A 288,358-nucleotide genomic window follows, 5' to 3' on the forward strand; every position below is an offset into this window, starting at 1 on the left:
GTGGCCAATGGCAAATAGATCTGCATATTTAACATCACACTCAACCAAAGAATGACAAAAACACCATTTCTTCCCCTTCAGAATGGTAATAGTGCTTAATAATGCTTCTGTTAAGGCACCGGGGGATACCAGTAAAGCCCAATCAAGATGTGTACCACCTACAGCATAGGCGTCAAGTGGGCACCACAGCTTTGCTGTCGTTTATCTCTTCGGGCAGTTCTGCTGCCTCCAAAGTTACCTTCTGCCTGTGGACACTCTTTCTCTAGCAGAAGGGGCGTGGGGGAACTGCCTAGCCCTGGACTCTTTTATTCCTTCCTGTCATTTAGAGCTGCTCCTAAACGTATCTGAAGCAATAGTGCAGAACTGTGAGAAACCCTTTCTGCCTGAAGCGAAGCTCGAGCCTGTCAGCTGGGCTGTGGGGCCTGCTGGGAGCAGAAGAGACTGAGCTGGTCAGGGCAGTGGATAACAGTGTGGGACCACGACAGACAGCAAACTCTGGTGTGTCCCCCTTGCGTCCTCCTTCCCTCCTTCCCGAAGCTGATCTTGAGTGGTGGCTCCAACATTCCGAGGCACGGGTCTGACAGCCAAGTGAGAAGCTTGGCAAGGAACACTTCAACTTTTCTTCTCATGACTGAATAAAAACTGGCAATGAAAATGCTCCAGCTTGGTGATTCTATTGATAATTGAATGAGAAATCTGTATGCGAAGAGGCTTGACGTATTTTGTAGTCGAGATAGCTCTGGTTCTGACACGGAACCTGAGTTCAGTGGGAACATCTGTTATGAGAGCCAGGCTTTGCGAAGGAAGGCTCAGCCATCGATCGCCATGGTCAAGGGCTCTCTTACTTCCTTTCTTCGTTCCAGCCTGTCTGTCTGAATCTTCCACTATCTAAAATAAGGCCGGATCCAAATTTTTCTTTCAAGCTGATTGTCTTCCATTAATTTCATAATTACCATGCAGGTTGCAACACATTGTCAGAGGCACAATGGTTCCTTTGGTGGTGACCCCCGTCACCGTTCTTAAATGAATTCGTAAGACGTGTGTGATTTTTCAGTTTGACTCTGTGGTGCAAGGCCTGCGAATGTTTAGTTGACAATACAAGTGTGCCTCTCTCGTTTCCTGTTTTGAAGCGCTGCACTTAATTTATTTGAAAGGGTGGAATATTTCAAATTACAATTCAGCAGTTTTACTAAGGAAGGCTGTAAAACACAATGAGCAAGGAGTTTTACTTCCTCCTCACAATAGCTACTCCCCTCTTTTGGAAATCTTGATAGCCTCCAATCAGTGGGAATGACTTTTAACTCACACTGTAACATTTTGAGCAGCTCCTAGGCCAGGGCTGGAGCTGTGCAGGGCATAGTATTCCTGCACACTATAACTCCAGACGCCTTATTAGTACACGGAACGCGTCTGCCTGTGCTGATATTGTTCTATCTTGTTAAGCTCCCCCTCCCCCACCGACTGGGCACAGCATTCGGATTGGCTAAGGTATACAGTTGCTTGGCCAATCAACTGAAACCTTTCTCCTGCAACCCTAGCAACACCTGACAATGGTCATTGACAAATGTTAAGAGGAAACCCCTGACAAAGCTAAACAAGGGCAAACAAGGTGAGTGCTACCCACAGAGCACTTTGTGTGGCCGGAGGAGTCAGTGGTTTGTGTCTGACCTGTTCCCACGCTGACCAAACCTCCACACCCACCAGGGTGTTTTCAGGGGGAAAGAGTTCTTGTAAGGTACTGATGCACTGGTCATGCTCTGTCCCTGATGCTAATGTATCCTTAAGCTCAAGGCAAGGGGTTCATTTTCTGAGGGTGGCAGGACTCCTGGTGCATCCCCAGTGGCACCTTTCCCAGCCTTCTAGCTACAGAACTATTGCTTCCCAGCTTGGCCCTCCTGAACCCTGATGGTGTGCAGTTGACTGGTGGCCTCCCCTGCAGGGATACTGGGGCAGCTCCTCTCAGGGTGCTATAGCGCCTGCTGGGCCACCCAGCTCTGTGTGGTGTGGTGACTGAGGGATTTAAAGGCAGAGCCAGCCCCAGCTGGGTGGAGAATAAGAAAGGGAACCTGCCAGAGACATGCACAGACAGCTCATAAGCAAGCTCATGTTCCCTCAAATGACATAATAGCTGTGTCTCTAAGACACCTTCCCAACGCCCCCTTAAATGGTCACCCCAGTTCGTCCAGCCACATGGAGAGCATATTTCAAACCCTGGTTGAGAAATTCATTGTTCATCTCTTAGTTGCTAATGAAGACGAGAATGCCTAAACCACCCAACACATAACCAATTAATTTTTCCGTGATTACCAGTGCTACACATTAGAATCCCAACAAAGACAGACCTGAGTATACAAATGCAGACATTTTATACATAGAGATCTAAAGTGCACAGAACAGAGCTAGAGAGGGGGGGGAGGGAGGGAGGGAGGGAGAACGAGCATGTTGGGGCGGGGAAACCTTCAAGGGGCACCAGGGAATTGAAGAGTGTGAAATCCACGGTGGGATCAGTTTTTATTGTCATCTTCTCGCCATCAGTACCACCCTCCAGTGCCTGCCCTGATGTTAGTTTTCCATGGAGGGTTGGCACTGTGTCAGCTTAAGGAATCCCTTGGGAGTATAAACTGATAATGACTTCCAGTCTAAGCCCTTCAAGGGATATTGATATTTTTCAATGGGGATTTACAAAAGTGAAGAGAATCAAATCTCTAGTGGGTAGGTTGTAAATTAGGAAATATCTTTTAATCTGAGAATTTGGCTCTGAGCAAATACACTTTTTTTTTTTTTAGGTAGGGGTCTCTTGTGGGCATTCTTTTTAAAAATATTCATTTATTTATTTTATGTGTATGTGTATCTGAGGGTATCAGATACATCAGATCTCATGGAACTGGAATATAGGAAGTTGTTAGGTGCCTGTGGGTGCTGGGAACTGAACATGGGTGGTCTGTAAGAGCAGTTAAGTGCTCTTAACCACTGAACCATCCCCTTTCGGGGGTATTCTTAAGGTCAGAATTACAGGCAAGAGAAAGTGTTTGGGGTAGAGAGAGAGGGTTTGCGATGAAGAATAATTCATTAGGTGGGTGCCCGGCAGAGAGATCTCTTTACATGTAGAGGCAGAGACCGACAGGCTAAATTTCCATGCAGAAACTCACTAGTAGTTAGTTTTAGAATTTTTAGTATCTGTTTTTCAGAGAACGTTTGAACTTTTTGGAGACATAAGATATTTTACTATTATAATCTTTTACTATTATATATTTTAACATAGTAAAGACAAAGACGTTGCTACCCGCATGCAACAAGGTATAGGTTCAAGCCCAGAAAGAAACTACGTCATTATACAAAGGTGTAGAATTGTGGATCTCTTCCTATTAAGAGGGGAAGGGTTTTCTTTTCTAGATTTTTCAAAATTTTCAATACCCTGCTCAAGTCTACAATGGACATGAGAAACCAACTATTTGTAAAGTTATAAAACAACAGCTATCACCAAAAGGCTTAACGTCAGGTGTTCGTTTCTTTGTCCTGGAGGTTGAGATATTTTATCTACCTATAAAATAGACCCAGAAAAAAAAGTAACTTGAAAACGTATGTAGTGTAGTTCCTTCCTTTATAATCCAAGTTCCCGGGAAGACAAGAGGGACTCATGAGCTATGTGAAGGGCTAGGACCGTGTCTAGATGGAGACGGGAAAGGTTTTCATTAGGTGCTCACAGTCTACGGGCAGCTGTTTGCACATCACTTGAGGGTAAAACTGAGAGTCAGAGCCAGCATCTGGGAGAGTATGACAATCTTTTTTTTTTTTTTTTTTTTTTTTTTTTTTTTTTTTTTTGAGACAGGGTTTCTCTGTTTCCAGCCCTGACTGTCCTGAAACTTGCTTTGCAGATCAGGCTGGACTCGAACTCACAGAGATCCGACTGCCTCTGCCTCCCGAGTGCTGGCATTAAAGATGGCACCATTGCTGCCCAGCTAAGTACGATGATCATACTAGAACAGTGTGGAGCCCTGGCCGGAAAAATGCCCAGCACATAGTAGGCACAGAAATATTTGTTGACAAAGAAGCATTGCCTCCAAGTCACTCTCTCAAAATCGAAAGTGGCAGGATCTAGAACCCTGACAGGGTGGCTAGCTCCCCTTTCCCAAATTCATAAATTGTTTCCTATCTCTATGGTAACAAGACTTAAAATTGCCCAAACTTGAGAGACATTTGAGACGAAAGCCAGAAAAAAAAAAAAAAATTAACAAAAGACAAATGCTACAAGCAGCATGTCTGACAGTGTGGTAAAGTTTCTGACATTTGTTTGGGAAGATTGTCTTCTTATTTCTTTGCTTGGAGATGATGTGATGATTTCCAGAACGTAGCAGTAATGGCTTCCCACCATGCTGCTGAACGTTTATCGAGCAGATTTTATTCTTTTCTTGAAAGGGGAAGAAAAGAGCGACCCATGAGCCTTGGCAGCAAACGAGTGCCCGTAAGCCCTTGGAAACTGCTCTCCTGGCACACACCTTCACATTAACTGCAACGAGAGGAGGTTAGCTTGGCTCAAGTGCCTCTGCTTGCTACCTTCTTCAGGGTTAGCAAATAGTTATTGAGCAGCTACTATCCCCGCCCCCTCCGGCCCCTGTAACCTGCCCTATATACGACTAAATAAAAAATTGTAACTCTGGTAAGGACTCCCAGTACATGTAACTACTGGAGTGTGTAATAGGCAGAACTGACCTAGCAGAGCGGCCAGGCTATCCTCCGGAAGTATGATTAAGCTGAGGCAAGCAAAATAAGCCATGGCTTCGGGGCCCAGGAAAGGAGAACATCCAGGCAGTGGGAACTTTTGGGCAAAGGGCCCCCTGGAGGAAATGAGTGTTCAAGGAACTGAAAGCAGGCCTGAGCAGCCTACCTTGGCAGAGGCCCAGAGTGTGAAGGGAACGAACGAACTTGGGAAAAGGCCAGTTGGAGAGGTGGGCAAAGCTAGGTCATTCCTGAGGCACAGCTGGGCAGCTTGCAGAGTGGGATCATGAGGGATTTGGTCTCCAGCACGGGGCACACTCTGAGGAGCTCAGACTGCCACAGCAATGCATAGCAAACTGTTCCTGTGTGCAGTCTGGCAATAGCAGCTTCTGGGCCACCTAAAACCTGTCAGAACATTGCTATAGATCCCAGAAGAGAGCCATTGAATTCCAGCATATAGTCTCGTGAAATACATTAAAACTAAACCATGTTCATTGTACGTTATTTTATGCATGGCGATTCAGTAGGCACCTCAGTCATCATGATTTTCATATATTAACTCCTCAGAAGCCATGGTTTGGCCAGTCAATAACCTCCCTTCTATCTGGGAACAAACTGAAATCCAGGAAATCTTTTAAGAAGTCAAAAATGCAACCAAGGGAACTTGATTTTTATTTTATACTGAATTCTATCATGCAGGCCTTGTGCTTTCTAAGACCACATCAGAGTGGGAACAATGATTCAGGAAAAGAAGGGTTGTTATGAGTAGGTATAGGTAAATAATTTAAGGTAATAGGAACAGCACCACTGTAAAGGCAGAGTCAAAAATAAGACTAGAAAAAAGGGACATAAATTTGGGGGTTAAAGAGATGGCTCAGCGGTAGAGTACTGGCTAATCTTGCAAATGACCCAGGCTCAGGTCCCAGCATCCACATGGCAGCTAAGTGTCTACAACTTCAGTTCTGGAGGATCCAACAGTCTTCCAACCTCCTTGGACACTAGGCATGCAAGCGATGTGCAAACATACATGCAGGCAAAACACAGTTGTGTAACAGTTTCCTCTGAGATTGAAACATTCCATCCTGCGAGGAAGCTCTTTACACCAGAAAGTAAACAAGTTAACGTAGCTTCAGGGAGTCCCTGAAACTGACCAGATTCACTAGGCCCCTTCCTTCCAGAGTAAACAATAAAAGCTGAGCCTCACAAGCTTTGGTGAAGACTCAGACGAGGCAAGCTGCAAAGAAGACTCTAACACCCCAGGCAGAAACCAGCTGAATTGCCTGGAAGAGGTTTAGAACAACGGAGTCATTAGCAAAGGACACTTTTCAACCTGTTGAACTGCCTGCAGACTGTGTAGTGTGCTTCAGGTTCCCAGCTTTTGTGAGCTGTCACCTGTGCTGGGGTGAGCTTTAGTGATACAGCTGTCTGTGAATCATTTCTGCTCCTGCAAGTAACCCCTCACCTATATTCCTGTAAGTAACCCCAATAAAACTTACTGTTTCAAGTTGAACTTTGGTGGTGTCTGTACTTTGGTTTGTAGTGGGCTCCTTATTTGGAATGAGTAGACTGTGTGTGTGTGTGTGTCTCCTTAAGAAAAGTTTGGTTACACAACACACTCATATACATAAAAGGAAGAATGGAAGCAAAAATACCTTACTAGAGCTTAGTTTTATTGCGTTTATAAGTCCTTAAAGTTAGACTTTTTTTGGGGGGGGGTTTCGAGACAGGGTTTCTCTGTGTAGCTTTGCGCCTTTCCCAGATCTGCTCTGTAGACCAGGCTGGCCTTGAACTCACAAAGATCCGCCTGCCTCTACCTCCCAAGTACTGGGATTAAAGGCATGCGCCACCACCGCCCGGCTATACAGTTAGACTTACGAATTTAAGGGAGTGTGTCATTGTTTAGAAAGATTTTTGTGGAGTTGAGCATCCTAAGAGTTACAGTGCTAAATCAGATCTTACACTTTGGGAAGTGTTTGCTCACAGTGGCTCTCCTGAAGCTTTTGCATAATCTGTGGAGGTGCCAGCGAGGGCAGATTCATATTGAAAGAGTTCCAATCATGTTTTTCTGAAGCTTTATTTTTACAAGTTAACTAATTCTGGGTTTGAACAGTTATTGGAGGTGACACTTTTCATGTCTGAATTGTCATGATGCTATTCCTGCCAGGAGGTGACTTCCTAAATACTAAAACATATTGTAGCTGATAACATGCCCTTAATGAATCCATTTTAAAGTCTGGTTTAGACATTTTAAACTTTGATTTTTATTTTTTTATTTTTTATTTTTTTAAGACAGGTTTTCTCTGTGTAGCTTTTGGAGCCTATCCTGGAACTCGCTCTATAGACTAGGCTGGCCTCAAACTCACAGGGATCCGCCTGGCTCTGCCTCCTGAGTGCTGGGATTAAAGGCAGGCACCACCACCGCCCAGCCTTTATGTTTTCAACTTAACAATCAGAGTAGATTACCCACTAAAGAAAGCAAATGTAATACCTCTGGAAGATTTGATTGAGTTTACTGTGAAAATTTCAAAAGAGGAAATAAACTTGTAAGCAAATTGCTGACCTGAGTGTTTGGTATATGTTGAACGGACATGATCTATTTCTCAGAATTCCAGACTGTCATCAAAGTTTCCCGTTCTAACAGAACACACTTTCTTAGGATAGAAAATGATTGATCAGCAGTTGAATGCTGTTCTCATGACAGATTTAAGAAGGGTCCACCTTAAGGGATGCAATGGCATGGGTTTAGTGAATGACAAGATGATATGGTGTATGCTTCCAGATTTTTCCTATTCTGAAGAATTCATGGCATGGGCTAAAAAGATCAATTCTAAGCCTTACCCCACCTATGCTGAATATGAAGCTCTAGAGGAGGGCTGAGAGAAGTCTGTATTTCTTCTCCTTTCTCTCCCCACCCCTCTCTCTCTCAAGGTTTTTAAGACATAGTTTCTCTGTGTAGCCCTGGCTGTCCTGGAACTCACTCTGTAGACCAGGTTGGCCTCAGTCTCAGATCTGCCTACCTCTGCCTCCTGAGTGCTGTGATTAAAGGTGTGCACCACCACTGCCTGGCCTAAGTGATTCTTATGAACTGGCAAGTTTGAGAAATACTGGATAATGGAAAGAGTTCTGATGATGGACTCAAATTTGAATGTCAGTTTGACTGGACCAAATAATCTTTGACAAAGTTCTCTGTGCCCCATTTTCCTTATTTTGATTCTTACCTAAAGTTGCTGGGGTTACCCGTAAAGATTCCAGCACTGTGTCTGTAATCACTCTCAAAAGCCTAGCAAGACATTAGTGGCTTGATTCCTTAAGATTTAACAGAGAGAATAATTTCCAAACTTTTCCCCTCTTTGAAGATGGAACAGTTGTTATAAACTGGCTGGTTCTCCATCACTCCATTCCCACTTCTTCTATTGCCCAAGAGTTTCTTTGGTAGTAATGACTGGCCCGGACGGAAGACTCTTTGGGCATTTCTCCTTGTTATAGGCATTTTTTAATTGATGAAGTGTCATCTCTAAGACCCCGGTCTCCATCCCTCTTATCCACACAACATGGAATTATCTGTCATTCCTTTGGAGAGGAGATTAATGCTTGGTTCAGAGGTTAACTATGCTATTTGAGGCTTTTATTCCCTTCTAAACAATTGAATTATATTCCATGGAACGTTATTGGCTTTGGTTAATATAAAAAATTATATCCCAGTATGAGAAATAGCATGGAAATGAGCATAGTTTTGTGTCTCTCTTCAAATGACTTGAAGTTCCTTAGATCTAATCCAATTTCCATGTCTTAGAATCTTCCTACTAATGGCAAATTATTGTCTTAATTAGCTGAGATGACTAGTAATAATGATGAGGCAATGTGGTTTTCTTTTCCTGCAGGCCTAAGTACTGGGACTGTGTGAAGTTCTTACTACCAAAGGGTAACTTTCCAAAGTCATGTGGGGAGCTTGTCACATATTAACTTCTGATTCCCCCTGTCCAAAGGTGGGTGCATTATGGGCTGCAGCAGAAATTAGTGCTTTGGGAATTTGATAAACTGATACTGAATTCAATTCCAAAATTTCAGTTTTCATTTTTTTGAAATTCATGCTGAATAGCCCAAGCTGGCCTTGCATGCCTCATCCTTCTGCCTCTGCTTCCTGTGTGATATACAGGCATTTTTTTTTTTAAATTTAAAGAAGTAAGAGGAGCCATGATAGACCATAGGCTAGACTCTACTTCCTTACAGTCCTGTTTCTTCCTGCCTGTTGGCTATCCATCCATCCATCCATCCATCCATCCATCCATCCATCCATCCAATCCCATGGGCCAGATGTTGGTTGTGGTGACTAGGGATGGGTGGGGGTTTCTTTCTTCCTTGAGTTCATCAGTTTAGCTACTGGGAGAACTACTTATAAAGTTGACTGGGGAACCTAGCTCCTGACCACACCGGCTGCGTGGTGTGATGAGTCACGGCATATGGGAAGCTGTTGCCTTTCCGCACTCTGGTTCCCTACCACTGCCTCATAGTAAACACTGGAGATGGACCTGATTTGGTCCCTGGGGTAGAGGCCTGGTAGGAAAGGGAAATTATAATTTAAAATGATTTATACAAACAGCAGGAAAATAACTACCATAGATCCTCAAAATTGAGAAGGAGCACAAACACCAGCCAAAGATGGCATGCTTTCACTGGGCTCATGGGCGTAGCTAACTGTGGGCATAAGCCTTGGTGCATTGTGTGTGTGTGTGTGTGTGTGTGTGTGTGTGTGTGTGAAAAACAGCGGGGGGGGGGGAATCAGAGGCTCCAGAAAAGGGGACATAATCCTAACCCCTCAGAGAATGTCTAACCTGGCAAGGAAAAGACAATAGTTGGGAAGTGTGATGCTTGGCACGATGGTATAAATGTCACAAGACAGATTCAAAGTACTAACTAAGGCTCTCAGAGGGAGGTCACGCACCAAGGTGGGTTTTTCCAGAGGAAGTGGCATTTAAGCAAGTCCTTGAAGGAAGGATAGGAATTTAACGAATTCCAAGAGAAGAGAGAGGTTTCAGGCCTCAGGAATGTCTTGAGCAAATGTGTGGGGCAGGCAAGTCCTGTTGGGACATAACAGCATTCTTGTTGGGGAACTGGGAAACATTTCTTTTGGGTTTTAGTAGAAGACAAGGCTGGAAAGTTGGGTTTGGTCAAGGCAGATCAGACTTTGGACTTTTTCCAGTAGGCAGCATAGAGTCATTGAAAGGGACCTGAGCACGAGGGTGATACCAACAGAAATGTACTTTGAGAAGCAGGGCAGCTGGGTGGGGGAGGACTTGGAGGAGCAAGGGCTCCACAGACATGCCAAGCCAGCAAACAAGGCTCTTGCTAGGGAAGAGGAAGAAAAATTGACTTGTGGGCAGTGAGAAGGGCTGGGAGAGTCAGTACTGTAAGTGAAACTGGGGGAGAAGCAGGAAAGGGGCTGTCAAAAAGGACCACAGCTTGGGGGCCTCTTTTTATAGGTTACCGCAGAGAGAGAGAGAGAGAGAGAGAGAGAGAGAGAGAGAGAGAGAGAGAGAGAGAGAGAGAGAGAGAGAGAGAGAGAGAGAGAGAAAACTGGAGAAGAGAACCTAGACTCCGGGGATAGGCAGTTCTTTGGAGTTTGAAATGGGCACTCTGGTGATGACTGCAGTGAGCTGGACATGGAGATGAACTGAGGTTCTGGTTGGTGTCTTCAAAAGACGATCATAACAGGTATAGGATGGGGTACATTAAAGTTTGAGGAAGAGAAACAAACAAACAAAAAAAGAGACCTGAAGACATAGTAGGGTGCCAGAGAAACCCAAGAATGAGGGGACCCGTTCAAAAGGAAGAGGGGCAGAGTATCCAAGGCCCCAGGGAGCTCAAGTTGGGTTAGACTGGGCCAATGGGCCCAGCTTTTCTTTGAATTGGGAAATGAAGCTTGGATTGCCCCAGGGCTAGTTCAGCCCTAGAGCACTCAGGCTCGAGGGGCCTGGTTTCCATCCCAGGAAACACTAATCTCAAAATGACGGGATCCCTCCAGGGAAGGTCCATGCCTTAGATCCAGTCTCTTAAGTTCATTACAGTATCGAATTCTTTATATGTTCTTCCCCTCCAAAGGTGTGTTATTTTCCTGTAGTGGAAATTAATCCATTTCACGAACACCACATCTGACCCGGAATGAGTCATTTATTCTGTCTGAGGGCACCCGTTTTGTCATCTTTAACTTTCCAATTCAGCGGTCTGTGTACACGTGTGAAAATGTTGGCGATCTATACTGCACAAGCCCTGTCATGACTTTTTGAGGACAGACTAGATAGAGCTCACCCTACTTTCTGCGCCAACAGCCTAAGTTTTAAAGTCTCTTAAAAAATCAAGAGATCTAGATTTTAAACAACCGAAGGAAAGTGACTTCCTCTTCCACTTACCCATAAAGATCTCCCAGTTTTCTGTCCAGCTTTTTTCCTAGGCACCGAGGAGGTGCCTAAAAAATACTGGACGGATATACAAAAACATGTCACCAAAATTTTCCTAACAAGCAGCTATGGAAAGTCTGCCAGCGTCCTGTCTCCAGGGACCTCTAGCCTGGGGCTCCTGATGCCCGACATGGATCACGTCCAATGTCTCGGGCGGCCTTCGCTTTGAGTGGGCAATTTTCTTTACAACGCCGACGCGCTTTAGTCGCTTTAAATTCAGACCAGGCAGGCAGTGGGGAGTAGCCAATATAAGTGTCAGAGGAGCTAGGGCTTATCTCCAACAATAGGACAGTATCTCTTAACACTGTTTACAGTAAAAACAGAAGGTGGAGCAAGAAGTCAGGGTGTCTACCGCGGTCATTAAGCCTGCGGCTTGGCTGAGATCTAACCAAGCTCTGCAGAGTGCGAAGAACAATGTCCGCAGGGCTCCCGGTTCAGACGGGGACTCGCTTCACCGCCTCCGCTGGCGCCCGGGCACCGGCGCCCAGCGCTGCTCGCTCGCCCTGCTGGCCCGCTGCGGGAGGACCAGCCGGTCGGGCGCCGCCAGTGCTGCAGGGAGCGCGGCGCGTGTCCCGAGCGCCGGGACTCCAGGTCTCAGCCCAGCCGCAGACTCGAGAGCGTCCGCGGCCGCGGCCGCTGTCCGCCACCGGGCGGCCGTGAGCCAGCCACCGTCTCGCGACCGAGAGTTTGCGCGATCCACTTGCCCGTGTGTGTGTGCGCTCTCATTGGAGCGGCCCGACCCCTGGGGCTGCACCAGGTCGCCGCAGAGGGCGGTTGGTTGCTCCGGGCTGCACCCGGGCGAGCCGGCTCCTTGGCCCGAAGGGCTGGCTGGAGGGAGTGCGAGGGCGGGGCGGGGCGGCGCGGCGCAGCCGGTTCGGGACGCGCGTCCAAGCGGCTGCGGGGCAGCTTCGGAGCGCTCTGCGCGTCCCGGCACTCGGTCGGCTCGGCTCCCCCGCCCGTCACCGGGCCGGAGCGAACCCGGGGCTCAGGGCTGGGCGAGCTGCCGCTCCGCGGGGCCCAGCCGCGCCCCTTCCCCACCTGGGTCGGCGAAAAGTGAAGTGGAAAACAGTGGCTGAGCTCAGCCCTCCTCCTCCTCCTCCTCCCCCCCTTCCCCGGCGCCGCAGCCTTGGCCGAAGGTGGGGGAAGTTCGCTCCGCCGGGTTGGAAGGGAAAGCAAGGCGGCCCTGGGCCGTGCCTCCCCCGCCTTCCTCTCGGCCGCGTCCCCGGGGCTTCACGCAGCATTTCTTTGTTTTGAAAGCGCCTCCTCCGCCCAGAGGCTTTTCCCCGCGGGGCCGGCTGACGGGGGGGTGGGGCATCGAGCCGTCGGCCCGCCCTCCATTTAGTCCGGACCCCTCCCCACCCCCCCACCCGCCCGCCCGCCCGCCCCGCGGCGACCCACGAGGCGCGTCTTCACTTGGCGGACATCAAAAGGAGACAGGGCGCTGGAGGGCTAAGTTGAGTAGACAAGGTTGGGGGGGGGGGCGCGCCGAGACCTCCCCACCCTCCCCTTGGCCGGCGGCCCGCCCCCTCCCGCGGGAACCCCGCCTGGGCCCCGCCCCCCGCGTCACAGCAGCCTGACATTCTCACAGCCCACCGGGCACCCAACCCGAGCGCCCCCGCCACCCCCGTGTCCACGGAGCGCTCTATTTATGTTTCAGCCCAGTGATTTGCATAGGCCCCGCCCCCTCCCCTAGGTTCTCCCTATCGGCGCGCCGCCTCGGCGACGACGTCACGGCCTAGGCCACACCTCCCGTGCCCCTACAAGGAGCGGCGGGCCCTAGATGGCAGCGTGGCGTCGCCACGGCGTGTGCGTGTCGCGCTTCCTTGTGCCGTTTATAGGGTCCCGGCACTTCCGCTGTCGGGTTAGAAGCGGCGCGGTCATGGCGGAGCGCGGACAGCAGCCTCCTCCCGCGAAACGGCTCTGCTGCCGGCCGGGCGGCGGCGGCGGCGGCGGCGGCGGCGGTGGTGGGGGCAGCAGCGGCGGCGGCGGCGGCGGCGGAGCGGGTGGCGGCTACAGCTCTGCCTGTCGGCCCGGCCCGCGGGCGGGCGGTGCGGCGGCGGCGGCGGCGGCGTGCGGGGGCGGCGCGGCGCTGGGGCTGCTGCCGCCGGGCAAGACCCAGAGCCCCGAGTCCCTGCTGGACATCGCAGCGCGCAGGGTGGCGGAGAAGTGGCCGTTCCAGCGCGTGGAGGAGCGCTTCGAGCGCATCCCGGAGCCGGTGCAGCGCCGCATCGTCTACTGGTCCTTTCCCCGCAGTGAGCGGGAGATCTGCATGTACTCGTCCTTCAACACCGGCGGCGGCTCCGCGGGCGGCCCCGGCGACGACAGCGCTGGCCCCGGCGGCGCGGGCGGCGGCGGCGGCGGCTCCTCATCCTCGCCGGCTGCCACCTCAGCCGCCGCCGCCGCCGCCGCCGCCGCCGCCGCCGCGGGCACCGGGACCCCGTCGGTGGGGGCGGCCAGCGCTGCGGACGGCGGCGACGAGACGCGGCTGCCCTTCCGCCGGGGTATCGCGCTGCTGGAGAGTGGCTGCGTAGACAACGTCCTGCAAGTCGGTGAGTCACGGGGGCCGCCGCTCTGTCCTTCTGTCCCTCGGGTGGGGGGTGGGGTGGGGGGAAGGACCCCCCCCCCCAACACACTCCGCTCTCCTGACCGCTCCGGGTCGGGCGCACGGTGCAGCGAGCGGGCCGCTCGGACGGTCCCCGGAGCGGAGCGCCCATTTCCTCCCGTTGGTCCCCGCCCCCGTCTCCCCGGACGGGCTAGCGCGAGTGGGAAATGAATCAGCAGGACGCGCCCCTCGGCGGCGGGGCGGTGGGTGTCGGCGTCCCCCTCGTCTGTCCCGCAGCCTGCGCGCCGGTGTGCGGGGCGGGCGTGGACAAAGGCGCGCGGGCGGCCGCGGGGCTCGGGCTGGGGCGTGCGGCGCGGGGGAGGGGGCGCCGGCCGCAGACAATGCCGGCCGGGGCGCTCGCACGGCGCTGCCCGGCTCGCTCGCGTCCTTTCTTCTGGCGCCGCTCCGCGCCCCGCGCGGTCCAGGGAAGGGAGGAGGAGGGGGGCGCATCCCTCCAACACCGCCCCGGCCACCGCTCCGCTCGGGGCACCGACGGCCGGCCGGCCCCGAGTCCCCCGGTTCCCTAAGGGTACCCGAGACGAGCTCCGCGGCGGCGCCCGAGCACCCACCCCCACCCCTCCCCGCGCCCGGGAGCGACGGCAGGCCGGGCCGCGGAGGGGCACCGCTCGTGCTTCTCCGTCCCGCGAGGCGCCCCGCCGCCCGCCCCGACTTCGGCCTGCGCCCGGGGTCGGGGCGCGGTGCGGAGGGAGCTGGGCAGCACCGCCCGACGCCGTGACCCGCGGCCGGCGTCCGCACCGAGGGGCCCCCCGCGGCCCCTGCGCCGCTGCCCGCCCCGCACCACCCGGCACTTTGTTCGCCTTTCAGGTTTATTTGTGCCCCTTTCAATTTTCTGTCACCCTCCGAAAAGGGGAAAGCAAACAAAAGAGCCTCTTTATTTCTTTTCAGGGCTTGTAAAGTAGAAGATATTTGACAAAGGCGAGAGAAGGACTTGTGATTTAAAGCTGCATAGCGCTTCTTTCTCTGACAGACCTGGAGAGTTTTCTCAAATCCCTCTTCCTCCACAGTGCTTTTTCTTTTTCTTCTGTTTAGACATCTTTTCCAGTCATAGCTATGGGAATGTTTGAAGTGGACTGAAGTCAACAAGGCTGCAGAGAAACTCCCCTGTCCCCTCATTTTTTTTTCTCCCGATCGCTGAAGGCATATTTTATAACCCTCTCCCACCTCGGTCTGGTTGAAATTGAAGGGATGAATCCCGAACCAAATGAATGAGGATGGATAGATTTGAAAGACTGTGTGTCTCTCTGTCTCTCTCGTTTTTTAACTTGCTCTCTTCTCTGTAGTCCGGTCCTTTTATCCTTCTCTTGGGGAGTGGAATGGGGGTCTGGGTAGTGGCCCTGACACAGGAGATTTGTTTTAATCCTGTTTGGTTAATTTGAATTCTAATGTAATCTGAAAACGTGATTTTCTGCATGGTCATTTATTTCCAAAGACAGCCCTCAGTGTGGCTCAGCATCCTTTCCTTCTGTCTAGAGGGGAGTTGGTTTTTGAGGCCATCCATCCTTTTTCCCCCCTTTCTTCCCTTCTTCAACATCTAATTAACATTCTTTCGAGTTACATCTTTTTTTTCCCCCCTCCCCTCTTCCCCTGCCGGTTTGAAACCGATTGAAGCACATCTATGGTTTCTGAGTATAAGTAACTAGAGTCTGCGAATTTTTATGGCTTGGCTGGCAATGTCGAGTCGTGCCCCCCGCCCCCCCCTTCCCCTTGCTGTGTTTGACTCTGCTTGCAAGCAATGAGGAATGACAGGAGAGCACATCGGGAGGGTTTCTTGGCTGATTGCATTTAAGCCAGGAATTCACTGTGAAAATAAAGCCAAGGGGCGATAAATAAAAGATGCAATCTTCTCTAGGAGACAGACACACAGCGTGGGCTTTGCCGGCTTTCATCAGTGGAAGAGGCCAGGGTGAACAGTTAGTTGTAAAAGAAAATAGTAACTTTTTCAATAGTCCCCAAAGGGGAAGGCGGCCAATTGAATGGAATTGGCCCTGGTCGATGTGAAGTGGTACGGTTTGGAGACTTGACCCCCGCTTTGGAAATACTTACGTACGTGCTAAACAAACGCTGTACAAATTGTGGAAAACACTTTTTCCCCCTCTTTTCTGAGTTCTGCCAGTTTCTTTTACATCCAAGTTGTCTTACTGTTGCCAGTCAGCTTAGGGATGGAAGGGCTGTTAAGTTAAATGCCTGGCAGCTGGCACCGGGAGCGAGGAAACTTAGGACCAGGTTTTGTCCTCCCTTGATGAGGAGTGGCGAGGCCAGCTAGATTAAGTATCTAATTTAGCGTTAAGTGGTGGGTTGAATCAGTATACTTAAGCTTATAATTGTGATTTTTCTGTAGGAACCGCCCCCCCCCCAAAAAAAAAAAACCCCAAAGAACAGAATACCGTGTTGACCTCACTCTAAGCCGTTTTTTGCTATTGACGACTCGGGTCTATACAGGAAATGTTAGTGAAGGCTAGTCACAGTGGGGGGAATCTAGATACTGGACTTGATCTGACCTTTGTTGTTACGGAAGCTTGTCCAGAGATTGAGTAGTAGGGAATTGGGCTGCCCAGAAATGAAGCTTGCTGGGTAGATTTTAAGGAGTACGCTAAACCTTTGGTACTGATAAGTGATATTTAACTACTAGATATAAATAATTGTATTTAGTAATAGCTTGTCAGTGGTTATGGGAAAGTTCTACAGGAATGTGTTTACTTACTTTTGTTAGGTTAGGGTGCCAGGAAGCTGTCTGTTGGTATGTAGTCTTGATCTCAGTTAAGCAATGATTTCAAAGATACTGCACAAGCAACTTCCCCTAGATTTTTGTCTGAGCCTCTTGTACATGACCTAAAATCAAAGGTAAAGTTAGATATATTTAATTGGAAAAATTCTAAAAAATTTCCATTGGGCTGGAAACCCCATAAACCAAGTAAAACCTCTAACTGGAGCAAATATTTATGGTGTGTTTGACCAAAAGTAGGCAGAAAAATCCTTAAAAGAAAGAAAAATGGCCCAGTAGGAAATGTAGGCATCACAGTTCAGAGGCAGAGCGCTCCAGTGGTTAGTAAGCATACTGTCTATCTGTTTTACTACCGAGAGACACGGGTACAGCTGAGATGCAGTTTTCTTCCGTCACGTTGCTGACGTCCAAACCGATAAGTAGGGAGTGACAGTGCTCACAGCTGGTTAGCTCGTGTGGGGAAGCATGCTGTCCAGCCCACGGCGTGGTGCAGTCTTTTGTGTCGTTTCTGGGAATGTATCCTGTAGATGATAATGATAGTGGTGCATGGAGGTGTTTGGTATGGGAATACCCATTGCGTGTTGTTTGCAGTGGTGAAAAGCTGGACTCAGTCTTAATTTCTGTCAGATAGGATTTGGTCAAGAAGTACTGAGTGGAATACTATGCAACTATGAAAAAACTCAAGTAACTTGATATATTTTAGCAAAGAAAAGTGACCCTTTAAAATAAATGACTTAGGCCAAGTGTGATGGCACATGCCATTAACCCCAGCACTCAAGGCAGGAGGATCTCTGTGAGTTTTGGGCTTATCATGTTCTATGTATAGTGAGTTCCAAGCCAGCCAGGGCTACATCTTGAGATCTTGTTTCAAAACAAAAAACAAACAAACAAACAAAAACAAAACCCAAATGAAAACAAATACTTAATTTATTTTATACAGAATGTTTCACTTCCTGTTTAAAACAACAACAAAAATCTTTGGTGTAAAGAAAGGTATGGCAGTTTGGGTCATGGAAGAAGCTGCAAACCATGGGTGTCTGTGGAGAAGTGAGCTAAGTGAACCAGCAAGGTTTTGGAGGATTTCTCTCTGTCTTAAAGTAACACATTTTCAGAATGAAAGATGGTTAATATTTACTTTTGAGTTACAATTAATTTTTTTTTTGTGTGTGTGTGTGTGTGTGTGAGAGAGAGAGAGAGAGAGGGAGAGAGGGAGAGAGGGAGAGAGAGAGGGAGGGAGGGAGAGAGAATGATCTTTCTGAGGGACTGGGATGAATGCTCATGGTTAAGTGATTTTTTTTTAAGTTCATTTTGATTAAAATTATTAATTTGGAAGCAAGGCATATTTAAGCACAGCAGAATCTTTTGCGTGAGAAGGAAGGAGTTAAAATTTAAAAGCAGTTGAGCATTTCTTTCTTTGATACTTGGTTTTGAGAGAGAAAAATACTGCTTAAACTTTATTTACAGGTATTCCTTTTTTCTTTTTTTTCCTTGGGGGAGTCAAGGCTGTAAAGTACAAGTGGAGTCTATGTTACAATTAAAATGAATAAAAATTGTAATCAGGTAATTTATTGGCCTTGAGTATTCTTATTTTCTTTATTGACCAAGGCTGAGTATATAAAGATGAGACTGAACTCACTTTCAGAGTTGGGTGTATCTCAGATTGGCTAGAGTATGTTTTATTGCACCCGCTTTCAAGTGTAACAATAGGGAACAGTTTTGTATGGGACCATATACTAATTTGTTTTTGCTTTTCAGGGGGATTAAATGCAGGGACACGTGAGGCAAATGCCTACTGCTGAGCCGCACCCCCAGCTCCGTGTCTGCCTTTTGATTAATGACAAAGTTAAGTGCAGAAAAGAAGAAAATTTGGAAGCACTCCCACGTTTTTGTGTGTGGCTTGAGATGCTTGTTTTCTGCTCTTTGGCACCTGGTAGGTTAGGAATGCGTGGCGTTTAGTGATGCTTCATTCCATGACATTTGGGATTGGTCCAGTGAGGAAGTCTACTGTCCAGCGGGTACAACACTTACTTTGCAGCTCAGATACTGATCCAACAAAGTGGAGGAGATGGCTGGGTAAAGAGCCTGCTGAAGGAGCATGAGGACATGCTCTAAGTACCTCCTAAAGAGCGTGCATCTGTAACCCCAGCATTGAGAAGGCACAGACAGGTGGATCCCTGGAGCTCATCAGACATCCAGCCGAGCTGAATTGATGAGTTCCACATTCAGTAATAGACCAGTAAAAAAAGTAACTGAGGCACATGCTGTTGACCTCTGGCCTCCATACACAGGTGCACACATGTACATGCATGCACACATGTACATGCATTTACAGGAACAGGATATATACACCACATGGACATGTGTGTGCATGCGCACAGATACTTCACCAACAATGAGGGCTGGAATTGCAGACCTGTGTTAAGCAATCATTTCTATTTTTGCTTCAGTCTTGCAGTTTTTCTTGTTAGGGGCCGGACTGAGCGTCTTTGATGCTAGGCACGTGTTCTACCATAGAGCCACATCTGCAGCCTGATCTTGTAATTCCTTGCTGAATAGTTGTGTTATGAGTACACGCTTGGATCGAAAAGGCTGTCTCTTTTCTCCCTTTTGTGTTAAATTTCATTCCTTGGGAAAACACTAGACCTTAGTGCTTTTCTTGTGGAAACATCAGGATGCCTGTGAGCCATGGCCTTTAATGGAAGAGAATTACTGCAATTAATCCAACATTGGAAGTTCTTCTTCTCTTAAGTATGTCCTTGTTGATTTTTCAGATGCTCATTTCATCGTTGCTAGTTACTGGCTGTCTCCCTCCCAGCTCTGCATGTTTCATAAGGGAAAATGCAGGCCAGCATCTCTCTGCTCCTCACACTCATGTTTAGCAGCGTTTAGTTAAGAATGTGTGATTTCTGCTAGTACTCTGTTCAGAGAAGAGGATGGCTTTTAAGAAAGCAATCCCTTTTCAAAGTTACATGATTGGGTCTCTGCTATTTCTGTTTTTGTGCTAGACTAAATTTTCTTTAGTGAATCAAGATGAATTTGGTACCTCAAGCCTCCTTACACATATGTGTGATAAGACAAACTCATTTAGTCTTAGGAAATCTCATAGGGGAGTCATTAAACTCTTAACTGCTACTGACTAAAACTGTTAGGTTAAAAAGGACACATAGCCTAGAAAAGGATGTAAAATTATTGGTAAATGTGAATGTCTTAGAAATAAAGCAAATGACAGGCCAGTGTTTTTTTTTTTTTTATAAAGGGTGTAAAATCATTTTTTGTTACCTTTTAAATTACCATTGTATAAATTAAGAAATATTTTACTCAGTAAAAAACCTAATTTATGTCTACCTTGCTTAATTCATTTTTTGACTGTATATGTGTGTAGACTACTATATATTTGGAAACTCGAGTTCCTCTCTCAGGTAAACAGAATGACTCCTGAGAAATTCATATCAAATGATAATTTGAAGAAAACTATTCTATCATCTTGTTTCATGAAAAAAACTTCTATTTCTCAGTCTAGCCAGATTATCAAAAAATAAAGTGTCTGTTAGATTTGTTGAAAACACCTGGGTATGTCTTCGTTTTTACTCAGTGTCCTGTGTACTGCTGAGAGCATGTTTGTACATGGCTTCCATTTCTGTAAAAATAGGTCTTTCTAGTAAATAGTAGATGTTTTCTGTCTCTGAAATGCTGGCCCTCCCCCGCCCCCCTTCTCCTGACAATATTGCACCTAGTGGCCTTGATCTCAAGACAGTCCTGCCTAAGCCTAATTCCAGATGCTGGAATTACAGGTGTGTAGTCCCATGCCTGGTCTGTTTGTGTAGAGCACTAATGTGACAGTTTGGAGATACTCACAAGTCAGTAGAAAAGGAGACAGGCCTGAACATTGCCATCTCAATATTTCAATGACTGCTGTGAGCAGATGCATTCCTCCATATAAAAAGCTATTTTTAGAAATGAAACACATTATAATGTCGTTGTCATTGTGGGGGGCTTTTAGAGATGGGAAGATACCATTAATTTCAACTCTAGATTTTCATTTTATTTAATTTATATATTTTCAAAACAGAGTCTTACTCTGTATCTCAGGCTGGACAGGTACTCACAGTGTATGTACACTGGGGCTGGCCTGGAGCTCAAAGCCATCCTGCCTCAGCCTCTCAGGTGATGGGGTTATCGTGACCATGCATGGTTTTCCGATAAAAAGGTGAGGCCCGGATGCTTTGAGAAATTGTCCAGAGGGAGTCGTTCAGTGGCAGAGAAAGGCGCCGACTTTCTGGTTTCCACAGCTTGTGCTCTCTGGGTTTGCTGAGATGTTTGGTGATCTCCGAAATAGCAGCAAGCATTTCTTGAAGGTGAACTGGTCCAGATGTTGGTGAGGTTACACGACCGTTGAGAGTGTCTCCAGACAGTGTTCTGGTTTCAGGCTAAATTCTAAGGATCAGTTCAGCGATGGCTCTAGCGTGCAGAGTAGGTGCTATTTATGGCTAAACTTCAGTAGGTCCTGGAATTGTAATGCTGTGATACAAAAGTCCTGAGACGTTGTCTCTGCTACGGTAGAAAACTATTACAGCTGTGCGTAGAGAAGCTTGTGCAGATGCCCATGGAATAAAGAATTTACTGAGAGTGTACAGTGCTTATGCAGAGTGCAGACATTCACGGCAGAAAGAAGTTTGCTGTGAATCTACCATGTTTATAGTTGTATCTGTACTCGAGAAAACGTGTGTACATATCTCACTGCTCTTGTCAGAGAGCCGCCGCCTCATCAGTAAAGTGTGTACTTGAAGCCCTTCAGGATATGCCCATACACACCTTTTTTTTCCCCCAATGCAGTCAAGTGCTGAACTTCTTTTTTCAGGGTTTGGGGCAGTTCCTTGTTGAATCAGCTTGATAGGATTTCTGGTGAAATCTGAATTTATAAAGCCATTGGCAGTGTCCTAGATACCCATTCTTCTTATTCATTTTTTGCTTCTTTAGAAGACTAGGTAGGCACTATTGTTGTTTAAAGGTGGGCAACTGACAGGATGTGTCAGAGAAAAGGACAAGCGCTTTCTGAGCCCAAGCAGCCTGCCTGGGAAGGGTCCGCTGCATTGCTCCCAATTCTGGATCACCCTCAAGCTCAGAGGCACTTGCTGCTGTTTAGAGTGGCCTTCGCAGTGACCTGAAGGTCAGATAATGACTTCAGCTTGCACACTAGTGTCTGTCTTAGCCAGTCCCTCCTCCTTCCCCCACACCCACTGCCTCCTGCCTACCACCAAGGGACATCTGCCCTTAAACATGTTTTATTCCTTCAGCTTTGGAGGACGGCTCTATTGGGTGACTGCTCAACTTCCACGAGAAGTGGAATTTTTGACAGAGGAATAGCTTGAAGATTGAGTTAGTCATGTGTGTGCTACGTACAATGTTCTCCAAGTATATTTAAGGAATTACATTTCTCATTTAAAGGCCCTTTAAAAATACTGCGGTACTTCTTCATGCTGGCAGAGCACTTGACTTTGTTTGAATGAGATGATTTTGTAACTTAGTCTGTGCAGTTGTGCCCAGATGTTAATTGGTAGGATGCAGCAAAACTTTTCAGTACATTTAAACTCTTAAAACCCAATAAGTTGATCAGATAAATTGGAAGCTCATTAAGTGAATTAATGTGCTTAAAACTCAGGTGACTGGCTGCCTGATCTTGCCTTATTTAACAGTCTACTTGAAGTATTTTCATTTTTAATTAATATTGGGCCTTTACCATTAGAAGATATATGGGAAATATCCCTATGAAGATAGTGTAAAAATGAACCTTAAAATTGGTGTTTTTTTTTTTGTTGTTGTTTTTTTTTTGTTTTTTTGTTTTTTTGTTTCTCTCTGTAGTTTTGGTGTCTGTCCTGGATCTCGCTCTGTAGACCAGGCTGGCCTCGAACTCACAGAGATCTGCCTGGCTCTGCCTCCCGAGTGCTGGGATTAAAGGCATGCGCCACCACTGCCTGGCCAGAATTAGGTTTTAAACTCCTTTTTTATAAAGACTTTTGCCTGCATTTATGGGAACTTCATACATGCAGCCTTTGGAGGTCAGAAGAAAACATTGGATTCCCTGGAAGTGGAGTTACAGGTCATGAGCTCCCACATGGATTCAGGGAACTGAATCCAGGTCCTCTGCAAGAGCAGTAAGCACTCCTTTAAAAGTTCTATTTAATTTTATGTGTATGCATGCTTTGCTTGCCTGTGTGTATATGTAACATGTGCATGTAGTGCCCACAGAGGCCAGAAGAGGGCTTCATCCCCTGCACCAGAGTTACAGGCAGTTGCAAGCTGCATCTTTAATTTTATGTATATGCATGCTTTGCTTGCCTGTGTATATATGTAACATGTGCATGTAGTGCCCACAGAGGCCAGAAGAGGGCTTCATCCCCTGCACCCAAGTTACAGGCAGTTAGTTGCAAGCTGCGTTGTGGGTGCTAGGAATCAATCCCTGGTCCTCTGGGAGAGCAGCAAGTACTCTTAACCACTGGGCTGTCTCTCCAGCCTACAGCAGGCAGTCTTCCCTGCTGAGCCATCTCTTTGATTCTTTACATCAGCACAATACAGAACTCTGTACCTAGTTTTACCTGTTAACTATTTGCTGATGGCAGCCAGCATCTGGGGAGCATCTTCATATGTGAAGGACAGGTGTTTCATGATCCAGTTACAAAGGACAAGGTCCTTTGAAGTACTGGCCTTTCTTAGTAGACTTGGACAGGATGAAGCCTGCCTGCCCTTATATTTTCAGACCTTTGTACCCATTTCATTAACTGGTTTCTAAATAGAAATGCTCACAGCTTTCTAAATACGTGTAAAATAAATCCTAAAGCTCAGATATTAAGAACTTGTAGTCTGACTGTTACATGTAAGTAAACCTCTTAAGTTTGTTAGCCTGTTCCCGAGGATTTTTTTTTTTCAGTAGCATCCTTCAATCTTACTTGTACTTCTGATGTACCTTACAGTTCTCCCTATTTGCCTTCCCCCAAGTCAGTTGTGTAACTTTTACCTTGATGAATCTTCAGCCCAGCAACCCAGCCAGTCTTAGATGTGGCAGGTGCTAGGTAGTAGTGAAGCTGGGCCCTGGGCTGACGAGTGGATGCTTTGGGATAATGGAGCTCTAAGTGGGACCCAGGTCATGCAGCTTCTGAGCCTGGCTTCCCTTAGAGTTTCCTTCCTTCCCTCCTTCCTTTTTCCTTCCTTCCCCTGCTCTCCACCTCTCTTTCTTCCCCCTCTGCCTCTCCTCTTTCCCTTCCTCCTATTGGGGCAAGATGTGTGAAATGATTGGGGGGGGGGGGCGGCCGGAGGGGGGGGATGCAGTGAGGAAAAAGACCAGAGGAAAGGTAGGGAATACTGTGGGGAGTTTCTCTTCAGTCCCTCAACATTTCCCTTGGTTTAGGGAAATGAACTGAGGCCAGAAGGACCTATATGTTCCAGCTGCTGCTTAGCTGCTATTTTTAGCCTGGCCCCACATCAGGCTGGCACTAAGCCATGATGGCGTAGGGCCAGCACTTTGCGGGACTGGTGGCCAATGTCGGAAACTTAATTTTTCATCAATCTAAGTTTGAGATGTAACCCTGTTCTACAACACTCTGTTAACTTGTACTTTTAAAAAACACAATGTGAAATGTTTTTAAGAAGTGGTTTTTAAAAATAGTCATCATAAATAATAAATCTTGAAACATGTGCTGTAGAGATTATTTTAGAGAGGAGAAAGATTTAAAACTGTCTTATCAGGTCAGACATATATTTAGCTCAGTAATTTGTGCTTTGTGGTGGCCCTGAGAGGTGCAAAGTTTACGTGGTTCATTAATATGCCTCAGCATCTTTAGAATTGCCCCTGCTGGTGAGGTGGTGGAGTCTGAGTTGAATTATATAATTATAAGTGTCATCAGACCAAAAAAAAAAAAAAAAAGACTGAAACCCAGCCCTTCTTTCAACTGTTTCTTTGCTGTGTGTCTGTGGTTTAGGTTTGGTAAATGGTCAGATGCCTACTGTTCTTTATAGAGTAGCAAGATTTTCCTGATGGACTGAGATACGTGTCTAGATTCTGCATACTCATAGCTGGTATCTAGGAGCTCACACTGGCCCACTGAGCCCTAAGCTTTAGGATGCATCTGATTTGAGAACTTACTGGATGATCTGCTCCCCTGAAAATGGAAATTAGGTTTTTTTGAATGATTTGGGGAAGCAGTAAACAGTTTCACAGTGTAAACTGGAAGTGACTTCAGTAAGGAGGTGAGTACTTACCTGGTACAGAGAAAGCTGAACATGTTATGGCTGGTTTGTGGTGCACTTTAGATGCACTGTGGCTGCCAGTAGAAACAGTGGTTATTCCCGTATTCTCTAGGAGGTGGTACAGTGTAAGGCTAATATTAGTGCACTGACAGGACATACCTTCCTAAGGTAGCAACACAGGTATCTAAAATCAGATTGATTGCCTCTTTATTTTTAAGATAGTTAAGGTTAAATTCTAGTGAATTCACTTTTGTGAAAAGTTCAAGTGGAATGACTAAGAGAAAAGTGAATTGCTGGGTGCTTCTGAGATTATATTACATCTACATAGTTTTAGTTTTCCTGTCTTCTGCTTGAGGCAGTCTTGCTATGTTGCTCAGGTTGGCCTTGAACATGCGATCTCATGCCTTTGCACACTGCCAGTTACAATGGTTTCTGCAGATAGAAGGTCATCTTGAGTGTGGCTTGGAGAGCGATCAGTTGGCACACCGAGAGGTGTTTGCGGAGGTTTTTTGAATTTTTTTTAATGAGGTTTAATATGATTTACAGAAAATTATAACCTATTGCATGGTAGTTGATAAGTGACTCTTGTTTGGATTCTTAGTTTAATTCAGATTTAATAAGGGAATCATGTAGTGTCAGCCCTGCCTTCAGAGACTTGATTGAAACCGAAGCCAGGTAGCGGTTCGACCAGTGGACTTAGTCCTTGCAGGCAGAAGGTTTGAATGATATTCTTCCTTAGAACTTGTCAGAGCAGTTTCTTTGCCGTTTCCATGGCTCCCTTAGCAATGTATTCAAGAGGCATTCTATTTAAGCTGTTTCATAAATAGCAGGGAACTCCAAAAGCCTGGGTAATATTACAGTTTTGTTTTTAATAATGATGCTTTCAGTGGGAGAGAAAAAAATAAACCTATTCATTTAACAATAAAAAAATTTCAAGTGGATTTAAAAACTTTTTATCAGATTTTAGTTTCATTGAAGATTTCCATGTTCTTTATAAAGTACTTTTTTTTTTTGTTTTAGTGATAAGGATTGACCCCAAAGCCTCGAGCTTTTGAGGCTAGGTTAGCTCTTTACCATTGACCTCTTCATGCTCTTTACTATAAACAATTTTATTTGCATAGTTAATAACTTTAGGTGTTAGGAAGTTGGTGACAGAGCTAGTAAGTGACTGAGTGTCTTTACACTTTAGTGCTAATTAGGTCTGGATTTATGTCAGTAATTCATAGCTTAGCAGTGGCTTGTCTTTGATTTAGGAAACATGAAACTTGTGGAGTTTTATGCCTATCTAAGAAATCTATTTTAAAGTTTTTGTTTTGTCTCAATTTATTTTATTTTATGTGTATGGGTGTTTTGCACGCATAATGCCTGTGCCACATGTGTGGCTGCTATTCGTGGAGGCCAGAAGAGACTGTTGCATCCCCCAGGGCCTGCAGTAATAGACAGTTGTGAGTTGCCCTTTGGGTTCTGGGAAGTGAACCTCCCGGTCTTCTGCAGGAGCAGCCAGTGCTATTAACTGCTGAGCCATCACTTCAGCCCCCTGAAGTTTATTTTTTGGCACAAACATATGGTTTGTATTTTCTAACCTCCTCCGTGTGTGTGTGTGTGTGTGTGTGTGTGTGTGTGTGTGTGTGTATGTGTATGTGTGCGTGCGTGTGCGCACCCTCGAGAGCTTTTACCTGTGTCTATGGGTATACTGTGATACTGTGTGTGTATGTATTTGTGTCTGTGTCTGCTGGGGGCTAGATAGCCGTGATGGGTAAGTTCAGATAAGCATGAAACATTTAAACAACTCTGGTCAGTTATAGAAGGCCCTCACCTGCTTCCAGGTGTTTATACTTCATCAGATTGGTTTTTAACGTTTTTATGTACAGTCTTACTTTTAGAGCTGGGGTGATGGCTCGTCCCTGTAATCCTAGCATTCGGGAGACTGAGGGAGACAGATTTTGGTGAGTTCTATCCCAGTCCTCTCAGGCATATAGAGTGAGATTCTGTCTAAAACAGTGACATACAGACAAAACCCAAGAGCCTAAAAGTAGTTTTTATTTTTTCAGCCCCTTCAGATTCCTTAGCCAAGGCAGGTAGCACCCTCTAATTCAGACTGTGTGTGTGGAAGTTCAACATGCAACAGTGTTGTCTTACGATGGCTTTTGTGACTGTCTGTCTTGTGGCTCCATTAGCAATATCTGCTGCTGCTGAATGTCTACAGGCTCATTGCATGAGTTGCTGTTCAACTTTTTTTCCTTTTTTCTTTCTTTCCTTTCTTTGTTTTTTTCTTCCAGACAGAGTTTCTCTGTGTAATAGTTCTGGTTGGCCTGGAACTTGTTTTGTAGACCAAGCTGAACTTGAACTCACAGAGACGTGCCTGCCTCTGCCTCCTAATGCTGGGATTAAAAGTGTGCCGCCACCGCCTGTTTGCTGTTTGCCTTTTGACCCTTTACAGTTGTGGGACAAGCTTTTTCAGCCTGCCCTTCTAATAATAGATATTTGAGTTTTGAACCCAACTCCTTTGAGAAGCAATATTGAGCACATCTAAAACATTTAATGTCTTTTTAAAAAATTTAAAAGAGTTGTTTAAAATACGCTTCACTGTGTAGTACAGGCTGGCCTCAAACTCAGTTTTCTTGCCTCAGCCTCTTGAGTGCTGGGATCACAGGTATGCACCCCAACTCCTGTGCCTGGCAGTCATCTGTGCCCTAGAGTATACCTTTGTACTGCCTTTTAGAAATTCCAGCAGTACACAATCTGGTAGGTTATATGGGTACAATGGGTTTCTACTTAGGTTGAAGAATAATCTCTCTGTCCAGTGAAGGTAAGTGGACCTGTAGGTTATAAAATTCCACCGTTATTGAAGAGATCAGCTAAACTTGAGAACTCAGTCATGGAATTCATTTTTAATGTGAAAGCTGCAGGGAATGAATGACAGTTTCTTATGAGAAATCAGTGGGCCTAATCTTATCTCCGATTGCAGATTTCTATGCATCTTTGAGAGGAGCATCGGTTAGCTAATCCAATGGACAGAAAGGCAGAGTGCTAACAAATGCAAAGATATCCTACCACACGTGGTTCTCAGGCCATTTGAGTTTGCCACTCTACAGAAAATGAAAGCGGAATCTGGTAGTTTGAAAAAAAATCACTGGTGAATTTTAAATCCAGGACAGCCAACTATTAATAGTATCAGTCAGTGCATGTATAGTAGATATTGAAATGTCAGTTGAATGAATGATAGAGATACGCCAGTCCTGTAGTATTTGAGAAACCTTCCTTGTCGGAAGAAAAACAAAAACAAAAACAAAAAAACCCCTTATTTCTATTCTTATTTCTTATTCAGTTTTCTGAGGATGTGTTGCTGTGACTTAAACTTTTAATGTATTTTCAGTAAGAATATGAATACTGGATAGATGGTTGTGTTTTAGTACTGGGTTGTTGTATAAAGTTTCTTTTTTCTGTGCTTGGAGGGGCCTGTTTTTTAAGCACTGACCCAAAAGCTATTCTGAAAGCAGTTCATTTATTGGATGGTTACAGTGTCAAGTAGGAAACCTGGCACATTACCATGCAGAACAGTATTTGTGGGTTGCCCAGGAAAAATTTTTAGTATTATAAATAACTTTGTGGGATTAAGAAAAAAATTCATTTTTTCAAAAACATTGTCAGTACTCAGGTAGGCTGAAGCAGGAGAACTGAGTTTTAGAACAGCCACATAGTACAGTCAAGTTCCCCTCACCTCTCAAAACCTAAATAAAACTTGGAAAACTGAGTGCTTTGACAGCCCCCTCACAGTGATGACTTGCAAAAGTACACCTAACTTCAAAGTATCCATAAGATCTTACACATATTGAAAATAGTTAATAGGAATAGTTGATTAAACTTACCTATAAAATACTAATGACTTTCCCTTGAGAATTTTTTAAGACATACTTTTGCAATAAAATAGGACTCAGCAAAGGAGTTTTTTGAGCAAGAATTTACCAGGACGGGTGTACTCCCAATGCTTGGCTCATAAAAGGGCTGGTTATTCAGAAACGGAGTGTTCACCAATTCCAGTTGCCCAGCCTTGGTTGTTCCCCTTTCCTGGACTGCTTTTGCTCTGGCTAGTGTTTTTTTGTTTCAATTCTGTTGGGTGTTTTTATATGTCCTTGCCTTGGAAAGCGATGGTCATAAGCACCAGGCTCCTGCTTCCACGTTCTTTTCTAGCTGTATAAGGCTAATGCATTGCCTTATATGATCTAGTAATGGTTTTTCTGCACTTCTACTTTAGATCACAAAGCTCTTTAAAACTGGAGTTGCTGTGTATTTGGGTATATGCATGATTATTTAAGAGCAGACCTCATTATATGCATGAGTGTGCCAGTCAGTTAAAATCTTTGAACAGGTGGACATCAGCTCTTAGATTCTGTATGTATCATAAAGAGTCAGTCGGATGCTTCCTGTCCCCCACCCCCCTTTTTTGCATCTACAGTCAGTGGCTTCCCTTTGCTCATAGGACCAGACTCATTTACAGCCATACAAGTTGCACTCCTGACCCTCATCTGCCTCTTGCATACATGTTTCCCTTGACCTTTAGCGTTTCCAAGCCACCCTACCACCTAGGATGCTTTTCTTTGCATAGTTCGTGCCTTGTTTGAAATCTGGCAAAACAAAACAAAAACAAACAAAAAACCCCAAACCTTGCCTTTGTAACCTTAATCATGTTTGTTTCATGTCCCACCCCCCCATTTTCTCTGTTATTTTGTAAGGTCCATGAGTGCAGAAAAGTGTGTAGTATGTATATTCGTGTGTTATGTGTGTGTTTCTAGCCCTGTCTCCTCCTAGGGCAACTGCACATAGTTGGATCTCAGTAAAGTTGGTTGATTCAGTGAAGGAAAGAAAGTGGTGTTTGGTTCTAGAACTGTTTTTCTACTCTCCAGAAGGAGGCACTGCTTCATCTGTCCTTCCCACACACCTGTCACATAAAGAAATGACAGTTGAAAAGTATTTCCTTGTTTGGTTTCTTGTCACTTGGAGCTCCTCCCAAATTGCCCAGAAGCTGTATTTGCATTCACTGATGTTAGGCTCTCTCAGAATATGGGATCTCCATGCTCTCTGCATGTAGTAAGTACCGTATCAAAGTTAGGTGCCTTGGAGTGTGGGTTTGTATTATATGGGCTGAGAAATTGGCACACCTGGAAAAAGCAAACAGCCCTGTGTTTACAGTCACAGGTTGCAAGAGAAGGGGAGGTAGGTTGGAAGGGCGGGCATCTTTCTTTTGTCCAAGCTGCAGGATTCATTTCCTTTCTCTTTGGCCCAGTTCTTGATGAGTAGTTGGCTTGGTCAGAGTACACTGGCATCCGATGGTGCCATATGCAGGGGCAGTGTGGGCCAGTTCACGTCTGCATGGAGTGCATTCTTGCCTGTACTTGAGCATTTCCTTTTCAGTCCCCCAATCATTTTAATCTTTTCTCCCTCATTAATCAAACAGAAAAGTAGCAGGCTGGAGCAATGGATGTAAGAACCATTAAGTGTCCTCGGTATAAAGTACTTTCTGGCCTACTAGAAGTAGTCTTGGAAAAACTTCACTTTCTCCCAGAGTCGTATTGGGTGAGCTTTTATTTGAAATTTGTATTGATTTATCCACCTTTGGAGTGCCAGTGCTGTGTTACAAGCATGGTTTCTATTTTAGGCATTTAATTCTGTGTGAGATGCCCAGTTTCTTATGCAGCAGCACCCAGCCAGTCTGTGGTGGACCCGGACTCCCAGGAGTCCCAGGTGTCAGGTGGAATCGACTCCACGTGTTGTTCCCCAAAGCTTATCATCTTCCAGGTTCTTGAATATGTTCCCTAACTTCTGAATTTGCTGTGATAGCCATCTTTACACAAAGTAATGGTTATTTGACCCATCCAGGATATACCAGGTTCTTGCTCCTTGGAGCTAATACTGTGTTTTGGTGATGATAACTTTTGTTCTTTGCTAGACTCACCAAAAAACAGTCGTTTCAGTTACATTGGTGACACTGAATTTGGCTTGACAAAGTCTCGTTTCTGCCTTGTGTTGAGCAGGAAACATGGCAGCAGTGTCTGGAGGAGGTGCTTCAAGGAGCTCAGTGTAGCAGGAGCATTGGGCTCTCAGCTGTGGTGCAGGGAAGTGGCTGTGGGCGCCTTAGGATGAGAGCAGGTCCTCTGATGGAGCTGCAGTGCCAGTGGCCACTCGCTTGCTATCAGATTACAGCCTGAAGGTCTGCCAAACTCACACAGCTAGCCTGGTATTTCCGTCTCCCTTGTTTTTAGCAAACATCTTTGTTGTCAGAGGAGGAAAGATTAGATGGGTCTTTCTAGGTAACATCCCAGGTCTCGGCTTCTGGACTTGGACCATATCTTCTCATATTAGTCAGTTGTCATGCGTTCAACTTTCTGCTCCATAGCTGGGTTTATTGGTCCTGTTTGCAGCTTTCGGTGTGGTCTGGTTACAAGTCAAAAGCTTAGGAAGTCTATATAACTTGCCATAATTTTAGCACTTTTTACTGTTTTGATGATCTGATTTACACAAGTATCATATAAAAATCCACCTCTGCTGTACAGTTGCTGGAACATTGAGTGAGCTCTGCTTTTTATGACCAAGTTATGGGATGAGTAATTACTCTCTAGAGTGAATGGCTCAAAATGAAATAACTGTATGCTTGAGGTGTGATGTGACACCAGATGTATTTAGGCCTCAGAGGTATGTAATTATCTCACTACACTTACACATACACACAAGCACATTTATGCTTATGGCAAGAGTTTTATTTGCAAAAGAAAACCCACTTTCTGATAAGTGAAAGAACAGTCCATTATTTTTGAGGGATTCAGAAATTGTTTTGTTTTACAGGCACCATCTCAATCCCCCTGCATTTCTTTAGGGCATAATTGAAACCATCCGTCACTGGAGTCTGAAGTAAACAGGTATACTTTGGATTTTAGATATTAAAGGTAGTTTAGGGATTTACTTAAAGCACCATGCCTCTCATTTTCTCAGCTGCTTCTTACACTAACTCAGGACGTGCCCCATTCTTAGAATCTGCTTTGATTATCAGTTCTAGTCATTAAAGGTAATGCCTGTATTTTGGCTTTCTATTGCAAGTGAAATCTTCTGTTAGGCTGTGTAGATTTTTAGGTTATATGTATTCTTTCTGGTCTCAGAGATCATAAAGAATTAAAGGTGCCAGGACTTTAAGCTGACTTGTCCTTCCTTCTTTTAATTTACTTATTCAGGTAGTAATGAAAATGTGATTTTTTTTTTTTAAATAAAAATTTCTGCTAGCTCCTTAGGTGAGTTCACTGTGCTGCTATTGGATGCTATAACTTGCTCAGGGGGCCACCTTCCCTGCCAGAGGACCAGATACTTGTCTTGCAGATTGAGGTTGGCGGTTAGAACCTAGCTAGCTCCCTGTTCACAAGCCCAGGAGATGAGAATTCCTTACCTAGAGAGCCATAGAGACCTGTAGAGACTGTGGCGGCTGCTTACTCCTCCCCTGGGCTGGAGAAAAGCAAGCTGAGATGGGGTTTGGCCTTGGGACTTGGAGTGAAATAGCAGTGATGGTGCCTTACTTGTTTACAAAGTGATCCTCCAGAGAGGCCTTAAAGAAATACAGTGTTAGGTGACATTCTTGGCTTGGCCTTTGTAGACTCTTTTTTTTTTTTTTTTTTTTTTTTTTTTTTTAACAGTTTAGAAACATTAAGGCTTCAGGAATTCTTAAAATTGCAATTCACAAATATATGTGGAAAAAGTAGTAAGTTGTTACCACTGTACCACTTATCAAAGCGTTCAAGAAAGAGACATGAATTTCTGTGGTATCTATAGCAACTAGCTATGTGCCAGTATTGACCTGTATAGTCACTAGCCCTGTGCCCCTGTTGAACATTGGCATGTGGCAGGCTCGAATTCAGATAGTACATATATGTACTAGATTTTGAAGACTGAATACAACAAAGAGAATTAAATATATTATGACTTATTAATTGAAATAATGTATTATTAGTTTCATGTTTTAAATTTTAAGATATGGCTAATAGAAAATTAAAAATTATATGTGTACATTATCTTTGTTAATTATAGTCATTTTCATCTGATAATAAGCACAAGCACTATATTTGTCATAATTTACTTACATATTTGATGTTGTGGGTTTTTTTTTTTTTTATTTTTATTATTTTTTTTTTTTGGTGTGTGTGTGTGTGTGCGCGTGTGTTTTCAAGACAGGGTTTCTCTGTTTACTCCTTGCTGTCCAGGAACTCACTTTGTAGACCAGGCTGGCCTCGAACTCAGAGATCACCTGCCTCTTGATGTTAACTTTTTAACAACTAAACACCTTATGGTGATTCTTTAAACTTGGGTTCAGGACACCAAGTCTTCATTTTAGTTGCCTTTCAAGTTGAGACAATTTTTTCTGTCTTAAATTTCTAAGATGGATGAGCTATATAAAGAGTGAAGGGTGATCACTTTATTGGTTACATGCTTTCTAGTAATCTGGGTTTAAATATTTTTATTTTCATAAAAAGTTCAATGAGTTGGTATCTAAAGTTGAGATTTTTATTTTTAGGTAGAATACACAGTAAGTGCTGAAATTGTATTTAAAACCCATTCCTTCAAAACATACTGGAATTTATGGTAATTAAAGGAAGCTGTCTTTAAGCCATCCTGCCTGCCTCTCTCCTTTGCCTCTCTCCCCTGCTCCCCTCTTCCTTTTTTCCCCTCCCCTTTTGCCTTCCCCCCCTCTTTCTCTTTGTTTGAAGACAGATAAGTAGATTTTCCCCTGAATTTAAAAGTGAGTTTTGGCATCCGATTAAACACAACAGGGAGACAGAACAGCGGGTGATTTCTTCTGTAGTAGTTTTCATTGTGGTCCCCAATTCAGTAGGTTCATCATCACCTGTGATTTGCCCTGTAAGTACTGACTGGGAAGGTGGAGCTACCCGAGTATCTAGCACCTCTGGATTTTAATGTCTTCCAGGTAATTTGAATGTTAACACCACCATTGGCCCAATATACACTGTTCAGAGTCCACAAAGAGAAAGAGAACCTGAATCGTCAATACAGACTTTAAAAACGGGAATTGAGTGAATTTGGTTGATCACACAAATGCTGGAGGAACTGAGAAGGCAAGATAAAATGGTGAGCTACCTAAAGAGTCACAGCAGGGTGGTCACGTGACCTAAGAGGTAGGATTATGGGAATTTAGGAGCTAAGGAGATTGGAACACCCAAGTATGGATGGGTAAAGGCCTGGAGACTTTTCTGGGAACCCTGCCTGAGGTAGAGAAAGAAGAAAAACCTTCCTGGCTTCTCTCCTTGTCCTGCCAGCTTTCCATCAGCTGAGCCCCCGGGAAAGACAGATGATACCAGAGTTGGAGGAATGGTGTGTACCGTGATAGTGACCAACAGTCCTGAGATACAGGGTCGCAGAGTCCAAGCTGTGGGTGAACAGGTTTAGAAGTGGCACACCTAGTTGTTACATTTTAAAGTGAAACAATATTTTAATAAAAAGTTTAAGAGGCGTTTTAATATAAAAAATCTTGGAATATAATAGTCTTCCTGATGGAGCACATGCATCTTTATGAAATCCAAAATGTCTCTTTGAAATAATTTCAGGGACTGTGACTGTAGGAGGCATCTTATGTTTTTCAAGGACTTGATCCTTCCTCTATTCCTGACCTGTTTGAGCTCCTCCCACTTGAGGGGTTACCCAGCTGCCCCTGGTTGGGAGGACATCCTGTGGTCCATTCACAGCTTTCTTTTTTCTTCTCTCCTAAGGAGTTTGTAGAGTAAGAACTGTTACTGTTGACAATGCACTTTCTAGGCGGGGGCCAGTAACCCAAAGAACTTTTAAGATACATTTTATTATAATCATCCCCAAAGGTCTGTTAGTGGTATCCAGCCTACTCATGAAAGAAGAGCCTGGTGTTTTGAGCAGAAAGGGATTTAATGCAAAGAATTGGTTACAGTGTATTTGGAAGGACTTGATGGGGGACAAAAGAGGAGAGGTTAATGCCGATCAGCACTTAGGTTTAAAGTATGGTGATGTGTATGAGTGCACTGTGTAGGCCACTTTTTTTTTTTTTTTTTTTTTTTTCTTTTCTTTCCAGACAGGGTTTCTGTGTAGTCCTTGCTGTCCTGGAACTCAACTCTGTAGGCCAGGCTGATCTCGAATTAGATCCACCCGCCTCTGCATTCTAAGTGCTGGGAATAAAGGTGTGTACCACCACTGCCTGGTACATAGGCAATTCTTGAACAAAGGAGATGTTACCAATATCCTGCACTATAGAGTTGATGGAAGTCTCAGATTCTGCTTCTTAGAAACCACTACAGATGATACTGGGGCCATCTTCAGACCTTTGCTGCAGGGGCTGTGGGTACACCCCCCCCCCCCCCCCCCAATCTTACAGTTTCTTGTCACTGTCGCCTTGCACAGAACCAAACTGGAAGACAAAATTGTCTGGGGAGTTTGGAGTGTGTAGTTGATTGGTTTCAGCCCAAGGACCACTTTTATCATTATCCACGTGGAAACTGAGGCCTGGGGAGAGGGTATGCAGTTCTAAAGTCAGGCAGTTACTTTTTGGCAGAATTGGAATGTGGAATCAGGCAGTATGGTTTCAGAGTCTTCACCCTAGGCTCCTCGTTTGGTTGTGCGTCTGTATCTGATAATTGGATTTTTCTCCCCAATGCTGAGCACTTCAAATGAGTGGCTGTTGCTGGTGATTTTTACCTGTTTAACACTTAATTTTCTTTTGATTTCTCTGGCACAGATCTCTTTAGATCATCACTGATTTTGTAGCCAGTACATGGTGTCTTGGCTCCTGTCTCTCCTGACCTTTCCCTGGCTTTTATACCCAGGCCGCTTTAAAGGCATTCTAGCCTGACCACGGTAGAGTTGCACTTGCCCGTCCTCCTCTCTTATGGAGGTCCTTTTCTCCTTCTTTTCTCCTTCCTTTAAATATTACTGTCTCTTGGATTGAGTTGGAATTTAGATATAGATGCTTTTTAATGTTCATTTTTGTATTAAAGACTAATAAAAACCACCATGTGTACATTCCTGTGCCCTTTTCCTATGTTTAGATGGTAGTCTCTGAGGAATCAGTGGGTTCTCCTTGGGCAAGGAGGAAAAGAGCACAGGAACTGAAGGGGAGGGACTTCCTTTCCAGCACCTACCATTGGCCAGCTCTGAACTACTTTCTAAATGCATCGGATACTCTAGGTGTGTCATTGACGCCCTTATTTTAATAATACAAAACTTAACTGATGAATAAGTCACAGAACTGGGTTGGGAACCCCCATCTGATTGGCAGCCAGGGCGTCCCTTCGATCACTTGAGGGAAAGTCTTCAATCTCTTCCTGTTAAAATGAGGGAATTTGCCACATCATGCTAAGGCCCCTTCAGTGCCACCGTTTTAGCCCTAACTCTCGTGTTCCCACAGTAACTGCTTCTGTTCTAAGTAACTTACATGCTGACAAAGGAAGTTACCACCCCACTCTAAGGAATGCTCTCTTTTATTTAGGCCAAGAATACAAAATCATTGTAAGAAATCATGAACTAGGCAAAAGGCCTTTAAACTAGTCATAATGATAGATCTTAGAAGTTTCAGGAGCACCTTATTACCTTCACATGAGGCTGTGGCTTTTATTGATGGGCTCAGGATAATAGCTTTGAAACAAGTCCAGTCTAAACAGAGGGCGACCTATTATCCATTATACCTTCTGTTTAGAGTGTTTGCCTCCCCATTAAGAATACTCCATTCTTTGCAGGAAATTCAGTGTGAGATTTGCAAGAAGATAGTGAAAAACATATAAAAATAAAATCTGTGTGAGATTTTGATACCATTAGAAAACAGCCCTAAAATAAGTTGCCATCATGCGATTCTCTCATGTAGTATCTTCAAACATGCACATAGGTGGTGTAAATGGACATCAAAAACCTTTCTTGGAATACAGTATCCATCATAAAATACCACACAGGTACTTGTGGGTGTGTATCAATGGAATGAAGAAATTCCCAGGCTCTGCAGGAAGCTTTTTACCCTCCTTTCTTAGTAAGTATTCTCCAGTTCTTCACTCATTCACACCTGACCTTGTAAAAATGTGAGGCTGGTGGGGTACACTGGCTTTTTAACTTTGAGGGTTTTTATTTTTTGTTTTGCTCTGCTTTTGCGCTAGAGAAAATTTGAAGGGAGAGTGTCAGCTCCTTGATTTCCTGCTACCTTTCTGTGCCTTTCCTCCCTGGGTTTTTGTGGTTAATGTCAACCCTTCCAGAGTTTTCTATGTCACTGTGCCAGTCAGCTTTTTGGATTGCTGTAAAAAGGGTTCGTGGAGATAATTACAGAGAAGACAGGTTAATTTTATCCGCAGCTTTGGAGGTTCCAGTCTAAGATTGGCCATACCTACTTCCCTTGGCTGTCTGGTGGGCCTATTAGATGGCAACGGAGAGGCTCCTGTGGTGGAGCACACTGCGTATGTCATGGCCCAGAAGGCTTGGTTTTGAAAAGCTCCAATTCATGTTCAGCTTGCCCTATGGCTTTGGGCTTGTGCAGGAATGTATGGTGGAGGAGACTCATCTAAAGTCAGATAAAAAAGAGAAAGACAATCAGGAAGGAACACAATCCTCTCAAGAACACACCAACAGTGACCTAAGGGCTTAGCAGTAGCCTCCACCTCTTAAAGGTTCCACACCTACCCAGGTATGCCACCCTAGGAAGCCAGCTTTAACATGGGGATCTGCGGAGCACTTGCTGAAGGAATAGCAGCCTCCAAGTGATGCGGTCCCCTCCTGCTTCACTTCAAGTCTGACTGCTTCCCTGATTGCTTGTCTTTTATTTAAGTCTGCTTAGGTCTGGAAGTCATTTTATGCCGTTTTTTAGACAGTCTTCCTTCAAAGTGAGAATCTGCATCACAACACAGTACACACACACATTACTATAAATAAAAAAAAGCTTCATAAGAAAAGACTTAATCCTTAAAACATGCCATGCTTGCTGATGTTTGATGTTCTTAATACTACTTGCTCAGTTCCATTATAAAATGCTCTCTATGACTGACAGCATTGATTTTTTTTTTTTGACCTGTGAGTGAATCATGACTGAATCACTATTTGCAAAACACTGTTCTTAAGCCAGTATAGTAGTTTTATAGATACCTTAGGTATCTATACGGGAAGCCGCCTGCCCACTTATTCAGAGACCATAAGTATTTGAGGCAAACAAATAATTACAATGTAAAAGAAGGAATGAAATGTTTTTTTGCTTCTCCCTGCATTAGGAAGCCAAACTTTCTTGGATTGTATTCTTGTCTAGGTCACTGTTAGTCTAGGCACTAGCTGGATGATCCTTCTGCAAAATTAAGTTTTCATCTCTTTTTGTGTGTGTGTGTGTGCGTGAAAAAGATCTGTACAAATGGAATTACTTAATTTAAAAAGATGATACAGTGGAATTAGTGTTCTCAGGTGTGAAATAAATACATTTTCCATATATATTTCCCTTCCTGAATGCTAAATGTTTTCGACTGGCAAGTTTATTCCAGTGAAGCTTCAGGAAATATTGTTTATCATGCTATAGAAATTTATAACTGGCCTAAATGGTTTAATAGTTAATTGACTTGTGGCAGTTGGGGAGAAAACCTAGATGTCAGGATGGACCCAAAAATACTCTGTGTGGGCCAGGCCTGATGGCTGCACACCTGTAACCACAGTAATTGCCAGGCTGAGGCACATGATTATGAGTTTGAGACCATCCCGGAATACATAGCGCCTGCCATATAAAACCAGACAAAGGAAAAACAGAAGAAAAGAAAACCGCTACACTGATAACATGAGTGGTGCCAGTATTTAATGAGGGAACCTAAAATATGTTTAAATAGTATTAAAAAAGCAAAGATTCATTTAAGATTTTACTATTAACTCTAGTAGCTAGGACTTTGGAATAGCCTGTGCAGCATAGTTTCTGTTTCTGAAAATACAAAAGCAAGTATCCCCTTTAGATTAGAAGGTAATATAATTATCAAAATTGCAGTTGGTATTTTATGCATTTCTATTTTTGAATATTAGTTTGTATCAGTCAGGAATTATAAAATTCATGGTCTGAGGGTCAAATCTGACCTGCTACCTGTTTTTTTTTTTTGTGTGTAGCCTGAAAATTAAAACTAAAACTGGTTCTTACATTTTTTTAAAAGTGGTTAGAAAAATTATTGCAGAATACTATTTTGTGATGTGTGAAAAACATGAAATTGAGAGTTTTGAGCCATAAGTAAGGTGTGTTGGAGCATACCCTGCTCATTGGTTTATATCATATTCCCTTCAGGCTGCTTAACAAAACACGGAGTGGTTTATGAACAGTAGAAATCTGTTTCTTCTTCTTGGAGGCGAGGAAGGGCTTCCTTGGAAGTTTCAGGGTCAGTATGCCTGCAGGTTTGGATCCTGGTAAGGGGCATTTTTAGCAGATGGTGTCTCCTAGTGAACTTACGTGGTTGCAGATGTGGTGAGGGATATTTCCTGCACCTTCTTGATAAAGGGTGCTAACCCTACTTGTGTGGAACTGTATTCTGGAAGTTCTCAATCTCCTGACACTATCATGTTGGTGACTAGGTTTTACATGAATTTGGGGGTCACATAGCATTCAGACCACAGCGGTTTGCAAATTATTTGTGACTGTGTTCATGTCAGTGTAGTTGATTAGTTGTTGGAGACTTCATTGCCTGTAAAACCTTAAATACATACTTCTGTACCCTGTATAGAAAAGTTTGCCAGCCCATGGCCTGTATGGTTTGTATTCATCATCAGTCAGCAAACTTAACTATGTATAAAAATTTTAATGTAAAATGTCATGATCACAAAGCTAGATTGTTGCTTGTTTTTTTAATTTTACTCCTTGGCTCTTTGAGAGGCCTGCCACACAGCTCCCGAGTTAATACACTGAGACTTTTCTTACTTATAAATGCCTGGCCTTAGCTTGGCTTGTTTCTTACCAGTTTTTTTTTTTTTTAACTTAAATTATCCCATCTATCTTTTGCCTCTGGGCTTTTACCTTTTTTCTATTTCTGTATATTTTTCTTTACTTCTTATTCTGTGATTGCATGTGTGGCTAAGTGGCTGGCCTCTGATGTCCTCCTCTCCTTTTCTCACTCCTTGATCTTTTCTTCCCAGATTTCTCCTCCTATTTATTTTCTCTGCCTACCAGCCTCACCTATCCTTTCTCTTGCCTTGCTATTGGCCATTCAGCTCTTTATTAGACCAACCAGGTATTTTAAACAGGCAAAGTAACACAGCTTCACAGAGTTAAACAAATGCAACATAAAAGAATGGAACTTATCTTTGCATCATTAAAACAAATGTTCCACAGCATAAACAAATGGAACACATCTTAAAATAATATTCTACAACACTAGATAATAAATATAATTTGGAAGTTAAAAACATGAACTTTACTTCTCTCTTTTATCGTTTGTAGACCAGCTTCTGGGATGAAGACTGGGTAACTTACTAAATTTTGTTTAGGAATGGTATTGTTTCTGTAATAAGTAGACAGACACTCTAAAGATTGTTTTGATTTGACAGGTTTTCTTCTATTTCTATGTAGTCTACCTCCATTTCTCCCCCTGTTGTGTGCTTTTATTTTAATCTACACAGTGAATACTCGCTTTCATGGGAAACTGTGGTCATGTTCTCTTCTGCCACTTAGTGGTTTGCAGTACTTACATTTGTCTAATGGGGTCATCCCTAAAAGGTTGGAGTGGGTTCCTTTTGCTATTTGCCAAAGAGTATATGCAGATAGCATGGGGGTGGGTGGCCTCCAGAAGTGTTCTGTCAGATTGCCACGTTTGTCAGGAAGCTCAGCCGTTGTGTCTCAAATAAAGACATCTACCCAATATCTTAGTTCCTCTTCCATACAGTACTCCAACCCTCAAACCTGTCTTGTTCTCTCCCTCCCACTCTTCTTTTCGCCCCCCCCCCATCTTCAGTATTCTTCAGATCCTATAAAGAAGACAAATAAGCAGAGAACTTTGAAAAGTAAAGATTGGACGTATGGTGCTCACATCTTGAGTTTTTCTTTTAATTACTGCAGAGGACTCAGAATCCTCTGAGAATCTGGTATGTTCTTTGTAGAAGTCAGAAAGTCCGACTGTGTGCTTTTCAAGTTTATAGGACGTTTGAAAGCATAGTAAAGGCAAAGGAGAAGGGGATCAGTGGCTGACAGCCTGAGAGTGGAAAACATTAAAAGGTGGAAAAAAATTAAGACTCAGAACCTCATTGAGAGCAATTTGAGGCCACTTGGTATGGGGCCAAAGCCCCAAATATGTCACTGTCCCCTGAGGAGGGACTGCTACTGCTGACTGCAATCACTGAACTCTGGAAATCACTTCATCGCTGCTTTCTAAGAACCTTGTTTACTCCTCACAACCATTCCATGGTGACTTAGAAACTGTGCTAGTACTTATTTATTTCCTAAATGTTTAATGGCACTGTCAAGGGCTTTACCAGGGCTTCAGACATGTTCTACCAAAGAGCTGCATCCCCCATCTTTGAAGCAGGGTCGTGTTAAGTGATCCAATTTGGCCTTAGACCTTAGAGTGCTTTGGCTTCCTAGAAGAGCTGGGATGACAGGCATGCACATAGTGCTTGACACAGGAATGTCTTTTTGTTATTGAGAAAAGTAAGACCTCTGTTTTCCCAAGATGGATCACTCAGCTGTGGAGTTAGGTTTGAGTCCTGATAAATTCTAGAGTCCATATTTTTTTTTTTTTGATATCTCAAGCTCCTTCAAAAGAACAGGTGGAGTACAGAGGCTGTGTAGTGTAGTAGGCGGACTTTCTAGATTCAGGTCCCAGTGCTGACAGAGCTTGTCCCTACACTGATGAAATGTAAAGTTGTTTATGCCAGCACCACAGGACTATTGTGAAGGCAGTGAGATTTTGTATGTAAGCAGCCTCATGCCCAGCTGCTCATGGGAAGAGCTCTGTTCTGTTTTATATAAAATACAATGCGGAGTCACTCATAACAGACATACCAGCAATTTTCCATATTTTAAGAAATTCTAGAAAAATCTTTTTTATATGAGTTCCAGGGATTGAACTCAGGTTTGCAGAGCAAGCACTTTTATCTACCAAGACATCTACCCTGGAATTTTCAATCTTAAAAACTAATGCCATTAAATAGCCGGGCGGTGGTGGCGCACGCCTTTAGTCCCAGCACTCGGGAGGCAGAGGCAGGTGGATCTTTGTGAGTTTGAGGCCAGCCTGGTCTACAGAGCGAGATCCAGGAAAAGGCACAAAGCTACACAGAGAAACCCTGTCTCGAAAAACAAAAACAAAAACAAAAACAAAACCAAAAAAAAAAAAAACAAAAAACCAAAACTAATGCCATTAAATAAAGAATCATTGTTGATTTGTATCTTAGTGTCTGCTCTACTCATCTGACTGCTTTGAGGGCAGAAAACATGGTGTTTAATCTTCATTCATGTATATTGGAAGAGGTATAAAATGGGAGAAACTAAAGTCTCATTAGTCACAATAATCACAAACTGTCACTCGAGTAAGCAGACATACAGGGGTGTCCGTCCAACTTCAAAGATACCTATGTAAGATACATAACAATATTATTGAGAGCCTCTCTAAATAATAAATCTAAATTTCCAAACTTGCACTCAATCCACCTAAACCTGGGTCACTGAATATTCAAGTCTAGCCCATGATACATTTATTTATTGTAAAGTTTTTTAAAATCAATTTTTAGTTATATAAAATGGTGGTTAACACATGGTGCTCACTTACTGGAACATATAAGGATAATTTGACTCTGACCTGATGTTCCAATTAGCTAATTCTGTAATAGTAACTTGACTTCCACTCACTAATGCTCAGAGATAATTTTGATTGAACTGAATCCTAGGCAGGTTAAGTTCTCCCAGAGAATGAGGTGCTTATTTAGCTCACCAAGATACAGCATTTGCTGTTAAAGTTACTGGTTACATGAATGTCTTAGAAGGAGAGGCAGAAGTACACAATCTATCCAATGCCCAATGAGGTGACTTTATATCACTAAAAACACCAATGAATATGTGCTGACTTCATAGTCCTGAAAGGCATTACAGATAAAATGCTATTTAATGAATAAAACACATGTAGACCTTTCACGGTGGCATAAAATCCTACTTTGCACACGTGTCTCACTTTACATTCAGCAAGCCTTTGTAGGTGTAATATTACCATCATAAAAGTCATGACAAGTTAAGCTTAAGTGAATTACCCAAGTTCACACAGCCACTTAACGCCATGGCAGAAATACACTTGAAGTGAGGACACTCATTTGCTTCTCCCTGTGCCGGGTCTCCAACAGAGAGCCGATCACCTTGCCTCTCAGTCAGGCAGCATGATCCAAGGGGGATCCTTTGATGACGTCCCAGACTGGAGGCCTTCCCTGATGGAGCAGGTTGGCAGTAAGAGCAATTTCATCCATTGCTACGCAAGGCAAACTAATGATCTGCAGGACTCCTACTGAGCCAACGCCTAATCTTTTAAAAAAGAATTTATTTGTAAATGGAGGGGTTAAACATCATAAAAGAGAACCACAGGAGAGAACTGAGTCCTGCATGTTGTCTAGAGAGACAAACACCATCTCCACCCACCCCCACCCCGCCCCCACAGCTGATGCTGGCACCCACAATAACAACAAATACAACTCAGAGTTCTTAGGTAAAGATTGACAGACACTCCTCCCCTAAAAAGGACTGGAAAATGGAGGCTGTAGATCAGTGGTTCTCAACCTTCCTAATGCTGAGACCCTTAATACAGTTCCTCATGTGGTAACCCACAACCCTAAAATTATTTTCGTTGCTACTTCGTACCTGTAATTTGCTACTGTTATGAATTGTAATGTAAATATCTGTGTTTGCCAATGGTCTTGGGTGCCATGACAGGGTTGCGTGACCTCCAGTGGGGTCAAGACCCACAGGTTGAGAACCACTGCTCTAGATAAACCAGATAAGGAAAACCCACTTAAATGGATTCTGAGATAGCTTCTAAGGCCCAAGGTGTGCTCCTAATCATGTGCGTATATTGAGCCTGGGTTGTATGGAACAGCTTGTCTGAGATGTTCTTGTAGTTTCTCTGGAACTTCCATTCTTGTGAAAGGTTTCAAAGGACATGCAGCTTTCTGTTCTCTGTGGCCTGAACATACCCAATCTAGGCTGTTCTTGTACTTTAAGTTTGTGACTACTTTGTGAATTCCTTCTGTTTTTGAAAGCTTCATTAAATTATTAGAAGTAAAGAAATCACCTTATAGACAAGATATTAGAAAAGTAATATCCTATATCAATATCTGAGCATAGTCACTACTGGAGTGTTTTTTTGGGGTTGTATTTTCCTGTGTATTAAAGTGTTTCATTATCTGTACATTTCTATATCTTGCTGTTGGTGTAGAACCAAATTGACATTTTTCTTATGTTATACATGCTATAATTATTTTGATGACCAGTAAACGGCTGGTTTATCATATTTTATTTGACTGTTGTCTTTCTTGTACCTTTAGCTGGCTTCCAGGTTTCCTCTTTGATGGCAGTCTTCATCCATTAGGTACCTCCCTTTACTCTGTCCATCTTGTGGTGTTTGCTCTTAGGTTTCCCGAGGGGGAAATGGGGCTAAAGGGCATGTTGGATGTTTTTATGGCACCCTGGATGCATTGCCAAACAGCCTGGTAGTTTCTGTACTATGACACTGGATAGTTTCTTATTTTTTGCCACATTAATAGCAAAAACAGTTGTTATTTTATGAAAACAGGGGTATTGAGGAAGCTAGAACATTTTCCCACCTGTTGGCATATTTTCCATGTTTTTGATTCATAGATTTTGTCCTTACTCTCCTTCCACTTGTCTGTAAAGGTTTGTAGTAGGCCACAGTTCTGCTGAGGGACACAGTGCTGCTGAGGGTCACTGGTACCTGACGGGAGCTCTGCAGACATTGGTGACCCGAGTCTCCGTCTGTGCTCTGCCCCAGGAGTGAGTGTGGAGTGTACCCAGGTGCTGGATTTTAGGACTCTGGGAAGATTTTACTTTGAGTGATTCATTGTGGGTGTTTTTTTTTTTTTTCTTCTTAAATTTCTAGACTTATATAATTCCCCTCGCCTTTCCTGGATTTTATTTTTTGTTTTAGATTTTTTGAGACAGTGTCTTATATAGATAGCCAACAATTGGCCTGAACTCCTATCTCTCTGCCTCAGTATCCCTGACTCCTCCTCTCAGATACTCAGGTAACGTGTGACTCCCCACTCCTGGAGTTTATCACTCAGTTCTGTATTTCTTCAGGCTTATAAAATTCTTTTAGCTACTTAGGAGTTTCTTTTGTATTTTGCTTTCTTTCTGCCTTCTCCCCCTTTTTTGAGAGACAAGGTTTATCTGTGTATCCTTGGTTGTCCTGGAACTTGCTCTGTAGACCAGGCTGGCCTGGAACTCAAGAGATCTGCCTGCCTCTGTCTCCCGAGTGCTGGGATTAAAGGTGCATGATACCACACCTGGCTCTTTTGTATTTTAAACTCTTAAGATTGATGATCTTGCCAGCCTTCTGTGTTTATTACGAAGGTATAAAAACGTTCCTCAGAAATAAAATTCTCCTTTTGAATTTTAAAGTTGACACTTGTTTGTAACACAACCAAAAGCTTCAAAGTTTGTTACACGACGTTTAAATAATTTGTTAACACTTTCACCTGTGGCAAAAACAAACAGTTGAGAATTATTAGGAATATTAGCTAGTACTTGGTATGATGATTGCTAGCTTTGGGTAATTATCAGCAGTTGTGTCAATTCAGAAAAGTTGTTGAGATATTTATCTCTTTTCTTTTAGGTGAGTTACCTGTAGGAATTTGTATCTCAGGAGCACATGGTGTTAGAGAGTGTCCAGGGAGCAATTAGGAGGGTGGATTGTTAAGTCTTTTGCCTCAAGACAAGACCATTAGGTGTGAAGTGTATGATCCTCAAGGGGTGTAAATAACCAGGCCGTTCATGTAGTCATCATTTTTCATTTTTTATTTCGAGGTATGTCTGAAACCTGTACTTCATAGACAGATCATGGGAAGTTTACCTACTGGAAGGACACATTATTGTCATCTGATTATGTTGAGAAAATATATTTCAGAATTTACAGGTTGGTGGGTGAACATTGGCCACATGAACTTTAAATTCCTCATTCTGTTTTGATGGACTTGTCCTCAAATTCCCTGGTGGGTTAAATGTAAGCAGATCTTCTTATGAATTCCCCTGTGTCTGCTGAAGAGAGGTGGTTTTGTTGGTTTATGAATTCACTGAAGGATGGTTGCGCTTTCTCAGTACCACTGCAAGATCGTCCTTAGAACTAAGTGGTGGTCTGTTTGCTTTCTGTATTCTAGGGCATTGAAAGAGCATTTCCCCCTTTCTGTTGTTGTACATAAATAACACTTTAAATGTCAGTCAGTCTCTTAGATTAGGTAGTCTTCTTTTGGGTTAGGGGTACATAGCTCAAGGGTAGAGCATGTGCTTATTATTAACACATGAGGTTCAGTTCCCAGTATTAACTCTTTTGTTTGTTTAAAGCCCTTGTTTGACACCAAGTCTTTCCATCACATTAATTTCCCTCGTGTCCTGTTTTTATTTTTGTATTGAAGGTACTGAACTATTACATTCACCTCATACCTTCCACGTTGCTCTTCTGTTTGTCCTGTGGTCCGCTATTCCGTAGAAGTGCCATTGTTGCTGAAGGTAGTGGGGCCTTCTCAGTCACCTTGCTGGTAGAAGCTGACAGCTCTCAGCAGGACCCCTGTGTTACAAGACCACTCTTGTAACAGTCTTGACTTGCATTTCATAAATCCAAGCTTTTCTGGTTTTCAACTTAACTTCCTGGCAACCTCAGACTTCTCAGCAAGGATCCCCACTTGGATATACTTTCCTGGGCCCTTTTCAATTCTCATCTACTCTCAAGAAACCATGTGCCAGCTTCAAATGTTTACTTTCCTGAGTAACAGACTCCCGGAGTCCAAAACTGTTCACTGTATATCTTTATGTACTTCCCGCATTTGTGATTCACGCTTAACTAGTTTTCTTCCAAATCTCTCTTTCCCTGCTTGTTCCCCAGTTTCTGTAAATGCCACCACTATCCATCGAGTTATTCAAGCCAGAAAGTTAACACTATCTTACCATTCCTAGTTCCTCCACCCCCAATAGCTTTTTGGTGAATTCTCTCTTCCTCATCAGTCCTGCTACCCGTCCCTAAGTCCACTGCCAATGGCTGGTTCTTTGCAGAACCTTCTATTGCTCTGTCCCCGCTTCTCTACAGTCAACTGTCCTCTGTGCTGGACCAATCATCTTAAAAGCATTGATTATTACTTCCTTTCCCTGTTGAAGATTTCTTACCCATTTCTAAATTCTTACTGCTCTCTTTCTGTCTTTCATGAGCTGGCCCTGTCTATTTTTTGTTTGTTTGTTTGTTTGTTTTTGTTTTAAATCTTCATGTTGCTCTTCCCCTTCAACAGGGGGTGTTTCTACTTTGAAATTAAGATTTTTAGTATTAAAATTCTAGGATATAGAAGAAGTCAGTGTTTTGATGTTGAAATATTCTTTTCTTCTTTTTTTTTTTTTTGAAGGTAAAGCTTATTTTGGCTTACAATTTGTCTTAGTTAGGTTTCTATCGCTGTGAAGAGGCACCATGACCACGGCAACTCTTATAAAGGAAAAACATTTCATTGTGCTGCCTCACTTACAGTTCAGAGGTTTAGTTCATTTTCATCATGGTGGAAAGCAAGGCCTCATGCAGGCAGACATGGTGCTAGAGAAGGAGCTGAGAGTTCTCCTATCTTGACTCACAGGCAACAGGAAGTGGTCTGAAACACTGGGTGTGGCTTGAGCATGTATGAGACCTCAAAACCCACTTCCACAGTGACACACTTCCTCCAACAAGGCCACACCTACTCCAGTAAAGCCACACCACCTAATAGCGCCACTTCCTTTGGGGGGCATTTTCTTTCAAACCATCACACAATTGAAAAATTACTAAGTTTTTTTAAAGGTATTTTTAAAAATTGATTTAATTTTATTTTATGTGTATTGGTGTGAAGATATCAGATTCCCTGGAACTGGAGTTACAGACAGTTTAGTTGCCATGCGGATCCTGGGAATTAAACCTGTGTCCTCTGGAAGAGCAGCCAGTGTTCTTAACTGCTGAGCCATTTCTCCAGCCCCAATTATTTACTTTTAATATTATAATATATTACATTATTTTCCCCTTCCTTTCCCTTTCCTCCCTTCATACCTTTCCTTACTCTCTTTGAAATTTGTCATTTTTTTCATTAATTGTTATTATACACACACAACACTCCTGAATATATAAATACAACCTACCTTGTCTGTATGTATTTGTATGTATGTAGGTTTTCAGGGATAACCTTTTGGTACTAGGAGATCAGTCAGTGTGCTCTTTGCTGGGGAAGGCTGTTTCTCCTGCTTCTGGCATTCTTAGGTGCCTGTAATTGTTTGTGTAGGCCTCCCCCACTTGAGTGTGTTGTTGTCCTTGTTCAGCTGGTGTTCAGACAGTCACGTTGGTAAGACTTCATGGGTGTGTCTTCTGACATTCCTAGGAGCCACGGTCTCACAGCAAACTCATTGGTCCTCTGGCTCTTTCAGTCTTTCTGCCCCTTTAGTAATGATCCCTGAGTCTTAGGTGTGGGAGGTGTATTGTAGATGTGTCTGGAAGTGGGCTTCACAAGCTGACATTTTGATTGTTTGTGGTTTTCTGTAATGGTCTCCTTCTGTTGCACAGAGAAGTTTTCTTGATGAGAGGCGAGGACTACACTTATCTGTGGGTGTAATGACAAATATTTAGAATGTTGCTGGTTTAGTGAAGTTGCGGTTGTAGATTCTCCTGCAAGATCCATGACTTGACTGACATTGAGTAGTTGCCTAGGGTTCCATACCGGCATGATTTCCTTCTTTCCGAGTAGATCTTAAATCTACTTAAAGAGCTGTTGGTCACTGTTGCAACCTTAGGGCTATCATGCCACACTGGTCATCGTTGTGGTTCCTGAACATCACAGCTGGGTAAGACTGAGGTTGGTGGCTTCCCTCCTTTGGAAGCTTGCATAGTACTTCTGGTACTGTGAAAATTAGTCCTCATGGAGAAAGCTTAGTTCTAGCGCAGGGGCCCCTGGGCCCCTTTTCTGAAGTGCACAGTGTCTTCAACAATAGGGCTTAAATACCATCTCTGGGGGCAACTGAGGGCAGTAGCAATAGCCTGTGATGTTTTGGAGGCCCTTGGACAACCCTGACCAGCAACTCAAGAGGGCTTCTCATTCGTGGTATTGGTTTTTTTGTTACATGGTGTGGCTCATGGAGGGATCACTGTCAGTCCAGATAAGAAGATGTTGAAATATTCTTCTTTATAAAAGTGATTGCTCTTTGGGCAAGCTCAGTGGTGGAGTGTTTGCCTAACAGTGCAAAGCCTTGTCTTCAGCCACTGCCAAAACTTTTTACAAAAAAGTCAGCTGAGTTCATATGCATGCCAAATGTGATTATTCTTGTGAAAGTGTTGATAACTGAAATGTAAATGTAGAATACTATTTCTCTCTCTCTCTTTTTGCTCCATCGCTCCTTTTGCTTCCATGTCTCATGATAATTGAGGATGCTTTGGTGCATGAGCCACCTTTCCTGGATAAATGTAGCTACCACCTCACATCACAGAAGCCTGCCCTTACAGAAGATTGAGGCCATCACACACACACACACACACACACACACACACACACACACACACACACCAAAAAAACAACAACCTGCAACTGCAACTGGACACAGTGCAGAGATCAGTGGATTGTAGAGACCCCACCCCAATGGATACATCTATGTCACAGCTTCTGCATCCATGTCACAGGGAACTCTGTGTGTGTGTGTGTGTGTGTGTGTGTGTGTGTGTGTGTGTGTGTGTGTATGTATTGGGGGTATTGTAAGGTTTGACATACCAGGAGGTCTGCTGTGAAACAGTCGTCTTCTAGAAATAGCTACATTGAACAAGATTGGAACAATGAATGTCAGTATCAGTGTTAACATGGAAGTGGTTTTATTTTGTGGGATCTCACCCTTAGGCAAAGAACTACAGGAAACTAATGAGTACTAGGAGAAGGAAAATTGGGTTCTCCCAGGGATGAGCCCCTTTATTTGTGGTCCAATGCAGAGTGGTCAATTCCAGAATCACATGCACACACACACACACACCAAAAATGGACTCACCAGTTGATATTTATATATTTGTGTTGTGCATACACACATACATATATGTACACATATATAACAATAATAACCAAAGAAAATGAAGGTACTGGCTTGAGAGAGGGAGGAACATGGGAGGAGTTGGAAGGAAAGGGTACCTGAAAGGAAAGGGAGAGGGAAAATGATATAATTCTTTTTCAGTTAAAAATATATTTAAGAAAAAGAAATTGTTTTTCTTACTAAAAAAATGCTAAACATGTAATAATTCTTTAGGAGTATTGGAGTAAAGTGGACATGATTTTCCAATGTGCACAATGTCTTTTGAATGTAAGATTAAGAAAGAGTCCATAAAATAAACCACAGCAATGGAACTGATATGTGTGTAGAAGACTGGCTTGTTTGGGACCTATTTGGATCATCTGTAGTGGTCTTTATGCCAGCTTTGGCTGCTGCTGTGGCATAGCATTTTTAGAATAGTTTCCTATTTCTATTTTATTTATTCTATTATGAATAAACTCAGATTTTACCAGTACTTTACATTTTTTTTATACAGTTCTTCTCCACGCAGAATGTTAGTTAATGCCAAATGCCACTATTACCTTTAAGGAAGACCATCATAAGGCATGAATCATGTGGCACAACAAAACTGTCAGGTATTAGGGCTGTTTCTTAAAGGTAAACATCACCCTAATGTTGCAAATTGGAAATAGCCCTAATAAAAATTCTGATAGGCCTTCTTTTTGGTTTGACAAACTAATACCAAAATTCATACAGAAGTGCACATATAATAGGAACTTTATGAAAAAGAGAAATGAGACATAGATTCAGTTCTACAAGATGTCAGCCAGTAAGCTACAATAATACAGGTGTAAGAAAGGCATCGTATGGAATAAAATAGTTAGACTGAAAGGGGCCATCTGGTTTACCTGGTAAATAAGGCATTAGGATGAGTAGGTAGACATCTAGAAAAGAATTAATACTTCCTTGATGGTATATTTTAAATGAATCAGATTTGAATTTTAGAAGACAAAGTCCCAGAAGTAGTAGCTCTAAACAGAAGAGAATTACTTTTTGAACTCTAGAAGGAAGTTTTTCTTTTCTTAATATAATGTCTTGAAGTAGTAGCAAAGATTGACAAATTAGACTGTGAAAATAAACATTTCTGCATATCAAAATTACCATTAAATTGAAAAAATGGACAACATATTGGAGATTATGGACAGATTTATTTAACACATGAGCAGTGAGGAGACTCAGCAATCCGGAACTGTGGAGGTGAATATTCACACGGTGTTGGAAATGTAGGTTGGGAACTGTGTGGTGGAAGGCCAGAACCCGCCACCTGCAAGTTGTCCCAGCACCTCCACATGTGTGGTGTGGCATGACCATTCATACACACACAAACAAACAAATAAATGTAATAATTTTAATGATTAGAATGAAGAAATGGAATGATGTATTAGACAAATGAAAGGAAGGTATAGAATAATGTGTTTTGCGGACATTGAGTAGAAGGGAAAGAATATTAAGTGTGATTATGTGTACACACAATTTCTTTGGAAAGGTTCACAAGGAAGTGATCATCTTAAGTTGCTTTGAGAGAGGGTTGGCGAAAAAGATACTTGTTCATACTTTTTCAGTTTTGTGAGCCACAATAAAAAGTAAGAAGAATAAATAACAGCATAGAAGTTAGCAGTATGTCTTCAGTTCATTCAGAAAGAAAACTTGAACTGTGATTTCCAAGCTAGACCTTGTGAAGGGAATTCTATCCTGAGAGCTATAGTTTGGATTTGTGAAGTGTGTTTTATTGCTGGTCTAAAGAGCTGCCCAGAAGTGTACTGTCATCTTAAAATTGCAGCTGTTTACTTATGGTTGAGCGAGCCATTGCCTTGCAGTTTCTTTTTCCAAAGGGTCTTTTGGCTAGTTTGGGTTGATAACTGTACGAAGACAAAAGAATTGAAGACCACAGAAAGTGAGGCCGTGCTTACAGCACACAGCGGCAGACAGCTCTTCCAGGGGTTTGATTCCCATTGTTGGTTGTGAGGAGGCCTTTGGGGAGGAACTTTCTCTTTATGCAGTCTCAAGTGAGAACCAGAACAAAGTGGAATGAGCCTTCTGGTACAGTGTCTTCCCAAGAAAGCTAGCACCCCCTCCGCAATGTTTTCTACTCAGGCTGGACACCGAACGTGAAAATATGCTCATCTGCACCGATAGTGTTAGCATGCCCTCGTCCCCAGGGCAGGCTCATTATTGCCACTCAGAAGGAACTTAAGAGTGTGAGCACATTTGGAAAAGGACTGTTAGCAATGCAGATGCCAGGTTGCCTCTGATAGACAGTAAGCAAAATGTTAAGCCTGTTCACGCGACAAATGCAAGAGGAGAAAAAGCCTTTGCCTATTCTGCATGACTCTTAGTAGCCCTGGAACTGTTTTGTTCTGTGTTTATTACCCTATCCTCAACTAGATTTTGTATGGTTTTAAGTTATAGGAGTGTACCTTGATGATTTTCCTAACAGTTAGCATCTGTAATTTGGTTGTCTCACTGGATTTTAACCTAATTTCTGGAAATAGCTATAGTGTAACATTCACAGTTCTTATTACTACAATATCTTGACAAAGCTATTGGTATTGAGTGTGTTATACTAGGGTGAACAGCCATGAACAGTCAGGGTCCTATCTGTGTGTCAGGTCAGTGTAGATGGAGGAAATGCTTAGCCAGGTAGGATTGGCACATACATAGGAGTTTCTAAAAAAATATTTCTTCAGCTTGGAGAGGCAATTCAATGGTCAAGAACATTTGGGGTTTTTGCAGAGGACTAATGTTCAGTTCCTATCACCCATATTTGTGTGCTCACAACTATTTTTGACTCCAGCTTCCTGGGATCTGATGCTTCTGGGCTCCATGGGCCCCGATATTCATGTGCATGCATGCACTGAGACACACAGATTTTAAAAGCTTATCTCTGTGTTGGAAAACGTTAACTAGAGCACGGAAATTATGCTTTTGAAACAGTGACCATTAAGTCTTCAGTGATGACTCCCTTGGTTTGACTTTTGTGTCAGCGATTTCAAACCCCTAGTTTAGAATTGTTACTGCAAGCATAGACTCATTCATGTGTCCACAAACACTTACTGTTCCTTAAGGCATGTGATAAATCCATTTGTAGAATGAATCATTCCAGGACTAATTGTTTACATTCGTTTGTTTATTGCGTGTATGTGGGTGGGTGCTCACATGCTACAACATGTGTGATGATCAAGGAACAACTTGCAGGGACTGATTTTCTGCTTTCACCATTTAGGTCCTGGGATTAAACTTGGGTTATCAGGCTTGGCAGCAAGCACCTTTTCCCACCCACCTCTGCCCATCCTAGAACTTATTTATAGAGACTATTACTGCAAATTCTTTCATAAAGAGAAAACATCTGTACTTCCCCCTCCCTTTTTAATTATAGGACATAGTGAACTTTTTTTTGTTTTTGTTCTTGTTTTTGTTTTTCGAGACAGGGTTTCTCTGTGTAGTTTTGCGCCTTTCCTGGGACTCACTTGGTAGCCCAGGCTGGCCTCGAACTCACAGAGATCCACCTGGCTCTGCCTCCCGAGTGCTGGGATTAAAGGCGTGCGCCACCACCGCCCGGCCCATAGTGAACTTTCTTAAGGCAGGGAACATTTGTCCTGGACAGTGAACTTAAAGAAGTACCTAACAGATGCAGGCCACGGTTTTGTCTTAAAGCAGAAAATGGGCTGTCTATACTGTAACAGCAAGCAGTCCTCCTTTACCCTAGCTTCTTCACCTTTTTCAGTTAGCCAAGGGTGGGGGTTGCATGGACAATTCGGAAACAGGCTGGGGGATGGCTTAGTAGGTAGAGGCATTGTCTGTGCAAGCCTGACAACTTGGTTCACTTTCCAGAACCCACCCAGAGAGCTGGTTATAGTAGTGTGCATCTGTACTTCCAGGACTCCTCTAGCGAGATGGACGGTAGATGGGAGAGCTGGCCGTGCGCATGTGCATGGATGGAGTGGCAGAAGGAACAGGAGACCCTGCCTCAGACAGGGTCTGCATACACACACAATAAATGAATGAATGAGTAAATGGTCTTAGAAAACTCAGAATCATACATTTTAAATAACTGATACTTTATAATTGTGTTGTTTCATTGCTGCTGATCTCTCACTGTGAGTAATCTATGTTAACCTTACAGAGGTGTGTACGTGTGTGCGTGTGCACGCACAAACACATTCTATGTAAAGTATCCATGGTGTGAGGCATCCATAGGAGGTAGAGTGTCTTAGAATGAGTCTCTTGCACATAAGGGTGCTGCTGTGGATTTGCTTCATTGTTCTGGTCTGTGACCTGTGGTCCTTTTGATGGGGAGAACACTGAGAATATTGCCTTCCTCCTACCTGAGTGGTGCTTTCCCCTCTTGAGCTGGAAATCCAGATACAAATATAGCCTTTGGCAGCCATGAGGGGGCTGTCTGCCCCTTGGTAACAAGGCATTTCTGCAATGGTGAACAGATTCCCCCCACCACAGTGTATTACCTGGTGGTTTACTGGTTCTCTAACATTTGTTGTACTAGTCCAGGTCCCCCTGCTGAACTTGGTGTTCTTTGTTGAGGGGTAGATAGTGTGTGAGACAGACAGGTGAGGAAATGGACTGCAGGGCAGGCCTGAAGCTGGTCCTGTCCACATGCCTGCCACCTGGGACTAAGTGGTGTCGTAGCTAGACGTGCCTGGTACTAGCTTGTCCTGAGGGCTGTCTCATGCTTGTTCTTTCTCTTTCCACACGTCATTTGATGAAACCAGAATTTACACTTGGGTGTTTTAGTGAGGAAAGCAGCAATTTTTTTCATTTCACTATGTATGTTGTCAAGTTAGTTGGAGTGTTCCTTACTGTCCCCTGATGTCCCCATCAACTTAGATAGAGCCACATGGAAATCAGTTACAAAAGTAACTGGATTTTAATGAAGTTGGTGCCAAAGTGTGTGGGAACGTACGTAGGAAATGGCAGGAGATGATTTGCAATGGATTAGAATGCAGGGGATTGACAGCCAGGAAGCGGGCTAAACTTAATTTTAAATAGTACGGTAGTTTCACTTTCAAACAACATACTTAGTGTGGTTTTCTTTAGTTAACCTTGAAACATTTTCTCCAAGTGAAGTTTCTCTGGTTACAAAGCTGTATATTTAGTTCTTAACATGATGGTACTATGATAAAGTCCAAAAGGTCTGAACACAGGGAATTTTGTGTTTGTTAAGTGTCTTATATGAGTTATATTCTATTTAAAATAAGTTTGTACTGTTTGCATTCTCAGACACCCTGTATTGTGTTGCTTTTTATGATTCCTTTTCAAGTGTCAAACATAGTGATAAAATAACTTTGTATAGATAAGCCCCCCCGCCCCCCATCTGGTTAAAGATCTGGGCATTTGGAGGTGGGAGGATAATGGAGGGCGGCGGGCTTGCAGGGGCGGGGGGCATAGAGAGTGGAGGGTAAAGTGGCCGATTTTGTTTTTCACGATTTTGTTTTTCACGCAGCAGCTGGAGTCGCCTTTGAGGTCTTGTTTTGAGCAAATGAAGACCCCAACATAAAAATACTGCTTTAACCTTTCTCATTTTAATTGAAATTCTGGGAACTTTCTTCTTTTATGCTAAAGCCCTTTTCCATCTGCTTAAGTAATAGAGCATCTTATGTCCCCCCCACACACACACTCACAATTTTTTTTTTTTTAGTCAGTAGTGTTTCTTCTGAGGAAATCTTTGGTTTTTGCTGAGTTAAAATGTTCATTTGCCAAAACAGAGTCTCTGACATTTTCTGATTAGATGTCTTCCAGTGTGAGTAAAAGTGAGAAGGAGCGCAGGAGTGGGCCATGTCCGTAGCTCTGGAGTGCACAGAGAGGAAGAAAGACTCACAAAGGGAAAATGGCACTAACATTTTCATACAGCCTGTGGCCAGGCTTCTGGGGCATGGAGCTGAGTCTGAGTTCATGGGATTGGAGGGGTTAAGAAAATGCTGTTTCATAGGTTATCAATCTGTGTGTGTGCGCGTGTGTGCGTGCGTGTGTGTGTGTGTGTGTGTGTGTGTGTGTGAGAGAGAGAGAGAGAGAGAGAGAGGAGAGAGAGGGGGAGGGAGGGAGGGAGAGAGAGGAGAGAGAGGAGATAGATAGACAGACAGATAGACCCTGGTGTCTGGAGGTGTCTGGAGGCCGGGAAGGGTGTTGGATCCCTTAGAGCTGGAGTTAAAGGTAGTTAGGAGCTGTCCACCATGGTGCTGGGAACTGAATTAGGGTGCTCTGCAAAAGGAGTAAGCACCCGGAACTGTCGAGCCGAGACTTTGGGGAGGAATTCTCCAGTCCCCTGGAGTACTTTTGTTTTGTTTCACCTCCTAGGATGAAAATGAAGTGCTGGTGGGTTGACTTTACATTTAGCTGGGTATTGGAATTTTTGTGTACTCAAAGTATCTCACATGCAATTTAGATTCATGGGATCGTACATGAATGCTTTTGTTTTGTATTAACCACGAATCATTGCAAATTGGAGAAATTTTAGAAGAAACTTTTGCAGGCCAGTCTTTGGACTGCATGGTTTGTGTAGCTCTCCTACCTCCCAAGTGCATTGCACACTTTCAGAATGCCAAAACACCACTGTTGTGGATAGTACATTGTTATATTTGTTCAAGAACATAATTTTTTTATTATAAGCGATGGAGAGACATTTTTGTGTTTAGTTTTCAAGGAGTTCCGCAAAGGAGGAAGTGCTCAGCTCTCCTGCGTCCTAAGCCACCTTTGTAGATGGCTGTAATTAAAGCTTAATACTTCAGAGCAGCACTATGATGAGGATGATGAAAGGCAGCAGATGGGATTGAAGAACACTTGCTTTGTAGTTCCACAGACCTGGGTTTGAATTCTCATTTTAGCCTTTTAACTCCTTTGTGACCTAGGGGAAGTTATGCAGCTCCCTTGGGTCTCAGTTACTTTAATTGAGATAATATATGCCTGGAATTTAGGTCACTGTCTAGGTACTGTCAGTGTTAAATGTTCTTTCCCTCTTATTTCATGATGGGAAAACTTATTCCAACACACACTGTCTCACAGGTGTAGGCTCCATTGGAAATCCACCTGAAGCTCAGTCCTTTTGGGAGCTTCTGTAAGCCCCAGGGCCCCAGGGCAGAGGGTCACATAAGGACGGGTGACCTAGGCTGTGTCATTTGACTATAGGCAAATAGCTTGGACTGTGGTGCCTGGTTGCGTTTTTTTCATGGCTAGCTTTGGACAAGGGGTTTTAGTGGATGTTCTTGCCTTGGCTCAAGGGATAGTCTTCCTCATAGTCACACTTCTTAGAGGGCACTGGTAAGAGATAATGGGAACTGGGGCACTATTGCCCAGCAATTGAACAATACAAAGCCGAGTCTGCATTTGTTTATACACTGTATACTAATTAGGAACACACGTTTAATGCTTTGAAGTTGTGAAAAGCTCACCTGCCTGCATTCTAAATTGATTCCCGTCTGCCTCTGGGATGCCATTTATTTAGAGTACTTGGGGAAGCACCTCCCTCAGTGAGACCCTTGGTTGCCTCAGTGGACATTTCTCTTCCAACTTCTGGGTGATTTTCCTTTCCCCTTGTTCCTTGGCAGGTCCCTCCACCCCCTGTTTAAACAAGGATTAAAAAATACTTCCTTTAGCTGAGCTGTGGCTGTTGTACATGGATTGGTGTTTGGAAAGCCTTTCTGAGCAGGTGTGGAGCAATGAATAGCCTTTTTAATTTCATTTTTTTAATTTATTTTTTTTAACCTCGTCTGCAACAAATGGTGGAACTCCATGTCCACACTCTTTTCAGTCTGTAGTTAATGGGTTCTCCATGCTTCCCAGCTGCTTATCATGTGCACAGCTGACTAAACCAGAGACGCCTTTCCAGTAAGGTGAGCCGAGCTGGCGTTTGAGGCGGACGGAGGCTTTGCTAGAATTAGCGCTTTGATGACACGAACACATGTGAAGGCAGCTGAAAACTTAAGCATTGCTAATCACAAGTATGTTTCAGGATAGGGAACTTTCCAAAACGTGGGTGTACTTAAGAAAAAACACCCAACAAGGAGTGGATTAGTAGACACTCCTGTGCTAATACCCCTGTGTTGGTTTACATACCGTTGAACAGCTTACTGTCTCGAGGACCATTTCTGGCTCCCATTTTATTTTCGAGACACTTTGCCCTTGCTCTCCTGCCAAATGCCCTCTGCCCGGCTCACTCATTTACGACAGGTTCCTTTCTCTTTACTTGTTAAATCGAATTATTTTCAAGGGAACATTTGGCTTGCGTTGAGTTCAAAGGGGCTTGTTCTGATTCTTGGGAGTTTATTTCGCTGCAGTTGGCTGCATATGTCTGAAAGCAGCTTTCTGGAAAGGATTGGCCATCTGCTTCGGGGAAAATCTACTTTCCTCAAGTCAACAAATGGATAATACCAGTAACAAGATACAGTAAATACTACTGCCCCATCAGACAGCCTAGTGATAGGAGTTCCCCGAAATCCAGTGTTGGTCCAGTCCATGTTCTCATCCGAGTCTCAAGCTAGAGGTCTATAATTATTGAGAGGAAATAATAGGATATTTTAAGTACAGGAAATAGGGGGAAAGCTTACAATAGCTTTCCTGTTAAAACTTTGTAGGAAAATGCTACTTGGAGTTAATTGAGTGGTTAGTAGCAGTCTGTAGTCTAGAATTGTAAGGCAAAAGCACTTAACACAGCAAATGCTCTTACAAATGTGTTTAAAATTAGTCAGAATTAATGGCATGTCAAAGCCACCCTTTGAAAAACAAAATAACCCACGAAACCGTCTCTTCTTTTTCCCCCTTGAAAGCTGGAATCACACTCGGAACCTTGCTTGATACAGTTAAATCCTTGGAAAATGGCTAGGAGCGAGACTATCCGTGTACCTGAGTGCCTCTTGAGCTACAGGGATGATTCTGGATCTACACTGGCAAATGAGTAAGAGGTGAAGTGCCCATGGCAAACCTGGAGAAAGAGGAGAGTGATGAGAGTTAATAATACAAAGAGCCAAATACTATCCTGCGGGCTTTATTTGAACTACTTTGTTAACAGTTTCCAGAAACACTGAAGGATGAGGAAAGCGAGGCAGCAGGCATTGGACGAGTGGTCTGTGCTCTTACAGCTGGCACCCACAGTGGCCTTACCCTCTGTGCTGTAGAGTGACTATGTGACTATGATGCTTTGAGTGTGTGGGTGACTTTAGTTGTAAGTAACTAAGGTGTTGGCTACTAGGAAACCTTCAGATGGAAACACATACTCCTTGTTTATATAGAAGCAGGCATAACTGAAGTATGATAATTTGGCAAAACGCAGAAATTCAGAACTTGTTTTTTCAGTCACTCAACAGAACTCAACAGAACTCAACAGGAGTTCACTTTTAGGAATCATTCGACTCACTGTATATGCGTAGAAGTATATGAAGAGTTGTTACTTACATGATCTCACAATGCGTTTTGGCATAGAGAGAGTGACCCATGCTTCCAAACACATTCTAGAAGGAGAAATGAGAGGAGAGATTATACAGTGATGATTAAAATATGAAGTCTTCGCCACCTCTCACTGTAAGCTTGGTGTATATGTCACTCATCACTCTTGGCTCACGCGATCTCAGAGGCATCTCTGGCCTAGTTGGGGCTCACAGGAAGGTCGGTGCTCACAGACACTTGTTTCCTGGTGTCATATGTATTTCATTTTGGAACTTTGAGGACTCCCCATCTTTGATGGAGCCTGGGGAAGTGAAAACATCTGTGGGGCTTCCAGGAGCAAATGCAGGTGGAGACTGCATCACATGGAGGGACAGAGTGCCGTGGGACAGTCTAGGGACGCTCACTTTGGGCCGCTTTAAGCCCATGCTGTGTCTGTCTCCCTTTGTCTGATGTTGTTGGTCTTTCTGTACCACTCTTGGTGGTGTCAGTAGAGGTTACAGCAGGCCGAGATGGATCTTGAGGAGGATGCCATGGGCTGAGAGCAGTTTTATAGCCTCTGCTTTGTATATTCTAGCCTCAGTGTACAAAAGTTTGGGATGTAGGAACGGAGGAAGCAAGTCTTGTGTCTATCTGGTTTGGGGAGTTTCTGTGAGAATGTGCTCCTGGTGACATTTCCTAAGAGGCACCTGCAGGCTAAGGCAGAGTGGAATTTTCCTTTCTCCCTGTCTTGTTTGCTAGAGGGTTTGCTTCATGAACTCCATCCTGCTCCACCTTCCCTTGACTCCATCCCACCTTCCCAAAAGTGTCTTCCCCACTAGTCTGCTCTCAGGAAAAGGCTGAGTTTTTCGCCCATTGACCTCATTTATTCTGCGCTCTCCTATGTATTTTGACTAAGAATGTTATTATACATCATATATATTTTGTTTCTTTATCCTTTGCATTTTGTAAAGAGAAAAGTTAGTAGAATTCAGAAAGTATTTTACCGATACTGTGCCTTTTCACTCATTTTCTTGTCTGCCTTTTTTTCTTTTTTATCCCCAGCTACAAGCACACATGCACGCACACTCTCAAGCTCCTGGCCTGCTCCACTCTTGGCGTTTCTTTCTCAGTGGAACATGTGAGTTCTTTTTCCCTGCACTCCCTCCCACCACACATGTGTCTCCTGCTGTGGAGACAGCCCAGAAGTGATGCAGTTTAACTGAACAGTCAGTGGAGCAGGTAGCAATTTCAAAACTTGTCTCTCAAACCTTGAGCCAAGGCTTCCTTTGATTTTTTAAGAGATGCCTTAGTTGTGCACATAGTTTCCTTTTAGGATTATATTTTCCTTTGTCTTGGTTCTTTTCCCCCTCTCTTGTAGCAGAATACCACACATTGGGTAAATTGTAAACAGTGTATGTTTATTTAGTTAGCTTATGATTCTGGTGGCTGAGATATCTGGTGAGCTGAATTTGGTGATTGTCTTCATGGCTTTTCTAACATGGCCGATAGAAGGCATCCATGTGGCAGAGAGAAGGATCGCTCCCAGGACATTAATAGACTCATGGGAGCAGAACCTTCATGACCTAACCACCTCTTCAGAGCCCTGCCCCTTAGCACTGTACAATAATCATTACGTTGCAAGATGAGATGGGTGGGGGGTGGACCTCCAAACCTCCGTACGTTCATTGGTTAATTTTTCTTTGTGTTTTGACATTGAACAAGATGAAGTGCTGCTTTCTTCAGATAGTCAGCAGAAGCTGTTTGAAATGGAGGTGTTTAGAACAGTATGCGAGACATTTCTCCACATGAACGTTCTAACCCTCACCATTTTCTAGTGGGGTTGGCGAGTTTACGGTGCCGAGACCAGTAGCTTTCGGCTGACCTCTGTTGTGTGATAGGTGGAGAGCAGTTCGTGGTAGCCCACACTATCCACTGTCTTCTTGCCCACAAAATGTTGTACGAGACAGATGTAGTCTTTAAAATTTTTTTCTGATCATAACAGAAATTTTTCTGTAGGAAATTCAGATGCTATAAAAAATTGTGAAGAAGCAGAAATCACAGTTAATTTTGGTAGAATAGGAATTATTGCTGTTTATAGTTTGGTAATGTGCATATGCACATGATGCCAAAGCACCCAGACACACGTCACTAAGGATTTAAGGATTTAATGTAAGTGAAGTCCTACTTCTTGTCTCACTGTTTACCAGCCTTTAGTTCTTCACTGAGGGCAGGGCTTTGTCAGTGAATGCCATCTTGAAAGTGACTGGTTCCATCTTACGTACCCATCACAGTCTGTTTCTCAGCATCCTTGAAGATGCTTGTTTGTCAATTCTTCACTGTTCTGATCAAGTCCACACTAAACATACTGACACACCTGTCTGGCCCACTTAACTTTGGGTACAAATTTCCTTAAGTGGAATTACTTATGTAATTGTATTTTATAGATACTGTATTTTAACTATAGCAGTACACCAAAATACGTGCTTTGGTATGTTCAACACTCCGAGGAAACTCAGAACTATGTCACATTAGGTCAAATGCACTGAGCGTCCCATTACCTAGGACGTGGTGTTCCAGCTCACTTCACTAAAGGGTGCCGTGTGGGCTTTTACAGGTTCTTCTTTTTGTATTCTTACCTCCTTTCTTAAATATCACGCTTTAAATCTGCAGAGGGGTTGGAAAACAACTAACTTTATTATATATAGTATAGAAAACAAAGGCATGAAACCTCCAATACAAGGGCTGTGAAATATTCCATTGCAGGTGGGGTAGGAATGTTACTAGTTGGGTTTGGCCAAAGAACGACTTCTTTTAGTTTGAGGAATATTATGTGAACACTTTCTGCTGGCTGGGCTGTTATTTCTGTCACATGGTAGCAGATTCCTGGCCAATGTGGAGTCAAGGCCATGAACACAGAGAAGGCAAAGTTGTGTGCTAGAATTACCCACTTCAGGTTGTGCTCTGTCAGCTCAGGAAGTAATTGTTGGTGCAGTGCCAGCTCCTCCTTCTTCCCCTCCTCTTCCTCATGGAACATCCCACTTGGAGTGCTCATCCTTGGGAGAGTCTTCTTTCTTCTGTGAAAAATTAAGAAAGTATTCTTTTACAATTTCATTACAGAAACGTAGACACATGTATATATGAGTGTATATGTGCTTTGGCATGAGCACATGGCATTACATGCAACCAGATTGTCTGTCTGTCTGTCTGTCTGTGTATCTATCTATCTATCTGTCTGTCCGTCTGTCCGTCCGTCCGTCCATCCATCCAGCTATCTATAAGCTACCTACTTACCTGTTTACTTTGTACTTGATAATTCTTCCCCATTACCCCATCATCATCCCTTTCCCCTCCCATTGAATTCAGTCTTCTTCCTATTTTCATGTGTTTTTGTTTGTGGTCTACTGCACTTAATCAGAGTTGCCTGCATGGTGTGGTGTTACTCACTTTTCTTTGGGTTTGCACAGGGCATGGTGTGGTGTTACTCACTTTTCTTTGGGTTTGCTCCTGAGTTACCAGACCACTCACTGTGTCTTCCACAGGACTAGGAATGAGAGGAGTCAGCTAAATGCTGATTGCGAGGACCCTGGCACTCCCTGTATAAGAAGCATCCCTGGCCTGATGAGTATTATTGGACCTTCATTGTTGACTGTTTGATTTGTGGCAGTACTCACTGAGTCGTGGGAACACAAATCCGATTCACACTCCTTTCTCCCATGCCCTTGGAGCTCACTGGCGTGAAAGCAAACAGTAGGGTTATTGACAACCCATTGTGATGGGAGCGTTATCTGTCAGTTACTCCTGGGGACCTGCAAAGGCTTCCAAAACAAAGGAAAAGTTGTTCTATTTATGGCAAATAAGAGGAGTTGTTTGGGCATGTATCTTTAAGAAGGAGAGGTAATTGGCTAGACAAGGTGGATTTGGAAAGAGATTTTCAGGCAGTAAGTCCTGTGCAAGTATGGGGTTGTGAAAATTGCCTATCTTTCCCAAGAAAGTCCTCACAGCTTCTGTAGCTGATACGTGTATCACAGTGTTGGAGGAGGGAGCTGGCAGAGACAGTGTGGTAAAGGCAAGCCAGGCTGTGGTGGATTTTAGGCGCCATGATGAGGAGTTAGACTTGATTATCTGAGGATAGTGGAATGCCACCAGAGGGCTTTCGTTAGTGTGCCTTGATGTATGGGCTTGGTCAAGATGGTCCAGTGAAATCCTGTTGTGCTTACTTTAGGAAATGAGAAAATCCTGTTTTTGAGTTAGGGAATGTGGTAAGTGTTCATATCAGAGGGCATTTGTTTCTGATGTGACTTATCCCATCAACAGTGCTGTGTGAACACCTGAACGGTGAGTGGAAAGAAGCCTGGGGTTAGGGGACACTGTTTGAACAGACTTAACTGCTCAGTGCTGAAGAGTGTTTTCTGCAGATGGTCTGCTTCTGGTGGAGGGGTTACAGGTGGAGGAGGCACAGACAGGCCCAAGATGGGACAGGCAGCAGGGATGTGAGGGCAGTCTTTTCGTAGTGCAGGAGGCCACCGGTGTGCATTTATCCCCACCCGACTCATACCTACACTCAGCTACCAGTCTGTCAGGGTGTCATCTTTATACTGAGTTAAGCAGTATCAGAGTTATGATAAAACATCAATGTTTAATGGATGAAACAAGTACAGGGTTAGACATACGATGATAGTTCAGCAAATATTAATTGATTTCTTCAAACCTGACCTCAAACAGAATGGATTTTTGAAGTTGAAAAACACTTGGTTAGAAATTCCGTGTTTCTTTTTGATGTGTCAGAAGTGATTGAGATTTCAGATCCCTGATTTATAAATTAAGGAATTTTATTCATTTGACCTTTTTAAAAAAAGTCTTATAAATGAAACAGAGTAGCCCATGGTCTGTACTGGTAATCTGAAATTAAAGTGTTGTAAAATAATTTATTGCTGTACATTGTTCCAATGAAGTAAAATTGCTTTACTTGGGGGAGAATGGGCCATTGATTTTGAATGTCTTATTTATATTAAGTTTTACATGAGAGGAGTGGATTTAAGATATCCTAACTTGGTATATTTTTTGGAAATTAAAGACTCTGGAAAGTTTGTGTTTCTTGCACATTTTACACACTGAAATTAGAGCTACAGTGTGACCTTTGGAGTCAGAGTAATCTTGGGTAGGGTGGGCCAGAGGTCTGGGTTTGGCTTTCTCTTTGTCTCATCTAGCTCTGCTGTTTCTGGGGTGGACAGTTGCTCTTCTGCTTCTGATTGGGTTAGGTCTCCCTAAACCCCATGGCTAAATTAAAAATGCACTTAGCATACAACCCGCTTAGCAGTACACAACCCTGTGGAATGCTTGCCTTTTATTCTGGTGACTGTGTGGCCACGTGGGCTGTAGCTACTGCCAGAAGTACTGTGGCACATATCTCTAGCCCAAGAAAAGATAAACACGGGAGGTATGGTTTCTGTTGAGTGGCTACCCGTTTCACCCCATTGTAAAGCCAGTACGTAGTCAAGTCGAGCACTCTTCAAAGTTAAGGACAGTATATAACTTAAGTTTGTCACTTTTATCTTCCTCATTTGAGAAATTACCCCAGCAACACTTAACTCCCTTGACCTTACCAGTTTCTTTTGAGAATTTGATGTTTTCATTCAAATGTCAGCAAAACCTTTTATTTAGCTCATAAAATGTTATGCAAATGGCGGTGATGGTATTAGAAGTTTTTTTTAGTCATATAGTGTAATGTTTAAATTGGTGAGGCTTCAGCCAGTTTAAAAATGGAAGAGGGAAATTTAGATTACAAGTAAACTAAATATTTTGAAACATGGTGTTTGAGGGACTTCCGTATAATTCTTACTAAAGTTTTGGACTGGAAAAATCTCTCAGAAGTATTGAAAATATAATACCAATGAATTTGTACTCATAGAGTTGAAAAAAATGTCTTCAGTGTACAGACTAAGGAACTGCCTCTCAGGGAGGCTGGTGGTTACCCACTTTTGGCTCACTAGTGAAGAGTAACGAGACGTTGAGTTAAACCAATGTCTTCTGACTTACTGCCTTATTGTTGAGTCTGCCTGAGGTTTTTTAGTATATAAAATAAACAGGCTATTCACTCTTGGATATTGATTTGTATGCAGCCTAAAAACATTCCATCATTTCAAACTGTATCCTCTTCTAAAAGAAGCATGTCTCTGCTGTAACACAGCTCCAGCGCCACACAGGAAATGTATTTGTAAACAAATCATCAAAATAATCTTTCTTAAATACTTTGGATTTACTGCAAACAAAGTTGGTCTTAATCAAGTTTGCCTCGAGTGTTGTAATAGAATGTCAGAAAATGCCCTGGGCATTGGCAGTCATGACTGCCAGCCTTCATTTCTGGAGAAAATGACAGTTCAGTTTTCTTGGTGTGTAGGTATTGTGGGCTCCTGCAGGTACTCTAACATAGGCCATTCGTCGGTAACATCTAAGTTGTTTTGAGGTGACTTCTGAAGGGGACACACAGACTATTGACCTGTTTAATTCACTAATACCTATTGTCCAAGTCTACTTCGTGTGCATCGAGAGAAAAGTGAAGGAGTGTGAGCAGAGAGAGAAAATTAACCATTATTGTCCTAAGTATGCCAGGCAGCTCCTGCTGCCATTTCAGACTGATTGCAAAGCAGCAGCTCCGGGGGAGTTGAGATAATGACTTGCCTTGCTGTCTGGTAGCTGTGAAACTCGTGAGTGAACTTGGGTCCCATTCCCTTGCTGTGGTCCAGCCGTTGACTGGATCTTACTGCGTCAGGCTTCTTGAGCAACTCTTCAGGCAACGCTGTGCAGTGGTTGCGATTTTGGAGCTTCTGGCTTTAGATTTAAGTTGGAATTCTGACAGTTAGTACCTTTTGACCTTGCCAAGTAAATTATTCTCTCAGAGCCTTGTTTTCTTCCTTTGAAAAATGGGTATAGTATTTACTTCATCGACATTGCTTATAAAGTGTTCAGCACAGTGACTGCTTCACTTAAGATGGTGGTTTCATGATGAAGCAACCATTGTATGGTACCATGTCTTAGAATTTTCTCTGAGTTAGAGGCAAACTGAATCTGTAAACAGTGCCACTAGAGAGCATGTTCCGAGACAAGGAAAGGTGACTGTGAGTTTAAGGTTGACTTGTAGGACAGAGGTAGGAGGGATGACCATGAGTTCCAGGCTAGCATGATCCAGTGTGAGGTCCTGTCTCAACAACAGCAGAAATGTATTTTGATTGAATGTTGAGTTTGTCTGGTGTATTGGATTGAAAATTTACTATCTCCTTCCAGGTTTTCTTACACATGAGAATCTGCTTTGGCAGGGAGCTCATTTCTGTTGGTTTGACAGAGGGAAACAATAAGATCTTCGCTTTTTCCAGAGCTCCACCTTTACTGAGTTGAATGAAAGGTGTGAGCAAGACTTTGAAGCATGTATTTTGTGGCTTAGGTCTCAAATCTCTGGTTGCAAAGCCCTTAGGACTGGCTTCTAAGAGAAACTTAGATAGTATCAGCATGTGTTAAGGGATGGTGCTTTGAGCAATTTCAGCACCTTTGGACATTACACAAAGAACTGAAAAACAAAACCTCTTGTCCTGAACAAGGTGATTGGTTCCCCTGACTTCTTCCCAAATCTGAATGGACTCTTAGGAAGAGCATGTGTCCTTTGTGTATGAGGATTAAAGTGGCATGATGTTTGGAGGGAAAAGAACACAGAGGTGGGAGTCCCCAAAACTGGCCTCTGATGCCAGCTTGCTGTTTCATGATGACCTGCCTAAGCATGGCAGGTTCCTGGGATAGCTGCAGTTTCTCCCATGCCCTCAGTGTCCACAGATTTACGGAACCATGCTGTTGATGGTAGCTTTGTGTGACCTAAGCATGTAGGGTCATCCTTTCTGAAGTGTCGTGGCAAGGCTTCATTCATCTCACCATGTTAGTCCTTTTGCTTCTGCGGGAGATGGGGATATCCTTGGTTTTCAGAGTTTTTATTTTAAGTGACTTACTAGCTTGCCATGTTGTGTGGGGTCCTTCTGCTTCATGGGCCTCAGTCTGTCTATTACTGACCTTACATGATACATCATCAGGTTCTGAATGGGGATTAGGTCTGCTCATTTCCTGGCTGTGCCTCCAAAGCTTTGCTTATGCTCCTAGGACATGATTTCAGACTCCATGTAACTATGCTTGCTTTCCCCAGCTACTCCAATTTCTCAATGTCACATTTAAAATGTGACCCTCAGAAAACCATACAGAACCCTTCACGGGACACAGTGAATGCAGAATGCTTCAGAGCTGTAGTTTTCCTTACAGAGCCAGAGTGTTACTTTGAAACGGACAGCATGTCGGTGTGTAACATCTCCAGTGTCTGTATATGAGTTGTTCATAAGCAGGGCCTCCTGCTATAGATGAACCCCTAAAGAGAAAGAGTTATCTTTCTCTTTGTGTGGTATTTTCTGTTACTTGTTCTGGTCTGTGGAATTCTTATGAACCTCTGCTCTGGCCTGGGTATTACTAAGTTCCTCTGGTGGTCACCTCCTCATTCCTTTTTTTTTTTTTAAAGAATATCTTATTCTTTGACAATTTCATATATGTAAATAATGTATCTTGATCATATGTACCCCAAATTCCAGGAACCCCCTTTTCTCCCTCCCGCTCACACAGGTACGCCCACCCTTTCACGTCACCTCCTTTGGTGTTGTTAGTAACCCACTGAGCAGCGTTTGTGCTGCCCTGTTGGAACGTTGATTGATCATAGCTGCGGAGAGTTCATGGGTGCCACAGCCTGTCAGGTCCAGAAGACAGCAGTTCAAAGCAGTTCCCCCATCCCCTGGCCCCACTTCCACAGTCTTCTCAGAGCCTTAGGGATGGGCTAAATACATACAGCTGTCCCATTTAGGGCTGAGCATTCAGTAGACTTGTTGACAGTTAGGAGTCTGCATGACCTGTGGACCACTCCAGGGAGGAGCTTGGCCAGGGCTGAGGGCAGCACTAATCTGTGCCACTTGCTCGTTCTTGTTAGTCACACGTGTGAGTTCATCCCAAGTGGTGAATGGAAATGCTTACCAGGGCACAGGCAGATAGAGGCTTTGGGGCAGACTGCCACGGCTCTGTGTTTGGCTGTCGGAGAACCCGTACAGGGATTCTAAGCTCCGTTACCCAAGTACTTGTAAATGAGTTTACATGTCACTTGTCTTGGTTTGAAGCTTTTAACTTAATTTTCCGATGAATGAATTGTCTTGTATCTTGCAAATTCTGTATTAGTTTTGATTTCTGGCTACAGTAGACTTGTGGTATGAGGTTCACCGTCCTTGCCATGTTTTATTTAGTTTTTGGTTAGTGACTCCTGCCCCCCCCCCTTTGTATTCATTCAGTCTCCATGATTTCTAGACCCTGAGTGCCTTATACTGACCGTTAAAGGGCTTGCTGGACCAACTAAGGAGGGAATCTTGAAAAATTAAGGAAGTTTCCAGTCTTTCCCCACAGGAACCACCACAAGCACATACCAGGGTTTTTCAGAAGGCTAACTTGAGCAGTCTGAGTAGATTCTGGGAGTTAGCTTTGTAAAGTGGCCTCTAGGAAGGCCTCTCTAGGCCTTTTGAGTATGCTCTATGTTAAGAGAAGATCTTTGAGAAAACAGAAGAAATGTAGGTATGAGATGGGTTTAAAATATGGGTGGAATTTAATTGGAAAGTAGCTGGTAAAACTGAGTGTAAGAGGATATGCTGCCTCAGAAACACTGCTGTCCATCTGACTCGGAGCGGAGCCTGCCACACCTTTACAGCTTACACTTCCTAACGGAAGTCCCTCCTTTGTGTCGGTCTATGGTGTGTTTCACAGGAAGCAGCAGCGTAAGTGTATGAACACCATCACTGCTCACCTATCGTTTTATTAATTGATAAGATGAGTCCCAGTTTCCCCTGCTCCTCATGTTCTCCTTCCCCTTCTCCTGGGTGCTTGTGTGCTTAAGCATGCACCCATACATAGTACCCACCTCTTCCTCCTCACCTTACTGCAGTGGTCCACTTGAGAGTTATTTTCCAGATGAATTTATGCGTGTTTGAATTTTAACATTTAGTTGCAGTAGATTAAAAAAAATACAGCAGGATTTAGCTATATCACTTATTATAACTGCAATTTTACCTGACTCAGATTTGTCTCATACAAAACTTTCATTGTTGGAAAAGTAAACTTGTTAGGGATTTTGCAGCATGGATTATAGTGATTTTACTTTTTGTTTCTTCGACTAAGAGTACAGGGAATTTCGATGAAGGTGTTTTAAATGAGGTTTCCCCCAAACCCCCAACATAACATACACACAAGAACAAGATACTGTGTGGTTTTTGGCTTACAGTACTCTTGAGTTATACATAGATTAGAAGTCTAGTGGTATTCAGCTTTGTTAAGTACATAAAGTTTTATGCCTTAAAGGTTAAGTATCCAGTTGGATCTATTGTAGGAATTCAGTTATTCCTACAGTAACCATTACTGAGTCTCATGTGAAGATTTAGTATCTGCATCGTAGAACAGTATAATCTATATTTTAATGTATGTACAATTAAGCTTTATATCTAATTGAGAAAATAACTATTTTTACATATGCTGTAATTGTGGAGCAGCAATCAATCAGTAGTGTTTTGCACACAGGTAGGTAGGCCCTGTAGATAATAGAAACCAACAAATGAAAGAAAAATCTGCTCTTACGATACACATCTGGGTAGTGTATGTGTGTGGGGAATGCATGTTTGTAACTCAGACTCCATGGTAAAATTAAGAAAGAGAGTAAAGCATGTATTGCACCAGCAACCATAGTGTGTCATTTGCAGGTCATGTAACTTACCAAGTTTATACATCTGACTTAGAATAAGCAAAGATTTCAGACTACTGAGGACACATGCCTTTAATATCTTTCTTGGGTTGTAAGTCGTCCTAGGACTTCAATGATTTTGAAACTATCAGCAGGAATTTTTTAAAAAATGGAGACAGCCATTTAAGATTGAATAATTAGTTCTTTCTGCACAGCTTTTATACTATTCAAATCTAGATGGGGGCAGGGCATTTTGGATCCTTTTGGGGTGCCAAAGCCACACTGTTTTTAAAAATACTAGAAGGTAAAAAATGGTGTGCAGTTTCTGAACTGTGTGACCTGTAATTAGTTCTTCCCTGTGATACAGAGCAGATAGCCATTGTAAATAGGAAAATACGAATCCACGTGAAGCCTTAGCCTTTCACAGACGGAGGAGTGCGATTACTCCCAGCCCTGTACTCCTTTATGGGCCGCACACACATGCACGCTTCATCACATAGCAGTCAGGGAAGAGCGAGCCAGCGAAAGGAACACCTGCTTGTCTTCAGTGTTAGGAAGTAGACCTGGGAAAAAGAATCTCATGGATGGAGGCAGAAGTGAGAATGGTCATGCAAACAAGATTCTGGAGTTGTGAAAACTTACACAGGCTTAAGTTCTTCATATGGGAGTTGAAAACTTCTTTTTTGGCCCAAGTAGATTTTCCTTATAAAGCTCAGTTCGTAGTTTCCAATCTTGTGAGCTTCTGGATAATTGATATTGTCAGTGAGGAAATTAAATTATGTAGAACTTCAGTCCCCAAAGTACAGTTTTGAGTGTCTTTCCCTGGATAACCTAACTCTAGTCTTGTCTGCTGGGAGGTGAATTAAGAGGCCGTCTATTCTGGGAGGTTTAAAAAAGTGTTAGGTGTTTGTTTGTTTTAATGCCACAGGAAAATTTTGTGTCCCAATTGGGGCAAATGGAAAACTTGAAACAGCCAATATGCCCTCAGAGTGTCTCTAGATCCTCTGTCCTGGGCTGCTGTCTCACAAAAGGAATGCATGCCTCTTTTCTCCTCGTGGTTCAGATTTGTATGTGGTCAACAAGCCATACTGTAGAGGATGGCAGACAGGCCCTTGTTAGTGCTGTTTCCTTCAGTAGCTAGGGTAAGGGGGGAGATAGGAAAGAAGGAATCAGGGACAGAAGAGGGAAGGATTCTTACCTCCTCCTGTAAGTGAACTTTCTCCCTTCACAGCTGGGTCCATGTCTTTTCCAAACCACACCTAAGCATCTCATTCACCTAGGGCGGGTTGCCTCTTGCCCAAACAGATTCTAGGACCCTGTCCTCAATTGTAAGGTTTTGATTAGGCTGAGTCCTCAGGTTATGGTTAATGCTTGAGTTATGCAGGTGATGTTGAGGCTCAGATTTGAGAACTGTGGCTTATGTGCCTCATCTTACACTTTGGAGTTTGGTGTTAAGTCAGAGGAGTCAATACCAGCAGCAAAAGTGGTGATGCTTATGTGACGGAAAGGATCATAGATCCTGGGGATCCTGGAAATGACAGCCATCGCTTTGTGAGAGCAGGTGGACCTCGTTAGTATTCACCCTGTGTGGTTGGTTTTTGTAATTGCCTATTTAGGATGTGATAGCTTTTTCTTCTTCAGATTTATTATAACTGATGGGAGCCTATGCTTTAAGATAAGGTATATAAACTGACTAGTCCCCAAAGAGGGGGTTAGTAAAAAAAAATATATGCTCTAGATACCTAAGTGGACATTTAACAATAAGGTTCTGTATTTTTGTTTATATCTGTCATGTAGTATAGCATTTCCTCGGATTCTTGGGTCTTAGCTTTAACAGAAACAGTTTAAGCACATTAATGGCATTTCTCTTTAACATTCTTTACTACCCCCTCCACCAGCCTAGCCTCGGGAGACAAGGGATGGTCAAGGGGGTGGCATCTCAGCTGAGGCTTTGTAAGATGGGAGAGGCTTATTCAGTTCAGAGATTGGTGGTTTCTGCTGTTGGGAGGAACTCCCAATAGAAGAACAGATGAGCGAAGTCAAGAGCATGTTCAGAAACAGCAGGCCTCCATCCCATGGGGCCAAAGGATAGATAGGCCCATGAAGCACAAGAAAGGCCAGAGTAAGCTGTAAACTCATTTCTGGTGGCACTTGATTCTCTGTGTCTAGTTTTCAAAGGAAACCGTGTTTAGTGTTTAAAACAGTACTTTGTATTGATAGTGCCACCTCTTAAAAGATTAAAGTCTTGCTGGGCGGTGGTGGTGGTGCACGCCTTTAATCCCAGCACTTGGGAGGCAGAGACAGGTGGATCTCTGTGAGTTTGAGGCCAGCCTGGTCTACAGAGCGAGTTCCAGGACAGGCACCAAAGCTACACAGAGAAACCCTGTCTCAAAAAACAAAAAACAAAAACAAAACTAAAACAAAACAAAAACAACAACAAAAAGATTAAAGTCTTTTGAACCTTAAAGTGTCTATGTGTAGGTTGTTCATACCACATAAGGAAGCTACTTTCAATGGCTTTTTCTTGACATCCTTTGCACCTATGAGATCTGGTCATTAGAACTACGGTGAAATATGAATGATAGCCTAGTCATTCAGGGGATAGGCTGAGTGCCTTTAGGGCCTTCTGCATCTTGGTGTGTTGGAGGCTTCTTGCTTTGGCAGAATTCCTCTTCTGTATCCCTCCCCATTCTTATCTCAACACTCAGGTACTTTGAGTCGCATGCCTGAAGATGTGTCAGTGTGCTGTACCGTAGGAAACACCTGCCTAACGTTATGAGTTCATATTGCAAAACATCTCAGCAGCCAATTGATACTGGGTATTATTGTCTTTTAACACATGTATACTCAAAAGCATGTATATTTACAGTGTCTACTTGTTTGTCAATATGTTTTACATAAAAGTGAAACTAGGTGTTTCATAGGGACCTAGTATAGTAATTCCTAAGAGATAGCAAAAGAAGGTGGAACTTGGTTGAAAGGACTAGTTCATCCTTATTCCTTGCTCATTTCAAAAAGTTTTAGATTTACATATTTTATTTCAGGTATATATGTGTACTTTGCCTGAATGTATGTATGTGCACCACCTATGTGTTTGGTGCTTGTAGAGCCAGGAGAGGGTACTGGGTCCTCTGGAACTGGAATTATGGGCGGATATGGCTGCTGGGAATTGAATGGGTCCTCTGCAAGAGCAGTTAATATTCTTTAACTGCTGAGCTACCTCTCCAACTCCCTCACTTTTATTTTCCTAAAAATTCCTCCAAGAATATATTAAGAGGCATACTATGTCATGATGGCTCAGTAGAAGACAGCTGCCACTAAGCCTGATGACCTGAGTTGGATCCCTAGGGATCCCCAGGACCCACATAATGGAAGGAGAAAACCAATTCCCTCAAGGTGTATTCTGACCACCACATGTATGTCATGCATGTGTGCTGTGTGTGCACAAATGTAAAAATTGAAAAAGATTTCTTTTATGTTTATGTGTGTGTGCCTAAGTATATGTACCTAGGTGCCTAGAAAGTCAGAAGAGGGCATCAGATCCCCTGGAATTGGAGTTAGAGGTAGCTGTGAGCCTGTATGTGAGTACTGGGAACCAAATTTAGATCTGTAAAGGCATCAGCACTCTTATCTACTAAGCCACCTCTCCAGCCCTGTAAAAAAGATAAATAAAGCAAAATAAAAATGTTAAATAAAGCCCTTAAAAGTAGCAAGTGTGGAAGACCATTGGAAAAATTTGCAAAGGGCATGATAGGACAGCGTGTAAAGAAACACAAACCGCTCTTAATGTGTACAAAGTGCCCAGCCTCATTCGTAATATGAACTGTATACATATGAAATCTGTTTTCCAAAAATTAAAAAATCTTGGTAACAATGGCTCACCAAAACTGTGCGGGCTTGTGATACAAATGGAGAGCACATTGCAAGATGCTGAGCTCAGAGGTGCATGAGAAGATGTGCTTCTCAGGGTACCACTAGTTGGAGGATGATGGACAGCCTCAGGGAGAGCAGCAGGCACATATTTTATGTCACAAATCAGTTGTTGGCCAGGATCCTATCCAGCTCAGCAGCCGAGGCTGGCCTCGAACTTCCCTTTCCAGCTTTGGAGCCGAGGCTGCATCCTTCTCCTGTCATCCCAAGTGCTAGCAAGACAGCCTCATGCTGCCATGCTTTGTTCCCATCTGGGATTTTGTTCTGTAGAGATAGAGAATTTCATGATAGTATTAAGATGATTAGAAATAAGCCTAGAAATAAGCTCCTGTATAGAGGTTGGAAAATACTGAAATTCCTTGCAGTTTAAAATGAAACCGAAAACACCAAGGAAGCAAATTAGCCACTGTAAGTGTAGAAATAGGAAGAAAATAGGTTTGGGCGTGTTTTTGCTCCCTCACCCCAATATTGGGTGAATACGAAGAGAAATAAATGCCGCTGGTTTCTCCTGAGAATGAACCAGCCAGAGACAAGGCTGGAGGGGGTAGTCTGTCATTGTATCTCTGTATTGGACCATTTGAAGTTACACTTTAAAAATGTTTCTGAAACATAAATTATGAAGGGTCTTGAAAATATTAAAATATTTAGTGTTGAAGTATAAGTGGTAGAGTGCCCATGCATAGTCTGTTGGAAGCCTAGCTCAATTCTCAATATAAAAAAACAAACAAACCAAAAAAACTTAAAAATGTTTCTGTGCTTGAAAATTAATTTTGGAAGTGAAACTTGGGCAGTTTAGTTAGGTGGTTGGGAGCACGTGTGTTTAATTAAATACCGTCTTCAACAGTATTAAAAGTCAAATCAGTTGTGATTTGGTGGAGACTGAGTTGTAAGGTATGTTTGAATTTGGACCCAGAAAAGAAGGGGTTAAAGGTGTGATGCAGGTAAGAAAGGGTTAAGGGCATTATGCAAGCTGTTAAGTAAAAAGGAAGTGCATTACAAAATGCTGAGCTCAGGAGTCTGGCTGCCAGCCAAGCCTTTGCTTCCCTCGCTACAGCTGAAGGCTTTCGAAGCTTCCCACCACTGGGTTTGTCTGAACTGTTTAGGAATGCGGCCGTGGCCGCCAGCTGACGTCAGCTTCACCGGTTCAGCCTCGGGCCAGAGCCCTACACAGACTCTGCTTGCTGGAGTGGGCGGGGCAGGGCGGGGCCTTTATGTGACTGACAGCGAGCGGGTGGGGTCGCATTGTGGGCTGGAGGGCTACAGAAGCAGGTTTGCGGGTATTAATACTAAGGTTCTAATAAGGCCAACAACTTTCCTTTTTGTTAGAGTTCTGTACTGCTTCTACTTAATAATTTTAAACAAAAGTATAGCTTACATATCAACTTGCAAATTTCAAAGTTTTTCTTTTTTCTTTTTTTGAGAAAGAGAGAAACTAAAATCTTTTGCTGATTACATGAGGGAACAGGAAGGTGATGTTTTGCTGGATGGTGAGGTTCTCGACCTTTGTCACCAAAATCCATTTTCATTTTTGACTTGGCATGTGGAGGAAATCTAAGAAGCTCTGAGCGCAGTTTCATAAAGCAGAAATCAAAAAGCAGGGAATTGATGTGGAAAAGAGCCAAATTTGAATATATCTTTATGAAAACCACCCTGGGCATGAGTGTTCTGGGTTATCGAGGCTGGTATTCTACCCTTTAAAGAAAAGTGTTGGCTTTAACCTCGATGGCATCTCATGATGTGTAGAGCTGTTTCCTCATACTCCACCCTGTTTCATGGTGGTTACTGTTCAGCACATTTGTTTTTCTTGACTTAATAGTCATAGCTAAGAGTTTTGTTAGTCCTCTGCTTCTTAGTTAATGTGAGTCAGAATCACAAATGAATTTATTAGCTATTTGGTGAAAAGGGATTTGTTTAAGTAGTGAAAGGCGGGGTTAATGGCCGTGGCACATTACTGGTTTGGAGATTGTGAAAAGGGGCCTCTGAGCTTACTGGGAAACTTAAATGACTTGACTAGGTCAACAAGGAAAGACTATTTTGACTGGCTACTGAAGTTACCTCAGAAAGTTCATTTTAATTGACTGGCTTTGAGTAACTGCTCCAGGGACCCTCAGTTTATAAAAGCAGCAGTACTCCCCCAAACAAATGTCTTCAGTGTGATCATGATCATTCTCTTAGGGTCAGCGCATTCACCCATCAGGAAAGTCATTAGGGTTTTACTTATGTGAAGGAAGTCCTCAGACTAAGATACTGTGTTCTTTTGACAAAGGCAACATACTCGACCATAAATTACCCAAGTGCTTAACCGCTCAATACCGAACTGACAGAATTTAAGGATCTTCTGAGATTTTTGTAATAGTATTGTAATAATTGGTATATCTTCTTTTCAAAGTGTGCGTGCATGTGTGTGCTTGTGTATTTTATGGCAATATTTAGGACAAAGACGCAAAGTTGTATGTAACAATATGAGATCAGAATTGTCATTGGCCATGTGAGTTTCTGAACCCCTTTTTCTCCTGAACAAACAGCTACAGAGAATATCACTAGTTGCTTAAAACTCATCTTTTGATAACTGCTCTTGGATCAGCCAGAGTTATTATGTGTGTATGCTACATTCTATCCCACAAGGAATAGTTAGGTCTTTCAAACTTTTTCTTTTTTAAACAACTGAGAACACAAGGACAAAAGCCTTCATAAAATATTTACCAGTGAAAGGTAACGAGAGCTTAAGTTATTCAAGACAGCCTTGTCAGGGGTCGGAATACCAGCAATCCAATTTTATTGTCAAAACAAAATCACAGATCATTATCTAAGGCTAAGTTTGTCTTACAGGTAGGGTGGGTAGAGTTAGTATGGTGGTCCTGGGAATCACTGGAGACAAAAGAGGCCCCATGGAGATTGTTTCTACAAGAGACTGCAAAACAAAAGGCATTCATGGGTTGCTCAAGTAATCCAGACTCTGCAAAGGAATAATGGGGAAGGATATGGAAGTGGTAAGTTCTCTTACTGCTGTTTTTCTCCTAATTCACTGCGACCTGTTCAAGACAGTGAGTCATATCTAGTAACCCTTGGGATTTCCTACTGTGTTATTTATTAGTTACGGTTTTCTAGAAAAACAGGGTCAGTTGACTGAATAGTATTCCAAAAGGGTTTATTAGATTGGCCTATGTATATGGTATTTGTATATGTATTTGGTAATCCAACAGTGATGATTTGTACACTGGAAGACAGAGAACTGGGTAGCTGTACAATCCACGAGGCTAGGTGCCTGATGAGGCTCAGTCTAGCGTGGATGGCTTGAAGAATTTCTGGAGACCATCAGTCCCTGTTGGAGATCTGAAGAACTGGATTTTGATGCCACTGGAGGATGGCAGTGGCAGTGACAGATGAATGTACCAGCAGAGGCAAAGGCAGAGGGGCACAGAAGCACTGGTTTCCCCACAGACCTCCATAGCTGGGGTGCTTGGGGAAGTGCCATGATTGGGAGCACCCTCACAGACCCCTGGAGGTGGCGTGTCTCTTAGACAGCCAAGGTGCTCCCACCTGCTGTTGAAGCTCCTCTTTTGGAGTGTCATCACTTCTCCCCCAAAACCATGAGGCTTCTTGAATATTTGAATAAGAATTTTAGAAATTCCGGTGGTAGTTTCCAGGGGCCCTCGTATCAGATACGCTGCTGCTTTTGATCTTCCGCCTAGCTGATTATATGCCTGTCAGAGCATATGCAACTGGGATTCCTAGGGGTGTGATAGCATCCTCTTCATGGATTCTCTCAGAAGTGAGGAGTGGCTAGCAGGTGAGTTTTTTTTAGGCAAGTGATTAGAACCTCACTGCTCATGAGATATGAATCATGCATTTGATTCTTGTGGTTCCATCCCTTTGGGAGTGATTTAGTGAAGCTTTCCCCTCTTTTGGACTCCTGTAGCCCGAATACCTTTGCTAACGGCCTCATCAGCTATTTTGTGTATAACGTATATGCTCAGACAGCCTTGGCTTTATGTGGGTGCTGGGGTCTGAACTCAGGTCCTCTCGCTAGTTCAGCAAACTCTCTGACCTACTGAGCCATCTCACCAGCACCTGTTTATTTACTTTTTTTTTTAAACTAATTTTTTATTTGTATTTTGAGGCAGAATCTCACTATAATATATAGCCCCGGCCTGGAATCTTCATGTCTTACTTAGTGCTGGGATTATAGGCATGTACCAACATGCTGAGTTCGGACTTTGAGTTTGAAATGTCATGAATACATGGATGGCTTTTTCTATACATAAACTACTGGTGCACATTTTGGAGAAATGACTGAAGCAGATCATATACAGTTGGTTTTGCTATGTAAGTTACTGTGTGTGTGTGTGTGTGTGTGTGTGTGTGTGTGTGTCCCTGTGCATGTGCGTGTGTAAAGAAGGTTGATTAATTGTAATTAGGAAGCCTCACCAAAGACCTGAAAAATAATGGGAATATCACAAAATGATAGTTTCAGATTGGAAGATACTTGAGGAATAATTGAAGCATCCCATCAATATCCAAATGAATAAGGGGAGGCGGTGCAAAGTTAAGCGACTTGCGGAGCGTTAACTGTCTAATAGGTGAAGAATCAGAACCCAGACTGGATTCTGATCCATGTCCAGTTGTGTTACTAGTACTAGAGAGGTGCCGTGAAGAAGGACTGTACTAAAGCAGTGGGAAATGACACCTGCTTTTGTTCATGGAACTCATAAAACCTCCCCGAGGGGCTTTGAAAAGCTCCATTTTAACATAAAGAGGAATTTGCTGTCAAACGCTGTCATTTTTATTTAAGGGAAATCTAGTGCCTGGCCAGGTGAACGAAGGGAGAAGATAGGAACATGTTTTCCAGGGGTGCAGTGTGGACACCCTGCAGTAGGGACAGAAAAGAGGGACGTGTCTTTGAAGATGCTTCCTCGAATTCTTTAAAGCACAGATACAGTGTCAACATTTCCTAAGAGCAGCTTGTTTTTTACATCTGTCAGCCTGGGTTTAGAATCTGTTGGAGGTAACTTCCCTCATAGAGTGAGTTTTCCACCAAGAAAGCCACTGTGGCTTGTGGGATCAGATTGACTTTTCCCTGTCAGCAACAGGTCTTGGCTTCTGTAGTCACTCATTGGATTTAGCTGCCCAGAGGAGGTTACAAAGATCACAAGATAATTCTACTGTTATCTTGCTGGTTGTGTTACTGTTGATGATATCACATCCTTTCCAGTTCCACAAACCTGCTGAGTAAACCAGTGCTGTGTCTGGGCTCACGATCAAGTGGATGCCCGTTCTTATTTGTGCTCACAGATACATCGCAACATTTGGATGTTAAGATTAAGCCCCCTTTCCAGGCTTCCAGGTATAGAATTGCATTACCCAGCAAAAATAGACACTACCTACCCGTGACTATTTCAATTTAAACTAATTCAGTTAAATAACATTAAACATTCTGTTCCTTGGTTTTGCATTTTGGATGGCTAATGTATTGAATAACTCAGGTATGGAACATTTTATTTCATCATTGGAGAGATGTCTGCTAGACAAGACTCGTCCAGAATCACATTCCTTTTCCATCAATGCAGGTCCTTCTGATAGACTTTTTGTCTCGACAGATAAGTCTCTTAAGACGCTGATAGTGTGTAGCCCTTACTTTCTGGTTGCATTAATTATACAAAAGAGAACACGCAGCCGATAATGGAGTGATCTAGGCTGGTATTAGATGTATACTAGGTTAGGCGCAGCCATGGTTTTTGTTAAATGAAAGAGCCTGGAAATTACACTTAGTGGATCTGGGTTGAGGCCTGACTCTGCCACTTCCGTGAAACACACACACAGAAGAGCTTAATCTTTGTTTCCATTGTAGTTTCTTCACTTATAAAATAATAAGAGTAGTATGCCACATCAATTGGAAAAGGCTTTATTTATTTATTTATTTATTTATTTATTCATTTAGGTTTTTGGACACAGGGTTTCCTGTGTACCTCTGGATGTCCTGGAACTAGCTCTGTAGATCAGGCCGGCCCTGAACACACAGAGATCTGCCTGCCTCTGCCTTCGGAGTGCTGGGATTAAAGGTGTGCACCACCACCGGCCAGCTGGAAAATGCTTTATAAACTGTATTCTTTGTGGCCATTGTATAAACTACAGGCACTAGGACTTTTAATATGTAATAGTAACTTTAAAATTATTTCATCTTTGCTTGGAAGGTATCCTGTACAAATTGTTAAAAAAGAATTGGAAAACACTAAGCAAAAATCCTAGCGTGCTTTGAAAATTAGTTAAATAACAGTACATGATTGAGTTATAGATTAGGTTAAATCCTTAGATGCTTAGGTTATATCTGAAAATTTTAACAGTGTAATAGACTTAGCATTTATTCCTAGACCAGTAATTGATACATTTGGCTACAGGTGGAAAGGTCACCCACACTGAAGCCTTAAACTCTTCTATACCAGGGTTTCTAGTGGTTTTACCAAAATCAGTAGTTTTTTTTTTTCTGGTCTAACGTGGGACTTATTTAGTAGTGGTGACAGAGTTGCATTTGTGCTACATTCTTTTCTGAGAAGAACAGAGCCCAAATGGCTGAGGCAGCCTGTAGTTGGTGAAGGGTGTAAGCAGGTCTCCAGCAAGGGGTCCTGCTGTAGCTCAGACAGCACTATCCAGATGGTGAGGTTTGCTTCATGTATTTCAGTCCTGCATTCCACTGTTGGTGGGTGGTTATCTGTGCACTCAGAACTGCATAAATCGAATAAGCCAATGAGCCTTGTGCTAAGAATCATAAAATGAAAGCAAGAATGTTGGGAACAAAGCATTTCACGTGTTTAAAAGTTAAACATTTTGTTTCCTTTAACAATTTTCGGGACTGGCAGGGTGTGTGTTTCAGGAGGACTGCTGGTCTAGGTTTTCAGGCTGTTGTGGGGTCTATTTGTAGTGTTGTAGACAGACAAACAAAAACCACATGGTTAAATAATTGCCCCAGTGCACTATTGAATGTGGACACAGGCAAGCCACCTCCTGTAGATGGCTTTACCTTGTTTCTATAGTAGAGCTGCCCCTCCCCGTATTTCCCTGAGCATTTCTTTTTCCCCTCCTCCTCCTCCTCCTCCTCCTCCTCCTCCTCTTCTTCTTCTTCTTCTTCTTCTTCTTCGATTTTTTACCTGCTCCCTGCAAAGCCTCTGTTACCTGTGTTAATGGCTGGGCAGGTTCTGAAGGTGCGGGGTACCTGTGAGTGCGGCTCTGGAGAGAGGGGGGTTGCTAAATGAGTGAGATTAACCTTGCTGTGCTGGCTCTGCGGGCACTTGGGGTAGAAGATAGGATGGGAGGGGCTCCAGCTCTGTAAAAATGAAAGGCCCTGCTTAAGGATTTGAGCTAAGGCTAGCCAAGCATAAGGAAGCGTACTTTATTCGTGGGCTTTTTTTTTTTTTTTTTTTTTTAATAACTAACTCCTAACTCCCTGAAAATTGTCATTGTGTTTGAGAACTTAAGGCAACACCAGGAGAAAATAAAATTTAAGAGACTGTCTCCTAAAGTGAGTGGTAGAGAAGAAGCCAGGCCTGAGACCCAAGCCATGCCTGTGGGGAGCAGATACTCATCAAGACAATCTGGGCCTTTACACCCAGGTGTTTCAAGGCTTCCTGTGGCTTCCGGCCCCAAGTTTGGGCTTTCTCCTAGTGGTTTCTCAGGCTGCCACAACCCTCACTGCTGGCCTGGTGCCAGTCAGTAGCCCAACCATGCAGGAGGGTCACTCTTGGGGAAACAGTATAATATTGTGGCTTAAGAATTTGGGTTCTCTGGGCTGGAGAGGTGGCTCAGGAGTTAAGAGATCATATTGCTCATGCAGAGGGCCTGGGCTTGGTTCTCAGCAACTACGTTGGGTGGGTCACAACCCACACCTGTGACTCCAGTTCCAGGAGATCCAACGCCTCTGGTTACCGCAGGCACCTGCATCGGGTGAATGTTACCCCTCTCTCCCAATACAGATTGAAATAACAACAACGATGGAATTTGTGTCTTACCTTTTGCACTAGTATTTAATGTATCCACTATAGTTAGCAAATTAACTTGCAAAATGTTGAGGGGTGTGTGTGTGTGTGTGTGTGTGTGTGTGTGTGTGTGTAAGTAAGGGTTTTAGATATTTAATTTTTTAGATTGAATTTGTGGGTACAGGTGTACCGCAGCCACATGTGAGGTCAGAGGACAAATTACATGAGTTGGTGATCTCCTCCCACCATGTGGATTCCAGGTGTCGAACCCAGGTTGACAGGCTTGGTAGCTGGTACCTTACTGAGCTGTCTTGCCACCCCTAGACATTTTTAAAGTTGTAATCGTTTCAGGTTTACGGAAGTCACGAGGGCGAAGACATTTTACTCCTAACAATTTATTTCTCTCTATCACTTAATAACTTGCCCTTGTCCTGGGTAAGCACACAGAAAACACACTTTTAAACACACAGACACTTAAAACATCACTAGAAAGTGCATTCTCTATGAATTTTCTCTTACAAAACCAGTGACAGAATAGTTGTCATCTTCAGTAAATTTAACATTGACAAGTTTTAAATAATCAGCTGCCATAGTCCAGCTTTGTTGGTTCATCCAATAATACTCTTTATAAGAGGTCTTTTCACCCCCAGTCCAGGGTTCATCTTAGGTCAGGCATTGCATTTGCTTCTTATGTCTCTTCAGCTTCCTTTATTTTGGAGTATTTCCAGACTTTAACCTTTTGTGACTCTTAACATTTTAAAGAATAGAATACTTTTACCCTTTTTAAATGGAATGTTCCTTATGCAGGTTTCAATGGTATTTTCTTACGGTTAGGTGGAGGTATATTTTCCTTACCTAATTCTACATCAGTAATTTGTCCTTCTCTGGGCATCACCGTTGATGAATAAGAAGTCTGTCTGGCCCTTGTTGACAGTGCTAATTGTGATCATTAGTCAAAATGTTTTCCAATTGCTTCACTAATTGGGTATTATTTTTTCTCTTGGAACTAATAAGCAATCTATGGGGGGATATTTGAGCCCACAGAAATCTTGCTCCTTGTCAGAATTTCCCTCCAGACGTGGCCTCTATTGGGGATACATGCCCAATCTCATTTTTACTAAAATGCTACAAAATGATTAAACTGCTGGCGTCTGGATTTTGTTTTATATGTATTCTATTGTGTTTATTTTTGACTCATCAAACACTGAGTCTCAATGAAATTCTTACAAATTCTCAAACTTACATTTAAAAGTTTTTTTTTTAACCCCATCCATAAAAGAGATTTTAAAGTACCCACCACCTATTTCATGCTGAGAACCCGTTTCCCAACAGGTGGCTTCCTTTGTTCCTATATAACTTGATGCTGGCTCCTACATAATTTGATGATGACACATTACTTGCTTGATTTCAGCATTCATTGTGTATTTTGGGGATGGGGACCATGGAGGACTTTATGTCTACAGTGAGCAGCACCAAAGGGTGCTATCATTTGTTCAGAATTGTCATTTTAGTTGCAGAGAGCCACTTGTTTTGACTCGTGCTAAATGTCACCCCCCCACTCCAAAGAAGACAGAGTCTAAGATATAGGAGTGAGCGCTGCTGTGAGTTAAGTCAGTCGGCCTTGTTTCTTCTAAGTGAAGCTGGTGGTGTCATAATTTTTTAAAAAAGGTTTTATAGTGGCTTTTTTTTTCTTTCTTTTTGAGGTGTCTTGCTCTGTAGCCATGGCTGGTCTAGAACTTTCAGTGACTCTCTTGCCTTTTGCCTCAGCGGTGGGAACTGCTGGGATAATGTGCATGCTGGAGCATGCATGGCTTTGTTTTGGTAGGTTTTGTTTGTTTGCTACTTTAATTTTTAAAATTACAAAGATGTGAGAAACACTTGAAAGGATAGAAAACATGGTCACATGTCATTGGAGATGTTCATAATGTATCTGTTCTTTTAACTATGTCACATAGTTACTTAGTCATGAAGAGGAAGAAAGGAAACATTGCCAGTAGTTTACTATAGTTCATCTCAAAATTCCCTGTAAATCAGAGAAAAATGTACTTCAAATTCATGGGCCTACTACGTCTTTATTGTATTGTTTTGAAACACTAGGAAAATCTCAGTTAAATCTGTTTATCTGAGAGGGACAATCAGATGATGTCACTTGTTAGAAGTTGAGTTTCTGACATACGTTTTGAGTGCCTGCCCATTTGTGGAGACTTTTCCCAAAGGCCTTGTCACAGAGAGTATGATCGGCTTCTTGCCTTTGTCCAGTTTCACATGACTGTGTTATAATGCTTTTTTACTGGGGGGCGCAACTGAAGAAAATTGGAGTTCTCTAGGTTTTGTTTTGTTTTTCCAGATGGTGAAAACTGTGGGTGGACACGCACTTAGGAAATAGAAGCAGGAAAAGAGAAAGAAGCTGAAAGATAGTTGGGGCAGGGATCCCGGGGCCTCCAGTCTTCCTATTGAATGTAGTTTGATCTCTGGCAGAGCTGATGTTAGTATTCCTCTGCTTTACTGACAGTGCTAGAGTTGAGCACAGGATGCTGGGCCAGAGAGCTTTATTTCCATTTAGTTGAGATGGGAAGTGAGACCTAATGTAAAAAACAACTTTGGAAATAGAAAAAAAAAATGGCAGTAGGTAAGAAGGAGTTTAGGAGAAGACTTGGCTAGATCTGCTATAGCCATGAGAGGAGAAATGAAGGCTGACATGGTCTAGAAATGATGCTTTCTTTAGCAGGAGATAAAGCCAGCCATGTGCCGTTCAACTAGGTGTTTAGAGGAGGGTGCTTGGTGAGTACAAATAGGTGTTGTCGGTATCAGTGGTCCTCAACCTTCCTATTGCTGTGACCCTTTAATAGATCCTCATGTTGTAGTGACCTCCAACCATATAATTATTTCATTGCTGCATCATAACTGTAATTTTGCTACTGTTATGAATCATAATGTAAATATCTCATAGCATATACAGGATATCTGATATATGACCCCTGTGGCAGTTGCGACGCATAGGTTGAGAGCTACTGGTCTATATGGAGGTAGCTGGAAAAGACTTGAGCAGGGAAGATGGGTGGTCAAAAGAAAATAGGAATGAAGTTACGAAGTTGAAGTTCAGCTGTGTGCATGGGGGTGATAATGGCGGTGCTCTGTGGGTCTTGGTAAAAGTAGGGGATAGAGTTTTATTGTCTAGGGAGAAAGCCGTAAGTGTGCCAAGGCTTGAGGTTAGTCCAGGGATAGGACTCTTGGTTATTCTGCTCCACCAGGCACTAATCATGTTATCGTATGTGTGGCTGAGGACTTGCTCAGTGGAGTAGATCTGCAGTGAGACATGTCTGCTCCTGACGGCACCGATTTACTTCAGAGAGGAGGATGGGCATCGAAGACACTCCATATGGAGTTTATCTTCACCTTGACAAAAATAGCCATTTGGGCAAGAAACTGTTCTTGCCTGGACTGCTTGATCAACTGGACATGCAGGACCCATAGAAAGGTGACCACTGAACTTTGCTTGACAAAATGGTCCTTCAGGTTCCTGCTTTGCAGAGAAAACTGCCAGACATTCTACAAGACACAGAAAAAAGTGAATAAGAGACTCTAGGCCTGTGGGCTGAAGACAGATGCCCCAACTTTACAAGAGAACTTTGAATGACTGTCCAGGCTGCCAGCTGTCTCTGTCTACCCTACAAGACTCCTAAAAGTTGCTTATATCCTTCTCCATTTCTCAGATAGTAATATATCCTTCTGAGGTCTTTGATGTGGTTAAAGACTAGATACTTACAATTTTCCTTAGTTATAATAAAAGTTAAGTTAGATATAAAACCTTAAACTTACAAATATAAGATAGATAGGATCTCTTCTTTAATATTGTAACTGTAATTCTTGCTTGATAATTGTTTTGTTATATGTAATTTTACTATGTTAAAGTTAAAACCTTCCTTTTTAAGAAAAGAAAAGGGGAAGTGCTGTGGGATGGTCTGTATGTCAAGTGTGTTGCTGATTGGTCAGTAAATAAATCACTGATTGGCCATTGGCTAGGCAGGAAGTATAGGCGGGACAAGGAAAAGAATTCTGGGGAGTGGAAGGCGGAGAGGGAGACACTGCCAGCCGCCATCAGGACAAGAAAGATGTAAGGTACCAATAAGCCATGAGCCATGTGGCAAAGTAAAGATTAATAGAAATGGGCTAAATATAAGAGTAAGAGCTAGACAATAACAGGCCTGAGCTAATGGCCAAGCAGTTTAAATAATGTAAGAGTCTGTGTGTTTATTTTATAAGTGGGCTCTAGGACTGGCGGGACTTGGTGGCGGGAGCTGGAGAGAAATTCTCCAGCAACAAGAGTTTATATTGCTTAATCATCAACACACTATAAACTTATGGAGTGCCATATGACATTGCAAAACATGTATAATCTGTAATGTTCAAATCAAGAATAAGCACAGCTCTGTCCTCAAATATATCTGATGGTGAAAAATATTCATACTTTTTTAGTGCCTGAAAATACACAGTCCATCAAACTAACCTTTTCAGGAAGCATTTCTGTAGTTTGAGAACATTGTGCAATAGCACACCAGAGTTTCTTAGTCCTAGTTAACTATAACTTGGTAGCCATTGGTCAGCAGCCTCCCCCTTCGCCGTCCCTTCCCCCTAGTCTGGTAAGTACTGCTGTACTCTAATAAACTTGTGAGGTCAGTGTTTTAGGTAGCACAAATGATTGAGATGGTGCACCACTTGACTTTGTGTCCAGCTTACCGTAATGGCCTCCATTATTTTCATGCTGTTGTACACAATAGGACCTCATTCTTTTTTAAATGGAAGTGTTGTACTCTAGTGTGCGGATGTACCATTTCTTCTTCATCTCTTCGCTATGATGGACACTTTGGTGGTTTCCAGTTCTTGGCTATTTTGAAGTGTTGCAACAACATGCAAATGCACATGTCTCTTCAACCCGCTCATTTCATTTGGAGCTTATTTTGGGTTTTTTTTTTTGTTTGTTTGTTTTGTTTTTGGTTTTGGTTTTGGTTTTGGTTTTTCGAGACAGGGTTTCTCTGTGTAGCTTTGTGCCTTTTCCTGGATCTTGCTCTGTAGACCAGGCTGGCCTCGAACTCACAAAGATCCACCTGCCTCTGCCTCCCGAGTGCTGGGATTAAAGGCGTGCGCCACCACTGCCCGGCTGGAGCTTATTTTGAATTGGTAGTGATGTTTTATAGTTTTCCTTATCACAAAAGTTTCTCTTAATCTTTTGAGCCATTAGTGAGTTGTTCATTCTCTACTATATGTTATCTGTGTGTCTGTGTGGTGGATATGCATGTTCACACATGTTTGGGGTGCACATGCATGTGTGTACACGTGGTTCAGAGCTCAGAGGCTTATGTCCAGTGCCTTTTTCCATCACTGTCCACCTTATATATTGAGACTATCTTTATTTGAACCCAGAGCCCGCCAATCCTGCTAGTCTAGCTATCTAGGTTGTTCTGGGGCTCTCCACTCATGTGCTAGATTAATGGAATTGCAGGAATCTGAACCCTAGTCCTGCTTATGTGGTAGGCCCTTCTACCCATGAGCCATCTCCCTATCACCTCCCTTATTTTTAATTATATATTTAATTTTATTAAGTCTTCCATTTTCCAAAATTTTATTCTTCTGTTATTTTGAGGGTCACAGTCTATAGTCTAAGCTGTCCTGGAACTTACTGTATCCCAGGATGTCCATGGCAATTGACCTGAGTCAGGTCTGAACTGTCATGCCTGGCTATTTTCCATAATATAGATGATATTTATGCTATTTCCAGTATTTATATATAAAGTAAAAACTACTTTCCTAAACAGTACAGTAGTTTCTGTCATCATCATGATTCCAGTGTAACTAGAGTATTTGCTGATTTGAATTAATATTTATATAGTGGAAGGTTGCAGTTAGTAATGGTGGCATACACTTATAAAATAGGGAGCATAGACTTGTGTTGTGGAAATAAATAGGAATTTAAGGAAAACATGCTGTGTTTGATAGTATGAAAATAGCTGGGAGTTCATCCTGTGTAACTATTGCTGGTATTAGGGCAGAGGTTATGGATGAGGGGGAAGGTCCTTACTCAGTGTTTTTGGTGATGTGTCAGACAGCATCTTAGGGTAGCTAACAGGGACTCTTTCTTCTCCAGTTCTTGCTTCAGACTTTGCCCATTGCAGCTGCTTTCTTTAAATCTTCTGTTGGAGAAGGAAGTTGCATTAAGACATGGCATATGTTGAAATGAAGCCTGTGTTGAGTCTGTCTGAGGACAGTCTGGAGCTTTTGTATGTTTTTATTATTGCCTTTTGGTCTTTTGGGGGCTTGGTTAAGATTGTGCGATTTTTTTTTCTCTTCTCTCTTGTGTGAACTGCATTAGTCATTCACAGAACAGAAGCAAATAGCCATTTTTTAAAATTCATGTCTTCAAATGTTAATTTGATACTGTGAGGCATAAATGACCTTTCTAGCCAGCTCAGACTTGTCAAACAAAGGACTGATAGAAACAAGCTGCTGTTTGTTCAAATACAACAGGTTGTTTTTCGCAGAGAATTTCAAAACAATTTTGCTTCACTTTTCTCCCAAACAGTAAACGTCCCAATGTGCTTGGCTTGAATTTAGAAAGAACTGAAGTTGTTGAATGGAAGCCCTGACTAGCCTGCACAGAAAACAATAGGGTTTAATTCATAAGCTGGGCCCTCAAGTTGGTAAGAGTGTGAGAAAAACGAAGATGGAACAAAAGCAGAGTGAAGCCTTGCACATGGGGCTTGACTAGAACCACGATAGCCAAAACAAAGATTGACAGGTCTAGGAACTGTGTGATCTTTGACTTCCTGCCCTGCACACTGACCAAGACGGTTGAAGTGAACTCCCATGATGCCATGGGGTCCTTGTTGGGCTGCCTCTGCATCACTGCCTTACTAACCTTGACCTCTCCTGCTTGGTACCACCTCCTCAGACTTCCTGTCAGATGTGAACATCACTGCTTTGGTTTATCTCAGAAAGCTTGGTATGAGATTACCCTTAGTTTGTTCTAGAGTCCTAGAACAAAAAAAACCTAGAAATAGCAACTTCCCGTTATACCTTCACCTCCAAGTAATTCATGAATTGCCAACGTCCTACGTCTATAAATGTATTGTGACCATACTCACCCCCATTATCTTCTCACTCTACTTTTGCTCCACCAGACGCTGCACTTCTCCTTCCCAACTACTCCACTGTCGTGTGTGTGTGTGTGTGTGTGTGTGTGTGTGTGTGTGTGTGTGTGGCGGCGGTGGGGGGAGTAGCCACAACTGTTGTGTGTTCTTGACTGTAATGGCCACATTATGCTCAGAAGACTGTGTTTCACAGCCCTCCTCCTCAACCTCTACTCTTAGACTCTTTCTGTTCCCTCTTCTTGGGCCTTGCAGGGTAGCTACAGGGCTGAGTACTCAGCAGGCACTTACTGTCAGTACTGTGACCAGTTAAAAGGGACTCACTACGGAGAAGAAACCTCTCTGGCCAAGGCAGAGAACAGCCTTAATAATGACCATTTCCCCCTTGAATTTGAGTGCTTCACAGAGAATGCACCACATGCTTAGCTTCGATGGGTTCTTTACCTGTTTTTTAAATTCTTAGAAATTACGCAAAAGGAAGAAAGAAACTGAATTCATTTTGGTTAGAGCAAGGATGATGACTAACACAAATAAGCTCAAAATACATTCTGAAAACTTGTTTTCTTAAGTCTTGTTAGAGTAATTTCTAATAACAAGATTTCTCTAAAGTTCCTCTGGCTTTAGTGCCTTTTATTCCCCCTCTCAGGCGTGGAAAATATATATTTGCGTTTGGAGATTAGATTTGTTTCTTAGGAAAGCTGCCATTTGAAAGTTTGATAGTTCTAATTAGGCAAAGGCTTTCTAGTTAGAGAAAAACATGCAAAATGGTGTTTAATGCTCTTTCTCTCCTTTCTGCACTAAGAAAGTAATGTTGATTTGAAGTATCAGCCTAGTTGCTTGTGGGTCTGCATCAAGGCTCATTACATGAAAATAATTACCAACAAACCTCAGGACCTAAGCTGAATCCTGCACCCAGCTGGTCAAAGAACTGACTTCAGCATGCTGTCCATTGACTTCTACATCCATGCTGTGGAATGTGTGCTCCCCCACATATACACATGCTCAAGAAATAAATGTAAAAAAAAAACATTTAAGTAGGAGCTTAGCTCTTGGCCACAAAGATTGGGTTGGCTTATTAAGTTAGTTTTGTGGAAAGGTTTGGGGCGGGGTGTGTGTGTGTGTGTGTGTGTGTGTGTGTGTGTGAGAAAAAGGATAATGTTTATAAAGTTAACAATACAAAATTCTCAGGATGCTTTCAGCTCTTACCACAGTTACAAAACACAAGTCATTTTTTAATCTTTGGTAAGCTATTAATATTTGATGGAAATGCTAGATTCTCTTAAAATGCTTAGAACATACATTTCCATATGCACTATCCCGAATGTATTTTCAGCTCCCGTACTCTTCAGATGACAGGATTTGTGAGAAGACTAATTGAAAACCAGGAGACACTTTTGACCTGGGCAGAGTCCAGCTAATAGTTGTCAGATCTTGGTCAAATCTCTTGATGTCTCTGGACATTCTGTCATTTGGTAGCTGATTTAACACATGGAGATATTCCAAATAAAACTTACATTCTTGTTAATTTTGTCTTTGGGGAAGGATATGAGGACCAGTAATGAAATTTATTTTAAATATATAGTCCAAGTACTATATTTACTTTTTCCCTCCAAGAGTTTTTACTTAGCCAAATGAATTGATTTAAAGTTTTTGACCACAGCTGCTACAGAAATGTGTGCACAGCCAGTGTTTTGGTAAACACAGACTAGTAGCCAGATGGTACTAATACTTTAAAAAGTTGGGCTTTATGGGTTGGGAACCGTCCAAATGGAGTTTTCCGTGTTTTGCTGGGGCACCTTGGATTTAGTGTAGACTGAAGGAGTTTGAGTGTGTTTTATTGCTGCCATGTCTACAAGGAACCAATAGTATTATGTAGAATACAAATAATGCTTATGAAGCTTGCAGTTGATTTCTTCTGATAGATGTTCCTAACTGCTGTCAGTCTGTACTCATAAACAGATGTTCCTTTGCTCTAAATCAGAATAACTATCCCAAACCTAGTTAGGCATATTTAAACAACTGTTAGGAATTGTTTCAAAATCAGGGTTGATTAACTAGGAAATGGATTTATGGTATATTCTAAGGTGGTTAGTTTGTAGTGGCAGTTCTAAATGGCAAGAGACTTTATTTTTTATTTTTTCTGAGAGTTGATTAAAGGTGTTAGGTCATCAGTTAGAATTTACTGTTCTGTGGTTAAGAATAAGTATCTAGGGTTTGGCCAGTAGTTGGTGATAGAGCGCTTGTCTGGTAACCGTGTTGTGTGACTTCTTTTCCTGGGGGAGTCACTACATATATCTACTCACCCCAGATAGGGAGCTTATGACAGACCAAAGTACAGATACCACCAAAATCCAATTTGGTGAACCAGTGAATTTCATTGGGTTACCTAAAGGAGCAGAAAGGACTAAAAGACAAGTGCATCACTAAAGCCCACCCCACCACTGTGGTGGTATTGTGTTCCCCGAAATATTGTGCACCCTAATAAACTTATCTGGGGTCAGAGACAGAACAGCCACAATATTAAACATAAAGGATAGGCAGTGGTAGCATACGCCTTTAATCCTAGCATTTCAGAGGCAGAAATCCGTGTGTTCAAGGATACAGCCAAGCATGGTGACTCACGCCTTTAACCCCAGAAAGCGAGCCTTTAATCCCAAGGATTGAGGCAGAAAGCAGAAAGATATATAAGGCATGAAGACCAGAAACTAGAAGCATTTGGCCTGGTTAAGCATTTGGCTGATTAAGCTTTCAGGCTTCTAGCAGCAGTTCAGCTGAGAACCATTCTAGATGAGGACTCAGAGGCCTCCAATCTGAGGAAACAAGACTAGCTGAGGATCCAGCGAGGTGAGGTAGCTGTGGCTTGTTCTGGTTCTCTGATCTTCCAGTTCACCCCAATAGCTGGCTCAGGTTTGATTTTATTAATAAGACCTGTTAAGATTTGTGCTATACACCATTGGTGACAGCTCACTAAAGCTGAGAACCTGGAACACTTTGCACAATCTGCAGATTAGCTCAACAGGTTGAAGAATGACTTAGTTTGGTCTAAACCTCTTCCAGGCAACTTGGCTTGTGTGGGAATGTCTCAGTAGTCTTTATTACTTACTCTGGGAGCGTGGAGCCTTGTGAATCTGGTCAGTTTTAGGGACTTCCTGAAGTTATTGAGCTGTTTACCTTCTTTCTTGAGGAACTTCCCTGCAGGATCTCAGAGGAGATTTTTGCACAGTACTATGAGGGTCTGGATTCTAGTCCCAGCACTCAAAAACAAAACAAAACAAAACAAAACAAAACACCAGAAAGCCAAACAGCTGACGACCACACAACTGTCTTAGGCAGTAATGATGAACCAGTGAGATGCGAGCCACCTGGACATCAGCTGACTTGTGTTTTGACTAAATAATCTAGGAGTAATCCTTGTGCTAAATTTCCTGGATGATAGTGTTTGGACTATTTCTTTTAGATGTATTACAATGTATTCATTAAAACCTTTGCCAGGCAGAACCATGCTGTTCATGTTCTATAGATCTTCATGGAATCCTTACTCACTACGGGCTTTTCTGGCCTGTTCTGCTTCAGTGGGTTTGTGTGAATGTTCTCACTAGCTCTTAGATTCTGTCATTCACGCTTACATGTTCTCATAACATATTATTGAATTATCATTAAATACTGGACATGATGCTAGGATACATGAGTGATTCCAACCTTCTACATGGAAGATAAAGATTAAAGGTTTGACAGATAAAATTTGTAAATATTTTAAAAGTGCCAGAAGGTAGAGACCCCTCTATGGTTAATTTTCTCTGAAATCGAGCTAGTGTGTTGTATAAAAACAGTGCAATTTGTCTGTCTTTTCAGCCTGTATTGATATTCCTGATGATTTTAATTATATCAACCCAAATGTTTCTGCTGCTTTTCTACTGTTTATTTTGCTTATTGCCTTGGAACCACCCTTATATTTGAACCCATTGCCTCTGAGAGATCAAGAAGGCCCCATGAGGATGGACGTTTGAGTTAAAAAACACACGTTCCCAATTATGTCAGCTGGTGGAAAGCTCTGCTAGAAATCAAGATTCTGTAGCACAAGGGGGAATAGAGGCTGCGTCAGCACCGAAGGGTTGCCAAGGAGCTCTGAAAGGTGGTGTGTGGTGGGTGTGATGGACGTGTGTTTGTAGATTTGTTTACTCGTAGTACTGGCACCTAAGCTTACACATCTAAGAGGAAGGTAGAGTAATTTTTGTTGGTGGTGTTGTTTATAGGACTGATGAATATAAGACCTGTGAGTAAAGGCCAAATGGCAGTACCTAAGATGGCTACTGATAGATACCACACCAGTAAGCTTATACGTATATCAGACTACACACAAAACAAAACCCTAGTAACCTTAGAACTAAAGGCAGTACCTGACAATAAATGTAGATGGGGACTAGGGACGTAAATGACTTAGTTGGTAAAGTACTTGCCATGCCAGCATGACAACCCAATTTAAATCCCGGCCTTCATGTAAAAGTTGTGTGTGGTGGGATGAGTTTGTAATCTTAGCACTGGGAACTCACAAATTAGAACATCCCTGAGGCTTGCTGACCAGTGGAGTCTAGCTGAATTGGTGAGCTCCAGGTTCATTGAGAGACCCTATCTCAAAAAATGAGGGGAAGCTATTGAGAAACATACACGTTACTGTCCTTTGCTCTGTACATACACATTAATGTGCACATGCAAACATATACAAACATACACAGAATAAAACTTTTATTTGTTTTTGGTTTTTTTTTTCTTTTTTCTTTTTGGTTTTTTGAGACAGGTTTTTTTTTTTTTTTTCTGTGTAGCTTTGGAGCCCTTCCTGGAACTCACTCTGTAGCCCAGGCTGGCCTCGAACTCACAGAGATCTGCCTGCCTCTGCCTTCTGAGTGCTGGGATTAAAGGCATGCGCCACCACTTCCCAGCTTCAGAATAAAAAATTTAAATTAAAAATATGAAATCAGAATATCCTAACTTACCAATACAAGTTAATTACAGCATCACCCATACGGTAAAGCCATCCAGATTATTCTACCAATATGGCATTTTTAATTCTGTCTACACAGCACTAATTCATTGTTTCCAGTTTACTAACACTTAAATCTTAATAATGTCACTCAGGATGTCTCTTGCTTGCTTTGTAGTGGAACCTAGCCTAGAACTTCCTATCACTCGGCCTTGGCCTCCCAGTTGTGTTGACAACACGTGATCAACTTTTTTTTTCTTTCCTGTTGAGATGTAGCGTCTTTCATTAGGTTGTGGCAGGCTGGTCTCAAACTCTTTTGCTCAAGCAATTCTCTTGCTTCATAGTCTCCAGTTTATAAGCTTAGCCAGGGTGGTTCTTATTTATTGAACAATGTGTTTCCTGCTGACTATGAAGGTTGATGAGCAAAAGCAAGTATAATTTGTACTGTAAGGACCACACAACTCAGATGCTGCCTTAGTGTATTGTTTCTTTACTCATACACCCTGTTCTACGCCTTTTCCATCCCATAGTTTACTCAGTGACATGGATTACCACAACTTATAGGGGGAAATAACATCCTTTATGTGGAGTGAATTGTTTAATGGACGTTGTAGAAATATCACTTTGAACAGGAGTGTTTAGATTTTCAAGAAAAAACAGTTTGAGTGTTCTAGACTCGTCAGCAGTTGGTGGAAAGTTAACACCCATTGTGCTTTAATTCCTGACTTCCTAGCAGCCTACCGTGAACGAGTATTCAGAAGTGAGGAGTCCAGAAGGCAAAGTAAACTGCATTAGTGGCTGCAAATCAGACAGGTTTCATTATGTTACTTTGAGTCTTTTTGTTTGTTTTGTTTTTGTTTAATACTCCAGGCATGCCATGGCATTCATTTGTGCCCCCTTTCACAGATAACTGTCAACAAAGAGGGCTAATAAAAAGTGTTTCAAAGAGAATAGTTGAGAATTCTACCTAGAAGTATGTGGTATCAGAACAAACAGGCAACGAGCAGCATATTAATCTGTACATTATGCAGAAACATTAAATGTACATATTTAGTAAGGTAGCAGATATGTTGGTATTGAAATTGATGTGTCAAATAGCACTCTTTGTCTGCAGGACTTGGCTCCAACCAGCACACCTTGACATGTAATGGATAGCTAATTTCAGGCCTATGGTCCATAGGAGACTGACAGGGAACTGGGAGGAGGAAGGCATTCTACCTCCTAGAGCAGCAGGGTGTGTTTAATCATAGAGAAACATCCTATAACTCTTGGGGTAAATTCATGAAGGAGGTTGAAGTTTGTGTTTTGTATTCAAATTAATTAATTCATTAATACCATTAGGCAACTGGAAGTCAAGCATCCGTATTGCAAAAGAGAAAAGCAAAATATGGCAACTGAGCTGAGCTCAGCCCATTTGAGAAAACTAGTAAAATTATCCTGTGTTAAACTTGTTAGATGTGGGCCTGTGAGACGGAACTAGTAACTGAAAGGGGGCCCCACTACTTTTTTTTTTTTTTGGTTTTACGAGACAGGGTTTCTCTGTGTAGCTTTTTTGCATCTTTCCTGGATCTCGCTCTGTAGACCAGGCTGGCCTCGAACTCACAAAGATCCACCTGCCTCTGCCTCCAGAGTACTGGGATTAAAGATGTGGGCCACCACCCCCCAGCTGGGGGGCTCACTTCTTAAAATTGTTTCTTTTTGTGTGTAGGGAAAGCAAGTCACTTGTGTGCTTCCGTTTCATGGAAACTTAGTTGCCGTTTGGGATTTCCCTGTGTCCATAGTTCATTCATCCGCCTATCCAATCAATATTTGCTGAATACCTGTTATGTACTATGATGTTCTGGGAGCCCCAAAATGAATAAAATCAACCTCCACCCTCAAGTAGTTTGTAGTCTGGTAGAAAGACTTAAAAAAAAAAAAGGGAAGACTTTGTGTAGAGACTAGAGACTCCTTACTATAAAGTACACACCCACATAGTTCATATAGCGTATGTCTGTTCATATAGTATATGTCTGCAGTACAAGAGATAGGTGAAGTACACAACACACACAGTTCATATAGCGAAGTACACAACACACACAGTTGATATAGCATATGTCTACAGTACTAGAAATAGGTGATATACACAACACACACAGTTCATATAGCATATGTCTGCAGTACTAGAGATAGGTATGGAATTGCCTTGTGCTTGCTGCTTTTGCTTCTTATGATGTGGCTCATCTATGTTTCTTATAGCTTTTTCTCTACTGTTTAGTAATGTTTTAGTTCTCTACCATACTATGTATCCAGTCAACTGTTGGGAGACATTTAAGCTGGTTCCAGTTTGGTGATCTTATTGGGAATGGTGCTAAAGCATTATGGCTGTGTCTTGGTCTATGTGTACATATACTTAGGAATGTTTTCCAGGAATAAGATTCAAGTACACATACCAGGAATAAGATTCAGGGCTTATAGATAGAATGTATAATGTTAACTTGCTACATATGGATAAACTATTTTTCTAAGTCATTGATCTAATTTTAAAGGCCTTATGGCAGGATATCCAATGTTTTCTTGTTTGTTCCAATTCATGCACTTTTCTAAAGGATTTTTTTTTTCATTAGGATGTGCTGGGGATACTTCATATACCCAGTATAGAATTAAAAATACCCATTTTCTCTGGACTCCTGGTCATTACTCTGCTAACTGGAGTAGCTGTTGACAAATGCGGAAGCATGGGAAGAAAGGAGAGGTGTCTGAGGCTAGAAACTTTGCTGCTGTTTTGTTCAGTGCTGGGGGAAAGTGAACAACAAAAAGCTAGTGTATATTAAGGACACAAAAAGCTTAGTGGTTTTAAAAACGTTGTGCTCACATTTGGAAGTGTAATTCTATTCTAATCTCTTTCCTAATGGAAGAAGAAAGATGACTGATTTGGTAGGGTAATCGTGTTTGAAAAATTGACAACTCTTTGGCACAAGGCCCGGATTTCTTTCCAGATTTTTGCAAAATAGAAAAATGCAGTCTTATATGCTGTTCACTGGTGTAAGGGAAAAAAAAAGAAAATAAATTAAAAGAAAGAAAAGAAGAAAAAGATGCTGTGGGCTGTGGAGCTTAGGGTGAAGAACATTATGGCTCTAGGAGAGGGAATGGGAGGGAGTTCACCCTCTGTGACATCCCAGGCACCAGAAGGATTGTCATGGATATTACAGTCATCAGCAGGGTGCTTACCATACAGGAGGGAGGACGTTCAGCTTCCTCTTTTTTGGCTTCCAAGTTCATAAGAAATGAGAAGAACTTAAGCTACTTTTTAAAATAATCTTTCCCAAGTAGATCTCAGCATATAAAGGGTGCTTGAAGTTGCCTTTTCCATCTAAAACATGTCCCAACACAAATGTTTGGAGTGTTCAGGCCCAAAGCTATGTTGGGTGAGTGAATGGGAAGTTTTTTTATTGTGTTCAGTTCAACTCAGTGAACATTTAATGCGTGCCAGCCATGTGCCTGGTCCTGGTAGGTACTGAGGACACAAAGATGAATGAGACAACTTACTGTCCACTGAAACAGACAGGCGTCTAAACAATTCACCATAGTGTTTGTGCTAACAGTGGTAAGAATAATGTGCAAAAACTACTTTGCACAGAAGAGAATAAATACTTTTGTGTGTATGTGTATAAGGGGCAATGGAGTTGTAGGTAACAGAGGCCTTCTACTATTCAAGGATGAGTTTGAGAGAGGTCATGGACGGGACTAGGATTTACAGAAGGGACGTATTTGGCAAAGGATTTAACGGAAAGGTTAAGGCCATCCATAGAAATTGAAATGGAGTGAAGCTGGCTTTGACTAGAGATACTAAAGTAATTTGAGAAAAACCACACCACCAATAAGAATAGAGAGTAGACTGTATAGACAGGATATTTTGACATTCCCTGTTTGAAGTGCCACCTGCAGAGAAGCGCCCTGAGAGCTCACTAAATCCTAACCTCTTAACACTGGTCCCTGTGCCTGGAGCATCTTGGTTTCATTTTCCTTCCTTAAAGCGTGGGAGGGGTGGAATGGGGATAGATTCTGGAGACTGGTATATGCTTGGTTTAAATGTTTCTCATTTGTATGGTTTATTAAAAAAGAACAAATTATTGCTATATCAAAAAGTGAGCACAGAGTGAGTGTTTAACACATCTTCAGAAATTTGTGGGTGCATTTCTCTGAATGATGCATATTTGAGCTTTGTAGCCATTTGATTGTTGTTGCTAAATATTTTCAGGACTCTCAACTGGCGGGCAACCATTACTCTGACCACTGTGAAGGAAGCAGAGTGCAGTGTAAAGCCTGAGGCAGGGCTAAACTTGTGTTCCTGGGAGAAATAAATGCTTCAGGGAGGAACTCCAGGACCATTTGCCGTTGGCCATTTTGGGAAAACTTGAGTAGCAGAGTGTGTTTCTGAAGGCTATCTGTAATTTTATTTATTGAACTGAAGTTTGTTTATTTAAGGACAATGTGGTTCCAAGAAGTCTATTTCCAGGCTCCGCAGTTTGAAGCTCCTGTTACTCCTCAGTGTGCCCTGCTTCCTGAAGGTGGACCATCTGGCTAGTGCAGTTGTTGGGATCAATAGGGACGGCTTTGGGTTATCAGAGATTTAGGCTGTTTACAGCTGCACGGGAGAGGCACTTTGTGTTTTGATTCCCATGTAGGGCGAACCTGAGCTTCTTAGTCCTTCGGAAAGGAAGTTGGCATTGTGGCAGGGCTGCCTTAGACTTAGGAAGTGAAGTACAAACACTAATGATTTACACTGACAGTCTGCATTTGTTGCTTGTATTCCAAGAGATCTATAGAAAGTGCTAAACTCTTTCAAAATTGTTACTTTGTTTCGCCTTCTCCGGTGGCTTCAATTCTTTAGTTTCGTATATCTGCTACTATGGTCCTTTTTGGCACAATGATCATAGTCCCACTCAGACTTAGTTCCAAGTTCCCCACTGCATGCACATGTGCGTGTACAGGGTACATGTGTCAGTTCTTACACTGTGTGTTAGGGTTCCTATTGCTGTGAAGAGACACCATGACCACGGCAACTCTTCTAGAGAAAACATTTAATTGGAGTGGCTCACTTAGAGTTTCAGAGGTTCAGTCCATTATCATCATGGTGGGGAGCATGGCAGCTGCAGGCAGATGTGGTACTGGAGCTTGAGAGTCCTACATCTTGCAGGCATTGACTGAGATACTGGGCAGTATCCTGAGCGTAGGAAACATCAAACCCACCCCCCACAGTGACACACTTCCTCCAACAAGGCCATACCCACTCCAACAAAGCCATACTTCCCAATAGTGCCACTCCTATGAGATTATGGGGGCCAATTACATTCAAACTACCACATGTTGCTTCCACCTTTTTGTTTGAGGCAGGGTGTCTTACTGACCTAGAACTTGGCTCTATAGGCCAAGCCAGCTAGCCCTCTTGCTTCTGGGGATCTACCTGTCTGTGCTTACCATCTGTACCATTTCTTGGATTGCATGCACATGCTTCCTTGCCCAGCTTTTTGGGTGGGTTCTGGGAATCCCAATTCAGCTCCTCACACTTGTGGGACAAGCCCTGACCTTGACACTTCTAAAGAATATTGGTTAGGTGTTTTGAACGTAGTCTCTCAATTTGAGTTATCTAACCCTTTTATGTTGGATTAAGGCACATTTCCTTCCTTCCTTTTTTTGCAAGCACACAATAGAAATTAGGTTCATATACTTCTGATTATGTCAGGGGGCATAGATGATACTAACAAGACTTATTGTTGTGTCAATTATTGATGCCAGGTTTTTCCACTGTAGAGTTAACTATATTTTGCCTTTCATGTTTTCTTTAAAGACTTTAAAAAAATCCAGGCGGTGGTGGCGCACGCCTTTAATCCCAGCACTCGGGAGGCAGAGCCAGGCGGATCTCTGTGAGTTCAAGGTCCAAGTGAGTTCCAGGAAAAGGCGCAAAGCTACACAGAGAAACCCTGTCTCAAAAAACCAAAAAAAAAAAAAAGACTTTAAAAAGATCATAACATGACACTATGAAGTATATGTGTATTGTAGAATTCCTTAGTCTTGCTGACTGACAGGTATTATCTCAGTTGTTTTGTAGTAAAAATACTGTACGTATACTTTCTTAGTAATTTTTAAGAATATTTATGCTTCTTCAATAGAAGGGTCCAGGCACAATCAACCAAAGAGGAAAATTAAGCTTTACCTACAAGTGGGAGCCTTTGTGGATGTGTGCTGAAATCTCTAGTTCACAGATATTGGGAAATTAATGCATGTGTTCTATCTCTTCATACAGTGATTTTATCATCAGTTTCCTTGCCTGTAACAGTTTCTGCTTCGGTCTCAAGTCCTTCTTCCCTATTAACCAATTGTTTTTCATAAGGAAGACATGCCCATTCTTTCTGTTCATTGATTCAGTAATTCAGTTATATCAGTATGGACTCATAGGTTACTTAATTCTTTGATTTAGAATCTAATATTGTTGCTATTTATTTTGCTTCTTAAATAGTTGTAGCTTGGTCATTGGGGGCTTTCCCATATTTAACAGTTTCTAAAGTTTTAAAAAATAACTTCATTTTTGGTATTAGTTCCTCCATTTTCTTTGTTCCAGTCCTTTCTCTAAAAATCTTTGGTCTCTTCTTGAAAAATATTTGGAAACTGAGATGATTTTTGATGTTGTCTTGTTTTATATGATGATATTTGTCATGAAGGAAATACAAAGTGTAGCTTTATATATATCTTCAAAGTCATTTTTCTGCTGTCTGAAAACAAGTGAGATTTACTTTTGTGACAGGAAAAGAAATTATTTTCATCTTAACACAGTTGCAGTTAATTAGACATGTTACTGCATCATCACATACTTCTAATAATGGGAGGCGAGTTTAGAATTTGTCCTTTTGAGATCATTGCATTTTTGTGGAAAACCTGAAAAGTAGTTGTTTTCTCTATTTGGGACACAGCTGGTAACAGAGAAATAAGGACAATGGAGAGGGTCCCTGGAACCTCCAAGCTAAATTCACCAAGAACCCAGAGCTAGGCCTTAACTCAGAATAAAAGAGGCTGTTGACTCACTGTTACTCTTCATTTACACACAACTCTAGAAGTGTTGGTTAACTAGTTTATAAATATCTAACAGACTTAAGCCATTGTTTAAAAGGAACCAGAGTGTTGTAGAATATTTTAAGGTGTGTTACTTTTGTTTATGTTGCATTTGTTTAACTCTGTGAAGCTGTGTTGCTGTGCCTGTTTAAAACACCTGATGGTCTAATAAAGAACTGAATGGCCAATAGCAAGGCAGGAGAAAGGATAGGCAGGCAGAGAGAATATGTAGAAGGAGAAATCTGGGGAAAAAAAAGAGAAGTAGCCAGAGAAGGAGGAAAACTCCAAGGGCCAGCTACCCCAGCCTCTCAGCTACACAGCAAGCCACGGAGTAAAGGTATACAGGAATAGATATAGATAGAAGATAGATAGAAGCCCAGAGACAAAAGATGAAAAGGATAATTATTTAAGTTAAGGAAAGCTGGCAAGAAATAAGCCAAGCTAAGGCCAGGCATTTATAATTAAGAATATATCTCCGTGTGTGATTTATTTGGGACTGAGTGGCAGGCCCCACCAAAGAGCAAAAACAATACGAGAGGGGTCCCAGCATTAAGAAAGGTCTACAGTACAGGTGACTTCTGTGAGGAAGGAGAAAACAGACACAGGCGCTTGTCCCAGGAGTGACCCAGAGCTTCAGCCCTTATAGTCTTCCTGCCCCCTCTTCCACAAGTCCCCTGAGCCTTAAGTGCAGGAGTGTTCTCTAGAAGTATCCATTGGGAAGGAGCTCTACAACTCTCCATCTTGATTTGGTTGTGGTTTTCTATAATGGTCCTGTTCTGTAGCAAAGAGAAGTTTCTTTGAGGGGTGAGGACTACACTTATCTGTGGGTATAAGGACAAATATGTAGAAGATTATGCTAGTTTGATAAAGTGATGATTGTATGTTGTCCTTCAAGCCCTATGATTTCACTGATACTGAGTAGTTGGCTAGGTTTCCATAGCAGACACAGTTACCCTATTGTTGAATAGGGAGTCCAGTTAGAGAGTTGTTGGGTACTACCAAGGTATGTGTGCCACTACTGCATCCCTAGGGAAGATTGGAGAGGGTGTTCTTTAGGGAGGGAGCAGGGGGTAAATACAAAAGGGAGAGGGAGGAGGATCAAGGTATAGAGCAGGGCACAAGTGATCTGATGAGGGGATGAGAGAAGGAGCTTTTTAGGGATGTAAATACAGAAGGAGAGTGGAGGGTAAAATACCAATGTCTGAAAGAGCCATGAGAATCATCCTAGTATGAAAATAAAATAAAATCATCCAATTCATGAAAATAAAAACCATGCATGTAATTCTGTGTATAAATACACATACACAGCTTAAACAAACTTTTACCAACTGGGCTGACAGTGTGCCCTTCAAGACAGCTAAAGACCACCTAACAAAAACCCCAGTACCAGACATGAAAGCCCTCTTTTGAGTTGTTAGTCATGGCTGTCCAAGAGACTCCCCAAGCATACAGCCTATTGCTGTTGTCCTTTTGTCCCCCTGAGGTGGAAGGGAAGTCTCTTCTGCTGAAGACACCATGCCCTTCAGACACAGGGCCCAGAGGCCTCTGAGCTGGAGCTGGCCTGAAAGCCACCTTTAGGACATGCTTTCATGAAATAGATGCCATGCAAACTTCCAAAGAAGGAAGCACCCAACAGTCTGCCCAGCTGCAATGCCCATGAAGCACAAATAAACTTTAAAATACTGCTTACATCTCTTATGTTAGGGGCGCGTTCTTCCATGGCGTAAGAGTTTCATCAGTGTGATAAAATGACAGTACTGTTTGAGGAGTAACCTTTTTTTTCAGTTACTCAGGCTAAAAAGGTTCTTCAGAATTCCTGAGAGCACAGAATATTGCTGTTAAAGTCATGATTATGAAAAATCAGATCCACATTTGATCTGATTAGACTAGCATGATTTTCCCTTCAGGAACAAAGTCTTTGCTTCTAGTTTCCTATCTTAAAATTTATATAATTCATACACTGTTATTGTTTGACCAGAATTCATTTTCACTGAAAGATTATATGTATCAAAGGTGTTCTCAGAACAAGTGCAAATGTAATGTTCATGTTTTAATTTAGAAAACTAACAAGCAGTTTGTTTCAGGAGAATCATTGGGAATGAGGCAGAATTCCCCCCCCCCCCAAGGAATATTTTAAGGTTAACATTCTTTTGTCTGGATTTTTTTTTTACATTGTTAGGCTAAATGCTGATTTGATAGATATTTAAACATATTTTTGATAAACCTAGACTTGTCCTTTCAGTCTGCCACAGAAAGGAGGAAAGTTTAGAGAATTGCACCTGCCCCTGTCACTAATGGGCTTAGTTTGGTGGTGTTGGAGGATGCAGCTGTAACAAGAGAAGTTACCTGAGTGATTGCTAATCAATTTCTACCCGCTGTGCACATGTGTAAAGGTAACTTTGATGATGGAGAAAGAGTGTAAGGGGAAGAGGAAGCCCGGGTGTGCTTCAAAGAATTGAAAGGAAGTGTTGGGAATTTGAAGACAAATGTTAGGAAAGAGGAGAAAGAGAAGCAGTTTCGCCAGTAGAAGATAGGGCACTGCTGACACTTGTCTCTTCTCCAAGAGCATTATTCTTTAAGAAGGGAGTTAACCTTCTAATTCTGCCTCCCTTCCCACCTTAGAAGATGCAGGTCAGTTTCTCCCTTAAGTAGAAGGATTCATACTCTTCCGTGAAGAAACATCGTTGAGCTAATATACTTGATTATAAGTATATGAACAGTGGCCTGTTTTCCTCAAAGTTGCAGAACTTGAAAGCTGACCTTCTGGTTCAGTTCTCAGGTACATTTTTGTTCTTAGTTTAGAATTTGATGTATAGCCAGTGCATTTAAATGCTAGGCAATTAAAGCCACTTTTTAAATTAGCAATTTGAATTGATTGAAGCAGTTACCAAATACGTTTTGATTGCTCTCATGTTTTTTGAAATATATTTTGCCTGCATGTAGCTGGCATTTCATTTTGGCTTTATGATGAAATGGGACAGTGATTAATCATACACTTACAGCAGTTACTTCTGTGACTTCTTTCTCTTCCCGTTAGAAATGTTTTCTAGAGTTATTCTTGTCTTTCTTCTGGTGACCTCTTAGAGATTCCCAGCAGTGGGTAATGCAGTCTCTTTGAGCTGCTCTGTCTGTCAGGTTTCCTGTTGCTGACAAAATACCTGAGAAAATCAACCGAAAGAAGGAACTGTTTATTTGGGGTTCTGGTTCATCCACACTTCCTGGCTGTGTTGTTTATGGCCCTGTGATGAGGAACCAGTACCAGAGCAAAGGTACCTGGGGGGGCGGGGAGGAGAGAGCGGATGAGGGGCTGTGGACAAGTACACCCTTCAAGGGACTGTCCTTCTCACTGTTTCCTCCACCTGGGGCCCTGCCTCCTTAAGTTTCCGGTCCCTCCCGTAGTTGATTAAACTCCGAATCCACAAGTGGATCCATTCAGTCAGGAAGGTGTTCTTCATGATTCTCTCACCTCCCACCCCACCTTTGGGAACCCAGTCTTCAACATGAGGTTTTAGGGGACATTAAAATTCAAAGCAGAAGAGTTAGGATAAGTATATTAACGTCTGACATGCAGGAATTTGGGTAGGTAGTCAAGTTGGCTTTGAGTGACTTAGAAATAAACCAGATACCATTTGAAAATTAAAAATCTGTCAAAAGCCTGGGTTTTTACCATATATTCTGAATATAATTTTGATCGTTTTGACTTTTTAGAATCTGAAATTTTTAGAGTTTGAGAGTCTGTAAGAAGACCTTATTGTTGCCTTAACCCCTAATAATGATCTCTGAAATAGTCTGTAGAATGTTACATGTATTTGGGGACATCTATTGTTCTTTGTCACATGCTCCATTACCTGTGACCTCATTGCTACATGCCCTCCCCAATGAAGAAGGTGTAATCTCTTTGAAAGTTTTCTTTTGCAGGTATGAAAGTAAAACAGAATAGGAAATTCAGTAGCTAATTATAGCAGAGCTAGGATTAAACTTCTCATTTTAGGTCACTGTTCCTAAATGTTAGCATTTCTTAGACCCAGATTTTGATTCTGAAATGTAAGCCATCATGTACTTAACTGATACTTAATTATTATTTGCATTTCTTGTTAGAAGTGGGCAGTAGTAAAAATTCTGTCATCATGACTTTTTCTGGAAGTATAACAACAGGAAATCATTATTATTCATAAATAGATTTACTTAAACATGATTTGATTTTTGAAAAGAAAGTTGTAGTTAGATCTTGACCAATGGCTAAATTTTTCTGAATTATCAGCAATATCCCACCAGTATACTCTCTTATGCTAAAATGGAATATATCTATTCATTTACATAACAAACACTTGGTTTTCAGAAGAAAAAAAAGCAAATTGTTCTATACAGTAGTGTGCAATAGTGTTGACATTTTTGAGATTTCGAAACTGTCACAGTAAGAAATCTTTCTATTAATAAGGTTTTAATTCTTGGTAACTACTCCATCACATCATGCTTCCTGGATAAGGCTTGTAAATAATTTGTTTTCAGAATTTTTTTTTCTTTTCAGTTCCCTACAATGGAGCAATCTGACTTACTGGTTTTCACTTAACTTGTTATTAAATTGAAATTTTGGACTTGGACAGAAGGCTCAGCAGTTAAGGGTTCTTGCTGCTCTTTCAGAGGACCTGACTTTGGTTCCTACATCAGGTGGCTCACAGCCTCTTGCAATTCCACCTTCAGGAGATCCACTGCTCTCTTCTGGCCTCTGGGCATGACATACACATACCCAGACAGACACATGCATAAACATAATATCTAATTCATTTGCAAATACTGATTGTGTATGATATGGCAAGTGCTATTTTTGATACTTCATTTGATTGTTTTTGAGATAGGGTCTCATGCAGCTGGGGCTGGCTTCACACAGTGTAGTGGAGGATGACCTTCAACATTGGATCCTCCTGCCCGCACCCCTAGAGTCTGGGTTTGTAGTAATTTACCACCATGCCAGCTCTTCAGCTACTTGAAGTGCTACCTGGATCTTAACTTTAACGGACCATGGTCAGGACTATGAGTCTCATTACGTAGAATAAACCCTAAGGCAACATCTTAGACTTTTAAAAACTCTCCCGCAAAGTCATATTTGAGCCTTAGAGAGCTTTGCCATTTGGCTTTTTTTTTTATTATTAAGAAAAAATTTTTTATTCATTTTACATACCAATCAGAGATCACCCTCTTCCCTCCTTCCGCCCCTCCAGCCTCCCCCTCCCAACTCACCCCCCATTCCCTCCTACAAGAAGGTAAGGCCTCCCATGGGAAGGTACATTTAGTAAAGGCAAGTCCAAGCCCCTCCCCCTGCCTCAAGGCTGTGTGAGGTGTCCCATCATAGGTAGTGGGTTCCAAAAAGCCTGCTCATGCACCAGAGATGGATTCTAATCCTACTGCCAGGGGGGCCCCTTAATCAGATCAAGTTATACAACTGTCTCACTCTGCATAGGGCCTAGCCCAGTCCCATGCATGCTCCACAACCATTGATCCAAATTTCATGAGTTCCCACTAGTTTTTGGTTTGGTTGTCTCTACAGGTTTCTCCATAATGATCTTGATGCCCTTGCTCATAGAATCCCTCTTCTCTCTCTTTGATTGCACTCTTGGAGCTCTGCCTGGTGTTTGGCTGTGGATCTCTGCATCTGCTTCTATTAGTTACTGGAGAAAGGCTCTGTGATGACATTTAGAGTATTCACTGATCTCATCACTGGAGTAGGCCAGTTCAGGCACCCTCTCCACTATTTCTAGTAGTCTAACCTGGAGTCATCCTTGGGGATTCCTGGGAACTTCCCCTAGCATTCGGTTTCTCCCTATCCCCATGATGTCTCCCTCTATCATGGTTTCTCTTTCATTGTTCTCCTACTCCATCCCTGTTCCAGCTCGACCACCCCGTTCCCTTATGTTCTCATCCCCCATCCTCTACCCTCCATTGCCCACCCCTCATCCCCAGTTTACTCATGGAGATCTCATCTATTTCCCCTTCCCAGGGTGATCCATGATCCTTCTTTGGGTCCTCCTTGTTAGCTAGCTTCTCTGAAGTTGTGGGTTGTAGTCTGGTTATCCTTTGCTTTACTTCTAGTATCCACTTATGAGTGAGTACATACCATGTTTGTCCTTCTGAGTCTGGGTTACCTCACTCAGGATGATATTTTCTAGTTCCATCCATTTGCCTGCCCACTTCATGATGTCATTGTTTTTCTCTGCTAAGTAGTACTCCATTGTATACATGTACCACATTTTCTTAATCCGTTTTCAGTTAGGATTTGAATATAATATAATATAAATACCTTTCTTCACCATTATGGATAAAGAGTATATGATAGTCTGGTTAGCCAAAAATCATTGATAGTTCTATTTGAAAGTATGCTACATGAACCTTTGACTAATTGTGGTGCAAATAATGATAGCATTGATGTGTTTTGTCATTGCAAAGATGGTCAATTTTCAATAACAGACTGACTTTCCCAGTAATAAGTGGTTCCTTCGTGGGAGAAGGGGGGCTATTGATAGGCATCTCCAGCATTTAAAGACCCAGGTCCTGGGCTTGGGTTTGGGCTGGAACCCTTGGTTCATGTGAGTGTATGATTTCTGAACTCTTAGCTGAGTCCTTAGTTCTCTTCAGCAGCGTGCTGCTCGCTGGTCCTGAACTCTTGCCACATTCACAGCTGCTCTAGATCTCTTCCTACCTCCCTTCTCTAGAGAGCTTGTAGATGGTATTGAATAGGAATCTCTTCACTGTGTAAGTCCTTGGATCCGTTACCATTGCTGTGTGCTTTCTGAATCTCTAAGGGAGTGAAGTCATGTGACAGTTCACCTCAAACCTACCTGACCTTGGAAATGTCTTCTTCCTACTAATACACAGAACACAACATGGGAAATTGAGGTCTATACTAAAAGGATATTTCTGAATTTAGCTCCAGTCTAACTTTTTAGCTGTCATATTGTCCAGTGAGCCAATGACTTCTTTGAATGGGAACCTTTATGCTGTCCATGAATGCATCTCTTGGAGACCGGAACATTGACTGTTACCAATGGGGGGGTTACAGGTGTGGCTGTTAAGTAGTATGACCACACATGTTCATGATGCTATAGTGGGAGTTAAGAGAAAAAAATGTAGCTTCTTAGGTATGCAGGTAGTCAAGGTGATCCATGGGTTCATTCCATCTTTAATGGGATATCAAAAGAATGTTACTGTATTATTTATGCAATATTTTGTGTAGATGTGTTCTCATGCCATGAGGTGTGGTTTTTTTTTTTTGTTGTTGTTGTTTGTTTGGGTTTTTTTGGTCAGTTTCCTTGGGCACAATAAAAAAAAATACCATGCCTTAATCTTGACTGTTGAAAAAAAAGATGAATAAAAATTATTTTTGTAAAAACTTGATTTTATATTTTCTTTCAAAGCTTGAAAACTGCTAGCAAAACATATGTAACTGCTGCTTTTGCAGAATTTATTTTTTGTCCCTTCTTTGAGGAAAGGTGGTGAATTCATTTAAGATGGCCATTAGCAACCAGGGCTAATCAAAGGACTTGTGCCATTTGACTGTGTGTGACATCTGCCTGTGGTGGATATCCCGCTATTTCTGGTGCTTCCTTCTGTAATGTATAGAAATCATCTTAATAGGTGTTTTCTCATGGTTAGAAGAGAAGGGAACAAGAAATGCGTAGCTCTCAGGGCTCAAATTAGATAGCAGCAGGAAACCAAGGGCTCCGTCTTCCTTTGCCTCCTTTGCCCTTGGTCCATGTACTCCACCAATAAGGTAAGCCTCACTCAGTGTTAAGTTAAGGAGAGCCTCTGGGAAAGTTGACAAAACTTCATGAGGTATGTGATGTCATTACCAGGCTCCCAGAACATGTTCTGGAAATCATTAATATGTCAAATTCTTCATTCAGAAATAACTTGAACATTTTTATAATTATAGTTACAGCAAATTTTTTCCTTATAAATATGCAGAAGTTCCCCCATACCAATTAAAACAGGGTACACAGTAGGTGGGAATGCCTTTGTAGTTTTATCCATATATTCAACAGCCGATCTGGTTCGGCTTTTCTTTTATCACTGTGCTTAGTATAAAACATCTTGCACCCAAGGCATAACTGGTCCTGCAGACGTGCACACAGAGCAGAGCTGGTTTTCTTCTCGGCTGGAACTCTGTAGTCAGGGACAGACATTAACTTGTAGTCTTGCAGGAGCTAGTGTTCTTCATATCTTCAGGGAGAGGAGGCATCCTGGCTTGTCAGGACGCAAATTATTGTGAATACAAAGCTGTGGTCACTGTAAAAGACTTCACAACTGTGAGTCTTTTAACTGTAGCATCCAATTTTTTATTAGTCTACGACTCAGTTACAGGACAAATTTGAACTATAAAATAATTACATTCCTCATGAAAAGTCCCAAGATTAGGGATAAAAGAGCACCTTATATTTTAGTAGAAATGTCTTCAAAGAAAAAAGTAACACACTTACTTACTGAAGTTGAAAGTTACTCGGAGTCAAAATCAAGACTTCAGTTTCCCTTTTTCCTTTTTTGAAACAGATCACATTGTAAGAATGTGCTATAAAAATGGAAAAAGGAAAAATAGGATGTTGTTAATGGAGTTATGAGGTTGCTAGGCTGTGACTCACTATAAAAGACAGTTCTTGGCTGTTTGTCTAGTAGAATTGTGTGTGTTCTCAGGAGCATTGGCATTTCTAGCAGCAAGTGTGCTCACTGGCATAAGCTGGGGTTTTAGTGCACATGTTGAAAATGCCAAGCTTCCCAGAGCATGTGGCATTGTATGACAGTAATGATGGTAGTGTAGGCATTCCACAAGAGGATTTCTGTGCTCTACATACATGTCACCTGTCATTTCATCCTTACAGCAAGCACATGCTGTTCTTAGCTTTCTTTGTCATGAAAGATACAAGGCCAGGCGACTTTCCTAAGGTCCTGAGGTAAGGCACCGGAGATCGAAGGAATACTGGTTGTGTCTAGAGACTCTGCTTCTTCTGAAATGCAGCTCTGCCCTGCTATTGCATGGCACCATCTCTGCCTTTTTCATGTGGTGTAGAGCCTTAGGCAAAAAATGTGTTACCAGGAGTTGCTGGTAGTTTTTCATTAGTTGAATTGTTTCTAATATATAAAACCTCTTCAATTATGGGACATCCCATGGGCAATGTACAACAATCTCTTTGTAAAAGTAAAGACTGATTAATGATAGTCTATTATTTCATATTTTGATTTATATTTGATTAAAGTCTTATGGTGGTATGGCAATAAGTATTAACAATTATACTGACAGCATGTTACTAGAAAATATTATCCCTCCCTTACTATCCCAAACCCGACAAGGTAGGAACATTTTGTTACACAATAAGTTAAAAATTGTGTATGTTTTTTAAAATGCTTTTTTTGGTGCTGAGAGTTCTCCAGGTGTGTGTTAGTCATGTGCTTTACATTGGGGCCACATACCCAGCGCCCATGAAAATTCCTTGGGTAAGGAATTATGCATTCTTCTCTTGTCCCGTTTGCTGTGTTTACTCCAGTGTTTTGGGAAGGAGAGCCTTGTTTGGGCTGTCATTAGAATCGTCCAGGTCAGTGGTTCTGGTCCCCAGCCCAGCAGCAATTGAGTATCACTGGGTTTGGATCAGAGACTTGGGATGTGTGGGCCTGGTCATGTGTGTTACCATGAGTTCTCCACGTGTCCACATGCATTCCACTTGAGGACCACCAGTCTGTGTATGTCACATGCCAAGAGTGGTCTTGGATGTTTTCATCTTTCAGACTCTTCTAATTCATATGTTCTGAAAAGGTCCTCTGTGATGTGAAAAGGTCCTCTGCAGTGTCCAAGCTGCCAGCTTAATTTGGAGTAAAAGAGAGGGGCGGGTCTATCTTAAAATAGTTCTCAGTTAATTTAAAGTATCCTGGGCTGGAGGCCAAAGTGTTTACCTTTTTTGGTAGCTTAATATGATGCGAGGCAGGCATTGCTTGGAAGATCTTAGTAAGTTCCCTCACTTGATATTTGTCAGAGTTATGGATCCTTGGACTATAGAAATGGACATACAATAGGGTTTCCAAGAGTCCTAAACCTTAGACATGTCTACATATAAAGGGTCTGCATCTGTTAGCCTCCTCATCTTTTAGAATCATTTGTGCTGGCACAGAAAGGTTGTATTTGTGGAGGCTTGTCATTTGGATCACAGAAACTCCTTGTTTCTTCCGATCCTTAAGGGGCCCGCTTCATCTAAAGTATGTTTTACCACCGCCTCGCCAAGAGCGCCTCAGTTTCTCTTCAAAGATCACATCTGAAAAGGAAAACAGGCTTGCATTTTATCCTGATTATGAAACTGATACATAGGGCTGGAGCCTGAGTTAGGTCCCAACCGTGGGGGCTCACGCTGAGGTCGAAGTTAGGCCAGAACTTCATATTTTGGGAAGCAGATTTGGCTTGCATCCTCCCCTCTCGAGTTTGAGCCCACACTCTCCTTACCTCTTGGTTTGGTAAACAGAACTGTCTCTGTGTTTCCCCTCCGCCACTGCTGCTGAAGGAAACAGCTAAGCATTTCTGAGGGCTGCAAGCCAAGCAGGAAATGAACAGGTTCAGGTCTTCTGTGGTCTCTGTTAGCCTCTGGGTCCTGGGAGGCAAGACAAAGGTGTACAGATGTGCCAAGAGTTGTGGTTGGGGCAACAAAGGCACTAATAAACTTCATCTGCACTTCAGAAGTTGGAGACCTGGGAACGAGGCCCTAGAGAGGGGAATAAAGGTAGGAGGGGCTGTGAAGGCTCTGCAGGTAGTCTGGGACCTGGAGGGAAGGGCTGCTTGGCTGGCTGCCCCTCTTCAGAAGGGCCAAGGGCCAGAACTGCTTTACTTACATTAGAAAAGGTTGGCACCAGAGAAAAGATTAAATTTACATTGCTAAGCACCTTGAAGAGGAGAAGTTCTGACTCCCATTTGTTTGTTAGAGTCCCCTCTTGGCTGCCCAGCTTCTCTGGCCCAGCAGTGATTGTTGCCCCCACCCCCCCCATACACCCCGAAAAAAATATTTGGTAAGAGGTAGATTACATGTCTCAGGGTTTAGGCTAACACAGGCTGATGCATGTGGTTTCTTAGTTTTGTTTTTTTCCTTGAACTTCTCTGCATAAACTCCCATCTCCTCTTAGTGCCAGTTACAAAGAGCCAAGTTGGTGTGTTTCTTCTCTAAAGAGTTTTAAGTAACTCATGCCACTCATGGCTAACACGTAGGTATTGTGATTCACAGGATCTTCGTATGAAATGGTGTAAGAATTCACATTGATGAGGAACCCAACCACTAATGCACAGAAGGCTGCTGGGGACTCTTGGTTAGGGCTGTCCCGGGCATGCTTCGTCAGTTTTTATGCTGTTTGTGTGGTGTGCTGCGCTTCACAGTCTGGCTGTTGCAATAATTTGCCATTGTCTTTCTCAAATATTAATGAAATGTACAAGGGAGTCTGTTTCAAATAACCATTCTTAAGTTGGACCTAAAATAAAGCTTTTCCTTTAAAAAATTTTTCAAAAAGATGGAAACTACTTCATTAGCAATTACCAGCAAAATCTCCCAATGTCTATCTATAAGCTGTTTAAGCTTAGTATTAGAAATTAGGGCTAGAGGATTTAATTAGTCAGCTCACAGGATGCAGTCTCTTTAATTTAGGATTTCCCTTTGAGAAAATTATGTAGTTAAAGAAGGAATATGATATTTTCGAGAACTTGATTTTTAAATTGCATTTATTGTCTCCATCTTGGGCCCCATACTGCCTGTACTGCTGGTCTGGAGATTGTGCATGATTTGAATGAAAGCATTTTGTTTTCACACTGATCATCACAGTGTAGGTTATTGGATTGTATACAATAGTTTCCAGTTAGGAAAGGTTTACTGTTATATTTTTTTTAGGGGGGGGGGGTAAGGTTTACCTCACCTACTTTATCAGTCATAAATCAATACTGATTATGACACATTGAACCAGACTAGTGTGCTAGGTAACAAACCAGATACACTATTATGAGAGCGTTATATGCTAACACTTCTGCATTCTTAGACCTAGCTTTTAAGAAGACAGAAAAAAACCCTCTCTCAACCCAGGCCACCTTTTCAGCCATAACATTGCATTGCCTTGCTTCCTGCTTTTAATTTCCCCAGGGGTTCTTTTTATTTAGGAAAGGGGTGAAAGATGTATTTGTGTAAGTACTACACCACTGCCGCTGTTAAATTCTCTAACAAAGAGTATGTTACTTGAGCACTTCATGCACAGGGCACATATTTTTCTGAAAAGAATGTGCCATGAAAGGAATGGTTCCAGGCTGTGTGTTTATTTCATGTCTGCCAGTTTATTCTAGCTTAGAAATTTTCTAATGCTTTGGGTTCATAGCAATTTTTCAGTTAGCTGGGCACATATACCAAGATGTGCAAAAGGGCCAACCTTTATAACTTAATGTTGTGTTCTAAAACAGCTGTCCTTCCATGATGTCATAGGTCTTTGTCCCTTTTGAAACTTCACACTTAACCCTCACATGAGAACAGTCTCTTTCAAGAAAAGCTTTTTTTATTGTCAGTGAAGAATTAAAGTTTTCTTTAATCGAGAGGGGAGGATGCAAAACTTCATCTTTGCTGAGACTTAATATAGATGATTTGAATGTGTTCATGTGTGAGAAATCTGCCTCTTTGCTGTTTATCTACTGAGTATGTTAGCTGTTGGTCTGTCACTTTAAGATCCAATTGCAGGGGCTGGAGAGATAGCTCAGTAATTAAGAGCGTATTTGCTGCTCTTCTAGAGTTCAGGTCCAGGGGCATCCATATCTGGTGGCTCACAACCTCCTGCAACTCCAGCTGCAGGTGATCTGATGCTCTCTCTGGCCCTGTGAGCACCTGCTGACAGACAAGGTGCACACTTAGGCAGATACATACACATAAATGAAAATAAGTCTGGAAAAAATAATCCAAATGCAAATGATGTCATGCAAAGTTCAGTTGAACTGTTTCTTCAAAGCATTATAACAAACCTTTGGGTCTCTTATGGGAAATTCCTGAAGGCTTTTGTTGATGGGGGTTAGAACTATTGGCATGTACTTTGTGTTCCAGTGGTGGTGGTTCTGTTTGTTTTGCCAACTTGATAGAAGCTGGGTCATCTGAGAAGAGGGGACTTGAACTGAGAAAAAAGCCTCCATAAGATTGGCCTATAGGCAACCATGTGGGGCATTTCCTTGAATCAGTTGATGTGGGAAGGTCCTGCCCACCGTGGGTAGTTCTTCCCCTGGGCCAGGGGTCATACTGTATAGAAGAAAACAAACTGAGCAAGCCATGAGAGCAAGCCAATAGGCAAGTGTTCCTCCATGGCCTCTGCTTCAGTTCCTGCCTCCAGGCTCTTGCCTTGATTTCCACCCTGACTTCCCTCAGTGATGGAGTGTGACCTGACAGTTGTAAGATAAAATAAACCCTTTCCTCAAGTTGTTTGTGGTCATAGTGTTTTATCCCAGCAATAGAAATGCTAAGACACTGTTTCAAGTGAAAACCTATAAAAAATGGAAATACATGTTTATTCAATAATAGTAGTAAGTATATGTTAATAGAAATAAAATCTTCCTTTAAAAAACCAAACAAAACTCCTGTAACTCCCAATAAGAATAGTTTACCGAAATGAGTGACATTATCTCTGTTTGTGCAAATCTCTTTAATGTTTGCCCTTAGGAAAATCCAGCTCTTTTATTTATCTGTCTGTGTTACTACGGTAGCCCACATCATGTCAGCCTCTTGAAACTAAATATGCACTGAGGAGAGATGGTGTAAAAGGTCACCACCAGTGTCTGGGTATAATTATAAAGGATTTCATTATTGTCGGTGCTCTGAGAGGCACTTGAGGATTCTGGGGGGAAGTTAGTATCACACTTGGAAACTCACTGCATTACAGTATTTACAAACTTATAGTTCATTTAAAAGTGCTCTCCATAATATTTCTTTAGTTTCTCTACACATGGAATTAACACAGTGTTAAGGAGGGAAATGAGGGTAGAGCTGGGTTGAGCAGAGATACAAGTGACGTAAGTGTTTCAGTTTTGTTAAAATAAGAATGATTCTTCTAGTGTTTTCCTAGTCTCTTGCCTCAGAAAGCTTTGTGATTTCTCTTTATTTTCCAAGCCACCCTATGAGAGTAACCTCCTCCCCACCCAAATTCCAGTAGCTTAGAAAAAGAAAGTGTTATGGATGAAGAGAACGTGTCCACGCCCCTCTGTTTCCCCAGCTGGGAAGGGAAGGGAAATAAAATTTAACGAGCACTTTACTATGTGCCAGGTGCTTTACACGTGTTATTTCATTTTAATCCCCCAAACAGCCTTGCAACATGTTTCTAGCCACGTACTTGCACAAATACAGTGAGAACTCAAAAAGGCTGAATAATGCATTCAAGGCACACAGTGTCTAAGAAGCGTACCTGAGTGGGGCCAAGGCCTGTTCCAAGGCCCGCTTGGTGCTGTACTACCTTACACAGTTCTCCTGTTCCCAGAGGCCAAGAACACAGGATGCTGTGATATGAAAACAGTTTATGCTGTGAGTCTTGTTCTTCGTGATTAACCTCCTAGTAGATTATATCTTGTATAGTCACACAAATGTTTTTAAAGTTTTTTTTTTTTCCATGCATGTATATCATCATACTTAAGTTCTTAACCATTTACCCAGAGCCATCCTCCCACGCTGCTCTTGCTGGCCTCCATCTGTCCCCAAAAGAAGGCTCCCTTCTACTTTTAGATCAAATATCTTCAAGTGCTGTCACTGCCCCCATTGTCCTCCCTTAATATTGCTTATGAGCGCTAACACATGCACGCTAGATTCTGTGTACAAGCTAAAAACCGGTTTGTTTCTGAACCTCACTTAACAGTGATCTCTAGTTCCATCCATCCATTTTCCTGCAGATGCCATGATTTCATTTGTTTGTTGGTTTGTTTTTATGTCTGAATAAAATTCCATTCTGTATGTATACCATGTTTTCTTTAGACATTCACCTATTGATGGACTTGAGTTCATTTCTGTTTTTTATTTCTATTGTGAATATTCCAGAAATAAACATGGGTGTACAAGTGTTTATTGTGTTCTGTTGACTTTGAGTATAACCCCTGAAGTGGTCTGGCCGGGTGGGTCACGGTACTTCATTTTGTTGTCGTTGTTGTTTTTTGAAGCACCTCCGTGCGATCTTCTGTAGTGGCTGCACCATACAGGTGGTTTTTATCCCACATCTTTGCCAGCATTTGTTGTCTTGTGTTTTCTTGATAACAGCAATTCTGACTGGAGTGAGATGGATATTTATAGCAGTTTTAATCCTGTTTTCTGATGGTTAAGGGTGTTGAACACATGTTTTCAGTTTACTACATTTTTTTTTTTTTAAGAATTGTCATTTCAGTTCATTAGTCCACTTATTGATTGTATTTTTCTTGTTTAGTTTTTGTGGCTCCGTAAATATTCTAGCTGTTAATTTCTTCTTTCTAGTGGCTACTTCCTTTCCTCTGCAGAAGCCTTTTAGTTTTGTATAGCCCCATCTGTTGGTCCTTGGGGTTTTTTCTTGTCATTAGAGTTTTTATTTTTATTAAATTTCTTTTCAGTTATTTTACATACCAACCACAGTTTCCCCCTACCCCTGCCTGCCCATCAACTCCTCATGAAGGGTAAGGCTTCCCATGGGTGTCAACAAAGCATGGCATATCAAGTTGAGGCAGTACCAAGCTTCCCCCTCCTCCCTCGTGCATCAAGGCTGAGTGAAGCATCTCACCATAGGGAATAGGTTCCAAAGAACTAGCTCATGCATGCATCAGGGATAGGTCATGGTCCCTCTGCTAGGGGCCCAACCAGTAGACCAGGCTACATGACTGTCACCCACGTACATAGGGCCTATGTCAGTGCCATGCAGACTCCCTAGCTGTCGGTCTAGAGTCCATAAACTCCCATGAGCTCTGGTCAGCTGTCTCTGTGGATTTCCCTGTTATGAACTTGATACCCTACACCCCTTGCTTATATAATACCTCCACTTTCTTCAACTGGATTCCCAGAGCTCAGTTGTGGTGCTTGACTGTGGATCTCTTCATCTGCTTTCATCAGTTACTGGATGAAGGTTCTATGATGACAATTAGGGTAGTCACCAATCTGATTACAGGAGAAGGCCAGTTCAGGCACCCTCTCCACTATTGCTAAGAGTCTTAGCTGGGGTTATCCTTGTGGATTCCTGGGAGTTTCCCTGCCACCAGGATTCTCCCTAATCCCATAATGGCCCCCTCTGTTAAGATATCTCTTTTGTTGCTCTCCCTCTTCATCTCTTCCCCAACTTGACCATCCCAGTCCCTCATATTCCCATCCCCCATACCCTCACCTCTGCCACCCACCCCCGGTCCCCAGTTTACCTAGGAGATCTCAACTATTACCCTTCCAAGGGCGATCCATACATCTCTCTTAGGGTCCTCCTTGTTACCTAGTTTCTCTAGAGCTGTGAGTTGTAGCCTGGTTATGCTTTGCTTTACATCTACTATCCACTTATGAGTGAGTACATACCACATTTGTCTTTCTGGGTCTGGGTTACCTCACTTAGGATGATTTTTTTCTAGTTCCATACATTTGCCTGCAAATTTCATGATGTCATTTTTTTTTTAACCACTGAGTAATACTCCATTGTGTAAATGTACCACATTTTCTTTATCCATTCTTCAGTTGAGGGGCATCTAGATTGTTTCCAGGTTCTGGCTATTACAAATAATACTGCTATGAACATAGTTGAACAAGTGTTGTTGTGGTATGATTGAGCATCCTTTATATATGCCCTAGAGTGGTATCCTGGCGTCTTGAGGTAGGTTGATTCCCAATTTTCTGAGAAACCTCCATACTGATTTTGAAAGTGGCTGTACAAGTTTGCAATCCCATTAACAGTGGAGGAGTGTTCCCCTTACTCCACATCCTCTCCAACTTAGGCTGTCATCAGTATTTTTGATCTTAGCCATTCTGACAGATGTAAGAGGGTATCTCAGAGTCTTTTTGATTTGCATTTCCCTGATGACTAAGGATGTTGAACAATTCCTTAAACAAACGTCTTTCAGCCATTTGAGATTCTTCTGTTGAGAATTCTCTGTTTAGCTTTATACTTTATTTTTTAATTGGATTATTTGGTATTTTGATGTCTAGTTTCTTGAGTTCTTTATATATTTTGGAGATCAGCCCTCTTTCAGATGTGGGGTTGGTGAAGATCTTTTCCCATCCTGTAGGCTGCTGTTTCATCTTACTGAACATGTCCTTTGCCTTACAGAAGCTTTTCAGTTTCAGAAGGTCCCATTTATCGATTGTTGATCTCAGTGTCTGTGCTACTGGTGTTTTATATTCAGGAAGTGGTCTCTTGTGCCAATACCTTTGAGGCTACTTCCCACTTTCCGTTCTATCAGGATCAGTGTAACTGGATTTATATTGAGGTCTTTGATCCACTTGGACTTGAGGTTTGTGTATAGCAATAGATATGGCTCTATTTGCATTCTTCTACATGCTGACATCCAGTTATGCCAGCACCATTTGTTAAAGATGCTTTCTTTTTTCCATTGTATAGTTTTGGCTTCCTTGTTAAAAATCAAGTGTTCATAGGTGTGTGGATTTATGTCAGGGTCTTTGATTGGTCTACATGTCAGTTTTTATGCCAGTATCAAGCCATTTTTATTACTATAGCTCTATAGTAGAACTTGAAGTCAGGGATGGTTATACCTCCAGAATTTCCTTTATTGTTCAGGATTGTTTTAGCTATCCTGGGTTTTTTGTTTTTGCATATGAAGTTGAGTATTATTCTTTCAAGGTCTGTGAAGAATTGTGTTGGGATTTTGATGGGGATTGCATTGAATCTGTAGATTGCTTTTAGTAAGATTCCCATTTTTACTATGTTAATGGTACCTATCCAAGAGCATGGGAGATCTTTCCATTTTCTGATATCTTCTTCAATTTATTTCTTCGAAGAATTAAAGTTCTTGTTATACAGGTCTTTCACTTGTTTGGTTAGAGTTACCACAAGATATTTTATATTGTGGCTTTTGTAAAGGGTGTTACTTCTCTGATTTTTTTTCTCAGCCCATTTATCATTTGTATATAGGAGGGCTACTGATTTTATTTTTTTTAATTAATCTTGTATCCTGCCACATTACTGAAGGTGTTTATCACTTATGTATACTATCATATCATCTGCAAATAGAGAAAGTTTGACTTCTTCCTTTCCGATTTGTATCCCCTTGATCTCCTTTTGTTGTCTGTTGCCCTAGCTAGAAGTTCGAGTACTATGTTGAATAGATATGGAGAGAGTGGACAGCCTTGTCTTGTTCCTGGTTTTAGTGGAATCACTTTGAGTTTCACTCCATTTAATTTGATGTTGGCTGTCAGCTTGCCGTATTTTGCTTTTATTACATTTAGGAATGTTCCTTGTATCCCTCATCTCTCCAAGACCTTTATAATGAAGGGGTTGGACTTTGTCAAAGGCTTTTTCAGCATCTAATGAGATGATCATGTGTTTGTTTTTTCTTTGTTTGTTTATATGCTGGATTGTATTGACAGATTTTTGTATGTTGAACCATCCCCTGAATCTCTGGGATGAAACCTACTTGATCGTGGTGTATGATTTTTTTGATGTGTTCTTGGATTTGGTTTGCCAGTATTTTATTGAGTATTTTTACATCAATGTTCATGAGAGAAATTGGTTTGTAGTTCTCTTTTTTAGTTGTATCTTTGTGTGGTTTTGGTATCAGGGTTTACTGTAGTCTCATAAAACGAGTTTGGCAATGTTCCTTCTGTTTCTATTGTGTGGAACAATTTGAGGAGTATTGGTATTATCTCTTTGAAATTCTGGTAGAATTCTGCGCTGAAACCATCTGGCTACCACCCCCCCCCCTCAATTGGGAGTCTTTTAATGACTGCTTCTAGTTTGTTAGGGGTTATAGGTCTATTTAAGTTATTTATCTGGTTGTAATTTAATTTTGGTATGTGGTACCTATCCAGAAAATTGTCCGTTTCTTTTAGATTTTCTAATTTTGTGGAGTACAGGTTTTTTGAAGTATGACCTGATGATTCTCTGGATTTCCTCAGTGTCTATTATTATGTTTCCCCTTTTCATTTCTGATTTTGTTAATTTGGATGCTCTTTCTCTGCCTTTGGGTTAGTTTGGATAATGGTTTGTGTGTCTTGTTGATTTTCTGAAAGAACCAACTCTTTGTTTCATTGATTCTTTGTATTGTTCTTTTTGTTTGTATTTTATTGATTTTGGTCCTCTAATTATTTCCTGTTAGCTACTTCTTCTGGGTGAGTTTTCTTCTTTTGTTCTACAGCTTTCAGGTGTCCTGTTAAATCAATAGTGTGAAATGTCTCCAAATTCTATATGTAGGCTCTTAGTGCTATGAACTTTCTTCTTAACATTGCTTTTATAGTGTCCCATAAGTTTGGCTATGTTGTGCATTCATTTTCATTGAATTCTAGGAAATCTTTCATTTCTTTCTTTATTTCTTCCTTGACCCAGTGGTGATTCAGTTTAGCACTCATTGTTCAGTTTCCATGAGTTTGTAGGCTTTCTGTAATTTATGTTGTTGTTGAATTCTAACTTTAAGCTGTTTTGATCTGATAAAATGCAGAGCATTATTCCAATTTTTTTTTTTTTTGTATCTGTTGATACTTGCTTCATGATGGAGTATGTGGTCAGTTTTAGAGACAGTTCCATGAGGTGCTGAGAAGAATGTTTATTCTTTTGTGTTTGGGTGAAATGTTCTATAGATGTCTGTTAAGTCCATTTGAGGTATATAACATCTGATAATTCCCTTATTTCTCTGTTAAGTTTCTGTCTGACAGACTGTCCATTGGTAAGAGTGGGGTGTTGATGTCTCTCACTATTAATATGTGGGGTTTGATGTGTGATTTAAGCTTTAGTAATGTTTCTTTTACGAATGTGGTTATCCTGGTATTTGGGGCATAGATGTTCAGAATTGAGACTTCATCTTGATGAATTTTTCCTGTGATGAATATGAAATGTCCTTCTCTATCTCTTTTGATTAATTTTAGTTTGAAGTCTATTTTGTTAGATATTAGGATAGCTACACCAGCTTGCTTCTTAGGTTCATTTGATTAGAAAATCTTTTCCCAACCCTTTACTCTGAGGTAATGTCTGTCTTTGAAGTTGAGGTGTGTTTCTTGGATGCAGCAGAAGGATGAGATGATCTTGTTTTTATTTCCATTCTGTTAGCCTGTGTCTTTGTTTAGGTGAATTGAGTCCATTGATATTACAGAATATTAATGACCAGTGTCCGTTAATTCCTGTTATTTTTTGGTTTTGGTGGTGGTGCCGATTGTGTGTGTTTCCCTTCTTTGGGATTTTCTGCCATGAGATTATCTATTGCATGTGTTTTTGTGGGTGCAGCTAACTTCCTTGGGTTGGTTTTTCTCCTTCTAGTATTTTCTCTAGGGCTGGATTTGTGGATAGGTATTGTTTAAATTTGGTTTTGTCATTGAGGGAGACCAGCTCCCTCTTTTCCTCCCAGAGTACTCTTGAGGAGGGAGAAGTGAGAAGTATGTAGATAGAAGTATAGAAGACAGAGACAGAAACACAGGATAGCCTCGGGAGGGCCTGGATCCTAATCCACTGGCCCCTTCTGTCTCTACTAAAGGGCTTTTTAAAGGAATGCCAAGGGATGGAGCAAAAGTACCCCCCCCCCAGCACCGCCAAGGGCAGACCATCCCACGTACCTAGTGACCATGCACGTGGTCAAGCCATCCCCTAATGCAGCCCTGATGTGTAAGGCAAGCTCAGATCTCACTAGAAAACCTTTGTGGGTTCCCACATGGAATATCTTGTTTTATCTTCCTGTGGTGATTGAAAGCTTTTCTGAGTATAGTAGTCTGGGCTGGCATCCGTGGTCTGCAAAACATTTGTCCAGGACCTTCTGGCTTCAGAGTCTCCATCGAGAAATCAGGTATAATTCTGAAAGGTCTGCCTTTATATGTTACTTGGCCTTTTCCCCTTTACAGCTCTTAATTTTCTTTCTTTATTCTGTATGTTTAGTGTTTTTGATTATTGTGTGGTGAGGGGACTTCTTTTTGGTCCAGTCTATTTGCTGTTCTGTAAACTTCTTGTATCTTCATAGGCATGTCCTTCTTTAGGTTGGGAACATTTTCTTCTATGATTTTGTTAAATATATTTTCTGTGCCTTTGAGCTGGAATTATTCTTCTTCTATCCCTGTTATTCTTAGGTTTAATCTTTTCATGGTATCCCAGATTTCCTGGATGTTTTGTGTTAAGAATTTGTTGGATTTAACATTTTCTCTTGACCGATGAATCTATTTCCTCTATTGTATCTTCAACACCAGAGTTTCTCTCTTCCATCTCTTGTATTCTGTTGGTTATGCTTGCATCTGTAGTTCCCATTCATTTACCCACCCAGATTTTCTATTTCCACAATTCCCTCTGTTTGTGTTTTCTTTATTGCCTCTGTATTTCAATTTTCAAGTCTTGAACTGTTTGCTTCACCCATTTGATTGTTTTTTTTCTTGGCTTTCTTTAAGAATTTTGTTTGATTTCTTCCATTTTTTTGTTTGTCTTTTCCTCGATTTCTTTAAGGGAATTTTTCATTTTCTCTTTAAGTGCCTCTTTTTGTTTGTTTTGTTTTGTTTTTCTGAGACAGGGTTTCACTGTAGCTTTACGCCTTTCCTGGATCTCGCTCAGTAGACCAGGCTGGCCTCGAACTCACAGAGATCCGCCTGGCTTTGCTTCCCGAGTGCTGGGATTAAAGGCGTGCGCCACCACCACCCTTTAAGTGCCTCTTAACATCTTCATAAAGTTATTTTTAAGGTCATTTTCTTCTGTTTTATCTTCGTTGGGATGTTCAGGTCTTGCTGTTGTAGAATCAATAGGTTCTGGTGGAGCCATATTGCTCTTTATGTTGTTGAATATATTTTTACAGTGCTGTTTACCCATCTGGGGTTGGGATAATTATAGGTACAGGTGTTGATTCTTTTGATGTCTTTGTTGGATGGGTCTTTTGTTCCTTTATTGTCTCTTTCCTTTATTGTCTTTTGGCATGAATGGTCAAGGGTTCTGGTGATTGGCTGGTTTTCAGGTTGAGTAGGGTTGTCTCAGCTGAGGTTTGTGGGGGCTTGGGTGCCTAGATCTAGTATTTTGTCTGATGTGGGCTTTACTTGTACCTATGGAATCTATTCTTTCAACTGGTGTAGGTTTTGTCTGTGCCTGTTCTTCCAACTGATGTGGGTGGCGCTTGTGCCTATAGAGAGTCTGTGGTCTGCTAATATTGCTGGAAAGGGCTGTTCACAGGGAGGTTGCTCTTCTTCCAATTTGGCCAGGGGAGGATGATGGGTTTGGTGGGTTTGGGCGGCAGAGTGGGTCTTGTAGGTTACAGAATCCAGTGGGTGGCAGTGGTGTGGAGTGGTCTGCCCGCAGAACTCTTACCTGCTGGCCAGCTGCTGGGGCTTGTCCTTAGAGTTTTTGTCTGTGCCTATATCTTGAAGCATTTTCCTTGAGTAATTTCAAAGTTTTAGGTGTTACAATTAAGGACAGCCTTGACTTGCATGACTTTGGACTTGACTGGAGGATGTGTGTAAAGTGAAGAGAGAATAAAGACAGGATAGGCACAGAGACATGTACGGAAAAGCTGAGACTGGATGGGCTGGGTGCATTTATTGATTATATACTGCTGCACGGGAAGTGAGTTTATTGTATGTGGCTGAAGAAGTTTATTATATACAACAAATTAGAAGGTGCCTTTCAGTATCAGTAGGAGGTCTCTATAGGGAAGCAGTTTCAGGTTGCACTCATGTGGAGGAGGAAACTGTGCTTAATACTGTCTCCATCAGTGGTTTAGGTAAAGGTCAATCTTTTGTACTTGGACTTAGAAGAAGGCTTGCCCTATGAGCCTGACCCAGGGAAGGCTTTGCTGTCCCATTCTTATGAAATAGATATTGAGGTCTTTGACATGATGGTGTTCATGTCAGTAATGCAGAATCACTCAAGACTTCATCTACTCCCCACAAAAGCCTTTGATCCATTTTGTGTTGATTGCTTTTTGTGCAGGGTAAGAGAAATGGAAATAGTTTCATCTCTTTTTCATGTGAGTATCTAGTTTGCCAAGTACCATTTGTTTAAGACGCTGCCTTTTTTCCCCCTGATGTATATTTTTGGCACTTACCCCAAATCAGATGGCTCTGGCTGTGTGGGTTTATTTCTAGATTTTCTATTCCATTTGTCTACATGTCTTTTCTAGTACCATACAGTTTTTGTTCCTTGACTCAGTAGTATGACTTGAAGTCGAGTATTGTGAGACCTTCAGATGGAGTGAAATTTCTATTGGAAAGAAAACCCAGGGGAAACAAAGTGGGCAAAAGAGAAGGAATAGGGGAAGAAGAGTAAAGATTGCAGTACTGAAAAACAGCACACATACAAAATGAGATGAACGATTGGAGGGTAATAAAAGGATGAACAAAATCTTCCAGAAAGGTTGCATGTTTGAAGTACGATGAAGTGAAAATAATACTAAACGCAATTATAAAAAGTGCTAGAGTGGATTCTTCCCTTGAACATTAGAGATGCAGGTGTGTGCAGCGTGAGGGGGGTCATGTGTTAGTTGTGTGCAGCATGAAGGGGGAGTCTGGACCTGAGGGGCTGTTGTCTTTTTCTCTTGCTTTATGCTGGTGAAGGGAAAGTGTAGGACGCACCTGCTGACTGCCAGAGCTGTCTCCACATTATCGGCTTTCTTTGCTTGTCAAAGGTCTTGCTGCTGCACTTGGCTTTTTCAGGTGTGGACTGGGTTTGTTCCCTTACCCACCCATTGTGGCTGTGCTAGCTCATTTTTCTTTTCCTTTATTACTGTTTGAATGTAGTATTTTGTCAGTCTGTTCTTCCTCCCTGATCTCCTTTGGTCTGCTTGTTGTAGTCTCTTGGTGATGCTTTCCACTGCATTTTCTATTTAATTCAAAGATTTTTTTCATTTCTAGCATTAATGTTCTGGCTAAGGTGTTTCCCAAGTGCTTTATGAGCTTAGAAAGCAATGGCAGCACCGAATTCTGTAGGGACAAAGACCCACCTGCATATTGGTTAAACTCCCCTCCCTCCACAGAGTGAAGCAGCTGTGATGTCAAGTATTCCACCAAATTTGGAGTTCTGAGATTCTAGAGTACTGAAAAGATAGACACCACCTCCAGAGATTGGTCTAACCCTGACCTCAGGCTGCCCACTTCTCCTAGCCTGCAGGCTCCCCACAGTTACTCTCAGTTCATAGGCTTGGCTCCCTGCCATTGAGGGTGTACCTGTCTGTCCCTGTACACATCTCTGTCTGAACCAGGCCTCCGGTGCCTGCATTTTTGGCCTGTTATAGTCCAGTCCAGCCCTCTTGCTTACCACCACGGCCTCACAGGGCTGTGCCTCACTCTGTGACTCTGGCAGATTGAAGTCAGGCTCCATGACTTGTGATTGTTCCCTGTCATTAGGTCTTCAGGGTGGCTCAGTTTTAAACAGTAAGTTCTTTTTAGAATAGTGCCCACTGCCCTCTTAGTCATCGACAAAGACAAAAGAGGGCTCCGCTGTGGCTGGAGGAATCACTGTCTCACAAGACACGATGCAGCTGAATTTGAGCCTCATGTGATCCGTGGCTTTGTCCTACACTAGGCCCGCCAGTCTCTTCTCTACTGCTGCTTGGTTTGCCCTTCAGACAAGGTCTCCTTCCCCTCCTGTGTGCCGCAGAGCCACCCAGCTGATCCCTACTCAGCTGGGATTCCTGGTTTGTGTGTTTGTTTGTTTGTTTGTTTTTTGTCTGTCTGTCTTTGGGTCTCTCCTCCCCACTTCCCAGCCATTGTACCACTACCTTTGTGACTTTCTGAGAAGCCCTTTCTCTGTCCCTTTGAATAGAGCCTGTGTTCACACTGCCTTCTCTTTGACCGGATTACTCAGTTTGTAGTCTGCCATCTTCCCTGGAGCTCTCAAACGAACTTGGTTTCTTTGTGTTTAAGACAGTCTCACTGTGGCCTGGAACTCGCTGTGTAAACCAGATTGGTCTTAAAATTGCAAATATCTCCCTGCCTCTGTCTCCTGAGTGGAGTGCTGGGATTAAAGGCATGTGCCACCACACAGGCCTAAACATATTTTAGAAGAAGGTTTACAGTAATTTCTTCAGTTTTACTTACTTGAAAATGTTTTACCAGATAGTAAAGGATTGGCCTCTTTTCTGTGCTCAATTCTTGTCTTAAAACAGATAGTCATCATGGTTATCAGAACTCCAGACAGACAAAATCCATTCTTAGGAAGTTGTCTTGTCTCTGTTTGCTCAGCACCTAAGGATAAGCACAGTGGGGAGATGGAGTGTGAGTCCCGTGAGGCAGGGCGTCTCCCCCACCCTCTTGGTATGGTGGAGGGACACAGTCTCCTCTCCTCTTCCATGTGCATTGACATGATTTAGGATACACAGACTATTGGTGGAACTTCAACAGTTGCTCAAGGTGAAGAGGCTGAAATACCATTCAAGAATCCTGAAGTCAGCCTAGTGAAATTTCTTCATACAAACTCAGTGCCCCATAGTCTTAGAAAGTTGTCCAGAGCTGCCTTTTACATATGAGTATGTGGTTTTCCTTATTTGAGGTAAAACCTCTCACTTCATAATCCTCACCTGAAGGCAAAGGAAAATTGCCCCCAAAATTGAATCGTACTTCATGTGTTAAATAACTGCTGCACCATCAAATTAGAGGTACAGCTGAGCTCACAGTGGTACTTCCCCTGACAGAGATGAGCCACATGAGGAGCGGTCAAGGTAGTCAAATGGACAAAGCAGTAAGAATAGCGTGGTTTTCAAAGCTGCTGCCTGCATTTAGTCCAGGGAATGCCTCCCTGTTCACCCACGGTCAGCTGGGTAGGGTGGCAGGGCATAAGACAACCAGCAGTGGACTGTTACCCTTTAGAAATATTTCCATCAGAGAAGGCTGGAATTTTTAAAGGAATTGGGACACTTGAAAGATGCTGTTAGAATTTAAAAAAGAAAAAAAGAACACTTATGAAATATTATTAATCTTTGATGAGCTCAGATTAATGAAGTTTTGTGACATATTTTGTATTTTGTGACCTCATATCTTTGGGATTGTTGTTTTGGAGGTTAAATATTTTAAAGTTTGATTTAAAAATCTGAATAGAAGAATAATCAATGTTTATTATAGCAATTGGATAATGCATGGAATACCCCCTCCAGTATTAATAGTACTATATCAGAATTCAATAAACTTCACCCTTTCTGACTTGTAGTATACAACTTACATTAATAAATACCATTTTTGCACTAGCTCTTTGGGGACTTCATCAGTTGTCTTAAGGACTTTTTTTCTTTAATGATAATTAGATTAGTGTTGTTTAGAGCACCTATTGTGTTTCATTGACTCTTGATTATGATGATGGTGGTGATTGTGTGTGTGTGTGTGTGTGTGTGTGTGTGTGTGTGTGTGTCTGTGCGTGTGTGTGTGTCTGTGTCTGTGTCTGTGTATGCCTCATACATGTTTCTGAGGATTGATCTCAGGGCCTGGAACATGCAAGGAGTGTGCTACCCTTCCAGCCTGTATTGTAGACAGTTTACTACCCAGTGTTGCTCTTTTGAGTCCTCAGTTATGGGCTTTCTCTATGTTTAGAGTTTTCCAGTATAATTTTTATGGAGGGACAGTCTTTCACATGCTGGGCAAGGAGAGGGTGACTGTGTTGAGTGGGAAGATGTTCATCTTATAAATATCAATTTACAACTCTACATGCTTTGGTATCTGGCTTTCGTACATGCAAATATGTGACATATGGAAACAGTTTTCCTTGAACTAAATGTATAGAATATGGTTGGGGCCTTTCTTCTGAGTCAGACATTTTTGATCTTATCTTTGCCTATCCCATTATTTTTTTATAATTACATATAGTGCATCTTGTATGTACAAAGGTAAAGTCGCTCTTAGTTTTTTCATTTTTGACATTTTCTAAGATGTTTTCTTTATGTATTAACTTTTTTTAATGAGTAAAAATATAGGAATCAAAAGACTATTTTATATATATCCATTCTCTAATTGTATTTTCCCCCCCTAGAGACCACTTGATCAAAGTGATAAAGGAAAATAGAATGTCTATTTTTAAATGGATTATATTTGTAGGGGAGAAAATCCAAATATCTATTATATGTCAGTTTTCCAATTTTTGTATTATGAATAATTTGTGTTTATGGAACACCTTTTATAAATTGATTTATTTGATAAAAAAATGATTACAACACATTTATCTTGTCAAGATGAAATTACCTCACTGTAGGAGTTCTCTTTTCTTTGGAGTAGTGGTCTAGGTAACTCTGAGGCCACAGTGAGTGGGGTCCTGGTGTGACATGTGAATTCTTGGTGTTGCCTGCCAGTCCCTCTCAAGCCACGTGCAACACTTACCCAGCTTTCATGTAGCTTGTGAAGGGAAACTCAGTCACTAGTTTAAAAACCAGTTTTTAGCGTAGATCGCAGAAGGCCAACAATGCTGAGGCCTTCATATTTAGCTAGCACTCAAGTTTCTGTCAGGCATTTGAAATCATGAGGGAAATTTGGGCCCTTGATGTTCCCAAAGGGATCTCTTTGTTGGCTTCAGGTTTATCCCTCACCAAATGAGTGTGTCTTTGGGGATGGGTGGCTGGCTGAATAGATGTTTATCCTCTGCCTTTACCCAGCGCCACCCCCAAAACTTCAGGGTAGCTGAATTTAGGAATGCATTTAGGGAAAACATACAGGTTTGTTCACTGGACAGGTAGGCCACAATTATACAAAGTGGTTGTGCGAGGCATTTTCATTTGGCTTAGCTAGAACTCTCCAAGGACAAATGGCTTCCTTAGTGGGGCGAGCATTGCTCTTCTGGATCATTATAAGCAGTGTCCAACTGGCCATTGATTGGTGGAACTTGTAAAAGATTCCTGTCTGGTTCTAAATTAAAGGTGCATTGCCTCTAATGCCCTTTTCTTATTGGTGATACTGTACTATGGAGGGAGTTATATATGTATTTAACCTTATATCTAAGCCTTCCTCTGTGCAAGTTATTCAGAATGTGTTATGCATGAACAGCTGTAGGTTTTACAGCTCTCCTTGTAGCTGCCGTTGATAGATACTGCAATGTGGGGGCACATATATATGTAAATATACACACATACATACACATATACATATATATGTGTTTTACAGAAAAGATTATTAAGAAGTTTCTCTGGTCAAAGTTAGTGAAAGGGACCTCCCTACCTTTACAGTGTTGACTGGTAGCTTCGTGGCAGACTGGAATAAATGTGAAGGGAGGAGTCAATTTGGATGAGAAAAAAACTGAATAAGGCAGGTGGTGACTGATGTAGATCTTGGTCGTGTGTCCCATGCATGAGTACAGTAACGATGCTGCGGAGTGACTGCTCGCTGCAGGAGTGATCACTATGATCAAGGTGTGCTGCAATCAGTGTTTCAATTTTGCTGTTCAAAGTACTCAGTGCTGTTGATTATCATTTGTCTTTTCATCCCTGGTAGAGAAGCTGGTGCTTTATTACTGGCTTGACTGTTTCCACCTGTTCCTTTCCTGGCTGCGCTGTCCAGAGCCACCTGTTTGCAAGGGTTAGGACTTGCCTTAGCATCTGAGTGCAGACGCTGAACTTTGCCTTTCTTGTCACCTAGGTTTCCACTTGAGTGGTACAGTGACAGAACCTGCAGTACAATCGGAGCCAGAAACCATTTGCAATGTGGCCATCAGCTTTGATCGTTGCAAGATTACCTCAGTGACCTGCAGCTGTGGAAACAAGGACATATTTTATTGTGCCCATGTTGTGGCACTGTCTTTATACCGCATCCGCAAGCCCGATCAGGTCAAACTACATCTTCCCATTTCAGAGACTCTCTTCCAGATGAACAGAGACCAGCTGCAGAAGTTTGTCCAGTATTTGATTACAGTGCACCACACAGAAGTCTTGCCAACTGCTCAAAAGCTAGCAGATGAAATCCTTTCCCAGAATTCAGAAATCAACCAAGTTCATGGTGAGTATGACAGATGATGTCCATTTTCTCTGGATTATTTTTCATTTATCAGTTCAATTATGCATAAAATGAATTAAGTATGAGAAATAAGTCATCAATAATGCTCTTTGATAGAGAGAGATTAGCTTAGCTTTGTATCCTACATCATTTCTTTTAAAAGATTTCATGCTAGAAAGCAAGCCCCTTTTGGGGAGAGCTAGGTAATGGGGTCTTGTTAGATGTGGCTCAGGCTGGCCTTGAAATCAAATTTGTCCCTCCTCAGCCTCCTGCCTCTGCTTCCCACCTGCCCTGGAATTACATGGATGCTATACCACATCTGAAGTAGCAAGCTTTTGTGATCAGAAAAATCTCCTTTGTTAAAAAATTGGTTCTTAGTTTAGTTTAGTAACATTTCATTTAATACTAGATATTAGTTATACAAAATGCATGCCATTTAATTTATACTTTTTAGCACATGAATATGTGTATATTTCACTTTAAAATTTACTTTACAGTCCAGGAATTTCTTATGTGGTACCTTATAAAAGAAAATAAACTTTAGAAAACTGTTACAGCTTTAGAGTTTATGATATGTGTAGCTTTAATAAAAACAGTTTTTCTTTGAAATTAACCCTAAAGAATATATGGAACCATTCAGAAACATCCACCAACATTTTTTTCCGTATATTATACTATTAAAATGTAAATAATAATAGATTGGGGAGATGGCTCATTTATTAAAAATGCTTACCTTGCAAGCAAGAAGGCTGAGTTCCATTTTCAGTGTCCATGTTTAAAAAGCCAGGCATAATAGCACACTTGTAATCCGGCGCATTGGGGAGGCAAACACAGAAAAATCCTTGGGGCTTGCCATCCAACCTGCCTAGTCTACTTCTCAAATTTCATGTCAGTGAGAGACCCTGGCTCACAATCAAACCTGGTGCATCACACCTTAGGTGTTACAACCTAAGGCTTTAACTTCTGGCCTCAGCACAGGTTGTTTGTGCTTCTAAAACATGTGGCAGTAATTTCATAAGCAATTAAAAATACATTGAGGGGCTGGGCATGGTGGTGCACACCTTTAATCCCAGCACCCAGAAGGCAAAGGCACCCGGGTCTCTGTGAGCTGAAAGCCAATCTGGTCTTCAGAGATTATTTCAGGACAGCCAGAGCTACACAGAGAACGCCTTTTTCAAAAACAATAAACAAATAATAAAAATAAATGCATTGAGGTATCACAATCTTGGCTAAGCAGCATAGAGTTCTGATGTTATTAAAATGTATTTAGTTATATTATTTTGAGTTATAGGACAAGTCATTCAACCTTAATCTTTTAGTTTTGTGAGTTTTTTCAACACCATAGCACAAATAGCAATGTTTAGGGAAAGCCGTATTAGGTCATTGCAAAGCTGTGAGATGGCACTCTGTAATGAAGTCACAAGAGTTAACAAGTGCAGCAGGCCAGCATGTAGGCCAGGCCAAGCAGTAGGCAGTTCTCAGCACTTGTGAGGGGTCCGTGCCCCTCCCCGACAGGCTCCTCTGATTTGTATTGTAATCAGTTCCTTAGTGGTAGTGACATTTTTACATCATTAAATACAGGTTTAGCTTGATCTGTTTTTAAACTATATATAGCATACAGTATGGTTTCTATATGTCTCACTTCAAGTCTTAATAGTAGAATTTACCCATGTTGTTTCATGTGCCTGGAATTTATTTGTTGTCGTTTCTTGGATGTTTCCTTGTCTAATAGAAATGCAGTGTGGCCCTAGTAGACACAATGTAAAAAATAAAAAGCAAAAATAATATTAATGCCATTTTCTGATTTATATTAATAAATGCTGCTTCCACAAAAATAAAGTTTGTATGTTTTAGATCACTATCATACTTATTTTCAGGTGTTTAATATTTGTAATTACCTATTTAGTATTTGTAAGTAAAATTCAGTATATTCCTCTTAATGAATTAATTTTATACTGTAATGATGAGTTGTCAAAAGCAATACCCATAGTTCAAAATGTTTTTTTATGTGTCCGTGTGCATGCATATGTGTGTGTAGGTTGGCAGGATATTTCTTCCCATAGTCATGGGGAAGTTTATAATTTTTCATGTGAAGTCTGAAATTTGGTGTCTGTTTCGTGCTTACAGCACACCCAGTCACACCAGTCTCCTGAAAGTCTGTAACCATAAGTGGCTGGTGCTTACCAGGTGGCATCACATTGCTTTGGCGTATTCTGGGTATGAGAATGCCGCTGTTTATTTGTCCATTCCACTGTTGCTGGGCCTTGTTGACAATAGAGCTACTCTGAACATTCTTTTAGAAGTCTCCTGGTACTGCGCGATGTGGTTTTTATGTCAGAGGCAAATTCACACAGTCAGGTTTCTTCTGGCGCTCCCCATGTCAGGCTCTGCTTTGTTTAAGTGGCTGTCATGAGGTGTGGGCAGCAGTTTACCTGGAGGAGGCTGGCCCTGTTAAATAGCAGGAATATGAACAACTGTGCTGCTGAAGTACCTTCTGTGACCCACAGAAAGCACATGCATTCAAGAGCTTCTCAAATAGGCTTCTGCCCTATAGGATGATTCTCTTACTCAACCCTTGCTGCCTTGTGAAAATTCAGACCAGCCAAGAGTCATCCCATTTAGGACAGTGGCTCTCACCTCTGGGTCATGACCCCTTTGAATTGAACAGCCCTTTCACAGGGGTTGCATATCAGTGAGCCTGCATATCAGATATTTACATTATGATTCATAACAGTAGCAAAATCACAGTTATGAAGTAGCAATGAAATACTTTTAGAGCTGGGGGTCACCACAGCATTGAGGAAGTGAATTAAAGGGTCGCAGCACTAGGAAGGTTGAGAAGCACTGATTTAGGGCTTCTTATTAAAGTGTTCAGTGGAGATTGACAAATAGGATATAGTTCTTTTATCTGTTTCCTTTTTCCTTAGTTCAGATAATCCTTTAAAACTTTGTTCTCTGAGTTTCAGTTTAGCCAAAGGTCCCATCAATAATTACATATTCAATGCATTTATCTTGCTTTGAAGATTAACCGCTCCCTAGGTTTCTTATTCTAGAGATTTTTTTAATTCATTACCATGTTGAAATTGTGTTCTGGATGAAATATTATAAACTATGATTGTTTGCAGGAACGTGTTCACACGGCATTTTGAGAATGTCTGAGATTTGGAATAGCAGTGTTTAAATGAACTGGGAAGAGCAGTGCAGGTTCGCTTGGAATCTGATTTTTCAGAGAACTTATGTATGAGAAGAGCTCTTGAGAGCAGGGAACCTGAGTGGGTTTGGGCCTCGAAATGGGTCATTTACACAAGCAGTCTACTGCCTTCCACTCTAGTGTGAAGTGTGACAGTGTTGAAGAGAGGTGGGAGCAGGCCAGTCACACTGCTACATGATGACATGGGAAATTGTTCTCTGTTAGATTAATGACTTAGTACAGGGTTAGATTAAAAATTATTTGACCACGGGGTCTCACCTGCCTTCAAACTTCTGTACATAAAACATTCTTTTTTCAAATTAAATCTGTTTTCAAAACAGTACTTTCTGGTATGATTTTGTGCTTATATTTTTCATTTGAGAAAAATGTCTTGAACATAAATATTATGGTGATATAATTTTTATCTAAGAAGAAGTACCACTTTTAACTGGGAGATAAATAGGGCCAATATAGGATTTAGACTAAATTATTCTAGTCAGTTTTATGATGACATGGTTTAGCTTATCTGTGTCCTTTTTGAAAGAAAAGTATAATTCAACGTAAAATTAACAAAAAATGTTGATTATAGTTTTTCTCTGTTCCTTGTGAATTTACTTGATGCTTCTTAAAATTCTATTTCTTGCTTTTTCTTACTGCTTTGGAATATTTTGCTTTTATCATTGAACATTTTGTTTCATTCATATTCCTTACACAGTAGTGTGTGCATGGTGACTCATCCATTCACAGACACGAGGAGGGCAGTGTGACTACAGACTTGGTCAGGATGGAAGTCCTTGTCAGGTTTTATTTCATTGTGTTTTCATGTAGTTTCCTATATGACTGTATGATAAAATTAATTATTATATTCTCAAAGTGGCTGTTAGATACTTAATATCTTACCAAGGAAATTGTAGTATTTTTAAGCAAACTTTTTGCTTTTGTCTTTATATCCTAATAGAACTTTCTATCTTTGATACTCTCCTTTAAAAAAGAAGCTAACGTCTTTGCTAAGTACTTACCTATAGATTTATTGATTTCCGAGCACTAACTCTGCCCCTAGTTATGTTAATTGGTGCTTTTCTGGCTTTGTTTTCTATTCAAGGAGGTGCACTAGCTAGGTGTGATGGTGTGTGCTGTAATTTCATTTTTTTATGGAGGCAGAAGTGGAACTGTAACTTTGAGGCCTGCCTGGTCTATATGTATAGCAAGACCCAGTCTCAAAGCCCAGCCCCAAAGGACTCGGCATCCTAAATTGGCAAATGGAGGCATAGGGACAGAATATTGAACTTGAGAACTGGAGGCCTAGAACTCAGTATTGTCTTTGCTATGTATTACCTGAATTGACTGGTTGGAACACATCTCGTTCTTAAAATGCTTGTCATCTTCTATTACAGCTTTAGAAAAAAATGATATGGATACATATGATAATAGTAAAAAGATATTCATATTTATCTCATTGGGACACTCATACCATAGTTTGAGAAGAGAGCAAAGGACTGGCAAGATGGCTCAGCAGGCAAAGGTGCTTGCTCCCAAGCCTGACTACCTGGGTTTAATCCCTGGAACCTGCACGGATGGAAAGAGAGAACTGATTGCCACTGGCTGTCTCCTGACCTCCAGCATGCATGTCATGGCGCTTGCACACCCACAAGCCCCTCCCGCATAGTAAATAAAGAACGGGTGATGGAAGTGAGAGTTGGGGTAGTCTGTGACACCCATTTCCTCCCCTTTCTCTGCTGTGCCTTTTGTTTGCTGACTTCCCTGTAGGCAAACTACTGCAAAGGAATGGGTTACAGGAAGCTGATGTTGATCTAGACTGTGAGTGAAAAGGAGGCCATTTAGTGATCCCTTCAAACCCAGACCTTGGGCCAATTCTCTCGGTAGGCCAGTGCCCATACATGTACCCAGTCACTGAGGGATTTACTGATGTTTCAGATATGGGTTGACTTGATGTCTAATAGCCTATTCAACTCTGGCATACCTGTAGAAACACAAAAGACAACTAGGATCCACACTTTAAAGTCACATGCCCTGTTGATTTTCCCAGATGTACCTTTTGATATTATTGCGTTTCTTTTTAAAAATAATTTTATTGTTATGGAAAATAGATTTTCTTCATACAGTATTCTGATCATGGTTTCTTTTTTACAAAACCAAGACTGTAAATCTATCCGTCTTCCTTAATTTAGCCTTCAGATACTGTCTGACTCATTTTAGTCATCTGTCTATGTAAGCCTCCCAGTTATTACCAAACAAGCCTACACAAAAGTTCCCTTTTCGTTGGCTTTAAACATGGAGACTCATATTATGACCTATGTATATTGGTAGACTGTCTGAGCACAACACATAGTAAGCACCCCCGCATATTTTTAAAAACAGTCTCTTTGTTTTTTGTTTTTTGAGACAAGAGTCTCTGTGTAGCTCTGGCTGTCCTGGAACTCACTCTGTAGACCAGGCTGGCCTGGAATGCATAGAGATCCACCTGCCCCTGCCTCATGGGTGCTGGGATTAAAGTAAAAGAATCTCTTTAAAAATTCTATCTCATTCTTTGTGGGAACTTGGTGATTTATTCTGTAGGAATGTGTAAACGTGTTTCAAATCCACTGGTGAGTGACAGTTGAGGAGTTGTCTGACACAGGCCTCGTGCTCAGTATAATTGGACTTGCTTTAGCAACCAGCCTTTGCAAGTGTCCTAGGGAGATACTTGATTATTACCAGCCTGTCTTTATTGTGAAGCACTCGAATGTTGACACTTGGCACAAAGTATGATCCACTGGTGGTCAGTTTAATTGAGAATTAAGAAATACATTGTGTGGAAGAGAACGTTGGTCTAACTACCCTACTGGACAAGGCAGTAATGTGAAACCTAAAGAAAACTCTGAAGGATGAACTTTGGGGAAAAAATACGGTAGTTACAGAAGTATGTGAAGATAAAAAGACAACTCCTCATTGGTTCACTGCTCCCAGCACCCGTGTCCCACCATAGCACCCCACACAGACAACGTTGTCTATGCTCCGTATGATATACACATATGCACATACAACCTGAAATGGAGTTTTAAAAGAAAATGAAACAGTTAAAAACTGCATTTGTAGTTTCCTTTTTTAGGGCAGGGGGAAGGGGCTAAATAGGTATAACTATCTTGCTTGAGTTTTAGTGTTGGAAATGTTGTGCAGTAGTCTCTGGTATGGTACATCTTACCACTAACCTCAGGAGTGACCTACAAGAGGTGCTCTCCTGTTTTCTCTGCGTGTGTATTGTTCTTAGGACCACCACTAAGTGAGCTTTTATTTTTATATTTTAATTTTACTTTTTTAATTAATAGATTTCCAGTAGTATAAATGCTAGTATTAATGGTGTATGCATTTTGGATTTTATAATTTCTACAAAATCTCCCTCTAAAAATTATATTTTACCCAAATTATAACCAAAATTTGATGTTTGCATCAGGAATTAAATATATCTTTAAAAGTATTGGTGGACTCTAATTATATGTATGTTATAGTATGTCTTTCACACAGAGTCTCCACATTTCACTTTAGCAAAAGTAGTAGTCTTGAAGCTTAATGACTCTTAATTTGGAGGAATTACAAAATACCTAGCCCATGAGGAATTTTTTCGGGTACAGTGCAGAGATAGGCTAGGTACTTGAGCTCAGTAGCTTTCATCGTGTCCCCTTTCACCCAGATTGACAGTCATCTCTGACACCCTTAGCCCTCGTTTGTGGAGTCTCCTCTGTTCCTTTCTCCTTTGGTTGACCCCCCAGCCTCCCACATTGGTTAGATGAGCAGATTACTCTTGTTGCCCACAAGTGGCTCTCTCAGGCCTCCCCCTGGAGCCAGTTCAGGATTTAATAAGAGTTCCATCTTCAAAGTCTGACTAATCTGAGTTAGAAGGTAGCCTCTGGTCTCTGTGTTTTCAAGCTAAGTTACTGGGACAAGTAATCTTCTTAGGCCTCAGTTTCCTATTCACAAGATGGGGAAAGGTCAGAGAGCAAACAGTACTAGATCCTGTTATCTCCATCACTGTAGTGTGCACTTGACCTGCATCTGTAGATCTGTAGGGCCAGTAGTAAATAATGGAGGGAAATATTTGTAGATTTTGTTTTTGTTTGTCCATTGTTTTTGTTGTTTGATTGTTTTTCAACAATCTTGCCCCCTGTATTTCTGGGACTATAGGCGTATGCCACAATACCCAGCTCACAAACCAGCATTTTAAGGCATCATTTGAAATAAACAGAGCAGACTATTGCTAGAGCTTGCAAGATAGTAGAGCTCTTTCTAATATGGCTGAAGAGTTTGATTTGCAAAAACAAAACCTTCTAAGAACTTTGCATAGATACTCATATTTGTGTGCCAAGTGATTGTTAGTACATTTTATCAGATAAATAATGGACAATGACTTAGCTGCTACTGTGCAGTGTTTTTATGCTGTTTATCTGCTGCTTGTTTAATGGGTGTTGGAAAATGGTTACATGCTTTATTGCTTTTTTTACCCATAAAAGATACATGAATATACCCCTGAAGACTGAAGTAAATTAAATGATAATAAAAGATGAGTAATGGTCAGAGAGGGGGAAACGATCGAGGAGAGACTAGAAACTGAGGAGTTGTATTTGAGGACCCTGAGATACTTCCATTGGCAAGTGGAACTCATTTACTTCCTTGGCATTTAGCTAAAGGAAGCTGATTGGCTGGAGCAGAAGCTCCTCTGCTGTCACCCCACAGCTTCCAGAGAAGCCACTGAGTTCTCTCCTGGTAGCAGGACTGCAGGAGATGAATGGAGAGGAGCTGAGGATGGGTCTTGTTGTTTGAACTACAACATAATTGTTAACTGAAATACAAGCATTAGCCTACACCATCTTAAAATAAAATTAAGAATGAAGTGTAAGTCTTTTCTAAAGAACATTTCTATTTATTATCATTTTATCTATTATCATTTTTTGAAGTCTTCTAGTTTTCTCTCTGCTCCAAAGAAAGACTTACTTTGAGTCTTGAGTTACCAGACTTTGCTGTTTTGCCCCTTTCTCCTCAGAGCCAATGGTTGATGACATGATGTTGCCTTCAATTTGAAAGATGGGTGTACCCATTGACTTAATGTTTTCTAGCTTAAACAGGCGGCACTAAAACTATGATAGTGTTCTTCCATAGGTCCCCCACCAAAGAGACTAAATTAACTCTGCAGTATAGACATCTGCTGCCTGCATTCTGCCTAAATAGAGGAAATTTGATAATTTCAACGAAAAGGAATATTAATTCTAAGTGTAAATGGCTAAAAGCATTTGCGGGGGGAGGGGAGCAGTGAGATGGCTTAGTGGGTAAGGCTCTTGCCACCAAGTCTGATGACATGAGTTTGATCCCCAGGACCGACGTGATGGAGAGAACTGACTTGTACATGCTCATACACACTAAATAAAAACAGAAAAATAAATTCTTGAAATGATAGTTTTATGGAAGCAGGTCACAGTAGAGTAGGAGAAGAGAAATGATTTATTCATTTGTTTATTTTTATTTATTTGGTTTTTTTAAAGGCAAGATTTCTCTATGTAGCCCTGGCTGTCTTAGAACTTATTCTGTAGACCAGGCTGGCCTCCAACTCAGAGATCTTCCTGTCTCTGCCTCCCAGATGCTGAGATTAAAGGCGTGCACCATCACCGTCCCGCTAGAAGAGAAAGAATTACCTTCTCATCCTACAGTAGAACTTAAAACCCCGTGGGCCAAACACAGCAGAAGCCCACTGTGGTTATGTCTTCATGGGCCAGTTTAAAATGTGCAAGACGATTTGTGTTACCTAATACTGAGAAGCGACAGCATCCAGTGTGAGATAGCTGTCTCAGTAACTATCTTAACCTGTGCTTCAGTCAGAACAGGGGAGGGGTGGTGTGTGGTACCTCGGGACCCTTAGTGCTTCTCTTTATTGATTATTAAGGTCCACATCCTGCCAAGATACTTAACATTCTCTCCAACTACAGAATTCTTGTTCTTCCTCATTTCTTAGTTCAAAGAGAAAACTTGGATTCAGTAGGTCTGAAGTGGTGCCAAGGTATCCAGTACGCCTTAGGAATTCTGATAGGTTTTAATTCAGGGAAGTGTTGTGATAGGTTTTTGATATTGGGATGAAACAGAACTAAGCTAAGTAGACAGTGGTTCTTGATGTCCATGATTACTCCTTTGCTTCTTCCTCTGGTCTGACATGACCAAGGTGGGAGATAAGTCAGAATCACATATCTATCTGAGAACAGTAGACAATTAGCTGTTTCACTGTCCCCCACACCCCCTAAAAATAGTTTCCCTTTTCCCCAAAGGCTTGCAATTGAATTGAACTCTAGTAATAAAATACCTCCAAAGATTGATTATACAGTGCAAATATTATAACATTTATAAGAGTAAGTTAATGATAGCTTTTAAAACATTTAATTTGTAGACATAGTGATTCTGGTTCCTGCCCAACTCAGGATATTTAGTAGTAAATATATAAGTATATGAATTATGTTTCTCTTTGCATTTTCTTTAAAGCTAAATGCTTAGAGTGTTGTCTTTGATTATAGATGACCATTAATAAGTAGAAGTAGGGTCTGGAGAGATGGCTCAGAGGTTAAGAGCACTGACTGCTCTTCAAGAGGTCCTGAGTTCAATTCCCAGCACCCACATGGTGGCTCACAACCATCTGTAATGAGATCTGGTGCTCTCTTCTGTGTACAAAATAAATAAATAAATCTTTAAAAAAAAAAAAATAAGTAGAAGTAAATTTTGTAGCTCTTACATTTTTATAGGATGTCAAGTCAAGCACAGTCGTGTATAATCAAGACATACTGGATTTTAAATAGTTAAACTTCAGTTTTAAAGTTTATTTTTAAATATTTGTTATTGAACTAGCTAGCTAGTGAACAGTGCTGAAGATTGAATCTACAGTCGTTGTTTTTTTGTTTTGTTTTGTTTTGTTTTTTGAGATAAGGTTTTCTCTGTGTAGCCCTGGCTGTCCTGGAACTTGCTTTATAGACCAGGCTGGTCTGGAACACAGAGATCCATCTGCCTCTGCATCCTGAGTGCTGGGACTAAAGGCATGCGCCACCACCGCCTGGCTGAACCTATGGTCTTACATGTGGTGGGCAGACAGTTTACCACAGAATTATATCCCCATCTTAGCAATGAAAAGTTAATATATGCAATTATACTTTAGAGATAATTACTGTTGTTGTAGTTATTTAATCTTTTGACCTATAATGTATGCGATGTATACCTTGATATGTAAAGAATATCAAGTAAAATCTCATACCCACTAGTTATCTTTGCTTTCATTCTTATAACTCAGTAGCCAAAATTTTCAACAGTGAATCAGCAGACTTGTAATGTTTTTATTCCTATCTGTAGAGTTTTGCAGTTACGATAGAAGCCCGAGAAGAAGCATAAGTACTTTGCCCAAGGGTACATACTCTTTCTAAACTGTTCCTTGAACTGAGTTCACTGGAATTCTAATGTGGGCTTAGAACATGCTTATCCTTTGAATTCATGTGTAGACTTTGTAGATTTTATCCATAAGTCATTTTCTTCTCCAGTGCCTTCCTCCTTCCCATAATATTCATATGAAATAGTGTAATTCTGATACTAGCACACCAAAACACTCAAAAAGGCTCAAAGCCAAACAAGGTTTTGTAAAAATTGGGGGAGAGGGGTAACACAATATATTCATATATTTATTACTATTAGTTATTTCTCCATTTGGGCAAGAACCTGTGTGTGTGTGTGTGTGTGTGTGTGTGTGTGTGTGTAAACACAAATGATTCCTTAAAGCAGTTTTAAAATATAATGTATTTTAAAACTTATTTTTCTAAGCAGAGGTGGGGGATGAATCATCAACTATTATTTAATTCAAGCCAGGAGTGATTCCTGGGTTCTAATATCATTTGTTGTTCCTTGCTTGGAATAACTAAGAATTGAGTATAGTCTGCAGTGTTTAGGAGGTTTCTCGGTGTTGATCACTTTGCCAATTCAGGCCATGGAAGATGATTTGTTCCCTCTCGTTCAAGTTCATGTCTACTTAAAATACTTGGATTTCTGTGGCAAACTGAACCCTACGTTTCTCCTATAGAGTTTTGACCCCTGCAACTGAGAGCCCTTGGTTGTGACAGCACAGTCCGTCCCTCCCCAAGCAGGCCCAGGTATAACTGAAAATTCCTACTGAGGATGGAGTCCTAGCAGGCACACTACAAGAAAACACACACAAGAAGACCAGCTGCTCTGAGAGTCTAAATCGTCAGAAGGAACAGTAGAAATGAATGATAAGTAGCCAGTTTGATCTGTACCTGAAATTTCCTGGGGGAGATTCAGTAGTAATATATTGGGGAGAACTTAAAAGTTGAGACCTTGTAGTTTAGTTGTTTGGAAAGTGTCTTCTGATACATTTCCATAAAGAACTCATAGCTGTCTTTCCACAGAGAGTACGTGGGAGCAGGTCCCAGTAATCAAAATGGATGAATGTGTGAATTAGGAACTCTGAATCTCTTGGAGATACATTTGTAGACCTAGTTGTGATAGCATTATGTGTCCTCACAGCTTCCTGTGAAATGAGAGTTGTGAGAACAAGCATGCCAGTAATGGTCCATGTGAGGAAAATAGGAAATCGTGTATGTAAGGCCACTTTACAATGGATTTTTAGCCTTTCAAACGAATCTTTAGGGAGAAAATACTTGCTTTTTCCCCTTCTTCTTTTTGATACTTTCCTCTAAGTTTTTGGTTCCCAGATTGCTGTGACAATAGGGACAGATAAAATCCTCACTCGTACACAGCTTGGACATCGGTCTAATTGCCCAGTCCCTGATTAGAGCAACTTCTCCCTCTTTCTGGGGAAGTCTTTCCAGCTCTTCTGAGGGGACACCCATTCCCACTGCCCTCAGTGCTTTTCCTCCAGCATTTAGATGTGAGCCTTCCCCAGTGCTCCCCTGGGGGCCTTTTTAAACCTGCGCTGCCTCCCATGGCATGGCCTCCTTCCTGTTTATATCCTTTGCCCTCCTTTGTCCTGTCCCCAAGGTATTCCAGATTCACTGTATTTAAAAATGAACTCCCAAATTTGAGCCTTCTCTATGTCAGTGAATTGTCCCATATTCTGTATAGTAGTTTAATCTAGAAACCAATGCCTGTCCACATCCCATGATTCCTTACATGTTTACATCTTCACCAAGTCTGCTTGCATCCATGTTATCTTTTCCAGATGGTTTGTGTAAGGAGATAATAATGCATAACTTCTTTTAAAAAGCCTCATCATCAACATAAAATTAGTGTATTCATGTATATTTTTCTTCTCATTATTTTCATTCAACCATATTTTTAGATTAGTTGTACTCCATTGTAATACATGGAGACTGTCCCCATTCATTTTTGTGGCTGCATAATTAATATTTCATGGTAAGAATGTTGCAGTTGATGCATATCAGGATGAAGAGTATGCCATTCTTCTGCTTCAGGTAATGTCCTCATGAGTTCCTGTTCATTGTCCCCAGGGAAGAGACGCTGAGCTCCTCAGCTGCGAAGCCTGAGAACCTTTGATCCTCCAGGAGTGTCTTGTCCTGCTCTGCCCTGGCCCTCTGTTCTCGGGCTGAGTGGACTTCCATTTCTGTGTACCATGCTTCTTTCTGCCTAAGGCCTCTGCCCAAGTTCTTTTTTTAGTCCCACATGTGACCCATCCCTCTTTTCCCTGCCTTTAGTGGACTTCTAATTAGCTTCTAATCTGCTTAAGGCAGATCTCAGCTCATTGCCATTTCCTGAATGTATTTTATTCTAGCAATCCATGGCTAACTCAGAGTTCTGGTAAGTCTCCCAATATCTGACTTTAAGGAACTGTCACCATTCAGCACTATACATACACACGTGCACATACATGTACATATCACACATTTGCATTATTATTATTGCACTGCTTTTACTCAGAACCATGCTTTCCAAATAGTATGTTGCAATTCCACTATGGTATAGTATTAGTGTAAAGAATTATAACAAGCCGTTTTAAAAATGAATAGAATAGCAAATATCAAGGCATTTCATTTATGCCAGGGGTGTTTCTTTCCAGTCAGACTTTCCAATTTAATATATAGCAGTGGTCATATAAGTACATAAACACACAAGCATATTGGGCACAGTATAAGTGGTATTATGTAGGTACTAGATAAAAAACAGGTTTTAAATTAGTTAAGAACAGGAATTTTGTGTTTTGAGTACCATTATATCTCCATGTCTTGACAAGAAGCAGGCTGGCAGAGTTGCCACTGTGGATATACTGACTGAAAGAATAAATGGCACTTTTTAGGGTTTCTCTTACTGTGGCCCTCTACTAGGGTCAAGCAGACCCAGTTTCTAGGGAGACATTAGTGATGATCTCCTTGACCAGTTGATTTTGCGTTTGATTATTAAATGACAAGTGATAGAATCATATCTATGTCTAAAGGCTCATAATGAAATGAGACACTAGAAATGGAATGCTCTCATATTTAAAAATCTATTTCATATAGATCTTAGACCTTAAAATGCCACTATTTTATTTTCTTAACAAATAATGAAACTTACAATTTTTCCTTAAGTATCTGGATCACTTAAATTTCTAAGGTAGCCTTCACTCACTGGGTTTATTACATAGCTGTTGTCTTTTCTGTGTACTTCAGCAATAAAATATTTATGCAGTTGGCAAGGTAACACTACAACCTGAGTTAGTACAACAGCTGCACTGCCTGCTCCCTTGTGTCTTGATTTCCCTTTTTAATCTTTCGTTTTCTGCACTAAAGGCTCACGTCAGCATGCTGTTTTTATAGTAGCAGATAATGGTGAAGCTTCTTGAGTTAACATACTGCGCTGAAGTGACTTGTTCTGTATTTTCTGGGTGTCTTTGAGAAGTATTTTTCTAGTATGTTCTACATAGATTTTCCTACATCATGCATTTACAGTAAGATACCTTTAATTCTTTTTTGTTTGGTTTTCATTTTTTGAGACAGGGTTTCTCTGTATAGCCCTGGCTGTCCAGGAACTAGCTCTGTAGACCAGGCTGGACTTGAACTCAGACACCCACCTGCCTCTGCCTCCCATGTGCTGGGATTAAAGGTGTGCACCACTTCTACCCTGTGACTCTTTAATTCTTTAGAAGACTTGTAAACTTCTCTTTAGAAACAAGAGGCTCTACATTTATAAAATGGAAATACTTGAGTTCTACAGTAATCTGCATTTGACTAAGTACAGACAAGGAAAGTCTTGGAAATCAAAGGTGACTTGCATTTCTTTTAGTCATAAATTGTATGCATAATTGAAATTGAGCCGGACTTTAAAAGTGTAGGCACCAGAATCTGAATTCTTTCCGCATTTGCTGTTAGCACCTCCGAGCACAGTTAATGCAGCCCATGTCCCTTTGCTTTGCAGGTGCTCCTGATCCCACGGCAGGTGCTAGCATCGACGACGAGAACTGTTGGCACTTGGATGAGGAGCAGGTGCAGGAGCAGGTTAAACTGTTCCTTTCCCAGGGCGGGTACCACGGCTCGGGGAAGCAACTCAACTTGCTCTTTGCAAAGGTACGGTTGCCTGTTTCGGAGAAGGATTCCAAGTATAGGAGCATATGTAGTAACTATCTAAGATCTTGTGTGGAATAGAATGGAGAGTTTAAGCCAATGAGCCAGTGAGAAACCTGTATATAATACAGGCTTTAACTTGTGTAAGTAACCTTCTGTACCATGTGGGGGCATTTTTGTCTCTCTTAGTTACTATAAAAAGATGATAATTTGTTATAGTTTTTAAAAACTTTCCCTGGGGTGGTGGTGGCACATGTCTTTAATCCTGGCACTTGGGAGGAAGAGGCAGGTAGATCTCTGAGTTTGAGGTCAGCCTGGACTACAGAGCAAGTTCTAGGACAGCCATGGCTGTTACACAGAAAAACCTTGTCTCCAAAACAAACAAACCCAAACACTTCATTAGTAAAAGCAGAGTAAAGGCTTTAGTGTTAACTTGACATCCTTCCAAGTGTTTCTTTTTTCTAGGTAATTTTCCCAGATTGAGCATAATTTTAAACTTAACATTTCTTTTACACATACACCTTAAAAATTCCAGTGATATTTAACATTAGTTTCAAAAGTGTGAGTTAGTTTTATAATCTTCAAAGTTCTACTCTGTCTAAGTGTATGGACTAATAACTTTGGGAAATTATTTGTCAGTTTTCTCATCTGTACAACTAAAAGTAACTTCTCTTCCCATTGTTTTGATAACAGTACTAAATAATGATGTCGTGTTTATTCAGCTACTAAAAATTGATGACCTAAGAAATACCTCATATTCTTAACACAAGTTTTTTTGTGATCAGAAGCTTTGCAAAGCATTTGGTGTACCATAAAATAATTTCTAAATACTGGATAAAGTGTTTTTTTGAAACTAATACTAGGGTAGTGAGATGAATTGGTGGGTAAAATGCTCCCTGTACAAGCATGTGAACCTGAGTTAAGAGTCCTCAGAGCCCACAGAAAGCTCAGTGTGGAGGTGGCATGCCTGTATTCTGAGCCTTGGGGTGGAGTCAAGCCAGCCCACCCAATTGATGAGCTCCAGGTTTGGTTATGGACTTTGTCTAGGGGGAGGGGGAAGGAAGGAGGGGAAGAGAGATCTGCAAAGTCATAGAGGAGGACACACTATTATCAGCCTTTTGTGGTTGATATATTGTGCACCCCAATAAACTTATCAAGGGGTCAGAGAACAGAACAGCCACTATATTAAACATAGAGGTTAGGCAGTGGTAGCACATGCCTTTAATCCTAGCATTCCAGAGGCAGACATCCACCGGATCTCTGTGAGTTCAAGGCCACACTGGAAACAGCCAAGCATGGTGACACACACCTTTAATCCCAGCACTTGAGATCTCGTGTCTTGTTTGTGAAAGACACACGCCTTTAATCCCAGGAAGTGATGGCAGGAAGCAGAAAGGTATATAAGGCATGAGGACCAGGAACTAGAGGCTTTTAAGCTTTCAGGCTTTCGAGAGGCAGTTCAGCTGAGATCAGTGTGGATGGGGACTCAGAGACTTCCAGTCTGAGGAAACAGGATCAGCTGAGAAGTTGGTGAGGTGAGGTAGCTTTGGCTTGTTCTGCTTCTCTGATCTTTCAGAATTCACCCTAATATCTGGCTTTGGGTTTTTTGTTTATTAATAAGAGTGTTTAGCAATTTGTGTTATAGCCTCTGGCCTCTGCTCTTATGAGCAAACATGTGCTTGATAACCTACACATGAACACATATGCCCTGCCTTTTACCCTCAGACCTTAATGTCAAACCATTATACTTCCTTTGAAGGTATAGTCATTTTTGTAGATAATGTGTTAAAAATATTTTTAAAGGAACAATTGGCTTTATGAATTGATGCTTTTGTTAAACAGCTCCAGTATTCACAAAAATTAAAAAGTGATGAATTTATATTTTGTGTTCATTTATTTTTAATTCACAAAGTTTCACATGAATTCTGTTATTGAATATGGCCAGAGACTAATGTATTCTGTTAAAAAGATTTATAGGCATAATGTAGATGATCAGATTTACAAAAGTTTGTTTATAATGTTATGCATTTAAATCTATAGAGACTTCACACATGATTTAATTATTTCTTGGTACACAGATACTTCAGATTTGTCATTCTTTAGAGTTAATATTCTGAAAATGTATTAACTCTGGACAATAGATGTACTTAAATTTCATTACTATACAGTTTGGGTTAATACGCTTAATAGTTAAGCATTTATTTCATTATTGTTTCTGAGTACTAGCTTAGAAATGTATCGGCAAAATAAACCAATCAAATCTATTAGATCTTCAGACACAGAGGAAGCATTTTACATGTTCCATGTCCATAGAGCACATTGTGACCAAGTGGAAATGATGTAAAATATGTATTTTAAGCCAGTCTGTAGTTGTTACTTGTGTCCCTGTGTGTTATATATGTATTCCATATGCACATGAAGTAATAGCAGCATCTAATTTTGGAAATGTGTAAATGTATAGCACTTTTAGCCTTAAGGCAAATGTGGGTTCTGATTCCAGATGTTATTTTTGTTCACTGGGCAGTTGCTTAATTTCTCAAGGCTTGGTTTTAGAATTCCTGAAATGAGGGTTATAATCTGGTCTAGTCTACGTGTTGTTTGGAAATGCATTGGTGGGCATAGATGTATGTCAGACTCTTGAGCACATTGTCCAGCAAATGACATCTCCCTTTCTTTCTGACATCACCTGTTCCTGACTTTCTGGAGCTTTCATATTTGGGTTCAGGGGGAAAGTGCTTGTAGGTTCTTTATACAAGGCTCAAATGCTTAAGGGCCTGGGGGAGTTCAGTGCTCATCTTGGCCCAAGCCTGAGGTGGAGGATGTGTGCTCTTGGAATGCTGTATTGCAGATGAGCCTTTTTTTTTTTTTTCATGCCTTGCCTTTCATGTCAAATCCTGAAAAAAGAATCTCCCTCCTCACCTCCAGGACACTGTTGGAGTAATCTATCACAGGAATCTCCCTCCTCACCTCCAGGACACTGTTGGAGTAATCTATCACAGGACAACTGTTGTTAAGTTAGGATTCTCATTTGTGAACTATGTAGTAAGCATCATACACTTTGAGGGTGTATGTGTTCATTTATGGTTTCCTGTAGAGAGATTAACCCTGGTGTTTTTTTTTTATTTTCTAATTTGGGAAGTGAAGCACAGAGAAATGAACAGTTCATGATTCTAGCTTGAAAGTCCAAGTTCAGTTATTAAGTCAGAAATTGGTTTTTGTTGTTTGTTTTGGTGCTTTGTGGAGCGTTCATACAGAGTGAGCATTCTTAAACCTCCAAGCTCTGTCCAATTCTTCTTATCACTACAAAGCCCACTTGTGAATGTGCACAGCCCTTTGTGTCTACAGGTTCTGCACTGACAGAGAAACCATCCATGGACTGAAAATGTAGTTCAGTCTACGAAGATGTTTCCATTTGTATTGAACACGGACAGATTTTCCCTTCTTATCACCCTTAGGTGATAACATGCCAACAAGTATTAACATAGTGTATTGTGTATTAACAACATTGTTTTGTGTTCTGTTGTATCATAAGTTAATGTAGAGGCGCTTTGAAGTGTTCGTGTAGGGTACATAGAACTATTATAAGTTTGGGCAACTGAAGATTTTAGTGTTTCCATGGGGTTCTGGAAGTCATGGATCCTTGGAGATGACTGTATGCTACTGCTCATGTAAAATAATTCAGCAAGAAAGAACATGCCCAAATTACTAATGTATCTTTAAAAAAAAGTAAAGTTCTTGCACAATTTTGTGAATATAGCTAAGAAATGTCGAATTACAGTTATAACTGATGACTTGTAAACTATTACACAACAGATCATTTTATAAGATTCCTAAACCATTTTTCAGTGGAGTGTCTTGGATTCTGCTACTATGGTGGTAAACACAATCAACATGCCAGACTGTGTGTGTGTGTGTGTGTGTGTGTGTGTGTGTGTGTGTGTGTGTGTGTGTGTGTAGCTTCCACATCCAGCAGAGGAGTGCCATCACTCACATCCCTGTGACGGAGCAACATTTTGCTAACCCGGTTTTCAGATGCCTCTTTCTGTGCACTTCTGGGGTTTGTGGAAGCATGAATTAGCTAGTCATTTATTTTGGTGATTATAGTCTGACCACAAAGTAGATCTGGTTTAGATAACAGGCATTCTTTGAGAGAAACATTCCAAACTTACTTCAGGTGTGCTGTCACATGCCTGTAATCTCAGCAGTCAAGAGGCTGAGGCAGGAGGATCATGAGTTAGAGGTCAGATTGAACTATAGAAAGACACTATCTTATAAGACACCACACACACACACACACACACACACACACACACACACACACAGAGTGCATTTTTACCCTACATGTGAAACATGGCATAATTGTCTTAATGAAATGCGTAAAACTGACCAAAACATTTGAAATTGAAAAGTTGGGAAAACTTTATTATTGTATGCGACTTCTAAAGCAAAGCTTACAATAAATGATGGTGCTTTTTCTCATTACATTGCAGTGTATGGTGCAGAATGGTTTTTCGTACTTTTGTATGCTTTAGAGGACTGGTGTGAAGGCTTCTCTCATACACACATACAAACACACCCCAGAAATAAAAGTGAGTTGTTTGTCTCTTGTGTTGTTGTTACTTATTTACTTACAGATGTTAACGTTTTTGCTTTGTTTGCCCCACTAGGTGCGGGAGATGTTGAAGATGAGAGACTCCAATGGGGCCCGCATGTTGACGTTGATCACCGAGCAGTTCATGGCTGACCCTCGCCTGTCACTTTGGCGGCAGCAAGGCACGGCGATGACTGACAAATACAGGCAGCTCTGGGATGAGCTTGGTAAATGAGTTTCCCGTCACACTACACTGAGCTGTGTGGAGATAGACCACAGCGGGCTCTTTAAGAACGTGGTCCTGGTGATGCAGGAGAGAGCTGCTGCATGCAAGTGTGCTTTGGGCAGATGAGTAGGAAGAACAGGGACTGGGGCCTGGAAAGAGCAGCTGTGGCAGAGCCTGGGGAGTGTCTGCTCCTGAGTGAAGCCAGCACAGGAGTCTCCCTTTACATACTTGGTGACAGGTTCTGTGTTTTCAGGACAAATGGTTTATGTTGTAGGATCAGTTACTATTTCATCTCAATTTTTGAGTCTGCCTTGCTCTTTTCCCCTCATTGGAATTCTCAAAAGTGATTTGGATACTCTGCATTTTCATCCGATACAGACCTCGTTCTTTGGAACTGTTCTTGAGAATGGAAAAGATATGGCAAACTCTAAAATTTATTGTCCAAAATTTCTGGTGATTAAAGTTGTAAATATAACAGGTGCCTGAAAAAAAAAGAGAAAGATTTTCTTGTCATGTTCAGCATGAAAATACTGGGAATGAGTCTCCTTACCCAATGCTCAGTTCTACAGAAATAAAAAATGATAATACATTTGTTACCTTGTCTTTCTGTTAAGAAATCTATAGGGTGACAAACACGTATCACTGTCCGTTAGTTTAAAAAGAGGAAGATGCTTGCTGCATATGTACTGCCATGAAATTCCTGAGGACTGATGATGACCACTGCCTGGTGTGCTGTCATCCCAGGCCTAGACTAGTTCAAGAGGAACATTTGTCTCCGAAGTTCCTCCATGATCGTAATGGAAGGCACTTTGGAGATGAACTATTCGGAGATAAGGAAACTGAGCTCCAGGGAGCAGATTTCTATAAGTTGGTGAGATGGACTCATTAGGATTATACAATAAGCTACTAAAAAATGATGTCAGTATTCTTTCTTGCTTGTTCAGGGACTTGATTGTAGGTAGAAACTCTGGTTGGGTTTTTTTTCTATAGTAGTACATCTGCTACGTGCCAACTATTAGGGTGTTTCTATTGATATTTTTCTCTAGTATTTTTTAAAAATAGTATCTTGTATCTGGTACTTTCCTTGGGTCTCTCGAAATATTGTAGTAGCTTTTCCCCAGTCAAATTTAAATCAATCTGTAAAAATAGTAAATAGCTTCCATGTGTTGCTATTAATCTGAGTGCATGGTATGGTACTGAAGAACACAGGGTAATACATGGTTTACATAAATATTACGGAAAATTGAGTGATTTAGTTTTCCAAATAGCCTTTTAAGCTTGTGACTCCATAATACGTGATGAATTCACTAGTCTGTTTATAAAGGTTAAAAAGCACTAGCATTAAAAACCAATAATGGGGTGCTGGAGAGATGGCTCAGTGGTTGAGCACTGACTGTTCTTCTAGAGGACCCGGGTTCAATTCCCAGCACCCACATGGCAGCTAACAACTGTCTGTAACTTTTAAGATCTGGCACCCTCACACAAACATACATGTAGGGTAAACACCAATGCACATAAAATATAAAAGTTAAAAAATAATGGAGGAAATCACGCAGGGAAAAAATATTGGGTTACAATTAAATGTATAAAATATTAAGTTGTGATGCTTAGAAATGTGAAAGTACTATTTTTACTGGTTAGAAAGAAAATGCCACTTGGATAATTTGGTTACCAAAAAAGAAAGAATACAAGGGATAATGTGTGAACAAACCTTACAGTGTTCACATTAATCTGTAGTCAGATCTCAGCTTTCCAGGTTGGCTTTGAAAACCGTGTGTCAAGACCTTCAGTCAGAGCCAGGAGGTCTCATTGGTGGAAGATCTTGGCAGCTGACTCTAGTTATATTCTTAAACAGGACTGCTTTATTAAGAGTCAGGTTTTATTCAAGTTGTTTGATTTCAGACAGGGATCAAGAACGCACACGCACATGCACGCGCGCGCGCGCGCGCACACACACACGTACGCATGCACTCACACACATCTACAGGTACACACCCTGTCCCACCTTCCTCCCCCAGCACCACCCCCACTTCTTTCTTCCACTGCCCCACCGTGAAATCATTATTAGACTAGTGAACTAGCCTGTGCACTCTGATGCCAAGTAGAGCTCACTTGCCGTTGAATGGAAATCTAAAATTTGTGAGGAATCCCCTATAGAGGTCATAGTAGATATCACATCTTGATATTTGTTCACCAAAAAATTAACTTAAAGTTCCTTCTACACTACAAAAGGAAAGGCTTTTGCTTCTTAATAAAATGGGGGAATTTGACTTTGTGCCCCTACACAGGGCTCACATTGCTTCAAGGCTGTGCTCTGGAATTAAATGCTGAGCACTGCCAGATGCCAGACATTGAGAAGAGGCTGAGTTTTGTGGGCAAATGGGATCTGCAAGTTAATTGGTGTTTTCTGCAGGCTTCTGGCTGTGAAATGAAATTGGAAGCCCTTTAGCCACATGGATAATACAGGACCTGAATACAAATGTCACATGTCACCATCAGGACCCACTGTGAGACAATAGTGTTCCCACTCCAACATTGCACCATTACAGATCATTTAAATATGGGGATTACATTTACACTAAAAGCCCCATTTGCCTTTTACTGCAATTTAAATGTCCTCTTAGCAAAAGCTAAGTGACAAATTAAATGAAAAAAGTGCCCACATTTTTAAAGCTGTAATGCAAAACAACCTTTTATTGCTTCTCATGTGCCACGAATGAATCATTATACTTGTCAACCCTAAACCAAGCCATAATTGGAGCAGCTACTGTTATCAAAGTGGGGCCGCTCCGTGACAGCTTAATAAAGCCGAAACTGTTAAATTAAATCCCAGATGCTTAACTCCTTAGCACCAGTGGCTTCGATGGGTCCATCTCTGGCAGTGGCCAATACACCAGGAGAGGAAAAAAGATTGCTGGCATGAAAGCTTCCCTGCGATAAGTGTACAAGTATCATAGCCAACTAACTCTGCGTCTTGGCACAGGACCTGGCGCCATCAGATTGTCAGCCAGAAAATGACAGAATCGTTTCCATAGGACCAGATAGCCCCCCTTCCCAAGATTTGTAACTTTCTGGTTATATGTGATTTATGAAATTTCATACTGTTGATGCTTCAGAAATAGTTTAAAATAGCACAGTCATTTTCTAAACTCTTCCTTTTTACATAAATATGTGCAAAGTTGTTTGGGGCAGCCCGTTTCTTCCCCCCATTCTCCAGCTAACAAAGCAGCTAGTTTTTCCCAGGCCTTCCCAGTCTGAGTGCCTGTGATACTCGTGTGGGCTGAGTTAATTTTTGTGATTTACTCCCTGATGTTCATGATGTAGGATGAAATAGATACAGATGCATTCTATTAAGACCTTGCTTATTGCACCTCGTTTGCAGATGCATTTATCTTGTGCATGAATCAGTTTTTTTCAGATAATAATTTTACTCTCTGTGTGTGATGTTCATTTTCCCAAACACATGGCAGTGCTCTGAAGATGAGGAATTTTGAATCATAATCAGCTATGGGGAAAAGTCTGTATGACAGTAAGACAGAAAAGCAAGCCCCATGGCAGTGGTGGAGAAGGCTACACGTTTGATCAGGGCCATGAGTTTGGTAGTCAGTCAGACACGTGCTTCAGCTCCTACTGTCTTTATTAGTGACACACACATTTTCTGGGAAGCAGCCCCCAGAAGGACTTGTGGCAAGCACACCTACTGTTATTCCTAATGGCTGCCTGTCCACCACAGTTACTATGCAAGTCTTTAGGGATGAAGGAGTATAGTGTAACCTCTCACAGGCTTGGTGGGTCTCTTTCCTTAAATGTTTTATAAGACTGTAATTTGACTTTGCATCATAAAGCTATAGGTTGTGGCTGCCAGTCTATTAACACCTAATTAAAATGGATGTCATTAGAGGAAACCGTTAAATGCAATTTAATTACAGTTTTTGTCACATGGAAAATTCTTAACTTTTCAAGTCTTGTATACCTTTCCCCCCACGTTTCAAACACTTAGTTTTCTCTTGGAGGAAAATCAAGAGCTTTGCTGTCTAGTGTGTGAACCTTTCTCACAGGAAGAAGATGAGCTGTAAGGGCAGAACAAACCCATACTGAGTTTGTTCACGTATTTCTTGAGAACAAGGTGGTGGCTCTTGTAATTCTTTTCACATCTTTTCACCTGGGGACCAACTTTGTGTGAGCAGGAGCTGGCAGAGTTAAGCATTTCTTTCTAATTCTAATTTCATTTGAAGAATACAGTAACAACTATCATGTTCCAGGGTCAGGTGTGAGGCTGAGTGGTAGTATATAGACCCAGGGCACTTGGAATCAAGGTAAATTTTTAGTCACCAGTAGAGAACTCAACCCACCAGTTGGAGCCACATTTATAGAAAAATACTAAAAATGACCTGCTCCCTGGACCCAGAATACTTTCTCATCTGCATCCCAGATGCAAATAGCAATTCTTTTGCACCTACTCTGTTATTTTTGAAGTCACACATTCAGAATAATCCTCTTAATTTAAGATGACTGTTCACAGCCAGAAATGAAAATCTAAATGTTCTGTTCTGGGGAATGCCATCTTACATCTCTGAACACAACAGGCTTAATAACTACCACCCTTTGTTTCTATGGCAAATTCATATACTTTGGCTTGACATACGTTAAAGTCAGTTATGATTAAAAACAGACCAAGGAGTCACTGTTTCACACGAAACTAGAAAGCCGTACAAAATGGCTTGTTGTATACAGGGTTACTTTGTTAGACCATGAAGCAAACAGCAATCCCCCAGAAAGTCCTTGCAGCAGAAAGATGTCAACACAGACTGGGAAACCTCCATACAGCTGTCAGTAGAATTCAGGTCTGATGAAGTGCTCATCGGGGCTTGCTTGTCATCTATCAGTCTGTCTTCCCCTGGGCACAAGAAGAATGCAGCTTTACCACTGCATATGCTGCTGGTGCCTCCTTCCCCTTCTTTCCAGACGTTTCATTTCGCTTGGAACAAAGCACTATATCCAGAAGAATAGGCGTGCTGGATCTAGATTTTAATGTTAGTAAACTAGTTAACTGCTAGTAAAGAGGGAGTTGAGACTTGCAAACCTCAGGAGACCTGTAAATTAAAACAGTTACAATGAACCAGGAAGTCAGAGATGGTAGGTGTCAATGGGAAGAAGTGCCTGGAGAAGTAGTACCTGGGAGTGTCCCAGGAGGGAGAAGCATTGTGGAGCAAGACGGGAAGGCTCAGCGAGAAAGGTGTTTACTGTCAGAATCAGAGCTGTAAGCTCTCCAATCCAGCCTTGTTCGTTGGTACTTAACCTAAAAGAGGAGGAGAGGGAGACAGAGAGAGAGAGAGAGAGAGAGAGAGAGAGAGAGAGGAGAGAGGAGAGGAGAGAGAGAGCAGAGGACATGGGCTTTTGTTTTTGTTTTTTAATTTCCCATTTTGGTCCAACTACTGTTGTTAGCACAGTTGTCCACAATGTTCAAGCACTATACTCAGCAGTTTCTTGTGTGTGTCTTGCTACTTAATCCTTAAAATGACGCTGGGACGTAGGTATAATTTTTAGTGCTAATTTTCAACCAAGAAAACGGAATCTCAAGCAGGCTAGACAGCATTAGCAGTTTATCCTAAAATACTGTTTGATGTATCTGGCAGGCATCTATACTTTGTATAGGCCAAGTGGAGGTGACCAAGTGGCCATGAGTCTTGGCAGAAGGGCTTTTCCTGTTTGCCCACCCACCCTCACTGTGCCATCATCCGGGCTGAACTTGCCCCTATCAGCAGCCATGTGTCCAGAGATTCTAGCTTCAGACCTTTAGGGGAAAGCAAACACTGAATAACCACTTAGTGCTGCTTTGGAGAGCAGTAACTATAACCCAGTAAGCTGATCACAAGCACAGGTAGTACAAGCTTACAGTTGGGGCCCAGTAAAGTCTGAATTATGTTCTCCAGTCCCTTTTGGTGATGGTTGATGAAGACCTTTTGCTCAATGTCTTTGTCCTGGCCTGTACCTGGCTCTGATGGCTGTCCTGGACGTGGTGACACTCCTTGATCTCATGCAGTCTGTAGGTTCTGTGAGCTTTCCTGCTCATGGACCATCCTGCCTTGGGGCAGAGTGTGCTCCTGCCTTGCTCTCCTTTTCTTCCTGTGGTATAATTTGGAGCTTCTTCTGAATGCAAGGCACTGTGCGCATGAGGTTCTGAAATGTATACTTCTCTCCAGCATTGTTCTCAGAACACTTGGTTGCTGCTGGATCCTTCTACCAGGGCCTGAATTTTGTAGTTCTATGACTTCTTAAACTGAAGTACTGTATTCTGTGGCTACAGGCCTTTGAATTCTCTTGCTGAGGAGTTTAGAGGAGGTTGGTTTTCTCTGCTTCACAGAGTAATTTGTAGTTTAAACCAGAAGTTCTGAAGGAAAGAATGTATTCTTTAAAGGAGCAAACCTATGATAAATACTTCACATGCAATTATCTGAACTGTCTTTCTTTTGACTATAGTTTCTAGGATTTAATTATCCATTTAATATCCCATATAGGAAAGAGAAAAACTGTAAATATGTATTAATAGGAAGTAATAGGCTCTCAGGATTAAATGAGATCATTATAGGTCGCTTGGTTTCATTACAGAACAAATGGGAGATTCTTAAAGATACTATAGTCCTAGTCATATGCATGTACAATTAAATCATAACAAATTTAGATGGTTTAGAATAATTTCACATTTGTGTTTTTATAAACCTCTGTTCTAAATATAGACTGTAGCAATTTGGTTAGAAGTTAAGATATGGTTTGTTGTAGTAAAATCATGTGTGCATACTGTATAGCAGTATTTACCAAAAATGGACTCTTTATACTTTGTTTAATGTTGTTGATTTATAACAGTTCACTTATAATACACATTCTTATGTTAGTGGCTAATAGGAATCTCAGAATTGGTATAAGATGTTCTTCTTTTCCCCTTGAAATAATTTCTAGGAAAGTTCTGTCCCCACTTTCTAAGAGCTGTTACTGTTCTTTTCCCCAAGAAACAATCACCAACAGGGAAATGCAGCCAAAATGCCTCTGCTGGATTGTGGATCTAGGAGGATTGTCATGGTGTAGGATATAGAGCAGTGCTTCTCAACCTTCACTGGGACCTTTAATACAGTTCCTCATGCTGTGGTAACCCCCAACCATAAAATTATTTCATTGCTAATTCATAACTGTAATTTTGCTACTGTTATGAATTATAATGTAAATATCTGATATGCAGGATGTCTGATCTATGACCCTTGTGAAGGGGTCAAGACCCACAGTTTGAGAACCCCTGATGTAGAGGGGAGGGTAAGTGAAGAAAGAAAGGCTGTGGGGCATTTCTTCCCTTGATGTAGCAGCATACAGAGATCGTTGAGGACTGAGACACTCCACCTTAAGCCATTTGGAATTTGCAAGGGCTTTGCAGAGAATCGGACATACCAGGAGTAGATTGAAAGAGGGGCATCTGAAGGCAGGCCAGAAGCAGCTACCAAGGCTGCTCTTGGTGCATGCTGGCACTGGGAAAGGCACTTCACAAATGCTATTGTTGCATTAAGTGGTTAGTCTACAGGGATGGAGAACCCAAGGGTATAAGGCATGCTTGCCCACCTTGAGAGATGTTCAGCCACTGTCCAGCAAAGCCCTAGGGGTAGAAGAGAACTCAGGAGGAGGCAGGTCCCACTCAGGCACAGCACTATGACTTACTGTGTTAGATGCTAGACTTCCTGGGAACAGTTTGGTAGAATAAAGAGCAGAAACGTGTATTTCATAATCACCGTCTTCAATAGTGATTCCTTAAAATAGCCACTTTTCTTGAGATATAAACAAAATGACTTCAATTTACACAGGCAACTTTCTTGTATTCTTTGGCGGCAGAAAGCTAAATAATTTGTAGCAAGTGAATTTTTATGAGGCTACTATTGGCTTGTCTGATAATTTTGTAACATTTTAATGACTTTCTTTAGAATTTCAAAATTAAAATTTTAAAAAATGCCACCAGAGTAAGAGACTGCTGCTTTCTCGTTGACTTGCTGGAGTGAGTTGACAGCCCCACCCGGGGACTATGTCTTTTACTGTGACCTGGTGATAGAGCAGCCAGGAACATCAATAATGTCTGAAATGTGGGTAATACACTGGGCTCTCTGGCCTTTTCTCTTGCAGAGGTAACATTTGAAATGGAAAGGGAAATCTGATTTGGATCCAACACTTTGTTGACTCCTTTCATTCTGGAATATATTAGTAAAGTTTGAATTTTTGCATTAGCGGCACTGGGAAAGAATATCAAAAGCATTCATAAATGGGAATCAGAACAGGTACCTTGCAATGGCTTAGATTGGGAGTAGCAGCTTAGATAAGCCAAGACAGCATTGGCAGAGTCCCAGGCAGGTCCCAGTTAGAACTGAGAGAAAACCATGCTGGGAGAAATGCCTTGACAGTACTGCTAAGAGCACAAAAATCCCTCTGGTGAACAGGTCGGTCATTCACAGAATGTGTACTTTCCTAGACATATAGACCAAATCATATAAAGAGGTTTTTTTTAAAGCATTAAACTACTTAGTATATTTAATATTAATGTTAATAGTGTTCTTGTCATTGCTATCATTGTTAAGACATGAAACTAATTTTCTGATCATCTTTTTAAAAAATATTTTCAATCTATGCCTTTTTTTAAAAAAATTATACCATCTTTTCCCCTTCTGTTCAAGTAACTAGAACATTGAAAGTAACACATGTTAGCTAATCTTCCTGGAAAGGTGAAAAATATAATCTGGCATATAGCTGGTGCTCAATAAATATTTGTGAAGATGAAGGTAAATGAATAATTGATGTACAATGGCATCTATCTTCTTGGAAGCTTTAAGAAGCATATTTTTAGTAGTAAACACTTAAAAAACATTAATCTTCAATGTGTCATCAATTTTCTATTCTCCCACCTTTTGGTTTATCTAGCCGCCCCTGCCCAGGATATTCCTGGGTGCCCATGTGTGTATGCACACACATGCATCCTGAAATGCAAACAGTTTAGAGTGCAGAAGGACACTGATTCCCCCTTGCCATCCATGCTGCAGGTAATCTATTGCATTAATCACGCAGCCTGTGGGAAATGCATGGGGAGTGATTATACTATCATACACAATACAATCAGCATGAAGCACTTGTCAAGACCAATACATCAAAGTTTAATTCAGTAATAGAATGAATTAGAGCAAAATGAAACATTCTACTCTCTAGGAAACGCAACACCCATCGTAAGTTCTCTTTGCACTCCACAGAAAAGTGAGTGCATTCAGAAATTGTTTTTACGAACATCCCGGAGTTCCTATCAGACAGATTATTGCAAGAACCCCCTCCCCTGTATCTTTGGTATCTCACACAAATGTTGATGGTGTTTACTTCATTGATACTCTAGAAAGAGCTGCACTGGTCAATATGATCACTTCTTAGTATGGCTTTTGATGGATTTCTGTCCTAATTGGTTCTCAATGCCCACCAAAAGGAAGACAACTTTCCGAGGCTCAGTGATGCGCTTCAGCATAAATACCAGAAGTGCTTTGCCCAAGGAGTAGCAGGCACATTAACAAGAACCTGCTTGTGTGTCCTGTAGTACCATGTATGACAGTTGTGCATGTGTCCTGCAGTTGGGGACCTCACAATCTAGTCAGGACACAGAATAAATAAGTGAGAAATAAAAGGCAGTCTAAGACAACCACAAAAAAAAAATTATATAATATGAAGCATGCTAAATAAACCATTTGAGGATCGATCTTCAACATCTCATACATTAAAATGAAGTAAGTCACTATTATAAGAAGTCACTTGTGAACTGAGTCTTTTCAGAAATAGGTTTATATGGAATTGTAGTCGTGACCGTTGAATGAACCATGGAACTGTTTATGAAGATGGTTCAGAAATAAAGCCAGCGCAGAACACATGAAAGCGTCCATGCAGGCTCCCGAGGCATTCCTTTACCTCACCTATTTACGGCGTTTTCTCCGAGTACAAAACCACCTGCCCGCCACTCTGCCTTTCTCCTTGCCTCAGATTTTTCTGTCTTTCCTTTGCTCCCTTGAAAAGGAGAGGGATGTCGAGGGTGTGGAAAAGCTGGTTCTGTGATCTCCCGCCGAGTGAGCCTCCTAATGAGGCCAAGCTCATGACACTGACAGATCAAATGCAGTGGGGAAACTTGTTTATTAGATCATGAACTAGATCCAGGATGTCAGTTACTCCCTTTAACTGCTTTCCTTCTTGGTTAAAAAGAAAGAAACTTAAAATTTTTCTGGGAGCCTGATTAGATGATGACTAAGCTTATGCCATTTAGCAGGGAGTTTAGCCCAGCTTAACCCAAGCAGTCTTAAAACTTGCTTCATTATATCCCTTGGGTCTGGTTTTGAAAATTTTCCAGAAATGTTTTAATAAATTAAAAGCTAGTGTATCAAATTTAAAGAAGAATGTGTTGCCAGTTAAACTTACTTTTCCAAATATGGAGTGATTGATGTATTAAAACTTCATTATGCTGATAATAACATTGTCATAATTAGGGTCACGGTTTTCGTGTGGTCTGACCCAAGAAGTTTTGTGACTGTAGTTTGGCTAGCACGACTAATTATTATGCCAGTGATCTCCTATTTGTGACTGCAATTAGGTATTTCATGGCCTCTAAATAAATATGATTAGATAATTGGATCATGCATGAAATTTATACTATTATAATAGCTTCTGAGAACAACAGTAAATACTGTGATTTATTTTATAACCATGGAACCCTTGGAAATACTGAAAGTGATTGCTTTTCTTGGCCTGCTACTACTTTGTAAGACTTTACGTGACACTAGTATGTAGATGCTAAACTTTCCAGCTAACAGCACTCACTTTTTGTGAATGTGGAACAAAGCAAAGTGAGCCCTTGTCTTTGAATGTGTTCGAGATGGTGATGTTGTCTGTCTCGCTCCTCTGCCCTGCACTGGCCTTTTCTCGACACCGAGCACATGAGTTAGCTTCCTAGGAATTAGTGAGGAGAGCCACATTTATGAATGAGTCCAGAGCTATCCAGTAGAGAAGATGAACAGGTTTATTTTAATTCATCTATCTCCTTCCCTCTCTATTAAAAAACAAAACCCACAAAAATCTATGACAATCACTGAATTGATTTGATATTAACAACAACAAAACACGAAAGGGAACTGCATGTAGGGTTAGGAATAGTGAGAATCTGTGGCTGATTTCTTTGCTCACAATTCATAATGCCATGTCCAGGAATATACTCCAGCAGGCAGAAAGGGTCCTCCTCAGTTGCATGCATTTCCCCAGAAATGCTGATGTAGACTTAACTTTAACAGAGCTGACCATAGTGTTTCCAGACAAAACAGATTTCATCTGACTTGAATAATCAATCTTGAATACTATGTTTAGCTTTTGTTTGCACATCTACTGTTTTAATCTATACTGAAATTACTTATTTTCTGTGCCTGTCAGTTCTGAAAACTGCAGTTTTATTTTGTTTAGTTGGGCTTTATTTAGATGGACCTATGGTTCTTGTTTGAGTGTACTTTCTTATATATGATCTGAGTGTCTAAGAACACAATTAAAGGCAGGGGTGGGGTCTTAGAGAGATGGCTTATTAGTTTAGAGTACTGGCTGTTCTTGCAGAGGACCTAGGTTTGATTCCCAGCACAGTGGTTCACAACCACCTATAACTCCAATTCCAGAGGATCTTGATACCCTCTTCTGACCTCCACAGGGACCAGTCACACATAGCAAACAGACATGAATGCAGACAACACAATCATACAGTAAAAATAAAGATACAAGTTTTAAAAGAACACAATTAAATAAAGTACAGAGTTATTATTAGCTTTAAGGATTTCAGGATACTCTTAATTTTAGTTAATAAAATATTTATATTTTAAAATAGAATGAAATGATTCTGTCAAAAAAACTAAAAACATTAGTCTTGGAATTTTCATAAATCCAAACTTTAAAAAACAACAATAACAAAAAACAAACCTTTTGGATACATAGCTAGACTAAAAGCTAAGTTGCTGTAGTGTTTAAGGACATTGTTTTGCAGGGAACAAGAATCCTTGGACAGGATTCCTATTCCCTCTGCTAGTAGCGGCATCTCTGTAAACTTTAGTCTCTTTGTCTACAGAGTAGTGCTTTTTGTTTGTTTGTTTTTTAAGGTAATGTGATAATTATGTAAATATTTAAACAGGGTTAATGTGTTATTTAAAGCAGGGTTAATGTGAGGTAAAGAATCAGTAAAATGACAGCAATTATTGCCAGGTAAATAAATATGGATGCCATTCACTTTTAGAAATGTTAGTTGAATTAGATGGAACAATCTTTGTACCCTAAAGATAGACATTTAAAAACGTTAAATGTAGAATCTAATTAGAAACCCAACATGTGTAACTTGATATTGTTAGGATTTTCCTGGAAGGGATAAAAATTTACATACAAAGCAGCATGTAATAATAATGCAGTGTATTTGGATACCTTCTATTTTGTTAAGTTTTTATAATGGCTTCTTGTTTGACTTACAGCTCTTTCATCTGTTGAGTGATTTGTTTGAATTTTATTATTTGAGCTAATAATATTCACACATGCACAAGTTGTTCTCCATTGTGGAAGTTTGTCCCTTGTATTGTATGATGTTTAAGCAGTGTCTCTGGGCCTTATTTTATATGACTAAAATAATACCGCATCTGGCCAGATATCTTTTAGAAGGGTTCAGAACCATCAGTGGTTGAGACTCATTATTTTGAATGTTGGGCCATATTTTAGAGAAAAAAAAAATAGCTTAAGAAAGGCTAATATCTGTGATAGATTCAGGAATAGGTGTTTGTTATCCTTAAAATCGATATATTTGCTAAATTTAAAATGATTATCTATAAATGTTACTGATAATGGGTAGTAGTCATGAGTGAACTGAGTCAAAACCAGACAAATTTATCTTTCCACAATGTCAAAATTTACTGGACAGACTTGCTGCTGTTTTAGAGCCTGGCAGCAGGGTCAGAGTTGAGCTCCAAGAGTGAGGTGATGCTAAGGGCAGGCAGGGAGGAATCCAAAATACCCTGTGAGTGAACAGAATTCATAGGTGATAGGTCCAGACAGGTGACTAAGAGCATAGACCGCAGTTCAAATAGGCTGAATAAACAGTTGAGGGCTGAGTGAGACTGTCCCTAGATATAGTCACGGGTTATCTGCATCTTGATGCACACACCAAATCGTCTTATGATAGACTGATTGTCTGTGTTGATCACTTCTTTATTATTGTGCAAGTGAGGTTACATCCTTCCCTTAGTGATGTATATTTGATGAGTTCTTGGTCCTAGTTTTCCTGATAGGATTTCAACACATCTGTATGCCTCTATAGTAGCAGTTCACCCTGATAAATTTATGGAGTGATACCCTTTCTTTTCCAGGAATAAGTCATTGATCAGTATTTGCCAGTGGGTGGCACCAGACAGATGGGGGCCACTCATTATCTCTTTAAATGCAGAGCTATCTACTATCCTCAAAATAGAGTCAAAAGCTGCTTGTACAAATGGAGTCTCTGAATGTATAGGCACAATCTGAAAAAACAGCAAATTTTCCAGTCTTTGGGTTAACTTAGAGCTGGGTACAGCCTGATCTCAACAGTAATAGAGAATAAAGTCTTACAAATTCAATATAATACATAGTTGGCTAATTCTGACTAGGTAATTTTTTATTTTAGGCAAAATTATACAGCTAGTATTTATAAAAATAAAAGCACTAAAATTATTATATTTAAAAACAGATACTCATCTATGGCAAATAAATGGCTAGTGGCTTACTTTTCCATTTCATAATCTAGCCAGTTTTCAAGTGTTGGCAATTGTGATACACTAAAGTTGGCCACAGGTTGTTTGTTCCTCTCCTTGTGGTAAGGCATCAGTGTTTTCCTCTCTTGAATCTAGGCACATTTTATCAGTTGGGACAGGTTGTGAGTCAAAACTGGCATTGTCCGTTTCTTGTCTCTTAGAAGTTCATCATGGAATTTCTGTGTGTGAAGCCTGGTTGTCTGAGGCTGTGTGAAGTTGGCAGAAACAGTGGGAAACAGCCCTATGAGTTAGGTAGAAATTATATCCCTGTTGTTTTCAATTGGGGAGCTGGCACCACAGAGGCTCGGTGGACTTGTCCAGAGTGGTATGACTGGTCATCCATGTCTTGCCCTTTGAGACCAAAGCTTGTTGGTAAAAAGAAAAGTTTCTATTGGAAATGTAAGCAGTGAGTGTATGATGTGGAGCAAAATGGTATTGATAATCCACATATCTAAATGTTTACTAGAAAAAACTGGTGGGTACAATTAGTTGTTCTCACCCACTTTTACTGAGAGTAGATCTGTTTCACTGGTGTTTTGTTGTTGGCGGAATACAGAAGTAACCAAAAAGATTTTCATGACAGTCTTAATGTTCTGTTTCTGTACCTTTACCTTTCTGCCCATGTTCTCTAACTGGTTGAGGTCAGATATGGAATGTGAGCAGGCTTAAGACTCCTAAGTAGACAGAACTACTTCCTTTAGGTGAAAAGTATTTGTACTTTTCCTTGGGTGAAGGAATTTACTTCCTTAGTTTGAGGTTAATTTTCCTGGATGTTGTTTGACTAAAATCGCTCACTTGGTGAAGACTGGTCAGGGCAGTAGAAGAGAAGAATGAAGGCATGCTGGGTGGTTTTTATTAGTTTTTTTTTTTTTTCTTCTGTTGCTATGATAAAAACACCATGACCACAGTAACTTACAGAAGAAAGTTTATTTTGGCTTTCATACAATTTCAGAGGCAGGCATGGAGCAGGTTCAGAGAGCTTTTGAGAATGTACATCTTCAAAGTAAAGCACAAAGCAGAATATGCCAATGGGAAGTAGGGCGAGGCTGAATAATCTCAAAGCCTGCCCCAGGTGCTGCATTTTCTGAGCTGCACTACCTAAACCTCACCACCAACTGAGAACATGTTACTCAAATGCTGGAGCCTGTGTCAGGGCATATCTCACTTGATTGACCACATTCCAATCCCTGGCACCCATAGGCTCATGGTCCGATCATAATGCAAAAATGCATATAGTCCAACTTCAAACATCCCCATAGTCTGTCACAGTCTCAACACTGTTTATATGTCTGAAGTCTCTTCTGAGACTCAAGGTAACTCTAAACTATTAACTCCTTGGGGAGAAAAAAAAGGAAATTTTATACCTCCAACATAAAATAAGCACAGAAAATACAATGTCATTCCAAAAGGGAAGAATGAGGGCATAGTTAGGAAATGCTGGACCAAAGCAAGATCACACCTAGCAGGGCAAACACCAAATCTTGTAACTCCATGTGCAGTGTTTGGGACTTTAATTTCAAGGACTTAGATGGTTCTTCCCCTCGAGCTTTGCTGCCCTCTCTGGCCCTTCATTCAGGGACTCCTCTGCCACATGCTGCCAAGGCTCAGTGGCTCTCTGAAACTATGGTAGAAGAATCCACAATCTTTCATGCCTCTAAACCCAGCACCATGTGGATCACACTGCTAATTCCAACTACCAGTGGTCCCTGCCCCCCTTTATCACATCAGCTGTCAATGGTCCCTGGCCCCCCTTTATTACATCAGCTGTAGATTTTTAATTGGTTGCTTTCTGTAAGCAGAAGTGCCATAGGCTCTCCTGTAAAAGTTGGAAGATCAGCTGAGTGGGGTCTTGCCCAGGGAATACCTCTGCCTTTGTTCCAGTACAGAGCAAGGATTTTCTTTGAGTCTAATTTCCTTAGCAATTACATCCTCTTTGAGCACATGCCTTGGCTTCAACATTGAACTTCCTAGTGCTCTTTCTGTCTCCAAACTGCACATTCCCCATTTCTTCCTATGCTGCTTGTTTTTGTTCACTGTAGGCCTGCATAAGGGAAATCAGTAACAACCATGCCACGGACTCAACATTAGGCCGTCTTGAAATCTCTCTCCTCCACCAAAGAAATTAGTCCATTACTTTTTAAATTATTCTCAAGCAAGTTCTCAGGACATGGGCAGAAGACAGCCAGATTCTTCATTAAAAATTTCATGTGAATGGCCCCTAAACCATTACTATTATTCCCCATTTGAAACCTACTCAACTGGACCTCCATAGTTTATATTGCTCTCAGCACTACTGTTTCCAGGCTCTTAACTGGAATTTCCTACCTTTAAGCTCTGGTTTCAACCAGTTTTCTCGTCCAAAGTTCTAGTTTTCCAAAAGAAAAGAAACCAACATGGTAAGGTTCTTAACAATAGCCATTCCAGTGTCAACTTCTATATTAGTCACTTTTCTGTTGCTGTGATAAAACAACATGATCAGAAGCAACTTAGGAAAGAAAAAATTGGCTTATGGCTCCACAGGGACAAGAGTTCATATAATAGCAAGTGGCAGGCATGGCTGCAGGAACCTGAAAGCTCACACCTTCAAACACAAGTACAAAGCAGAGAAGGGAAGAAAGGGCAAGGCTATATAATCTCAAAGCCCGCCCTATGATGCTCTTCCTGCAGCAGGACTCTGCTGCTTAAACCTGCCAAGCCATGTGGCCAGCTGGGAATCATGTTCAAATGTCTGGACCTATAGGGAACATTTCTAATCCAAATCATCACAGTGGTAGAAAAAGCTAGAGCTGAACTATGGCGTGGATAATTCTGAAACTGGGTGATACACACACCATTATTTACTTTGAGGTACTGAACCTAGGAATCGGTGTAAATATATGGAGTTTGTTTTCATTGTAATTCGGAGCAAGTATCCTCTATAAGGAAAATGAAGTACCATACTATGTGTGCTGCAGCTCCACCACAGGGCCCTGGCAATGCTGACTTCTAACCAAATCTCACCACCTTCCCACTGAATCCTTGAAAGGGTTACCATTTCAGAGAAATCATAGAATGGAGTTTAATCATTAAAGAACTTCTCTTAAGGCTTCAAATACTTCAGGCACACTGGAGGGAAAGGAGATAAATGCCCAGAGTGGGACCTTGAATTAATAAAATTTGGAGAATGACTTACTCAATTTGGTTAATTTGGTTATTAAGGCTAATTACAGCCTTTTAGTAATGACTGTTAAGATAAAAGACCATATCTATTATGGCACTAAATTTGAATCTAGTGTTAAGAACACCCATTCAGGATGAAACCTCTCTTTAGGGAAGTGAGCAATAAAAGGATGTTACAAGCAAATTAGTAAAGACTTAGCTTTTTGGGGAAAAAAAAAAAGAATTTCTCCTGAAAAAAGAAAATTTTCTAATTAGGGAAATACAAGCATGAAAACCCAAGGCAGAAGGACACGGTCAATAAGACAAAACGACAGCCTACAGAATGGGAAAAGATCTTCACCAACCCCACATCTGACAGAAGGCTGATCTCCAAAATATATAAAGAACTCAAAAAGCTAGACTTAAAAATACTGAACAATCCAATTAAAAAATGGGCTACAGAGCTTAACAGAGAATTCTCAACAGAAGACTCTCAAATGGCTGAAAGGCATTTAAGGAATTGCTCAACATCCTTAGTTATCAGGGAAATGCAAATCAAAACAACTCTGAGATACCATCTTACACCTGTCAGAATGGCTAAGATCAAAAACACTGCAGACAGCTTATGTTGGAGAAGGTATGGACCAAGGGGAACACTCCTCCACTGTTGGTGGTGGGAATGCAAACTTGTACAACCACTCTGGAAATCGTTATGGTGGTTTCTCAGAAGATTGGGAATAAGTCTTCCTCAAGACCCAGTTACACCACTCTTGGGCATGTACCCAAGGAATGCTCAATCTTACCACAAGGACACATGCTCAACTATGTTCATATCAGCATTATTCGTAATAGCCAGAATCTGGAAACAACTTAGATGTCCCTCAACTGAAGAATGGATAAAGAAAATGTGGCACATATACACAATGGAGTACTACTCAGCAGTAAAAAACAATGATATCATGAAATTTGCAAGCAAAGGGATGGAACTAGTGAGCAATATCCACAGCAAACCTCTCCTTTCATCAAGTCATATAAAAATCATTGAAATGAGCCAAGAACACTTAGGATCTTGTGTTAAAGGTTCTCAGCCTATCTGAGTTTGATTTTTCTCATGGCTGCAGTCTGAATATTTGTCACCACCCTAGCTTCACATGAGATTTAAACTCTCAAGGTGACAGTACTGAGAGGCTGAGCCTTTGGGAGGTGACTAGACCATGAAATCTCAGGATGGAATTAATGCCTTTTGAAAGAGGCCTACAGGGAGGGCTATCGTACCATCATGCCATGTGAGGATGCCTCAGGTAAGTGCAATCCAACTGTAAGGGGCCATCCATCAGGAAGGCGCTGTCCATCAGGAAGATGCCATTCATCAAGAAGGTGCTGTCCAATCAGGAAGGCACCGTCCATTGGGAAGACCACGTCTACAGGAAGGTGCCATCACTGGATGCTGAAGTTGCTGAAACCTTGATCTTTCACTTGGGCCTCCAGAACCAGAAGGACTGGCTTGTTCTCTTGACTGTGAAATGTAGTTATAGCACCTAACTTGACAAGACATTAAACTTTAAAATTGAAATAGCAATAATTTTGGAGAGAATTACTATAACGAGTGACTGAAACATGGTTCCTGGGTTTTAAATAAAGTACCTGCAGCCTATAGTGAGCACCCAGTAAATGGCAACTTGCTTAGTTTTTCTTCCAGTGCTAGGGACCAGACTCAGGGCCTTGTGTTGCAAATGTTAACCGTTTACTGTCGTAAGGATTATAAGGTTGTCTAATTCTTTCTGTACTGTGAGACACATACTGTGAACACTACAGAAATATGATGAAAATACATTTTTCACCGACCAAAGGGCATTTGCACCTGTGTAATATTCCCGTGGCTTGGTTTGTATTTTTATATGGATATACCATAGTTTGTTATTGACCCATTTTCTAGTTAGGGTGTCCAGATTGTTTTCGGTCTTTGTTCTCAGTCAAACTGCTATGAGCATATTTTTCCACATTTTTGTGTAAATATATGCTTCTAATTTTCCTGGGTAAATGTGTAGGAATGAGTTCTGGATCCTGTGGTAAATGTGTTTTGCCATTGACCACTACTTTACACTCCTATACTCTTGTCTTCTTGCCTGGAGTTGTTACCAGTGTGTTTGGTTTGGTTTCTTCAAGACAGGATTTCTTTGCATATCCTTGGCTGTCCTAGAACTTGCTCTGTAGACCACACTGGCCTGGAACTCACAGAGATCCACCTGCCTCTGCCTCCCAGGTGTTGGAATTAGATGGCTCAGCCATTAAAGACTAGGCTTACAACTAAAAGCTTTTTTTCTTGGTGGTAGCCATCACAGTAGGAGAATCTCCTGTGATTTTAACTTACTTTTTTCTAGACATTAGTAATGTTGAGCATGTTTCTTTTTCCTTGCAGATTACCCAGTTCTTCATTTCTTCTTTTGTGAAATGTCTTTCTACACTTTTCTAAAATGCTGTTTGAGAAGCTAGGGTTTAGCTTTACAGACTGTTTGAATGGAAGTTTCCTGTCCACCACCAGTCCCCACCCCCCTTCACCGGTACCGTCCACACCAGTTGTTCAACCGATCAGCTTACATTGACACATTTTTCCTCAAAGCTCATGGTATTTCAGGAGAGTTGGTGCTTAGTGCTGCGTGTTTCATAGGTTTGGATGAATGCTTCGTGGCGTATGCCTGCCTTTACAGCTTCATAGTCTGAGGAGTTTCACCATCTTAAACGTTCTCTGTCTTCTTCCCATTTCCATGGCCCCTAATTCCTGGGGCAACCTCTGATGTCCCTCCCTCATCTCCATTAGTTTGTCTTTTGCAAATTTTATGTGTGTGTGTGTGTGTGTGTGTGTGTGTGTGTGTGTATACACACACACACACACACACACACACACATATATACATACACAGTATGGAGCCTCTTCACACTGGCTTCTATTGCTCAGTGTTTACTTAATTTCCTGCACGGCTCTTACAGCCCACTTGTTTGTTTTGTTCATTTTGTTGGTTTGTACAGTTTTCTTTACGACTCAGAGAAGGCTTTATATAACTTGAGTTATTGTTCATTGTTTACCTTTGGCTTGAGGATGCCTCCCCCCACCCCCAACCCCATCTGTGACTTCTCATTCTCTTGTCTCTGTAGTGCAAGGTCTTTCACTTGGAGGAAGCCCATTTTACCTCTTTTTCTTTCGCAGATCATGCTTTTATTACCCTCGTTCATATTTTTACCTAACTCAAGGTATTTTGCTGGGAGCTTTTTGGTCTTAAATTTGCTGTTTTGGTGTGTGGTCCATTTTTATTTGTTTTCCTCAGTTGATAGTGTTGTTGGGTGTTTGCTAATTTTCTGTGTACATGTCTATCAGTTATATAGAGAGAAGTGTTGAAGTCTACTAAGAGCTGAAACTTGGCTGGTTTTCCTTCCAGCTCTGCCTGTTGTTACTCGTGTGTAAAGCCTTGTTAAGTACAGCTCAGAATTGTATCTTTGGAGAGAACGTTTATCATCATGTAATGTCTGACTCCATACCTCTCCTCACGTCTACAGTGAAGTTTCACCAGCTTTTTTTTTTCCATCACGTCTTCATGGTCTTCCTAATCTTTTTACATTTATTGTCATATGTCATGTACAGCATAATACTGGTTCCTTAGCTTTTAATCTGACTTGATTCCCACCACCACCACCGGGTTACTTTTTTGTTTTTTTTGAGACAAGATTTCTCTTGTGTAGCTTTGTAGCCTTTCCTGGAACTCACTCTGTAGCCCAGGCTGGCCTCAAACTCTGAGATCCACCTGCCTCTGCCTCCCACCTGGGATTAAAGGAGTGCACCACCACCGCCCGGCTGATTTCCCCTTTTAATTGGTATGTTTAGAACATAGATACATTCTGCACACACACACACACACACACACACACACACACACACACACACACACGTATATTTGGCAATGCTGAGTTGAACCCATGGCCTTGTGCATGTGAGGCAAGCGGAGAGTTGCATCTCCAGCTCTAGACCACTTGTGTCTCATAAAATTATTGATATAATTGAATATATTTCTTTTTATTTCTTTTGTTTCTGTTCTCTCTGTACTGACTTGTTTTCATGAACTTTATCTTAATTGAATTGTTGTTAAATTTGACTTTGGTTATCCTTTTTATTTTGTATTTATTTCAAGTGGCATTATAGCAAAATATGCCTACACCTAATATTGAATTAACTGCTTTTGCCATACTAAATGTCTAATAATCATAGCTCTCTTTATCTTCCTCTTTGCTATAGGTATTAAAATATATTTTATTCATTTAAAAATTTATAAGACAGTGTTTGAATTTTTGTTTTGAACATTCATACATATTTCCAAAGAACAAAAATGGCAAAAATAACCTATTTCCTCAGACATCGTCTCTGTTAATTCTTCCTTTATTTCCAGATTGTCAGCTTTCTTTTTGGTGTTATTTCTTTTTAATCAGGAAAACTTGGCTTTAGCATTTTTCTAAAACAGATCTTTCAGCATTGCATGCTGTATGTTTTTCTTATTCTGAGAATGCCTGTATTTCATCATATTTCCTGGGTGATTTTGTCACTGCTCATAGACTTCCAGATTGGCTTTTCCGTCCCTTTTAACACTCAGCCGATATCATTCATTATATTCTGTCCTGTGTGAGAAATCAGTAGTTATTTGAACCATTATTCTATAGGTGCTTTGTATTTTCTTTGGCTTCATTTTGTTGTTTGGTTGGTTTTTATTCGGCTTTCAGCAGCTTGCTTATGCTACGGTTGGTCATGGTTTTCTTTGAGCTGACCCTATTTTTGAGGGTGACTAAACTTCTTTGGGCTTGTAAATTAATACCATTCTGCAAATCTGAAAAGGTTTTAGTAATTATTTCTTCCAAAGTTTTCTACTTCTCATTTTGAAATCCAGTGACACAAATGCTAAGAAACATTTTGCTATTTGCCTTCCTGTCTTTAAGATTCTGTTTAACGCCATCTAGGTATTCTTCTGTTTGTCCAACGAGGTAGTTTCTCTCCTTAAGTTCACTCTTTGCCCTGTCACCACCATTCAGCTTTTGGTCCCATTCGATAACTTTATTTAACATACTGTTTCTCCACTTCTAAAATTTCTGTTTAGTTCTTTTTTACGGTTTTCATTTCATTACTGGGGATGACGTTATGTCTTTTTTTCCCTCTTAATTACTTTTACCTCATCTCACAGAGCACAATTACTGGGACTATCAAGTCTCTCATTCTAACATCTTGCTCATCTGACTTGACATCTCTTGAGTTTTTCTCTTGAGAGTTGACATATTTTCCTGTTTCTTTGCTAGCCAAGATTTTAGATTCTGGACAGTTTGGATATTGTAAGAGTCAGGGTTCTATGAAAATTCCGTAGAGGGTGAAAAAATTAAAACAAGCAGCCGACTAAGGTGATGGGACCATAACTGGTCACACCACCTTTCGGTGAGGACTCCAGTGTTAGCAGTGGTCAGAGCCTTGGCTGGTTCTGCCTTTCTCATGTGCATGCTGTGCTGAGGACTTGGCTCTCCCTCCTCAGCAACTCTGAGCTGGGTGTTCTCCTTTTCCAACACGCACTGGGGGAAGATCAAGTTTCCATTTTTTCATGCATGTGCCCCTTCACAGTTCCTTGAGTGAAGTTACTAATCATATTCAAATCCAGAAGAAATGGGGCAGAGGGTGATTGGAAAAAAACAGCCATATGGCTCACTTACTGCCTTATTTCTTCTCTTTGGCCAGCTCGCTGATGGTTATTTCTCAGAGTCCTTGGGTTACTGCTTTTTATTTTGTCCAGAGTTTTTAGTTGTAATCATTGAGAGAAAGAGACACTTTGGTGAGCTTATTCCATCTTGGCTGACTGTTTTGTTTTTAAATGGCATTTGAAAATTTTAAAATATAGATTGTTAATATCTGTGGCTTAGACAAGTTGAAGCTCTTTTTTTTACAAACTTTGTGTATTTTATTTAAATTATTTTATATTTATAGTATTAGGGGCACTAAATATAAAAGACAATTAACCAGTACTTTTGGTCAAAGAAAATAGTATTCATCGCTTTCATTTCTATTTTTTTTTTACCAGCTGACAGAGAACCATCAAAGCACAGATGTTTGTGCATGCCTTCCTAGAGAAAACATATTGTGAATGCTCTGGGGGTATTGGTATTATCTTATTTAGAAATTAATATTGTAAAATTTGTGAAATATTTGTGTTAACTACTCTATTGAACTATGCAGAAAGCATAATAAATTCACCATTATCTTATTATTTAAATTATGAGTTATTCCGTTCCCTTGCACTCATTTTTACTTTTGAAACACTTAGAGAAAGGCTTATTAATAGGTATCTTAGCATTTAGTGATTATATGAAGACTGGTACCTGTTCAATTGCTTAGGAAAGTGTGCTTAATGTAACTGATTGTAGTTTGGTTTGGTTTGGTTGTCTCAGAGATGTTATTTGACTGGTCTAGAACTCATTGTATACCACAGGCTTCCTTAGACTTGTGACTCTCGTGCCTTAGCCTCCCAAATGACAGCTGTGTGTCACTATGCCTGGCTTTGAGTTTTATTTGTAAAAGATTTATTTTACTGACTTCAAAGCCTAGATGATTTTACTCCATTTACATATATGTTTGTGTGTGTATGCATGAGAACGTGTGCACACATAATTGTGGATACTAATGAACAATGTTTGAAAATCTTGTAAGGAGACTAGGAAACTTGTGTTCATAGTATAATTTTATTATATATTCTTTGTATAATTTTTTATACAAAGACAATCTTTGAAAGTAAATTTAATTTGGGGAAAGAATGATTTGGAATCGTGTATTGAAAAGCTAACATGTACACTCTGTGTTGAAATTGAACCCTGGGATTGTTTATATTATTGACTTTATATGTAAAGTATAATACAAATAAGAAGATACTTAGAGTTAGAACATGTAAAATACATCTTATCTTCATGTGTAACAGCACTTAGGTCTTTGGTTTAACATTAGGCTATATGTTGTCTTGAATTAGGAGAACTGACAGACTTTTGTCCATCTTGAAGTGATTCCGAATTTTTCTTAAGCTGTTAGCCTTGAACCTTTTTTGTAATGTTTTGAAATGTCTTTGTCCTCTTTAAAAATTAGGTGCTCTGTGGATGTGTATAGTCTTAAACCCCCACTGTAAGTTGGAGCAGAAGGCCAGCTGGCTGAAACAGCTGAAGAAATGGAACAGTGTTGATGTCTGTCCATGGGAGGATGGGAATCATGGCAGTGAATTACCCAACCTAACCAATGCCCTGCCTCAGGGTGCAAATGCCAACCAAGGTGAGTCCACGGTGGCATCCTGCCCATTCTCATCTGCTTCTTCGTGCGTGTTTGTAATGGTAACAAATAATGAATGTGGGGATTTACTTAATTCAAGGACAATACATGTTTACTTTGAATGTGTGCATCTATTTTAAGTGAGAACATTATTTTTTTATACACATTGCAAATAGATATGACATTCTTATGTACTGATGTGGATTAAAATGATCCACTAATAGTTTAGTTTGAATTTTACTTTTTAATTAAAAATATAGAGTAGGGCAGTAAAATATTACTGTGTAAAACAGTGTTGAGAGACTTGAGGATCTCTGGCTTTGTTGGCCAATTCATACTTGGGCTGTTGTGTGTTTAATTAAAAGTTTCCTAGACTTAGCATATAGCAAGGAGATGTGGAACTGGGGGGCCTGTGATACTGTTGACACTTGCATCAAGGCAATGTCTCACTGTGAAAGATTGTGTGGTCTTTCCGTCCCCCCATAGCAGGTAAATAGTGCCCTTCAGTCTCTGAGACGACCAAGAAATGCTCCCAGATCTTGCAGAATAATCTATTATTTTATCCTGTTATTTCAGTTTCTCTTCCAGCTTCTAAAAACAAACTGCCCTTAGCTTGACTTTCTTCTCTGAGACATTGCCGAATTTTCTGGTCTTTTTCAGAAACACATTTTTAACTTGTTAAGGCTTGGACAAATCTACCATTCGCTAACTCATCCCAGTATTCATGCATGCTTGCTGGGGGACTTGAAAGTGATTTAAATCATATGATAGAAGCAAGATTGGAATCAACATTGGAAGGCCCAAGAATCATACATCTTTGCTGGCCACAGAGGAGCTGATATTCCTGAAAGAGATGCTATGCAGTGTACAGAGTTCCAATGTGTTGTTAAGAGGGTCTCCGTCTTTACAAAGAAAAGTCCACAGGGACTAGCCCAATCAAAAGAGGTTTCAGGGCCTAGGAGGATGATTGGCAGGCTCTATTTTAACTGGAGATGCTTACCTTGGGAATTCAGTATTTGAAGTCCACCCTGTCTATATCATGCTCATGGTGATGTTATTTAATAATTAAATGTACCCCTCAGATCTCCATTTTTTTCCAAGTTGTCGGGTTTAATCGGTCAACGTTCATTCTTCTCATTGCTAGGGAAAGGTTCTTTTATGTCTCCATAGGTGACCTTTAATCTTTTGTTTCTATAAGTGGACATTTTTCTGAGTTTTGAGTTTTGGTTGCTGCTATTTTGAGGGGACTGCTACTTTGATATGCTGTTTGCATTTTACTTTCATTTTACTTTCTATTTATAATGCTACTTTGGGTTTAATATGACAGTTCTATAGGCCTTAGAAACTGGCATGGGTCTGGAGACATTGCTCACTACTCAAGAGCACTCACTGCTCTTGCCGAGAACCAGGGCTCAGTTCCCAGCACTTGCATAGTAGCTTACAACTATCTGTAACTCCAGTTCCAGGGGATCTAATGCCCTATCTGGCCTCTGTGGGCATAGACACACAAACAAGGAGGCTAAACACCAACATATTTAAAGAAGTGATCTGGCTTCCAGGACACCACAGGTCATTTTACTTTACAGGTCATTTTACTTTACAGTTTGGTCTAGGCAGTGTAAATCCTGGTCTGTATTCCAAAGGCAGTACTTGGAGCTATTGTGCTGAAAGGCACCAGGATGTCTGCTTTTACCACAGCCCTTTTCTGAGGGGTTGTGATAAGAACCATTCCCCCAGAGGGTGCTGGTTATCATCCCACAGAGGGTATGTTTACTCATACCCAAATACCTCTCTGGAGCCTGGGGACTGAGGGACAAAAGCCACAGCATCACACTGAGGTCACTGTGCCTGTGGGGTAGATATGTTTCACACACACATGTTAGAGTGCACACGCAGGGCTTCTGATACCCACCATGGCTAGAGTGACTTGTTAGACTAGTGAACAGCATCCGGATCATACTCTTTCAGCAAAAAGCCAGTTTCTTTTTTGTAGGTATTTAAAAAAAAAAAGAAGAATTATTCCCTTTTGGCTTTCCCAAATTTCCAATTTGTTGTTATAGACACTTAATTTTTTAATGTTTATGAATTTGTGTATATCAGTTTTGTGCTTCTCGTGTGATGTGGCCTTCATGGTCATTTAAATATAATTTTGTGAGAGTTTAGGCTTTTTGTGACTATCGGTTCTGTTGGTGTCTTGGAGCAAACCAATTGTAAAAGCTGAGCTGCTGTGAAAGAGGAGAGTGCAGTGTTTTCTTCTAATGACACCACATATGTGCTTGTGTTGGTATCAGAGAGCCAGGGCAGTACTTGGACCCTTAACTCACTCTTTTATAGCAAGTGGCTATTTTGAAGTCTCTTTGGTTTTCTGGTTTTACCTCTGCAATTTGAAGTAAACAAACTAAATGCTAAGGCCACTTAAAAATACCTATAGAATACTTGAATTTTAGGACATTTGCTTATGAGAGGTCCCAAAATGGGTTCCTTCCTGGGAAGAGCACATTTATTTTGCTTGACAAAAGGCTGTTACAAGTTGGGCCCATGCTTCCAATTTTGCAGGAGTCGCAGCAGATGATCACTTATGTCTCTTTATCTGTTCTCTGTGCACTTCGATATGTCTTCTTCCTCTAGATATGGATAACAACGTTGAAGTGAGACCAACCCGAAGTAATATCTTTGATAGGCTTGCCAACCGCCATTGCAAGTGGCCACATTAGCTAAACTTGTAGTAAGGGGCGTGTTGGACTCTTGGCGGTGCCTGGCTGTGTGGTTCTGTTGCTGTTCACCTCCACCAGCAGGACAGAGAACCAGATAGATGAACTCTCTAGGCTCTTCTTCCTCTCTCAGTTGCGTTCGCTCTCTGTGGTTTGCCTTCTGTGTGCTCACACGGAGGTCCAGGGACAGGAGGATGAACCTTGCCATAAAGGGTGCTCCATAGTTTGCCCCTTCACTAGTTGAGTCCCGGAGAGCAGTGAAGGGGACTATACTTGATCAAAATTAAGTATACATAAATGAAATTTTTCACTACCCCACGATTTAGTGGATACTTGTGCCACAGTTGAAGGTAAGTTTAGAGTCGGGGCCCATGGGGCGGGAGTGCCTGTAGTCTCTTTAGGAATTGAATAATCCAAGGAGCTGAGGTGAGAACATCCTTTATTCCCCAAACATTTCTTTTCTTCGTCAGGTCCTGAACCTTGAACCCCCTTCGGACTGTATGCTTCTGCTCTCTTGTGATGCCCCGGCATACATTATGCTGGGGACATCACACCAGTCATGGAACCTGCCCAGGAGTCAGGAGACAGCCTGTAGGGGCAAGGTAAGTGCGCTGGTTTGTTTTGTAGCTATGTTGTGTGGCTTTGTGAAATGTTAAACATATGCATTTATGCCCTTTGGGATATAAAGTGGCATTTAATCATTATATCCCAAGAAGCATAATAGTTTTAATTGTGCAAAACCGCACAATATAGTTAAAAAATACAACCAAAAGCACAACCCTTAAGCATATTTTTAAGGCTGACTGCATCTTCCTGAAAGGTTCCATGGCTGGTGTCGCATCTCTTGCATAGTGTTTGTGAGAGCTGTTGATCCCATCAGGGGCAGCCCACCACAGCACCTCAGAAGTGGGGAGCAGTGAGTTTTCACATGGTTAGTTTTTTTAAAAGCCGAGTGCCTCTTTTGAGTATATTTGTCGTGGAGACTAGACTTGACAATTCCTTTTGCAGGATGCCTTTAACTTAGCTTTTAATGGCTGCAGTATGTTTGGTTTGGTCAAACAAGTGAGTGACTAGAGGCTCTTTAGGCTGATGGCCTTCTAGCATTTAGGATGTGAGAATATTCATCCACCCTTCACCCCTCTGCTTAGGGGGTGCAGGACAGTGTGTGTGGGTGTGTTCATGAACATCTGGTCACAGAATGGTATGACTGATTTGTTCACATATGAATAATAGCTGACACGGCTTTCTGAATTGTGGAAAAAACAGATTCATCGAACAGGCCCCATCGGACCGTGTTCACAAGAGCCATCGAGGCATGTGACCTCCACTGGCAGGATGGCCACTTACAGCATGTTATCAGCAGTGACCTGTACACCAACTACTGTTACCATGACGACACTGAAAACTCCCTCTTTGACTCCCGAGGGTGGCCCCTCTGGCATGGTAAGTGGCCAAACCGGAAAGACATTTCCATGACTTACTTCTTTGTTTGGTTTCTATAGCATTATTGGAGTGGGAGGTAGAGAATTGAGGCATTCAGTGGGAGATGGATGAATGCTTGGCAAAGGGGGCTGAAATTTTCATTCAGATCCGAGTTCAGAAATGGTTTCCCATATCTTCTTATATGTTATTTGGGGAGAATCATCTTACCACAGTAGCCTGCTTTTATGGATGTATCGGACAGTGGCAACTTTACCCCTTTGGGTTTCTGTTGCAGAACATGTTCCTACAGCCTGTGCAAGAGTGGACGCGTTGCGTTCTCATGGGTACCCCAGAGAAGCACTGAGATTAGCAATAGCTATTGTGAACACATTACGACGGCAACAGCAGAAACAGTTGGAAATGTTCCGGACTCAAAAAAAAGGTGATTGTGGAGGAGGTTGTCTCTGTTGGAGTGGGACTCTTGGTGAGGATGTGACTTGGTCTTAGGTTCTGCTAGAAGAGATAGATTTTTAAAAGCACAGCTATAGAAATGGCTTTACTCAGCACTCTTAAAAAGGCTTGATAATGCACTCATGTGATACATAGACATTCACACAGCCAAAACATCCATACATATGAGGTAAAAACAAAGGGAAAAAATTAAATTTGATAAAAATCTGTAAAGATAAAATTTAGATCGTTTTGGTTGGATGTTAAAAGAAATAAATCTTAGATAATTCTTTAAGGAGATTCTTACTTTTGGAATAGTTGGTGATATGTCTAGATCATCTAATGGAAGCCAAAACCTGCTTTTGTGCACGAGTGTTGTAGTTCTAACACTGAGAATGGCTGCCCATCCTTGAATGCCAGCAGTCGATTGCAGGTGGGCACTCCTTAGTCCATGACTATTTCTCGGTTGCTGAGATCACTCTTCTGCAGAGCAGGTCTCTGCAGAGGGTCTGCCTCTGAGAGCCACTAAGAGCAAACCAACTAATTTCCAGGAAGTCTTAAGGCCTGGCATTCTGTAACTTTATAGCTGTGATCATTTGTGTATGAGGACTTGTTTACCAAAAGTGAATTCCCGGTTCTGTTTTTTCAGGTTCTGTGCTTGAATGATGTTTGATGAGCTGTCAACTGATAAGACACATTTAACTTGTCTTTATCTCCATTTATAAGTCTTCTAAGTTTGAGCAAGCATCGTAATAGTAATGGCAAAGGCTGTTAACTGGGTTCTTAGCTTGCTGACCAGATAGTGGGATGGATCTGCTTTTCCTGATCGAGTACTCTTTGTTCCTTCTGTAGGCAAACATTTCTTGTTTTTGTCCCCCACCTTTTTTTAATTAAGAACAGTTCTAGTTACTGTTGGCTTTTGTTCTTAGTTGTGTTTTTAATCCTTTGATACTCAGATTACCCACCTTGAGTACAAATAACTAAAGGTTGTTGGAATGGGTTGGAAGTTGGAGCAAGTGTTGGCTGTAACTTGTAATTCCCTCTATGTTGGAAGTATTAGGAGTGTGGACTGACACTGTCAGTCAGAGTAGAAATAATTCCACAGTTAGAGTTTGAACCACAGAAAGGAAGTGTAGATGGGACTGGAATGTTAATGGCCTCAATATGCAATGACTTTGCATTCTCCCGAAATGCATTGCTGGGCCCTGTAGAAAGCTTTTCTGAAATCTACTTCCACTAAACACACAGACCATCTCTGGCCCAGGGTATTTGCTTCCGAATAGTGTAAAGGATAGCTTTCAGGCTAAGTGGATAGATAGTACTCCATTTAGTGTAGAGAACTGGCTCATGATGGTTATGTTTGATTTTTTTTTTTTAATTCTGTTTTGTAAAAACATTCTACTTAAGGAGCACAAAGTGTAAAACTGCTGACGTAAGTTGCAGATCTCATTGAACTAGACTGTTGTGATTGTCTTGGACTCAGTTATGCTATAGCCCGGCCTGGGCCATCTCAGACACATTTCTCTGTCATCGTCCAAGTGATGACACTTGTTCCAGGCGGTTCTTGAGTATTGCTAGGACTGTGTATCTGCATCTGTCCCTGTCCCTGATTTGCTGCTGTTGTTTGTCCTAATATTAAAGACTGAGGTTTAGTAGCTGCTTTCAAGGCCAAGGTGTGCATTACAGTTCCTTGTAAATGGGCCAAGGTTAGGAAACGTGCTGTCTGGTGTCTTTAGTACCCACTGGGATGATTTGTTAACTGTATCTGAAGGAAAATGTGTTTCTTAAATGGCTCTTACCTGCCTATAGATGTGTCTGTCTACACACAGTTTTGTCAAACAGAGTTTCTTGTTGCAGAGAGCGCTGTTGTACACCTGTCCTCATACTTGCTCTGCATGTGAGAGCCAGTGGCAGAGACCAAGGAAACAGTGACCTTTCTGAGGACGCTAGGTCCTGACTTAAACAAGCTTTTGTGTGTGTGCGGTTCTTAGGTGCTAAGAGTTAATCATGTAAAATCAGAAGGCTTCTGAAGAAATGGTAAATTCCTGGGATGACTCTTTGGCCAGTTGTGTCAGACATTTGCAAGGTTTTTCCTCGGCACTTGAACATGGAAGAGCTAACATTCTGTGGAGAAAATGAACAAATACATTTTGTCAAGGCTACATCTACCTTGTGCTGTAGTTTTCCCTTGGCCAAGGTCCACCCCGATGCCTCTCACAGAAAGGAGAGCTGCTGTGAAGTAATAGGGGTGATTAAACAGTGCTTATATGGGGGTTTGAGTCACACCCAGGAGGTCACTGCTCTCGTTCTTCGTTGAGATGACTCAGTGCGCCAGCACACTGACAAGGTGAAGACACAGCTGTAGACCCAACCCATGAGTCCAGGCTTCCTTACCATCTCTAATGACACTCCCAGGGGAGCAAAGATGGCGGGATGCTTAGCTTCTTAGGAGAAAACTCAGGATTCCCTGTGCCTCTACAATATGACAGCACTGTGAATATTAGCACATGATGTTGGATACTTGAGTTAAACAGATGTGGGGAGCCATTCCTGGACCTAAGTACCATTTATATTGATTGGTAGATGAACCTTTACAACTCAAAACAGCTCACAAGGTGGAGATTATAGTACCATTCCACTGATTTTTTTTTTTTAACTAAAGGGGCTTTCCATCTGAATTAGTAATTTTTCAGAATGCTGCTATTAAATCGGTCTGTAGTACCCTTACTTCTCTCCCTTCATCTCCCTTCTCCCCATGTCTCAATTCCTTTTTTAAACAGAGCTACCCCATAAAAGCATAACCTCAATAACCAATCTGGAAGGCTGGGTTGGACACCCTCTAGACCCCGTGGGCACTCTCTTCAGTAGTCTCATGGAAGCTTGCCACACTGAGGATGAAGGCTTCTCTGGGCTCTCAGATTTTACAGGTAAAGCCACTGGCCCTTGGTGGTTCTTGTCTTTTCTAATCCCAGAGTTTAGATGTTCGCCTGTGTTTTTCTTTACAGCATATATAGTTTCAAATGATTCCTTTTTGTGTCCTTTGTTTTGCCTGCATGAATGACTGTGTGAGGGTGTCAGATCCCCTGGAACTAGAGTCACAGAAAGTTTTGAGCTGCCATGTGGGTGCTGGGAATTGAACCCAGGTCCTCCGGAAGAGCAGCCAGTGTTCTTAACTGCTTAACCATCTCTCTATTCCTTAAGTATATTTTATAAAAAAAAAAAACAAAAAAAAAAAAAAAAAAAAAAACATATAGTTAATAGTATCTGTGGGTTGTGAGAGCTAGGAAGTGGGCACTCATGCCTTGGGTGGTCTTCCCCCAAGAAGAAAATCTTCAGAATCAGTGAATTAAAAAATCTTCAGTCTGGCAGTGTTTGTCAGTGACCCCAAAAATACATATGACACATTGATTCTGGCACATGATACTACCCTAAGAATTTAGTAGCATTTATGACTTGTCCAACCCTGATTATGATATAAATAAATTAAGTAAGTAAGTAAGTAAGTAAGGCTGTGCCTATAATATTCAGGACTAGAATATTTTGCTTTTCAAATTTGTCTTTGCATGAAAAGTAATTAAATAATCTAAGGGAAAGTAATTAAATAATCTAAGGGAACTATTAAATATCTTTCACATTTGTTTGGCAGCATACATTCCTTAAAAGTGATGGAGATTTCTCTTTCGTCTCTTGGGAATTGAGAATCATCCCTTCAAAGGTTACCTAAGGCAGGGGTGGGGAAGAGTGAAGATTAGTCATTGTTCTGTGGAGATGAAACACGGTTGACGATCTTGTCCATCTCAGTTTGCCCTTGATAGTTGCCTTCCTGAGTTGGGGGTGACCCAGGTTCTGTTGGGAGGGTGGCAGATGTCTGTCCACATTCACGTTTCCCTGGAAGTTGGATGACTGAAGTTAAAATCTCAAATTGAGGCTACTGGACAGAGACAAGAATGGTTCTCTGTCATTGACTGACCTTGAATAACAAAAGGACCCTGAAGTTGAATTACATAACGCTGTATTCTTTACTTATTTCACTGGAAATTTTAGTATTATAGTAAAAGTATGAAAACATTTTTCATGTCAGTCTTTAAAATGTGCAATTATAGTCATGTAATTTTTTAAAGTTTTTATTATTAGCATATATTGGTTATGAAATATAATGAGTCTTGCAACTCTGGTAGCATGTGATTTTACTTTGGTTTAATTAAAATCTTTGTTTTTACTCTTATAATCTTACATCTATAGTTTTCTTTGGTATCTCATTTTAATGACAAAAAAAGATTAGTAATCCCACAAAACATATATATTTTATCATCCATAGTCACTGTTTAAAATATGCTAGCTGGATAGTGGTAACACGTACTTTTAATCCCAGCACTTGAGGCAGAGGCAGGCAGATCTCTGTGAGTTGGAGGCCAGCCTGGTCTACAGAGAGAGTTCCAGGGCTACACAGAAAAACCTTTGTCTCTAAAAATGTGGGTGAGGGAGTGGGGCCTAGAAAGCTATGCATCTTAATGTAAAAATTGAATGTTCTGGCTTTCTCAGAATTAAGTCAGTTCATTCACTGGTACTGATGGGAACATATAATTTGTATCAGATGTAACTTAAGTCCATTTTCATGACATTTTATAGAAAACATGGGCCAGTGCAAGTCCCTGGAATACCATCACCTGCCTGCACACAAGTTCTTAGAAGAAGGGGAGTCCTATGTAACGCTGGCTGTGGAAGTAGCCCTGATAGGACTTGGGCAGCAGCGGATCATGCCTGATGGGCTGTATACACAAGAGAAGGTTTGCCGGAATGAAGAGCAGCTCATCTCGAAGCTTCAGGAAATTGAATTGGATGACACACTGGTGAAAATTTTTCGCAAGCAAGCAGTCTTCCTCTTAGAAGGTATCTTGATGAAGGGGCCTGGTCTCTGTACTAATCTTGGTTCTGTTAAGAGCACTGTGGATGCATTGAGTATGGTGGGTATCCTGTTGCATATAACTACACGGCATCCGAAACGTGCTCAACTAAGAAACCTGTCAACCGACTTAAGAGCCAGATGTTTATCTAGGTTTTTATCATTTGATTTAGGTTGTCATATAGGATAGCTGGTTTGAAATCAGCCAATTTAATGTCACTTTCTTGGTAAAGGACTATTTATTCATGCTGTGTAGTTCCTGAGGTAAATGCAATATTGCTATTTAATGAGATATTATTGATACCCATGTTCCTATTTGCTTGATCATGTAAATAATAAAGTGGAAACTGGTTGACATTCCTGTAGATTCATTAGCTGTTACACAACATCTGGCCTCTTAGTGTCGTGTCGTGTGCACTTGGCCAACAGACTGGGGGGGGGGGGGGGCTTTTCTACTGCTCTCTGATAATGTCACAGGATTCACTAGGCATAGGGTCACCAAGGAAAAGGCTTCCTAGACTATCTGAAGCAAAAGTGAGTCCCCTTGATTTTATAAGGTCTGGGTAATTTAAAGGTCCTAAACTTATATTTGGCTGACACTATTGATAATGTTTTCTCAGAAAAGTAAGTGTAATTAGTATAACTAAGTGTGTACAAAATTAATTGACTTACTGGTAGAAATTGCTTCTTTTTGAGATGTGTGCTGTGATGATGGGATTTTTCTGTCATTGCCAGGTAATGTGTGCTGACATTTTATATCATGGACAGCTACACACTTTAGAGAAAATACTATTTAAAACTTTGTAATTTGTCCAAAGCTAAAGATCTATTTGAGAGAAAATAGTTTTTCAAGTATATTGTAATTTATACATTTTAGAAGGGAAAACGTTCATAAACTTAGCCTTAATATGGTTCTTCATTTTGGGGGGAAAATTCCAATTTTAAATTTTGAAGTATTTTCCTGTAGTTTGTCATTCTTACTATTATTTATTTGTTAATATATAAAGATTATAACAGGAATTGCTGAACAGTCTTATTAATAAGAAACCCAGAGCCACATATTGGGGTAAAAGCTGAAAGATGAGAGAGGCAGAGAGCAAGCCCCTAGTTCTTACCCCTACGAAATCCTCCACCCAAAGAGAACAAGCTCCTCTCTCCGCCTGGCCTCATCACTTCCTCTCTCTGCCCAGCTCTATCTCTTCCTGTCTGTCTGTACAGACCTCCATTCCTCTATGGTTAACTTGTGGCTAGCTTCTCCTTCCGATTTTCAGGCAAGCTTTATTTGTTAGAGCACAAATAAAATATCACCACAAAAGATAAAAGGCCTGTCCTGGCTATTTCAAGACTAATCCTGATTATTTAACTACTTTTTAATATAAGAGCTCTGTCTAAATGGGGGGTGGGGCTCTGACTTACCGCTGCTTCCTCCCCTTTCTTGGCCTTCTAGGGCCCAAGAGTAGCTGGTACAGGACTGGAGCAGTCTCAAGGAGGCTGGGCCATTTCTGTGCATACCAAAGATAACAAGCTCCGTTAGTGAGCTGACTCCCATGAGCTCATGGAGTCCTCCATACATTTGTACTCTTTAGGAGGGTCAGGGATTTCTTAGCAGATTGGACACCTGACAAGAGAGAGCAGTGACTATGTTGTTGCTGAGTGTGACTCTCTCCTGGCCATAGTACTGGTGGCTCAGTCTCACATTAGAGAAGTACCTTTAGGGAAACTTCATACCAGGTGTCAGGGTTTTGTTATTTAGTACACTTGAATTCAGGGATTATAGCCATTATTAATCTAAAAGTAATTCTGTAATACCTAACCTAGTATTTTACTTGTTGAATATGTATTCTAGCTTTCTCTGAATAATACAAAGGTAACTTAGTGGTTTAAAGGGAACCTCTAAAAGGCAATGGAGGAAGAGTGAAGAATATGGGTAGTCTGCAATACAGATTGCTATAATTTGTCCTGAAGTATAATGGGCCTGGAGGTTTCAGTCTCCTGGTGTTGTATCAACATGGGATAGACAGGTGATGTAGGCAATAGGTTTTTATTTCTAACAGTGTTTTGGGAATTCAAAGAGACTGGAATCTAAGACCAAAGTGTTGACCAGTTCTGCTTCTCAAGAGGGCTGTGTTTCTGTGTGGAGACCTCTGTTTGTCCTCACTTGACAGAGACAGAACAAGCTATTGGGCCTTCTTTTTTTCTCCCTCCTTACAAAAATGAGTTCCTTGGGAATTTTGTTTGTTTGTTTAGTTGGTTGGTTTTTGGTTTTTTGAGACAGGGTTTCTCCGTGTACTTTTGGTGCCTGCCCTGGATCTCGCTCTGTAGACCAGGCTGGCCTCGAACTCACAGAAATCTACCTGATTCTGCTTCCCGAGTGCTGGGATTAAAGGCGTATGCCACCGCCACCCTGCTCTTTGGGAATTTTGAATCCTCTTCACTCTCCTCCTCCAACCCATCCCAGGTCCCTGCCCCCCTTCCCTGCATACCCAACTTTGTGTCCTCTTTAAAAAAAGCAGGTCTAGTTTGTGCTGCTCCTATGTACTCTGGGATCTGTGGCCTTCCCTGGAGCAGGGAAGCCTACCAGTGGCCATAACCTAAAGAAACTGGCTGTCTCTCCCAGCAGCTATCAGTTGTCAGTAGCTTCTTAGCTAGGGCTGGGACTGTATGCTGCTCTTCTCCCTTCTCTGTGCTGGTGTTGTGTACTCTTCTCCCTTCTCTATGCTGGTGTTGTGTCTGACTAGAGCCCACTGAGTTCTTGCCATGCTGTTACCACTGCTGTGAGTCAGGACAAGTGCACTGCTGTGTCCAGAAAGCTAGTCCTCTGTGGTCGTCACTGCCCTGGCTATAGTCCTTCTGCCCCCTCTTCCACAGTGGTCCCTAATCCTAGGGAGGAAGGGCTGTGATATAATGTCCCATTTAGGGCTGATCATTTCAGTCCTTTATTCTCTGCATTTTGAACTGTTGTGGGTCTCTGTTAATTGCCATCTACTTCAAAAAGAAGCTTCTGTGATGAGGGCTGAAAGATACACTCGTCTATGGCTGTAATGATAAGTCATTAGGAGTCAGTGAATATTGGGCTGCTTTAGCAGAGACATAGTAGTAGGTTCTCCCCTGAGGCCTGTGACTCGTTTAGGCACAGGTTCTCAGACCCAGGCTTGGGATTTAGCTCGTGGAGTGGGCCTTAAATCCAATCAAAAGTGGTTGTGTACTCCCGAGACATTTGTACCGCTGTTGCCCCAGTGAGTGGGCATATTCTGCCAGGCCAGTCATTATTGTAGCTCACAGAGTTCATAGCTGGGCAAATGGGCATTAATCCTGTTAGTTCAGTGCCCTGCTTTGAGGACCTCATTTAGATGTAATTACTTTCATAGAGTCTGTTCTTCAAATATGTTCACATTGGGGTAGGAATTTTACTATATGAGTTTGGAGGTTCATACACATTTAGTTCATCACAGTAACTTCAGTAATATAACTTTGCTTTTTGAACAAGGGGTACACATATAACAATATCTACTTTCCACAAATACTGTATTACTAAACATTTTGAAATGTCTTACAAAGATTAGTAGATTTGGCAAAATTAAAAATGTGTCATGGATTATGGTTTGTTAAGGTTAAAATGAGTTGTGTTTGATTTTCAAAATATTTGAATAGTGAATAACTTAAAAATACTAACCTGAGAATTGAATTACAAGAAGTCTTCTGGATCACTCTAGAATGTATCTTGCTCCTGCCCAAAACTGAGTCTGGTAAACTTGCCTCACCATTTTTTCTGACCTGCATTTCTTGCACTCTGGATTCTTTCCCAGACTGGTTTTTCTCATGGAAAACAAATGTTTTTTGTCCCCTGAGCAGCAGTGTCATGGCTCATAATTCTAGAAGCCATGAGACAAATGTTACCCAAAGGTGACGTGAAACTAATTTATTAAACACTTTACAGGAACTAAACCTCAGGATACCTCAGTGCTGAGGGATAGAACTAACCACTGTGGTTTCCTTTCAAAGCTGAAGTCTGTACTTCCTCTGAGAGAAGCATTTGGGGAGCACCCAGGGGACCGGGGCTGCCACCACACCTGTCAGAATTCACTAAGAAATGAGTTTTGACAGCTTAAATGTGATTTCGCTTTCAAAATTGGCCTGCTGGAGCCAGAAGAGTACAGTTCCATTATTTTAATGTTTTTCTTTTGCTTACAGTGAATACCAAATGGGTAACTTCTTATTAATCACTTTGTGGAATTACTGTTCCTGCTTATTAGAAGCGTAGTGTACTGAGTCTGTGCTGAGGGTCCTGTGTCTTCCCATATGTAAGACTGAGCTCTTTCCTGGACCTGGCATGTCTTGGCCCTAAACCGTGTGGGTCAAGACACAGGTTCCTTAGCTAAACAGCCTTCTGTGCATTTCTGTATCTGGATCCTCGGTTAACATGTGCCAAGAAAGAACTTTCTCAAGTTCTGCAAGGATTTGTGCTTCAGAGGGCCTCTTTATCATAGGTCCTTGTGCTGTGTGTGGGCTCTGCCTCTTAGTTCCGTGGTTCCTATTTTAGCAATGGGACACTTGGGAAACTGTGCATGATGTGAAGCCTATATTGAGTACTGTGCCCTTAAGAGCCTTTTGACTAAGAATTTCTTTCTTTCTACTATTACTTAGTTCAAATTCTTAACTTGATGAGCTATAAATTTACATAAGGAATTTGAAATACAGTTTAAATTAGGTATAAGTTTACATAAAGAACTTGAAATACAGTTAATAAGAAGTGTTAGCTTGTTCTTTGGGAATGTAAACTGTGTGTTTTCTTCCACAGCTGGACCATACAGTGGTTTAGGTGAAATCATCCATCGGGAGAGTGTTCCAATGCACACATTTGCCAAGTATCTCTTCACCTCTCTCCTACCTCACGATGCTGAACTGGCATACAAAATTGCACTGAGAGCAATGCGGTATGTATCCAGAGCCCAGGCATGCAGAAGCAGGCCACAGTCCCCACGGGAGAAACGGGCCATTAGCTGACCTCATAGCCAGTCATGTTTCTTAGAGGCCACAGAGAAGCTAGAGAATCGACTTATTTGCTTCCTGAATAGTTGTGAGGCAATCTGTTTGTTGTGATATGATTTTGCTTTAAAGTAAGGGGTGGAGGGCTCATTTTCTTAACTGCTGTCAGACTATGGCCATCATAGCCTTTTCTCTTAATGGTAGAATTTGGGAATACAATACAACTTCAGAACAGTTTAATCACAGGATATCGGTTTAACGCTTCCTGAATGATCAGCTGTTTTAAAAAAGAATTTGGTTTTTAAAAACAGGATAAAACAACAAATATCCTAGAGTGAGTGTGGTAACTGAGGAACACTTTCACACTTGTGAGCCCACACTGAGGCACCAGTACAGGAAGGCCCTGCACCAGCAGGACACATCAGTGCACAGCTGGAGGCCAGATGGGGTGTATCTGGCGGTAAAGGAATCTTGGTTAGGCATCTCTCAGAATCTGGCCACTTCAGATCCACAGCTTCCATCCCCTCCTCAGGATTTTTGGTCATGGCAATGAAAATGGTCTCTGCCAACTCACTGACTTATTCTCACTTCCCTTTGAAAAATTAATTCACCAAATAATTGCTTTTATCATGAATTTGCTCAAGGTTGATACTTTTTGATGTGCTCTTAAGAGCCTATTTTTAAATCTTGTGTCTAACCCGTTCAACTTGAAGAGCCTGAAGGGAACATCTGCTATTCTGAAAGCTTTAGTCTTTTCCCTTTTGCGTTTTTAAATGAATAAATCATTTTTAAGTTTTTATGGAAAGTTTAGATTATATATTATAATACTAGACTAAAGACAAGCCCTGTTTAGCTCTAAAAGCTTGAGTAGGTTTGATCCCATAAGAAGAAACTTCTTCATCCTTGTCTGTAATTGATATAAGATTGACACATGAATCCTTCCTAAGAATCACCAGCATCTTCAAAGTTACTCTCACATCTGTCTGTCTCACGTGCTAATCAGTTGTGCCATTATATTTGTGCAGGGTTAGGGTTGTGTGTGTGTGCATGCGTGCATGTGTACACACCTGTGTACACACTGTTTCAGGGTTGGCGTGTAATTTCACATGCATTTCTAGACCACTGGAGACATCAGTCATTTATTAGAGGAACATTCTAATACTTAGTTGATCTTTAAATTGCCAAAAATCTAAGTCAGTAACTAACATGAGCACTTGTTTTATATTTTAGAGCACACTTTCATAAGTAGGTTTAAAGCCCCATTTTTAGAAAGTAGAATAGAAGTCTTCTGAGGACAGAGTCACCTGTATACTTATTCTAATCCTAAGAATTCCACTTTTGTTTAAGGGGAAGAATGTTCATGTTATGATACCGCCAGGGACTGTTGCTACTACCACTGTGAAGGGTGAAATAGCGTCATATTCCTGTGTGGTTTGGGCTTATGTGACAGAATCTACTGTCCCGATGAGTGCCTGCAGGGCACAGGGGACTGCCTTCTCCTCCACTCTCTCCTGCTTGCTCCTCGTATCTTGCCCAAAGGCCTTCTGTGGATGGGGCATGGGGAAGGCACCAGAGCACTTCAGGGTAGCCAGGGACTAGGGAGGGAAGAGAGAGATGTGGCTTTCGTGCTTGCTTCTTAGTCCTGACAGAGAGAGAGGCCAAAGAAGGGCAGCTTCCCCCTCACTTTCTCATCTTCCCAGGACTGTTGAGGACTTTCCTCTGCAGCAGCTCTGGCAGGAATCCGGGCTAGGGAGACAGGCATTCCTGAATTCTGTAAAACGCTGAATAACAACAACTCTGCCAGAATTCTTACTCTTTCATCCTCTACCTTGCCACATTTTGTAATGCTAACTAACATCTCTTTGACTCTTGATAAAAACAGAGCGAGTGATCTATCTGGCCTGTCTGAATAGACCTGGGGCCAACATCATTCTCCAACTCTCAATCTCAGGGGTCTCTAGCTCCGATTTCATAGTCACTAATACCAGTGGGCTGATGAAGCCAGTGTGTTGATGATTCTTAGGGCATTATTCCAGTTACAGGAGAAATCACTAATGTGATTTGTTTTCAACAGTTGTTTATTGTCAACATAGATTGAAGTCAGCATTATAAATTCACATTCAGTTCTGTTCAGCCTCTGGCTGGTAGAACCTAGGCTGACTTCAGATTCCTGAAGTCCTAGGAACTAATTCTGTTAGAAATTATAAATGTGTAGAAAGGAGGTCATTTTGTTTTTCTTCCTTTTTATGTTTTAACAAGTTAAGATTTTTATCTAGTGCCCTCTGTTGTAATCTCAGTTTTAAGTATCCATTTTTACTCCTTTTTTGTTTGTTTTTGTTTTTCGAGTTAGGGTTTCTCTGTGTAACCCTGGCTGTCCTGGAACTCACTTTGTAGCCCAGGCTGGCCTTGAACTCACAGAGATGTACCTGCCTCTGCCTCCCTGAATGCTGGGATTGAAGGCATGCGCCACCACTGCCTGGCTTGTTTTGTTGTTGTTGTTGTTTGTTTGTTTCTTTGTTTTTAAATGAATGATACGATTCAAAAATAATACATGGAGATCAAGTCTCATGTTTCATGTGTATCTGAATTTCCTTGAGTGTCACACAGTTTTTTCAGTGGTTCTAAGTGATGAAAGGAAATCATTAGGTTTGAGCAGGGAGCCGTTAGCAAGGTGAGCTGTACAGTTCCCCTGAACTCATGCCTGGACCAGCATCCATCTCTTAAGTGTCTGTCCAGAACTCTGGCTTCTGGCTGGTCATCATGGCCAGGGTAATGGACACATAACACTGAATGACCCTTCCTTTCCTTCTTACTACAGGTTACTAGTATTGGAATCTACTGCTCCGACAGGAGACCTCACCCGCCCCCACCACATTGCATCAGTTGTCCCCAACCGATACCCTCGGTGGTTCACCTTAAGCCACATTGAATCCCAGCAGTGTGAGCTGGCATCCACCATGCTAACTGCGGCCAAAGGTAGTGTGATGTCTGAAAACCTCATTGTTTCATTGGTTTGCACTGTCTTGTCTTTACCCAGAAAACCTTTCTTTTAATTGTTTTTAAATCCAATTCTCCACAGTGGGATTACTGTCAGATAAGTCCCAAAGAATCTTTTTAGAGATAACGACTTCCTACTTTACTCTGGAGGCCACTGGGTGCCACTCATTTGAGCCTGGCATTGCCTTTACCTGTGTCATTGTTACCTACCGTGCAGCACCATCCCCCAACCAAAAACATGAAATCATTGAGATTTAGGAAGAGAACAAAAGATTCGGCTGGTTTCGTTGTCCGTAAAGTCTTCACTACAGTACATAAGCAGAAGCTAGGAGAAGCGTTTGTCGGTCCGAGGTCCCCCCCCCCCCCCCCCCCCCGTGCTGGTTGGTTCTGGTTTATATCTGCCTTTAGTCACCGAGGGTGTGTCTCAGGCAGTATTTATGTGACGCTGAGATTATTTATAGACTGTGCAGTGACTGTGAGACACTTAGTCATAACATCTGTAGCAGCTGCGGGCACCCCAGGTAAACGAGCGTGTGTCTTTGGTTTTGTGGCCTTTGTCCTCTGTGCATGTCTCTCTGTGTGTGGACGCGTGGCCGTTCTCTGTTGCTGCTGCTTCACCTTACCTTCGACTCGGTTTGATTTGCTTTTCCCTTGTTCATTGCAGGCGACGTCCGGAGGCTGGAAACAGTATTAGAATCCATCCAGAAAAACATTCACTCCTCATCACACATCTTTAAGCTTGCCCAGGATGCATTTAAAATAGCAACTCTCATGGACAGTTTGCCAGACATCACTCTTTTGAAAGTGTCTCTGGAGCTGGGCCTGCAGGTACTGGTCCTTCTTGGGGCACCAAAGACCACTACTAATGGCCCTCAAAGGGTTGTGACTCTCTAGAGCCCAAGTGTGATGGACTTTTGGACAGCACTGTCTTTCAGAGCTCTGCTAACTTCCAGCTCAGCCAGATTTTAGTCTGGGCTACGGCAACTGCACAGTTAGAATCCTTATTTGTGTCCCTCGACTTTAAAAACCTTTTTTTTTTTTTCTGAATTACAGCCTTAACATTCCTGTTTCTCTTCTGAATGAGTAGAGAAATAGAGCTGACCAGAGAGCTGAGTAAAGCTAGCACGTGCAGTAAAGGTGCAGGTGGAAGGGCTGGCTTTTCAGAGGCAGTGTGAGTTTTTACTGACGTTTGCATTGGGCAGTTCTGTCTCCTTTTTCTAACACTGAGGAAACTGGGTAAAGGCGGGGCAGTCAGCCTGGTTCCAGTTTCAGAGTGCAGCAGAACGCAGCAGCAGGGACACATGGAGCCCATGGCACAGGTGACATTTGCTTCCTTACAGTTCCTGCGCAGGTTACTGTACCCACCAGGAACCACAGCCTGCTTCTACTTCCTTCCTGAGACCTGTGCTAACATTTGTGTTCTCTCTCATTAAAAAGTAGTTACACCCTACCTAAAGCATGGGAATTAGAAGGCCCTGATTAGGTTATTGATTTGTTTTCTAAGTTATCGATTCTTCCTTTCAGTGATGTATTAGTAATGTTTAATGCAGTGGGAAATGCAAATGCCACTGTAACATGAGGTACTGTATAAGCAAAGACACAAACGGTGCTTTTAAGTGTGGTTTAGAGTTTATTTTCTTAAACATACATTCTTGTTATTTGGCTTACATTTGTTACAAATTGCCTTATCTTCAGAGTGTGATGCAGAAAGAAACATTAATGTAGTTTCTCTGTGTTTGGAATTCTGGGTAAATTGCAGATCAGTGACTGCTCACCCCTTACTCCATTCTTTCAGAACCTAAGAAGAATCCCGCAGGCCCTTTCAGTGTTAGGATACTAGATATTTTTATAAACATGAAGAGGTGCATAAGGTGATCTTGGAAATTCTTAATAGAATGTAGGAGGGAGCAGAAATCAGCAGGGATGTCAAAGATGGTTTCTTTCCACAAATCTCAGGTTACCATCATGGTCAGAGATTGAAGGAATAACCAGAGTTACTGTTCTAAAGTACATCGTATCCATACATGTGCCCCCCCCCAATAAGAAACCTTAGAAATCAAGTCCTAGAATTTGAATGCTGGCAAGCAGAGGGCCCAGACTCTGTTGAATTTTTTAACCCCATCCTTTGACTCAGAAAGAAAAGGCATTGCATGACTTTCCCAGGATGTCACATCTGGCTAGTATCAGAAGTACAGGGTGGACTTCTTACCTCTCAGGCCAGGGCAAGGACAGCTCCAAACAGACATGTAGATCTTCACTCTAATAAAAATGCTTTTTCTGGTCCCCTGGGAGTATAGTCTGCCTAGTATTTTAAACTGTGGGATAAATTGGATTTTTTTCCCCATTGACATAAAATTATCTTCAAAACATTTTGTTACCCCACTTTTACAGGTTATGCGAATGACACTGTCAACCCTCAATTGGCGACGGCGAGAAATGGTGCGGTGGCTGGTGACATGTGCTACTGAAGTTGGTAGGTAACTTTTGGAGGCGAAGCCTAGTGGGTACTCATGGTAGGATTTCATCTCGTGTTAGGAGAAACCATTTGTGGCTACCTTGACTTCCCCAAGGTCCTGCCCCCCTCTAACACACACCAGGGGTTCCCTTCTCTGCTCCAGACCCCATCCTTTACTTACACACTGCTTCTAAACTATCACAGTGGGCAGGCAGCTCCAGTCTCTTGCTTTAAATGGAGTGAACCAGTGAACATTTTACTCAGTTCTGATGGCCACCTTATTCCGCTGAGGTTTTTCTTCTGAGTAGCAGGGAGAGGATGGTCACTTTGTGTGATTTGGATGAACTTTGAAGTGCGTGAGAAATTGTAGCTGGCCATAAGAAAATGCTCTGGCGGTCCATCAGCTGTGATTTATAGGACCCTTGAAGCCTATGGTTTACCCTTTGCAGCATTTACAAAACTGCTCTGTCCCAGAAAGAGCACAACACAAGCAGTGGTGGCTGGTTAAACTGTCTTCCTGTTTGCTTCACAAAAGGAAGCACACCTCTTTCTGGGAAGACACTAGATACTGACAGCAGATACTGTAAAATACTCATTACTCTTTCACTCATGTGTCACATATTGTTATTTTGGCAATCATGAATTTGATCTCGCATAAAACTTATTTTTGGATTAATACAGTGCTCTGTTGCTGAGACAATGTAAAGGTGATAGGGCTTTTAGAACTGCCCAAATCTCGGCCTCTGTGACAAGGTAGACATCTGCTTTGAGTAGGTGGATCTGTGTACAAAGGGTTAAAGACTATACAGGCCATTTCCAGCATCTGTGTCATCTGCTGGTCCACTTTTACTCACTCACTCTCTCTCTTGATTGTGGATCTTAAGGTTTTGTATTGTGTGGTGTTTTAAACTTAAACACATCACATACACACACACACACACACACACAAAAAAAAAAATCCCTATTTGAGTGAAGGTTACCTTTTTTTCTTTCCCCCTCCAATTCTGTAGTGTGTAACTGACAAGAGGCCCCAGTGAGCGAGTACTCATTAGTAAAAAACCAGTGTCTGAAATGGCAAGCAGTGCCGTGCAAATACCAGCCACCGAGAGGATTGCGTCTTTATTATAGGAAGTTCATGTTCCTTTCGGGCATTCCACAGAATAACAGTGCATGTAACCTTACTCTTAAAGGCTGCTCCCAGGCACATTACCTTCGGGGTTTCTGGTCTAGTTCCTCTTCCATGCTGGTTAACAATGTGAGCATCAGTTCTAAAAGTACCGGTAGAACCTGTATCCAGCCTTCCTGTTGGTGGTAATGGGGCTTGTTTGTTTCTTGCAGGTGTTTATGCCCTGGACAGCATCATGCAGAGCTGGTTTACCCTCTTTACTCCCACCGAGGCCACAAGTATTGTTGCGACTACCGTCATGTCCAACAGCACCATAGTCCGCCTCCACTTGGACTGCCACCAGCAGGAAAAGCTGGCCAGCAGTGCCCGGACCCTGGCATTGCAGTGCGCCATGAAGGACCCGCAGAACTGCGCCCTCTCTGCACTGACCCTCTGTGAAAAGGATCACATAGCTTTTGAGACGGCGTACCAAATTGTCCTCGATGCTGCTACCACCGGCATGAGCTACACGCAGCTCTTTACAATCGCACGGTACATGGAGCACCGGGGTTACCCCATGAGGGCCTACAAGCTGGCTACACTGGCCATGACCCATCTCAACCTGAGCTACAATCAGGACACACACCCTGCCATTAATGACGTCCTGTGGGCCTGTGCGCTTAGTCACTCCCTTGGTAAAAACGAGCTTGCAGCTATAATACCTCTGGTGGTCAAGAGTGTCAAGTGTGCAACGGTACTGTCAGACATTTTGCGCAGGTGCACTCTGACCACCCCTGGCATGGTGGGACTTCATGGAAGGAGGAACTCTGGTAAGCTCATGTCACTGGACAAAGCCCCTCTGAGGCAACTCCTGGATGCCACGATTGGGGCCTATATCAACACAACGCACTCACGACTCACACACATCAGTCCTCGGCACTATAGTGAGTTCATAGAGTTCCTCAGCAAGGCCCGAGAGACCTTCCTAATGGCACACGATGGACACATTCAGTTTACACAGTTTATTGACAACCTGAAACAAATCTACAAAGGCAAAAAGAAACTGATGATGTTGGTTCGGGAGAGGTTTGGTTGATAGAACTTGTATGAATGGGGTGGGGGTGGGGTGGGAGGGATGGTTTGTTTTTACTTGAGCCTGCCTTTGTACCCTTTTTAACTTAAAGAACAGAGCCACACCGGTATTATATGTGTATAGTTATATTGCGTTTGCAGACTAAATTGTCATGTTGTGAAAGTTTGTGTGTGTTTTTAAGTTTTTCCCTTTTTCTTTCCTTTTGTTTTTAATTCTGTTTTACTGGTTTGTGTGAGAGAGGTTGAAAAGGTTTGGTTTACACTGAGTATATGTTGTCAAGTGGCAAAAGTCCACATAGCTCTCCTGTTTTCTGTATACGTTCACAGCCTCAAAAAAAAAAAAAAATTGAAATGGCTTTAAAAACCAAACAGAACACCTCCATCCTGTGATAAGTACCTCGAATGGATTCAGCTTTACTCCTTTGTAACTCATCTTCACATTTTCAGCATAGTTAACAAACCAACAAAACGAAATACTATAGTGGAAAGGCTGACCCACGTGGCTTTGCAGTGCTGTTCGTCCAGAAGCATGGCACACAATGCTTGTGCATGTGGAGACTTAGCGACTGTCAACATACATTCTCAGGGATTTATCCAAAAAATTAAAAAAAAAGAATGAGAGCATTTATTGTACTGTATATATATTATAGTATATGTCTGAATATTGAAAATATAACATTAACTAATTTATAAAAAATATTCTATGTAATGCAAAATACTTGAAGCTGCAGTAGCTTGGTTTTAAACAAAAACAAAAAATGGAGAGAAAACCTATCAGAAGGACTAAAAGTACGCCTCGCTTCGGGGTTGGCTCAGGCAGTGAACTTCATGCTGGGCATCTGCAGAGCCACCTTCGGACTGCGCAGTTGGACTGAGCTCTATTGGGAAGATTCCATACCTATATATATCTATACAGCTTCTGTATACATATATATATGTAGACACACAGACACCAACAACCACTACACCACACATGCTTGTAACAGGCACTCGAATAAAGAGGGACAATACACAGCCAGAGCAGCAAGCCTTAGCATTAAGAATATACAGTATGCCAGAACTGGGGTGCGTGCCTCCTAGCCTAGGAAACTTAAAATATCCTTTTGACACAAAAACGCAAAATGTTTTCCAAAACAATTGACATGATCCATTACGCCTTTGCAGTGAGCTAATAAGCTAACGTTTGTGCACAGATAACATTATATATATTATATATCTATTCTGCATAGGTATTTTGACTTTGTGCAGGACAGAAAGTTGTGTAGGTATGACTGTTCTACTTTTCAGTTCTTTTTTTTTTTTAATATATTTTATTTTCTCTAGAATTACTCAAACAAAAGCAGCCTTCTATCTTGCCTTGTCTTAATGCTTTAAAATAACCAAACTGGAGATGTAACTACCAAACTGTTGATTATATTAAAATACCAACCTTGGTTACAGTGTAGTGTCTTTCCTTTAGCTGATGGTCCTGTAACCTTGTGCTTCTGAAAGCAACCTTATGTTTTGGTGCAAAAGTCGTCCCGTGTCTCTTGTTCCCTTCACTAGAGGACATGCTAGAGGTATGTTTGTAGGTATTTTTGTTTAGAAAAACTATTTCATGCGCTCCATTTTATTTATTATAATAGATAAAAAGAAAAAAAAAGGTTGTACTTCGTCACTCATGTAAACATGCTCATGAAGTTGAAAGTAATTAAGATTTGATACACTGATATCAATTTATTTATGTAACTAAATCACTGTTTTATAAACTTGTTAATGATCAACAATTTTTGTTTTGATTAAAATTAGTTTTTTGAAAGTTGATTCTGCCTCCTTTATGGTGTGTCTCTTGTTCCACTTGAGTTGGGTGATTATCAGCCTGATGTTGCTGCATCTGAGTGTTTAATAACAGTTATATTCATCCACTCGATACTTATGCACTGTATTCCAGGCACTTTTCCTAGACCCTAGGGATTGATACAATGATGAACAAAACTAGAGCCCAGAGCTTACTGTCTGCTTGGTATAGAAGATGTATATAAATCAGATGACCTCAAAGATAAAAATAAGACAATAGCTGAATTGTTTGAAGTCTGTACAGTTCATCATCTCTCCCTGGCTAATTTAGGATGCTAAGTACTTTGTATGTTTAATAAATGCTAAGGTTGTAAGGCTTGCGAGTGTATGTGGTTATAAAGGAAATTCCATTATAAGGGGTACATTCTATACATTCACTATAGGTTATCTGTACTACACTACCTCTATCAAAGATCTGTGTACAGAAAGGTGAAAATGTAGTGTGTGTATGTGTACACGTCAAAATACCACAAAATGCACTGCTAAGAATATAGTTTAGTACAGTATATTAACATTATTGTACAGCAGATCACCAGAAATTTCTCAACTTGCAGAATGGAACAACAACTTCCCCCCACAGTGCCTGGTTGATAGCTGTCTACTCTCTATTGTTACAAATTAGTTGCTTTGGATGAAGGCTTCATCTAATTGAATCCGTTAGGTAATCTGTCTGCTTGCAACTGGCCTGTTTCTCTTAGCGTAGGTCCTCCAGGTTCATCCATGGTGAAGCATGTGCCAGAGTTCCCTGCTTTTTAAGACTGCACTCCATCCCATCATATAGACCTACCACATTGTTTACTCGTCCATCAGTGGACATTTGGGCTGCTTCTACTTCTTGGCTGGTGTTAACGATGCTGCTTTTAATTGGGGAGATAGTTCTTAGAAAGGTTCTCAATTTTGTGGATATGGATACATACCCAGATATAGAACTGACAAAATAGGGTTTTTTCTTTGAATGGTTTTTGTTGTGAGGTTCTCCAGTTTTCAGAATATTCCCTTTTAAAATATTTTTAGTTTCTTAACATCTGTTCTTCAAAGTAGATGACAGATGTTAAGAAGTTAAGACAGTAGGTAGAAGTGAAAATCTATTGGCGACATTGAAAGTCCAATTATTGCCTAGTAGGAATAAAAACTGATATGGACCATAATTGCCTCCTTTTTTTGGTAAGCTTATTCATAGTTTTGGTAATAGTTAATATTGCTAAGGACAAATACAAGTTTACATAAGTACTGGAACATTCCACAATGAAGTAGACTGCCAAAAGAGACCTGGCATCAAAGGAAGAAGATACATGCCTTCTAGTTGCCAAGAAGTGACCCTATACCCTATGTGGGTGATGGAGAGCAGTGATGCTGTACCTCTAGCCCTTTATGTGGATGATGAAGAGCAGTGATGCTGTACCTCTAGCCCCTTACGTGGGTGATGGAGAGCAGCGATGCTGTACCTCTAGCCCCTTACGTGGGTGATGGAGAGCAGAGATGCTGTACCTCTAGCCCTTTATGTGGATGATGGAGAGCAGTGATGCTGTACCTCTAGCCCTTTATGTGGATGATGGAGAGCAGTGATGCTGTAACTCTAGCCCCTTACGTGGATGATGGAGAGCAGCAATGCTTTACCTCTAGCCCCTTACATGGATGATGGAGAGCAGCGATGCTGTACCTCTAGCCCCTTATGTGGATGATGGAGAACAGTGATGCTGTACCTCTAGCCCCTTATGTGGGTGATGGAGAGCAGCGATGCTTTACCTCTAGCCCCTTACGTGGATGATGGAGAGCAGTGATGCTGTACCTCTAGCCCCTTACGTGGGTGATGGAGAGCAGCGATGCTTTACCTCTAGCCCCTTACGTGGATGATGGAGAGCAGTGATGCTGTACCTGTAGCCCCTTACGTGGATGATGGAGAGCAGCGATGCTGTACCTCTAGCCCCTTACGTGGGTGATGGAGAACCTGTCTGCAACTGTGAAACCTTCTGTGTCTTGTGTATCTACAGGAATTGGAGCCTTAGGAACAGCTGCGTCAGCAATAGTTTGATTTTCTTGTGCTGCCATTTGGATTTCATTTCTACATTTTGAAGAATACTAGTTCCTTAAAATCCAACCAAAGAAGTTCTAGGCCCTATTCCTCTGTACTCTCCCTGAGCACCTCCTTTCCCTCCAGCTTTTTATTGTGAATTTTCAAACATACAGCAAGGTTGAAAGAGTATCAAAATGAAAGCTGCAGTTCCCCTGTGACCCCCAGTCATAGCTCAGGCCCTGTCGGTGTAGAAGGCTGGGCTCTGCTGAGAACCATGATTGGGTCCGAAGTGCGAAAGGAGAAAACTTCTCAGAGCCAGACTGGAGACATCTTCCTATTGGAGGTAGGAAGAACTATGAAGAATGAAGAAAAAATTAATAATAAAATAATTTGCCCATGGGTCAGGTGGTGGTAGCTCACGCCCTTAATCCCAGCACTCAGGAGGCAGAGGGAGATGGATCTCTGAGTTTGAGGCCAGTCTGATCTACTCATCAGTGAGTTCCAGGACAGCCAGGACTACACAGAGAAACTCTGTCTTAGGGAGGAAAAAAACCCAGCATAAATAAATAAATTGCCCTATATAGATGTATATTAACATTCAGTGAAGAATAAAAAGGAAACTCGGCTCCACTGTCACCTCCTACCTTGAAGAATGGAGACCTTCAAACACAGGCCTGTTGGAAGGAATTTGCTTTTCTTCCGTGTAAGGCTTTTCGACGGCCTGCTGCCTTGTAAATATGTTGCTTTGGGAAATACGCAATGTCTAGCAGATGAAATATCCTCTAGAACAGTTGGATCACTGCTTCTGCTTTAGAATAAACAATGAGCTGTCTGTGTCCACAGACACCAAAGGGATGTTCAGGGTTGGTATAGTATGTTCGGGTGCTATCATAGAGTTCGGTTATCACTGTCATGACGGGCAGAACAGCAATGACAGGTCTCTCATTCTTACCATACACAGAGACTTGATGCATTTTACACTGGTGAATGCATTTGTTCAGTCTTCTGTTATTCCTATCCCAAGTGTACCCAAAAAGAAACAAAAGCACAGGTTATCCAAAGTCACACAGTACCAGACAGCAAACAACTACCAGCCCTGGCTACTGTCTCCAAGACCACACTCCTAAGTGGCTCATGCTCTGTTGCTTCTCATGGAATTACATTTATTGATCATGCACTGTGTCTTAGCACTTGTAGATCCCAAAGAAATATATTACACAGTTCCAACCCTCAAGAGAACTTGCTAAGATGAACTTAAAAATAGGTGAGTGAGCAAGATGACAGGGAGAAACTATCCTGAGTTTTCAAATTTTTACTCAGTGGAGCTAGGTGACATTACTTTTTACCATTTTCCAAGCTATGTCCCTGCCCCTTCTCTCTCCCTGCCTCTCCTCTGTGTAGTGTGTGTGTGAATATATATGTCTGAAATCATATCAGCTCACCTAACATTCCAGAGAGAACCCAAAGTACAACCATGTTTTCCATTGCTGGGTCCTGATTGGTCTAGACTCAGCCATCACATCTGCATTTCAGTCAGTGGTTAGCAAAAAAATGGGGTGAGGGAAAGAGCAAGTCAATTTTCATATTAGCTAAATGTACCTAGTCTCCTTAGTATTTGCATTGCCTTGTCCACCAGAGTTTGTTATCAGAGTGTGGCCTATGACCTACCTGCATTCGAGGCACCAGAAGGACAGACAGACATATGCCTAATGCCAAATGCAGACTTAATTATTAGGGACACAGGACTGTATACAATGAAGCTTAGTTTTTAGAAAAACTACATTTTGCTTTTTACATCCAACATTCACATGTGTTATGAAAGGGGTGGGTTGAACAAGAAGATGGTCTGGAAAAGTGGATGTGTGGGGTGACTTCTGGGCAAAACCAGATCCCAGCACTACTCATGGAGCCCAGCCACCTGCTCTGTACACGTCTCTACAGGGAATCCCTCCTGCCACCCAAAGAAGCAGCATCTGCCAAAGGGCAGGGAACAGGCTTGTGCAGAGGCCACACATAGTCAGTAGAGAGTAGCTGAAGGGTGGACCCAAGGTTTTCTCTTGAAGAAAACTCTGAGTGGAACCCACAGCATTCAGCAAAAGTTCTCTTGAAACATCTTGGGCAGCGTGGCTTCCCAGGAAAACCCATACGCTGGCATGAGCATACAGCACCTGAAAGAACATGGGAGCATGCAGAAAGTCTGCAAACTTGCAAGGCAGGACCCTCCCTAGAAATGGCACTGCCAAACCCCAGAGCAGCCCCACCCTGTCTGGCTCACAGCTGAAGAGCATCTGCAGCCCCTGCTTTAAGCTATTCTATCATGCCCGATGATCAAATAAACGCCTCTTTGTTTTGGTTTTTCTGTGTCATGCCTCAAACCCTCCCATCTCCTCCTCACTGTGCAGCCAAAGTCACTGAGCATCCATACTGGGGACTGATAAATTTAATTTGTGAGTGAAATTCCCCAAATCAATTTTGATTGCTGTCACTCCAGGAGATCTGGGGGACTCAGAACCAAAGATGATGTGTGAGGACTATTTCTACTGCCTAGCAGAGAGTTCACCTTCAAGGTCTACTTGCCTTTCAGATCCAAGTTGATTTTCTCCTGCCTGGTGGCTTAGGGAAGACAAGTGGAGGAGGTGGGTTTCTGTCTTGGAGGCATTCTCAAGGTGCCTCTGTTTGCAATTTATAAAGAAGTGACTTTGAGGTTTCCTCTGAAGCCCTTCTGGGACATACCTAGAACTTACGTAGAGTAAGTAGATTCCTGCATTTGCAAGGCAGGTCCTCACATTGGGTGCAAATGATTTTTGTACACCCTGTGGATGACTCAAGTGTTTGACTGGCCTGATTGGGTACAGTAAAGACAACCCAGGCAGGCTCAAATGACACTGTCGTTTCTTTCAGTATGTGCATATGAGTGTGGGGCTACACACGGGCATGGGGAGCTAGACGTCAACTGCATGTGTCATTTCTTGGGTATTGTACATGTCAACTTCTTTTTGGAGACACAGCCTCCCAGGTGGTCTGGAGCTCGAAGACTAACCAGTGAGTTAACCCCGGGAATTCATCTGTGCCTCCCCCATGCTGGAATTATAAGCAAATACTACCATGCTTGATTTTCTTTGCATGGGTCCCAGGGACCAAACCCAGATCCTCATGTGTGCACAGTAAGTCCTTCATCCGTTGAGCCATCTCCCTAATCACCTGCGTTTTTTATGTTGTTTGTTTGCTTTCATTAAGGAGACATTTATACATTTCTAATCTGACCATTACTCAGCCCACTGGTGCTCTGGTTCCAGCCACACCAAGGGTAGCCAGCTCAGGATCTACTAGTCAGTTAGGGAAGATACATTTTCAACAATTAGTCGATCAAGATGCCTGACTCATCTCGACTCTTCCATTATAGCTAGGATGGTTTTTTTTTTTTTTTTTTACATATGTGAAGACTGCAAGCCCATTAAGGAGGCGGTAAAATGTTTTGCTTCAACTTGGGCAGGATGGGAATCTCAGAATGAGTGGGTGAAACCAGGGCACCATGGGCTTTGCTCTGCAGGAAAGGCAGCTTTTACCAGTGATGGGTGTCTCTCGGTTGCCTTCTCAGTCCCCCGAGGCCTCACTTGTCAATAGGGTTGTGACATGGGATTTGAGCTCTCATTAATGCTACTGGAATTAATGTTTTCACCCTCTCACAAACTAAGAAAGCCAGGTGTACCAGGCTTTTTCTTTTTGGGCCACCAACCAGTTCCCAAATCATGACATGGAGACTTATTAGTTTTGAATGCTCAGCTTAGCTCAGGCTCGTTTCTGGCTAGCTCTTTTAACTTAACCTATTTCTCTTTATCTGCCTTTTGCCTTGGGGCTTTTTACTTTGTTTTCTTTCTTCCGATGTATCTTACTTTCACTGCTTCTCATGGCTGGCTGGCTGGTGCTGCCTGGCTTCTTGCCTGGGGCATGTCCCCTTTTCTCCCTCATTCTCTGCTCTCGTTTCTCTCGAGCCTAGGTTTCTCCTCCTATTTATTCTCTCTGCCCACCAGACCCACCTATCCTTTCTCTGCCTAGCTATTGTCCATTCAGCTTTTTATTGGCCCAATCAGGTAGGTACCTTAGGCTGGCAAGGTGAAACAGATGCCACACACCTTTACATCATTAAACAAATGCAGCACAAACAAGTGTAACACACCTTTACACAGGTAAAGTAACATTCCCCAGCATAAAATGTAACACCTCTTTGACCAGTTAAAATAATATTCCACAACAGTCAGGCTGTCACCAAAAGCAAAGGAGGAAACCGAGAAGCCGTGGCTGGGGACAGAGTTTAGTGCTGGAGTTCTTGCCTAACAAGCTCAAGGCCCTGGATTTGCTCCCCGGTTACACCTCCACCCATGCAAAAATAAACTTTAGCTGGGTGTGGAGGTATATGCTTGTAATCCTAGCACTTGAAAGTCTAAAGCAGAGAAGTTCAAGGCTGCTATGGGCGATACAGAAAGACATTGTTAGGGGGGAGGAAGGGAAAGAGGAAGAGAGGCAGAGAGTGGGAAGAAGAGGAGAGGGAGGAAGAAAACGGATGAGAGGAAGGGATAGCAAGGATGGGCTACCATTTGATAGCAGTTGACAGATATCTAAGAACAAATGAGGGTCACAGACTTGGAATGGGGTGACTTGTGGAAGAGGATGAGGAAAAGAGACTCCATACAGTACCTAATCTGTAACTGCTGATTTCTGAAATAACATCCTGCTAAGAATACACAGTTTTTTTTGCTTGTCTGAAACTCAGGCTGGCCTAGCCCAGGGTTATCTCTTGTAAAAGGCTGGTCCAGGGAAGCTAGTCTCATTGAAAGGGAGTAATCAAGCCAGGAGTGGTAATCAAAGAAGGAATCAGCCCAGGGTCTAGTCAAATATGTTACAAGAACCATCTGAAAGAAATGCTGAGAAAAAGAAATGGTTAAAAAGAAAAACACAGGCATCAGAAAAATGTGGTCAAGTAGATAAAAGCCTTGATCCTATTTTAAAAAATAAACGAATTCAAACAATGTGGCACCTCAATCTAAAAGCTCAAAGCAGAGAATTAAAAGCTGGGGGAAAAGCAGCTATTATCAGCCCCATTCACTCCTTCTGTCAATTCACCAACAGACCTTAACATGTGCCCAACGAGGCTCAGAGCAATTTTCTGTCTTAACTCACCCATCCTTACATCAGCTTGGTGGGTGAGTGAGCACTCTCTTTCACTCACTGTAAAGATGAAGACCCAAAATCAAATAAGCTAACCAGAAGGACATCCTGGGCAACCACGTCTCAGGAGTCCTTGCCTCTAACAGCTCAGTGGCATTGGCAAGGTGCTGGGAGAGACCACAGAAGAGACATATACTCCCAAGGGAGTGACTACTGCAAGAAGTGCAGGTGAGGCAGGAAGAGAAGGGTGGAGAGTGATGCAATGAGTGGAAATGGAGAAGAGTTTGGCAATGAAGAGGGGAAAACACTAGCCAGGGATGTCAGCGCAAGGAGATCTCCAAACACTATTCCTATAGAAAAGAACCTGCAAATAGCATAAATAAATTGCTCGCATTACTCAGGAGCATTTGCGGAACAGATTCATATGATGAAAGGGCATACCATGTCCAAGGATAACTAACATCCTCAGGTCACACCACAGCACCTGGTCTGCAGAGATGAAGAGAATCCCAAGGGCTTCTCTATAAAGAGAAAGTCAAGTCCACATTAAACTTCATGGCAGTAACATATTGGAACCATGAAAAGACAAGGTAGAGGATGTGAGAATGTCATACCCAGCAACCAAGTGAACTATACAAGCAGGTATGGGGCTGAGACGGCTCAGTGGTTAAGAGCATGTGCTACTGCAGAAGACCCAAGTTCAGGTCCCAGCACCCACATTTGTGAGTAACAAGTTAAGGTGCCAGTACCCACCTATGGAAAAGAACCTGCAAATAGAATAAATAAATGCTCTCTTTACTCAGATTGTGAGTACCAAGTTCAGGTCCCAGCACCCACAGTTGTGAGTGCCAAGCTCACAACTGCCTGTAACTCTGGGTCCAAGAGATCCAGTGCCCTCCCTGGCTTTCACTGGCATGGCCCTCATGTGAACATACACATAGGCAGATACACATACACATGGGCAAACATGCATACACATAACAAAAAAAGCAGGTAACAAGCCTTTTCAAATACTCCTGCAGAAGCATTTGCTGATCATTTTGCAAAAGAAAGTACAAGGTCAATTTTTGGTCAATCAAGAGAAATTTTGGCTAGAGAAATGGCAATGAACATTAAATCATTCAGCTGTGACTAACGGGTGAAGACATCTGTGGAAACTGTGGTTGGTAAGTGTGGTGTGCCTTCTCATGTAGAAATACCATTTCATGAAGACCAGATTCTGGAAAAGAGAAAAGAAGACCAGCAGCCTATGGTGGTTTGAATAAGAATGGCCCTCATAGGCTTATAGATTTGAAAGCTTGGTCACCAGGGAGTGGGACTGTTTGAAAGGATTAGGAGGTGTGGCCTTGTTGGAGTGGGTGTGGCCTTGTTGGGGTGGGTGTGGCCTTGTTGGGGTGGGTGTGGCCTTGTTGGAGGAAGTGTCACTGGGAGTGGGCTTTGACATTTCAAAAGCCCAGGCAGACCCAGTGGCTCGCTCTCTTCCTGATGCACATGGATCCAGATGTGGAACTCTCAGCTCCTCCAGCCCCATGTCTGCCTGCATGCCACCATGCTCCCCATCGTGACAGTAATGGACTAACCCTCTGAAACTGTAATCCAGCCCCCAGTTAAATGCTTTCTTTTAGCATTTAGTTGCAGTGGTCATGGCATCTCTCGTAGAGAACGAGCAGTGACTAAGACACAGCAATTTTCAAACATTTTAGATCTGGAAGTCAAAGAATGGGTTTTTAAAGCAGATAAATGACAATAATATAAGTACATTTAATTGCAAGCAATTAGGTAGTTGTTGAATATGCTGTTAAGTGGAGAAAAAGCAAGCCATATATATACATTAGCATTTAATGGGTGAAAGGATTATACGTATAATATGCTTATAGATTGCATAGATTATCTACTGAAAGCTATATGAGCATTTTCAAACAATCCTTCCCTTAGGAGAAGGGATCTGCTTGGTTAGGGTACAAGGCTAGGAGGGAGACAATTTTTCACTTTTATTTTTGTAATCCACCATTACACCCTTCTTACAAAAACTAATCAGTGGTTGGTTGTTTGTTTGTTTGAGACAGTGTTTCTCTGTGTGTGTTCCTGGCTGTCCTGGAACTCACTCTGCAGACCAGGCTGCCTTTGAACTCACAGAGATCCACCTGCCTCTGCCTGCCGAGTGCTGGGATTCAAGGTGTGTGCCACCACCACCAGGCATTAATGGTTATTTTTAACCCAGGCTTTGACACACATACACCAGTTGTGTGTGTGTGTGTGTGTGTGTGTGTGTGTGTGTGTGTTTAACCCCTTTTCTGAGTCACTTTGTCTCCCGTCTGCCCCCGCATATTTGGTTCAGCTCTGAGTTCACTTTGCTTGACTCCAGGTCATCCACTTGAGCCCACCTGAAGAAGCACGTACCATCACCTTACCTAACAAGCTTCCTGACAGGGACCTTTCCCTCATACGAAGACCTCTTTTCTCTGGCCTCTCAGGTGAATGTGCACAACTAGAGGGAAAGACATTTGTCCCCAGGAGGCTAGGACAATTGATGAGTACCACAGAGGGGTTTGATAAAAGTAGCTGTCTTTTTTATTCTCTACAGAAAACCTGTGACCCACTGAGGCAGGACCCCTGTGCACAAAAGAGCTGAGCTATAGGCCTCTTTCTTTACTATTGAATCCAGTGACTCAATGGAAGTCTCAGACTGAGACCGGGGAAGAGTTGGTGATGAATTGTTCCAAACCAGTGCGTTTCTATGTGCCTCCCAGAATCCCGGGTTTCCTGAATGGGCCAACGGAGCACCTGCTGCCCAGTGAGGTCAAAGATGGCTGCTTACCGCTGAGTGATTAGTTGCCTCTTAAATCTGTAAGTGCACATCACATCAAGCTGCACCCTTGTATTTGACTTCAACTCCCCCTTCATGCCAGGCGAACCAGTTCCCTCTGAGGGAGCAGAACTCCTGGCTTCCTCCTGAAGGCACTCTGGGACTAGGGTTTTATCCGGCTCCCATCTGGGCCAGAAACTGCCTCAGTTATGAAGTCTGAAGTCACAGTACCGTTGGCATGAGATGGTCAGACAGCTGTGCCAGTAAGTGCGGAACGACAGTCTCCTGGCTTCTTCCCCCTGAGCCCTTCAAGTCTGCAATGCCATCCTTACTGTTTGAACCGCAGCATCTCAGGGATCCACAGCTGTGCCAAATGCTCCAATTTTCCTGCCCTCCACTGGGGCTTCTTAGGTGCTGCACTTGGAATCTTACGGTGGTGAATCTAGCAGCTTTTGAGGCTGGCGTGTGAGGGGAGAAGTTTTAGACATGTGCCCGTCTCTACCTGAGTCCAAATCTACCACTGGTTCCGTTGGGTCGCCGTCTCATTCTCCCTGCGCATTGCAAGCCTTTCAGGTGCTTGCTCTCAACTACACCTCTAGGCCGCATCGCTAAACTTACTACCAGCTCCTAAGTGGGTTGACAAGCTGAGCTTCGAACCATACAGCTGTATACTTTCACTCCTCTTTCCCTTTCCAAATCAAAACAAGTGTGAAAAGACACCATAGAAGAAAAGACTCTAGCACTGTGGACAGAACCCAGAAGTGAATCACATCCCCTTTGAGAGATAGTACTCAGAAGGTGGTGTCTTAGTTAGGGTTTCTATTGCTGCAATGAAACACCATGACTAAAAACCAAGTCGGGGAAAAGGGATCCATTTGGCTTACACTTCAGTATCGCCATCATCAAAGGAAGTCAGGACATGAATTCAAACGGGGCAGGAACCTGGAGGCCGGAACTGATGCAGAGGCCATGGAAGGGCCTACATTGACTTGCTCCATGTGGCTTGCTCAATCTGCTTTCTTATAGAACCCAGGACCAGCAACCCAGTGATGGCACCACCCACAATAGACTGGGTCCTCCCCCATTGATCACTAATTGAGAAAATGCCCTACAGTTGGATCTCATGGAGGGATTGACTCAACTGAGGCTCCTTCCTCTCTGATGACTCTAGCTTGTATCAAGTTGACACACAAAACCAGCCAGTACAGGTGTTGAAAGAGGAAATCTTTGGAAATAGTTGGGAATAGATGAAATATTTAAAGCTGTGGAGGATGTAAGCAAGACCACCTCTTTTCTCCCAGCTCTGAGGCTTAGATTCTTTCCTCCCTTGGAGATGGGGAGATGGCTCAGTGGTTAAAGCATTGTTATGTAGACATGAAGACAGCAGTTGGGACCTTCAGTGTTCATATTAATGACAGGTGGGAATAGTATAATTATAGCACTTGGAATGTGGAGACAGGGGATCTCCTGAATAAGATGGTTAGCTAGACTAGCTGTTTCATGAACTCTTCATTCAACTGAGAGATTCTGCCTCAAAGGATAAGGTTGAGAGCAATCAAGGAAGAATTCTGAGGTCAGGCTCAGGCCTCCACATGCATGTGCAAACACATGGTGTATACCTGCACACATGTGAACCCATATACATGCAAACATCCATACATGCACACACATACCATATACAAAAATATTTTGATAATGATGTAATACATCTTTGTAGATTCAGGTGGTTAATTGGGATATGAAAACAACATTTTTTTGCTTTGTTTTTGTTGACTTGTTTTTGTTTTTTGAGATAGGGTTTCTCTCCTGGAACTCTCTTTGTAGACCAGGCTTGCCTCAGATTCACAGAGATCCACCTGCCTCTGCCTCCCGAGTGCTGGGATTAAAGGTGGACACCACCACACCCAACATGGACAATCTTTAAAGGAATTGCCTTTACTCAGATCTCTTAGGGGATGGCTTTGAAAGTATCCCACCTTCAGCCTGGTCTCTGACATGTCCTGTTCTCTGCAGCCAGACCCTACATAACCTCCTTATCTGCCATGAATTGCTGAGCAAGGTTTTATGGGGGCAAAGTATAACTGGGTGTCACCTGGGTTGAAAGCAGGAGGTCACTGTGACTACTCACCGTAGTTGTTAGTTTACTTTTTTTCTAAGATGGTGTCTGGGTACTCAGTTCTCCCCTTCACTGGTGACCTTTGCACTGACCTAGTTGGAATGGAGTGTGCGGTTTATTGAGTTCAAGGAAACTTCCGGTCAGTTGTATTTACCAGGAATGGCTTACGGGCTTATCACAGGACTCCTGAGCCTCCAGGAGTGCAACCCGTCACCACTGCTGGGCTTGGAGAACCACACCTGCTTTCGTCTTTACTCAGAAAACCTAGCACTGAAATTTATTTCAGGCTGAAGTGGGGAAACCCGAGATCAAGGCATCAGCACCTTTGTTGTCTGGTGAGAGCTGCAGCTTTTGGCTTCCGGGGTGGACCTTGAGTGGACTCTGCTTTAGACAGAAGATTGTTACATCCTCGCAGGACCGATGGCAGAGTGTCTGGAAAGCTGCCCAGGACAAACATCTAATCTCATTCTGAGGGAGGAGCCCTCGTGTCCTAGTCACCTTGTGAAGGCCCCACGTCTTACCGTTATCATAGCAGGAACTCCTGGATTTTGGAAGACATTGACCATCCGGAGTGTGTTGCTATGCAGTATGGCTACGCACCGCAGCACCCAGGCATGTGCTGTGCTGGCTCAGCTCCAGAGCCCACTTCTCTACCAGAGGACGCTCTGATAGCTGGGAAACCCAAGACTTTATACTGCAGTCAGGAACACGCCTGTGAAAAGGAACTTGCCTGTCACCGCAGTGTGATAAGGGACAGGTCTCTCATTACCACCACCTGAGCTCCAGCCGATGGCCCAGCACCAAGGTGAACCTCTTGCTACTCTGACCTAAATTCTCATCTTTATGGTCTTGAAATTCCTCTTTGGCAGCGCCTACCTGGTTTACAGGTATAGAAAACCCAGAGGACATTTATTTAACCCAGCCATGGTGCCCAAACCGTGTCTGACTCAGAGGCTGTGATTGCTTTGCTAGCAGGTGGAGCCAGACCTTTGCATGAAATCTTTGTAAGAGGCAACCATTATAGGCCTCGGGAGACTGGGACATGAAATGAATTGCTGGGTCCTCAGATAGTTCTTAGAGGCAATGAAGGCTAACCTAATTAAATCAATAAATAACCAGAGGATGCTGGGGTCTTCTCAGGCCCCACAAATGGCACAGTCAGCAAGCATATCAACACATTTGATGAAGGCATGGAGGAGGGGGTATGTGTTTTAATCTGCGGTGGAACTCAGAGAGACTGCCGCCCGGAGAAAGAAATGGCAATGTGGCCTCCCTGCGCAGTGGAGAGAATGTCTTGGAATTGGGGACATCAGAGTCCATGACCTTGAAAAGGGACTGTGGCTTCGACTTCCTCCCTTGTCCCTTGGCATCAGCGAAGTGGCAGCCTGGCTTCTCCAGGAGCTGTGTGTATGTGATTAAGTCTCCATCATGGAGAAAGGTCACTGAGGAGAGAAAAGAACATGGGTGGTGTGTGGGGGAGATCTAATTTTGACTCTGGACCTTTGGGAGACTGGGCTGACAGCAGTGTGCCCCCGACACTTTACACCTGGCCACTGGCTCTCTCTGACTCCCACACAAGGCCTTTGGAGAGGAGCCGTAGCATAACAAGCGGACAGGCAAGTGGGCACAAAGTTGGAGACTGAGGAGATACGCCTCTTGGGCTTATGTTTAAGCTGACGACACACAGTGGAAACCTTTCCTGTTCCTGGGCTGGTCTTAGCCATTTCCAGACTGTTTCTTATTTAGTCAGCCCAACGGCACTCTGCTTGAGAGTTTCACGTGTTTCTCTCACTTAAAGAAATGTTGAGAGGAAGGACCCGGATTCAGATAGGTAAGGTCAGCTCTCCACAGCTACTCTGCGGGTGTAAGGACCTAGCTTCGGCTTTCGGCAGAGCTCGCTGACTCAGGTCCAGGCCTGTTGGAGACGTAGTTTGAGCCCCTCCTCTGTGTCCTTGACATCCTACACAAAATCCTCTGCATCACATGGCTGCGGCCTATAGATTTTCTACCCTGTCAGACCATCCCCTGGGCATTCAGCTGGCCCATTCCTGCTCTGGGGACAAAGTGGCCCTAGGCACTGTTCTCAAAACACCCAGAAGGGACAGGCTCAGGGAAAGAGAGGTGGCAGCATCTTCTCTGCCCCAAGGCAAGCAATTCATTTGTGAAGGCTCAGCTTCCTTGGAGAGAAATGTGGCCTAGAAGGCTCATGCCTACCCACCTCACCAGCAAGGGGAAGGTTACGTCCATTGCCACCACAGGGGGAAGGGAGCAAGGAGAGGAGCCTGTGGTGAGGGGATCCTGGTGGGTCAAGGCTTGGTTCTGAGACTGGGAATGTATTTATTTCCCTCCCTCCCTCCCTCCCTCCCTTCCTTCCTTTCCAACATAACATTTTTATTGATTCTCTGGGGATTTCACATCATGCACCCCAATCATATTCACATATGCACCCCAGTCCTTCCATGTCTGCCCCGCCCCCGCTGCCCTTGTGACTCCCCCACCCAAAAGTGAAAATTAAAAAAAGAGTAAAAATAATAAAAACAAGTCCAATTTGTGTTATCTATATTCTCACTGGAGCATGGTCCAACTCTCAGTGGCCTGCCCTTTAAATAGAACTGGGTCTTTCCCTTCCCACCCCCCACCCAGAATCCATCAGTTGTAGAGGGCTACCCTTCAGCATCCCCATCACACTTTTTTTTTTTTGGTTTTTCGAGACAGGGTTTCTTTGTGTAGCTTTGCGCCTTTCCTGGATCTCACTCTGTAGACCAGGCTGGCCTCGAACTCACAGAGATCCGCCTGCCTCTGCCTCCCAAGTGCTGGGATTAAAGGTGTGCGCCACCACTGCCTGGTCCCCATCACACTTGTTAAGAGTTCTCTTTGATGACCTCCTGTCTAGCCTGTTACTTTTTTGGGGGGGAGGGGGAGTGTTTCTTTGTGAAGAATGGAGCCCTGGTTGTTCTCAGTACCCGGAGAGGCTACTGTGTGTCCCAGGATGCAGGCTTGATTGGTGTTAATGGCTCCTTCCCTGTCACTGCCACTGTGACCAAGCAGGGTACAGCTTCAGAATCATGCTGTGGCCTGTCACCTCTCTCAATACAGACGATAGGTTTATTGACTCAGGTAGACTAGATAAGGTAGATATATGTATGGGTTGTCCTCTGAAATCTACAATGTTGCCTCCTCCTCCCTTCCACAAGTCTGAAGAGTCATGTGATAGTCACATGACCTTCCACTCTAGCTCAGCTTCATCATTCAAAATGATTTAGGCATCCATAAGGATTAAAAATCCAGCACATCTAAATTGAAGTGTTACTTACTGCCAGGTTTGGATCTTCATTCCTACTTGATTCTCACAAGCACAGATGTATGCACACACATCTGCATGTACACACCCACTCATAAGCATGCACACACATGCGTATGTATACATATGCACACACGCACGCACACACACAGACACACACACAGACACACACACACCCCTGCAGTACACTTCCATTCACAAGTATACACACACACACACACACACACACACACACACACATACACACACACACACGTCCATGACTATTCACAGGACTGGGGCCTGACCTTGGAGTCCTGTAGTGAGAAGGTCTCACCTCCTTGTCTCATCTCTTCTATTACTCACCATTTTGCTACTCTTCTGGCCCTTTCAGGATCTAAAGGGAAGGAGCTATGCAAGCAAAGGTACATAGACTGCAGCCTATGAGATTATGGTGAGAGGTCGGGGCTCAAAGGGATGCTCGAACATGCTATGCTTCTGTGGGTTCTTCAACAGCTCGCCCTTCCCGGGGAGTTCCCACTTTCAGCAACTCTCTGTGGACAAAGCTTCTCCAGTGGGTTTCATCACCAGGTTCCAGAAGCTAGCTAGTCCCTTGGCTGCCCCACCATTCACATTCTGTCTGTGTTCTGGATGCTTTGGTGTTCCAATGCTACCTCCTCCAGCAAAAGGGTGCCTCCTAGCTCACCAGCTCAGCCACCTCAGGTTTCTGAGCCAGGAACCTGTCTCTGCAGCCTCTCTAATTCCAGGGAATACAGACCAACATGCCCCAGAGCACTCTCCTGGAGGAGCTGCTCACTTCAGCTCCACATTCAGCATTAGACAGCCTCTAGTGTGACCCTCTCTGGACAAAGCCTTCCATCTAGATGATGTTTAACTCTAGCAACCTCCAGCTTCCCACCATGCCTCCAGGTTATGGACAAGGAAGGCTACTGCCTAGAGGACCCTGCAGCTCACACTGTAGGGTGGGGATTTGAACATTCACCGTGCTCAGTTCAGGGGATCCCAGGCTATGCTGAGACAGGGAGAGTCCTGCTTGGCTGATGGCCAGGAAGATTGTGTCCCTTGGGACAACACTGGTCCATGTGGCTGTCTTGGGATCTTGGTCTCTTAAAGGGGACCAGCAGCCTATGTCTTTCCACCCATGGAATTCCTAAGCCTGATTTTCAGCAAGCATCTGCTTCCTGCGTGGCTTCATCCTCTCCTAGAGGTCTCCCTTTTCCTGTTATGATCTCAGTGCTGGGAAAGAGGCAAAGGGGAACTGAATCGCTTCCAGATCCGTTTAGCCCAGGCTGCGTTGTCCAGAGAACTGGTTGGGGTTGCCCCAATTTAGGCACTGAAGTGGAGGACTGGAAGATGGGGTTCTGCCTTTGCTCTTTTATGTGTTCAGGGCTGGGATTTAGGAACCAGCTTTGTTTATACCACTAGCCAGCAGAGCATTCTGGGGAAGGTCACCCACTCCCTGTGACCACAGGGCCTTCTCTTATAAAATGGAGTCAGTCTTTACCCCTTAGGGCTTGTCTAGCTAGAAATGACAGGTTGAAAGTAGTTAAGCCTCAGTGGATAAAGTCTGCTCCATCACGTATCTGTCACTGTATTACTATAGGATGTGGGGACCACATTGGACATGTAGTCAACTTTCACAGGTCTGATGATGCAATTCTAAGGACCCAGTTTCTCCCTCTCCATCTTACTTTGGCCACTATTACCAGTGCATTGCCTGGACCCAGGGGATAATCTCTAACAAGATTATGGAGTTCCATATACCCTGCCCTTCCCCAGTTTATCTTTAAATGGCTCGTCTTTTCTATGCTTTGCTCGGTGAAGACCAGATTTCTCGCCTGGACCGTTCATCTTAAACCCTTCTTCTTGACACCTTCCTTGGTCAGCTCTTCCTATTATTAGCATCATCATCATCAGTGACTGGCAGCTCCTCCCGTTACCTCATGGTACCTGCCAGAGCGAGGATGCTTGCTTGTGGGATTATTCGGGTACTTGTTCTCTCTCTCTTCTGCACTCAGTCTGTAAAACCCCCAATGGCAGGGACTGTGTCTCCTTTATCCATCATTATACCCCAGTGTATAATGTTACACAGAGGTAACAGAGACTCATAAGAGACGCTCACTTAATGATCACCAAACTCCTACATGACAGATAATCCCTGTGGTTTCCTAAAGAATCTCCTTGACCCCAGACTCAGCCCACTCTAAATCATTCTTCTGTTTTCTTATCAAATCTAGGTTCTGAAATCCACTGGGAGATATCAAAGCTCCTAGTCTGCTGGCCTTTCAGAATCGAACCTCAATTTACTTGTTTACCATTTCTGTCCCTCTAACCTTTACCAGGGTTTCTCAACCTTGGCAAGACTGAAAACTTGGACCAGATAAAATTTTATGATATGGACTGCCCAGTGAATTACAGGAACCTGTATTACTGACTGTGTTAGATGCTACTAACTAGAACCCCAACCTCCTGAGCAAGATCCACCCACTTGTGCAATAGTGGCATTATTGTTTGAGGATAACCAACTACTCTCTGATTGGATTTGAGGCCTGCTTCACTGGAAAGAACCCATGTTTGGTATTGCTGTTTATAGTTGTAGTTAACAACTCATGTCTCGAGAGGCTTAAGGCTCAAGTAGGCTAACTAAGTTGACATAAACTGCCTTCTAAATAGGTATTTTATACCCATAAACAAAAACTATTCTCTGTAAATAGACATTTCCTGTCCTGACTGCCTGTTCCCAAATACCTGGCAGCCACTTCCAAAGTTACCACACAGAGGCTAATATTAATTATAAATGCTTGGCCAATAGTCAGGCTTGTTACTAGCTAACTCTCACATTTAAATCAACTCATTTCTATTCGTCTGTGTATGGCCATGTGGCTCATGGATTTACCTGTCCTCTAGCATGTCTTGCTTCCTGGGCAGCTGGTTGGCATCTCTCCTTCTTCCCATCATTCTCAGTTTGGCTTTCCCACCGAACTTTCTGCCCAGCTGCCAGCCTGTCAGCTTTTTATTAACCAATGAGAAGAATACATATTCAGAGTGTTTGGAACATGTATAAAACAGTGTATAGAACAAAAGGATTGGTCCACAGCAATTCTCAGTCTTAATCAGAAAAGTTTCTCTTGACAGTGAAGGCAGTGAAAGCAGAGATTTATGGATGTCCAAGATGCTGAGAATGAGTTACTATCGAAGGGCTCAGTCCTAAACAAGACATTTATACCACCTCCTTGAAGGCTTAGTGAATGTTGTGGGAAGAGTGACAAGGAGTGTACAAGATCCAGAAGATAGGGTGAAGGGGTGAGACACGCCATCTACATTAGTTTTGTTTTGTTGCTGTGGTAAAACACCATGACCAAACTCAACTTACAGAAGAAAAAGTTTATTTGGATTTATGGTTTGAGGGAGAGTCTCTAATGGTGGGAGAGACATGGCAGCAGGCAGTCAGATGAGGAAACAGAGAGATCACATCTTCACACACACACACACACACACACACACACACACACACGCACACACACGCATACACAACAGAGGGCAAATTGGAAGTGGGGCAAGGCTATAAACTGTGAAAGCCCATCCCCAGTAATAGAGTTTCTCCAGCAAGACTTCACCTCCTAGAGGGTCCATAGCCACCCAAACCACCAAACCAATCAGGGACCAAATGTTCAAATAGGTATGGCCGGCATCTCTCATTCAAACAACCACACCATCCTCTAGACTCTGTGCAACCATTGTGATAATGAACCCACAACAACTTTAATTAGTTTCTCTGGGTAGGAACAAGACAGGCTCTGTCATCAACCAGTCATGGAGGGAGCAGGGGCTCATGAGGCCATACCCATGATTGCTAACCTATTGATTATAGGTAGTGGCTAGTAGGATGAGGGTGAAGGAGTCATTATCTCAGTTGTGTATTTTCTACTAAACCTGCCAGGTTCTGATGGCTAGCTCCAAACCCATGGTCACTCACACAGCCCCGGTTAAACTCCATGGCTCACAAAACAAAACAAACGGACATGAAAAAGCCTTGTAGGACTAGATGGGGTGGTAGCAGGGTGAGAGAGGGTAGGGATGCGGGAGTTGTCAGTGTGTATTATATACAGTTGTGAAACCATAAAATAATTAGTAAAGCATTCTTTAAGACAAAAATAGATAACAGCAACCTTGCAGTAGGTAAGTAAGGGGAGCTCACTCCAACTGCAGAATGAGAACATTCGGGTAGAGGCTGAGGACCTCGGCTTGGATGTCCTTGAGGGCCTTTTCCTGGGTGAAATCCTCTTTATTCTGTTCTGACCAGTGGACTCAGCAATTTGAAATCTCTCCACCATTTGCCAATGCCTTGGGTGAATGGTGCATGTTCCTAGATACATGCTAGACTCATGCAGGGTCAGCCCTAGTAATATCCTGGCCAAAACAGAACTCCTTTTTTTTTTTTTATTGTATTACATGCTAAAGATGTGGCTCCAGGTATTGATCATGTAACTATGTCCAGTGAGCACGTAGTTCTCTTATCTTTGTCCTTTGAGAATGCAACTCCAGAAGGGCCCCCATCCTATCTGCCAGTTGGTCTGCCTCCTCTGCCCTTCACACCGCTCCACGCAGATCTGAGCCCTGAGAACAATGGCCCTTAAAATGCTATACAGATTCTCAGTGGCTCATAGTGAGCTATGGAAATGAAGGGTTTTTAGTATGTATCTCAGATGTCATAAAGCTCACGGTCCCTCCCACAGCTCCTTGTTGACCCTGCTTGGGGAATTAGAAGGTTGCTGGGAACTTTCTTATAGACTCCTTTATCCAACAAATCCCCCTGGGCTCTGGGCAGTAGAGTAACTTGGCAATGCTTGAGAGCTCATAACGCTAGGGTGCTTCCAGAAATGCAGAAGTGGGTGCATTGCTGGGGGTGGGCAGGTGTGTGGCATGGCAAACCATGGCAGATTTCCCAGACAATGTAAGCAGGACCCAAGACAGCCTGGATTTACAGGTAGGGGAGCTGATTCTGTAACCACGGAGCAAGACTGGGTCTTGGAGACAGAGCGGCCCTTCTCCAGATTAGAAGAGTTTAGGTAGAGGCACTCCCATTCCAAAAACAAAAATAACCACCCATGCAAAGGGTAGAGAGGTGGGAAGCAAATGATATAGGGTTTACAGTGAAGACAGGGAGGGGCAGGCCTTGGGCCACAGATACACTGTGAGTTCTCTCCGGCTTCCCCCATTTTATAAGTCTCCACGTCTGGCAAGGATGCAGAGAAACGCTGATAAAACCCTGACCTTCTGCGCCCTCCTACTGGCTCTCCATCTCGCCTTTCCAGAGGCGTCCTCCCCTCTGCCAGCTCTGCCTTCACTAAATTGCATTTATTCAAATGATGGGTCTCAGAAGGATGCCAGGCCTAGCAGAAATCCCTCAGGGATTTGAACCTGCAGTTTCCCCAGAGCAGAAGTATTTCAAACCCGAGGCTCTGGTCACTGAGCCAAGCCCTGAGGGGACAGAATGCAAATTTCATACTTTTAAAAGTCTGAGATCGGGAGAAAAAGGTGTCAGAGGCTCATTCTTTCCACTGAGAGTGCCAGCATCCCCCCTGCTCATCTTCTCACCTCTAGCTGCAGCAGGCTCAGGATGCAGAAGACAAACCAGTTTCCAGCTCATGAGACGCTTTGCATGGTCTTCTGTACCCCATCTTCAGCCAACACCCATTTTGCACTTTATGGGTGCCCACTATGTGCAAGAAACAGAACTATCCTCACAGCCAGCAATGAAGAAAAGATACAGGCTATTCTAGGTGGTACTAGGAAATCAGGGCTCAGGCTTTCCTGACATCACACACCTAGGCTTACATCACTGAGTTTCAATCAGGTAGGGGCAACCATGAGTTATAAGAACAACAGGCACATATTCATTAATGACTTTTTGGGGAGCACATGTACCCGGATCATGGATTAAAACCTGGGTGAGGATGTAGAAGAGTCCAGAGGATGTAGAAGGATCCAGCCACACCTGCTTGCTAGTGGAACTGGGAACGGGGACCCTAGTGACAGACCCTGGGTGCTGATACTAGTAGGCAGTTGTTCAACAAATCCCACTGAGGCTTCAAATGCCCCAGTGCATTTTGCAGAGGATGTATCTGATGCTTCTTGAGATAAATCTTGTCACTTCTACTTCCCAAAGAGTTGGCACCAGGAGCTGTATGCAGGTGCCCTAGCTACCAGCAACATTACCCTCTTAGGCTCATGGGGGACTCCAGCCTGGCCCAGAATGGTCATGGCATTCACTATTTGGGTGGACCTTCTTAAGCCCCCATTGACTACATATTGATCAGCACATGGCTACATTGAGCTGATCCTCAAGATCTCAGGCTCACTGAGGAATACCATAGGAGCATAACTGTTACATCCCAAAGCTAGAAGTAAAAGACCAACAGTTTTCTTTCCTGGTAAATCCAGTTTGGATATAACTGAGGGGTTTCGAAAATCCAAGAGGCCCAGAATGCTCAGATATGGTTCATCTTAAGAGAAGACCTAGAGAAAGTGGACATGGGCTTCTAGCCTTGTCCAGGTCCAACCCCACCCCACCTGCAATGTCCATGTTCCTCCCTTGAGATACAGAGGAGCATGATGGGAAGGCATTGCCCAGAGGTAATCTTTCAATGGTTATACCAGGTAGGGAGAGATGGGTTGAGTTATGTATATGCCTCTACCCTGTCCAGGCTAAAATTCTTATACAGAATCCTCAACCCTCAAGTCTCCAGAATGTGACCTTATTTGGAAGTAAGACCATTGCAGATGTAATTAGTTAAGATGATCTCCTTTGGGGGATTCTAATCCGAGATGACTGGTGTCCTTATAAAAAGGGGAATGTTTGGATCCAGGCGTGCATGTGGAGAAGATACCATGTGAAGTTGGAGGCAAGGGTCGGCGATACATTTGTGAACAAGGGGACCCCAAAGATCGTCAGCAAGCCACAGGGCACGGAGCAAAGTCTTACTGTCTTCAGAAGTCCTGCCAAGACTGTGATTCAAGATTAAAAAGCAATTAGAAGAGGAAATTAAGATCAAGAGTTTAGGTCAACTTCTTAGTTTTTCAGGCTGGAAGGATCTGGTCTCAGGGCTTCATGGTTCAGGTCTGAGAAGCAGGAAGGAGAGGATGAAGGTGCATGGGCAACCCCAATCTGATCTAGCAGCTCAGTCACCTCATGGAGCTGGTACCCCAGCTTTAAATGCCACGGTAAGGCTCTGAAAGGGAGGAGCTGGAGCTTGTGGTTGGAGTTGCTGAGTCAGAACGCCTCCTGGACCCCACTTGGCTATTTTTCCAGAACTGGTTTTGTTTGCTGCATGAGCCCATTTTGATTCTTTGCCTCTTAACGGTCTGTAGAGCTCCCAGACTGTTTGACACACACAGTCAGTGCATAAAAACGTGTGCTTCGGCGGCCCATGCTCACACACACACACACACACACACACACACACACACACACACACGAGAGAGAGAGAGAGAGAGAGAGAGAGAGAGAGAGAGAGAGACAGAGAGACAGAGAGAGACAGAGAGAGAGACACAGAGACAGAGAGAGAGAGAGACAGAGAGAGAAACAGAGAGAGAGAGAGAGAGAGAGAGAGAGAGAGAGAGAGAGAGAGAGAGAGAGAAACCACTCTGACTTTTCAATGCTTTGTGCTAAGGGAAAAAGAAACAAAGTTAGCTCTCCAGCCTTCCACCCCCAAAACTGTCCCTAGAATGGGTGGACACAGCCTTCCTTTGTGCTGTTTGCCAAGGGCTCAGCGTGCCATATGTGGCTGCTGTTGTTCTGACCCCTCTGGTTAAGGAGGAGCCTGCCCTCCCTCAAACCCAGGAATCTGGCTCATTTCCTGTATCTTCTTTTTCGCTGGACATGTGGCGCCCAGTTCCTGTAAGCAGCATGATGCAACAAGCCCTGGTGGTTGGGGAGGTGGCAGTTCAGGGAGGCCTCAGTGCCTTCTGCTGAGCTACAGGGCACATCCCCTCTCTTGGTCCCTCACGTCTAGGGCAGCCTGGGGTGGGGGGTGGGGCATCTCGTCTGTGAGCTGCTTGGGGGAGTGACTCCTCCTCCTCCGAGGAGGAGGGGGAGAGGGAGTGTGGTGAAATCCACAAACAAGAACAGGACTCTTTAGCAGTGAGATGTGCAGATTCCTTGGGGGACCCATGACTTTAGAAAAAATCAGATTAAACGCAGAAGAAAACCAAAGGACATTTGAGGTCACAGGAGTCTTTGAAGAATATTTGCCTGGGCCTTGATCTTCAACGTGGTGAGGCCTCCCAGGCAAGGAGAGCCGTAGGTACTCTGCAGGGCCTGCTAGTCAAGGGGATGTGAGGCACACCGAGGTACATTTGATCTTGGATAAGCACTTTCAATCAATAAGGCACAGGGTCAATTCGGTGTCCCAGGGGTCTTGTGTTTGACAAGGGCATGGTGAAGTGATATACCACAAGGTGAAGCTGCCTAAAACTCAAGTCTAAACTTTCGCAGGAAAAGCCCCTTAACAGGCTTATTTCCTGTGTAAGACCGAAATCTGTTGTCGGTGAACGTGGTTCAACAGACCTACTCAGAGCACCTTGTATGAGCTGAAATGTAAGTGCAGCTGTCGTAAGGCTGATTTGCAACAACTCCAGCAGGACTCATTTCTCAGGACGTGTTGACAGGCCTGCTGGGAAGGAAACTGACCTCCTGTGCAGCCTGATGTGGGCCCCCTTTCTCCTCTTACTTCTAGGGGCCAACCTGGCCGGCTAGCACATCTGCACTCCAGTCTGAGAAAAGGAGAGCGGAGAAGTAGTGCACCCCTTCTAAGGAGAGAATGTGAGCTACGTGTGCCCTTTGGTCCACTTCCCACTGGCCAGAACTCCAGGCTTAAGACCAGAACTAGCACTGGAAAGGCTAGGAAATGCAGCCTTTGCCAGGCAGCCCTGTGCTTGGCTTGAAAGTCGTCCCTGAAAGAGGACTGCAGAGTGGAGATGAGGGGACCGGTCACAGTTTCGGTCCTGACTGCTCAGACTGTAAGATGCTAAGCAGATGCTTTGCCAGGAGATACCAGGTAGGGCCCACTCGCCACAGATTCATTCAACTCACGAGAACTACAGTCTTGCATGCATAATATCAAATGCACAGGGCCGATTTTTAAAAAGGGCGTTTGAAGGACAGAGGGAAGGAAGTCCCAGCTGACACAAAAGTGTTAGAATTTAATCCGGATCTGGAAGTGATGGCAGAGGGGCAGCCCCTGGCAGAGGGACCAAAGGACGGACCTAGTGGGCAGCATAGAGGCAGAGACAAGTGGCTGACGGGAGAGTGGAAGCCGCAGATGGGCAGAGAGCGGGCTTTGAAACAGCTTCCTGGGTCTTCCTGGCTCCCAGAAGCATCCTCTGGACACAGAGGGCTTCGTTAGCACTTCCAGGTTTGGAGATCCCTGTGGAAGGGGTGTGATCTCTGGATAGGCTGTGAGTGAGTGAGAGTGTGTCTGCCATCTGCCCCTATACATGTGGTGAGGGTGTGGTGGAGATGGACGTGTGCCAAGGCAACGATACAGTAAAGAAATCTCTGGAAGGTCATCTTTAGCGGCACAAGGGTGAGTGAATCCAGCCCGGGCTGCTGGAGACGTCACTCAAACAAAAACAAACAAAATGAACTACTGCATGGCTGAGAATGGAGACTGAAAGGAGATAGAGTTTGTTCAAGTGAAGAGACAGCGATTTCTCAGGGAAGGAAGTCAAAGCTCCCCCTCAGGCCCTACTTCACTTTCTCTGGGTGGGTCAAGCAGCTTTGTGCAGAGATGCAAACCACAGGAACCCTTGCCCACCCAGCCCTGAGCCCTGGCCTGACATCGTGCAGTCAGTCCCTGAAGCCCATTCCCGGTTAGTCTCCCTGACTCCTGGCCCAATTTCAGAGGAAACCACACACCTAAAAGTGTTTTATAGACATGTCTTGAGTTCTTTGGAACCATATGTTCACCCTCTATACATTTATTCAAAAGAACTTTAACTCTCTAAGCACGAAATACATTCATGGTGTTCAAAGTTTCAAAAGTAGGAAAAATAGCACAGTGGATACACTCACAGTCCCTCTGTCCCGTGTCTGTCCAATTCCTTCTTGTACCCACAGGTAAAATCACTTTATCACCAATGTGTGTCTAGTTCTGTGTCCTTTTCTGTGATTTTTTTTAATGTGTATGAATGTTTTACCTACATGTGTGTATGTGTATCACGTGCATGTCCAGTGCCCATGGAGGCTAGAGAGGTATCAGTATCCCTGGAACTGGGAGTACAGACAGTTGTGAGCTGCCACGTGGATGCTGGGAACCAGACCCAGGTCTTTTGCCACGGCAGCCAGTGCTTTTAACCACTGAGCATCTCTCCAGACCCCTGTCTGTAATCTTGATTTACAAGATTTGTCTGAAGTCTCCCATTCATCTTGCTCCTTCCATTTGCTCTGCGACCTCAATCGAGTCAGTGGTCTGATGTCTCTTCTCTCTCTCCATCTACAATCTTACCATGTTTCGTTGACCACTCCTCCAGCATGCTTGTGTGTACGTACTCACACACACTCACAGATACACACTCGCATAGCTGCCCGACCCTGTCCAAAGACCATACTGCTTCCAGAATGAGCTTCTTTGTTGACTACAGCCTTGGCAAAATCACCTTGTGGTCAAAGGATGCTGCCAGGGCCAGGCTGACCTAGAACACTGCCCTGGAACCACTTCCAGCTACTTCTGACCCCAAGCAAGTTTCGGACACACTCGGGGTTTCAATCATCCCGCTGCCGTGAATTGCCCGCCATCTCCTTCTTCCATTCATGAATCCAGACCAAATCCCCACTCTTTCACGCCAATGGGGCTTTCCTCTCCCCTGTTTTCCAGGGCCCTTTTCAAAGTCTGCTCGGCACATTTGTTATAACATGTGCCACATCATAAACTGATTAACAGCAAGATGGAAGAGGTGTTTGATCTCAAGTAGGGTGCTTTTATTTTAAAATAAAAGAAAAATCCCAGGGTGAGTTTATTTGGCTGAGAAGCAGGGCTTTTCATTCGGTGAATTGAGACTCCTTCCAACATAGGACACATGTCAGGAAATTTGCACCAGCCCAATGGAGTGCTGGACCCATTTCATTTTTCCAGAATGAAAAGCCAAGTCAAGCATCTTCCTGATTCCTTACTTGGTAAGACCATGTTGGGTGTTTGAAATTGACCATGGGAGGAGGACTCATACCACAGAAATTGGTATCCACTTATCTATTTCCTATCCACACAAGGCCAGTGTCAAACATCTGTTAGCACACTGCTGTGGACATTGATGCAGACTGGTTATTTCTGTTTGTTGAGACCTGTATGGTTCCTTGGAGGGTTCCTTTGTTCAGCTAATGGTCCTGGTCCTTCTTGTGAGCATCACTTCAGGTCACACGTTTTTCTTTCTCTCCCTCCTGGCTATTATTACATCAGTTTATATTTGACTAAGAGGCAAACCCCACTGCCATTTCTTGGCTTTGAAAGGTTGCTCACTGCTTTTGTCTTGCATCTGCTAATAGTCTTCTTTTTAACATAAAAATAAATGTCAGTTTACTAGTAATAAGTAACAATTCTGTATTTGTCTCCCTCCATCCCAAGATAGATTAATCAATCTTACTGTCTTAGCTTGGGTTTTATTGCTGTGATGAGACACCATGGCCATGGCAACTCTTATAAAGGAAAGCATTTAATAGGGGGTGGCTTACAGTTCAGAGGTTTAGTCCATTATCATCATGGTGGGAAGCATGGCAACGCTCAGGCTCAGGCAGACATGGTGCTGCTGGAGAAGGAGCTGAGCGTTCTACATCCCAGTCCATAGGCAGCAGGCAGAGAGAATGAGCCACTGAGCCTGGCTTGAGGATCTGAAACCTCAAAGCCCACCCCCAGAGACACACTTCCTCCAGCAAGGCCACACCTCCCAATGGTGCCACTCCCTATGAGCCTATGGGGGCCATTTTCATTCAAACCACCACACTTACCTACCTCGCTCTTGGGCTGTGTGAGCAGAACAGAGTCTGCTGTTGTGACTCTTTGGTTTATAGGTGATGATGCTCGCTACTGCACCACAACCCTTGGATGAGCTTTTGAGATGGAAAAATGATTGCTCTCTCTTCAGATACCACGAGGGCGACATATTAAGGTGGAGTGTTAAAGACAGGAAGTTACAGGGATATTTACTTAGAAATATTGAATGGAGGGGGGGCATTAGCTGATGTTGTGAACTGAAATAAAGAATTAAAAGAGACTTGCTTAAGTATGCCTTGATTTGGTTATCTTAGTAAGTCAGTGAGGGATCGAGGAAAAGCACCTACCTACTCAGGATACCTGAGGTGAAAAGTGAACTAATCAAAGCCAAATTTAGGGAATGTATGCTCAGTCTGTGGTTCCTTGTTTGAAATTGCCTATCCTGGGAGGCTGGAGAGATGGCTCAGAGGTTAAGAGCATTGGCTGTTCTTCCAGAGGACCTGAGTTCAATTCCCAGCACCCACATGGCAGCTCACAACTGTCTGTAACTCCAGTTTCAGGAACCTGACACCCATGGCAAAACACCAAATTCACATTAAATACAAATAAATAAAATTAAAAAAAAAAAGAAAAAAATTGCCTATCCTGAAACCATGTTTGTATTTCATCTATTCCACCTTCCTCCCCTAGTCCCTGATTACAGCTAATGGGATTAAGAGTAGTTATCTGATACAGCCTGGGCTAGTGAGAATCTCTTCTATGAGAGTTGAGAATTAATAGGCCCAACTTGTGGGTATTCGATGTGATGGGTGCTGTCATCTAGGGGAAGGGGAATAAGAAAACCATTATTAGAGCTACCACAATCTTTCTGTGGAGCATGATAAGAAGGAGGAGAAAGCCAGTCTGCAGATGCAGAGGAAGGGGAGGGTGGAGAGGGTGGCTAGAGAGGATCTGTAATGGCGGTCGATCTTATGAAGGAAGGAGGAGGTAGCTGCCTGGGTCTGAGGTTTTCTAGGTCTAGTTCTAGTTCCCCGTGTGTGTGCATGTGTTTCACTGGGAATTGAATTCAGAGCTCTATGCATGCTAGGCAAGTGCTCTACCATGGGGCTATTTCTCCAGCTCTCCATGCACTTTATACTTTGAGATAAGTTCTTATTAGGTTGTCCAGCCTGGCCTTGAACTTGCCATGTAGTTCATTCAGGAAGGCCTTGGACTTGTGATTCTTCTGTCTCACCCTCCTTAGTAGCCGGAATTACTAGCCTATATTACCAGACCTGGCTAGTATAGCTTTTTATGAGACTTATCTGCAGTTCCTACCCCTGTATTCCTACGTCACACCCAAACTGCCTTGTAATGAATCCACCTTGTTTTTACTGAACTCCCTCAGCCCTGATTCTGACTCTGAGTGACTGCCATCTGTAATCAGGTATCTGAGATCATGTCACAGATGTCTTTTCATCTGTAAACTGAGGGAATCACATTTGTCTTTACTATTATCTGAAGATTAGGAAACATCTAGAAAAATACTTAGGTTTTAATAATCATTAAGTGGATGACAGGTGATAACTTGTGAAAGTGTCAAGCATGGTGCCTACATTTGGTGGGGACCATAAAGTGCTAGTTGGCCAATATTTTCCTCTGAAGTCCTCATATCCTTGATACTCTCTCTACCTAGGACACCTTTTGTTATCACATGTGCTGGGCAATACTCCACTTAACCTTCCCCTAGAGTAGCCAACAGAGCCTGCCCCTGTGGTGGCAATGGTTATCCTGTATTATTATGCTTTTGTATTGTGTATCGATGTACATTTAATTTCTCCTCTAAACTTCTATATCCCTAAAAGAAGCCATATTTTTCTGAGTATATCAAGTTTTTAGCACCAGACTGTAGCATGAATCTTAGAGAGTCTTATTAATTAAAACAAACCCGGAGCCAAGTATTGGGGTGAACACTGGAAGATCAGAGAAACAGAACAAGCAACAGCTACCTCAGCTGGCCAACTTCTCAGCTGATTGTTTCCTCAGACTGGAAGCCTCTGTGTCCTCATATCCGAATGGCTCTCAGCTGAACTGTGCTGCTCAAAACCTAAAAGCTTAACCAGCCAAATGCTTCTAGTTCCTGGTCTTCATGACTTATATATCCTTCCTTTCTATCATCACTTCCTGGGATTAAAGGCTCGCTTTCTGGGATTAAAGGTGTGAGTCACCATGCTTGGCTGTATCCTTGAACAGATGGATTTCTGTCTCTGGAATGCTAGGATTAAAGATGTGTGCTACCACTTTTTATATATTTATATAGAGAGATATAAATCCTCTATATTTCATATTGTGGCTGTCCTGTTCTCTGACCCCAGGTAAGTTTATTAGGGTGCACAATATTTCATCCATGACAAACTATAAGTATTTGATTAAGAAATGGGTAAAAGGAGATGTCTAATTGAGACTCGGGGATCAAAGACAAATTGGAGGGGGGACAGATTGAGAATGAGAGAGATGAGGGGTGGGGGATACTGGGGATGGAAGATGGTGTGGGAGAGGTGGGTTGGGAGAGAGATTAGGGGTGGGGTTGATAGGAGGTGGGAGGGAATAGGGGTGGGAGAGACTGAGGATGAGAGGAATTGAGGGGTGGGACACACGAAGATAATTTACAAAAGGTAGATACCTGAAGTCGTGTCTGTGAAGGACACTACTGGGGGAGTGTAGCAGGAGAAGGAAACGGGGAGGGGAGGCTGAGAGGAGGCAGCAGACCTGAAGAAAGAGACCAAGTAGGGACAAGATGTTTGAAGAAGCAAGCACACATAGAGAAATCACACAGACTGGGGGGGGCTTCAGGGTGTGGTCAGAAATGTTCAAACTCACACAGTTGAGGAATAAGACCATTTAGACAGGGACTGGACAGTGTACACTTTGGAATCCAATAATGAGATATTGGACGACAGATTCAGAGGGCTGGCCCAGGGGAATGCCAGAGCGTCACATGTTTGTTGAGTTAATGGTAAGTATGCACTGTTTGTTTGAGAACTCACCAAAGAGAAGGAAGAAAGGAGGATGATAAAGGTGTTTATTACGGTAGGGGACCTGTCCTACCTTCAAGGGAATGGGCCTCCTAGGCTTCCTTTGTGCTAGGTAATGTTAATTTCTTCCCATCTGCATTTGCCATTTCCTTGAAGCTTTTTCTGATTTATAATTTTATAAACAAACTTTTATTAACTACTGCTTCTACTCTTTGTGATTTTATATCACAGCAACTCTATTTCTGTAATTTGTTTCTATGGAAGCTCATCCATCCATCATCCTTCTGTCCATCCATCCATCCATCCATCCATCCATCTTCCCATACAAGAAATATTTATTTGGCCACAATTAAGGTCTAGACGCTCTACTTTAAGGCTTATTTGTTTTTGTTTTGTTTTTCGAGACAGGGTTTCTCTGTGTAGCTTTGCGCCTTTCCTGGAACTCACTTGGTAGCCCAGGCTGGCTGGCCTCGAACTCACAGAGATCTGCCTGGCTCTGCCTCCCGAGTGCTGGGATTAAAGGTGTGCACCACCACCGCCCGGCAGGGCTTATTTGTAGAGAACCAAGATGTGCCTTAGGAGTTTTTAGTCTCTTTACAAAGATTAGAACATACCGGAAGCCTTCTGTGGGGTTTTCTGGTTTCATTTTTGGAAGCTGCAGCTACCTGTTAGTATTTGAGATTTCCTGGTGTTGGTCTTGACTCTAAGGATAAAGAGGAAGAGACCAGCCTCAAGCTTATTCAACTCCTCAGAAGCCAGGCTTCACTGAGAAATTGTCCAAAAACAAGCCAGAGTCCAAAGGAAACAGGCTATGTGGTTTAGAAACCTCCACAAGAGACGTGTGTGCATTATTCATGGCTTGTCATTTGCAGTCAAAGACATAGGCTGCCCTCTAACATCTCTGAGGAAGTTCATGATTTATTGGAGGCACCAGAAGAAATATAAAGCTAAATAGTAACCCAAACCCCCTGGGGGGGAGTCTTACTTCTGTATTTTACATAATATTAGAACCTCAGCAAATAGTTTCCCTGAGATAAAACACTTCAGCAAACATTCAGCTGGAATGTTTGAAAAGTGAAACCATTCATGTTTGTATGTCAGGAGACTTGAGTCTCATCCAGACTCTTTTTTTAGATGTCAAAATTTGAAAAATCCCCCAATGCAAAGGAATAGGAAGTCTGTAGAGCAAGCAACACAGCACAAGCCACGCTAACCTCATAGAGACCGTGGGTGGGTTCGAATTCCTCCTCTCTGACCCTTCCTGGAGCTCATCAAAACAAAACTTAACACTTCATTTTGTGATTCATCAGGAATGAAGGAAAGAAATCTATCAAATGCCCAGTGTCTCCAAGGGATCGCACTTGTATAATTTAAGAACAAGTTTTGTTATAGATAACAGAAAATTCAACGGTAAAGGACTTAGGCTACTGAGTTGAACTTCATTTTCCTCAAATAATGAGAAGTCTGGAGGTCAACCGCCCGGGGCTGGCACGGCCACTCCACGGTGCTGTCAGTTCTCTGTGTCTTTCTGTCCCGTCGTTCTTTGTGTGCAGTCCTGAGATGAGCTTCCTGTTTGCAAGGGAGCTCTCAGGCAGGAATAATGTGGACGCCGAAGCCTTCCCCCGGAGAGGCTTTATCCTTGTATTGAGAAGGGGGCATGCTTCTCGTGGCTTCTACAGGCACCTCCTTGACCACAGCATGGCTGTTCCTACCTGGAAGATGACTGAAGAGCCTGAGGACACTAGCAGCTTTTCAGGCCCTGTATTGAAGGTAAAGAAAGTGGGACTGGGATTAGATATCTAGTAAACCACTCTGCAGTATCTGCTGCAACACTCTGAAAGACATCTTGGAATTTTTGAATTCCAGGACAAGAAGACATAATAACACAGAGTGTTAAGTCAATGAATTAAAGCCATGAATTAATAGCCAAACCCCAACAGTTATTGTCTGCATATAATGGTATTTCAATAGGACTTTTCATAACATTTGATTAAGAAGCACTGTGCTAGCCGGGTGGTGGCGCAGGTCTTTAATCCCAGCACTAGGGAGGCAGAGGCATGTGGATCTCTGTGAGTTCGAGGCCAACCTGGTCTACAGAGTGAGTTCCAGGACAGCCAGCGCAACACAGAGAAACCCTCTCTTGAAAAACCAGGAAAAAAAGAAGTAAGGTGCTGGGTGGGAGTGTAGCTCAGAGGCAGAGCACTTGTTTAACATGTGTGCAGCTCAGTGTCTGATGCCCAACCCCTAAAGGAATAAAAAAGCATAATGCTTCATGATCTATCTGTCCAACTGAAATGTGAAGAAGGAGAGAAGAGGGTGCCGGGAAGGGGAAGGAGTGGAAACTTTTTTCCTGAGAAGGTGAAATAGCTTCGGTGCCTCCAAGAGATAGACCCCGGGCTAAGGGCAGGACTGAAGTACCACCCTGTTTGGGAGCTGTAAACTAATAGAGAGTTGTCCTCAAAGTCGGCTGGAAGCTATCTGTACAATTATGATGACACATGCCATAAAAGTGGAGTGTCCAGTGTGGTTGCCAAGGCATGTGGCCCTGCTCCAAACACTTCTGTACCCCTTGCCTGCCAGTCTGCTTAGCTGCTCTGGGTGATGAGTGTGCACAATCCTGTGGAAACTTACAGTGTCACCCTTCACACACACACACACACACACACACACACACACACACACACACACGGGGTTGGGGGAGGAGCTCAGTTATTAGTCGGGGCTCCAGAGACTGACTCATAAGGTCGAAGGAAACAAAACAAAACAAAACAAAACAAAACAAAATTGGTGGCCCTAGGGATAGAGAGAAATCTCTTTAAGACAACTGGCATCCTTGCTTGTTTGTTTTACAAAGTCCTGAGAATCATGGATCCAAGAAGATCAACAAATAAACAAAAAAGGGTCCTAGGTGGGTGAGCGGCCCAAAGTTTACCGCAGTGGCTGTGTCCTCGGGCAGCCTCTCTCTGAGGGAGCAAAGGAAATCAATGTCGTGCAGAAGCCCTGTGATTTAACGTTCCTGAGTGCTGGCAGGCGAGAACAGTCTGCTGAAGAAGGAGAGAGGCCCAGAGAGCTTGCCCTCTGCCTGGTGTCGCTCAGCTGTGGATGGGCAGGTCAGGTGTGAGCCCTGGGGTGTTAAGGAGTCCATAACTCCCTAAGCTCTCCTTCAAGATTAACTTTTAGAGTCCCACCCTCGCGGCCCTAGCTGAAGTCCCCTGGCTTGTGCCGGCAGCGGGAGAGATGGTGGGGTACCCCGTGTTCCCCAGAGCAAAGGCACACTTGTTGGCAGCCCCTCCAGGAGAAAACACCGAATGCTGACCAAAAATGGCTGCGGAGTTCAGGAAAGTCGCTTCCCTAAGTTCCATCTGGAAGCTCTTCAGAGGCATAATTTCATCCCAGCCAAATGTAATTAGGAATTTGATTTGATTAAAAAAAAAAAAAAAACAAATCGAAGAAGAGAAATGAGGTTTCTCCTCATTCCCTCCCTTTCTTCACAAATAGGGCTCTCATTAACAGGGCTGGTGCACGTGACCTGAAGGGTCAGGCATCCTAAAGAACCACTGCCCCAGGAGGTGAATGGGGGAGAGGCACGCGATTCCTGCAAGAGAATGCCAAGGATTTGTAAAATTCTGATTGGGCTTCAAGATACTAGAAACAGCAGAGCCGCTGTACGCCCTCTGTGGGAATGAGATGATCATTTAATTCAAAGAAGGGAAAGCCGTGGGTTAGCGGCTCCCGGGGAGGAAGGCTGGGCAAGGTTAGCTGGGGTACCAGTCTCATCCGGGCTTCCATCAAGAGAACAGCAGCGATGGGCATGGAAGCAGCGCCGGCCTCCCGGGAGCATGGGTGCCACAGTCAGCCAACTTTGGTGAAAAAAAAAAAAAGGTGGGAGGAGAGGAGAGGATCCGTGACACACTGTATTATTGGCCCTGACCCAAATAATCTGCCTCTGACCTACTCCTCTTATCTCCAAGGCTCTAATGAGAATTGTGTGATGAGCTTTGGGTAAAGGGCAATTCAAAATGAGAACGGGCCGTCAGTCTCTGCCCTGATGCACCGTCTCCTGACTCCCCTGTTTGTGGGAATGTCCCTTTATCCTTTATTTTTTTTTTTAAATCTATCTCTTCCCTTCTCGGAAGAAGCCTTGAGAGTACGTGAAAATGTCTGGCAGGAGCTGGAGAGCAGTACCCAGTGTTCCTGTGTGGCCAAATTGACGAAAAAGTTACCAGAAAGAACTAGATACAAGGAAAGCTCAGGAACTCTGGATTGTCACAGGGATGGTACTGAACTAAGGCTGTAGGAGGCTAGACTGGTCCTCTGGAGTGGACCTCCTGCCCATGCTCAACCCCTCACGAACCAATGCTCTGTTTCCACCGTGTCGTCTCCAGATCATCCCTCTTTCCTTCTCATATTTCTTGACTCAGGGATGCAAAGAGGCTGCTGCGGGTCCAAGCATCACATATTTACTCCAAATAGGGAAGAAGGGAAATGGTGGCTCCCCTCGTATCTCTATCATCTTCCCAGGAAAGCAAAAATTTCCCTTGAAATCCCAGAAAACTCTTTATATCCCTGGCCAAAATCGTCACGTGGTTACCGGTAAGTGCAAAGAGGCTGGGAATGTGAGGGTTGGGAAACATTGCTAATTTAATGCAAATTGGAGCTCATAGGAAAGACAGAGGAGATGGCTATCACGTAGGGACTCCTGTAGGTGCTCTGACCTACAGACCACGCTAGCAGTCTAGTACAGAAAACTAAAACTGTGCTAGATCAGCCAGACAGAAGAAATTTGATTTGGCAGTTTGTTATCAGGCTGTGAAGTGTCAGGAAGGCCAAAGGAAGAGAGAAGAAGGGAGGGAGAAAGGGAAAGAGGGAGGGAGGGAGGGAGGGAGGGAGGGGAGGGGGGAGAGGGAGGAAAGGCACATGAATTTATTCATACCTTAGAGACTGTAGGGGATCTACCCCGGAGTTACAATTATAGAGGGAAAACATTGTAACTCCTAATCCAGGATTGCTGTATGCCTGGAATGTTTGCATACACACACACACACACACACACACACACACACACACACACGCTGCCAAGATTCCAGCCAGAAGCCTGTGCTGTCGCCGACGAAGACTTACACTCTGATATGACTGCTATAAAAACTAGTACCATGGGTACTAAACTGCCCAGGTTACCCACAAGCCCAGAAGTGCTCTTTGAAGCTACCACAATGCCAGAAGAAGGAATGAAGGACTGCACCCACTCTTCCTCCAGTCCCCACCACACCTGGAATCTAACTGGCAGCTCCTTGGTGTGGGAATGAACCTGGAAACTATTTGCTGACTTCCAGCTCCCGGATGAGGCATCCTCTACCCAGCACAGAAGGCCAGGGTGGTTCAAGTCAAATGATGGCCCAGGCATGGTCCCCTGAGAAGAGAGGAAGAGGCAGGGCTTGATCCCACTGGGCTCGCGGGTGATACTTTTTCTCTGTCTACACTCACTAGTCAAGGAGATAGAAAGATAGGTAACAAGAAAAATCCCAACCTCAGACACTAATCCAATGGGGGAATCTAGAAACACGTGTAATTGTATGTCCAGATAGCTAGAGTCTAGATCAAAGTTTCTTTCAGTTATTTCTGTTTTAGAAGACAAAGAAATTGGAACGATTGGATAGATATTTTAAAAAGCATGATGTCAATTTTTCAGGTTTCATGTTATATTAAGAGTAATGAAAAAGGTAAAGACTTCTACTGAAGATGGTTCAGGCCAGAGGATCCATGTCGGTGATTTAATTCTGTTAGAGAATTAGTCTCCCAAGTCTTTTTTTATTTTGGTATATGGATATCTATATATCTATATCTATATCTATCTATCTATACATATATATATATATGCATGTCTGTGTGTGTTCATATGTGTGCAGGTACTCATGTAGGGAGGTTTGTATACACAAGTGTATGGAGGACATGGGATGTCCTCAGGTATCAATACGTTCCTAAGGCTCTGTCTACCATCTATTTAAGGCAAGGTCTCTCAGTATCCTTGAGGTTGCCAGTTAGGCTAGGCTGGACCGCTAGCAAGTCCCAGGATCTACCCGTCTCTGCCTTCCTCGTCCTGGGATTACAAACACATGCCACCATGCTTGGCGTTTAAATAGGGGTCTGGAGACAGACTCAAGTCCTTGTGTCTGCAAGATAGGCACTTGACCGGCTGAGCCAGCTCCCCAGCCTAAATCTCGTAATTTCTTAGGAGTGGGTTTACTTAGGTCATTAGAAAGAAGCCACAGCAAGCTTGCTCTGGTCATACTTTCTGTCTGTGGTCACTGTGACCTGCCATTTTTAGTGCAAGCCCCTGTGCACTGTGGTAGTATACAACTGTCCACAGAGGCATTTGCAAACATTTTGGCCGGGGAACATTCGCTCCTGGGACCATTCAGAACATCTGGCACGGAGGGCACATGTGGACACCTTTTTGATAGACGAGCATAGAGAGAAAGCCTGGGATTTGAAATTTCACCTACATGCAGATTTCAAAAGGAGAATCAGCATGCCGATGAACCACAGGTAGGCAAACCCAGGGGTTTCTGGGAGATATCTCTGCCTCTTTGGCCTCACCTAAAATCTCACCTGGAAAATCTAAAAGCCTGTGCTCAGAGTCGAAGCAGAAAGCTTCCCGAGACAAGAGCCCAAATTTGGCTGAAACAAGGGCCAGGAGTTACATTTGGGGACAGAACGGGAAGGACAGGGCAATGACTTGTGACATTAACAATGAGCCTTTATATTTGTGGAGCAATTCAGGGCTTATGAGATACTTTTGTATAATTTTTTCAGTCCCCTGTGTTCTGTGTTACACTTGCTGCAGAAGTTGGGTGTTCCAGTGACCCACTCCTGTGTAGCAAGCTTGCCCAAGGTCAAAGCTTGGCCATGTATAATAACATGTCTCCATGGCTGGCAGGGGATGCTAGCTGTGGGTGGGAGCTCTGTTGGGATGCTTGTTCTGATGTTTACAGGTGGCCTTCCCATGTGGCTTGGGATTCTCAGAACATGGTGGCTAGGGAAAAAGAGAGAGAGAGAGAGAGAGAGAGAGAGAGAGAGAGAGAGAGAGAGAGAGAGAGAGAGGGAGAGAAAGTATTCCAAACAATGGAAGTTTAAGAATAAATATAATTTGTACATGGCAGATAAGGTGGGCCATTTCCATTCTAGTCTACTGACCACAGCGGTCAGAAAGGGGTAGAGGGGAGGGAAGGTAACCTCTCCTCAAATCTTGAAATGTGTTTTTAGCATTGAGTGATCCAGTAGTGATCCAAGTGATTCCTACTTGGCAGGAAGAGTCCGTCACCTTCAGTATCAGACCCAGGGGAACCTTAGAGGACACCGCATCCCAGGAGGCAGGACATGGGGGACACGAGGCGGTTGCCTCGGGATCCACAGCTAAGCCAGAATGGAGACAGGTCTGGGTCTGACTCCTCTGAGCCACACACAACCAACTGCCCCTTGGAGGAGTGTCCTGCCCACTCCATATTTTCTAGTCTCCCTTGCTAGCCCCTGCCGGCATGCTTGAAGCAGTAGAGTGTGGCAGAAGATGGTTTAAAAACAAACAAACAAACAAACAAACAAACAAACCCTAATGATCCCACCATCCCTGGAAACTCTTCCGTTGTCAGGAGTCTTCTCTTTGGGAAGGGCGAGGGGTGCTGAGGGTGAGCATCTACACGTGCTGCTAGCAACCCAGTCTGGGTCCTGTCTTTTAACACCCCAAATCAACAGCCCAGGCCTCTCCATCAGTGACCTGATTGCAGCTCATTGATGGAGTAGAGATGGGTACTGTCATTTAGAACCTGGAAGGCTTTGTTCAGCTTGTCTCCTGCTCTGGGGGCCCACAGCCATCCAAGCTAAGGGCACTGGAACCTGTGAGTGGCCTGGAGGGGAAAAAGGGACACCCGAGGCTGTTTCTCTGCCCTCACTCAACGCTTTCCACCTCCCTCCTCCCTCCCCCTTTCCCTCGCGCGCGTTCCTAAAGTTATCTCTCCCTCCCCTTACCGTCTCACCCCAAAGTCAAGATCTGATTGTATCCGTCAGGGTCTTTGGAGAGACAGCGCCTGTGGATTCTTCATAAACACAGAGGAAGGTTTACAAAGAGGGATTGGCCTATGCAGTTATGGAGGCTTGTAAGTCCGGACATCTGCAGGGTGAGTCAGCACACTGGAAACCTGGGACAGCTGTTGTTTCAGCGACAATCCGACAGCAGGAAAAATTCACCCAAACTCACAAGAGGTCAGCCCTTTTGTTCTCTCCCTCGGACGGACCCCACTTAGCTTGTTTAGGTCTGACCCCACTGGGGAGCCATCTGCTTTACGCAGTGTTAGCCTCATATAGAAACATTGACACAGACACACCCCAAAGAATCTATGGCCAAGTACCAGGGTACACGATAGGCTAGTCATTATTTACAATCAAATGTCACAGCAGACACCATGCACTGGTGGGGGTGGCCACTGGGTGTAGAAATGTTGCCATGAAGCACAGCGAGGTAACTGTCCCTGAGCTGGTTGATAAGACGTGAAACCTGAGGCGGTGTGGGCCTTCTCTTCAGTCTTTTTTTTTTTAACCACAGAATGAAATCCCATCTTTACCTCCCAACCTCTCATTGCCTTTTTTATATTTTCCTCCACAGCTTGTTTGCAAACGCATCTGCTGGCCCTTCTCTACCACTCCGTGTCTGCTGTGAACTGCTGATTCTGTTCTATGGTTCCACAGCTGGGCCTTTGCACGGGCTGTTTTCTCCGACTGGGACACCCTTCCCTCCATCCTGTGCCTGGGACTCTCTATTTGCCTTTCAAGACTTAGCTGAAATATTATTAAGTGAGTTAATAATTCAGAAACATGGAGAACGACACCTGGCGCTTTCACCATCTGAGTGTTTGGTATAACCAGTGGTAAGCAGTCAGATTTGTATCAACTCATCTAGTTGGTCAACTGACAAATGTTTTAAGGACACCAAGCCCATGTCAAGTTCGGGAGTAAGTGTTGAGCTATGGGAAACCGGATGTGAAGACTATGTATTTCATACAAACTAGATCTGTGGAGTATGTATCTCAGGTAGAGACACACGGAAATCCAAGTAAAAGACAAATACACAAAAGAAGATAAAACTGTGACAGCTTCAAAAAGGAGTAGTTAGCACTCAACATAGAAGACAGGAGAGTGGCCCTCCTTTGGCTAATCAGGGGAAGGTCTTCCAGGGAGACTGACTGGCCAGGCAGAGGCTGTGAGTCTATAAAGAGCTTGGGTGGGTGTGTGGGGGGGGGAGATTTGAGGAACAAAAATGAAGGCAGGAGAGGCTGGAGAGAGCTTGGTGGAGCAAGAGAGCAAGGCAAGCACCAGGCAGAGGGGAGAGCTGGGCTTGGAGCAGTTGCTGTTCACATTCTTGGCTGCACAGAACTTTTGCCCTCATGTGGTGCTAGCCTAGCTTGCCTGGAGGCTTCCTGAGGAAGGCTAGGATGTCTACCCCAGAAGCAGAGCAGGCTCAGTTCCTGAGTGGCACTCTGGAATGTTTGCTGAAAGACTTAGCACAGCCTCATGACTCATGAGACTACTGTATCCTTGAGGATGGGAACCCCATCCATCTATTCAACCCTACATTGCTGACTCCCATCCCAGACTGAGACATAGTGGCTACTCCTTAGCATGGGTAAGCTTTATTTGGCTCCTTCATGGCATTGAAAATAAAACTGGGACAGAACTGTGGACCAGTAAACACAGAACACACAGTAGATTGTGATCAGCCCACAGCAAGTCCGGCTTAAGCTTCACCTCTTGAGGAGAACATGGCAGATCTGAACAGGAGTGAAGGCTGGGGGCACAGAGGATTGCTGGGTTCCCAATAGTTACACAAAGTTATGCACTATACTGTTGCCCTGACTTCAGAGAACGTTTGTGTGTCTGCTTTTGGGACTCTTCGTCATGCTGTTTTAAGATTAACCCTTTGCACACTTGTGCCTGCTCAGTTTGGGCCCATTTTAATTATGTGTGACTGGTTTCACTCAAAGTGAACGCAGTCTCAAGTTCCTTTGGTGAATTTTTTTTTTCTTTTCAAATTCTGAACTTATATGAGTGTATTGTCTTTGCTTCTGCGTTAAACTACTTTACTAAACCGTTTCCGGAAAACAAAACCACAACTTTGGTTTGTTTCACAGATCACTGAAACAACAACAAAATGGGGGAAATTTGTAGTCTCTTTTTGAGCCCGGCGGCCCAGCAAATTATAGAAGAATGGTTTGCTGTGGTTTTGGGGTTTGTTCTTTGGGTCCCTGGTGGAGGCACAGATGTTGGAAAATGGTAGAGAGTGGGCAGGTTCCCGAGTAAGTGGGGAGGGAGGAGAACTCTGACTGAGAGGAGGCAGGTGGCTTGCCCAGAAGGAGGACATAGATGAAGCCGCAGAGAGGGGCAGGCCAGAGAAGCAGACATCCAGAGCTGCTCTTCACACCAGGACCTCAGGACCAAAGAGCAGGGAAAACATAAACAACAAACCAAACGATGACCCGTGGTTGCCCAGGCTGTAAGTGATGAGTTAGACTGGTGGGTTTAGGGCTGCATTTTATTTATTGCCCCCCATATTTTTCTGGGACCTGTTCTGGGACTCATCAGCTGCTGGAGAACTAAGGCAATGCTTGGTTCCATTGAACTAAGGCCCCGATGCCACTGGTCAGGTAAGTGTCCTGGACATCTGGAGTTTTCCCAAGATTCCCAGGTGGTTTTAAAATGCAGCCAAGTTTCCAGGCCACTGAGTTTAGTGATGTGTAAAAATAAAACACAAAAAGGCAAAATAGAATCGGCAATAAATGAGGAGGGCATTAAGACGATAAGGAAACATAGGCAAGCTAGGAAGCATCATCTGAGAATGAGGTGGCCTTATCAGGCTTTGTGTCCATGTTTTGAATACGAGTGAGTTTATCAGAACAGGCCTTTAATGCCAGGTCCTAAGATGACAAAAAATTCCTTTGGTGATCACCATGGACGGTATATTCTGTGCATGGAGCTTCTAGGCTGCAAGCTAACCATCTTCAGCTCTAAATGTGGGCTACTTCCTCGGGTTATTAATTGGCTTTCAATTTTTTTTAACATTTTAACTTTTTAAAAAAATTTTATTTATTTATTACATATACAGTGTTCTGTCTACATGTATGCCTTTATGCCAGAAGAGGGCACCAGATCTCATTATAGATGGTTATGAGCCACCATGTGGTTGCTGGGAATTGAACTCAAGACCTCTGGAAGAACAGCCAGTGCTCTTAACCTCTGAGCCATTTCTCCAGCCTGGCTTTCAATTTTTAAATCAATTGTGAATACAGGATTCAGTCAGTAGGCATTTTGACACATGCACGGATTGAGAAAAGTAAAGTTCCAGATCTCACTCTACAGTGGAGATGCTGAGGTTCTTTGCCCGGTTCTTGCCTCGAATGATCCAAAGCTGGAGAGAACATGGTGCCGAAGACTTACTTCCTTGTTTGGGACTCCAAATCTGTCGCTTACAATGTGATGACGTCCACAATACTTTACTGAATCTCAGTTCTCTCCCTTTTGAAATGGTGATGACTCTAATAGTGATGCTACTGTGACATTGAAGGAGCTAGCATAGTCAGTGTGTGAAGAATTTGATGTAATACTAGCCATGTGGCAAGTATTCTTAGCTAATATTAATAGGCTTCTCTCCTGATGGGGCTGAACTCTGTTTAGAAAATACAGAGTTGGGGCTGGAGAGATGGCTCAGAGGTTAAGAGCACTGACTGCTCTTCCAGAGGTCCTGAGTTCAATTCCCAGCAACCACATGGTGGCTCACAACCATCTGTAATGACATCTGGTGCCCTCTTCTGGCCTGAAGTCATACATGCTGTATACCTAATAAATAAATAAATCTTTAAAAAAAAAAAAAAAAAAAAAAAAAAAAAAAAAAAAAAAAGAAAATACAGAGTTTTCTAAAAGGCATAAACTAATTAAAATGAAATGTAAATTTCATACAGTCCTGGGTGATCGACTACTCCTGGGTTATTCAGTCAGCATGAGGTGGGAAGGTGGCCTCCATATTTACTAAAATAACAACTGGAACAACCCCCTGCCTGGCTCCAGTGGGCTTGGTGTCTGGTTTGATTTTAGCTGCCCTCACAGTAAATTCACAAGAATCTCTTAAGCAATCTAGTATGCAAAGCCTTCTAGACATCTCTCAGATCCACTTTATAATTGCTCTGATCATAAATGATCCTCCCTCCACTTCAGAACTCCTGTTTAGGGGATTGGAAAGATGTCTCAGAAGTTCAGAGCACTTCCTGTTTTTCAGAGGACAAGCGTTCAGGTCCCAGCACCCTTATTAGGTGGCTCCCAGTTTCCTGTGATTCCAACTTCAGGCATCCTACCTCTCTCTCTCTCTCTCTCTCTCTCTCTCTCTCTCTCTCTCTCTCTCACACACACACACACACACACACACACACACACACACAGAGGAGGAAAGAGACACCCCCCCCCCCCCCGCAAACTGGTTCATTTTAATATCCACCCAGAGATAGATATTGACAAATAGTATATTCTATCCAACCTTTTTGTTTACAATGCATCTGTAAGTTAAAATTTTTTAAATTTTTATTGGTTCTGAAATCTGTCTGCTTTTGCTTACCTGTGTGTCCAGAGCAGTGTCAACTGACTCTCGAAAGCCTTTTCTTCCCTGTCATTCTATTTCTTACTGTTCTCAGCTGTGTTAGTGCACTCACGTGATCAACATGCTACCTACCATTGACTGGGGGTTAAAGCAACCCAGTATTTTCTCCTGAAGGCCTGGCAGCAGGCTGTAGACTTCTGGCTGTCAATGGAAGCTCTGAGGGAGAATTGGCTCCATGCTCTTCCACCTGCTCCGTAGTCACTGGTCATCTTTGATGTCCCTTGGTTTGGAGATGCCTCACCGTCTATTTGTCTTCGTGTGATAATATCTTTGTGGTCCCATGTCTCTGTGTCCAGATTCCCTCTTCTTACAAAGACATTGGTCCTTAGTGAGGAGCCATCCTAACTCAGCATGGCCCTTCTCTTGATTACATCTGCAACAGCCCTGTTTTAAAATAAGGTCGCTCACAGTTATAGCGAGTTAGGAACTGAACCCATTGCTTTGGGCAACACAATTCAACCCAGGAACCTTAGCTATTGATTCTGTCTATCCACCTTTTCAGCACTACAGGCTTTAAGCTTCTTGTCTCTTCTTTGTTTCAACTCACAGTAGTCTCCTGTCCAGTCACAAGCTTGGACAAGTGCGGGAAGAGCCAAGTCATAGGGATAAGCTTGGAGGAGGGGAGCTCCGTTCATATCCTTTCTGCTCTCCGCAGTAATCAAGTGAACAGGCTGCTGTGTGGCGCTGGCACCAGGGAAGTCCAGAGGGGCCAGATGAGGAAGGGACAGAAGCCACAGGTGGCAGCAGAACAGAGCTGAGGTCTTCCTGCAGCTGTTCAGCCACCTGGCTGGACAGCTGTTTTCCCTCTCAGGGAGCTATGTAAAGCAAGGACTGCCTGACTTACCATAGCTCCTGCAGAGTTACAGGATGCCAAAATGCCTGCTCAGATCTGTCAATCCCAGTGAGCAACTGTTTGGGGCAGGGGGTGGGGGACATGGTATTGAAGGGTGGAGTCACCAGCCTGGTTGGTTACAAAGATGACTTAGTGTAGACAAGAACCGACCCAAATGTAGCCAGTGTCCATCCCAGTGGTCTAGTCTAGGACTGGCTTACTGCAGGCCTGTTAACTCTGGGCTACTGTGTGCTTTGTACTGAGTGTTTTAAAAGGTGTGATTTTTTTTCTTTAACAAATATGCATCTGCAGTTGATTTGAAGCTCAATAATACTAACCCTGACCTCGAGTTAAGCCAAATGTTTCAAATGTTCCTCCCTGATGAGTTTGAATCTTGTCATTATTAAATTTGTACAACTAATAGTACTCGTGATTATTGTCATATCTTGAATTTCATCAATAAAAATTATGGGAATTTCTTTTCTGTCTTGTATGCAAATGCCTACATTATAACTCCGTTTTCTCTCTTGAGCAACAAAGTCCAAGATTTTTACTATCTATCCTTTAGTCCATTTACTTTTTCTATAACTGGATGTATGATACTGGGGGATCTAGAGAAAAGAGGTTTAGTGGCTGGAAAGATGGCTCACTAGTTACAAGCACTTACTCTTGCAAAGGACCCAACATCCATATGGCAGCTTGTAACATCCTTAACTCAGGGGATCCAATGACTTCTTCTGGCCTCAGTGGGCATGAGGGACACATATAGCGCACATATGTACATACAGGCAAAACACGAATACACATACAATAAAATAAATCTTTTTATAAAAACCAAAGAAAAGAGATTTATTGGGTTCAACAGTTTTGGATGCTGAAAAGTCAAGGATTGATTGGCTTTGTCTGTCTGTCCTCCAGGAAGGGTGGTACTTCAGGTACAATTTGATGATTGGCATCGGTGGGCACAACAAGGGTGTGTGAGGGAACGAGAATGTAAGGGGGGGCGGACACCCATGGAAAGAGGGAAAGGGAAAGAGCCGCATGCAGAAGGGGCAAATCACTTTGGGTGGACTCAGCTTCCTAACAGCCTGTTCTCTTGAGAATTGACTCCTTCCCTGAGACCAGCATTGGTCCCTCCCAAGGCTGGTCCCCTAAATACCTTGCCCTATGCTCTAACATTTGAAGGTTTTACACATCTTCAGTTTCAGCACCAAGCTTTCAGCACCTCACCCAGTGGGGATGCATCCAAGCTTCATCTAAACCACAGCAAACTGTTAAAGGAAAGGGTTTGCCAGTTCCTGATCCTGTCAAGGGAGTCTAGAGCATCAACAAACGTGAGAAAAATCTGCAGGGTTTTTAAGAACACAAATTAGGAGCTGGGGAAGGTGGGTCAGTGGATAAAGTGCTCACCTCAGAGGCATGAGGACCTGAGTTCGGATCCCCATGCAAAACCCAGGTCCAGGCTCCTGTGCCTGTAATCCCAGCGCTGAGTAGTGGATACAGCAGGGTCCCTGCAGCCAGTTGAGCTAGGCTGACTGAATTTGTGAGGTCCAGGTTCAGTGAGAGACTGTGTCTCAAAAAACAAATAAAAAGTGGAAGGCAACTGAAGACACCCAGTATCTGGCCACCGTACTCATGTACACACACACACACACACACACACACACACACACACACAGGAGCAGAGCAGAAAAACCTCCACAAATTTGCTGGGTCCCTAGGGCCTCTTTTTCAGGAAATCTGGGATAGGTCCCAAGAATCTGCAATGTACGTCCACCAGCCTATTAGCAGACACTGATCTCGCTGCATTTCACGGTGTTTACAATCATCAAAGCTGGGCCACTACCCAAGTCTGCTACTGGCCCCACCTCCACCCCATGATCTTGAGTATGTCATTTACATTCCTGACCCCCAATTTCCTTATTTGCAAAATGGGGATAATGAAAGTGCTTACCTTACACGGGTTATGGAGATTTAAATAAAACCAAAGCCTGTAAAGTTCTCACATGTGCTTTAAATCCCTACCCCTAACGATTTGTAGACGTGAGACTCACTGCAGTGAACAGAAGGGGAGGGCTAAGAGCTGTGAGCAGGAAGCTCAAAGTCACATCTAGGGGATTTCCAGCAGGAAGTGGGGTGTGAGCTGGGCCTGAAAGGGATGGGAAGGCAAACGGGACAACATAAAGCCTTGGAGATGGAGCAGCACCAGCATGTGGATTGGTCAGGGAAATGTGCACGCTTCCCGTTCAGCAGGAAACAATGCCAAGTAGCAAAGGAATTTTGCATCAGCTCCTGAAGACCCTGTGTGGGGGCCGTGGAGACCTGAAACCTGCACTTGAGATTCCTTTAACACTTGAGAGGTGGGGGAAATTGCAACACCAGGTTTCTCAAGGCTCGGGGCTGCTTGTTGGGGTGCTCAGTGGGAGGGCCTCCTGCCCTCCCTGTTTTGTTTACCCCACACATTCCTACTGCCTGGTATGAGCGGCTGGCTGCCGGTGCTTGGGAAGCTTGCTGTGTTTTCTAAGAAACAGGAAGTGATTATTTGCCCAAAGCAAACAAATTCACGAACTCCAGGGTTCACGGTCAGTCCAAAGCTGTAGTCCCAGGAGGTGTTAGTGTGGGCTGAGGATGTGAGGACCCGGCAGAGACTCTTGCCCTCCCACTTCCCTGCCACATCAGCAGAAGTCACCATTTTCACAGTGGTGACCAGCAGGAAGCCTGAGCCAAGTGACCCCCACATGGTAACTGTAGGATGGCATCCATTCCCAGGGACATCTTCCTTCCCATGACATCAGCAAAACTGCTCCTCTTACTCCTGGAAGTGGAAGAGCATTAACCTTCCTCATGCTCTGCTTTCCTTTAGAAAGACAAAGGGAGAGAGCATTTACTGAAGCCCTCTGGAGGCGGTGACTTGGACTTGGCGTCCACCTTGCATAGGCTGTTTCCCTTTGCTTTCACAACAAATCCAGCGAAATAGAGACTCACATTTGCAGGTAAGAAAAGCCAAGGGTCTGAAAGGAACGGGCCTTTGCCCAACAGAGTCCCTGCAAATGCCTCTCTCCACCCTGATTCCTTTAAACCAGTTTGCCTTCATCTCTTGGACACTGGACTTGTGTGTGTGTGTGTGTGTGTGCCATATGTGCAGTTCTTGGGGACTGATGAGACTTGTAACCCAGACCTATAACTCAGACCCAGACAGGGCTTATGGAAGAGAACTGGGAGAAGGGGGGATCCTTGAAGAATGCCCCAGACGTGAAAGGTGGCCAAGAGAACACCAACAGTAAGCCATCAGGATCTACCATGTTCTTTTGTTTTTGTCAGGCAAAGCATGGGAGCCAGCAGGCAGGGTGGGAGTGGCTGGAGGAGAAATGAGCAATCATCTCCTGGCTGGGTGGAGAGGGCCTGACAATGGTGTAGACAATAGGTTTGAAAATGGGGGGGGGGGCGGCGGGGGGCCACCGTGCTCAGCTTTACCATCCATGAGCTTCTGCACTTTGGGCACCTCTGTTTCTTCATCTACTAAATGTTGCCGACAGTTGTTCCTATCTCACTCTTTAGGAAAGTGTTCACAAAAGCATGCAGGACACATACCCTGGAGCTCGGGCATGGCACCATGCAGGTAGGAAGCAGCCTGCCTTGGCAGATTGGCAGGAATAGCCCAGGTCAAACCCATATGTCTCCCCCATCCCAATTTCAAATCTGTGGCAAGATCCCAACAGATCAATTGTACATGATCTCAGAGCATCTTTTTTGGGGGAGGGGATTGAGACAAGGTTTCTCTGTGTAGTTTTGGTGCCTGTCCTGGGTCTTGCTCTGTAGACCAGGCTGGCCTCGAACTCACAGAGATCTGCCTGGCTCTGCCTCCCTAGTGCTGGGATTAAAGGCGTGTGCACCACCACTGCCTGGCCAGAGCATCCTTTTTGACGTAGGTTTGTGCTACCAGAATGAGGCTCTCAGGCCAAACTCTTGAAGTAATTTAAGCATAATGTATGCTAATCAGTTGATTGTTAATATTCTGTCACTTTGTCCACCCAGGCTTTAAGAAACTCAGATTGGGGGGCTGGAGAGATGGCTCAGTGGTTAAGAGCACTGGCTGTTCTTCCGGAGGTCCTGAGTTCAATTCCCAGCAACCACATGGTGGCTCACAACCATCTATAATGAGATCTGGTGCCCTCTTCTGGCATGCAGGCAGAACACTGTATACATAATAAATAAATAAATCTTTAAAAAAAAAAAAAAAAAAAAAAGAAACTCAGATTGAAAAATAAAAAGGAAAGGACAAAAAAGGTCTGTTTCCGCTTTGTTACTCAGTGTCTTGACCTCTATAACCAGCCCGATGCCTGCTTCACCCTGTTCTTCTCTGTATTTGCTGAGGTGACTCTTGAAGGGATCCTTAGCTCTGCTCTGGTTGTCTTAGGAACCTCTGCTTCACGAAGGGCCAGGTGGATGTGTGGAGTTCCCTGAGCTGTGCCTGGTGCAGCTGTCCAAGGTGGCAGACCCAAAAACATGGGAGCCAGCGGACAGGGTGGGCATTGGGCTCTCTAGGTACTCCTTCATCTCCATGTGAAGAGGCCTCAGGTTAAAAGAAAGAACGCCGGTAATCGAGAATATACTGTGCCTCCATGTGGACCACGACAGGTCAGCTGTCATGGTGTGTCTGTGGTTGATGGAGATGATGGTGTTTTAGAAATCATGATTTGCAGCTTCTGGGCTCTGTACCTAGTAGACCAGCGAAGCCGTATGCTGCCATAGATGGTGACCCAAGTCGAAGTATTTCGGACACAGCTAGTTCCCACCCTGTCTGCTTGCTCCCATGTTTTCGTGTAAGTCACCCCAGCTTCCAGCTTCAACTCCTTCAGGTCCTTTTCTGAAGTCAGAGTCCACTTTGCCTGGGCTGGGGACAAGCCATCCCTGCCAAGAAGGAAATGACCTTTATTCCTGCTCAAATGCAGCCTTCATCCAGTGACAGGTGGGAGCTGGTGGCTAAACCCCATTCCCTGTTGTCCCAGGCAGGACAGTGTGAGGTCTTTCGCAGTTTCCAGAATCCTTTCACAGGTCTGTGACACTGATTAGAGAATGTCCCTTTGCTACCCTGGCTCATGCCTCCACCTGCCTGGGGTCAGCTCTCAAATCAACTCCATGCTTTTGCCCTCAAGAAGCTGTCATAAAAAGGAACTGGTGATCTATTGTAGTAGAAAAGTCTGGTTTCAGAATTGGCTTGGACCAGGATTCAAATGATGTCCTTCATTCCCTGCCTACAAGGTTCACTCTTGGCATCCTTTCCTCTGGTTTTTCCTGCCTCTGGTTTTTCTAGCTGTCTGTGCAAGGGGGAGAGAGGAAAGTAATTCCCTGATAGCTGATGGTCCTGGGGGGATCAGGTCTCAGGGCCCCCAGTGTCCATATTTGGACCCAGTAGTGTCCTTGAAACAGTGCTGGGCCCTAGCAGGTGGTACGAAGGGATGTCCATGCCAAGGCCTCTGTTCTAAACTGGGAAAGCCCCAGGCTGATGTTGTCAAGAAATGGAGAAATTACCGGAAGAAGCCGGTGCCTGCTGCCTGCAAACAGCAGGTGACCCCACTCCCACACCCCTTTTCCACTGTGAGTTTGACGCCTGCAGCTTTCTCTCCCAGGTGAGGAGCCCAAGGCTTGGGTGGTTATTTGTCCAGGTTGTTCAGCTGGAAAGAGAGAGAGAGTGACCTGGGTACTCTGACTTAGCCTTGACCCACATGCTTTCTCTGCTGCGTTCATTGGCTGAGGTACATTTTTAGTTATCATCCCTCTCCCTTTGATTGGGGACCAAACCTTGGTTTGCCGATGCACGTCTGGCTGCTTCCGGGTCCCGCGCCCTTCCGGTGCCAGCCATTCCCACAGTATCTTTTCTCCCATTTCTATCTCCAGCATCTCCCGAGGCTGAATGTCCCATGGTGGACAGCCCTATGAGTTGGGAAGGTTTCCCACATTCCTAATCTTGGTCTTTGTCACATCTCTCTTCCCTGTCTAACCGGAGAGTGATCTTTTACCACAAACCTGCCTCCACTGGACTTCAAAGCAATCAACCTCACTTTCATAGAGATAAAAACTGGTCTTTCGTTTCGTGTTTCACCAATTACAAGATAGTTAATTAAATTATTAGGTTTCTGTGATGTGCGCAGCTGGTGTCGGGAGGTTCTGGAGCCCGCATTGCTGACTCTTGGTCCCCGCCTGCTTCAGGATGCCTATGTCTGCCTCCCGGTAACAAGTGTCCAGTTGACAGAAGGCAGAATGGGCATCCTAGAGGGACCATCTGCCAGCCCTGAGGGCCAGTCTGCTGTGGACAGCAGACGGAAGGTTTTGGAGAGGAAGGGAGCATTTGCTGGCCAGGCTAGCGGCTAAGGGGAAGTGGCCTGAGAGTACTTTTTTCCATGTGCCGGTGCGCAAGGCATTCCTGAGAGCGTGGCTATCACTTGGCACACGAATTAGCTACGAGTCATTTTTTCTGTGCTACAGTTCCCTGCTTGGTGACCTGAAGTTGTACAGGGAGCGACAGGAGCCTGCCTGATTGTTCCCAAGGCCCCGTCTTTAGCCTAACAGAGTCACTATGTGGGCCTGGAACTTGGGATACCAACCTTTCCCCTTTCCTACTGAATGCCTCAAACTCCTGGGTCCCTGTGACTTTTCCAGGGCTCTCAGAATAGGTACACATTTGATGCCTTTCTGTTTGGGCTGGTTGGATAGGGGCAGTTGTTTAAAGCACCACTGCCTATGGAGGCTTTAGCAATGACAACACAAAGGTCCTTCCTTGGAGTCCAGGCCTTTCCAAAGGAGTCCTCTCTAGTCCTGCAAGTCCCCTGTTCTGGCAGAGCACACAGCCTGGCTTCTTTAGTGTGAACTTTATGGCAGGCCTTCTCTCTCTCTCTCTCTCTCTCTCTCTCTCTCTCTCTCTCTCTCTCTCTCTCTCTCTCTCTCAGAGAAGGTCTTGCTTTGTAGCTCTGGTTATCATGGAACTTATTGTGTAGACCAGGCTGGCCTTGAACTCACAGAGATCTGCCCAGGCAGACCTTGTAATGTTTTAATTCCCTATGAGTTCCTGGAATTCCATGATGAAGGGCTGAGTGGGACAGTAACACGGTGTTCTGAATGTCTCAACAATGTTCCCTGGCCCAGCAGCCCCGGGGACTCACTACAAGGGCAAATTCTTAGGCCTCTCTATCCCGGACCTGATGGATCAGAACCTCTAGGAATGGGATCAAGCAACTGGATTTAACCAGCCTTTCCGGTCTATGTGTTGCTTGCTAAGGTAGAAAAATACTGTGGTAGCTGACTGCTTCGATCCTCCTGTACTTGCTGCCCAAGCACACAGAATGGTGGGGGCCTGCCATTCCCTTCCCAGTGGCAGGTTGAGTTCATAGAGTTAGGCTTCTGGGAGCTCCCATCTATGCTAGCCCTGGGCTTACCTTGAGCAGCACCCCATGCAATTCCCGGTATTGCCACTCTGCGGAAGGAGAGGAACCGTCTCCTTCCTGAAGCATAGGAGTTCACTGACCGGACTCTGGCTTAAGAGCTGGCTGGCACAGTGCCCCTTCAGAGTAGATATGTGAACCAGAGAGTCTCGGGGATGTGGGAGGCAAGTTCCACACAGGGGTCTTGATCCCACTGTGGTTATCCTTGAGCCAAGGTGAGGTCTGGGGGATGCTCAGCTCTTCTACCACCCCAAGAAGCAGTTTCTTAGCTTCCTCTGTTGATATCCTGCACAGCCATGCTTCCCAGTTTTCTGAGTAGCATGGACTAGGGATTTGCTGTCTGTCCACAGGGTCTCGGTTCTGCTTAATTTTCAATTGCCTTCACCTGTGCGCATCTGCTCTCCTCATCTTCCCTTGTGAAGAGGGCTCCATCCCAGCACCCCTTTCTTTCTAAGCTGGGGTTTGCAGTGGGGGACACTGTGGCCCTCCATCGGTCTGGGGTTCTGACAAGGGTGACTTAGGCCTTCTGCAGGGAAGCTGATGCCTCCCCGAGGCAGAGGATCCCCTCCTTGAGTTTAGAATTCAAGAAGTCTGTGTTAAAACTCAGTGAGTGAATTTTGGTATTTAAAGCAATAAAAATTAGAGGCACAAAATGCAAAACCCAAACAAAACAGACAGAAAAAGAAGTGAACAGAATTGAGCAAGTTTTCTCTTCCGTTGAACTCCTACAAGAGGATCTTTGAAAGGAGTTGATCTTGTAGCCAAAAGTGAGAGATTATTCTATGTTCCTAAAGTATTGGGCTAATCCACACAATCAACTGTGCAGGAGCACCAAATTCTTTGCTGGAAAGGGGCCTTTGTTACTAGAGAGCTCCAGATTTGATCAGGACCAGCATTTACTTGCTGTCTGACCTTAAATAAACTTCTTATTTTCTCTGATCCTACCATGCTAATTAGTCAACTCACTGCATAGTCATATTAACCAGTTCTATGGTACAGACTGTATGAAAATTAAGTAAGAGAAGCAGGCTTTCATTTTTGCCAGCAGTGAGCACTGGGGTTCATTGCTTAGCTTCTTAAAAACTGTTTCATCCTCTGTGGGAGTGGAGGAGATGCCCATGGGCTCACCTTGAGCGATTATTGAGAGGGAGAGCCATGGTAACATGTTCAGAACTATACTTAGAATAATGCATAGTATATAGTACAACGGTCTTTTAAAATCTGTGACACTGTGATTAGTGTGCACCCAGAAGCTGCCCTTTGTGTGGAGTTCGTGTCGGATACAGTCTCAGGAAGACCAAGGAGTGGCAGTTTGGGGCTGCAGGCATCTTACCATTTAGTAAGGGAATGTGATGATTGGTGACATAATGTAAAGATACTTAGAAGGCAAACTCCTGGGCATGTCTATGAGGATGTTTCCAGATTCGTTTAACTAGGTAGGAAAACCTACCCTGAAACTGGGTAGCAATATGCAAAGGGCTGAGGTTTGGGTTGAATGAAAAGGATAAAGTGAGCCGAGCATCACTATTCACCCCTCTCTGCTTCCTGATGGCCGCTGTCTCATGCCAGTATGATGAGTACCCTTTATTATGAGCCAGAATAGACCCTCCCTTCCTTCAGTTGCTTTTGTTAGGTATTTTGTTACAGCAGCAGCAACAGCAACAAAGAACCCATTTAGGGAGCTGTGCAGGACTGTCTCATGGTGGGACAGGTCAGAACTCACAGCAGAGTCATGCTTAGGAGGAGGCATCTGGGGGATGTGGTGTGGGATATTTAAGATGCGTTACATTTGTTTATGATGTGGAATATTCGTTTAGTGATGCAAAGATGTGTTGCATTCTTTTATGTTGCATTTGTTTAACTCTGTGAAGCCGGGTTACTTTGCCTGTCTAAAACACCTGATTGGTCTAATAAAAAGATGAACAGCCAATAGCTAGGCAGGACAGGGATAGGCGGGGCTCCCAGGCAGAGAGAATAAATAGGAGGAGAAGAGGGAGGAGCAAGAAAAGGAGGAGAGGAGGATGCTGGGGGCCAGCCATTCAGCCACACAGCCAGACATGGAATAAGAAGGAAAGAAAAGCTATACAGAAATAGAAAAAGATAAAAGCCCAGAGGCAAAAGGTAGATGAGATAAGTTAAGAAAAGCTGGCTAGGGCTGGAGAGATGGCTCAGAGGTTAAGAGCACTGACTGCTCTTCCAGAGGTCCTGAGTTCAATTCCCAGCAACCACATGGTGGCTCACAACCATCTATAATGAGATCTGGTGCCTTCTTCTGGCCTGCAGACATACAGACAGACAAAACACTGTATACATTAATAAATAAATAAATCTAAAAAAAAAAAGAAAAGAAAAGCTGGCTAGAAACAAGCCATGCTAAGGCAGGGCATTTATGAGTAATAATAAGTCACTGTGTGTTTATTTAGGAGCTGGGTGGTGGCCCCCTACAGAGCAAAAAGTAAGGAAAAAAAAAAGACTCAGCTACAGGGATGGAATGGGAAGAAAGGGTTAGGACAGGGAAGAGCAGAACAAAGCCTGGAAGGCTGTAGTGAGGAGGCAGGATTGGGGCTTTGCAGGCTGAAGGGTGCAGCCAGGGAGACTGGAGATTGTTCAGCGCTGAGGAGTGGGGGGTGGAGGGACCTGCAAGCTACCAGCCCCACCCAGGCAAGCGTTTCTGTGTTTTGTTTATTTTTGTCTGCATCCCAAGCCTCTCCAATGCGGGGTCATGACTTGCAATATCATCCATAACAAATAACTGACTGACTAAAGAAAACTGAAGCAAGAGTTTGAGGATGGAGATGAGGCGAAGGGAGAGGTCATACTCACCTCTGAGGGAGCCAGAGGAGGCAGAGCACCACCCAGCCTTCTCTCGGGCTCACCTGGTAAAGCGGCTTATGGGTGGGTAGGCTGGAGGAAGAAGAGCCAGGGAGGTCCTGCTTCTGCCTGGGTAAGCTGGAGGTGCTGCCCAGGCCTCTGCTGGGGGAAGGAGGGGAAAGCCTCCTGAGGGAATAGCTGTAATGGTAAAGACTGGGGAAAAAGCTTCTAGGGCTGAGGTACCAGGGACAGGCACAGGGCAGACACTGAAGCAGGGACACCTGCAGCATCACTGTGGCCTTGCCTGAGAGGTGTGGGTGCAGAGGAAGGGCAGGGAGCTCATTGACTCACAGAGTGCTTCTGGGTGGACGTGATGGGGCAAGGCCCCTGGACCACGGGTGGGCCTCTGGACCACGGGTGGACCTCTGGACCGTGGCTGAGGTGGGGAGGGAGGAGGAGGAAGGGTAAATGATTCCAAGAGCAATGAAGGCAGAAGGCTGAGGCCAGGACTGGGAGAAGGGAGGCACCATTGCACTCCAAGGGTGGGCCTTACTGGCCTGAGCCTGGATTTTCTTCCCCAATAACCACTCAGTCTTCTTCTCTTCCAAGGCGTCTCTCAAATGCCACTTGGGCATCTTGGAGCTGACAGGCCTCCTGTTGAGCTCCTGCCTACTTTAGAGGTTTCATTATTTTTGCCCAAACAACTTGTCTTTCTCATGAGAGTGTGAGACCTGCAGACCAGGGTAGGTTTCAGCTTCAAGGTCTCCACAGACTCCACTCGTGTCTTTATTGTACAGGAGCTGGTATTTGTGAAATGAATGATCTGTTGTCTTAGAGGAATAAGCAGATAGGCAAATGGATCAGGCATTTGTTAACTAGAACAATCAATCCTGCTAGAATCGATTCTATTTCTGATTGTTGTATCCTTCGAGTTAAACTAATAACCGTCCTTCTGTGGGGGGTCGCTTTGTGGAGAGGGAGTACGGCCCGAAAGAACGTGGAGCAGGTGTAAGCCGGAGAAACTCTCTTTAATAGTGAGAAACACTGATGCCCTGGGGAACAGAAATGAGTGTCAATAATCAACGCATCCATTGGCTCATCTAAGAAGCCATCACACGGAGGTGCCCTTTGCTCCAAGTCAGCACAGTCTCCACAAGGAGACCCCACAAGGACAAAGGGTTTGGCAAGTGGATTTGAGTCCCCCCTGCACCCTTATCTAAATGCTTTTGTGCCGGGTACAGCTGCAAATTGTGGCCTTGGTCAAATGCCTGGCACACAGTAGGCACGAGATGGAAGTAGCAATTATAGTTATGATTATTATTAACACATCACCATTGTTATTATGCATGGTGCCCACCTGGCACTGTAGGCAGACAGATCCTTTGATTAATATTCCTCTACAGTTGAAACATTTCTATTTTAAAGATTCAAGTCATAGACACGCAGTGGCATCGTCTGTCCCGAAGAAGAAGAAAAATGAAAGGGTGTGGCGAACAGCTCTGAGAATGAGACTTTCCTCATTACAGAGGTAATGTGACCCTGCTTTGGCGCCAAACTCCCCCTGCAGCTGAACTGTCAAGGATGGGGACTAGGCGAGAGCCCCAGAGCTGCAGGAAGCCATATAAATGGATTTGATCTCTTGTTAGTGGTCCTTACTGTCTTGGTGGGGCTCGAGAAGCCAACTTATTTATCAATAAAAAAAGAATAAACACTATATAGGAAGCCATTTTCTCTGTCACCAAGCATTTTATATACCTGTCAATAATTGTAACTGTTAAATATGACATATTGATGGATGTAGCTGGACAAAAGGATTTTTTTTTTTTTCTGATTAGGGTGAAAGGATTTTATAGTCTGTATTTTATGGATGGAAGTAATCTAACTCACAAACTTCAGCTATCTACAATCCTCTGTGGGAAAGCAATAAAAGAAGAAGAGAATCCTAAACGTAGCTCTTTTGGCCAAGAGCCCAGAGCTGTGGACCTTGTCCTTCTTACACTTGGCTCAGAGAGCTGCCTGAAGAAGTTCAGAACTACAGCAGCAACATCCTTGCAGAATTGTGCGTGGAGACCCCAGTGTTCTGGGGAAGGCCCTCCTTCCCAAGGATGTCTCTCGTGGACATGAACTTTGCTCTCGACATGTCTATGAGTGAAGAGAAAAAGCCAGAGACTCCTGACTTTTATTTCTTGAGGGACAGAGGGAAACACATCTGGAGATGAGTTTGTGTGAACATCTGTTTGGAGGTAGCAGCTTTCCTCTGACCCCTCCATCCCTCTGTCCTCCCCTTGCATTATGAGATTCTGTCCACGTTCCTCTGTGGACACCTGAATCTCTTGCTATCTCAGCAGTGGGGTCACACCTAGGGTCTCGTGGTTCCTCGGCAAGAGATGAGCTTCATCCCCAGCTTTTCCCCGCATGGCTTTGGTTGCCCAGATCCCAGCCCCTTCTTTCCTCATCCCTTAGTGCTGAAATAGCTAGAGCATTCTTGAAGCAGAAGGACCCAGTATCTCACTGGCCATCCCTGATTGGTCTGCAGGTGACATCAGGCCCCTGTAAAGTCTGCTGTGCTTCTGTGGCCTGGGTGTTTGTAACCTGCTTCTGTCTCTCCTGCATCCACTCACCTCCTCTTCACCAGCCTCTTCCCCTCACCTCTGGCCTTTAGCGCCAACCTCTCCATTCAGGGCTCTGCTGGCCTCTCTTGTTCCCCTCAGTGAGGATCCTGGGAGGCAGCATCAGTAGGTTAGTTACACAGCAGGGTGGGAATGAGGCCTTGAAGAGCCATTGCTTTGGTACTGTCTGTCTTCAGGCCGATGATTATTTAGTAACGCATGTTAGAGGCAAAAGCACACCTGCGAATGGACGTGGCGGGGCCTGGGACCCAACTGTAAACCAAGTGACGACAACCTGGCCTTGGACAGTCCTTGCACGACAGTCTAAAGGGCCTGGGACCTCAGCCCACCTCTGGGTCTGAGGCAGAGTGGACGGGAGGTAGAGGGTCAGAACTTCTGTCCCCTCTTCCAAGTCTGGATGTGTTTTTTTTTGTTTTTGTGTTTCTTATTAAGAGGTGGCACAGAAGGCAGCATTAGATGTGGAAATGAGAGTCACTGGAATATTCTGTACGAAGAGCAGTTTAGTCTTGAATGTGGTTCTGGTTAATTTTGTGTGTCAGTTTGGCCATAGTACCCAGAGATTTGAGTAAACTCTATTCAAGGTAGTTCTAGGGTAGTTTTTATAAGATTAATGTTTGAGTCAGTGGACTGTGAGTAGAGCAGGTCACTCTCCATGATGGGGAAGGTCTACATCCAAACAATTGGAGAGCTTGAAGTAAAGGATTGACTTGCCCTCAAAGGAGGATGCTCTGCCAACAGAGGGCCTTCAGATGAGGACATAAACATCACCTCTTCCCTAGGTCTCTAGCCTGAGGCCCCTAACTGCAGGACCTCTAGCCTACAGAAACACATGAGTCAATCCCTTAAAATTAATCTCTCAATAAATAGAAAGAAAAATAGACAGACAGGCATACCAGGCGGACTTTCTTCCATGGAGAAGTTTAACAGTGCAGGGAGAGCGGCACAGTCTTAGCTTTATGGACCATTTTTTTAAGATTAGTTTATAGGTAGAGGAATAACAGGTCACTAGCATTATTGGGGACAAAAATCTTACTTTAAAAAATGTACCAGATGCTTCATTGAACAAGAGATAGGGGATCTCTCTAAGATCCTTTTGTCTTTCCATTCAAGAAAAATAAAAGAAAAAGGAAATCAGGCTGGGCATGGTGACACACGCCTTTAATCCCAGCACTTGGGAAGCAGAGGCAGGTGGATCTCTGAGTTCCGGATCAGCCTAGTCTAGAGAACGACTTCCAGGACAGCCAGGGCTACACAGAGAAATGCTTCTTGAAAACTGGCCCCCCACCAAAAAAGGCAATCAGTGTTTTTTTTTGTTTTGTTTTGGTTTTGTGTGTGTGTGTGTGTGTGTGTGTGTATGTCTGTGTGTGTGTCTATGTGTGTGTATACTTACACATGTATTCATGTACTTGTGGAAGTCAGACATTGATGTTTGGTGTCTTTCTCTATTGCTCTCCCTTATTTTTTGGGACATTATCTCTGACTGAATCTGAACTCACCCTTTTGGTAGGATGGACTAGCTGTCTACTGAACTCTAGGAACTTCCTGTCTCTGCCTCTCCTGTGCTCAGATTATAGTACATGTCTCTACAGCTGGCTTTTTTAATATTTATTTATTTATTTTTATGCTGGGGATCTGAAACTGAGGTCCTCATGCTTGTATGGCAAGCACACATTTTACTGACTGCTGTGGGATCATCCTTCTGTATGCTGTGAATATGTATTACTACTCTCATTGGTTAATAATAAAGCTGTTTGGCCAATAGCAAGGCAGGATAAAGTCAGGTGGGACAATCAAACTGAGGACTGGGATGAAGAAGGGCTTAGTCGAGAGAGACTCAAGCCAGCTGCCCAAGAAGCAAGATGCCAGGGGACCAGTAAAGTTACGGGCCACATGGCAATACATAGATGAAGAGAAATGGGTTGATTTAAAACTAAGAGCCGGTTAATAAGCCTGAGCTATTGGCTGAGCATTTTGTAATTGATAGAAGCTTTTGTGTGTTTATTTGGGACTGGTTGGTTGGGACAGAAAAACTCCACATCTATTTACAATGTGACTAAGCTATCTCTCTAGCCCCCCAAGGACCAGTTTTAACAATGAATATTCCTAAAGTGTCATAATATGTCTGATTTGCTGAGCCACTGATGCACTAGGCACTAGTCTAAATGTCAAAGTATTTTTGACGTTCATCTCTCGGTTCATCCCATGCCATTCCTATGAGATGTGGATTAGTGTCACCCTCTTCTTATAGATGAGAAAACTGAGAAGTCAACAACACATGTCCCCAGGTGACCCACCAGTGAGAGGCAGATCTGGGATTTGAACCCAGGTCCTCTAGGCCTAATGTCTAAGCTTGCCTTGATGTTTGATGACTTTAACAGTACAGAATTGTGGCTGAAAGGAGTGGTGGGAGGAAGGGACAGAGGAGAAGCCGTGGGGATGAGGAAAGTCAACCATGGCTTCTTAACCATATGCATACATGTTGGGTGTTTCCTGTTCAAGAGTAGTGCTACTAACAGTAGCTGATATTATTTAATGTCCAAATGCTGTGATGAATAATTTATGAATATTATGATCAGCTTATTCCCAAGAGATCTGTGAGAGATGAGTACTGTTGGAGGCCCTTGTGACTCAGAAGAAAAGTGGGTCACCATGAGGACATGTCAGCAAGTTCTGAAGGTCTCTAGCAGGGAGATTGGATAGAGCCACAGGAACTTAGGCTTGGATTCAATTTCTGAAAAGAGAGGGTGGAAGGCTAGGTGTTGTGGGATGTCTTTCTGCATGCTGTGAATATGTGTTGCTCTGATTGGTTGATAAATAAAGCTGCATTGGCCTATGGCAAGGCAGCTTAGAGGCAGGTGGGAAATCCAAGCAGATATACAGAGAGAAGAAGAAGGGTGGAGGTGGGGGAGATGCTAGCCGCCACCAAAGGAGCAGCAAGATGCCAGCAGACCGGTAATGCCATGACCACGTGGCAACTTATAGATTAATAGAACTGAGTTGTTATAAGAACTAGCTAGAGCCGGGCGGTGGTGGCGCACGCCTTTAATCCCAGCACTCGGGAGGCAGAGCCAGGCGGATCTCTGTGAGTTCGAGGCCAGCCTGGGCTACCAAGTGAGTTCCAGGAAAAGGCGCAAAGCTACACAGAGAAACCCTGTCTCGAAAAACCAAAAAAAAAAAAAAAAAAAAAAAAAAGAACTAGCTAGCAAGAAGCCTGTCATAGACCATACAATTGGTAATTAATATAAGCCTCTGAATGATTGTTTTATAAGCGGTTACAGGACTATGGAGCCGGGCAGGAGAAACATGGACCACGGGGCCAGGTGGGACTAGAGAAAATTCCAGCTACAGCTAGGGTCTTGTGTAGCGCTGGGAAGCTGGCAACTTTGCCTGGTGCTGTCTTTGGCAGGGGTGGACCTAATCCGGACTCTGAGGCACAGCCAGGACCCTAGGAGAAACCTGCTCAGGACATGTCCTTCTAGGGCCTGCCCTGGCACTCTTCATCCTCCCTCCCTCCCTCCCTCCCTCCCTCCCTCCCTCCCTCCCTCCCTCCTTCATTCCTTCTCTCTGTCCATCACTTGAGGAAAGGCTGTATCCTCAGAAGCCTCAGCTATAATATTTTCAAAGAGGAACAGCCGTCAGCCCTGTGGCCCTTACTGAACACATGTGATCAGATTAGAAAATCAATCCAAGTGCCTGAGGGGAAGGGGCCATGACTTATTTGAATGATGTGAGAAGGCCTGCAAAATCCTGTCAAGGGTGTGCTCAGAAAGACTAGAGAGTCTCTCTTCCTTGTGCCTTCCACACTCAGTGCCATTTCCACAAGGAAAACCAAACACAGTCAGTCATGACAAGGCCAGGCCCTGTCAACATTATGACCACATCACCCAGGGGTAGTCACCTTCAGGGACCTTTCCCTGGTTCTGCCAGGGACCGCTGTATGAGCATGTGGGCCTCATTCTTGCTTGTCTGGGGGTACTCAGACCTCTGCCAATGTGTTCACACTGCTTCCCACTGTCTGCCCCACAATGGGTGTGTAGAAGACTTCTGTCCTCAGAGCATCACCCTAGGAAGCTCATGAGGCCAGTTTGTCCCTTTGCTAGTGATGTTCAATTTATTCATAAGGCTTCAATGGACCTACCAGATTTCTTCACTGCAAAGTGCTTGTTCCCCCTCTGTAATTATTAAATAATTTTCAGGGAGAAAGCCGAGCTGATTCTACAGTACATTTATAAGCAAATAGCATGGACCACACTTTAGAAACGGTACCCCATCATTGGTGCCAGCAAGGAACTAAAGAAAGCAAGCTTGTGTTTTTCAAACTAGATAAAAAGTACCTTCTGGAGAAATGAAACCCTCTTCTTCCCCCCCTTTTATGGTTTGGAGGGGGAAATGGAGAGAGGGCCATAAGAAAGTACAGGTGGCAACGTGAAAACTGACTTTGTATGCTCCTGAGCAGTGGCGTTCAGCTGCAGGGCCTTTGAGCAGAGCGCTGCCCCTGGCTCTATGTTTATGCTTGGTGGGATGGATGCAGCAGCTGCTCCCAGCCAGGTCATTTCAATAACAACAGGAGACCACAGTTCCAGCTGAATGGCATCTCTCAGGCTGAAGAGCCTCGGTAGTCACTCCACTTTCATACTGATTAGAAGCGCTTGAGATACATCATAACAGTGTCAGTGCGGTGTTTATAGGGGGGAAATTGTCGCTGTCTCCCGCCTTGGAAGGTGACATAATGGGATTCCTTCCCTTTGTCCCGATGACAGGATGATGAGCACTGTCTGAGCTCCAGTTCTGCGCTCTTTGCCACTCACGAATCCCTGACAAGCCCGAGGATGGATTTAGAAGGTGTGTCCTTTCACTGGGGTGTGGGTTTCTGGTGCTCGGTGGGAAAAGAGTGGGCTGTGCCCAAACCTTCTGCAAGAAAGATCACTTAGAAATAATGGTAGAGGGTAAGAAGGGGAGGGGTGGGCACTGAGGTAGGAGCAGGGAGGCGGCCACAGGATGCTACCTGTGAGGTTGCCAAGATGGGAGTGGTACCCAAGGTACCTTTATCAGGTGGGTGTCTAGACTCAGAGCATCTTTACCTTGCCACTCCTTCCCTGCTCTCCAACGTCATATGGCTGACATAGTTTATCTGTGTGTGATATCATGTCTTATTTAGAAAGATGGTGAAAAATCTTGGTGTGACACATTAGTAGAAGTAGAGTGGGTTTCATGTTTAAGTTAAACAGTCTGCACTGGAGTTTGGATTGAGAGACGTGGCTGGATAGATAGATGATTACTTTTCTCAAGTTAAGCTTTGACCCTGGAGCTCATGGAGATGGCAGAGCAGAGGCTACAGAGATACGTTCCGTGCAGGCACTCAGGTCCTACTTAAAGGATTTTAAGGATGATTTGGGAATGGCTGAGGCAGCTAAGGCCAAAAGCACTGGGCCATGCCTTAAGGAAACAAAGAGCTCCAACATATTCATTAGTATCCTGACCCAGAGGACCCTGAAACCAGACCCCCAAGATGACCACTGCTGACATATGACCCAGAGCCAACCAGGAAACACCATGGCAGCTGGAAGCAGAGCCCGCCAAAAAGCACACAAATAAATGCCTCAGTCCTTTGTTTAATAAACGAGATTGCTTACAGTCTACCAGAGCCTGTGCTGATTGGTTCTGCGTCTATTCACTCCCTGCCCCTGGGATCAGAGACAGTGGGACCCCAGCTGCAGAGCCAGCAACAGTCTGGCTCCCAAGATGGGGCTATACAGACCCATTCCTAGGGCTTGCTCTCTGGGTCGTATGTCATCAGTGGTCATCTTGGGGGTCCGGTTTCAGGGTCCTCTGGGTCAGGATACTATTGCATATGTCAGAGCTCTTTGTATACTTAAGGCATGGCCCAGTGCTTTGGGCCTTACCCACCTCAGGAATGGTCATCTTATCTTGCTCATTCTCATAGCTATAGAGTCTCTACTTTTCTAGCTTACCTTTCCACTTACTGCCAGAGGGAGACTTCTGGCACATAGACATGACCAGACAGCTGCTCAAACGAATACAACATGACATCCCATCACTTGTATACTCCACATGTAAGGTGATGATGATGATGATGATGATGATAGCTATGTAACACTCTAAAAATTACCCAACAGTTGAATAAGTACTACATGGCAGGTACCATTTTATTTATTTTTTTAAAAATAATTTATTTAACTTCATTTGATGTGCATTGGTGTGAAGGTATCAGATCCCCTGGAACTGGAGTTACAGACAGTTGTGAGTCGCCATGTGGTTGCTGGGAATTGAACCCAGGTCCTTTGGAAGAGCAGCCAGTGCTTTTAACTGCTGAGCCATCTCTCCAGCCTCCCCGGTACTGTTTTAGATGAATGATATTTAATTAATTTCTCACAGCAACCCTATGCAGTAGTTACTGTTAGGCATTCCCATTTAACATGTGAGGCTCAAGGAAATAGAAGTGACTTGGCCAAGGTCACCCAGCTAGTGTGTCTCTCAGTGATGCCTAGAGTGCTCGAATGTCATTGCCTACACTGTTGTCAACAAAGTGACACCTGATTGGGAGTATGTGCTCGGACCCGTGCAGAGAGAGACATACTGATAATAGGAAGTGCTGACCGGGCTTTGACTCTCTGTGTACGCTTTCTGCTGATTCATGCAATCAAACCTTACAGCAGCTTTGCATATGAGATAAATGCTGTTATTATTATCTTTCCACTTTACCAGCAGACAAAATGAGCCACACTGTCCCATAGCTGGTGAATGACACTTTAGACTTCAAACCTGGGCCCCTGGATTTATAAATGCTGCGTCCTCACTACCCACCATGCCCCCTCTAGTGCCTGAGTCAGGTACACACACACACACACACACACACACACACACACACACACACACAAACACACACACACACGTCTGGCAAGGGACACTATATTAAAACTAAAGCCGTATTTAAAAGTCCCCCAAATGACATCTACTTCATCTACTTCAGTCCCCTAATTTGAGCCAAGTTCACTCTGCAGTCTAGAAAATGAAAACAGGCCCTGTGGGTGTTAAGGCTCCCCTGGGGATGGGGATTCAACGCCCCTTTGGGTTGCCTATCCCAGTGTTTTTATCACCTCAGGATGCAATGGCCAGACGACGCCTTGAAGGTCTCTCAGCTGGAAAAATGACTATGAATAAAACAAATGAAGCTCTCCGCGATGGAAACTCCGGATGGTGCCTGCAGTGGGGTACTTCCCAGCATCTGTCTCCCGCCACTTTGAGCCCATCCTTTATTGCCCAAAGATGTTCCTCTTTCGTCACTGGCCGCTGATCGGCAGCTCAGGTACTGGGCGTCCAAGACGGCCTCATTATTTAAGGCAGTCAGTGTTACACCCCACACTGCAATCCATTATCATTCAAATGAGCCAGCCACAATGGGAGGAAAAAATATGCAAGCTGATTTCTCTCCAACAACCTCTTCTCAGTACTCCCTAATTACAGCCGGCCGTTGATTGGGACAGTTGCGCATGGAGGGCTGACATGGGCAGCCACGATGCTCTCATCTAAGCAAACCACAAACATATCTGAACTTGCTAACGTGGTCTAGGTAAGCAGAATTGTAGTCACAGCTCAGTGGTATTCAGTGCTTTGAATTTACCAGTCAGCGGTGTCTTAGAGCATTTCCTGGTTCCACAGATTTGCCCCCTCACCTCTCCTTAATGGGATTCATTCCTGACTTGATTTTTCCTTATTCCTGGTTTTCCTGTCCTTGTCTTTCATATACATTCATGATGGCACTCCCTACGCAGTGCTCAAGGTTGTTCCAATGATGAATGGGCTTAGTCATTCAACAAATATTTACTGAATACCTACTAAGTGCCATGTCTGTGTTGGGCATATAAATCCAGCATAATCCTTCCTTTTTCTGTAACATTAAAGGCTCTTGCCAGAGTTAGATATTTAACCACCATGTTTCAAATTGTGGTAACCACACTTTAAGTGGAGAAAGGATACTCACATTGTGTACAGGGACCCCAATTCTCAACACCAGTAAAGGATACACATCTCTCAAATTCTTCTCCAAATGGCATTTGTCCTAGGAAACCCTTCTTTTGAGATTTCTTTTCTTTTTAATTATGTGTGAGTGGGCATGTGCACATGTGGGTACAGGTGCCCACAGAGCTCAGAAGGCAGTGTTGTTGGATTGTCGGGAGCTAGAGTTACAGGTAGTTGTGAGCCATCCAATGTGGAGGCAGGAAACTGAACCTGAAATATTCTAACCACTGACCCATCTCTCTAGGCCCTGGGAGATACTATTTCTTGAAAATTTTTTTTGTTTTATTTTTTTAAATGGCCTATGACTTTCCTAGGAAGAATGTAGGTATTAGTGAAATTTGTTGGCTGGTATAAGGATCTCAGCCATCTCCTCTTACATGTGCTCTGAGTTACTGTTGGATGATGATGTTACGTGTCTACAAATCTGGTCAGGATTTGATACAATTGAATGGACGGCAGAGAGTAGAGCTCCTTCTTGGAGTCATTTGGCATGTCCCGTCTTAGTTTTCCCTTCTTCCTAGACATTCTGTCGTTCATCTTTCTGTTCCAAGCACCTGCCATCCACGTTACTTACTGCTGATGAGCTTAGAGAATATATTAGTCGGTTTTCTATCACAAAATACCTGAGGAAATTTGGCTTAAACAGAGGAAAGGTTGTAAGATTTTGTCCACCGTCAGTTGGCACACTGGGCCCTGTCATGAGGCAACAAATCATGGTAGGAACACATGGCAGAGAAAACTGTTTAGTTCATGGTAGTCAGGCAGGGGCCAGAAGAAACCAGAGTCATATCTCTTCCTACAGCATGAGCCCAGTGGCCCAGCTTCCTTCCTCCTAGATCCTCCTAAAGTCTCTACTCTCCACCCTAGGCTAAGGACCAAGCCCTTCAACACATGAGTTTCCGAGGGACTTCCTGGGTTCAATCTATAATAGATTTTTGCAGACATTGTGGTGAGTACTAATATTTCTTTACTGGACAATATGTATTCAGCATTCACCCCATGGTAGTGCTGGGCCCTGGAGATTAGGGGTCAAGCAGCTCTGGCCGCTTTACTCCCAGAGCTTCAGGTGCATTGAAAGATAATCACTTGTACAATTATAGTGTGGCAAGAGCATGGGGCAGGAGGCGGAGCTCAATATGAGCCTTAGCAGAGCATGTGTAAGGCCTTGCGTCCCATCTCTAGCATAGCAACACAGGGCAAAACTGTGGTTTCCAACCTGGGGGTTGCGACCCCGTTGGGGGTCACTTACGAGATATCCTGCATACCAGATACTTACATTTCAGTTCAATGGTAGCAAAATGACAGGTATGAAGTAGTAACGAAAATAATTTTATGGTTGGGGGTCACCACGACATGAGGAGCTGTGTTAAAGGGTTGCAGCATTAGGAAGGCTGAGAACCGCTGCTCCAGAAGGACGGGCTGGCTGCACCTGGAAACCTGTGTAGAGCTCCTTCAATCAGCAGCCCCAGCCCCATGGCCTCAGTCCCTGGAGACTGGCTTGGTAACCTGGCCCTGCAGGGACCAGCTCATCCCTACTCCAGGTTTGCATCATCAGGCTCCAGTACATCCCACAGATAGTGCTGCCCCTTTGTAATGCTCCTCTTGGCAATCAGGGAGGAGAGAGAGGGGACAACAGTGAAGGATGACGACTTTGAGGGACTCTCCTGTCCCCTCTTCCATTGGATCCCATGGTTCCATGCTGCATGGCAGACATTCCATTGCCAAAATCACCCTGTCCCCTGAGTCAGGACATAGGTGTGCTGTTGCATGATGGGCTGATGGCCTTCTTTGTGCTGTGTACCTCCATATTATAAAGGCTGTGTTGTTGTTTTTTGGCTCTTTTTGGGGGGCCTGCCACCAAGTTCTCAAATAAATCACACATGGAGGCTTATTCTTAATTATAAATGCCCGGCCTTAGCTTGGCTTCTTTCTTGCCAGCTTTCCTTAACTTAAAATTAACCTGTCTATCTTTTGACTCTGGGCTTTTTCTGTTCTCTTACTTCTGTAAATCTTACTATTACTCCATGGCTGGCTATGTAGCTGGGTGGCTGGCCCCTGGAGTCCTCCTCGTTCTCTGGCTCTTAGATCTCCTCTCTCTCCTCCCCGATTTCTCCTTCTACACATTCTCTCTGCCTGCCAGCCCCTCCTATCCTTTCTCCTGCCTTGCTATTGGCCATTCAGCTCTTTATTAGACCATCAAGTGTTATAGACAGGCACAGTAACACAGCTTCATAGAGTTCAACAAATGCAACGTACACAAAAGTAACACAGCTTAAAATAATATTCCCCAACAGGCTGTTTGTTTATGCCTGAGCCAGAGTCTTACCTGTAATTATCAGCAGACCCATTGTATGCCACATGAAGCCCATCTCAAATGCTTTTTCCCTTTCTCCTCCCTTTCTATCCTATATTCCTCCTTCCCTTGTCCCTGCTCTTCTTTTGACTCTTTTGAGACAGGGCCTTATGCTGTATCCCAGGCTGGTCCAAAACTTGACATTGCCCAGATCTGCTTTGGTTAATCAGCTGCACGTGGGATGCTGTGTGATGTCTTGGTGCTGGCTAATAGTCAACTTGACACAAATGGAGTCATCTGGGAAGAAGAAATCTCAATTGAGAAAATGCCCCCATCAGATTGGCCTATGAGCATGTCTATAGGGTATTTTCCTGATTATTGAATGTAAGAGGGTCCAGTCTACTGTGGACAGTACCATTCATGGGCAAGTGACCCTGGGGTGTATAAGAAAGCAGACTCAGCTGTATCTTCATGGAGAGCAAAACAGTAAACAGTACTCCCCCATGGTCTCTGCATCTGTTCCGGGGTCTAGGTTCCTGCTTTGAGTTCCTTTTCTGACTTCCCTTAGTGATGGACTGTGATGTGGAAGTTTAAGCCAAATAAACCCTTTTCCCCCACTAAGTTGGTTTTGGTCATGGTGTTTATCACAGCAACAGAGACATGTAACTAGAATAATCCTGATGTCTAGACTTCTACCCAGAGATTCTGATGGAAGTGTATGGTGATGCCTGGGACAAAATGCACCCCACCCAGTGAGTCTAGTCTGCAGCCTGCTGGAAAGTACTATGCTTGTGCTTGGTTTGTGTCCTCTCAGTTGGGGTGAGGTAGTTACAGCCTCCAGGTGCATGGACATTCTAAACTAGAGAGGATGTGATCCTGGCTCCCAGGAATCCAGACAACAGAATGGAGTTAACTCTGGGACTCTGATGTCTCTCAGAACCTGTACTTAGAGGAAGTGTGATGGCTGAGACCAGGATGCCCCTTGGCTTGTTCTATGCCCACAGTACCTGTGTATCAGGATCATATACAGCCTTGATTCTGTATCCACAGGCAAATACCCTTCTTCCTCTTTCTGAAATCAGGGCACCCCATAACTTGTACTAGTTCCTGTTGGCCATTGAGAAGCATGCTGTAGAAACACTTTGGCTCATGATTTATAGTTTAAAAAGTTAGGTGAAAAGAGAGCTGTATCTTCAAGAGATGGGTGTGAGGCAGCACTATTCATTTCTAAGCATTTAGCTGCTTGTTCTCAGCACTCCTGTGTTGATATTGTGATCAAGCCAAGGAAAGAAACCACATTGGCTTTGAGGGAGAGGACCTGAGCTCCAGCCCCATTTCAGATGCCAGTGATGGGCACAAATGCACCCCTCACTTGTTTATATCCCCACTTATTTAAGAGTTGGATTTGGTGAGCTGTTCCACTCTTGGTATCCTGTGTTAACTGTGAAGGGTGAGAAATTCAGCCATGATGTTTCTTGGACTGCCCATTTCACTGGAAGATATAAAGCCACAAATAGTATAAGAACCTGGAAGGCTTTTAAGATTCAAGTCAGAAAGCCTGTTTGACCTCTGCTAGAATCATGCTCAACTTGACCTTTCTACCACAAGTAGGGGTTCTGAGTTGCAATGCCTGTAAATGTGCCTTTCTGTTGTTTTGGAATGAATTTTCCCCAGGGGACTAATGCCCCTGAGCCCCAGCTGTTCAGGGGATATAGCGTTTGAGAGGGGGCTCCACAGAACACTCTTCTGCATTTGGAGTCAGGCTCTATGCCTGGCAGCTGTGGGATTTGTCTAATGAGGCCAAGGGAGGGTCCCCAGGGAATGGGAAGTGTCCAACTGGCCTGGACATTTGTGTTCTCGGAAGCTCTTGAATGGATTCTTGTAACGGACTGGCTGGTTCTGCATCTTCTCAACTCCCTGACAGCTGTAGCTGGGAGCTCCACACCTGTAGGCTCAGCTGGCTGTAAGCTGTTGGGGGCTGCTCCAGGGCTTACATGAGTGAGTTGAAAATAGCCCTCAGTAGATAAACATTGAGTTTGGCTATAGGTTCACTCTGACTTTAATGTTCCAGTTCCTGTTGGCTTGTTCTGTCAACTGAGGCAGTCTACACTGCAATTAATAGAAAACCTGATGGAAACTAACTTAACTAAAGGACACATCACTATCTCATATAATTGGAGGGTTCTAGTTGGAGAGATGCCGTGCTTGGGTGTTTCTCAGATTAATGACATCACCAGGGACCCATATTCTTTGTGCTTCTACCCTCTGTCCTCTTCGATAATTGTTTCATTGGTGGGCTGCTAGCAAGGTGATTGCAGCCGTTCTAGGTGTCACATATGGATGTGGTGACATCCAGAGAAAGAGGGGACATCTCCACCTGTGTGACTTGTCCTTAAGAAGGAGAAGTTTCCTTGCTGGGGATGTCTTTCTGTATGCTGTGAATGTGTGTTGCTCTGATTTGGTTGATAAATAAAATGCTGATTGGCCAGTAGTCAGGCAGGAAGTAGAGTGTAGGTGGGATAAGCAGAGAGGAGAATTCTGGGAAGAGGAAGGCTGAGTCAGGAGTCGCCAGCCAGACACAGAGGAAACAAGATGTGAAGGCAGAACTGAGAAAAGGTACCAAGTCACGTTGCTAAACATAAGTAAGAATTATGAATTAATTTAAGTGTAAGAGCTAGTCAATAGTTAGCCTGAGCTAATGGCCGAGCAGTTTTAATTAATATAAGCCTCTGTGTGTTTACATGGGTCCAAGCAGCTGCAGGACTGGCAGGTGAGAGAGATTTGTCCTGACCACAGGCCAGGTGCAACACAAGAAAACTTCAGCTACATTTCCTCCCAAGCCTCTCTGGGATTACTGTGTTTGTCTAGAGTAATCTTCTATGGTGGAATGGGTTTGGAGGAGACAACAAAAGCCCAGCATGTCTTCTAACAATGACTCTTCCTTTGGTTGACAGTTTGAGCTTTCTGAATTCTTCTTTGACCATCCACCTTTTCGTTAGCAATTTATCATGGTCCTTCCTTTCTCCTTCCAGCTCCATTGGCAACCCCACCAAATTTATCATAGCTGATAACTCCACATCTAGATCCTACAGAAGCCAGGCAGGCGTAGCAGGAATCACCCGCTGTTCAGCATTTCTCTTGGCCTGACCCTCCTGTCTTTTGGTCTTTGTTCCCAGTCCACCAAGGCCAATGTTACTGCTTTTGTGCCTCTGAATGCAGCATGTCATAGACCTGAAGAAGTGGAAGGTGTCACAGGTTATAATCATATCCTCCGTGTGGATAGCTTGTGGTCATAGCTGCAAGCTGCTTTCATCTCTGAGTCCTAGTGGAAGCGGGTCCCACTGACTCTGTGCTCTGGGAGAGAGCAGCTGTAGGGCTTAGAAGGGAAGGTATTGACTCCCCCTTTGTGAAATTTTGCTCTATTTTACCATGACCTGCAGTAGTGCAGAACATGGCATGTTATCCCTTTTATCTGTGGAAGAATCCAGCAATTCGAAAGCCAAGATCTCATCACATGCAGGGGAGCCAGTACTCTCCAACATTATTGTCAAGGTAAAAAAAAAAAATGCCTAAAGTGAGTCCTATTCCTTTTTCACAGCTACTCTTCCCTCTTGCCCTCCTTCCCTCTTTCCTTCCCTTCCCCTCCCCCTCCCTCCCTCTCTTCCTTCCTGGGTGGTGGAATGCAGCCTTGTAGAAGCAGTATATAGAAAGGGTTAGACTCACAGACATCTGCCACCCTACAACACAGGTTATATTTTCCAAACCACTAAGAACAGGGCATTTTCCATTAGCACCAGGGAAGGATAATAGATTAGCTAGGCAGAATGTCTAAGGCCAACTACACAGTGATATCTGGTCTCTGTAAGTACTGTTTTAGTTTTATCTTTTTACTTACTTTTTATTTATTCAATGTGTCTTTCATATCATGCATCTTGATTCCATCCATTTCCCTGTCCCTCTGCCCCTGCAACACTCCTCCCCCCCCAAATAAAACAAAGTTTAGGAGAAAAAAAGAAGAAAAAAAAAAGGAAAAAAAATTAAAATCTCATCATGGAAGGTGCAGTGTGACAGAGTGAGTCACGCAGTAAACTCCTTTGCTCATATATTTTTACTTGCAAGTGTTCATTGCAAAGAGTCATTGGTCTGGTTCAAGGTCTCTAGTTTCTACTACACTATTGGTGCTGGGCCCTCACTGAGACTCTTCTTGGGTATCCTGTTGTTACTCTGTGTTGTGAAGATCCTGCAACTTTGGGTCTGCAGGTCAGGCCCCTTCACGTGCTTCAGCAGATCGTAGATGGGATGGATATTGGAGCAGGCCAAGTCATAACCCTAGTTCTGGACCTGGGCAGCTGCAGGATTGGTCAGCCTGCCAGTTCTCTCCTGTCCTCACTACCAGGGTGAGCTCTCCAGCATCATCCTTGTAGCAATGATGGAGCTGTAGGGCCAGTTCCCCTGCTTTCACACACCTACAGCATCAGGGGCAGCTCTACTGTGTTGCCCAATTGGGATTCAGGGGCCACTCTCCTGAGTTCTGCAGCTGGTGAGGGGCAGGGACAGCCCTCCTGCTCTTATGACCCCAGGGCCAGCTCCTCCACTTGTCTCAGGTGTTGATGGGCAGGGATAGGGGGGCTTCTCTCTTCTGCTCATTCTGCCACGTGTCAGGTGAGTAATGGGGACAGCTCTCCCTTGCTCACAACATCAGGGCTGGATTACCCACACCTCCAACAACAGAGCCAGCTCAGCTGTGCTGCCTAGGCCAGGAGCAGGGCCCCGGCTTGCCCGAGTGCTGCCACTGGTAAGGGGGAGGGTCATCTCATTTGTTTGCTCTTTTACTTTTTGAAAACTCACAGATAAGAGTTCATTTGGTTCACAGACACCTGCTGAGGGATCAAACAGGACGATATTATCATCCCCATTTGACAATTGTGAAAATCCAAGATTCAGAAAAATCACACCGTTAACTATGCAGGGAGTTAATCAGGAATTCTTTCCCCAGCTCTGAACCAGGTTGGCTTTTTTAAGCTGGCCACTCAAGGTCAAGCTGGTCATTGGTGATGGATTTGAATTCATGGATGTCCACCAGTTCCTGTTGGCTGTATTGTATAGTTCTGAGGTGTCCCAGTGGACTAGGACCCAAATGTTACCTGTCTTCTTTGCAGACAAAAACCTACTGACCCCAAAGCCAATAGCCCCGATCTGTTTTCTCAAGAATAATTTGTGGATAACATTCAGTAGAGACCTTCAACACTTAACCTTGGAGCCTGTCAACAAGTGACCCTGTGGTTAAAGGAAATCGCTCCCTCTCAGTGCATGTGTCTGTATATGCAGGCATGTACACAGGTTTGTTTGTGTGCATAGGTGCACATGGGCTGTGCTGTGCACCCAACTGGACCTGTATATACCTGTGTATGTATATACATAAAGCCTGTTTGTGCATGCCATGCCTGGCTCTCTTGGTTTTCCAGATTCCCAGGGAACACTTGCTGTGTTCCGCAGTGCTTTGGGGCCAGCCTCTGTTGCTCTTTTAAGAAATGAGATTGCCTTCCAGATGCTTCGTTCACTTGCTCCCCCTTCTTCCACTTGACAGAACTGCCCACACGTCCCATTCCGGGCCTGTAAAGAGGAGTGTATCATTTCATGCGCCCTTGTTTAGCTTTTCCCAATCTAAAGCCAACGCTGGCACAGCTACTGATTAGCAGAAATCAAAAGCAGAGGCCGAGCTTTTGATGGGAAAACTGCTACATTAGAGAAGGCTGGTTGTTTTGCAATTGCAGGGTAAGGTCCGTAATATTGCCAACACGGAATGGCCATTAGATTGCAAATGACTGGTCACTTTGCTGGATGACTCAGTCATCCTGTAATCATGGTTATAATATCACCTATAGTGGTCAAGCCCAGGCACCTACCAGGAGTCTCTTACTGAGACACCAAATTGCTGGGCTACATAGAGCAATGGTTATCACAGCAGGAAGGAAAGAAAGCACCCCTCACCCCCCCCCCAAATCCTGGGTGTGTGGCATGCTGTCCTCATTTCCCATGGGGAAGTGGAAGTAATGACCAGAATGACTTCAGTTCTCTCTCTCTCCTCCAGTGAGTGCCCCACCCACTGTAACTGCAGCTTTGTGTGATTGTCTGCCTCCATGCCATTCCTAGGAGGAGGAGGTCCCTTGGGCCAGGTGGTGTGTAAACTCCTAGCTGATGAGCAGGGAAGCCAGGTCATCATTGTCCTTGAGGCTTCTGCTCTGGTGATTTGTACGTGTATGCGCAGCAATGAGTGGGCGTCTCTAGTGATGGGGAGCAGGCTGTGAGACACAGAACATGGCAAAGGTATGCCTACGTTTCCGTGAAGACAGGAACGGTGGCTTCGTAGATTATGTAATGCTACATGCAGGCTCCTGTGGTGTAGAAATGAAAACAGAAAGGGATGAGACAAAGCCAATGGAGTGATTTCCCCGTAGGCAACCCTTGGCCTCTCTCAAGAAGCAGATGGCATGGTTTGCTCCAGGAGGCTGGTGAAGAGAATTGGAAGCTGCTGATGGAGGTATGGGCAGAGTTAAGGGAAAAATCATAGGGTCAGTGCCAAGAAGAGGCCCACTCACTTCCGGGGGTTAGGAACTGAGGTAGGAGTAAAAGCTTTCTGATAAGAGCTTTTAATTTCCGCTTTTGCTTTTACCCAGACATTTCACTTTACTGTGACCCTCATCCATCCTCCTGTTCCTACCTTTTGTGGGTCTCAACCAATGGGAAACCAGAGGGAATGGGAAGCTGTGAGTACATCCCACAAACGTTGGAGTCAGGTGGGGAGGTGAAGAGGTTGTGAGGAAGAAAAGGGATGCTAGTAGCTGGCCCCCTAGGAATTTGCTAATGGGATATTGTGACCTTTATAGCCAGTTGGTAGGAACTCTTAAATCTACCTCATCGGCACTCCGAGACCACCATCCCTTTCTTACCCGATGCTGCCTGTTAGGGAGTGAACAAGCCTGGTGGATTTTAGACATGCTCTGCCCTCTGTGGTGGTTTTTCTGGTCCACGGAATGGGGATTCCTCACCTTCTGCTTGGCTCAGTTGCTACTCAGCATTTTGATGGCCGAAACTATGGCCTCTGGATGACAAGAAATGGTCCCAGATGACTCATTTGCAGTGACAACATTGAGCATAGGCCTGGGACTCGGGGGAGGTGGCAGGGACAGATGATTTAAGTACTTGATGGAAAATGTGGTGGGTGGTGAGATGTCTTAGACGGACCAGGGTCTGCACAGAAGCTTGCCCATGGCTTAGATGAAGCCTCTCTATCACTCTACTCTCCAGTTGGGGAGAAATGGTGTCCTGCTGGATTCTGCAAGACCCCCAGCCCCAACTCTGCCTTCTGGCCGAGGAGAATGCTAGCTGGGAAGGAAAGGGCTGAGTATTTCAATTGCTTCGGAAAAGCACCCATTTCTGCTCTGTGAAAACCTATTTGCCAACCTCCTTTCATTAGGACCAAATGGGTGATGGAACGGGACTCACTGGAATGACCTTCTGTGAAGGTTAAAAAGAATACTAAAGACCGTAAGTGCTGGTGGTGCTCCTATTTAGGGCATTATGTGCTCTAAATGCCTCCCCTGCCCCCGCCCATGGACCTTTATTTGGCTTGCATGACAACTCTCTGAAATGGAAACCAAGTTACATCCATTTCTCAGCTGACGGAAACGAAGGCCCAGAGATGAAATTCCTTGCCCAGTGTCACACAGCAGGTGAGTAGTGGAGCTGGGAATCAAATCTGTAGCCTGGCTCCAGATTTGGACTCCCTCCTCTCTTCCTTCCCAGCTAACTTCTCCTTCATAGGTGCCAAGAGGCAGGGAGCTGTTAATGACAGGGAGGGCAGGGCCGGGAAGAGCTTAGGTTTAGGTTGAGCTAAACTCAGCCATCATCTTCTTTCAGAGGGGCAACTACAGCCTCAGTGGCCAGGTCTCTGGATTCCTAATAGTGTAAACGATGTGGCTGGCAGTTCAGGAAACACTGGGCAGCCTTATGGTGTGGCTTGTCCTCTGCCTGGTGATGTCCTGGTAATTCCCCTAGTTTTGTTTACCACGTAAATTTCTTTGAAGTAAAATTCCTTTTATCCAAGAAGCAATGTGACCTCCAATCTTGTTTTTATAAAACATCTCTGACGTTAGCCACAGGAGGCAAAACCCCGGAGGTGTTTTTGAGTCCCCTGTGCCCTGAATTGGATATGGTCTTTGTTTCTACTGTGAATAGCAGTCAAGCCTGGGGTCATGGGGTGGCCCTGAGGCCAGGGGAGATACAGATGCTGGGAGCACAAATGAGAACTAGTATTTCATCACTTTCTCCAGAGCCAGGGCACCTGAAGGACCTTGGTTGCCCACCTGGCCAAGCGCCTGTCACAAAGAACAGAGTGTCTTGGACCATGTGACCCCAGGGGAGGCTGCCCAGGCCTCTGAGGGAGCTGCCAGCTTGGAGCAGTTGATTCGCTGATGCTGGGCTCCGGCGCTGCAGAGAAAGAGCAGCATTCTTCATTCAGAGGCTCGGTCCAGGAGGCCTCCTGGCTTTCTCTTCTCTGGGAGCAGCACAGCTCCTGTGGGGAGGGACAATCAGGGCTGTTGTCCTGACCCAGAACAGAGGCACTGCTGCCGGATGCCTGCCGAGCTGCCTGGCTGAGCCCATCCCTGTTACACCTGCCTTCCTAATTCCTATGTCCCGGATCCCAGGCCTGGGTCAGTAGGTCTTGCCTTGCCTAATCCAGACGACCCAGGGACGGAGAGAGTGGGTCCTCTCTTTTTCCACGTACCAGACATTTTTACCTTTCATCCTGAATATGTCAGCATGAAGATGGAGACATTTTTGTGCCTAAAAATAATTTTGGTGCTAACTTGGAAAACATGTTCCCCTTGTTTTTCAGGTAGTACACTTCCCGAGAACAGGTGCTATTCATTCTTGTGGCCCAAGTGATATAAAGGGCACAGCTTGCTCTCCTAGGCTCTCTTTTCTCTCTTGTGGCTCTCTGGAATCCCTGGCCATGACTCTTTTTGAGAGGGGAAGACATGACTGGGACAACCTTCTCCTCTCTTGGTTTGGGAACATGTGCTCTCAGTTACTATAAGTAGCCAATGTGGGAGAACAGAGCCTAGGTTTGGTTCAGAAGAAAAGTCCTGCTCTGGTTCAGGGCACATCAGCCTGCTTAGTGTTTGGTCAAAGGTCCCAAGAATCCCTAAATCCCACCACAGACTTTCCTTTCTCCTAAATGTTTTCCTACATCGTCTGTATCAGACACAAGGAGGAAATAGAGGGCAACCTTGAAGAGAAATCGGCGGAGCTTTTAAACAAGGAATGAAGTACAGAAGTGTGGACAGGGCATGACATGGTGACCACTCATGCTTGTAATCACAGCACTCAAGAGACCGAAGTAGGAGAATCACAAGTTCAAGGCCAATCTGGGCTATATTGCAAGATATCCCATCTCAAATAAACCAAGTGCTGGGAATACAGCTCAGTGATAGAGCATTTGCCTAACTTAGCATGCATAAGTTCTAGGACAACACCCAGCATTCCAAAAAAAAAAAAAAAAAAAAAAAAAGTAAATTTTTAAATCAATGAAGCGGAAAAACAGGAAGGGGATGGACTATGGATGGAGTTGGGATATTGATGAAGGACAGTACAGTATCCTAGAGCAACAGTGGCCAGGAACTATTACATATGTAGGTTTGAAGGGTCAGGGACAAGATGCCACACTTTTTCATGTAGGAGAGAGCCTAGCAGTGCATCCCACGGCAACCAACGTCTGTGGAGGAGGGAAGCCGTCAGCCAGCTCACCATGATGAGGCCAAGTGGCCAAGGGGAGTGGGGAGTACTCAATTTTATTCCTTTCCTGTAACCCCATGTCCAGTTCTGCCGATCGGCTGGAGGGGAGGGTCTGAACACGCATGTTGATGCCACCTGAGGATGCAGCCCATGAGACAGAGTCGCGAAGGGCAAATTTGTGCAGATCAACAGGGCAAAGGGGTAAAAGAACATACCTGGAACGGAATCCTCATGTCGCCTCAACCTGACCATCTCTCAGACTCACAGCATCACTGCATTCTGGACCACTTCTTCCCTCTTCATAGGTTTGTTTGTTTGTTTGTTTGTTTTCGAGACAGGGTTTCACTGTGTAGTCCTGGCTGTCCTGGAACTCACTATGTAGAGCAGGCTGGTCTTAAACTCAGAGATCTGCCCGCCTCTGTCTCCAGAGTGCTGGAGTTAAAAACGTGTGCCAGCTGGGCACTAGTGGCACATCTTTTAATCTCAGCACGCGGGAGGCAGAGGCAGGAGGATCTCTGAGTTCGAGGCTAGCCTGGTTCTACAGAGTGAGTTCTCGGATAGCCAGGGCTACACAGAGAAACCCTGTTTCGAACCCCCCATATATATAATATATATTAAATATATTATTATATATTAAAATTTTAATATATTATTTATACATTACCACTTTTCAAACCACAGGAAAAAAAGTTATCATATCTCTCATAAGTTTTGGATTTTAGCCTTAAATTAAATACTTCTTAGCTGGGGATGATCTGGCTCCCTCTCCAGGGAACTTTTGACCTTGTTTTGAGACACTGTTGGGTTGTCATTAACTGCTTCTGGCACTTAGTGCACAGGAGCCAGGTTAACATGGCAGCTGAGTTCCCTACAGAGCTCAGCCTAGTCTCCGTTTCAAAGGATCCTCTGGTGTGAAGAGCCAAGAGTGCTGAGGCAGTGAAGAAAAGTCGAGAGAAGTTTTGTTAATAGTGGGAGAGCAGAGAAAGGAGCTTGTTGCTTTGTTTGGTTTGTTTTGTGCAGAGGAACCTGTCATGGAGATGTCCATATTCTGTCTTTGGGCAGCATGGTCCCCTGCTGGACTCTTTAGGCTCCTTCTCTGTGCATTCTGGGTATCAGCAAGATCGCAGGATTCTGGGCTCTTTGGGATCCATCTCTGGGTACCTGGGCACCTGGGCACAGGTAGGTTTGCAGGACTGAGCTCTGGAGCAGCAGGGTTGAGAGCTCTTTGATGGAACATCTCAGAGAATTTAGCTAACACTGGCTGCTGGAACTGTCACAGCAGACTCTGCAGAACTGTTTTGGATGGTTCAGCCAGACTCAAAAGGTCTGGTGAATTTTTGCCCTGCCCAGTCTCCAGAGTTCTCTGCTTTTGAACTCAAAGCTCTGAGACTATTAATGAGTAGAGACTGAACAAGTCCTGAAGTGGTCCTCAGACACAAAGGAAGTGCCCCAACTCACAAAGTAAATGAGTGTAGTCAGGTGTCCTTTGTTAAGGCTGATTAAATCCAGTCTTTGTTTCTTTTCCTGTTCCTCCCTATATCACATTTCCAAGTCATTTCCCTGACTGTCAATGCCCTGTTAGAGCAGAGTGTAGGCAGAGGCAAAAACTCCCTAGCAGCTTTCTTTGGGAAACATTTAACAGTCATGATGAAAAGGTGAGGTGGTGGTCACAAGTGCATTTATATGTACGGCAGCAGCAACTACCACATGGTGCCCCTCATCAGCACCCAGCCTTCATCTGGTGGTAGTAGAGGAAACAGCTGTAATGTTTATCACTCCATCTCATCATTTTTTTTAAGCCAACAATTCATTTATACTGTTTAAAAACAAAATGAGACTGGAGTTTTGTAAAAGGGGAACTCTACGCATCCACAACCATCCCCTCCCCAAAGGCAGTACCCATGCAGAGATGGTCCCATGACTGCACATAGACACTGAATGTAAGTATATATATTTAAATATAATAAAATAAATACAAAGTATCAAATATAACATATAATGAAGTACAGATAATTTTCTCACACTATATAATGTGCACACATATACTGTATATACATACATACATTTATTTACTAATGTATATTGGAAATCCTTCCACATTAGTATGTTTTTCTTTTTTGATAAATAGGTGTATCAGAGAAGATAGCCTAAACCTTAATCTTGTTAGCTAAAAGTGACTTGTTTTTAAAAAGACTGTATCCAACCAGAAAGAATTCTCAACCAAAACAACAAAAGCCAAAACAAACAAAACCTTGCTGCAAAGTTCTGCTTTGAGGCCACTTGGCTTTTATGACTTGCAAATCCTCCATTTTCTCATCTCACTGACATTTTCATATCCCCCACCCCAACCCCAGCATTTGCCCCTTAAAACTTCCGTCACAGTGTCACAGAACCATCGAGTTGAGTATCCAAAGGCTAGGATGCTGCTGCCTGTGACTCAGACCCCGTCTGCTTTATTAAATGACTGCTTGTCTGTTGTCCTCCTTTAGAGAAAGCCTTGCTTAAGCACGGCAGAGTGATTTTGACGGTGGAAAAGCCTGCCTGGGCTTGGGATGGCAGTGTTTTCGTTTAGAATTGTCTGAATAGTCAGCTCACGCGAAGCTAGGGCAGGACCAGCTCGGATTCTAGAACTGCGCGCCCTCCTGTCTTGGCCGCGTTTCTGTGGTACAGCCAGGCTCGGTGTAAAGGAAGAAGAGCCCATTCTAAGTAAAGAAAGAGCTTGCCGCATTTGGAAGGCAAAGAGGGGGCAGGCAGAAGAGCCGTCGGGGTGTACAGCGTGCTGGGGCTCCGGGGCTTTGAAATCCTTTCCTGTGCTGTCACTTGAATGTCGAACACGTTATTCTCAGTGGACACTAAAAAGAAGTACAGGTACCGGGGGCTCCAGGGGGATTCATTATTCAAGGCACAAAATTTTCTACTCTGGCCTGCAACACATTATAATTCAAATGAGCCGAGCACAATAGAGGAAAAAAAAATATGCAAGCAGATTTCTCTGTGTCGTGTTTTTTCCCTCCTCTCTGAAGCCCTGTAATTACAGCAGGCAGGTGGAGCATCTGGGGTGTGGGGGGAGTCAGTCCACTGTATTTTTTTTTTTTTTTTACCTTCCCAGGAACGCGACTTGCCAACTGCTTCAATCTATTTTATTTTTAATTAAGTGCTTATTGCAAAAATCTGAGTCCCCGCGCGAAAGCCTGATTTACGGACAAGCCCCCCCCCCCCCCATTCCCTGCCGCTCTGGCTGCTACTACTATTTCAATTTTCTTTCTAAAAGCTGGTCTTTGCGTGAATGGGTTCCGGCCTTCCGTGGGCTGGGCAGCTGGGGTGGTTTGATCGCGGGACCTTCCCCTCCGTTCCCCGAGTTCGGAGTCAGTTTGCCGGGCTCGTCTGGCTGCGCACCCCCCTAATGGCCGTGGGGCCCCTGCCTCCGCCTCATCCTGTGCCAGGCGGTCCTGCGGTGCGCGGCGGCGACCCTGGGCTCGGTGCACCTCCCGCCTGCAGCGTGGGCGGTGGAAACTCAGGCCGCGGGCCACAGCCTCAGGCCCCGCCCCGCCGGACCGGGTCCCCGAAATGCCAGGGCTCAGCGGGCTCCGGCGCGGGACCCCAGCTTCTCGGAGGCGGCGGGATCCGAGGACCGACCTCAGGCTGGCCAAGAGGAGATGCGGGGCTGCAGAGAACGAAGCGCAGGGGCCCCCGGAGTCAGGGACTCCCTCCCGAAGGGCGTTTGATCTAGATGAGACCCGATGCTCTGGGGTGGGGAGTCGGGAAAGGGGCAGGTCTCCGCCGGATGTCTGAGAACCCGCGGTCCGGGTGCGTTACACAGCCCGATTTCTAGGGGCTGTACCCCAGGTCCCTGTCAGAGAGTCGTTAGTTGCAAATGAGTTTACAGAAACACGTGGGGGCCCTGCCCGAGCCTGCAGACCTCGGTGTTGCCCCCTCGCACACACCTCCGTTACCTGCTTTGGTGCCTCCTAGGGGTCGGCCCAGGCCCGGGTGTCTGTGTGTGGTGGGATGGGATGGGATGGGGTAAGGTGGGGTAAGGTGGGGTGAGGTGGGGTATGGGTGGGGTTCAGTCCAGAGATAGCAGCAGACGTGGATGCAGATGTCAACATTTGCAGAGAAAGGCGACCACCAGGAATCACTGATGAAGCTTAACTCAGGACAGGAGACTTCAAGGGGGTGTTTTAAAAGATTAAAAGAAGAGAGAACCTTTCTCTAGAATACACAGTCTCTACCACGGGGCCTGGAGGAATAGGGGCTTTTCCTGCTCCGCCGGGCTTCTCAGCACAGGTTGCCTTTATTTGTGCCTCCAATTTCCTGGATACCCTTTACAGGGGATGCACTTGTTTGGATTCTGTACGCAGAGTAGAGACCCAGGTTCCTATAGAGTGGAGACAGGGAAGAGTTAAGGATGGATTGATTGCCGGGAAGGGTACATCTTCTTAGGGCCTGTGGATGCCTACCACAAGACCAGTGTCCCTTGAAAGTTGCTGGGAGGTACTTCTCCTGAGGTGTAGGTCAAGGTCATGACTAACCAACTCCCACCATCCTATTCTAGGCCACTCAGAAGCAGGACTGGGCCTCCATGATGCCGATGACTTCAATGGTATTTTGTTTATTACAAAAAAAGATACATCTTTATCCTAGAATTAATGAAAAAACACAAACACACAAAAGAAAGTAAACATACTTATTACCTAGAGACGAGTCTTCCTTGTACATTGTGGTACATACACGGCTATTTTGTAGGATAACTGGTTTTTTCCTTTTTCTAAACAATGCACTGCGAACATCTTTCCACACGAGCATCCTTTCAATGATTACGGTTCAATGGAAGTGCTGCCTCCTTAATGATTAAGCGGTCCTTCTGTTGCCAGGATGTAGTGTGATATTTTTAGCCATTCCTTTACTGGTTTTTTTAGGATGGTGACACTTTAATTTTTAAAACCCCTGTCCACAACATTTCGGGGTCATTGCCCTGCTGTGCCACCATGCAGGTCCTTAATTATTTCCTTAAGATGTATTCCTCAAAATGGCTGGGTCAACTGTTCTGCATTTTTTAAAAGTTTCGCTACATCTTATCAAATCAACCTTTGGAAAGGTTATGTCAACTTACACTCCCACCTGCAGAGAATGCAAAAGTCTGGTGCCTGAGTTTTATCCTCATCGGTTACAAATATTAGTCTACTTTACTTTTAAATATTCATCTTTTTTTTTTTTTTTTTTTTTTTTTACTGGCTTGTAAGGACATTTCATGTACTCAATCTAATTTTTTTTCCCTACACTGTACAATTTTCTGCCACTTGCCAATTGCCCACCCACCCCATACTGGAGACTGAACCCAGTGCCTGGCATGTGCTAGGCAAGTGCTCTACCACTGTGCCCCACCTCTGTCTGCTGACTGCTTTTACGTTTAAATTGATGTTTTTTAACATTTGGTGCAGTCAAGATTCTTAGTGTTTTAATTTACGGCTTCTGCTTTTGATGTTATTATATGAAGTCCTCTACTTCAGGATTTTCCAACTATCCAACTATATTTTCTCCTAGTGCTTCTGCTTTACTTAAAAAAAATTTCATATTAAGCTTACTTTGGTATTTTTTGAAAATGGAATATAAGTTTATTTTCCAGTCTTAGTTATTGGTCCCGAATAATTTTGATCCTGACATATACTATGGCCAGTTCCCAAACAAGTATAGGAAGACCTAATTCAGAATACTCTGTCCCCGAGAGGCCAGAGATGAGGGATTGGGCCATTGTTTGGAGCTACATACATTGCAATAACATAGACCTGGATAGTATCTAGCCTCTGCCACGTTCCCTGAATGGAACCTGGACCAAGTAACTTATTGACTTAAACCTTGGTTTTGCCTCCGTGCAATGAGCATCATCATATCGACTATCTCCCCAAAAGGTGGTGAAGATCTAACAGTAGTGTGCACATGAAACGCTTACACCAGTGGCAATGGGAACAGTAACGAACAGACATAGGTCATGAAGAACGACCACAGTGATGTGCGATATGGTAATGTTCAAATGAAATACAGACGTCATCGACAACTGTAGACACGGTAGTAGTAAGTGTGTTGTGATGTAGTTACAGAGAGCTTATCCTGGTCATGTGGAGGAGGGTTCCCCGAAAACTGGCTTATATCCCTGAAGTCTGGCTCTGCTGGAACCTGGACTTGCATTGAACACACATATTTCTGGGGAGCCCTGTTGTTTGTTTGTTTTTTGGCTCTTAGCTCTTTGCTCTTTACTCTTTAGGAAGCACCACCCAGCTTCCAAACAAATCCACACAGAGGCTTATTCTTACTTACAAATGTCCAGCCTTAGCTTGGCTTGTTTCTTGCCAGCTTTTCTTAACTTTAAATTATCCCTTCTACCTTTTGCCTTTGGGCTTTTTCCTTTCTCTGTTTCTGTATACCTTTCATTATTTCCTACTCCGTGGCTTGCTGTGTAGCTGTGTGGCTGGCCCCTCCTTCTCTGTCTACTAGATTTCCCCTCTCCCAGATTTCTCTTTCTATTAATTTTTTTTCTCCTATCCCTTCTCCTGCCTTGCCATTGGCCATTCAGTTCTTTATTAGACCATCAGGTGTTTTACACAGGCACAGTAACACAGCTTCACAGAGTTCAACAAATGCAACATAAACAAAAGTAACACACCTTAAAATAATATTTCCCCAACAGAGCTCAGTAGTATTTTTGTTCACAAACCACTTCCAAGGCTTTCTGCTGGCCCTGGCCCTGCTGAGGAGAATCAGTGGAACAAGCTGGCACTCGGGGAGCTCACAGGACAGAGAGCCCTCGGGGCTTGTGCTCCAAGTGAGCAGCCATCCCCTTCCTGGCTCACCCCCAGCTGAGGATTGCTGCAGAGAAATAGTCACTGGACACGAGCCAGGGACACCAGTCAGCTTAACCAAAGGAATCAATGGACACTGTGTTTTCCCTCTGCAAATGAGGAAAATGACATGGTAAGAAGCCATATGCCTTGTCCAGAATCACAAATACCAGGGGCGGCGAAAGCAGAAAGAGAGGCAGCCTCAAAGGGGGCCATTTCCCATGTCTGGCGGGCCCGGGGCTAGACCTCTGTTAACAAAGGGATGGGAGCACTATTCTCGAGCCCCAGGCAGTGGAGGCCCGGCATATTTTTATGAGGCATGGACAATGAGGAGCCATTCAAAAGGCTGATGTTGCCTCTGCTTGGAAAAGGGCAAATATTTTAGGAATCCCTTGTTACTAGGCGAATGCCTGATTGCTGTTTAGGGAGTGGAACTTAGTGTCGTGCACAGTACCTAGGGCTTTCCGCTTTGATTCTGAGTTTTGCTTCCATCAAAGAGGGGCTCTCTCTTCTGGCTGTACCCTAGAACAAGCTGTCAGGCTCTGAAACGTACAGATGCCAGGCCCCGCTTCCAGAAGGATCGAGTAAATCGGCCCATAGTGGGGCCTATACGTTAGTATTGCTAAAAAAGTTTTATCCTAGCCAAACATTTCTCAAATTTTAAAGAATTATCTGAAAATTTTGTTAAAATGTGGTTTCAGATTCCAGGACTGGGTAGGCTTGGAATTCTGCAATCCAGACAAGCTCCTGTAGGATGCTGCTGTACTTGTGATCCGATGGGTGGGATAGCTTAAGGACCATAGTTCTCTTAGGCGTTGACCTTTTTGTTTTAAGCATAGACTAGAGTAATCCTTAGCTAGACAACTGTCCTGGAGTTGAAATTAAGCAGAGAGCTAAATTACGATGCTTGTTTCTGGGCTGGAGGTCCAGCACACTGACAACAGCCCTTTACATTCAGGTAGAATCCCATCATCCCCTTGTAGGAGACCTTGCATCTTTTTGGAATAAAGGAGCCGTCGGTTTGGGCTTCTGTGTCCGTTGTTAGAGTTGTTTGGTCTGTCCCCCTTTGGGATTGTGACTAGTGTGACGAGAGTGAGAGCCCAGATACCGGGAGAGTGGAAAGCAAAGGATGTTAGAGGCCTTCCACTGAAGGAGGAACCCGAGCATAAAGGCAAAGAGGGAACAAAGGCCACTGCTCTGTGATCGTACAGGCACCGCTATGGTTAATATTGATCTTCAACTTGACAGGCTCTAGAACCACCAATGAGACAAAGCTCTGGTAGGTCTATGAAGGAAATTTTAGATCGGGTTAATCGAGGTGGAAGGACACAGTGTAAGTGTGTGGCAGGGTTCCACCGGCTAGGCTTCCTGACTGGATAAAAGAAGAAAGAAAACTGAGCATCAACATTTGTTCCTCCCTGCTTTGTGACCAAAGGTGCAATGTGACCACAGATGCAATATGTCCGCAGGTGCAATGTGACTGCAGGTGCAATATGACTGCAGGTGCAATATAACTGCAGGTGCAATGTGACTGCAGGTGCAATGTGACTGCAGATGCAATGTGACCGCAGGTGCAATGTCTGCAGGCACAATGTGACCGCAGGTGCAATGTCTGCAGGCACAATGTGACCACAGGTGCAATGTCTGCAGGCACAATGTGACCACAGGTGCAATGTCTGCAGGCGCAATGTGACTGCAGGTGCAATATGCAGCTGTTTCCAGCTCCTGCCCTTTGACTTCCCAGCCATGATGGGCCTATCCTGAAACTGTAAGCCAGAGGAAATCCTCCCCTTCTCAAGTTGCTTTTTCCAGGTATATTGTCACAGCAAGAGAAAGAGTGACTAGTACAGGTGCCAACTAAGAAGTCCCCACAACACTGATGTATCTTCTCCAAATCTCAACGAATGGCCTGTAAGCTAGGGTACACTCTGTGCTGGCTAGTTTTACTTCAACTTGACAGAAGGGAGAGTCATTTGGGAAGAAGGGACCTCAGTGAAGAAAATGCCTCTACCAGATTGGCCTATGGACAAGCCTGTGGGACATTTTCTTGATTATTGACTGATACGGGAGGGTCCTGCTCACTGGGGGTGGTGCAGGTGCACCTGGGCGGGTGGTCTTGGGTGGTATAAGAAATCAGCTGCTGCATCAGCTGCTGCATCAGCTGCTGCATCAGCTCCTCCACGTTCTTATGTTGCTTGAGTTCCTGCCTTGACTTTCTTTGACGATGGACTGTGATGTGGAAATGTAAGCTAAAATAAACCCTTTCCTCCCCATGTTGCTTTTGATCATGGTGTTTTTACCACAGCAGTAGAAACCTAATTAATCTAGCTGTGTGAATCTGTAAGGCCAAGGACAGGCCAGCCTGTTGTCATAGGTTACTGTTAGGTCCACCATTCCTAAGGTGCTATGCAGCTTATAGAAGATTCTGGCCCTTTGTTTTTCTCCTGGATCTTCATCTTGTTTCTCCTTGTTTTTGGTCATTCCTCTGCTTTCTGGAAGCTTTACTGAGGAAGGGAGACGGAGATGAAGCTCGTGTGAAGCTCGTGTGACATCTGCAAAGTGGGTCTGTTCAGAAGTTTGATGGGAGGAAAGTGACTTTCATTATTACGGCCAGGCTCTGCGGACTCTGCTTCAGTGTGCTGTCCAGGCCCATCTTAGGGTAACAAATTCAAACCTTGGAAGAAACGCAGAATGTCCCCACCCCCAGTTCGACAGCTGACCGTAAGGAGTTGGCAGAAAAACTTAGAGCTTGAAGCATACTGTATTATTTCACTTACACGCGCTTATTTCTTTATATACTTCTTGTTCTCGTGGTCACCTCTGTAGCTGTCATGAGATGGGGACTATCAGTTGATCATCACACACGCGAAGGCAGATGGGCAATGTGACTTTCAGGCTTAAGAACGGTGTTTAGGCTGTTTCTTCTAGCCAGCTTCAATACATTATGTAACAAAACATACCTCCTGTTCCCATTGCTTGATGTAATAAATATCCCGGTGAAATTTTGTACAGAGTTTGATTAGCCAGTCAAAATCTAAGCATCCTGCTGTGAGGAGAACAATCCTTTCAGTGACGCTGCTCTGTGCCTTGGTTGAATTGAATGGTTACTAATCCAGCCGGAGAAGAAAGCCACAGGTAATTGGAACTGAGCAAACACACTGAGCCTCACACACACACAAAAGAACAGAGAAGTATAGCATTTCTCATCACACAGCCATCCATTTCCATTTTCTCCTTAGACTAGTCCATGCGGCTGTAGGAAGCGACTCCAGGGACCAGGTCTACACTGGGGGAAAATGTCATTCCTTGTACAAGTATTTTAAAAATGAGTTTAAACCGACACAGTCTGCCAGTGGTCAATGTGAGGTCAATAACTCCCACAGCCAATTTGAATTTTCTTGAAAGAAAATATAAAATCTCTAACCTATCACCCCGTCTTTCTGTGTGACATCACCGGGTTGTTGGTTTGTTTGTTTTGTCCTTCTTCTTCTTCTTCTTCTTCTTCTTCTTCTTCTTCTTCTTCTTCTTCTTCTTCTTCTTCTTCTTCTTCTCCTCCTCCTCCTCCTCCTCCTCCTCCTCCTCCTCCTCCTCCTCCTCCTCCTCCACCTCCACCTCCTCCTCCTCCCCTCCTCCTCCTTCTCTTCCTCCTCTTCCTCCTCCTCCTCCTCCACCTCCTCCTCCTTCTCTTCCTCCTCTTCCTCCTCCTCCTCCTCCCCCTCCTCCTCCTTCTCTTCCTCCTCTTCCTCCTCCTCCTCCTCCTCCTCCTCCTCCTCCTCCTCCGCCGCCGCCGCCTCCTCCTCCTCCTCCTCCTCCTCCGCCGCCGCCGCCGCCTCCTCCTCCTCCTCCGCCTCCTCCTCCTCCTCCTCCATCCTCCTTCTCCTTCTTCCTTTCAGAGAGTCTGAGAGTGGAGCACAGGTGTGCTGTTTGGCCAGCATTTCCAAATAATCGAATAAATTAGCAGCTGCAGTTTTCTCTCTTCTAGGGTTAACAGCCAAGAGTGCTGAAGTAATGAGACTGGTTGTCATGGGGGTGTGGTGGCGAGGGCCCCAGGAAGGCTTTCAGATCTGTGCTCCCAGCAGTATTTCTGGGTGTAGTCCCAGTGTAGGGTCCTGTGTTGGCATAGGTCTGGGTTTAAACAACACTAGAGAGCCAAAATGGTGTGCGTATGCGTGTGTGTGTGGTGTGTGTGGTGTGTGTGTGTGTGTGTGTGAAATGTACATGTTCCTGGGTGTGTGTGTGTGTTTGTGTGTGTGTGTGTGTGTGTCATGTACATGTTCCTGGGTGTGTGTGTGTGTGTGTGTGATGTACATGTTTCTGGATGTGTGTGTGTGTGTGTGTGTGTGTGTGTGTGTATGTGCGTGTCGTGTACATGTTCCTGAGTGTGTGTGTGTGTGTGTGTGTGTGTGATGTACATGTTTCCTGGGAGTGTGTGTGTGTGTGTGTGTGTGTGTGTGTGTGATGTACATGTTCCTGGGAGTGTGTGTGTGTGTGTGTGTGTGTGTGTGTGTGATGTACGTTTCTGGATGTGTGTGTGTGTGTGTGTGTGTGTGTGTCGTGTACATGTTCCTGAGTGTGTGTGTGTGTGTGTGTGTGTGTGTCGTGTACATGTTCCTGAGTGTGTGTGTGTGTGTGTGTGTGTGTGTGTGTGTGTGATGTACATGTTCCTGGAGTGTGTGTGTGTGTGTGTGTGTGTGTGTGTGTGATGTACGTTTCTGGATGTGTGTGTGTGTGTGTGTGTGTGTGTCGTGTACATGTTCCTGAGTGTGTGTGTGTGTGTGTGTGTGTGTGTGTGTGATGTACATGTTCCTGGCAGTGTGTGTGTATAGCACCGTCTATGCACTTATATGAGCATGTGTATGGAGGCTAGAGGTCCAAAGCAGATATCTTCCTCAATTATTCTCCACCTTGTGCTGCTGCTCCCCCCCACTCTTCTCCCCAATTATTTTATTTTATTTTATTGGTTTTCCAGACAGGGTTTCTCTGTGTGTCCCCTGCCTGGCTGTCCTGGAACTCACTCTGTAGACTAGGCAGGTCTTAAACTCACAGAGATCCATCTGCCTCTCCCTTCCTAGTGCTGGGATTAAAGGCGTGCGCCACCACTGCCCAGCTTCCCCCCTTCTTCTTTTAGACAAGGTTTCCCTTTCTGACCCTGGAACTCATTGATTTGGCTACTCTGGCTAATAAGTTCCAAGAATATGCTGATCACTGTTCCCCCAGTCTGGAACTACAGAGGTGGGCTTCCATACCTGGCTCTCTGCATAGGTGCTGTGGATTCAATGACATGACATGCACTTTACCTGTCATGTGGTCCACATGACAAGTACTTTACCTACTGAACCATATCTCCAGCCCTCAAATAATTTTTTTTAATTTATGAAAAATTTGAAGTCTGAAGGGACCTTTGAAGGACTAGAAGTCTCTGTGTGTTTCCTATCCAGCAGCAGTTTGTCTAGAAGGACTGCTTAGGAATGAGGTTCTTATTTCACAGATGATAGTGTTTGCTTGAGTGACAACAGAACTCAGTGATAGGGACCACGCCTTTTGCTCCAGGGGTCATTTTCATTGTATACTACCTCCCTCACAATTTAATGAAGGATAAATTAAAGGTGTTTTTTAAAGGGATCTCAGAACTCACTGTCCATGTATTTTAACAATGTTTCCTTGCTGTGTGGATGTCTGGGATTCAAATACAAACTTTCTTCCTTTGGACGTTTGAAATCAAACTGGTCGCTTTCACAGAGTATGCCTCTAGACTACAAAGAATGGAAAAAACACCTTTTCCTGATTGCCAGAGAACAGTGCACTGGGAGGACTTGATATTCTAGGTAACTGGTGGGGAAGAAAACAATGTATCCTTCACAGGGTCAAGTCTTGCTATCTGCAAGCCAAGGGAGACCACAGGACATTGTCCAGGGCCTGTGGTGAGAAGACTTAATGGGATCCACAGGAAAACATAGGCTGAAGGCAGAAGGGGCAATGTAGAGCTGGAAGGTGATTTATCCTTCCTTATCCCAACAGCATTTCTTATACCAGGCCATCCCCCATCTGCAATGCTTTTTTGGTTGGCCTTAGTGTTATCTTCAACCCACCCTATGCTACAGAACACAGGTCAACCTGCACCTGGGCCACCCAAATCATCTCTGATTGCTTTGGACTATTCTGGTAACTCCTACTCAGAATTCGTCTCCCTCCACCAGCCTAATTTCTTATGCATTGAACATGTTATGTTACCAGGTGTGTGTGTGTGTGAGGGGGAGACCCTGGAATTTAAGGCTCTCTATATTGTAAGACTACATGGTCAAGCTAGGCAGTGTGGCAGCCCTGCCTGGATTTACCACTTGGACGTAAGCTTCTCTGGGCAGCTTAAATTCGCCACAGAATGTAGCTGGGGCAGGTGTGTGTGACTGATACAACAAATTCAGTAGCTTAAAA

The 288,358-nt window shown here is 43.2% G+C and overlaps 1 protein-coding gene across 2 annotated transcripts; it reads left to right on the top strand.

Annotated features, from left to right (window-relative positions):
• The first annotated feature begins 12,929 nt into the window (after positions 1-12,929).
• Zswim6 (zinc finger SWIM-type containing 6) lies at positions 12,930-198,119 on the top strand. 2 transcript variants are annotated; one of them, XM_059276088.1, is made up of 14 exons: positions 12,930-13,720; positions 129,983-130,339; positions 144,924-145,072; positions 149,737-149,887; positions 174,019-174,198; positions 178,173-178,349; positions 178,624-178,770; positions 181,559-181,705; positions 183,408-183,668; positions 188,480-188,615; positions 191,486-191,643; positions 192,329-192,492; positions 194,056-194,137; positions 195,458-198,119. In XM_059276088.1, the coding sequence occupies exons 1-14, from the start codon at positions 12,952-12,954 to the stop codon at positions 196,318-196,320; spliced, it is 3,741 nt and encodes a 1,246-aa protein (XP_059132071.1). In that variant the 5' UTR covers positions 12,930-12,951; the 3' UTR covers positions 196,321-198,119. The 2 variants fall into 2 exon arrangements, with proteins under 2 accessions (XP_059132071.1, XP_059132072.1); XM_059276089.1 differs by lacking the exon at positions 12,930-13,720 and adding an exon at positions 125,681-125,806.
• The last annotated feature ends 90,239 nt before the right edge of the window (positions 198,120-288,358 follow it).

Source organism: Peromyscus eremicus, chromosome 11 (genome assembly GCF_949786415.1).
Source record: "Peromyscus eremicus chromosome 11, PerEre_H2_v1, whole genome shotgun sequence".
NCBI classification, from domain to species: Eukaryota; Metazoa; Chordata; class Mammalia; order Rodentia; family Cricetidae; genus Peromyscus; species Peromyscus eremicus.

Coding starts and splice junctions, on each gene's coding strand:
- Zswim6 (XM_059276088.1), top strand. CDS start 12,952: ATGGCAGCGTGGCGTCGCCACGGCGTGTGCGTGTCGCGCTTCCTTGTG. Junction 145,073..149,736: donor TCAACTTGCTCTTTGCAAAG/GTACGGTTGCCT, acceptor TTGCCCCACTAG/GTGCGGGAGATGTTGAAGAT. Junction 192,493..194,055: donor CTCTGGAGCTGGGCCTGCAG/GTACTGGTCCTT, acceptor CCACTTTTACAG/GTTATGCGAATGACACTGTC.